This window comes from Antechinus flavipes, chromosome 2, assembly GCF_016432865.1.
Source record: "Antechinus flavipes isolate AdamAnt ecotype Samford, QLD, Australia chromosome 2, AdamAnt_v2, whole genome shotgun sequence".
Taxonomy (NCBI): domain Eukaryota; kingdom Metazoa; phylum Chordata; class Mammalia; order Dasyuromorphia; family Dasyuridae; genus Antechinus; species Antechinus flavipes.
The window spans coordinates 275,176,411-275,464,768 of record NC_067399.1 but is presented as its reverse complement, the minus strand read 5'-3'; the positions used below and the strand labels follow the sequence as shown (position 1 = coordinate 275,464,768).

Here is a 288,358-nt window from a genome sequence, read left to right as displayed (position 1 = left end):
AGTGGAACAGTTTGGAAACAGAATCAGAGAAGTTCCTTAATACATTGACTAATTTGGCTGAGATATCAGTATGGGTGATTGCCCCTTACATTTATTACATATAGGATCATAGATTTTGAGTCATTTAATACAATCCTTTTGTTTTAGAGAAGAGGAGACTGAAACAAAGAAAGATTGAGTTAATGAGTTTACAAAGATGTTAAATATCAGAAGTGGGGTTTTGCAAACATATTCTATGATTCCAAAGCTGGTGCTCTTTCCCCTGAACATTCTAAAAAGATTCTACATTGCAAAAACTACCCTAAAAGATTCTTTAAAAGAAAAAATCCTCCTGGAAAGGTTAAAGCATAATTTAAAGTATGATAAGAGAAACTTAATTTGTCCATCTGCTTTTTAGGAATGTGTCTAAAATATAAAGTGAAGTATACCTTACAGATAGGAATTGTGGCAAAGTGAATAGAGTGCTGAGCTTGAAGTCAGAAGACATTGATATTTATTAGCCATCTGACAATAAAATCTCAGTTTTATTCTCTGTGAAATGGAGATAATTGCACCTACCCAATGTTGTGAGAATCAAATGAAATAATATGTTTATAGTTATTTGTAAGCCTTGAAGCACAACATAGGTTAGTTCTTATTGTTATACTGGAAAGCCAGGCAATCCTCCATTCAAGCTCCACCTGTGATACATATTGGCTAATCACTTGATTTCTCAAGTTACTCCTCTTCACATATTCTTTTGGTCAGTCATACCATCCTTTATTCTGTTCCTTACAGACATCACTTCAATCTTCCAACCTTTGCCCTAGCTGTCCCCTATCTCTAGAATGTAATTCCTCCTCACTGCTGCTTCTTAGAATCCCTAATTTTTTTCAAAACCCAGTCAAGCCTTTCTTTCTACATGAAATTTTTCTTGACCCCTTTCACCCAGTTGCTTATAAATTCTCCCCAACAATATAACCTTGATTTCTCAGTGCTTCAGTCACCTCTGTAAGCCCATAAGAAGCAGAAAAGGTGCTGGTTTGCATTTGTAGAGAGAGTTTCTCTATAACATCGAAATGCAGATCTAGTTTCTATCTCTATTATTTTCCTGTGCTACAAAGCAGCATGCTCATAAATAGAAAAGCAAGGAGACGAAAAATCTGCACCTGCAGATAAATGAATGTGGGAAGAATTTGCTTCTAAAATTAGAAAAATGACACCAAAAGTCAATCGTTTTTGGAATAGCTAGATGGCAAAAATAGCACCAGCCCTGGAGTCAATAGGATTTGAGTTCAAATCCAGCTTTAGATCCTTACTAGCTGAATAATCCCAGGCAAGTCATTTAACTCTGATTGCCAAGAAAAGGGGAGAAAAGGGACAAAGAAAGAAAAAAAGAGAGAGAGAGAGAAAGAAAGAAAGAGAGAAAGATGAGAAGGGAAAAGAATGAAAAGAATAGTCAATCATTTCCTCCTAGCACTGTCTGGCCTTCTCTTGGCCTCAGAATCAGAGAATAATGGGGAATTGCCCACCTAAATCTCCTTGGCAGATGTCAGTTCTGTTGGCTCCACCAATGATAAACCTGGGATTCTCGCAGATTTCCTGTGAGAGGGGAAAAATGACACAAATCAATGACAAGTAACTTGGTGGCTCTTAAATTTGGGGGATGTGGCCGAGTAGCTACATCAATGTGTTTCTCCATTCCTTCTAAAATTAAATATAAACTCCTCTTAATACCCAGGTCCCAACTTACCTTTCTGACTTCAATATGCATTACTCCTCTTCCCATATTCTTTTGGTCAGTCATACCATCCTTTATTCTGTTCCTTACAGACATCACTTCAATCTTCCAACCTTTGCCCTAGCTGTCCCCTATCTCTAGAATGTAATTCCTCCTCACTGCTGCTTCTTAGAATCCCTAATTTTTTTCAAAACCCAGTCAAGCCTTTCTTTCTACATGAAATTTTTCTTGACCCCTTTCACCCAGTTGCTTATAAATTCTCCCCAACAATATGACCTTGATTTTCTTTTGCATATATTTATATATAATATATATGGATCATAAAAAATTGCTTTTGTATTTTGGAACCAGAGGGTAAAATAGAAATAGAAGAATCTACCAGTCATCTCCTGAAAGAGACCCCAAATGAAAACTCCCAGAAATATTATAGTTAAAATTTAGAGTTTCCAGGTCAAGGAAAAAATACTTCAAGTAGCCAGAAAGGAAGAATTTAAATAGCATGAAGCCACAAGTGGGGTCACATAAGATATAGCAACCACCATGATAAAAAAGCAGATAGCTTGGAAGATAGTGTTCCAAAAGGTAAAGGGTCTAGGATTGTGACCAAAAACAAATGACCTGCAAAATTTGAGTATAATCTTATGGGGGAGGGAATTAGATTTTTGATAAAATAGAGCACTTTTAAACATATCAGTCAAATAGAAAAAATAACATTTAAATACAGCACTCATTTAAGCCTCTGATTGCTGATGAGGTTACCCAAGTGAAATAGGAAGGAGAAAAAAGAGAAGAAGAACCATGATAGAGCCTTGTAGAATACTCATAATTAATAGGCCCATGATATCATTAGTACTCCCTTGAATGGATGCAGATCAGGGTTTCTTAAACTTTTTCTACTTGTCACCTAAGAAATTTTTACATGTCCCTGGATATATAAGTATATAAAATAGATATACAAATCAAAGATTTACTGATAATAAATCATAATTTTGCAACCCCACATTCAGTTATAAGAGCCAATATGGAGTGTCACCTACAGTTTAAGAAGCTGGCATGTAGATGACAATCCATTTATAGCTTCTTAGGCTTTGAAATTCTTTTCAATATCTTCTCATAAATCTACTATAGAAGATATCCACCACCTTGGAAATCTTCCTTGAAGTCTTCTCACATTCCATGGGTATCAGTGAGATATTTGGTTCCATCAATTTATTATCTTTTTCTTATGTTAAAAGATCTCCTTTTCCAAATCATACATTTTCTGGAAAAATATATTTCATGCTACATTTTTGTGTAAAAGTCATTGTTAGCAATATGGTATAGGCTACTTACATCTACCATGTGGTTTCTCCATGTCTTTTGGGTTATTCACAATTTTGTTTTTTTGATGATCATGATTTTTCTATAATTTGTAGCTATATATTATTATGGGCAGAAAATTTGTGTTAAAACGATGAATTTTATGTTAGAGAGCAGCTTGGGATCACTGCTTTGAGTAGTTTTCGCAATATTATCTAGCCATACTCCTTTTTGTAGTGGCTAGAAACTGAAAATTGAATGGATATCCATCAATTGGAGAATGGCTGAGTAAATTGTGGTATATGAATGTTATGGAATATTATTGTTCTGTAAGAAATGATCAGCAGGATGAATACAGAGAGGACTGGCGAGACTTACATGAACTGATGCTGAGTGAAATGAGCAGAACCAGGAGATCATTATACAGTTCAACAACAATACTATAAGAGGATCAATTCTGATAGAAATGGCTATCTTCAACAATGAGAGGATCCAAACCAGTTCCAATTGATCAATAATGAATAGAACCAGCAACACCCAGTGAAAGAACACTGGGAAACGAGTGTGGACCACAACATAGAATTTACACTCTTTTTGTTATTGTTTGCTTACATTTTTGTTTTTCTTCCCAGATTATTTTTATCTTATTTCCAAATCTGATTTTTCTTGTACAACAAGATATAAATATGAATACATAGATTGCATTTAACATATACTTTAACATATTTAACATGTATGGGACTACTTGCCATCTAGGGGAGGGGGTGGAGGGAAGGAAGGGAAAAGTTGGAACAGAAGTTTTTGCAAGGGTCAATGTTGAAAAATTACTCATGCATATGTTCTGTCAATAAAAAGCTATAAAAATATTATCTAGCCATGAATTTATTTTTAATGAATCTTTGCTGGCTCCTGGTACCCACTTTCCTTTTCTTTCTATTATTTGATAATTAATTCTTGGATTTTACTGGGAATTAATATCAAACTCATTACCCTATAGTCTTTGAAATCAAGACAGAGGATCTTCACAGATTTGGCATTAAAAGGGACCTTAGAAGTTATCTATTCCAATTCCTTCACTTGAAAAATGAGGAAGCCAAGAGGAGTTGAATGACTTACCCAAGATAAGACACAATGATCCAAGAGCATTCCAGGTAATAAGTGGCTGGGCCAGGGTTCAGATCCAAAACTTCTAATTCCAAGTTCATTAATCTTTTTTCTGAACCATATCCCTAGCCTTCTTTATGCATTTTCAAAGATTATAGATAATTATTTAGTGATTCTATTAACAAAGTTCTTTTATATCCCAGGATGTTACTAGTCTGGCCCAGAAGACTTGAATCTGATTGTATTCAAAGAAGCTAGTTGCCTTCTTGCCATTGCCTCAGTTATCTTTAGCTTTAACTCCCTCAAAAATATCTTTTAATTTCCATTTTGAAAATTATTTCCCTTAATAGAAAAGATAAAAGCAAAAGAAGAATTCAGTAGTTCTGTTTTCTCTATCATTGATTAGTATCATCTCCAATTTGCTCTTTTCTGTCTTGGTTCAAAAAGCCATTTTTTTCTTATCTTTAGCATTTTTGCTAAGTTTACAAAGAATTTATATCACTAGAATGGTAGTTTGAGAGTCTTCCTATAATTTTTGAGTTATCTTTTCTTTTTGAATTTCTGATCACGGGCTCATTCTCATTATTTCTTTGAACTTTCTGAAATCTAATTTATGTCTGCCCAATATTCCCTTTCTTTACTGTTATGACCATTAAGATAGCATAGTTACTTTCTCTGGTGTTTGTTATTGTTTCCACTTCACTAACCAGGTACATAGTAACTATTAATTCAATGAAGACTCTGATCTTGTTGGGTGTATTATGTGTATGTATCAATAGATAGATGTATAGAAAGATGGATGGATTAAATAGGTAGATGAATAGATAGGTAGCTAGAAAGAGAAGTAGATAAATGGATAGTATGGTGAATGAATAGATAGATAGATAAGGTAAATGAATAGATAGAGGGAGAGAGAAAAATGAAAAGATAGGTAGGTAGGCTGAATGAATGGATGCATAAATAGATGGATGAATGGATAAATAGAAAGATAGATATGTGTGCTTGTTTTGGGAAAATTATCTTTTCTGCATGCATCTTTGGCGGTGAAGATTATTTTCTGAAAGAGGTTCACAAATTTCCTGTTTTATATCCACCTTTGCTTTAAGTCTTGGATCCCATAGAAATGGGATCCTTTCCATCATTTCTTTGAAAGTTTTGAAAACTCCATTCCTAACATCTAGTGTTTACATCTGATTGTGCCTAATGCCCATGGACAAATACTTTAAAATTTTTCATAATAATGATGATGACAATGAGTTTCTTCACTTGCAAAAATAAAGGACTTGGACTAGATTATATCTAAGGAGTATTCCAGCTCTAACATTCTATTCCTCTGTGATGATAAACATTTACTAAGAAATTATCTCTAAGTATAGAGTAATACTTCCCATCTCTTATGTAATATAAATATGTAATATAAAACATGGATGATGAAATAGAGGGTACCCAAAAGAGATCATTTTGGGGGCCTCATTTCTTATCTAGCTTTAATCACTGATTGGGCGTTGCCTCAGACAAACTGAGGCAAGTTAAAAAAAAAAAAAAACCTTAGCTTAAAATGGTCAAGATCTTCCTCTGTATCCAGGGCCTTTGCCAGTCATACAGATCTCTATCATGCCATTAGATCCAGTTGGCTCCAGAGGAGAGAATGAAGCTGATGACTTTGTAGAGCTCTGCCTCACCTAAATCCAATTCACTTGCAGGTCAAGACATCATCTTCTTGATATCATTGTTCCTCTTTATGAACAAAGGACAAACAACAAACAACTATCTGAGGTATCTAATTTTCTAATATTTTTCTAATAGTAATTTTTCCAATATTTTTCTCATACAACTCATTATGATGGTGGAAACTTAATAATAAATAATTTGTCATGAGAAAACCCTATGACACATGACACTTAAATTTAATTAATTATACATGGAAATTATCATTTAAAAAAAGAATCCAGTCTTTTAACTGGCTGTCTTATTTAAAGCTCTGATTGGAAATTTTTTCAGCTGGTACAAAAAACAATTGAATGGAGTAGGGTTGAGGCACAATTGTGCCTGGAAAGGGGTGGCTTGGTCCTTGATCCTCAAAAGGACTGAAAGAAAAGGCTAACTGGGAGAAGGATGATGGCTGTTCCATAGGGTAGTGAAGATTGACATAGCATGGGGGTGGCAATGGCTACTGGAATCAGGCACACCCCACTGGATGGGAAGCATACCTCTGGGGAAGAAGTGTCATATGGGAAAGAAATGGACACTCTATAGGAGTGTCCTCTAACAAAGTACTATTCACTCTGTACTGATGATTACATTTTTTAAAAATTTAAAACAGAATTTTATTGTTCCAAATGCATACAAAGCTAGTTTTCAACATTCACCTTTGCAAAACTTGGTGTTCCAAAATTTTCTCCCTCTCTTTCCCCCTCCTCCCTTTCTAAGACAGCAAGCAATCCAATATAACATGGTTATATCGATATATATATACCGATATAACAAGGTTAAACATGTGCAATTCTTCTAACATATTTCCACATTTGTCATGCTGCATGAGAAAAATCAGATCAAAAGGAGAAAAACCATGAGAAAGAAAAAACCAAGCAAACAACAAAAACAACAAAAAAGGTGAAAATACTATGCTTTGATTCACATTCAGTCTTCAAAGTTCTCTCTCTGGATGTGGATGGCACTTTTCATCACAAGTCTATTGGAATTGCCTTGTGATTGCTCTTTTCTTACCTATACAATGACAAAAATTTATTTGGACTGATTTTGTTACTAAATTGCCTGGCTCGCTGACAGATGTGATTCATTAATTCAAACAAAATGGTTTTATTGGTTGTATGTGTGAAATGCAGCAATTAACATTATATCAATGCAAAATAATATATAAAGTGTTATCTCAACAGTGCAAGCCAGCAAAAGAAAACATAATTGATCAATGCTATTATAATGTGCCTATATTATCAATAAAACAAAACCATGATAAAGAAGCCACAACAAAAGACTCTGACTCCTACCAGAAGGAATAAATGTAGTGATCTTGTGCCTGGAAAGGGGTGGCTTGGTCTTTGATCCTCAAAAGGACTGAAAGGAAAGGTTAACTGGGAGAGAAGGATGATGGCTGCTCCATAGGGTAGTGCAGATTGACATAGCATGGGGGTAGCAATGGCTACTGGAATCAGGCACACCCCACTGGATGGGAAGCATACCTCTGGGGAAGAAGTTTTTGGGTGTGGGTGTAATTATCTTTGCAATGATTTTAGGTTTAGACCTAGAAGGGAGTTTCTAAGGCATTGAATCTAACCCCATCATTTAAAGATGAGCCCACTGCAGCCAAAGATAATAATTGAGTTGCCCGAGGTCACACAGTTAATAAGTATCTAGGGTGAGATTTGAATCCAGGACTATCTTGACACCAAGTCTGGTGCAACATAAGGCTTTTCCAAGATACCCATCCTTTCTGGCTAGGAATGTTATATTTAAAATTGGCCGGGGATCTCTGAACACCAGTGGTGCCTCAAGGGAAAGAGACTAGGGACTGAAGAATTACTATTGGTGTGTCTTCAAACAGAGTCAATAATAGTCACAAGTTACATGTGTGGGCCAACTTCTGAGTTTTTCTATTAAAACTGAATTCCCAGAATTCAGAGTAGAGACTGTGACCCTTCATAAGAGCAAAGACATAGAATTGGAAAACGTCTTAGAAATCACTTGCCAAGTGGCCCTTTCATTTTGCCAAAGAACCGAAGGCTCATGGTATTAAAAGGTCTTGCCCTGTCATGCACATAGTTAAGCGGCAGTGTTGAGATTAATACCCATGCCCTCAAAGACTGTAGATAGAACTCATTTTGCATTTTGTTTCCTTTGCCCTCCCATCTTCACCCTTTGCTCTTCTCCACGGTACATCTCATCATGGCTAATGCCTCTGTGATCTCTTTGCTGTTTCATCAACGAAACCTCTCCTCAAGATAACATTCATCCATTCACTCAACAAACCCTTACTTAGTGCCTAGGAGGTACAAGGAAGGCCCTGTGTTCTGTTGGAGAGGACTGCAAAGGTGGATCCCTGCAAATGGTGGACTGATTGATGGGTTGATTATACAACAATGTGAATTTAAGTTAACAAGTTGCATTTTCTTAACCTTATTTTCAATTGAAGGAATAGCTAGCATTTATATAGTTCTTTAAAGTCTGAAAAATGTTTTACAAATATTTTCATTTTTATCCGCACATTTCATCCTACCTGAGAGGTAGGTGTTATTATTATCCCCATTTTACAGAAGAGGAAACTGAGGCAGGCAGAGATTAAATGACTTGCCCAGAGTCACACATCTAGTGTGTGAGGCTGCATTTGAACTCAGGTCTTTTTGACTTCAGGTCTAGAATTCAATTTACTATAATCACTAGAGCTATAATTAACCCCAGCAACTGAAGGCCCACTGAGGACGGCTTATAAATACCTAGGAAAAGGCTGGTATCTTTCTGGACTTCGGGTGACGCACAACATCCCAGTTTACCGGATGTCCCTACCTGTAGATGCCCCTTTTTTTTCCTTCCCTACCTTTGGCCTCTTCCACGTAATATTCTTCATCTTAGATTTCTGCCTCAGTTCTTGGAAACCCAGGGCCTGAACACCTGCTGGGAACACATGGTCCTCAAACAGTCTCTTCTGGGCCAGGCACCATTTCCTGAGGGCACCATAATCCTGTCCCTCGAACTTCAGGGGCTGGGCAAGGGTGCCTTCTCCGTTCTTCCTGTCTCTTTCCCGGATCACCCGGTCACAGAAGAATCCTGGTGGGAGGTAGGGCATGGCCGCATCCACCAGAGGCTGGTGAGTGGAGAACTGGCTCTTTAACTGAGGTACCTCTCTGCCCCCTTGGCCCACAGCCCGCCCCAAGCCTAATCCCCCCATCAATGGGCCTGAGCCTATAGACTACCTCCACTGGCAACAAACTCCGAATGCATGTGAATGGCCACAGTCCCAGAGAAAGGCAAGCCCTTTGAGTCAGCAGCTTTTGACCCTGAGGTCCCTATAGCAGGCGGCAGCAGTGGGCAGCACTGTCTGTGTGGGAGAGTGAGCCAGGACCTGTAAGAATGGCCAGGCAACCCTAGACAGAGCCGCAAAGGCATGGAGGCTTTCAAGACTTTTGCAGAGAAGGATTCCTATTAACTCAGGCTGAAGGAGATGGCTCTGACATTTCCTCACAGCTCTCACAGATTCCCTGCTTCCACTCTCTTTATAAGCCTCAACAGGGATTTTCTTTTTCCTTAAAATAAAATTTTTTAAAAGTAAGTCAAATCTCAGAGCAACTTATCCTGCCTCAGCAAAAGGCATTCATGCCTTTCAAACGAACTGTGAATGGGCTATAGCATGCAGCATGCTAAACACACTATAGCTAATCCTATACAAGTCAGTGAATGCATAGGAAGAGTGTTCCCCAAGCCATTGTCCGTGGCTAATGAAGCCTTCATTTCTCCCCTTCCCAGCCTCACCTCCAAAACAACATGACATTTGTATTGATTATCTCAGTAATCTGTGAGAGGGGCCCAGAGGACTGCAAACAGGATGTCCTATAAGAGCCCCAGTTTTGAATATGTCTTCCCTGGAGTTGAGAAAGATTTCCTTTGCAAAGTTAAGCAAACTATATGTCCAGATGGGCAGGGGGAAAATTTACAGGTTGAAGGGATGGGGAGTTGATATAACATATATACACATAATCACACACAGATATGTCTGTGTATACACACACACAGAAATTTCTACAGAATTATATACATGTATATAACTTGATTCCATATGATTATATACAACTATTATTATATTAATGTATTAGATGTCAATTAATAGGTTATGTTAATACATCATACAGCAATGTATTAATGCATATCAACATTAATATAATATACACACATTAGTGTACATATCATATATAGGTATAGTAAAAGTATTATTATGTATACTCTAACATATAAATTATATTACTATATAAAGAATATATAATATATTTTGCCAATATGTTACCACATAGTAATATATTTTATATTATTATATATTATGTTATGTATCATTAATATATTATAATATTAATATACTATAGTCAATATATAATATGTTGCCTCATATCAATATATTATATTTCATCTATTATTTATTATATTATGTTAATATATTAATCTGTTATTATATATTGTGCTAATATCACAAGTTAATACATTAATTCAGCATACCACTACATTTTAATGTGTGATAATAATTTACCACATATTAATATAATATTACTATATTGTTGAATATTATATCAATATATTTTACATATTAGCATTATTTACATATTTATAGATGTATGATATAATTATTGGTTTTTGTTCTTTTATAAATTATCTCAAAAGCCATTATTTGTTTTATATAGAATTATTTAGCATGTTTATACATATATTTAAACTTACAATTATATAGCAGTTTACAGTTTATAAGCACTTTCTTACCCATCCCCTATGTAAGGTAGAACCAGTACTAAATTGCTATTCCCCATTTTATAGATTCTCACTGAAGTGACTTGCTTAAGGCTACATAATTATCAAGCAGAAAAAAGAACATAGATTTAGAGCAGAAGCAACCTTATGAGGTCATCAAGTTCAAACTCCTGATTTTACAGATAAGAAAAATGAATCCCAGAGAAAGCTTAAATAAATAATAGATCTCAGATTGGAGCCTAGGATCACTGATTCCAGATCGACCATTCTTTCCACTATACCATGCTGGACTTGGGATTCAAATCCATATCTTCTGACTTCAAGCTGAGTTTTATTTCATTGTATTACATTGTCTCCTCTAATAAAAACAAATGGAAAATCTTAAAACAATGTCTTAATGTTTAAGTCATTATGTTTTAGCTCGAGTCCACCATCTCCCAGAAATTTGCGAGTGCAGGTGGTCATTTACAGCCCTTAGTGATGGTCTAAAACTATACCCTCCCCTTCTTCTTAGTTTTCTTCTTTCCCAAATCCTTTAGTGTCTCAGGTCTTGAAAAAACACAACAAAATATACATTTTTTTTCAAAATTGTATCAGAAAGTTAGCATGAAGACTTTCTAGGGCAAAGGGATCAAAATTCAAATCACATTAAAAGGTAATTGGAAAATATTTATCAAAATAAAAATACAACAAAACACAGACAATATTACATTTAAAAACTAAGTCGATATGTAGCCCATAGGGATCCTTAACACCCTTTTCCCACTTTCTATCTGAGTTTGGCACCACTATTCTAGTGGATAAGAAGGTCAGGCTCATGTCACCTCTCTGCTCAAAACCCTTCCTTCAATGATTTCCCATTGTGCTTAGCTTTGCATTCAATGTGTCTTTTTTGGCTTACCTCATAACTAAGAATAATAGTTATTATTTGTATAGCTCTTTAATGTTTGCAAAGTACTTTACATATATTTTTCATTTATTTCTTACAACTCTATAAGGTAGATTTTTTTATAACCATCACTTAATGGATAGAAAACTGAAGTTGACAGAATCAAGGGACATGCTCAAAGTCACATAACGAGGTAAATGTCTGCAGCAGGATTTGAACTCAGATTTTATTGACTCCAAGCCTATTCTTCTAGCTACTGAAACACTAAGCTCTAGCTCATGTGCTCTGTGCTCTCTAGTCAAACTTGCAAGCAGGTTGATTTCATAAAAGCTTGGAAAGAGTTGATGCTAAATGAAATGAGTAGAACCAAGAGAACATTGTACACAGCAACAAGATTATGTGATGATTATATAATGGATGTGACTCTTTTCAACAAGGAGGTGATTCAGGCCAATTCCAATAAATTTTATGACAGAAAGAACTATCTGCATCAAATGAGAGAACTATGGAGACTGAATATTTTCACTTTGTTGTTGTTTGTTTGCTTGTTTTTCCTTCTCATTTTTTTCTTTCATCTTTTGATCTGATTTTTCTTGTACAGCATGATGAAAATGGAAATATGTTTAGAAGAATTACACATATTTATCCTATATTGGATTGCTTGGTGTCTATGGGTGGAGGAGAGAAGGAAGGTAAAAAAATTGGAACACAAGGTTTTGCAAAGGTGAATGTTGAAAACTATCTTTGCAAGTATTTGGACAAGTTAAAAAAAACTATTAAACAAACCAAAAACCCAAAACAAATACATATCTTGTACTTTCCCATCCCTCGTGTCTTTGCTCAAAGCCTTTATCATGTCTAGAATGTCTTGACTTCTCATTTCTGCCTGTTGAAAACTGGACATACATCAAGATCCAGATCAAGTGCCACCTTTTCATCAAAGTTTCCTCTAATTCTGCCTCAAGTTAGAAATGATTTTTCACATAGTCCTTCATTTCTATCTCATATTCTTACTATGTTTAGGTTTGCATTATGGTTATTTGTTTATGAATACTCCTTATGTTTATGAATGAACTCCTCTCTAAATTATTGTAAACTCCATGCAGGCAGAGCCTAGGTTTTATTTTTTTTTTATTTTTTTTATTTTTAATTTAAATTTTATTTTATTTAATAATAACTTTGTATTGACAGAATCCATGCCAGGGTAATTTTTTACAACATTATCCCTTGCACTCGCTTATGTTTCGTTTTTTCCCCTTCCCCCCTTCCCCCCCAAGATGGCAAGCAGTCCTATATATGTTAAATATGTTGCAGTATATCAAGCCTAGGTTTTATAAATTTTTTTTAAACCTCTGTTTCCCCTCCACAGCACCTAACATTGTATTTAGTTAATAATAGGAACTTAATAAATGTTTACTGAATTTCATTGAAATAAATTAATGGTTTATCAGTGAGTACAATTTTTTAAAATGTTAAACATGTTAGAAATACATGTTAAATTTAATATATGTAAAACATATTTACACAGATATTTTGCTGCACAAGAAAAATCAAATCAAACCAGAAAAAAATAAGAAGAAAAAATGCAAGCAAACTACAACAAAAAGAGTGAAAATGCTATGCTGTGAACCTCATTCAGTTCCTGCAGTCCTCTCTCTGGATATAGATAGCTCTCTTCATCACAAGCTCATTGGAACTATTCTAAATTATCTCATTATTTAAGAGAACCACATCCATCAGAACTGATCATAGTATAACCTTGTTGTTGCTGTGTATAAGGATCTATGAGTACAATTTTTTTAAAATTTTATTTTATTTAATAATAACTTTATATTGACAGAATCCATGCCAGGGTAATTTTTTACAACATTATCCCTTGCACTATGAGTACAATTTTTAAAAATCTTTTAAATGACTCAGGATGCATTAAAAGTGTCTTTGGAACTCTTTATCACCTTATATATATTGCAGAAAATGGGTACTTAATTCATTTATGAATTAATATCTATATGAACAGGCAAGGGAGAAACAGGTGTTCAATGTGATCTTACCTTATTACTGAAAAAACTACTTTAGAAATTGCTGCAGCATATAATTACAGTAATTCTACAGTGACCCACCTACACTAGGGCTTTGGTATGACGTAGAATATAGCCTTAATTATAGGGCAGAAAAGTTACTCTGAACCAGTTTGTAATTTCTTGTAAAGACCAACTATTACAGTAAAAAAAAAAAAAAACAATGAACAAAGATAATATATTCTTGATTGTGTTGTAAATTCTTAGATAAGCCTGGATGGAGATAATAGAAGCCAGTCTTAAGACATTGAAACTCACTGCCTTTGTAGTAGTACAGCTCATGATGCTGGCATCCAATATTGTTCTGTCAGATTTATACACAAATGTGTGTATAAACACTGAACTGAAGACATGGCAACCGAAGAGAAGGCATAGCCCTATCCATAGAAAAGTCTCAAGAAGCATTTTGATAGTATAAATTATTAAAGCACCACTACAGAAACAAGTTGTGAGACTTCACCTGTTATTCCAGGATTATAGCAATGGTTTCTTTGGTTTGTGTATATGGTTTCATTCTATAAATGGTTTCCTATCTCAGATACAAAAGAAAGATGTTAGAATTTTCTACAGAATAAAATAAGAAAGCAAATATTTAAGTTTCTAGGGCAAAAAGAGGCAATATCTAGTTCTTACAAGTAAGCCTTAGGGGTCTTGGAAGAGGCCCCCCAAAGAAAGGTTTTCTTTGGATTATATAGCCCTTTGATAAGTGATAATTGTTCAGATATATGCAGGAATATTCACTTTAACCCAGCAAACATTTATTAAACATCTACTGTATGTAAGACTATATTAGATGTAGACCAATGTGATTCCTATTTAAGGAGGCTCAGATTCCCAAAATACATAGCAATGGATATTTTGGGAAAACTCTGGAGGTAGTGAGTATTTGTCCAAGATCAGAATGATTTGTGGAGAATTCTGAGAAAATAGTGTTCAAGGGGCAGCTAGGTGGTGCAATGGATAGACACCAGCCTTGAAATAATGAGGACCTAAGTTCAAATTTGATCTTAGGCACTTAACACTTCCTAGCTATGTGACCCTGGTTCACTTAACCCCAATTGCCTCAGCAAAAAAAAAAAAAAAAAATAGAGTTCAATATCTTTTCCTCCCACTAACCCACTTCTCTCCCTCCCTCCCTTTATCTTTTTCTCTGTCTGTTTCTCTGTCAATATCTCCTTCTCTCTGTCTCTGTCTCTCTCACTTCTTTCTGTCTCTCTCTCTGTCTCTGTCTTTGTCTCTGTCTGTCTTTGTCTTTGTCTCCCTCTCTGTCTCTGTTTCTGTCTGTCTCTCTCTCTGTCTCTGTCTCTCTCAGTCCCTCTCTGTCTCTGTCTCTTCCTCTCTCCTTTATCTCTCCTTCCTCCATTTTTGTCTTTGTCTTTATATCTTTCTCTCTGTTTCCATGTGCTTCTCTATCTGTCTTTCATTTTCTTTGGGGTTACACCTCAAAGAAGCTTGCCTTCTAATATCAGCCCAGCAGCTGGGTGGTGCCATAGTGCATAGAGTGCTGGGTCTAGAGTCAGAAAGATTCATCTTCCTAAATTCAAATCTGATTTCAGACATGTACTGTCTGTGTGACCCTGAGCCAGTCACTTGACCCTATTTGCTTCAGTTCCTATAAAATGAATTGTAAAATTAGCAAACCAATCCAGCATCTTCACCAAGAAGATTTAGAACACGATCACACAGAATCATATTCAACTTAAAAAACGGCAACAGAAATGCCAATACCATTGACAATTAGCTTTAAATGGGCTTGAGCAAAGCAAGTTTGGCAAAAATCTTCAATCCAGAAAGATTAGTAAGAAATTGTTTGTCAGAAGGCACAAAAAATGGATGCTACTTAATAAAATATTAATTATGGTCTCTTTCAAGTCAGATATTAAGCTTTGTGTTGGTCCAATTGTTGTAGCTCACTGGGACTGTATAACTGGTTTGATGACACCTCTTTTGAATAGGATTCCCAATTCCTTCTAGTCTCCTCTTTCAAGCAAAAAGTAAATTTCTAGCTTTTAGATAATTTGGTGCAACTATTCTTTAGTCAGGCAACCTAAGTTTGAATGTGTATTCAACCATGTGATCTTGAGAAGACACTTCTCTGGGTTTCAGGTTTTTTAATTTTTGTTCTTGCTGAGGCAATTGGGATTAAATGACTTGCCCAGGGTCACACAGCCAGCAAGTATTAAGTGTCTGAGATCATATCTGAACTCAGGTCCTCCTCATTTCAGGGCTGGTGCTCTGGTCACCTAGTTGCCCCTGGGTTTTAGTTTTTTAATCTGTTAAATGAGGTAGTTGAACTAGATGATCTCTAAGATTCCTCCCGTTGTAATTTTTATGATACTATAATACCTGGAAACACAGGGAATGATATGGGAGGGCGGGCTCTGAGGTGTGGGCAAAGGTAGGGAGAGTGGAAGGTACCAATGGGCAGCTGAAGGCAATTGTCTTCCATTTAATGGTGTTACTGGAATATCTGGAACCTCTCCACTACCTCCCATTATGTCATCCTAGGTGCCTCCCCCCAGTAGGTCATCCCCATTATTTAAGTACACCTCAATTGCTACCTAACCTTAATCACTGATTATATGTGACCTCAGTCACCTATTGAAGACCTAAGCTTAAAGAGGCTAAGGTCTCTCAGTGCATCCAGAGTCATCTTCAGGCATTTTGCTCTATCTCTTGCCACTGGATCCAGATGACTTTAGAGGGGAAGGTGAGGCGGGTGACCTTGCCCAGCCCTCTCTCACTTAACTCCAATCCTCTTGCATATCATGGGATCATCTCGCTGATGTCATGGTCTTCTTTGAAAACAGAGGACAAACAACAACAACAACAACAACAACAACAACAACAACAACAACAACGGAATAGAGAGTCTGTGGTAGTCCCAGGATTCCTGGGACTGTGGAATACCTGATGAGATCCAAATCTAGTTAATCATCAAGTCCTCCAGCTGATTCTTCTTTTGGAATGTCTCACATCTATGATATCCTTTTCATTTCCATTTTCACAATCTTTGTCTTCATGGGACTGTTATTGACATTGTCCTTGATACTATCTATCCATCTCATTCTCTTCTGTTTGCTCCTTTTATTTGCAATCTTTCTCAACAATCTTTTCCAGTAAAATACTATCTCATCACTATATGGTCAAAGTATTTAAGCTTCAGCTTCAGTATTTGTCCTTCCAATGAATAGTCTGAATTAATTCTGTTAATTATTAACTGGTTTAATCTTCTTGCTGTCCAAGGGACTCTCAAAAATCTTCTGCAGCACCACAATTTGAAAGCATTCCTCCCTCTCTAATTTATCCTTCAGACTTCTGATAAATGACTTTTCTTAAAATACCTCTTTCATTATATTACTTTTCTGTTTCAAAACTCTCCAGAATTTCCCATTGTCTTCAAATTGATATTCAAGGTCCTCTACATTTTGGTTCCAAGTTAGGGAGACATTATATTACAATGAATGGAGTGGAAACAGCATTGATTCCAGAGACAGAGAATGTGGGTTCAAATCCTGCCTCTGTTGTTTATTTCCTACAGGATTTTGGCCAAATCATTTAATATCCATGATCCTTGTTTTCCTCATTTGTAAAAGAAAGAGCTGTGCCACAGTTCTCTTAATTGTCCTCACCCAATTTCCCTAATTGTCCTATTCAATTATTCTGCCTCAGGTTATAACCATTCCCTCTTAACGTTAGGATAAAAGTCTTATATCTTAGACCTTAGGCTATACTTATTCCCTCATAATGTTTGATGGGATAAAGGTCTTTATCCATTTTAGACATCATTAGAATATCTGGAACCTCTCCAGTACTTCCCATTATGTCATCCTAGGTGCCCCCCCCCACCCCCCGTTAGGTCATCCCCATCCCCATTCCCTCCCCCCATTATGTCATTGTTCTTGTTACTCTATAAAAAAATCTTGTATCTGACATTCACTGCTGGATTCTTTGAGACCATAGTCTCATTCAGCCCTGGGACCAAACCATGCATCCATTTAGTCCCAGTAAATCTCTCCATTAAATAAATTATTAAATTGTTCTCTAATCACTATCTTGCTCAGTTTCTCTGGCATTACAGGATTGGACTACATGACCTCTAAGATCCTCCAGAGATCTCTGGCCCATGGTCTACATTTATTTCTCTGAGCATTGCTACCTATGCACCTTTTCCTTCTATATCTTATTCATCTCCTCTCTAAATCCTTACCATCCTTCCAGTCCAAAATCAATACCCAGCTCTGTGAAGTATCTCCTAACTGTTGACCTTCTGATCATTCAGCAATGATCTCTCCTTTCTTTTCTTTTTTTTTTTATATATTATTATTATAGCTTTTTATTTACAAGATATATTCATGGGTAATTTTTCAGCATTGACAATTGCAAAACCTTTTGTTTCAACTTTTCCCCTCCTTCCCCCCACCCCCTCCCCCAGATGGCAGGTTGACCAATACATGTTAAATATGTTAAAGTATAAATTAAATACAATATCTGTATACATGTCCAAACAGCTATTTTGCTATACAAAAAGAATTGGACTTTGAAATAGTGTACAATTAGCCTGTGGAAGGAAATAAAAAATGCAGGCAGACAAAAATAGAGGGATCGGGAATGCTATGTAGTGGTTCTTAGTCATCTCCCAGTGATCTCTCCTTTCTTTGAACTTTTCTAGCACTTGTTGGCTATAGAATTTGGGACACTTAGATTATGCTGCTTTGTAGTGCTAGTTATCTTTTTGCTATTTATCTCCTCAATTTGACAGTAAACTCCCTGAGGGCAGACACTATGACTTAGACTTTTTTGCATTCTCCACATCTTTTTAGCCTCAGCTCAAGTTCCACTTTTCTACATGTTTTCATGTCTACATGAAAATCTAGAGTTTTTACTTTTTCTGTAGTCTTCATTTCAAAATTCAATCTCTTGAAGGTATAATGAGATTAAATTAATTCTCTTTAATCTTTATCAGAATCAACCCAATCTCATACTCAGGTTTGGGTGGGATAGATTTTTTGTTTAGATTGCCCAAGGCTGGGGCTAACTTAGAAGTAAATGAGATAATCAGAGTTCATTACAATACTTCCAACCCTTCATTATAATATTCATTTTCTAATTTATTATTAACCTATCAGAGTAGGCTTCCATTCTTAGCAATACTCTTCTTCCAAAGATATATAAGCAATGAGCCCACCACTATAATTATCTTTGACATTTGAGAGTGACACTGATCTTTTATTAAAATACTAGCATTATTAATTAAAATAACTAATTACTCTGAAGTTCTATTTTTCAAACTTTTTTTCTTGATTTTGTTTTATTAATATGTCTTATTTATTGCTGCATTACAAATATTTATAATTTACCCCCATTTTATAATAAAATTTTGGAATAAATACTTATTCTTTGTAATAAAGTAGGAAAGTTAAGTAAAACTAATATAATGATCTCATCTGACAATGCATGTCAAACCTATAATATACACATGCACAAATGTACACGTGCCCCCCTATTTTTTAGTTAACATAAACTTATTTCAATCTGGTATTTTGTAAATAGAATGATACCAACTTATGACTATTCCTTTGAGTAGTCCCTTTGAGTAAGTCCTTTGAAGATTTGCTTAATTGAATATAAAAAAGGAGACCATAAAGTAGAAATAATCATGAACTTAAAATCACAAGATGTGAAATTAAATCCAGTTATAACACTTAGAAATATGTGAATATGACCACATCACTTGACCTTTCTGGTATCAGTTCCTTCACCCATAAATAGGAATATTCAAACTTTTCAAATGTCACAAAATAGTAGGCATCTTATAAATGCTTATTGACTAATTGTACAATCCCTATATTTCTATGTTTCTTATTAACTGTTTACATCATAATCTACCTGAGTTACAGAAAATTGAGTCCAATGGGACTCAATGATGTTGGGCCCCCATCTTTTGATTCTGAAAATTTCTGGCTGATTTTCCCTTCTGAAAGCTAATTTTTTCTTCAGAGGATGAAAAACAAAATCCTTTATCAAGACTGCAATCTCAGTAGAAGATGATTCAAGTCCATCAGGGGCAAAGTTACTGGGAAAGATGCAGGACATCAGGAGGCTGGGTAAGAAGAGGATTGAGCCAAGGACTCCAGGTCCTTTGGTAGTCAAGGCTTCTGTTCCATCATATTTAATTTGCTTTGGCATATGTGACCAAGAGCACAAAACAGAGAAAATAGGGGGATGGAGAGAAAGATATATGAAGATGAGAATTTTAAAAGAATGAGAATGGAAAGAAAAAAAGAATGGAAAATAGTTATTGCGAGAAGAAATAAAAGGCATTGGAGATATTTGTCTTGAACAACAAATTTTTCAAAGATTTTTCAGATTTTTCAAAGATTGTAGCCTAATTCTCTTTTAGACACACAGAAGATATGAGAACAACAAAACTGGGTTTAAATTAGAACAGAAGGAAAGATTGATTAGACAAAAGGAAGACCTTATCCATAAAGACAATTTAAGACTGGAAGAAGATAGAATCTCTAATTCAAGAAATCTTTAAGTGCTGAGTGTGGAATCAGGAAAATCTGAGTTTAGATCTAGCCTCACACACTTATTAGCTATGTGATCCTAGACTAGTCACTTTGCCTCTATCCGCCTCAATTTCCTCAACTGTAAAATGAGGATCAAAATAGCATTTACCTCCCCAAATTGTTATAAGGATCAAATGAGTTAATATTTGTAAAGCACTTAGCACAATGCTAGGCACAAAGATATTATTGAATCATTTCAGTCATGTCTAACTCTTTGTGATCTCATTTAGGGTTTCCTTTGCATTTTACAAATGAGGAAACTGAGGCAAACAGGGTTAAGTAACTTATCCAGGATCACACAGCTAGTAAATATAAAGTCTGGATTTGAACTCAGAGAGATCAGCCTTTCTACCTCCAGGGCTGGCACTCTATTCACTGTGCTACTTAGTTATCCTCAGTGCCAGAAGAAAGGTTTTATATGGACTCAAACACTCCCTTTTGAGTTTGAGGGGAACTTTGGCTTGTTTCTGTGAAACATGTGCTTAGGGTCCTTGCTAAAGAAGGTGAGTGATCTACTAATTCCTGATTGATCCCTTGGTCTTTGGGATTGGGACTGAATTAAAGATGACTGGTGACTCTTCTAGGAAAGCTGCCTACTAACAGTCAAGAGCTCCAGACTTCTGCTACACAACAGCACTCTTTGTGGTAATAAAAAGAACAACAAAACAACAACACACCAAACTAGAAACAAACTTGATGCAGGTCAATTGGAAAATGGCAACAAAATGTAATATATATGAATATAATAGAATATTGTTCTGCTCTTAAGAATTTTTTTTTAAATGAGGAATTGAGAGAAATAAGACTTAGCTATCTCTTATGCCTGCAACTCTCTCTTTATTCATCTGTGATTGCTGACCTTCCTGGCCTCCTTCGAGTCCTAGCTAAGAGCCTGCCTTCTATAAGAAGCCTTTCCCAGTTTCCTCTAATGCTGGTGTCTTCCTTTGTTGTTTATCTCTATTTTATCCTATATATTTATATCTATGCCTATGCTAACGGCAGCTAAATGGCTTGGTGGATAGTGTCCTGGATGTGGAAATAAAAAGATTCATCTTCCTGAATTCAAATCTGGCCTTTGACTTGTACAGGTGTATGACCCTGAGCAAGTCACTTAACCCTGCTTGCCTCAGTAATCTCATCTGTAAAGTAAATTAGAAAAGGAAATAGTAAGCCACTCTGGTATTACTGGCAATAAAACTCCAAATGAGGTCATGAATAGTCAAACACAACTGAATAACAATAAAAATGTCTAACTATATATATTTTTAACTTAGTTATTTGCATTTTCCAATTCAATTAGCATTTATTAAGTGCCTCCCATGTACTGGGCATTTAGTGCTAAGCACTAGGAATACAAAAAAAAAAAAAAAGACAAAATACAATTCCTGCCCTCAAGAAGCTTACAATCTATGGGGAAGACAGCATGCAAAAAAAAAAAAAAGTATACAAAATAAGCTATATACAGGATAAATAGGAAATAATTAAAAGAGGGAAAGCACTGGAATAAAGAGGGGGTAGGGAAAACTTTTTTTTATAGAAGATAGAATTTTAGTTTGCATGTTGTCTCCCCCATTAGACTGTGGCTCTATGAGGACAGGAACTGTCTTCTGCCTTTCTTTGTATCCTCAGCATTAAGCACAGGGCCTGCAGATATAAAAGATGATTTATAAATGCTGGTTGTCTGGCATCATAGTGCCTCCTGATTTGGAGGCTGGGTGTGGAAAGCTGCATAGTGCTGAGCATGGTTGCATTGACATTTGGTTTTGCTTGGCTGATTTTTTTTTTTTTAGTTACAAGGGAGGACCCAATGGAAGGTTAATATATAAGGAAATGATTGTGCTATTTTACAAAAATCTCAAAAGCTTTCAACAAAAATGGTAAGAGCTGAAAAGGATACAAATAGACCATTTATAAGAAGACAGAAATAAAGTCTTTTTCTAGGCTAGACATAAGTCTTTGTGCTAAGAAATTTAATTCATTTTGCTCCTGTCTAGCCAGGAAGAAACTCTGATGCTATGTGTCATGAAACCTGTTGAATATTTACTGTTTAACAGGGAAATAGATCAGAAGGTTGGCCACCCACTTCCCTGGGATACAATACTATGCAGCTAATCACATGAACATGAGGGTAAATAACCTTCATTCTCTAGCCTCCACAATTCCTCAGAAGGTTGCTCACCAACAGCTACCTCCTGCCAGCTCCCACTGCCCCTGTAATTAACACTCAGCAGCATGTGGCTATAGACAGTCCAGCCTCAACAGGAAGAGTAATTGTTCCAGGTTCCTCAATTCTAAAAAGAAAAACTTCCAAGTCAGCAGGAAGTCTACCAAAAGTGAAAGATCTAGGCCTGCCTGAAGAACAAAATGTGTGTCCTGCTTGTAATCTTCTCACAGATTAGCCTGAAGTGATGTCTGTCTTTCCAAAGAATCAGGTTTAGCCAGGAAGTCAGTTTCTGTGAGATCTTAAGGGAAGTCACTTTCTTTTGATGGACCTCTTGGTTTCTTCATCTGTAAAATGAAGTATTTGGATTAGATGGTCCCTTAAATCTGTGATCTTATTATCTTCTGCTTTGTAGTGTTTAGCCGGAGTCAAATGTGCTAATCACAAAATAGATATTACATAGGATGTTATGTGTTATATGTGCTCTGTGACATGATATTCATGGCTTTTCTTCATTTTCTCACAGAATCAGTCACAGATGTTAACAATAGAAGAAACTTTAAAGAGTAAGACGATTACTAAGGAAATGGAAGCTTAGGGATGGCAATTACTTTTGTTCAAGATCTCACAGACACTAGTCATGGTATGCTACAGTGATTTTAAGTGGGATTCTGCTTTAGTGAAGATGTTCATGTCAAAGACTTGTTTGTCTATGATATGCTTTGCTGAGTCAGTAAATAATTTAAAAAATTCTCTCAAGAAGTTGAAAGAAATAATTATTAATATTGGGATCCAGAGCTTTTTATTTTCTTTTTTACTTCCTCATTCAAAGCTCAGTCCTTGTAAGTCAGAAGGACAGGGCTCACTTTTGATCTAATCCTCCAGGAACATTCTCTTTACTCCTGGGCTTTGGACTGCACCCTACCCAACTAGGAGAGTTTACTTCTGATTAAAGTGTAAAGAGAATATAATCTAGGTGAATTCCAGCCCTAAAAGCATTAGACTTGAGCCTTTGAAATCCTCTGTATTCAAATTGAGTGGCCTGGATAGAGATGGATACCTTTGTTCAGAATGATGGAGGAAGCATTTGAGTCACATGGTCAAGCCATGTTTTCAGTATTAGGAGCTGAAGGCTTTCAGTCTACTGTTCATCTCTTCATTGATTGTTCACCAATCAGGATTTATCTCTGTGTATCACAGGTAGTTACTTTTGTAAAGGTATTTAAGCAATGGATGATCTTCATAGTTTATCTTTGGTCACTGAGACCATTAACTAATGAGACAAGCAGAAGCTTTCTGCTGTGAGCAATAAACATATAACATCAGTAGCCATGTAGTCACAAACAGATATCCACCTAAGCAAGACGTCTGACTACAGATAGACAATCACAGACACAGCAGGACTCCTCTTCCTACACAGCACCTATATGTGAAAAATCTTATCTGAGATATATCAGATCAGACAGGAAAGGGACTTTTCCCATATAGTACCTATGTGTAAAAAATCTTATCTGAAATTGTTCAATTTTCCTGCTTGTTTTTCTAACTTTTCCTTTTCTGTATAAACCCTCACCTTACTCTGGTGGGTGGCTTTTTCCTTTATGGAGGGTCTTTACTTGATTTGGAGATGGTCCGAGCCTGAATTTTTTCAGAGGCAACATTGTGACATGCCGCCCCCCCCATCCTAACATAACAATTTATTGATTATTTTCCAGCTTAATTAATAAATTGATTGTTAATTATCCAGAAATTCTGTCTCTCGGGCTTTTCATTTTCATCACATTTTATAATCTAATGGGAGAGACAACTTGCAAACACACACACACATAAATATACAAAGCAAGCTATATATAAGATAAATGGGAAATAATTAACAATGGGAAGGTAGTAAAATAAAGAGGGATTCGGGAATGCTTCCTGTAGGAGGTGGAATTTTAGTTAGGACTTAAAGGAAGTGAGGGGAAAACTTATATGGGACCATGAAGCATTTACAACCAAAGCCCAGTCTCAAAAAACAACAAAATATTACTTCCACCAGGAAGCCAGGACAGTTGAGCTGTGGGAACAGGAAGGTAGTAGTTCTTCTCATCAGGGCACAAGTTACTCTTTCATTTTGAAATATCTTGAGTTAAGTCTATAAAACTATGGAGATACTGACCCTGGCCAATAGAGTTGAGGCTAATGACCAGAGCTTGGAAGATCTTGTTGTAATATAGTACTGCAGTTCTGAGGTGTATCACATCACACACACAGACACACAAACTTTAAGGGGAAGACCCTGAGAGTACCAGAACAAAAACAATTGCTATTTTTTATTTATGATTTATTTATGATTTGAAATGGAATTCTGGAAAACCAGGCTTTGATATTGTGTTTCAAATGAAGTTACCTGACTAGGCTTCATACCCAAATCCTACTGGTTTTCTATGATTGGCCAATAACAAGTTCTAGCCCAAGCCTCACATGGTCACTGTTTGAGTTTTGATGACTTAGAATAAGTATAAATAGAATTTTTTTTTTTGAGTAAACAAATTATGCCATTTTATGCCTCCATTGTAATGTGGTTTTTAACTACTGAATGGGCATTGCCTCAAACAAATTGAGACCTAAGAAAGATCTTAACTTAAAAAGGCCAAGGTCTCCCACCATATCCAAGGCTACCTTCAGTTGTCCTGACCCATATCTTGCCACTGGACTCAGATGACCCTGGAGGCTGAAGACTTTCTACAGGCCTATCTCACTTAAATCCAATTCAATTGCAAGTCAAGATATCACTTCCTGATGTCATTGGTGCTCTTCCAGAAGGAAAGACAAACAACAATAATTATTTTATAAGCTTTGCTTTGGTGTTTGGGTGACCGGCAAAAGAATCTGCATTTGATCCTACAAATAACAGGAATTTATTGAACAGGGGAGTAATATGGTCACTTTAGGAATATAAATTTGGTGGCTACTAAGCAGTCATCCCAAATCCTAAGCAGGTCCATCCCCTTTGATTTCTGTATTGAGCAAATAAAGTAAATGTTTTCAAAATAACCAATACTCATAAACATTTCATTTCAGCTATACTTCTAAAAGTCAAATCAATTTGGAGAGTTGGATAACTATCATTTACAACAAGGGTTACAGTATATACATAATGTAACAAGGATACTTCCCACGTGTTATATTGAAAAGCATGTAGCATTAAAAAGATACTAGTCAATGTAACAATGTAGAGTGGGTGATTGTCATCCGGATTAGTGATTTCACAGATGGTCTTTAAGATTCTTGTGCAGCTGTCTCTGGACTTGTCTGACTATTTCTGGAGAAAAGTCAGCTGAAGATTGGTAAGGATTCAAGGCCAAGGCATAACAAGTAACTTCTGAGGGATTAATTTCATTGGGCTTTTGGAACACTAAATTGTAGTTCTTTTAAAAATGGTAGAACTGGTCTTTTCAAACATTGCTCTTTTTTTTTTTTTAATTGTTGAAATAGTTCTTCTTTCACTCATAGACTATCTTTATTAGGAAATTCTAGTTAGCAGAGATAGCTAAGGGGTTGCAGTAAATAGCATTGGATTTATTTTTTACTTTTTTGCTGAGGCAGTTGGAGTTAAGTGATTTGCCCTGGGTTACACAGCTAGGAAGTGTTGTGTCTGAGGTCAGATTTGAACTCAGGTCCTCCTGATTTCAGGACTGGTGCTCTACCTATCTACCCCAAACAGAATTAGATTTGGAGTCAGGAAGACCTTGGGTTTGAATCTCACCTTGGGCACTTCTTAGTTGACTGATCTTGGGCAAGTCAATTACCTCTTCCCAGCCTTATTTTTCTCAACCATGAATAGGAACAATAACACCAACCTTACATGGTTGTTGTAAGGATCAAATGATCTAATATGTGCTTTAGCACTTTGTAAATCCTGAAGGACTGTGTAAATGAGATGAGAAACAAATGAAAGAAAAAGCATTTTTTAAAAAAGTGTTTACTAATGGAATCTTTGCTGCAGCCCAATCCCCAATAGCCTAATTCTAAAAAAGGATCTTTTGCTTCTTTCCATGAATATCTAGTTTTCCCCAACTCCAATATGTTGTGATCTAGTTCAGATGGATCTGGATCAGTCCCTGTTCGGGCGCCAAAATGTGGTGAGCTTTTTCTTCTCAAAACGCAGCCAGGTGATAAGAGTTCAGATCTTTTATCATCCCCAATATAGCCCGGTTAGTTTAGAGGTCTATCTCTCTGCTTGGTTCCAAGAGTTCCCTCCGAATGTCACCAAATCCAAGGGTTTTGTCCTTCAGCCTCTGCCTCTGCTTTCTTCAGCCTCCAACCAGCACAGAGATGGAATGAATCTCTTGTCTCCTTCACTTGGGGCTCGGCTAGCTTTCTGGGGAGTCTTTCAGACCAGCTTGGTCTCAGTGGGGGGCGTGCAGGAGCCCAGCCACCAACTACAGTGGTGTGAGATGAAGATGAATCTGGTTGTCCACTGAACTCTCGACTCGTAGCTTCTTCCTCTGAAAAGTCTTCTTCTGCCACCAGCCAGCCAAGTGGAAAATATTCTGTCTTGCCTCGCCTCAGAGAGAGGGCTTCTGGCGTAATTCCGCTGAAATCTGTCAAAGTGCTCTCTGTCTGCACCAGAGTTGCTCCTCTCCAGTCCAGCTAAACTCTCCTCTGCGAACAGCCAGCCAAGTGGAAAATATATTCTGGAATAGCTCTCTCTCTTTATTGGCCTTATATGTGAATCTTCTGAGAGAATGGGATTATGGTTTTTCTCCCATAGTGCTCTCTGGCCCAAAGAGCTTTAAGGGAAGTGTGAACACAAAGGTGTAAACACAAGCATTGTACTAATTAGTTCTACTTAGTACCTTGTTTCAGGTTCTGGCCAAGATCTTCTTGTAAGATTAGATAAACTCTAATTAGTTAGCAGTTTGTAAGGATTCCAACACCAATATTCATTTTTTCTTTTTTTAAAATAAAGCTTTTTATTTTCAAAACATATGCACAGATAATTTGACAACATTGACCCTTGTGTAGCCTTGTGTTTCAGATTTTCTCCTCCTTCCCCTGATCCCCTCTCCTAGATGGCAAGCAATTCAATACATGTTAAATCCAATATATATATTTATATAATTCTCTTGTTGCACAAGAGAAATCAGATTTAAAAAGAAGGTAAATGATTAAGAAAACAAAATGCAAGTGAATAACAACAAAAAGAGTGAGAATGTTATGTTGTGATCCACATTCAGTTCCCACAGTCCTCTCTCTGGGTATAGATGGCTCTCTTCATCACAAGATCATTGGAACTGGCATCAATCATCTTATTATTGGAAAGAATCAGGGTCATCAGAATAATCTTCATATAATATTGATGTTGTTGTGTACAATGATCTCCTGGTTCTGCTCATTTCATTAAGCAGCAGTTCATGTAAGTCTCTCCAGGCCTTTCTGAAATCATCCTGCTGATAATTTCTTATAAAACAATAATATTCCATAACATTCATATACCATAACTTATTCAGCCATTCTCCAGCTGAATTTTTCACTCAGTTTCCAGTTTTCAAGCCCAATATTCTGACTCTATAAAAGGACTTTTTACTTTATATATCTTGTTACTATATCCTGATTCCCTCTCCCTCCTCACTTTCCTCCTTCTCTCTCTCTCTCTCTCTCTCTCTCTCTCTCTCTCTCTCTCTCTCTCTCTCTCTCTCTCTTTCTCTCTCTCTCTCTTCTCTCTCTCTCTCTCTCTCTCTCTCTCTCTCTCTCTCTTTCTCTCTCTCTCTCTCTCTCTTTCTCTCTCTCTCTCTCTCTCTCTCTCTCTCTCTCTCTCTCTCTCTCTCTCTCTTCTCTCTCTCTCTCTCTCTCTCTCTCTCTCTCTCTCTCTCTCTCTCTCTCTCTCTCTCTCTCTCTCTCTCATCTGTCTCTGTTTTTGTCTCTCTGTATCTCTCCAACAGAAAGATTTCTTCCATGCATATCTTATCTGAGACATATCTAATCACAGGGATTTTTCCTATGCTCATATTATCTGAGATTGTCCAATTTCCCTGCTTTACCAATTCCCTGTTGTCTCATGGTGGATTCTCTCATTGGCCATATTGAATATTTGAATGTTATAAGCACAGCAGAAGCAGAATATATGTAAGTATTGTGTATATTGCACCAGTTTAGTTGATTTACTTAATGTAAAAACCAAGGGAAATAAAACAACCACCATAGAGTATTAGGACCTGCTTAGGAGAGCAGTTTGGATTAGAACACAGAAGTCAGGTCCATTCAGGCAGAAAGGTTTTCATTTCTTCAAGGGCCATATGATGAAAGAACTAGGAAAACAAAGTCAGATTTAGTTGGACAAAATTCCATGACTACACAACGTACTAGTAATTGCTGACATATATAGTTTATATGCTGAGTTTCATCATGTTGTAGTGTAGGGAGACCAGTGAGATTTGTCCAGGCAGAAATGCTAAACAAACACCAGCCATTTTTTTTTTTTTTTTGCTGGCAGGGATACACACACTCACACACACACAAAATTAGACAAAGGATCCATTGAGATAAAAGTTCACATCTGTTCTTGTACCCAGATTGATTTGCATGAAAAATGGGAGTGTTATAAGAATAAAGGGAATATTCTTAACCCTTCTCCACACTGTTCCTTTGACATTTTATTGGGCAAGATCCCTGAAATAGTTTGAGAGAATACAGATTGACAATCAAAGAATTGAACAAAAGTTTAAAGTAATTTTGTAATGTCATCGGAGAGTTGACTAATTGTTGTTCTGTGGTGTCTGACTCTCTGTGATCTTCTTTGGAGTTTTCTTGGCAAAGATATTGGAATGGTTTGTCATTTCCTTTTCCAGTTCATTTTACAAATGAGGAAACTGAAGCAAACAAGGTGAAGTGACTTACCTTGGTCATACAGCTAGTAAGTGTCTGAGGCCAGATTTGAATTCAGGAAGATAAGTCTTTTTGACTCCAGATCCAGCACTCTATCCACTGTTACCTAGCTGCCCCAATTCACTAAGGCCATAGACTTAGGTTTTTTTTTTTTAATTTATTTTTTTTCATTATAGCTTTTTATTTACAAGTTATATGCATGGATAATTTTACAGCATTGACAATTGCCAAACCTTTTGTTCCAATTTTCTCTCTCCTTCCCCCCATCCCCTCTCCCAGATGTCAGGTTGACCGATACATGTTAAATATGTTAAAGTATAAATTAAATACAATATAAATATACATGTCCAAATAGTTATTTTGTTGTACAAAAAGAATTGGACTTTGAAATAGTATACTATTAACCTGTGAAGGAAATCAAAAATGCAGGTGGACAAAAATAGAGGGATTGGGAATTCTATATAGTGGTTCATAGTCATGTCCCAGAGTTCTTTCACTGGGTGTAGCTGGTTCAATTCATTACTGCTCTATTGGAACTGATTTGGTTCATCTCATTGCTGGAGATGGCCATGTCCATCAGAATTGATCATCATATAGTATTGTTGTTGAAGTATATAATGATCTCCTGGTCCTGCTCATTTCACACAGCATCAGTTCATATAAGTCTCTCCAGGCCTTTCTGAAATCATCCTGTTGGTCACTTCTCACTGAGCAATAATTTATTCAGCCATTCTCCAAGTGATGGGCATCCACTCAGTTTCCAGTTTCTAGCCACTACAAACAGGGCTGCCACAAACATTTTGGCACATACAGGTCCCTTTCTCTTCTTTAGTATCTCTTTGGGGTATAAGCCCAGTAGAGACACTGCTGGATCAAAGAGTATGCACAGTTTGATAACTTTTGGAGCATAGTTCCAAATCGCTCTCCAGATGTATTCACAATTCCACCAACAATGTATCAGTGTCCCTGTTCTCCCACATCCCCTCCAACATTCCCCATTATCTTTCCCTGTCATTCTAGCCAATCTGACAGGTGTGTAGTGGTATCTCAGAGTTGTCTTAATTTGCATTTCTCTGATTAATAATGACTTGGAACATCTTTTCATATGGCTAGAAGTAGTTTAAATTTCTTCGATAGACTTAGTTTTATAAGGTTTTTTCATTTTTATTTTTTGCAAAGCAAATGAGGTTAAATGATTTGCTCAATGGCACATAGCTACTGAATGTTAATTGTCTGAGGTCTGATTTGAACTCAGGTCCTCCTGACTATAGGCTAAGCACTCTATTGACTGTGTATTAATCTAACTGCTCCTGAGTGAAAATAATACTATTCTAAGAACTGCCATTTACCTGGCTGAGTTCAATTGTTAGCTATGGGCTAGATCTATGAAGATAAAATTTAACAATCCCTTTCGAAGGTGGAGATTACTAGTTCTGCACCCCAGCAGATGGTAGCAAAAAAAACAGCAAATGACCTATTCAGGCAAAAGAATAGCAGCAGGAAGTTGATTAGCAACTAAAGGTAGGTACCAACAGAAATACCTAGCAGAGATAATGCATTGGATAACAGAGACTCAATAAGCACAATTCCTTGCAGAAAACAACACAGTGACACCCCCAGAACATATAGGGATACTGCAGCATCAGACATAAGTATTACCCTGGGTATCCATGTCCCTGTCAATGTTCCCCATATGGAGGAATGTGCTGAATCCAGCTCTTACTAGGTGATTTTTAAATTTTCAGTGTGAGCATTTATATCTTGAAAATTGGCATAAGGGTTTGATTTATTGTTTTTTTTTGATTGTCTAACTTTAATAAAGTGATAGAGAAAATAGTAACAAGTTAAATGCATATTGTGGGTACATGTATATCTCCCTCTCACAGAGCTGGTTATTAAACATTTACCAATATACCCCTGCCTACATGCATATGGTCATGCCACACATGTCCTAGCATGTATGTAGCTTCACCTATATTCTTAGGTTTCTTGTTTCCTCCATGTTCCTCCTAGTAATATGGTAACCTATGATTCCAAGGCAGAAATTTTCACTTGATTTATTGTGCTTGCTGAATGTTTTTTTTTTTCCTTTTAAATGAAAATATCCTTTCTAGTTGGTTAATAAAATTGTACACATTGGTTGGGGCTTATGAACTATAGGTGGGTCTTGATATACAGAATGCTTTGAATGAGGAATAGTTTTCTAGGGCCTACATGTGAGGAAGAACCCAGATGCTACATTAATAGTTTTTTGCATTATACTATAAACTTAATCAAGTGTTAATAATTCAAATATTCACAAAAAAAGACTGTTGAGGAGAGAATTAAGAAGGAAGAGCTATGTTTCCAAGCCTCCAAGTCAAAGAGGGAAAGAGTTTGAATGATGGTGCTTTAAATAACCATCAACAAGTTTAGGCAGTCTTCTGTTTGCTTATATAGCTGCCTCTAAGTATCTTACAACATTTTCAGTTCATCTATTCTGTTGAGGTTAAGTATGGTACTAAGCTTGTAATCTCCTTCCCATTGTGGTGTAACATTCTCAGACAACCTTTTACGATCTGAAAGCATGAGTAATTCATGGTTATTTGTAGGGCCCTATGATGAAATAAGGACTTTGCCTGGATTATTTCATTTTGACCCTTAGTAATTCAGCTTCCTGAAATTATGCTGCCAGAAGTTCATGAGTTCATGCCCCCTTTGAAGGCAATGACCTCCTGACATGGTCTCTTCTCTTAACCCCTCCTGTCCACTATTACCTCTTCTCAGTCTAATTCTAAAAGCTTCCCATTGTCTCTAGAATATAAAACTTTTCTGTTTAGCTTTTCAAAGTCTTGTAGAATCTGATCTCAACCTAGGTTACCGGATAATTCTATCCTTCCCATTCTCTATAATTTAGCCAAATTTGCTTTTCCTCTGTTGCTGAGATGGTGTTATTTAGTCATAAACAAGTCTTCATTACCCCATTTAAGGTTTTCTCATTTCTTTCTCCAGCTCATTTTACAGATGAAGAAACTATGGCAAACAGGGTTAAATGGCTTACCTTGGTTCATACAGCTAGTCAGTGGTTGAGACTGGTTTTAAGTTCAGATATTCCTGACCTAGGCCAGGTGCTTTATCCACTGCTTTACCAAGCTGCCTCTTGTTCTATGGTAGGGAATTCAATTTCCTATCTCAGTGCCTTTGCATTGTCCATTTTTCTAGAGGAAGAAATCCTCCAAATTCCTTTTATAACACAGATATGGTACTGATAATTAAACCAGGAAGGGCCAAAACAGAGAAAGAAAATTATAAACCAATTTCCCTAATGAATATTGATGCCAAAATTTTAAATAAAACATTAACAAAGAGATTATAGCAACTTATTACTAGGATAATGCATTGTGACCAAGTGGGAGTTATACCAGGAATGCAGGGCTGGTTCATTATCAGAAAAATTATCAGCATAATTGACCATATCAATAACCATACTACCAGAAATCATATAATTATCTCATTAGATTTAGAAAAAACATTTGGATCATCCATTTTCCATGCCTGTAACTCACAATACAAAGTCCTTCTTTTCCTTTAAGAAGTGGTTCAAGTGCATATTCTTCATGAAACTTTTCTTGATACCTCATTCTCAACTTCAACTGCTAGTGCTTTCCCTCTAAACTACCTTAAATTGACCTACATTGTAATTTTTTTCACTTCATATTTATGCTGGACATAATTTGATATGTTTTCTCCTCTATTAGAATGCAAGTTCCTTGAAGAATAGAAACTATTTCATTCTTAATTTTGTATCTCCAGTGCCTAATATAGTATCTGACATGTAGTAGGTGCTTAATAAATATATGTTGATTGACTCATTGATTGATCTATACAAAGCCCTATTTGATGGCTAACACAAGTATCAATGTCCCCTTTTACAAAAGAGGAAATGGAATTTAAAGATTTAGCTAATTTCAATCTTGAATAATTTAAGGAGCCTGGATTTGAACCCAGTCACATCTTCTGACCCAGAGTTGCAAGGGCAACCCTAAACTATCAGTTACATATAGTTTATAGTGAATTTTTATATTATGTCTGATTTTTTAAAAAACTTATGATATATTTCCTTCAGTTTCCTGTTAGATATAGCTCAGTCTCCAGACAATATAATCACCGCTAATTAGAACAGGTTAGATGATTTTTTTAATAGGCTAATGCCAGTATACTTAACTATTAATGAAATTGGTTTGTCTAAATTTGTATTAATGGATTTTCTCTTATCTGCTTTTTTTTTGGTAAAAAGTATTTAAATGTATTATTATCTTGATAAATCAGTCATGAACAAACTGGGAAAGTGTATTAGATTATAGCATTTTTAAATGAATGAATAAAAAGATTTAGTAAGCACTTACTATGTAAGAAGCACTATGCAAATAAATAGAATTGAGACCGTCCCTAGACTTTATTAGGGGAAATAACAAATATAGGGAAGTGGTGACTAGACTAGCTTTGGTCTGGGGAGTCACAAGTATGGTGAGTGGAATCATAATATAGTTCTGACCTTTTTGAAATCAGAAGCAACTGATTACTGTAACCAGAACAAGAGGTGGAGGAAGTGGGATATGGAACTTGCAGCAAGAGGTCACATGGAAAGATGTTCCAAGATATCTGTAATGGATGGGGGTGAAGTATAGTCTAGAGCCAGTTAACTGTAGGAGAAAGCACAATTAGTGGTAGAAAGGTACTCAAAGAGCCAAGTTCTGTCACCTGTCAATTACTAGGCTAAATATCCTTATTCTTGATTGCACCCCATGATGTCATTAGATTTGAAATAATAGCTTTTGAATGGCGTGTGTGTGTATATGTGTGTGAATTGTTTACATATGAGTACCAAACTTTGATCAGAGAAATTTAAAATAAAGATTTCTTCTCACCCCTATATGATCCTTTTTTCCTTTTAATCCTAGGTACCTTCATTTTGCCCATGTAAAACATTTTCAGTTTCATGTAATCAAATTTAATTTCCCACCAATCCTTAGGTGCTTTATTCCAGAAGTACTTTAACTCAGTGCTCTGTCCAGGGCATTTTCCATCATGGAAATCTGGCCCAATTCTTTAATAGGATGTGTCTATTCCTGAAATAGACTCTATGAGGAAAGGCTGAAGGAATTGGGTTATTTGACCTGAGCACTTAGTGAGTATTGCCTGACCAAGGTGGAAAAATAAAGGAATTGGGTTATTTGACCTGAGCATTTAGTCACTATTGCTTGACTAAGGTGAGAAAGAAATGGAATTTAAGTATATGAAAAGCTACCAAATTAATAATGGTATGTAACTATTCTCTCTTTCCACTGAGAAATACAGAAGAGGTATGACTGAAATGGTAGCATTTATGATTTTCAAGATTGGTTGTGGCATTCCCTCTGAAGACTTTATAAAACGGGCAGAAATCTAACTTTATAGGATGGTCTTGTCTTGAAATCAGAGGTTTAGACTAGCAGTGTTTTGAAGTCCAGTCTAGTCAATGTTTTTGTTATTAAATTTTTACCCATTTGGGTAAATTTTCCAGAGGGCTTCCAGCAGTAACCCTTAATACAGAAGAATGTTGTTTTGTACTTTGATCTAATGATACTGGAATACATCCTAAAAAAGGATTGCTTCCCAGAGGAAGAAAAGAGTACTTGTATAAAAATATTCAAGGATGCTGCATAATTATAAAGAGCAGGCTTGGTGACAGAGAAAAGATGAGAAAATGCAACTTCCTTACTTCTCTGTAGAGGTAAGTCTCTAGACCTACAGAGTATGGAACTCTACATAAGCTGCCAAGAAAGCTTATAAATTGTTTGGTTTAGAGACTGATTTTGCTGAAATGTTCCTGACCCCTTATTTACATTCTTTATAATATCCTTTGGGTAAGGAAGAAGGTGTATATATTTAGGCATGAAAGCAATATAAAAATAAAAAATCAGTAAATGTTTTTAAAAAGAAGAAGCATTATTTGCAATATAAAAAACTGGGGAAAACCCAAATGCTCAACAATAGGTTAAGGAAAATATGGCATTATTAACATAATGGAATACATATAGCAACTAGAAATGATGTACACGTAGACTATTGATAGCCTGAAATGTATATATGAAGTACTACTTAGTGAAAAAAGTAGAATAAAAACTAATGTTTGTATGCCAATTACAATTATGTAATAACATTATTACGTGGATGAGATTGGATACTATAAATAGAGCTTAAGGTTTATTAGATTGTTTACTCCCTGTGTAAAGTTGTTTAAATTTCTAATTTTAAAAATGCGTAGGGATCCACTACATGAGCCTAAGTGGGGTTTATAGTCATATAGGCACAAAGCTGGCATGGATGGTCCTGCTATTGCTGAGATATGTAGCTCTAGCACTAGTGGTCTACTCTACTCCACCTCAAGAGGATGTGAAACCATAAGCATATGGTCCTACTGTTATGTCTGTTTTTTTTTTTTTTTTTTTTTTTTAACTGCCCTTAGGTGGAGTGCAAGAGATAACTGTGGCCGCCTAAACTTTGAGATATGGCCAGAAGTCCATACTGTTATTGGACAGTAGCTGAGCCTGGCAGACAACAGTGAGGTGTTTGAAGAGCAAGTTGCCAGATGTCCAGAGATAGGAGTCCATGCTAGAATTTGCTGGCTGTTAAACTGGTAAGACGTGACCTGCTTGACCCAGAGTACTAGTGGATAATTGAAGCCAAGAAAGAGTTGTCTGTCCAGCAGCTATGCTACATTTGGAAATGAACTTGGTAGGGTAAATGCCTTTCAGCATTAAGTTTCAGCAGAATTTGAACCTCAAAACTTAAAAAGAAAAGTTAAAATTATTTTAAAAATGTAATTAGGGGAAAATAAAATATTATTTAAAAATTATAATGGGCTGCTAATCCCTGGGTCAGTCAATGATATAAGGGAGATATCAATTGTATCTGGTATCTAAGATTGACAACATACTAAAATAAGGACTCATGTTCACCTTACTTTCAGCCATCAAAGTGATTTTTCTAACGGATGCATCCAACTATGTCATACACACACACATGCATACACACACACACACACACACACACACACACACACACATCCCTTCCTCAATAACTTTCTGTCACCTCCAGGATCAATACAAATCCTTTGTTTGGCATTCAAAGTTCTTCATAATGGGTCTCTTACCTTTCTAATCTCCTTGCACTTTATACCTTCCCTTTCTCCACGTAGTCTTTGTGCCTCCTTGCTATTTTATGAACACCATTTTCCATATCTCAGGTCTGGGCATTTTCTCTAACTCCTCTTATATTCAATGATCCCTTTCCTCATCTTCCCTTCTTGGCTTCCCTGACTGCCTTGAAATCCCAGCTAAAATATTGCCTTCTACTTCCTTCTATTGATTATTTCTTATTATATTTTTATAAAACTTGTTGGTACATAGTTATTTCCATATTGGGTCTCCATTTATTTGCGAGCTTCTCTAGAGTAGGGACTGCCTTTTGCTTTTTTTTTGTATCTCCATCTCTTAGCACAGTGCCTCACACATAGTAGACAATAAATGTTTAATAATTGACTTATTTAAACCATTAGGATTAGAAAGACACCTCAACCTCTCTGGAAAATCCTCTAGAATGCTGAAGGGGGTGGGAGATGCACTCTTGCTCTGGGGATTTGTCTTGCCAATGAGAATTGAGATTAGAATGCCAGATAGGATATAGGCTACGTTAGATACAGAATAGCTTTTATTTAATCCTATTGAAAATACATAAAGTAGGTCAAAAATAATCAATACAATTTTCTTTTGTCTCTGGCAAATCCCCTCTTATTCCCCCAGGATCCTATGATTCTGAAGACTCATAGTATCACATCCATTGGAAGAAAAATTAAATTTGTAATTGCTAATGAGACATTCTCTTAATTTCCCAACATCAATATCCCAATGGAGGCATGCAGGCCTCCAGTCTTATAATGCTATCATAAGAGTCTGGAAGGAAAATGAACTTAGAGTTGCTAGAAAGGCAACCCCTATCCCATTGAACCTGTACTGTATGAATAACTCATGAGAATAGAAGAAAGCAAGATTTTGCCTTTTGCCCCCAGAATTGTAGCTTAGTTTCTTTCTGTTCCTCCAACTATAGATCACTTATTATATTCTTTTCTCCCCCAGCACTGCCTAGGAATTCTGATTTCTCACTTTTTTGAAGATTGGATTTAAAACTCAACAGTTTACAACATCAAAGAGAAGAAAGTTATTCTCAAAAAATAGAAAGATAACATCAGATAACAGTGTCTAGACAGAAATAGAGTCCTAGAAATCTAATTTAATTCTGTCATTTCACTCATAAGGAAACCAAATCCAAGAAAGGAAAATTGCTTATAATGAAACCAAAGAGGAGACAATTATTCTGGAAAGACAGGATGAGATACATAGAAAGAAACTTTTTTACTCTATCAAAATTAAAGCAAAAGAATGTATGGAATTACATTTCTTTAATAATTAGGAAGTAAAAAAGAAGGATGCTTAATCTAGGAAAGAATTTCTTAACCTGGGATCCATGAATTTGTTTAAAAAAATTTTTTTATAACTTTGGTAATCATATGCATTTTATTTTATTCATTTAATAACATTATTCTGAGAAATGATTTGTAGGATTCAGTGGATTGCCAGAGGATCTATGCATACAAAAGAAGAAGGCCTAGATGAGAGCTTGGTCTTAAAGTCTTTGGTAAGATATAGCTGGCCAAGGAAGTGAAATCCAGAAATGCTGGCAATGAGGGTCAAATGGAAATCCCCTTCTACCTCTCCCCTTCCTCCTTGTCAAAATCACACAAAACAGAAGTCATGGGAGGAAATGTTAGTGGAAATTTAAGTGATTTTAGAGAAGAAGCAAAGCTAAGGAAGTGAAAGTGAACTAGAAAGAGACAAAGGTCAACTTCAGAAGAGCCAGGAAAAGTATCCAAGAGGAGAGAATTCAACTGGAGAAACCAAAAACTGGGGTTTTACACATAAGAATTCCTCAGTACTCAGTAATAACAAGCAGATTAGAATTAACTAAAATTTAGGCAGATGCTTTTTTCATCTGTATTTCAGGTACCAAACAAGAGGCTTGAGCACAGAATAGGTGCTTAAATGATTGCTCATTGATTGACTGATGGATGTATTGGGGAAGAATTATTTTTGACTGAAGATATATAAAACATGTCCCAAACATCTTAGTGTAGTTTTAAACTATTAGAGTTTAAAGGAGCTGAACAGTTGCCCACCATGCCCACTAATTATTAAAATAAAACTTTTTCTCTAAAAACAAGGAAGAGCAATGGAAATAGATTGGCTTTAGATTCTGAGGTCTTGGGTTTGCATCCTGGCTTGGTCATTTATTAATCTTTGTAGTACTTGATTTCCTAACCTATAAAATGAGGGACAGAGGAGGAGGATTCTGGGAAAGTCAGAAAATTCCAGGCTCTCCAGATTTCCCTCACAAACACATCAAAATTGTGCCTCAGGGCAAACATAGACTGGTGAAAAATCAAGAAGACTTGGGGCAGAACAGGGGTTCTGCTGGGACAATCCAAGAAGACCTGAAGAAAGACCTCAAGATCCAGACCTAACAAGCTGAAATGAAGTATAAACACTTCCAGGCTAGCTTTGCAGAAAGAGCAGGGAGCCCAGGGAGTAGCCTCAGTAAGAACCACAGGAACTTTCACCTCCCAGATAACAGGGAATAGGATCTGAGTCTTGGAAGACTGAGGAAACCTTGCTGATTAGGAATATCAGGCCCAGTTGCACTGCAGAGATGAGGCCCTGAGTAAGAAGGAACCAGCACACTTGTGAGTGCAGAGGCAGGGGGGAGGGAGGGGCAGAGACACTGCTGGCTCCCAGCACTTGCAGGAGAGTGGAGCTCTTGGTTTAGGATTCCAAGTCAGAAGGGAGAGCTGAAGTGAAGATAGAAGTACCATCCCATCTCACCCCATGATTAGAGGGGCTTAAATTAATAATTCTTATTTTAAAAAAACAGGCAAAGAAGAAAGAACCCAACCATAGGAACTTACTATGGGAACAGGGAAGATGAGGTTCATCTTCAGAATTTAGTGAAGTTTAAAAAAAGCCTCTTTTACCCCAAAGATTACATTAAATGGTCACCTTCCCAGAAAGAATTTATAGAAGAATTCAAAAAAGACTTTAAAAATCAAAGAGATAGAGCAAAAAACTTTTTTTAAAAAAGTAAAAACTATCCAAAAAAACAAGCTTATGAACAGTTAACCAATTAGAAAAAGAGATTGAGAGTCTTAAAGAAGAAAATAATTCTTTGAAAATTAGAATTGGGCAAGGGGAAGCTACTAAAACTATAAGAGATCAAGAAATAACAAATCAGGATATAAGGAATGAAAAAAATAGAATAGAATGTGAAACAAGAAAAAAACCAGATCTGAAGAACAGATCAAGAAGAGAAAATATAAGAATAATTGGACCACCTGAAAGCTATGAACAAAAAAAGAACCTTGATGCAATGATACAAGAAATAATCCAAGAAAATTGTCCTGGAGCGATAGAACACAAGGGGAAAGTCAAAATAGGAAAAAAATACACCAATCATCACCTCAAAGAGATCCTGCATGGAAATATGAATATTATTGCCAAATTTCAAAATTGCCAGATCAAAGGAATAGAATTAAAGTAGAAGAGGTAGCAGGTAGGAAAAAAATTAGAATAGAATGTGAAACATAAGAAAAACAACAGATCTGGAGAACAGATCAAGAAGAGAAAATAAAAGAATAATTGAGATATACATAAATACTATAACAAAGATCAGGAGTAGAATTCACTAGGAAAAAAATAGGGCTAGTAATCATTGATCTCAGCTAAAATCAAACTTAAAGATTCATTTAAGAAAGAAATCTATATTATGTCAGCCATGTTAATGCTGCTTTAGATGCATCTCTACATATATGTAAATGTGTATATACATGTGTATCTATATGTATACATATTTATGTGTACATAGATACATGTATGTATGAATATATGTGTGTTTGTGAATATAAATATATCTATGCTTAACTGTAGCCTGCTTGGGGTGGTGGTGGGAATGAATAGGGGGGAAAATTAGGTAAGAAATGTACAACAGAGACAAAAGAATAATCTACAAGGAAGAAACTATTCAGTCATGAATATATAATCTCTTCTATTATTATATCTGCTTTCTTGAAATGGAAATTTATTTTTACAAATTTTGAATCCCTTCTTTTGTTCTGCTGGGCACATGACAATGTTTTCTTTTGTTTTATTTTTTTCTTTCTTTTTCTATTTTTTGAATTTTATATTTAATTTTAACTAAATTTTGAAAAATGAAGGTTTTGAGCAACCTGATTTTTAGCCCTTTCCATCAATGGGACTGAGCAGCTAAGTGGGACAATGGATAGCATTCTGGAGTCAGGAAAATTCGTCTTCTTGAATTCAAGTCTGATCTCAGACACTTTCTAGTTGTGTGATCCTAGGCAGATCACTTAACCCTGTTTGTCTCAATTTTCTCATCTATAAAATGAGCTGAGGAAGAATATGAGAACCAATCCAGTATCTCTGCCAAGAAAACCCCAGATGGGTTTGTGATGGAGAGTCTGATATAACTGAAATGACTGAACAACAAAAATCAGTAAGACTATGTGTAATGGATGGACCTAACTTAGGCTAGTTTGGAGAGGGAAAAAGACTCTCAAAAAATGCCAAAATGTAGAGGAGCTTAGAGGAGCTAGTGCCTTGATCATGTCTGTAGCTTAACACTTCAGGAAATTTCTCTGGAATATAATTGAGGAACCAGTTCCTCTAAGTGTTGACTTCTTCCTGGAGTTTTTCTCTTCCTCCAGCTTGTTATTGTTCATTCACATCTGACTCTTTATGACCTCATAGATCATAACACATCAATATTGTCCAAAGGGTTTTCTTAGCAGTGATAACAGTGTGTTTTGTCATTTTCTTCTGCACTGCATTAAGGAAAACAGGGTTAAGTGACTTGCCCAGAATCCCTCAGCTAATAAATGTCTGAGCCTGGATTTGAACTCAGGTTTTCCACACAGAAACCCAGTTCTCTATTCACTGAACCACCTAGCTGTCTACTCTCTCAGGTTCTTACTTTGTCTGAAGAACTTCACAGCTTGTAAACAGATATCAAATTGTAAACATTCTATTTAAATTTAAGATCTCATCATCTCTATTATCTGCTTCTTATATTCTCCAATTTTATGAAGTAGACTGGGGGGAAATCAATTTATCAGGAATCTTCTGATCAGTTCTCTTCCTCCTCATCCTTCTGCTCCCACTACATATAATAACCTTATACACAACCAAGCAAAGAATGATTCTCTATCCAATGGGAATAGTTCTCTCTTCCTAACAGAATCCTGGCAAGAAAATTACAGTTTACAATGGAGATAATAGACATATCTCTATGTATGTTGATATATCTATATGTATTGATACATCTTTATCTGCTTAGTTGCATGTTGAGACTCTGCAATTTCTTGAAAATGTTCTGGATGTGTTACAATATCCTGGATTTCCTCATTGCCCAGGAAGATGGTAGTAACTCCTCTAAAGAGAAGAGGCTGTGGGTAACTGTTTTTAGGGGTGTGGGGTTGTATAGAAGGGTTATATTAGAAGATGAGTAAACATAGGAGGGAAAAGAGAATCATTTTTCTGGTCTTTTCTGGCCAATTCACGGGTATGAAGTATGACAATAAGGTTGATCTTTACATTGATTACTTGATTAAGGAACCATTTTTATTCCATCTTTCCATAACTTATTTATAACAATTTAGTGCAATAGTATCAGTGTAACACTGATGCAGCAGCTTTCTTCTCACCACAATACAGGGAAACTTTACCTTAAAGACAATCAAGCTGCTCCTGGGGTCTTGATTGGTCTTAGCTTGCCTCATACCTGCCCTTCTTTCCCCTTCAATCCCACCCCCAGCGTGCAGACAACATGGGGCAGGTGTGGGGCAAAGCTGCTCCTGGGACCTGGAGTCATTTAGGGCCATAAACCTTATGCGATGTAGGTCTCTCAGGCTTGGTGGGTCTCTAAGACCTGGAGAACTGCCGAGCCCTGATGACCTAATAACCAGATGGGTTTCCATATGGGAACAAAAAGGCTAAGTGCCACTGTATCCTTTTTATCTATCCTTGCCATGTTAGGGCAAAGCAAACCTCTTCGTGTTAAATATTCAATGACTTTCAATGCCTCATTTGGTTTCAAGTTCAAATTGTTAGAGCCAGAGTCATGCTTTGTAATACTTAGAAAGTACTGATCTCCTGAAAGGGTCCTGGTCCTGGTTCCTTAGATGGATGTACTAATCTAGCAGGGAAAGGCTCTTTGGGAAAGCAAGCTGCTTGGGGAAAAGAGAGCAGAGAGAGGAATGTCAGGGGAGTATTTCTATCCAGATTAAGTTAGACTAGTGTCAAATCAGGGCAGCTAGGTGGGCCATAGTGCATAGAGTGCTGGGCCTAGAGTATGGAAGACTCATCATCCTGAATTCAAATCTGACCTCAGACACTTATGAGCTGTGTCACTGTGGACAAATCACTTTAACCTGTTTACCTCAGTTTTATTTCCCCAACTGTAAAATGGGCTGGAGAAGCAAATGGCAAACCTCTCCAGTATCTTTGCCAAGAAAACCCCAAATGGGATCATGAAAAGCTGGACACAGCTCCAAACATGAAAGTATCTTATCACTTATTTCAGTTTTAGAAGGTAATCCCACTAGAACAGTTCCACTAACAATCAGTTGCAGATTTTGTTGTTCAGTCATTTTCAGTTGTATCCAACACTTCATGACCCTATTTGGGGTTTTCATGGTAGAGATAATGAAATGATTTGCCATTTCCTTCTCCAGTTCATTCGACAGATGAGGAAACTGAGGCAAATAGGGTTAAGTGACTTGCCCAGAGTCACACAGATAGTGTCTGAGTCCTGACATTCTATCCACTGCATCACCTAGCCAACATTTATTTATTATTGCTGTTGTTGAGTATTTATAAACACATTTTAATAGTTTGCAGATTGTTGTACATATTATCCTATTTGATCCTTACAACAACCCTATGATAGGTGCTATTATTATCTCCATTTTACAGATGGAAAAACTGAAGCAGACAGAAATTTGATGACTTGTTTAGGCTCACATAGTTTATAAGTGTGTGAGGTAGGGTTTGAACTTGTCTTTGTGACTCCATCTCCAATACGCTATTGCCTCAGCTAGCAATGTTAGCCTGAATAATGAGAAAAGTTTCCTTAAGAATGAAAACAAGTTTGCTTACCACTACCACCATCACCCCAGGTTAGCCTGAATAGTGGAGACAATGCAAGGGTTTTCTCTATATTTAGTATTTATTTTAAAGACTAAGACAGCCTATTTTCTACTCTAAAATGCTCAAGGATGACTGAGACTACCTTTCTTTAGTAGGTATACCTCTTCTAAAGATTTAGGGTAGCTAAGAGGTAGAATAGATACAGCTGAAGAAATTGGAATCAGAAAGAACTAAGTTCAATCCAACCTCAGATACTCATCAGCTATGTGATCCTAAACAAGTCACTTAACCATTATCTGCTTCAGTTTCCTCATCTGTAAAATGAAGATAATAGTAGCACCAGACTCCCAGAGTTTTGAGGATCAAATGAGATAACATCTGTAAAGCACTTCATTATCACTTATAGCGTTACACAAATGCTGGCTATTGCTATTATTTATCAATTAGCCATCCCCAAAAGAATATCATTAAGTGTTACTAACAATTTATTTGAGTGGATGCCCATTAGCTGAATAAATTATGATATATGAATGTAATGGAATAATATTATTCTATAAGAAATGATGAGCAGGATGATTTCAAAAAGGCCTGGAAAGATTTACACAAACTGATGCTAAGTGAAGTGAGTGGAATCAAGAGAACATTATACATAGCAACAAGATTATGTGATAATCGACTGTGATGGGCTTGAAAAACAATGAGATGAATGGAGACGATTCCAATAGATTTGTGATAGAAAGAGCTATCCACATCCAGAGAGAGAACTATGAAGACTAAATGTGGATCAAAAGACAGTATTTTCATTTTTTCATTATTTTTGTTTGATTGTGGCTTTTTTCATTCTTGAAGTTTTTTTCCTTTTGATCTGATTTTTCTTGCACAGCATGATGAATATAGAGATATATTTAGAAAGATTACATGTTTTGAACCTATATCAAATTGCTTGATGTCTTGGGAAGAGAGGAAGAGGGAAAGAAGGAGAAAAAATTTGGAAGAGAAGGTTTTGCAAAGGTGAATGTTGAAAACTATTTTTGTATATATTTGGAAAAATAAAATACTATTAAAAAGAAATTCACATGATCATTTTGTTGTATATTTGAAAGAAATATAAAATTGTACATAGTAGATTTGCAGTTCATTATTGTTTTATTCCACAAATTAAAAATAAAATAAATTTTTAAAATTTTCTTTATATTCCAGAAATTTCTTAGACTATTTTATTTACAACTTCTCTTTATATACCTTGTTATCTTGAACAAGTCATTCATTGTTTCTGGGATTCACCTTAAGCTATAAAGTTAGGGAGTAGGACTAGATGATTGCTAGTGCTAGTGTTCTAGCTCTAACAGCTTATTATTCCAAGACTGTGTTGAAAATTCTCAGGGTACATGAGTAGCCAAAGTTATAAACAATCCTAAGGCAATATCCCAAGTGGAACCCCTTTTGCAACTTGGAGGTCTGCTTCAATTGATCTCCAACTTAGTGTTAGAAGTTAAACCTGAGCAGCGTCCTGGGCAGCTAGTGACTGGGTAAAAAGTCGGGACGACTCATATTCCTAAATTCAAATCCAGCCTAAGAGACTTACTAGTTGTGTGATCCTGGGTAGGTCACTTAACCCTCTTTGTCTTATCTGTAAAATGACCAGAAGAAGGAAATGGTGGATCAGTCCAGTATCTCTGCCAGAGTCCAACTAGAGTCACAAAGAGTCAGACATGCCTGAAGCAGTTGAACAATAGCAATGAACAATATCCTGGTGGACAAGCATGTCCTAACGGACCAAGTCATGGCAAGTATTGAGAAAGGGTTCAGCTGAGAGACTGAGCATGATTTATCCTGGATGCATGCACAGATTTCCTTTATATAATACACAATTATTATTTTGAGGCTCATAATTATCTCTGATAAAAATATTATAAAATAAAATTACATTTTATGGCTAAAGGAATTGCAGCTTAGAGAGGTTCTATTCAGCTAATAACCATTTATCAAGCACCTATTATCTGCCAGACATCATAATAAGTGCTGGGGATGTGAAGAAAGTACACATCTGTATCCACAAAGAGAACTATGAAGACTGAATGTGGATCAAAGCTATTCTTTTCATTTTTGGGGGAGGTTTTTTTTTTCTTGTAGTTTTCCTTTTTTGTTCTGATTTTTCTTTTACAACATGATTGATATGGAAATACGTTCAAAATTATTGCACATGTATAACCAGATCAGATTGCTTGCTATCTTGGGGAGATAAGAGAAAAAGGGAGAAAAATTTGGAACTCAAAATCTTATAAAAATAAAAGTTGAAAACTATTTTTAAATGTAATTAGAAAAATGAAATACCATTGACATTAAAAACAAACAAAGGCTAAAGGCAATCCTCACTCTCCAGAAATTTACCATCTGATAGGGAAGATAATATACAAACAAGAAACCAGATATAGACAGGATAAAATGGTAATGAAATCATACGATCTGGAAAAAACTTTAAAAACCACCGAGTCCAATTTGTTCATTTTACAAATAAGAAACAAAGATAGAGTAGAGTGACTTGCCTCAGATCACACAGCTAGTAAGTGATAGAAATGGGATTTGAACTCAGGTCTTCCTGAAGCTTAAATTTAACAATGTCCATCCATGCCATACTATTGTTCCTCCCCCTTCCTACCTTAGCCTTAACCTTGCTTAAAAGTGAAAAAATAGGTAAAGAAAATTCCTCACTGAAAACTCCCTATACTAATGAAATTACAGATATGGTTAAACAAGAATTATTCTAATTGTAGACATGAGAGAAAAAGAAAGAGACACACACAGAGAGGCAGGCAGACAGAGACAGAAACAGATACACATACACACACACACACACAAGAGACAGAGATAGAGACAGAGAAAGAAACAGAAGGAGAAGAAAGGGAAAAGGAGAGAGAGAGAGAGAGGGAGAGGGAGGAAGGAAGAGGGAGAAGAGAAACAGTTCTTACAGTAATACTGATGTTACTAACTTAGCAGAATTGTTGCTCAGTCAGTTTTGTGTCCAACTCTTTATATCCCCATTTGGAGTTTTCTTGGCAAAGACACTGAAGTAGTTTGCCATTCCCTTCTCCAGCACATTTTACAGATCAGGAAACTGAGACAAATAGAGTTAAGTGACTTGCTAGAGTCATACTAGCAGTGTATGGAGCCATATTTGAAGCTAAGAAGATGAGTTTTCCAGACTCCAGGTGTTACACTCTATTCACTATATCATAGCTGCCCTGAACTAGCAGAATACCTTGTTTGTAAATATGAGCTTAATAAATATCTTTTGATATTGATTAGATTTGATTTATATTTCAATATAAAATTGAAATTCATCAACATTTCAAGTCAAAAACATGCTGTACAAATGCTGAATGGGCCCCTCTGGGTCGATGGAATTGTAGTAAAATGCTTCCTGGCACTAGGGCTCTTTCAGACATAGAACAATATTCATTTAATTTCCTGATATTTAACACTTTTCTAATCAACACATTCTGATGTCTTCCCAGTCCTCTCTCTCAAATAGAGAAGTCTCCAGGAGAGGTCACTATGTCATACCAATCAATCTGGGAACATTGTCCTGATGGGAAAGGAGCTCACATTAATTATCAAAACACATAGGTTAAAATGTAAAAAATTTCCCCTGTCTTTCAGAGAAAATGAAATTATTATTCATGGCTAATGAATAACAAAGAATAAGCATCATGTCAGTTGAAGAACAGGAGTGAACAGTGAAGGAAATGAATGCACAATCATTTTCTCTTATGTAGTTTAGTGAAAATTAGTAACATAAGAAGTTAGGCAAAAGTCCCAATGAGAGTTCTGAGATCTAGGTTTAATCCTGGTGTTACGACTGGATAGTTATTCAACTTTCCTAGTTAAACAAACTAGTTATTTGTCTGTCTTCTCTAGGCCTCAAGTGTTCCATCTGTAAAATTAGAGAGTGGGAATAGGCATTTCCCTTCCAACTTGATATTCTGTGGTGCTAGGAAATGTGTGACTGTTGATGAGAAGTTTGCTTTTGCTCACAATTAATTCTTTCTGGTGTTTTTGTGTTTCAGAAACATATAATTACTAAAAGACTAAATGATCAATAGTATTTCAATATGAGAAAGTGGACTCCTAAAAAAACAAAACAAACCCAAATCAAAATAGAGAAGGAAGCACACTTACATTGAGTAGGATTTACTTTGGAAAAAAAAAAGACAGCATTTCCTTTTATTCAATAAGTTAAGGCAGAGGTCCAATTATAAAAAGCAAATAATATTAATTAAAAAACTAAAAAGAAAATCAGATCCTAATTCCCTCCTGCTATTGATATTTTGGGGACTTAGTTATGTCTAAGATTACATACTTCCCTCCTTCCTCCTGCAGATTTGGGAGAAGAATCCAACAAAACAATTCACAGGATGCCACAGTGTAGTAGTGACAGCTGAATGGGGTGGAGGCAGTGAGTGCAAGAACCTTGTATGAGAACAGAAAATAGTCAGCTACTCACCGGTGGTCTCTTCCAGACAAACTGGATGGGGAACTTCTGACTGTAGAACAGAGAGGTCTCATTGGGAGGAAAATCAGGATCCACATACAGAACCTTCTTTTCTAGACATTTCTTGTGTAGTTGCTCAAAAGTCTTCTCCTTCACTCCAATAATAGGGAAATTTCGGCTGATAATAGCTGAATAGATGCCCCCAGAATTCACCCCACCCGCATCGGTGGTCGGATTATGGACCGGAGCAGGAACCAATCCTGGGGAAAGTGGCCCAGCCCTTGTCGGCTGTGCCACTGAAGCTTTAATAACTGTTGGCATACCTGGCAAATTAAGAAGGAAAAAATGTTTTTGAAAGAGATGAAGATAGTGTTACCTCCGAAGAAAGGAAGCAACAGTAAAGAGGAAGTTAGTGCTGTTCAACCGAAGGCTTTGTCCTTTGAGAGACACTGTCAACATTGAGACTTCTGAATTTTAAAACCTTCTGGAAGATTGTTCTGCATATATGTCCATCCCAAATAGCTTAGTGTGACCATATGGCCCCTTGTAGTCAAGATTTTTTTTTTTTCTGATCAAGGAACGAGAAAAGTCACTTTTATCTCAGGGGTTCTTAACAGGAGCATGTATGCCAGAGAGAAGGAGAGCGTTTGTGCGTGTCTGTACCAGGGACCCAGAGAAGCTTGAGCCAGGACAACTAAAAATAAACATGAAGAAAGTTAATGCATGTGAGCCTAAGAGAGAGGCAAGCTTTTCTAAGTTGTCTTATTACAGAGAAGAGTGACCTGGCTAGGAGATTTCTGAGCCTGTATCACCATGGAGCAATATTGTTCATGGAAAGGGGAAATAGTATGCTTGAAATTAGCAAAGGAAGCAATTGACTAAGAACAATTGCTGAGGTGTTACTGAACCGGAAACAGTGCCATCTAATAACTAATTTGTGAAAACCTATAACAAGAAAAGAGAGCAAGAAAAAATGTTGAGTTATTGAATTCTGGAGAAACATATTGTCTAAGAGAAGGTAAATTTTTCATTTCTAACACTGATGAGATAGCAGAATGCTATCTGGAGTTAATGACTAAGTGACGCAATAGATAGAGCACTGGGCTAAGCCAGAAAAATTTAACTGTGTGAATTCTAATCTGGCCTCAGATACTTACTAGCTATGTGACTATGGGTAAATCACTTAATCTGGCTACCCCAGTTTCCCCATCTGTAAAGTGAGCTGAAGAAGGAAATGGCAAAGCATATTAGTATCCTTGCCAAAAACAAACAAATAAACAAAAACAACCAAGTAGCGTGACAAAGAATCAGATACAACTGAAAAATAACTAAACAACAAAATCTGGAGATGGAATTGGTTGGTGGGATTATCTTAATTTGGAAGGCTGAGCTCCTTAGCTAAGAAAACTTTGCCTCCCGATCAATTTATGACCACAGAAGAACTAGAGAACATTATGAAAGGCAAAATGGACAATTTTGATTACATTAAATTAAAAAAGCTTTACTCAAACAAAACCAACAGAAAACCAGATTAAAAGGTAAGTACAGAGCTGGGAAAAATCTTTAAGGCCAGTATTTCTAATAAAGGTCTCACTTTTAAAATATATAAAGAACTGTGTCAATTTTATAAGACTACAAACCATTCCCCAATTGATAAATGGCCAAAGGATATGAACAGACAAATTTCAGATGAAGAAATTAAAGCTATCTATAGTTATATGAGAAAATGCTCTAAATCAATATTGATGAGAGAAATGCAAATTAAAAGAACTCTGAGGTACCACCTCACAACTCTCATATTGCCTAAGATGATAGGAAAAGATAATGATAAATGTTGGAGGGGATGTGGGAAAACTGGGACACTGTTGGTGAAGTTGTGAAATGATCCAACCATTCTGGAGAGCAATCTGGAACTATGCCCAAAGGGCTACAAAACTGTACATACTTTTTGACCCAGCAGTGCCACAATTGAGTCTATATCCTGAGGGAATCATAAAAAAGGAAAAGGACCCACATGTGCAAAATTGTTTATAGCAGCTCTTTTTGTGGTAGCAAAGAATTGGAAAATGAGTAGATGCCCATCAAGTGGGGAATGGCTGAACAAGTTGTGATATATGAAGATAATGAAATGTTATTGTTCCATAACAAATGACGAACAAACTGATTTTAGAAAGGTCTGGAAAGATTTATATGAACTGCTTTTGAGTGAAACAAGCAGAACCAGGAACACATTTTATATAACAGCAAGAATGTGTGATGATCAACTATGGAAGAGTTGGTTTTTCTCAGTGGTTCAGTGATCCAAAGCAATCCCAATAAACTTTGGACAGAAAATGCCATCTGCATCCAGAAAAAGAACAAAGGAGTCTGAATGTAAATCAACACATGTTATGTTTACTTCTTTTTTCTGTTTTTTTTCTCTCACATGGTTTTTCCCTTTTGCTTTGATTTTTCTCTCCCAATATGATTCACAAAGCAATGTGTATTAAAAATAAATAAATTTACTAGAGAAATAAAGAAAAAGAGAAAACTCTCCCTCCCACTCATGTTCATGTGATCTCCCTGGGACAGTCAACTCTGGTAGCTCAGCCAAAATACACAGTAAAGTGGAACTCACTTGATTTCTCAGGAACCCCATTTTAGGGATTTTAGGGAATGGCATTCTGAACAAACTGTTCAGTCAATGCAGGGCAAAAACCTCAAATGAGATCATGGCTACTTGGCTGACAGATTGAATGGCTCTAGAGATGAAAGGTGATTGGGTGTCCCTGGACATGGCTTTCTAGCTTCAGTAGTTTTATACATGCCATCTCTTCTATTTAATACATACTCCCTTTCTAATTTCTACCTCCACATTTACCCCATATATCATCAATCAACAGACAAGTGTTTATTAAGTTTTGACTATATCTCAGAAATTGTTCTAATTGCTAATGATACAAATTCAAGGAATGAGACAATTTCTCCTAGGAAGAAGCTTTCTTTCTTTTTTTTTCTTTTTTCTTCCTTCCTTTCTTCCTTCCTTCCTTCCTTCCTTCCTTCCTTCCTTCCTTCCTTCCTTCCTTCCTTCCTTCCTTCCTTCCTTCCTTCCTTTCTTTCTTTCTTCTTTCTTTCTTTCTTTCTTTCTTTCTTTCTTTCTTTCTTTCTTTCTTTCTTTCTTTCTTTCTTTCTTTCCTTCTTTCCTTCCTTCCTTCCTTCCTTCCTTCCTTCCTCCTTCCTTCCTTCCTTCTTCCTTCCTTCTTCCTTCCTTCCTTCTTTCTTTCTTTCTTTCTTTCTTTCTTTCTTTTTCTTTCTTTCTTTCTTTCTTTCTTTCTTTCTTCTTTCCTTCTTTCCTTCCTTCCTTCCTTCCTTCCTTCCTTCCTTCCTTCCTTCCTTCCTTCCTTCCTTCCTTCCTTCCTTCCTTCCTTTCTTTTTTTCTTTCTTCTTTTTTCCAATATATGCTTATATATTTATGCAGTTATTTTGCTGCACAAGAAAAATCAGATTAAAAAGGGAAAAAAATGAGAAAGAAAATAAAATGCAAGCAAACAACAACAAGAAGAGTAAAAATGCTATGTTGTGATCTACCTAGTTCCCACAGTCCTTTCTTTGGGTGTAGATGGCTTTCTTAATCACAAGATCTTTAGAACTGGCCTGGATCATCTCATAGTTGAAAAGAGCCACGTCCATCAGAGTTAATCACCATATAATCTTGTTGTTGCCTTGTACAATGTCCTCTTGGTTCTGCTTCCTTCACTTAGCATCAGTTCATGTAAGCCTCTCCAGGCCTTTCTTAAATCATCCTGCTGATCATTTCTTATGGAACAATAATGTTCCATAGCATTCATATACCATAACTTATTCAGCCATTCTCCAACTGATGGGCATCCATTCAGTTTCCAGTTTCTTGCCACTACAAAAAGGGCTGCCCCAAATATTTTTGCACATGTGGGTCCCTTTCCCTCCTTTAAGATCTCTTTGGGATATAAGCTCAGTAGATCAAAGCATATAAACATTTTGATAGCCCTTTGGGCATAATTCCAAAGAGAAGCTTACTTTCTAGTAGAGAGAGACAAATATATTTCTAAATATATGCTGAATAAAAATAAAAATAATACAAATTCATTAAGGCAAAATAATTTAAAAGAGAGGGCACTAGCAGTTGAAAGGATTAGAACAGGGTTCAGGTAGAAGGCCCACATTGTTCATCTTTCCTTCTGGAAGAGGACCAATGACATGACCCTCATGATGTCTTCACTTGCATGTGAATTTGATTTAAGTGAGGCAGAGCTGCACGAAGTGGTCAGCTTCCTTCAGTCATCAAAGTCCAGTGGCAAGACAAGAGTCAAGATGTCTCATGATGGCCCAAGATGAAGTGGATGACCTTTGCCTTTCTAAATTAAGGTCTTTCCCATTTCTCAGTTTGTCTAAGACCATGCCCTCTCAATGATTTAGGGCTAGTTAAGAATTGAGCCAAAAGATGACCTAATTTACCATCAAAAATATCATTGTTGTTGTCCATTCTTCTTGAAGACAATTACATCGCAATGCCTTGACTTGTGCATGACTCATCTTGAAGGAAGAGAGGGATTCTGTGAAGCAAATTTCACAAATGAATGAATGCATTGAAAGCATGGTGATCTATGGCTACTACTAAGAAACAGAGAGATCATATCGAGTGTCATGTATGAGGAACAGAAAGACCAATTTATCTGAATTACAGTGTTGTGGGAGAGGGAGTAATATCCAACAAGGCTGGAAAGATAGATGGGGGAGTTGGGAAAAGCTTTGAAAGTTTTTGTAAAGAGTTTATTTTGCTCTAGAGACAATAGGGAGTCACTGAAGTTTATTGAGTAGGGAAGCAGTAACATAGTGAGATCTTTGCTGAAGGAAAATCACTTTGACAACAGAATATAGGAAATATTAGAATCAGGAGAGACTTGTGGAGGGAGACCAATGAGGAAGCTATTGCAATTAACCAGGTGAGATGGTCTGAATTAAGATGGTAGTCATGTAAGTAGAGAAAAGATCTCAGAAGCAAGATATGTATGGTATATATGAACATTTATTTATATACCACAACTTGCTCAGCCATTCCTCAGTTGATGGGCATCCCCTCAATTTCCAATTTTTTGCTACCACAAAAAGGGCTTCTATAAATACTTTTATACATGTATATATTTTTCTGCCTATAATTTAAAGCTCATATTATTATTCCTTTCCTTCTACTTTTCTTACATATTATTCTTTTCCATACAATTTACCATCTAGCTATAATAACCAATCTGCTGTTATATACTCACATGCTCTAACTCTCATCTCTGTGTCTTTCCCTTGGCTTCCTTCAATGCTCAAAACTCACTCTCTTTTCATTTAAGGATCTTGACAAGAAGTGCTATAGCCAGCTTTAATCTTTCATAAGTCTAGACAATCAACAAAACAAGAAATCAGTCCTATTTTGTAGCTGATTTCTGAGATGTAAATGATTACATTGAAAATTTAACAATTGATTAGGGTAGACTTCAAAGCATCTCCTTGGGTATGGGAAGTTCCCAGTTTGGAAAATGCAAATCAAAAACTCATCTATAATTGAGACTATCAAGAGGTTCCTCAAGACCTTGAGAAACTAAGTGATTTCCCATGGTCCCACAGCTAGTATGTGTCTGATGTGGAACTTGATGTAGACTTCCTGGTTCTGAACCAACATTATCCCTTGCATTCACTTCTGTTCCGATTTTTCCCCTCCCTCCTTCCACTCCCTCCCCCAGATGGCAAGCAGTCCTTTACATGTTAAATAGGTTACAGTATATCCTGGATACAATATATGTGTGCAGAACTGAACAGTTTTCTTGTTGCACAGGGAGACTTGGATTCAGAAGGTATAAATAATCCGGGAAGATAAACAAACATGCAAGCAGTTTATATTCATCTCCCAGTGTTCTTTCTTTGGGTGTAGCTGCTTCTGCCCATCTTTGATCAATTGAAACTGAATTAGCTCTCTTTATCGAAGAGATCCACTTCCATCAGAATACATCCACAAACACTATCATTGTTGAGGTATATAATGATCTCCTGGTTCTGCTCGTTTCACTTAGCATCAGTTCATGTAAGTCTCGCCAGTCCTCTCTGTATTCATCCTGCTGGTCATTTCTTACAGAACAGTAATATTCCATAACGTTCATATACCACAATTTATTCAATCATTCTCCAATTGATGGACATCTATTCATTTTCTAGCTTCTAGCCACTATAAACAGGGCTGCCACAAACATTTTGGCACATATCGGTCCCTTTCCCTTCTTTAGTATCTCTTTGGGGTATAAGCCCAATAGAAACACTGCTGGATCAAAGGGTATGCACAGTTTGATAACTTTTTGAGCATAATTCCAAATTGCTCTCCAGAATGGCTGGATGTGTTCACAATTCCACCAACAATGTATCAGTGTCCCTATTTTCCCACATCCCCTCCAACATTCCGCATTATCTTTCCCTGTCATTCTAGCCAGTCTGACAGGTGTGTAGTGGTATCTCAGAGAGAGCTCACATTTTTAAATGATGGAGGAAATACATTAAGAAAGGCACGTATTCATGTTCAGTTCATGGCAGAAGGAAAGACCAGGGAGGTCGTAGGTTCTGGCAAGGAAAGTAACAGGACAGATGATAAGGCCATGAAGACTTTAGGGAGTAATGGTGAAGCAGATGGTGTATGACAGATAGGGGGTTCAAGGGTCAGAATGAAGTGGGGCTCACCTAATATGGTCTTCATTTTACTGATGAGGAAACTGAGGCTCACAAAGGTACAATGATCTTTTAAAATTCATACAATTAGTTAATGGCACTTAAGTCTAGGTGTCCAGATTCCATCAAGGGCTTGGCTCATACAAAGTGGGAACATGTTTCTTTGGATGTGAATGGTTTGGTGAGCACATCTCAGAATCCTTAAGAAAAAGGCAAACTAGGGTCATCTTTTGCTTCAGTTCTTATCCTTTAATCACTGGATGGGCATTGCCTCAGACCCAGGAAAGACCTTGGCTTAAAAAGGCCCAAGTGTCTCTCGTCATCCTGGGCCATCACTAGTAGCTTTGACCTATGTCTTGACAAGGGGTCCTGATGACTGGAGGAAAGAGTGAGGCTGATGACTTTGCACAGCCCTGCCTCACTTATTCATTTGCAGGACAAAACATCACCCTCCTGATGTCATCGTTTCTTTTTGAGAATGAAGAGGGACAAGAATCTTGGGGCCCTTTACTGTAATATCTACAGTTCACTCTCAACCTCATTCAACAAGCATGTATTAAATACTTACTATGTACAGAGCACTATGCTAGATGACTATGAAACATACAGAGTTTAGATAAGACTTGATACTCAATGAACTTAATTGTAATGTTTAAGAGCCCTGAATGGCACTGTTTGGAGATCTTTGCTCCCTTTTAACCATCCTCATCAAGTATATGGTAAGTACCTACTGTGTGGAGAATACTATACCAAATGACTAGGAAAGATACAGAGAAAATAAGTTATAACCTAGAAGGAGGAGAAGACATAAACACAAATAATCAATGCAATGTTATATGATAAGTTTATTTGAAAGTTATAGAATTAAATTCTATGCAAAAAACAAGGGAAAAGATTGTATTTGACTAAAAACTTTGGAAAAGGCTCTCTTGAAAACGTAAACTCCAAAGGATGGGTGGAAAATTAACAAGTAGAGAAGAAAAGGGAAGGATGTTCCAGTCGTAGAAAGCAGTTTAAGTAAAGATATCAAGTTAGGAGAATCCCTCCCTAGCTCAGAAGGTCCAACTACAAGAGAAAATATTAGCTACGAAGGGGAATAAATCTCTAAGAAGCAGCTGTCTCCTTTTGGCAGTGTTTGTGATAGCAAACTTTGTGTCAAATGTAGTTACAAGACACGTGGCTACAACATCTGACACCACTTTGTTAGATTCTAGAACACCTTGTCTTCTTCTATAATGAGCCAAATATACATGTATAAACATATGCATATACATATATTAATGCATGTATGTATATACAGACCCACATGTAACCATGCACACATATAGATCCATTCACAATATATGTCTACATATATGTATGCATGTGTTTTGTGTATGTATCACAGAACACTCAGCATACCCAACGTTATTCCAGAATTTGTTATAAGTATAAAACAATTTCAGCTCAGAAATCTCATTAGCAGCTTCAGAGGAGAAAGCGTATTAGCAAAAGTCAGGTTGCTATTCGATTATAAATAGTATATTTGCATACCCATACTTAGGCATGTGTGTATATAGGAACACTCATGTATGTGTCGGTAATATAAACAATGAACAAATATGCATATATTCATGTACAGACAGATACGTGTGTCCGTGTATATATATATACACACAACCTGTATCTTTGTGTACATATGTATATATATATGTGTGGATCTATGTATAAAGATATATAATGTGTATCTCTGTGTAATATGTGTATATGTGGATCTATATATAGAGATATACAATCTGTATCTCTGTGTAATATGTATATGTACATATTACATATATATGTCTATGTATATATACAATCTATATCTTTGTATACACATTTTATTTATGTCCATGTATATAGGTATGATTTATATCTTTATATACATGTATATATACACATAAACTATCTTTATGTACATATATACATGCATTATGTGTGTATTTATATATATTATGCACATCTGTATCTTTGTATGTGTATATATTCATATCTATATACATACACACATATGTATCTTTTATAATCAGATAGTTAATACTCTTTCCCCTTTGCCAACGGTTTGTGTTTTTTCCCATCAGAGCTGAAATATTATCTTATGAACATAATGGCCTCTGGATAATGTTGGGTATCCTGAATGTTCTGCAAATGGAAATCCTAGAAGCCCAGAGGAATGCCTGGTGTTCTCATGGGAATTCCCTTACCCAGAAGGCTTTCAGAGGAACAGCTGACATGTGGCTGAACTCTTAAACTCCGGAAATCATTGGGTACCTTTATGCTGCTTCTAAGACCGAAAGTATTCTCGGTCTCCTTCACTGTAACGTCCTGCCCTCTGGAAAGAATCCGAAGGAATGGGGGGTATTTTACACACATACTAAACACTGAACTTACCTCTTGCCCAAGGCAGCCAACATTGGAAAAGACCACAAGGATTTAAAAATACAAATGCCAACTGCCAAAACTCAATAAGGAGATACAAGATCAAGTGGTATTTCCTTGTACCTGGAGTCTAGAGAAGCTTGAGAGATGTGAGCTAAGAGTTGGATGCCCTGGGTCAAGTGATGGACAGCATTCTTTCCTTCCTATGGTATTCCACCTATATATATCAATAGTAGATGATAAGCATTGTGGTCGAATAAAATAGACTTGAGCTCAGAAGATGAGTCCTCCTTACTCCAGGCCCAGCATTCTATACACTGTGCCTCTTAGCTGCAAATTCAATAGTTGTGTGATCCTGGGCAAGTCACTTTACTCTGCTTCAGTTTCCTCATCTCTAAAGATGAACACAAGAAGGAAATGGCAGACCATTCCAATATCTCCGTTAAAAACAAAACAAAACAAAACAAAAAAACCTAAAAAACAAAACCCAAATGGGATCACAGAGTTGGATATACTGAAAATAACTGAACAATAAAGGTTTCTTTCCAGTGCTAAATCTACAATCACACAACAATGTTAGAAGTAATACATTTTAGAGCACAAAGGGAGAATAGACAATTATGCTAGTCTAGTCCTTTGATTTTAATAATTAAGCTAAAGTGCAGAGTGAAGTGCTTTCCCTAGATCATGCAAAGTCTTTATTATTAGTAGTATCCAAATCCCAACAGTTATATATCTAAACATTCATTTTGGGGTGTGTGTGTGTGAAAATATCTGTTAAAATGTTCTTTACTTGACTCATCTAAATTCAGGACCCTGAAATTTCATAAAGAAAATTTAGGATCAAATATCAGACTGAGCAAGGCAACTGATTACTCAACAGCTGTGGAACTCTCTAGCCCTACACAGCTTTCTCTGTTGACTAGGTTTAGAAACATGATTAAGTATTTAAAAAAATCCACAAAGTGTAAGGAATAAATAATAAAAGCATAAATCCTAAGGGAATCTTCCCTCCTCCAATCATCTCTCATCTAAAGCTTCTGTACATTGAGACAGGGTGGCAGAATATAGGCAGATAACTTGGATTTGAATCTTACACCACCTCTGAGATTTTGAACAAATTAATTCAGCTTTCATAGGCTAGTTTCATTCTCTTTAAAATGAGGAGAGAGTTTCTGAGTTCCTTTCCAGTTTCAGATCTGGGAGCCTATAAGAAGTGAACCAAAATGGGGGCATTTTCCTCAGAGAAAGACATATTTAGTCATTGTTGTTGTTCAGTCATTTTCACTTGCGTCCAGTTCTTCATGACCCTATTTAGGATTTTCTTGGCAAAACTACTAGAGTGGCTTACCATTTCCTTCTCCAGTTGACATGTCCAAAAATGACATTTGACAAATGAGGAAATTGAGGCAAATAGGTTGAAGTGACTTGCCCAGGATCACACAGCTGGTGTCTCAGATTTGAACTCAAAAAGATGAAGCAGTCTGCCAAGCTTGATGTTCTATCCACTATATCAACTAGTTGCCCATGTACTCAATCACCTCCTTCTAAGATGATCCTTACAAATGGAATAAAAGACAATACTATGAGCTTGGTTGCTATTTAGTGTTTTCAGTGGAGCATGAAGTACAGATCTGTAGTCTTAATCTCACTATTCATTTTTTTATTATAGCTTTTTATTTACAAGATATATTCATGGGTAATTTTTCAGCATTGACAATAGCAAAACCTTCTGTTTCAACTTTCCCCCTCCTTCCCCCCACCTCCTCCCCTAGATGGCAAGTAGACCATTACATGTTAAATATGTTATGTATGTATATGTATACATATCCATACTCACTATTCAATTTTTAAAAAAGCTTTCTATCAAGCAAAGTTTCTATCTTGAGGATTCTCTGTCCCAGGAACTCTGCAAACTGGCCAGGAGGGGAGAAACTGGGAAATTGATTTTCAGCTTTGGATGCTACCTTCCTTTCTCATAAAAACAACTGAAAGGGAAATAAGGAATCTGGAAGTGGTCAGTGTAAAGTACAAACTTTTGAACACTAAACCTGTGTGGATTAGCTCAAATTTTAGCTATTAGGATCATTCAATGAGTGCTTGTGAGAGGGACATGCTACCATCTGGCAGTTTTGTCTAAGGTATAAGATAAAACTACATTCATAACTATTCCAAATAATATGACAACAGAGTAAATAAATAACCCAGACCATCAACAAGTATTTTTTTAATATTTATTTATTCCATGTTGAGGATTATGCTGAAGTATTATGAGGCAAAAACATGTAAACATATACAGGATGTTCCAAAAGCCTTAAACTTGTACTAAGGCTTTGGGGACAGCCTGTACATGTATATGCATATGTAAATGACAGACTTTCACTTTGATTGAGGAAACAGGACACATATGATAGAATTTTAGATCACAGTGCTAGATTATGCAGCAGGAACTCTTAAGTGTAGTAAGATTTTGAAAAAATTTAAACTTTGATTGCATCTTATTTTTAATCGCTTCATTTCTGAATATATTTCTCCTTCTTTACTGAGCAAACTATCCCTTGTAACAAAGAATTAAAGAAAAAAAGGGAGGGAAAGGAAGTTTCACCCCAAATGTAGGGTTTGGTTATACAAAGAATTCACAATAGCCATTTTCTTTGGCAAAAGGCAGCACAACTAACCAATTGTTTAATCAAAGCTTTCAGCATATGCAATTTTCCACACCTAGTACTCCATTTCTGAGAGGAGCAGAGAAGATTAGTACTCATATAGCACCTACTATGTGCCAGATACTGTGCTAAATGCTTTAAGTATGATCTCATTTGATCCTAACAACAATCCTGCGAAGTGTTATTATCTTTTTTTTTTTTTTAAATAGAGGAAATTGAGGCAAACAGTTAAGGGAGGTCAAATTTGACTCCAAACCTGGTATTCTATTAAATTACCAGCTAGCAAGCAAAGAAGTCGTTTATTTTCTTATCTGTTCTTTAGAAACACGCCTGGTCATTATAATTATTCTGTGGTTTTTTTTTTTTGGAAGGTTAGGGGTAGGTGGGATGGGTCTTTGCCATTCTCATAGTTGCAATAATTTTATATATTATATTCTTAGTTCAGTTTATCTCATACTACATTGGTTCATATATCAGTTCCTGTATTTCTCTGAATTCTTCATATTTTTGTTTCTTATAGAATCATAGTATCTCATTATATTTATGAGTCATCATTTATTTAGCTCTTCCCCAAATGATAGGCATTTACTTCCAGTCTTTTATTTATATATATAGCACAAGAAATGCTGATATAAATGTTATATGTAGTTAGTATGTATATGGTCAATCAAGAAACTTATTTTTTAAATAACAGGTTTTTTATTTTCAAAATATATGCAAAGATAGTTTTCAACACTTACCCTTGCAAAATATTGTGTTCCAAATTTGTCTTTCTCCCTTCCCTCCCACCCTCTCCCCTAGACAGCAAGTAATCCAATATATGTTAATATATGTTCAATCCATGCAATTTTTCTAAACATATTTCCACATTTATCATGCTGCATAAGAAAAATCAGATCAGAGAAATGAGAGAGAGGGAAAAAAAACAAGCAAACAACAAAAACGGTGAAAATACTATGCTGTGATCCACATTCAGTCCCCACAGTGCTCTTCTAGATGCACATGGCTCTCTCTCTCTATCACAAGTCCATTGGGATTGGCCTGAATCACCTCATTGTTGAAAAAAGTCATGTTCATCAGAGTTGATCACCACATAATTTAAGAAATACTTATTAAATGCATGCTATATACCAGGCATGAGCAAGTAGGTGATACAATAAATAGAATGCTGGGCCTAGAGTCAGGAACTCTGGGTATAAATCTGGCTTCAGACACTTAATAACTGTGTGACCCTGGGCAAGTCACTTAGCTCTGTTTACCTCAGTTTCCTCATCTGAAAATGAGCTGCAATCCAGGACCTTTGTCAAGAAAACACTAAATGGGGTCACAAAGAGTCAGACATAGGTGAAATGACTGAACAACAATAACAAAATGTATCAGGCATTATGCTAAGCATTAGAGACCCAAAGAGAGCCAAAACAACGCCAGCCCCTTAAAGAGCTTACATACTAATTGGGAGATAACATGTAAATTGACTAGATACATACAGAGTAGATGGAAAATAATCTCATAGAGGAAGGCACTAGTTGCTGGGAAGACTCTAAGAAAGGCTTCTTCCAGTAACTGGGAATTTGAATTGAGTCTTCAAAGAATCCAGGGAAACTAAAAGGCAGAGATGAGGAGGGAAAGAGCATTTCAGGCATTGGGGAGGGGGAGGAGAGGAGGGCAGCTATTATATAGGGATGGATACCAGAGATGGAGTGTTGTTTGTGAGCTGGCTATGTGGCTGGATGGTTGAACCCATGGTAAAAGGAGGTAAAAGAAAGTTGGCAAAGTAGGGAGCGAAAAGATTATGAAGAACTCTAAATATCAGAGGATTTTATATTTGATTTGGAAGGTAGTAGGGAGTTAATGGAGTTTATTGAGCTGTGTGTGGGTTACACGGTCAAACTTTTATTTGAAAAAAATCCCTATAAGAACTCAGAGGAAGAGGGACTGGAATGGGGAGAGACTTGAGGTAAGGAGACTAATTAGAAGTATACTACAATAGTCCAGATAAGAAAGGGATGATGAGGTCTGGATGAGGACAGTTACTTGGTTAGTAGAGGCAGGAGGACTTGGAAGAGTGCTACTGTTAAGAAAAAAAATTATGCAATGAAGCAATTATTTGAACATAGAGGTGAGTGAAAAGAATTGAGAATGATTGAAGTTTGTCAGCCTGGGTGACTAGGAGGATAGTGCTTCCCTCAGGAGTAATGAAAGGTTTGGAAGATGGGACAGTTTTGGGGGAGAAGATAACGAATTTTGTTTAAAAAAATTTTTTTTGTTCCTTTCAGTTTTATTGCTGTGCTTTGTTTTTATATTACACACACTTAGAGAATATTCCCACTTAGTGAGAGACCTCTTGCAACTGAACAAAACAGCTAAGTAAAACTAATAATACAATGACTAATTTCATCTGAAAGTGAAGGCAACATTTCACATTTGTAGTACTCCCACCTACCTATTTTTAAAAAAAAGATTAATAGAAAAGTATTTTCTCTCCCATTCACAATCTATTCATTGAAAAAAATACCAAATTTTTCATAACAAATATGCATAGTCAATTAAAGCAAATTTCCTCAATGGCTGTATACAAAAAGTATATATGTCTCATTTGGAACCAAAGCCCAATATTCACTCTGTAATGAATAGCATGTTTCATCATCAGTACTTTGATTTGAATCGCCAAAGTTCATTGTACTGAGCATAGTTCTCACAAACTTTCAGAGTTGCTAATTTTTAGTGTTCTTGTTATTATATAATTTGTGGTCTTGGTTCTTCTCATTTCATTCTTTGTTAGTTTAAAAAATTCCTCAAAATTGTTCATTGAAAACATGTTGATATTATAGTATAAATTGTTTTCCTGGTTCTGCTTCTTAATCAGTTTACATAAGTCTTTTCACATCTTTCTGAAATCATCTATTTCTTCATTTCTCATTGTGAATGAGATAATAGTACTACATCACATTCATATCCCATAACTTAGGCTTTCTTCTCAGTTGTTGGACAACTTAATTTCCAGTATTTAGCTACCACAAAAAAGGATTGCTATAAATATTTTTGGACATGTAGGACTTAGGTTCTCTCATTTGGGTACTGGCCTATTTTTGGGAAACATGACCTGTTCTGAACATGCTGAGTTTGAGATGCCTAAAGGAATTCACTTAGAAGTTTCCCAAATGTGTTGGTGATGTGGGACTGTTGCTCAGGGGGAAGACTATGACTGGATATGTGGATTTGGGAATCATTTGCATAGAGATGATAATTAAATGCATGGGGGCTGATGAGATCATTAAGTGAGATAATATAGAGGGATGAGAAGAGGGCCCAGGATAAAGCATTGGGGATACCCTAGATAGTGGGGATGGCAAGGAGAGAAGTGAGAGTCGGCAATATCACAAAAATCTAGAGAGGAGAAAGAATTCAGGATGAGATGTTCAACTATGACAAATGATAGCGGTCAAGAAAGAGGATGAATAGAAAAAGCCTTTATATTTGGCACTTAAGAGATCATTGTGTGTGGAAAGGTGAAGAACTTACAGATTAAGCACATATTGATCAGAGATTGTTAGCTAAATTGATTGAAGCCTTAAGGCCTCAGTTTCAGCTTCTCAGAGTCCCATGATTTTAGATAAGGCCTGGACTACATTCTATTGTCCAAAGAAGGGATTAAAAATATATATGTGGCCAAAGAAGCTGTATATCACCTTGTCTACTACATTCCACTGACCAAATAGAGGAATAAAGGTTTATGTGACCAATCACAACATATAGAGGGTGGGATTTTGGGGTTCTTTGTCTGAAATGTATAAAAGCTGTAAGCATTTTCAAGTGAATGGCTTTCTCCTGTTGTGAAATCCGGCTCACAGACCAGGATGGTGTCCACTTCTCGAGATTCTAATAAATAATTCTGCTTTCTATGAGTGATCCCTGTAGTAGTCAATTTGGGTAGGTCTTTTCATCCCAAACAATTGGTAATTTTGGAAAGAGATGTGATGTTGAGATCAGAAATTAGACTGCAGAGGGTTCAGGGCAAAAGAGGGAGCAGAGGTACCAAGAGAACATTGTGTTCTCAAAGAGTTTAGTTAAGAAGGGAGAAGACATATAGATTGTGAGCTAGTGAGGATGGCAAGGGATTTTTTAAAAGATGTGTAAGACATAGGTGACAAAGAAGGAGACTAGAAGAGCCCAAAAGCTTGAGAGTGGACAAATAGTGAGGGTAAAAGAAGCTAGAAGGGGATGGGATCAAGAGGGCGCGCTGAGGACCTAGTCTAGCCAAAGAGAGAGCAAAGAAGACAATGGACAAAAATGGCTGGGTTCCTTGAGGTGAGGGAGAGGGGAGAAAAGGGAACTCCTGACTTTGGGCCAGGTGAGATCCTCAGCTGAGAGGATGGGTGCGAAAAGGGAAGGGACAGGATACCACTGGAGGGTTGAGGAGATGAAGAGGTCTGGAATAGTCACTGTGGGAAGAAGAGTCAGACAGCAGACAGATTAGTTAGGAGTAGAATGAGTCTTGTTGCAGCAAGGACTCAGGTGAGATTAGACAACATACATTTGTAGTAGATTCAAAAATGGCAGTTTGGTGATTTTCTCCCTCAGCTGTAGTTATTCAATAAGCAGTGAATACAATCGATGGAGCTGATAAGGGGCTTGGGCTTGGTATGAAGTGATTATTGAAAGGACAAGGAGGCAAGGGCCTGGAGAGTAAGAGATAGTATAAGGCTAAACTGATTTATCCCAGGCCAGATAGGGTTAGACTTTAACTTTGATCTCTTTGCATTATATACCTAGCGATGAAGTCTGTGAGCCAAAGGATGTGAGTCTTTTAGTCATTTCTTTAGCATAATTCTAAATTCCTTTCCAGAATGGTTGTACCAATTCACAGTTCCATCACTTTGTATTAGGGTTGCTGTCTTTTCATAGTCTCTCCAATGTGAATTATTTCCATCTTTTGTCATCTTTGCCAACTTTGTTAAGTGAGTGGAATCTCACAGTTGCTCTGATTCACACTGATCATTATTGATACAGTGGTACAGTCTCCACCAGACCTGAAGTTAAGAAAGCTTGAGTTCAGACCCGGTCTCAGACACTTAGTTGTGTTACTCTAGACAAGTCACTTGAATCTCTCTACTTCTGTTTCCTTTCATGTAAAATGGAAATAATAATAGTACCTACCTCATAGTGTTGTGCGGATCAAACAAAACATGTTGCAAATCTTAAAGTGCTACAGAAATGCTAATTATTATTACTATTAGGAGCAATTTTTACATGGCTGTTATTCATTCATTTCCAACTCTTTGTGACCCCATTTGGGGTTTCCTTGGCAAAGATAGGGCAGTGATTTTCTATTTCCTTTTCCAGCTTATTTTCCAGACAAGCAATTAAGACAAACAGGTTTAAATGTCTTGTCTAGGGTCACAAAGCTAGTAAGTATCTGAAGCCAGATTTGAACTCAGATATTCCTAACACCTGTCCTGACATTCTATCCATTGTGCTACCTAGCTGTCCTTTTACATGGTTAACAGTTTGTAGTTCTTCTTTCAAGGCCTATTTGTCAATGTCTTTTAACAACCTATTTATAAGAAATGATCTTGGTCTATAAATGTATTAGTTCTCTGTATCTCTTAGTTTTATCAGAGACATTTGATGCAAAGCTCTTTTCATAATTAAAAGCTTTCCTTTTTATTTATCGATTGCATTGCATAGATTTTGTTGCACTGCAATGAAGGGTCAAATTATTGGGTGTTGGAACAATTGGAAAAGCTTCATGGAGAAGATGAGACTTTAACTGGATTTTGAAGAGTAAGAAAGATACGGATAAAAGGAAAAAAGGATACTGGGGACCAGTAGAAGCAAAGGTATAAGGTCAGGAATGACTATGACAATTCAAGGATTCAGAACACAGGGTTTATCTTCTAGAGTGATGTGAGACAAAGTTGGAGGAATAGAGTGATCTTGGAAGGGCCCACTTACTCTTTGATATGTTAAGCAGTAGGGACTCACTTTAGTTCCTTGAGCTGGAAAGTAATATTTATGTATATTATTGAAAAAGCAATAATGATATATGGAAAGATGCTTTTTCGCCTGGGAGGATGCTCAAGATTAACCTTCCTGAGTTAGTTTAGGGGAGAACTATCTTTGCTCCCTTTAATCCAATTTCTAGACCAAAAAAGCTCTCAGCTGCCATTCAGGATTTTGTTTCACTTATCCCAGAGTGGGTGTGATATAATTTCAGAGTGCACACCATACATATGGCAGAATTCCTGTATTACTGCAGCTGTCAGCTTTGTCTAAGGTCATGACTCCCTTCAGTGGTATGGCCTGGGATGGGCACAGATGGGAACAAATCCTACAGAGCTGCGCCCACCTGTCCCTCTATCTAAAGCCTGTTCCACCTGGTGCAGGAAGGAGAGACAGCTCATTGTGTTACAGTGCTTGGCACTGTTCCATCCCAAATCATGACTCTGATATTAAAAATATGAAGTAATAACAGTCATTCACTGTTTCTAGGTTATTTGTTTCAAGGAAAAACACCAGCTTCTGACATAATAAAATCAAAGCTATCATGCCCCAAAAATTGAAGAAAAAAGAAAATATGAAATAACATCATGTCCCTTCATCAGCTGTTTGTTCTGTGACCAATGAACTGTCTCTTTGAGCCAGGCAGAAGCTCAGTAACAGAGAGCTTTTGACATCCTATAAGATCGATTCTATTTGAACTTTCCTTCAAAGGCTGTGAAAGTCCTGCTTTTCTTGTCACTTGACATGGATCTCCCAATTAGCACCAACATTCAATGAAAGTTCTTCCAGATGAAGCACGGCTGTCTTGGAGCAGTAGGTAAAAACCACCTGCTTCTCCTGCCCATCTAAATTTCAAAAGAACAAGAAGAACAAAAAAGTCTCTAATAGGCCTTAATGAGGGAAAATGTCTTCTCTGAAGTTTAAAATGAAGAATAACAGTGACAAAAACTGTCTATTTAATAGGTAGAGTGTCCCATTCGGAAAAATCCCTGGCCATACTAGCTTTGTCCATGTCTCTCAAAGAACTTCTAAGATGCTAAATCAACCTTAGTTTTGACTGTGATATTGGTTGGAAAGAAACTGGGACATGAATAGAAGGCATTTATGTGAGTAATATAGATACCAAACTTTGACTTGCAGGTCTATGCCTGTTAATATGATCTATTTATAAAAACAAAAAGGGCAGTGTGGCATATTGGACATGGCACTGGCTCTGCCACTTTATACTTGTGTGACTTTGGGCATGTCACTTAACTGTTTATGCCTCTGTCTCCTCATCTGTAAAATAACTGGGTTGGAGTAGACGACCTCTAATGATTTTTCTATCATCCTATAATTAGGGTTCACCTGTGACTCAGAATATCTAACTGTAATAAACCTAGGACACAGTTTAGAAATTATTTCCAAAAAAATTATAATGTAGCTTTTAAACTGCAAGAATTTGATAGTGGATGTATATTTACGGATTACAAATAAATTAATCTGTTGATTAAAAAGACCAATGGGGATATAAAGTGAAGAAAAAGACCAGTAGATTTGGCATCTATTAACATATAGATGAATGAAAAAGTTTGATCTTGCAGGATTAGTCACATTCTTTTTGCAACCAAATGATAAAACTTTTGCCAAAAAAAAAATAATAATAATAACAGAAAGGTGATAAAACAAGGAATGGCCCATTTTCTTACCAGAAGAACTGGTAGTCACAGAGGAAGGCTGCTTATTGATGCCCAAGATCAGGACTTTTTCTACCACACACTCACTGTGGTAATGACCATTTTCATCTGCACAGCTAGAAATAGATATGGTTAACTTCAGATGAAAAAATGGAATGGAGAATGAAGAAGAAGCTAAAATAAAATCACATAAATTCATCACCAGGTTAGTACTTCCAAGTAAGAATCTTTGTAAACACCTGAGGCTACTATATATTCTCCTTTACATCTGCCCCTCTAAGCTGAGTAAAAAAAAAAAAAAATCCAGGTGGCATTTTTGATTGATATGCACAAAGAAAAGAAATTACTTCTAAGGCAGAGGTTTAAACACCCAAGCTCCTGAATGCAGTGACTTCCCCACCTTTACTATGGCCAGCCAATTATTTTGTTGGAAGTCAATGAAGGTCAAATGTGACAAGATTTCATTTAACTTCAAATTGAACTTTTTTTAACTGGGGAAGAAAAAATATACATTGCACAAGAATCTCCATAGAAAGCTTTTGATATTCCTTTTTAAAAATGTTGTTCTTCGTATATTAGCAGAACAATTGGAAGCAGTTAAAATGTGCATTATAATGTGTTTAAAATACATAGTCTCTCAGCTGCCATTACCTGGAGGACAAAATACCATCACAGAATAAAAACTTCCTATGAAGGAACTGCTTTTGATGGAGGTATTGGAATGAATGTCCATCATCAAGGTAGAGTTCACCTTTTGCAGAGCCCTGGAGAAAGAATGGAGTTATAAAATTTAATTAGCCATCATTCCCAATGTAGGACAGATAAGTGAGAAGAGAATAAAGCTCATTCGGTCCCCCAAACATTTCCTGAGTGTCTAACAGTAAAATCCAACAACGATGCAATATGTGACAGGCACCACAGGCACTCAGAAGGAAGAATACTCACTGGAATAAATGCTTTTGTTGGTCTCTGTTAGGGAAGACCTGGTTTTGACAACCAAGCGCCAGGACCTCTTAGAGTGTAAGCAAAATCAATCACATCCTGGAGCAGTACTGGGACTCATTTCTTATCTAACTTTAATCACTATCAGGCCTTACCTCAGTCAAACTGAGACCTGGGAAAGACCTTTAGCTTAAAAAGGCCGTGGGCTCCTCCTGCATCCAGAGCCCTCTTCAGTCCTGATCTGTGTCTGGTCCCTGCACCCAGATGGCTCTGCAGGGGAAGTGAGGGGAACCTCCCTCACTGAAATCCAGTTCCCTGGCATGGCATGTACCACCTCCTTGACATCATGGTCCTCTTCAAGAACTTGGGACAAACAACAACAAACAGCTGTGTGATCCTGAGCAAGTGGTCTCAGACCTCAGACACTCACTTGCTGTGTGACCTTGGGCAAGTCACTTAGTCCTGCTTGCCTCAGTTTCCTCGTTCGTAAAACGAGCTGGAGAAGGAAATAACAAACCCTCCAGTATCTTTGCCAAGCTGACCTCAAAATGGGGTCAAATGCAATTTAAACAGGACAACTTTCCAGGTCGGGTGTATTTAAGACAAAAATATTTTTAAGTCTTCATTAGCGAAAGGGGTTCCCTGCCTTGACAGATTTATAGATCTTTCACAAATTTATATGGCACTGAGGTGGCAGCCAGGATGAGGCTGTGGAGATGCCCGTCTGGTACCACTAAAACCTGGGACACCTTTATGGTGGCTCTTAGTTGGCCTTTGGTGATTGTGAGCCCTTGAGGTCTTCTCTATGACCAACCCAGCTATTCTATGATACCAGACAATGTACTGAAGTTTTAGCACATGTAACTAATGCTGGGATGAGAAACATCAAGGATTTCTAATATTCCCCTGGAAGATGTCTTTCCAAATTGTCAGATATCCATTCAGAATAATACTGGGTACACCAGGATAAGGGGATTGAATTAGTTTATCTTTAAGGTCCCTTTCAGTGCTATGCCCATTACTCTATGATTCTATAATTAGGATTCATCCATAACTCAGAATACCTAACTGTAATAATCTGAGAGAGATTATGACATAACTTTTAAATCTCAAGGATTTGATATTAGACACTGAATACCTTAATAAGAACAATAATGATGATTCAGAAAAGGAAGTAAAAAGTTCATTTTTAGGCCTATATATTAGAAATTCTCTCTCTTTGGATATTTCATGAGAGGAGTTTCACACTTTGACAAGCTTTATAGCATACATTCAGAAAGCCATCAGTAGAAAAAGCAGAGAAATAACCAATACAAGATATGGGAAGGAATTAATTCCTAAATACTTTGGTGTCCAGAGCAACAAGGAGTTCATATGGGAGATGAGTCATCCATCCTGTGGATTTCCCTAAAGCAGTCTTCATCGGTACCACACTTCCACCTCGCTGAAACACAGGTATCTATAAAGAACAGAAATGTCAGGAAAGGAAAATTTAATTAAGAAAATCTCAAGGTGGAACTATAGATATCTTGCAATGAATATCCATGTGAAGAGAATGACTTTTTTTTTTTTTTCATTTACTAAGGGAAAACAATTGCTTCTTTCCAGGCTTTTCTGAATCAGTTTGCTTATCATTTCTTAGAGAACAGAATTCTATTACATTTATATACCACAATTTGTTCTGGCATCCCCTCAATTTCTAATTCTTTGCCATCATAAAGAAGAGCTGTACATGTGGGTTCTTTTCCCTTTTCCCATTAGTGATGCTGGATCAGAGGGTATGCACAGTTTTATGACCCTTTGAGCATAATTCCAAATTACTCTCCTGAATAGCTGGATCAGTTCACAACTCTATCAACAATAAATTAGTATTGTTTCAGTTTGCATTTCTCTAATCAATTGTAATTTAGAGCATTTTTTCAAAGAACTATAAATAACTTTAATTTCTTCTGAAAACTTCCTGGTCATATCCTTTGACCATTTAACATTCAGGGACTGACTTGTATTCTTATAAATTTTACTCATTTCCCTATATGTTTTAGAAATGAGGCCTTTCCCAGAAACACTGGATATAGAAATTGTTTCCCATCTGCTTCTCTTCTAATATTGGCTGCATTAGTTTTGTTGGTGCAAAATCTTGTTAAATTTAATGTAATCAAAATTATCCATTTTGCATTTCATAATGCTCTCTACTCCTTGTTTGGTCATAAATTCCTCTCTTCTCCAAAGATCTGACAGGTAAATTATCCCGTGTTCTTCTAACCTGTTTATAATATCACTCTTTATGAATAAATCATAAGCCCATTTTGACCTTATTTTGGTATAAGGTGTGAATTATTGGTTTATACCCAGTTTCTGTCATAGTGTTTTATGCTTTTCCCACCAGTTTTTGTTAGTTCTTAACCCAGAAGCTGGAGTTTTTGCATTTATCAAACAGTAGATTACTATAGTCACTTACTACTGTGTCTTGTATACCTGACATATTCCACTGATCCATCACTCTCTTTCTTAGCCAGTACTAAATGGTTTTGAGGATTAACACTTTGTAATACAGTTTTAGATGTAATATAGGTAGGTCCCTTTCCTTTGCATTTTAATTCTCTTAATTTTTTTTTTTTTGATCTTTTGTTCTTCCAAATGAAATTTCTTCTTATTTTTTTCTAGCTCTAAAAAATAAAATTTTTGGCAAAATGGTATGGCACTGAATAGATTAATTTAGGCAGAATTGTCAAAATATTTGTGTTGTAAAATAAAAGTTAATAACTCATCATTAAAATATTTTAAAGAGCATTTAAAAATTACAGACAGAACTATCACTGAAGTATTTCTTAGAGGCCTAGTTTTCCCACTAAATATTTCTAGCCATGGTCCTGTGGAAGGAAATGCTAGGTGGCATGTCAGGCTAACTATTTTTTCTTTCTGTTTTAAGGACTACTTCATTCATATGACTCAAATATTCAAATGTATGTAGAGAAATTACATGTGAGAGACAAGAGACTGGAGACTGACCCTGACATATAAGAGAAAGTTGGTAGAATTGAAATGTTTTGGGAGAAACATTTGGGGATGAGGTTATTTCTCTTTAAATGTCTGAAGCTTGTTGTATGGAAAAAAGAGTCAACATTCTGCTTAACCCTAGAGGACAGAGCTAAGAGAACAGGCTTAAAGTTGCAAGCAAGTTTGGCTTGAGATATGAGGAAAACCCCCAACTTGTCCCAAAGTGGAATAAGTAAAAGGCAGAATATTCTTCTATCATTAAGGATCATCAATCCAAGGTCAGATGATCATTTGTCAGGAAAGTAGGAATGTTGAAGAGGGGATACATAGTTAAGATATACATTACACTAGATGAGGTAGGAGGCTTGAGAGAAATTAATATTATACTATTATATTAACAACCAATTGTTAATTTGTGATCCATTCTTTTCTTCCTATTTTTAAGATCTCAATCCTGAAAAGGTAAATGTACCTGCATCAACTGGTTATTTAAAAAAAAGGACAAATGGGGCTAAGTTCATTCCAGTAAGTAATATATCAGTAAAATAAAGCCTTCAAGAGTAGAGTTGAGAAAGAAGGGATACATCTTCATCCATAAAGGTGTCAGTCTCTGAAAGGCATGATTAGTTATACAATTATTCCTAGCCCCCAAGGCATCTGCTGGTTAACTAGATTAAGGTTGGGCCCCCACTCAAATGGGAGCCTGACTTTGTTTATCCCAAAGGCAGAGCTAGAGATGACTGGTTCTCAATACTAAGAACTACCAAGAGTCATTTGTGTCAGTTTCTTCATTAGAATTTGAAGTAACCACATTCATGAAAGAAAAAACTTGCCAGAGAAGAATTTCCAGAGGGGAAATGGCATCCCCTTCCCAAACTGCTGGAGATGGCTGAGTCTCAAGATCAGTCCATACTGTCAGCAAGAGGAGCTGAAGATTTTCTAGCCCAACTCCTCATTAAATGTCTACCAGTCAAGTTGAGTTTCACTTGTCAAGGATATTCACTGTCAGAAGGAACACACTTGATTTAAAGTGTTTCAGAGTTTCCCTTTCTGTCTTTTGTTACCAAGAGAAACCACTGACTATCAATTTAGTGAATATTGGCTAGCCTAGTTAATAATTTGATTATTAATATCCAGAAACTTTGTCTCTAAGTAGTTTTACTCACAACAGGTTCCTGTCAGTGGTTTGTGTATAATTCTGCATACTTCCCACTAAAGTGGAACGTGCCACTTGGCAAAACTCTAGGACATTTGGATGAATACACCAGATTAAAACAGTGGTCTAAACATGACTTACTCTATCCAAGGCTATGGGAACCTTCAGGGTACGTGCTCCTTCCCAATGAACAAATGTCCGAAAATCATACCAGACCTGAATAGGAATAAATCATCCAAAAATATATTAACAAATTTTCCTTAAACAATAAATATTAGTTCATCTAAAATCCAAGTAACTAAGAAGTTCAAATAACTGGATTTGTTTTTATGGATAGACAGTAAGAACATGTGCTGCCATGAAGACCTTGAAAGAATGAAAATTTAAGTATGGAATAGGGCTGGTTAGTGTGCTGACTAAACAGCTACAAAATCCTAATATTTCTGGTGCCAGGAATGACAGTATAAGGGAAAGAAAGGCAGAAAGGGAGAGGAATTAAAAAGAAAAAGAAATCAAGAAAGAAGGAAAACAGTAAGAGGGGAGTCAATAGCAGCAAATGAAATGTCAGTGGCTGGATAAAGAAACGAAAAACAAAATAAATTTAAAAAAAGAATCTCAGGAAGAATATCTATATTAATATATACATACATGTGTATATATTTATATGTGAGAATATGTGTGCATATCTATAGATATATTCATGTTGTTACTATTCAGTCATTTTTAAGTCATGTCCTACTTTGTGACCACATTTGGGATTTTCTTGGCAGAGATACTCCTTCTCCAGCTCATTTTACAGATGAGGAAATTGAGGAAAGCAGTGTTAAGTGACTTGCCCAGGGTCACACAAATAGTAAGTGAGGTCACATTTGAACTCAGCTCTTTCTAATTCCAGGCCAGATGCTCTATCTCTCTATCTAGCTGCCCTATATATTATATATGTTAGAATATTGTTGTAACATACAGTGAAATAACATGGCTACATTTTGGAACCCCATCCATGCATTTCTTGAAGCTAATTACCAAAGTACCAAGGGTATTCATCAAGTAATTTCACAGAACAGAACTTGGATGAGTGCAGAACTTGGAGTCAGAAAGTTTGAATCCTGTTTTAGACACTTACTAGACATTGGAGTTCTTTGATTTTGTGACAATGCAGATTAAAGAAAAGAATCCCTTGACTTGAAATTAATGTCACAGCTTGGAAAAATCCCAGATTGATTTTTGTTTTTTGACCAAGAGGCCATTTCTCTGTCTTATTTTTTAACTAGCCTTAATTACTGATTCCTGTTAAAGATCTTAGCTTAAAAGGGCCAAAGTCTCCCATTTCATCCAGGGCCATCTCCTGATGTCATCCTGATCTATATCTGGCCATTGGACCCAGATGTCTTTGGAGGAAAAAGTGAGGCAGGTGATCTTGTACAACCCGCCCTCACTGGAATCCAACTCACTTGCATGTCATGACATCACCTTTTTGATGTCATGGTTCTCTTCAAGAACAAAGGACAAACAATGAATGAACAAATGAGATGTGTAACTCTGGGCAAATCACTTAATTTCTCTTCTTCATCTCTGAAATGAGAATAATAGCATCTATCTTCCAGGCTTACTGTGAAATTAAACTGAGATAATATATCTGAAGTGCTTTGTAAACCTGAAAGCCTTATATAAATGCAACTTATATAAAAGATAATTGACTCTTAAATAATGAAAATTAATAATCTTTCAATATTTATTTCTTAAGATACTTCTCTCTATCTTGTGTTATGCTTATCCCTCTTCTGTTAAGGGTATTGTGTTATGTTATAGAAGTCACATAGGTCATGAATAGCAGTCAGGATTCAAAGCCTGGACTCTTGATTCTAGATTCAGTGCTTCTTCTACTACAACATGTGGTTACATAAATATATATAGACATGATGATGATGATGATGATAATGATAATAAAGAAGAAAAAGAAAAAGAAGAACAAGAAGAAGAATTATCTTGACTAGCAGTTCTCATTGATTTTGGTCTTGGGGCCCCTTTACTGCTAAAAACTGAGAACCCGCAGTGGCTCTTGTTGGTATAGGTTTTATTCACTGATAATACAAATTAAAATATTTTGATATTATATGAAAGTAGTTTGGACCTCCTGAACTTCCTGAAAGGGTCTTTGAGGGCCAATAATCTAGATTATAGGGATTATCCAGGTCTTTGTTTCTTTTCTTGTTAAATTTTCTTTTCTTCTCTTACTTTAAGCAATTCTGATGAAAGTCTGGATGTGAAAAAGAAAGGTGAAACTATTGGCTAACATGTGACATAATATATAAGTATGTGTTATGTTTATCCTTCTATTAAAAGTATTGTATTATATTAAAGAAGTCAAATAGCTTATAACCACCTGTGGATTTGAAATACACACACACACATCCAGATATATACACATACATATATCTAAATTATCTACACATATTATCTATCAGTAGCTAGATGGTGCACTGAAGAAGGTCAAGAAGACCTGAATTCAAATTCAGCCTCTGACATTTCCTAGCTGTATGACCTTAGGCAAGTTACTTAACCCTGTTTGCCTCAGTTTCTTTATCTGTAAAATCAGTTAGAGAAGGAAATAACTGCTCCAGTTTCTTTGCCAAGAAAACCCCAAATAGGGTCAAGAAAGAATTGGACACGATCAAAACAACTGAATAACAACAATATGTATGTATATATTTATATATGTGTGTGTGTGTGTGTGTGTGTGTGTATTTCTCAATACTGATGTTTAGTCTACACCTTCAGTTTCTTGCAGACCTTCTAATGGCATGCTGAACAAAAGTTTTGAATGAATATTAAAACTTGCTTATTATATCTAGAAAGCATATTTTCTGGAGATTGGTTCCTGAAAATTAAGGGTTAATATATGTATTTAGACCATGGATAGTCAATGGTATGTTTAAAATATTTGCTACCTTTGCAGATTTGTGCTACCATGTTCCTTGTCCAAATGTTCTCCAAAGCCATAACTCTATAAATAATGGCCAGCTGTGTAGTTAACTTTTTCTATTACAAGGGAAGGGGGAAGAGAAGGGAATAAGTATTTATACATTACTTACTATGTGTTAAACACTTTACAGATATTGTCTTGTTTGACTCACAACAATTTGAGAGGCAAGTATTGTTATCATCTCCATTTTTACAATAGAGGAAATGGAGGCAAACAGAGATTAATGATACAGCTAGAAAATGTTTGAGACTAGATTTCAACTCAGTCTTCCTGACTCCAAGCCCAGTGCTCTATCTATTGTACTACCTAGCTACCATCTGGGAAGGTTCTACCGGAAAGGTCAACCAGTGATGAGAATCATTAGGAAGTGATGGTGATATAAAATGGGAAAAGGACAACAATGACTTTTTTTCTTTAAAGAATTAAGGACATATATGATGTGGGATAATTTATAATTTATTCTTACCTCTTCAAACCCAGGCAGAAACACATCAATCATTGTGATCTTTGGTTCTGTGATTGGATGTATTAGCAAAGCACTTCCTAAAAAAAATGGAAAAGTTTTTAAAAATTTTTCTCATTTTATTTTTCAAAAAATTCAAAAGTATTTTATTTTTCCAAATACAAATGAAGGTAGTTTTCAATATTAGATTTTCTAAGACTTTGTGTTCCAAATTTTTCTTCTCTCCCTTACTTTCCCCTTCCCCAAGACAGCAAATAATCTGATATAAAATATAGGTCAAATATATGTAATTCTTTTAAGCATATTTCCATATCTGTCATGTTGTACAAAAAAAATCAGACTAAAAAGGAAAAAAGCCATGAAAAACAAAACAAACAAAAAATTAATTGGTTGTTTTAATTAGAGGTCTGAAAACCTTGTTTTTATTCTTTTAAGGTTTAAAGAACAAGTGTCATGAAGATATGTTTGTAGATATAGAGAGGTTCAATGATTCAATAAAAATATTAGCAAACATCATTTCTATCGAATCCAACTGTCTCCACACTCTCTGAGAAATCAGCAGGCAATGGGAGAGGGGTGCCAAGTCTTTCAGGACCCTGCAGTATAATTGAGTACATTATTGCAATGGGTAGAGTGTGGTCGGAAGGGTCCATGAACCTCCCTTAATGCTGAACAGTGAATCATTGCATCAAAGATTATAGGATCATAGATTTAAAGTTGGGAGAGCCCTTAGAAGATCACCAAACTCAAATCTGTCGTTTTACAGATGAAGAAACTGAGCCAGGGTGGCAGCTAAGGAACAGACCTGAAATTTAAATGCAGGTTCTCTGACTCCAAACCAGAGTTCTTCTATTTGTTATTGTTGAGTCTTTTTCAGTAATGTCCACTGTTTAGGGTTTTCCTTCTCCAGCTCATTTTCAAAAGAGGAAACTGAGATAAACAAGCTAAAGTGACTTGTCCAGGACCACAAAGCTAGTAAGTATCTGAAGTTATATTTGGACTCACAAAGAGGAGTCTTTTTGACTCCAAGTTTGTACTCTTTTCACAGTGTTACTTAGCTGCCCCCAAAACAATATTAAGATCTTGCTAATAAATTAAGTTCTAAAAATCTTTTAGTGGGATTTTTTTTTCTTCTTCTTTGTATTTAGGTATCTTTTGAATGTCCTAATGTTATAAACTTAATGATAAATTTTTTGGTTTATTACAAGAAAGTGCAAAGAATATTCAGCTTACCTAACATGTACTCATCCTCCACACCAAAAGTTTCTAATTCTTTTGGAAATTCTACCCAGAGAGGCCTGGAAAAAAGAAAGAAAAAGCTTTGTTTCTTTTATTCTTCATTATTCACATAACATCCAATATTTCATAAAACTTTAAACAGGTTTTGTTTTTTTTAATAGCTGCAACCAATAAGAAAAAAATGGGAAAAAAACATGATTTCAGAATTCAAGATTCCAAGAGCAGTTGATATAATTTGTTGTTGTTTTATGTAAAGAAAAAATCTTGGTCCAAATATTCCAATGTAACTGAGAGTTCTAGTATCTATAAATCTTTACTATCCTTTCCCTTAATATTTATCTATTTTTGAATTATGTAGAACAAGCAAAAATTTTAGTAAAAACCAAAATTATAAACACTGAGCCCATTTAGGCCACTGATAATCCCTGCCATCATTGACATGACACCAGTGGATTATATTGGCAAAGGGGATTGGAAAGATTTTTTTAAAGGGTTCAGGTCAACTTTTTATCCATAGTTATTTGAGAGATAATTAAGCTGATTTTTTTAAAGGCCAAAAAGTTGACTTCAACTTGAATATGATCTTATTAAAGATATACTCTCATTTAGTTAATTTCCCATGCTTTTTTTTTTTTTTTTTTTTTTTTTTTTTACAGAACACTTTGGGAGTACATGTTTGCTTTCTTTAAAATTCAGAAAATTGTTTCTCTGTCTTCTTATTGGGACAAAAAGGCCAAAAAAACAAATCATTACAAACCAGGGCTTTGAAATTGTCCAACAAGAGGGGCATAGTTAAAGCAAAAAGATCCAAAAATTCAGTTCTATAATATATGAACTAAAGAAAATGACAGTCACTCTTTCTCTTTTAGAAATATCTTTATTTCCTTTCTAAAAATCAAATAATAAGATTTTAGTCACAAAGCCAGTGATGTATTTTTGTTTTTTAGCTTCATATTGCCTGCAATGTCTATTATGCCTTATACAGTGAATTGCCCACAATAAATATTTGTTGAATGGTTGCTTGATTCAAAATATGGATTTCCTTCACATATAAAGTATTATGTAATTACTCTTGCCCCTGTTCCTGAAATGATTTTTCGTCATTTGCTGAGATGTAGGACACCTCAACTGGATGAATCTTTTTTTTACCTCATGACTGGTTCAGAAGCCACATGTGCACGGTAGAACAAAGTATACCAATAAGGCAGGAGGGCATATCTCTCTTTGATGGCTTCTCTGATGAGCTTGGTATGTTCCTCTCCAAACAACCAGGGTTCACGCCGCTTAGTGTTCATGGTAGCATGGCCTCGGAAGAAGGGCTGATAGGCTCCAGCCTGATACCAGCGCACCAGCAGCTCTGGTTCTGGATCCCCAATGAATCCACCTACATCAGCTGGTAATTAAAAAGAAAGGCCAAATGGGGCTAAGAGTATTCCATTAAATAATACATCACTAAATACTGTAGAGGGCTGAAACTCTTGAGTCAATGCACTGAGGTCAGGACTGCTGAGCACTTGAGGCGGACTACTGATTGGACAATACTTTACGGGCATATGCTCATAAATAACCCTTCCCACTATCCTGTGCTAGCTCAATGATTGGTGTATATAGAGGATTGTAGAAGAGATTGGAGGTGAGTAAGACTAGTTAGAGTCACTTTTGCTGGTAGACGAGGAAGATGGCGGTTGCGGAAATTCTGTTTCCATCCTGTTCACTTCTACCCCTAAAGACCAAGAATAAAGATCAAGGACTTTTGCTTATCCTGACTTTGGCTGATTCTGAGGTATCCAGGGTGCTAACGCGGTCATCACAAAATACATTAGCCTTCAAGAGTAGCAAAAGAAAAAAAGCTATATCTTCATCCATAAATACCAAGATAACAGAGTAATTAGGTGCCTATGGCTCAAAAGACAGGAGTGTTCATCTGAGAAACCCATCATGTTTCAGAATCTAGGGGTATGTTTTTGTCATGAGGAAAGAATTACAATAAGAGGGAAAAAGGACATTATTTCACTGTGAGATGAAGTATTCTATATTTCCTTACAGTCAGTAGCTACCAGAAATCATAACAGTAAAAAGTTCAGCAGGTATGATCAGAAAATTACTATGAGCAACTGATCTAATTTAAAAGCAAAAATTAGACCAGAAGTTATACAAAGAAATGAAGATAATCCAGATTAGACATTTAGGTGGTACTACTCTGGGCCAAGCAGAGCTCTTGGTCCATAGTTTAACCCATGATATGAAAACCGTAAAAATTGATGCATTTTTATAAAAAAAACGAAATGTTTAAAATAAGACCAGGAGTAACAACGGACTCAAGAATAGTAGTTATGTTTTCAATGCCCAGATCTCTCAGCTACAGAAGATTCATGCTATGTGAGGAAGGAAAATGTGATCAGCAAACCCTTGGGCTGCCACTGAATTTTAAAAGCTGACTGGACAGGTGAGCTTCTGTGAGATTGAGATATAATATGTTCAGTTTTTAAAAATCATAGGATCTCACTGGGCTTTGTGGGGAATTGAACAGTGCTTTTATCTTTGGGTTTCATCTCTGCCCAGGTGAAAGGAATGGGGGCAGCAAGGGAGAGCAGCACTGAGGTTCTTTTTCTGGAAACTTCCTTTTCTTCTCCATTTCAAATGGTGTGCTTTGCTTTGAAGTTTGCCTTCCACCTTTCCTTCCCTACTTTCTTCTCTCTTCTTTCTGTCTTTTTGTTCTCCCATTCACCCCTACAAACTTAACAAAGCAGCTGACAGGCAGAGATTTATAGTCAACATGGAAGAAAATACCTCAATTCCTTTGTTGCCCAACACTGTTAGTCCTGGGGATCACAATCTATCTCACCTCCACAAAAAGGAATACCAGCAACACTGAGAGTCAACAACATTGGGATGGAAATTTTCAAGTAACCCCACTCTGATACGTTGTCTCCTGTCCATACTGCACCTGAAGCATGAGCAAAGAATATGGTATTTAGAGGAAAACAACATCAAGCTATACTCAGCACATAATACCTAAGCTCCTTAATTGTTAACAGACAAATTAGACACCAGTTAAAACTGTTATGTCTGTCATCTTAGAATGTACAAAAACATTTTTGTACACTTAAAAATCTTTGAAATGATGCTTATCTTATAAAAAATGATTATTTAACCTTGCTTTCAGTAGCATTTAAAAACAAAACAAAATAAAATACCATATATCAAATTTGAGATGTACAAGAAGTTCTGTTTGGGAAAGTAACTGACATAGGAAAGGTTTTTGAAGGTAGATTTTGAAAGCACTAAAATGGCTCACAAGGGGAAAAATCTCACTCCAAGAGCTCTAAATAATCCCAGTAGTTTTTTCCATTCTTATCCTAGTGAATTCATAATATTTGGGTAATAATTTTTTCTATTATAAGTATTTTAGGATTGCTTAGGGGCAAGAAAAATTACTTGGAAAAGCTTGTTTCTCTGCTTTTTTACTGTTTCTCTATAATTTTATATGATATAGAGCTATGTAATTATTCAATTATTTAATATTTATTAAAATGATTTAAATATTCATGAACAAAAACTCAACATCATCATGTCCATTTGGACATGTTCCAAATATGTTTTTATTTTAATTTTATATATTTTTATATTTTAATATATATTTATATATTATAGTATATATATTTTAATTTTTAATGAATCAGTTTTTTCTTCAGCAGAGTCTCTCTGAATAATATACATATATCATAAAATTGATTAAATAAAATCCTTTCTTTAATATCCTTCTGGAACAAAGTTTATACTGAATATAGTGACTTCTATATAAAGTACTAAAGAACAAGTAGACAGAGACAACTTGGTAAAGCAGTAATCTTTGTTAAGTTAACACAGGTTTGGAAATGCTTATAAAATTTGTCCTCCCACATTTAGGTCACCTTTCTCATCCCCACTAAAATCCTTTCTATGTGAAATTTTAGTGCAATATAATTTATTTCCTTTGGGAGTTAATTACACCCAGGACTATGAGTAGTGGTTTTCAGGGAAATAGTGGGGGTGCCTTGTTTCCCTATAGTACTGAGAGTGCTTTGCTTCTGGAGAGTGGTTCCTCAGGCTCAGATACCCAGCCCCCAGCTATTTTGCACGCTTAAAATAGATCTTCTGTTAATGAGCAAGGTCAGTCAGATCTATATCTGCTGCTACCCAACTGTGTTCTACTATAGACCCCGTTTAGAAGATCCTGACTCCTGGCAGGGGGTAGGTCTATTTTAAGCCATAGGGCTCAGTAGGACAGCTGGGCAAAGAAAGCAAAGTCTGTTAGAAGTACAGCTCCCCGAGTTCCAGAAATCTACGAGACAGCGCTACTGAAAAAGATGATCATCTCAGCAATGGAAGATATCCTGAAATTAACAAACTAAATAATTAAATACCTATTAATTTCCCCTAGCTGCTACTTTTACACATCAGACAAGACTAAGTAACCACATATATCTTAGACTGGCATTGATCTACCTTAGAGGACTGAAAAATATTTTAGAAAATATCATTTTAGTACATGCTGCTAAAGGGCTTAAAAAAAAAGCTAGCAAAAAATAAAGTTAAATTAAAAAGATAGCATTATGTGCTACATAAATAAATAGGAAAAAAGGAAATCAGGGCAATAATTCTGCCTTTTTGGGTCTGGAAAAAGAAGCCAGCTCTTACCATATTTCTGAGATCCAGCAAAGAAAGAACGTGTCAAAACAAAGGGTCTCTCCTTCCCTTTAGACCTCTGGATCAGTCCCTGAGCTGTAGCCATTTGCTGAGAAGTCAAAGGATAATTATAAGTAAAAAAGTCATCTAATTCTAGAAGAATAAGTGATATTTTTGTTTTTTAGCTCTTTAATTAATTTTTTAAAAAAATCTTTTACTCCTTGAATGAAAAGCACAGCTGTACATAACAAATAGACCAAAGATAAGGAAAATATGCTCCCACATTTAGCAGTTTCTGGCTCATAGTAGGCACTTAATAAATGTTTATTGAATTGAATTAAATTGAATATGGGAGATACTGCAGTAAATGCAGGTAGACTTGGATAACAAGTGATTTTTTTTCCCCTCCAACTTTCTATTAGCAAGTATTCACAATCAAGTGGTTGTCATGATATTATGAAAAGAACTTAAACTCTCCTTTAAGAAATTTACGATCACTTCATATATGCCTTCTTAATAGAGGTGGGAGTGGGGAGGAAGGGAGAAAATCTAAAACTCAAAGTTTTAAAAATAAATGTAAAAATTATTTTACATATAACTGGGGAAAATTCAATAAATTAAAAAAAGAAACTTACAGGTCAAAATGGGTTCATAATTTAGACATAAAGGATGATATCATAAGCAATTTGGGAGAACAAGGGATAGTCCATCTCTCAGATCTGTGGAGAAGGACGTAATTTATGGCCAAAGAAGAACTAAATAACATTTTGAAATGTAAAATGGATAATTTTGAATATATTAAATTAAAAAGTTTTGTACTAACAAAACCAATGCAGTCAAAATTAGAAGAGAAACAGAAAACTGGGGAAAAATGTTTATATCCAAGGGTTCTGATAAAGGCCTCATTTCTAAAACCTATAGAAAATTGGCTCAAATTTATAAGAGTACAAGCCATTCCCCAAATGATAAATGGTCAAAGGATACGAACAGACAATTTTCAGATGAAGAAATTAAAGCCATTTCTAATCATATCTAAATCACTACTGATTAGTGCAAATGCATATCAAGACAACTCTGAGGTTCTACTTCATACCTCTCAGATTGGCTAAGATGCAGGAAAAGATAATGATATATGTTAGAGAGGATGTGGGAAAACCGGGGCCCTAATACTTTGTTAGTGGAGTTGTGAACTGATCCAACCATTCTTTTTTCTTTTCTTTTAAATTTTATTAAAGCTTTTTATTTACAGAATATATTCATGGACCCTTGCAAAACCTTCTGTTCCAAATTACCCCTCCTTCCTCCAATGGCATCCCCTAGATGTACCTGCCATGTCCAATACATATTTAATATATTAAAATATATGTTAAATCCAATATATGTATACATATTTATACAGTTATCTTGCTGCACAAGAACAATCACGATCCAACATTCTAGAGAGCAATTTGTAACTATGCCCAATGGGTTATAAAACTGTGCATACTCCTTGATCCAGCAGTATCTCTACTGGGTCTATATTCTAAAGAGATCATAAAAAAGGGAAAAGGACCCCCATGTGCAAAAATGTTTGTAGCAGATTTTTTTTGTAGTGGCAAGAAACTAAAACTGAGTAGATGCCCATCAGTTGGAGAATGGCTGAATAAGTTATGGTTTATGAATGTTATGGAATATTATTGTTCTATAAGAAATAATCAGCAGGATAATTTCAGAAAGGCCTGGAAAAACTTACATGAACTAATACTGAGTGAAATGAGTAAAACCAAGAGAATACCGTATACAGCAACAACAAGATTATACGATGATCAAGTCTGATGAATGTGGCTCTTTTCAACATTGAGGTGATTCAGGACAATTTCAGTAGATGTGATGGAGAGAGCCATCTGAATCTACAGAGAGGACTATGGGGACTGAATATGGATCACAACATATTTACACCATTTTTGTTGTTGTTGTTCACTTGCTTGTTTTCCTTTATCATTTTGTTTTCCTTTTTGATCAGATTTTTCTTGAGCTGCATGATGTTTGAAAATATATTTAGAATAATTATACATATTTAACTTATATTGGATTACTTGCTGTCTAGGGGAGGAGGGAGGTTGGAAGGGAGAGAGAAAGTTTTGCACACACAGTTTTGCAAGGATGAATGTGAGAAAACTATGTTTGCAGATATTGTGAAAAATAAATATTTTAAAATAATAATATTTTAAATAATTATTAAACACCATCAAATTATTATGAACTAATATTGTTAATCATTAATATCATTAAATAATAATTGTAAAATTATTTAAAATAATATTTTAAATAAATATAAATAAATCATAAATATAATATTTTTAAAATAAAATAAAAACTTATAATCAAGATATTTTATGGACAGTAAGAAATAGCGATTTTTATTGCTATTATTAACATATTTATATGGAATTTTATTTACAAAAATCCTGTGAGGTAGACAGTGTTAACCATTATTATCCCCATTTTTCAGGTGAAGAAAATGAGTATGACATGCCAGTTGTCACACAACTACTTGCACTTAAATCTTACCTCTTAAACCAATATTCTTTCCATTATACCCTGATGCTTTTTTTAAAATGAGAAAGTGATCAAAAATGGATCTATGCCAAATTTCATTTAAATTTTCCCCAATGACATTATCTACTTTGCTAATTAAAATTACTTATCCTTAGCTTTTTAGTGAATTTGTATTTTTGATCATTTAAAAAGGTGGAAAAAAATTTCCATTCCTCTTTTCAAAGAGATCCATGACTTGTGCCTTACTTCTTGGACCAACTGTGGTACTATCATGACACCTTGTGGCTGTACAACTAAGTTATAGCATCAGCTTTTTGGAAATTTAGAGTCAACACATATTTATTTTAAATGCTTACTATATGCGAGATACTATGCTACTGAGGAAAAAAAGAAAGACAAAACAAAATAAAATAAAATTTTAAAACTCCCTAAAGAACCCCATTTCCAGTATCAAGGAACTCACACAAGCAAGTACAGGATAAATCAGGCAGCTAAGGTGGTGCGATGGATAGAGTGGTAGATAGACTCATCTTCCTGAGTTTCAATCTGGTTTCAGATACTGTATGACTCTGGGCAAGGTACTTAACCCTGTTTACCTCAGTTTCCAAATCTGTAAAATGAACTGAAGAAGGAAATGGCAAACCACTGCAGGATCTTTGCCAAGAAAACCCCAAATGCGGACACGAAGAGTTAGCCAGGGAAGCTAAGAGACAAGGATGAGGAATTAGAGAGGTCTAGGGATGGGAGACCTGTTGCCAGTGACAATACTCCAAGTCAGTAGATGGGGTGTCTTATGTGAATCTACCAAGGAGGCCAGCATCACTGAATCAGTAAGTATATGCAGAGTTTTTGGATGTAAGAACACTGGAAAGGTAGGAGGGGAGACAAATTATTGAGACAGCTACAAGGTGAAGAGTTCTCCAAGGAAAAGCAGTGTTACCTGGCTCTTATTTCTTTTCTTTTGTTTGTTGATTTTTTTGTGAGGCAATTGGGGTTAAGTGATTTGCCCACCATCATACAAGTGTCTTGAGGCTAGATTTAGAACTCAAGTCCTTTCCTGGATGAGGTGGGGGGAAAGAGGGAAAAATTTAGAATAGAAGGTTTTGTAAGAGTCAATGTTGAAAAAATTACCCATGTATATGTTTGGTAAATAAAAAGAAATATATATAATATAAAAGAACTCAGATCCTCCTGATTCCAAGGTTGGTGCTGTAACCACTGGGTCATCTAGATGCTCTTCTTCTCTTCTTTTGTATGTCCTACCTGATAAAAGCCATATATGTTATGAAGGTCTCTGTGCTCCCAATTGCCATAATGAATAGCATTCTTCTCCATGGTCAGCTCTGGCCCTCTAAAGACAGAGGGCTCATTCATATCATTCCATACAAAGAGGATGTCACTAGAACCCTATAAAGTAAGAGTCACAGTTACAAAAAACAATAAGTGATGGTGATGGAGATTACAAGCAATGACATAGAAAGTTTACTGCCTATAAAATTTAAACTTAATACGTTTTCATTGGACTACTCATCTTCAGACAAATACCCAATTTCAGGAGCTTCCTAACCCTTTTTATGTCAGGGATCCCCTTTTAACGTCTGGGGGAGTCTACACACCCCTTCTTGAAATAATGGTTTAAAAAAAAAATCACAATCAAAGGAAATGCTAAGTTTCAATTAGAAGCTAATAAAAATAAAGTTGTAATTTTTTTCCAATTTAAGTTGACAGACCCCCTGAAATTGATGGATTCCAGGTTAAGAACCCAGGTTATAATTTTTGGGAAAATTATATTACAGGTTAAATTATGTCATCCTCCTATTTGTTACCACTAAAACAAAGCCATTACCAGGAAGAGCAGTTATGTGTAACAAAAGCCATCTAGCTGCATCAGTTTTAAAAAGAGAAGGCCTTATGCTATTAGACATAAAATATTGTATATTCTTATTCTATTTTATGTTTTTTTATGAGATAATTAGGATTAAGTGTCTCGCCCAGGTTCGTGCAGCTAGTCAATTATCTGAGTTTGGATTTGAATCCAAGTTCTCCTGATCCCAAGGCCAATGTGTTATTCACTGTGCCACTCAGTTGTTCCAATATTGTATATTGTTGAATAAAGCTGAAAACAACAAATTGAGGAAATTCATTGCCAAGTCACAACATTAGTGTTTTTCCACATATTGAAATCCTGCAGTCTGACCCTTAATCAACATCTCTTTACTTGCCATCTTAGTCTATTTTTTAAAAAAATTATTTTTTCCCCAATTACAAGTAAAAACAACTTTTAATACTCTTTTTCTAAATTTTAAGTTCCAAATTCTATACCTCCTTCTCTCCTCTCTGAGATAGTAAACAATTATACATGTGCAATCATCTAAAATGCATTTCTAAATTAGTCATTTTGTGGAAGAAGACATGAATAAAAATAAATGGGTGAAAAAGAGAGACAGAAAGAGAAAGAAAGATAGGGGGGAGGAAGGGAAGAAGGGAAGGGGGGAGAGGGCAGGGAGAGAGAAAGAGAGAGAGAGCGAGCAACTTTGTATTTAGATTTCATTATTTCTTTCTCTAACAGCAAATAGCATTTTTTATCTTGGGTTCTTTAAGATTGTCTTGGATCATTGTGCTACTGAGAATAACTAAGTCATTCACAGTTGTTCACTGTATAATATCGCTGTGATTATGTACAATGTTCTCCTGGTTCTGCTCATTTCATTTTGCATCAGTTCAAGTCAGTCTTTACAGGTTTTTCTGAAATCATCTTGCCTTTCATTTCTTATAGCACAATAGTGCTCCATTACAATCATATACAACTTGCTCAGCCAGTCCCCAACTGATGGGCATTTCTTCAATTTCATCACAAAAATTCTTAGCCACCACAAAAAGAGCTGCTATAAATATCCCTGTACATCAATTTCTGTTTCTGCTTATTGCTTTGACTATCTTTCCCCCGGGAGCACCACTTTTCATTTATGGGTCTTTAGTTCAGTAATCCATGTTTTGGTAATTAACTCTGATTTTGCCTTCCTTCACCAAACAAAGAAACTTCACCCTGCATCATAGAACCTGACCAGCCTGAATCCCATGGCTAGGCAGAGAGGAAATAAAACCTTAATGATGTACTTACTGTATAATTCAACTCAGGAAACATTTACTAGGCATCAATTATGAACTAACACTGTGGGAAGCCCTAGGAAATATAAGACTAAAAAAAATGACAGAATTTCTGGCCTCAAGTAACTTATAATTTAATGAGCAGAGGTGAGGTGGGATGAGAATATGATGCTATCTATGTGATACTGATGAAATTATTTAATCTCTTTGGGCTTTAGTTTCTTTAGCTATAAAATGAAAACATTGAATTAGATAATTTCTATGGTTCCTTTTTGTTAAGTCCTATAAACATGTACAAAAATTAGTATGATACAAGATAAGATGTAATAAGAATAAATTAGAAATTAAGACAAGTATATTATCTAGCAATATTATTGATCAGGAATCTACTATGTAATATGAATAATTAGGGAGGGGCAAAAAAGAATAAAAAACTACCTCATATTCAGAGAAGTCAAAAAGACTTGAATACCATTCTCGAACTTTGGGGTTTGTGAAATCCAGATAAGAAGAAGCTCCTGTAGGAAGAGAACATCAGGTAGTATGCTGAGCAGTCATTATTCCAAGGAAGACACAGGTTGAGAGGTACTTGGGAAAAGCTGGCTGATAGAGTTGTCTCCTATACCATATGTCACAATATTCATGATAGAGAATTTTTGTTGAGAAGTGAATACTTCTGAAGTGACTGTTGGATCTCAGTGATAATACCTGGGCTCTGTGAGTACTGTATTTCTAGAAGGACATCGCTGAATAGTAGGTGTCCTAAGCAAGTGATGACTAGATGCATTTAGGTATAGAAAACTAGGATAGTATGGTATGGGGCAGGTAGGTGGCTCAGATAAGAATTGGGCTCAGAGGGGTAAATAGACTTCCCAAAATAAAGCTAATTAAAATCATGTAGAAATAGGATGGAGCAGCGAGGTAGTATAGTGGAAATAGAGCCCTGGTTCTAGAGTCAGGAAAATCTGAGTTCAAATCTGGCCTCATACATTTCCTAGCTATATGACCCTGGGCAAGTCACTTAATCCTGTTTACCTCAATTTCCTCATCTGTAAAATGAGCTGGAGAAGGAAATGGCGAACCATTCTGGTATCTTTGTCCAAAAAAACACAAGAGTCACCAAGAATTAGATATGACTGAAGAAGAAGTATATAGAATATTTGGCTCAAAGACAGGAAGGCTCAGGCTTGAATCCTGCCTTAGATCTTAGTTTTATGAGTCTATGTAAATCAGTTATCACATTTATTTGTATATATCGTATAATACATTATCTAGTATGTATTTGTCATATGTAAAATGGGGATAATAACATTTGTAGTACTTTTTTCACAGATTTGGTGATGGATCATGTGACAAAGTGTATAAAGTGATTTGCAAACCTTAAAATATTAAATAAATGTCAGCTATTATTATCTTATTCAATGAAGTTCAGAGAGAAACAATTCCAGGACAAGTCCTGCTGTTATTCTTCTAAATTTATGTATTATTAATAAAATAACTTTCTTTTGTAGTTGAATAAAAGTATAATGATGCAAGCTTATCTTCTGTAGATTCATGGAAAGTATCTTCACTAAACTCTAGTGGCAGACAGGATGATAGAAATCCTATGTATTTCATCCTATGGCTGTTGAGTCATGTCCAACTCTTCTTGGTGGTTTTCTCAGCATTTGGGGTTTTCTCAGCAAAATGGGGTGGTTTGCCATTTCCTACTCCAGATCACTTCATAGATGAGAAAACTGAGACAAATAATGTTAAGTGACTTGTCCAGGGTCACACAGCTAGGAAAAATCTGAGGCCAGATCTGAACTCAGGTTCTCCTGACTCCAGAACCAGGGCTCTCTTTCTACTATACCACCTAGCTGATCCATCCTGTTTCTACATTATTTTAATTAGCATTATTTTAGGAAGTCTCTTTACCCTTCTAAGCCCACTTATCTTTGAAATAAGAGGTCAATGTATGTGCCAAAATGTTTGTGGCAGCCCTGTTTGTAGTGGCTAGAAGCTGGAAAATGAAAGGATGTCCATCAATTGGAGAATGGTTGAGTAAATTGTGGTATATGAATGTTATGGAATATTATAGTTCTGTAAGGAATGACCAGCAGGATGAATACAGAGAGGATTGGTGAGACTTACATGAACTGATGCTGAGTGAAATGAGCAGAACCAGGAGATCATTATATACCTCAACAACGATACTGTTTGAGGATGTATTCTGATGGAAGTGGACCTCTTCGATAAAGAGCGCCCTAATTGATCAAAGATGGACAGAAGCAGCTACACCCAGAGAAAGAACACTGGGAAATGAATATAAACTGCTTGCATTTTTGTTTTTCTTCCCGGGTTATTTATACCTTCTGAATTCAATTCTCCCTGTGCAACAAGAAAACTGTTCGGTTCTGCACACATATATTGCATCTAGGATATACTGCAACCCATTCAACATGTAAAGGACTCTTGCCATCTGGGGGAAAGGGTGGAGGGAGGGAGGGGAAAAATCGTAACAGAAGTGAATGCAAGGGATAATGCTGTAAAAAATTACCCTGGCATGCGTTCTATCAATAAAAAGTTATTAAAAAAAAAAAAAAAGAAATAAGAGGTCAAACTTGATGGCCCTTCCAACCCTGTGATCCCATAATCTTCTCATCTTTAAGATTTATATTATTATTGTTCTGTTATAATGTTTAGTAACATAGGGTAAAAAATTAGAATAATAGGCAAATAAAATGTTAACTTACCAGGCCAACATATACCCTCAAAGTCTCCACCTTTGTTATTTTTCACAAAGTAGCCCTTCTCTTTTGCTTGAGAGTACAATGAGTACATGGGATCAACTTTAATATGGGGATCAGAAATGACCACAATCTATCGATACAAAAAAAATTGAATATCTGGTCAATATTAGACACATCATGCTTATAAATGGGAACTGAGAAGTTTACCAGCACTTCAGGTTTCTGGGCTTATTGGCTTATGTCATCTCATAAAAACTTAAGTAAATGTTTTATACTATTGGCGTAGGTGGTTTTAAAACCAGAAGCTGGCCACACTGCCAAAGAAACAGACCAATACTCCAGTCCTGAGTTTTTGATACTCAGTGATCTTTGCTCAGTGTTTCTGCTTTTTTAATATTGTTCTCTGGTACTTTGGTGAAATCTATGCACCTATTCACCCATTCTAAGAATATCTGTTACTTGCATTTGGAATTAAAGTAAAAGAAGAGTTTCAGTTAAAAGTTTTCCCTTAAGGTTTATCCATCCAAATTCACTGATTATCTGAAATCCATTCACAGATCTCTAAATCTATCTATTATTTTAAAAAAAAACCTAAAGTAAAAAATAAAATAAAGTGGTTAAAACTGTTACAAGTTAAGAAACCTTGCTCAAAGAGACTACTCTTGAATCCTCTAATATAATAATGTGGCACAGCCCTCTCATGAATCCTGTGGTAACTAATTATTTATACAGAACTTAATGTATTAAATGCTAGGACTGGTGGGGGAGGGGCACAAAAAGGGCAATCTCTGTCTTCTGTGAACTTTTGGGGAAATAAAATGCATACAAACAAAATTAAGAAATTTTTATAAAGCTAAAATTCAAGAAATTTAATTTTGCAAACACTTATCTATTGTATTTAATTGAATCTATACCATGATCTGCGGCAAGTCAATTTTTGTATTTCCATAAAATAAAGAATATTTCATAGTCTATATGTAAGCAACTAATTAACTGCAATATGACTTTGTTTTGTTTTTTTTTCATCTTTCTAAAGATTTGAACTCTAGCCGTTAGAACATGCTTACTCTTTCTTTATGAGAATAAATGTAAGTTGTACTTACATGCATTATCTAAAAAAACTCATAAAATATCAATCATTTTTAGTCAATTAAATTAAATTAAAATTTACTTCAATGGTATGAACTGTTGAAGTAAGCACTGAAAATACAAATGCAAAAAAACAAAAACCAAAACAAAAGTGTAGCATATAATAGAATGAGTGTTGGACTTGGACTGAGAAGACTGGGCTTTAGCTCTGATCACTGTACTTTGTGCAAGTCACTTTTTTACTTTTGTCATCTATTAATCATATAGAGGTAAAAAGATTTGTACTACCTATGGTTGTGGTGACCCTCAATGATGGATATGTGTAATGTCATGTCCCACTCTTTGTGACCCCATTTGGGGTTTTCTTGTCAGAGATACTGAAATGATTTGTTATTTCTTTTCTCATTTTACAGATGAAGAAATTGAGGTAAACCAGGTAGAGTGACTTATCTGGTCACAGAGCTAATAAATATCTGAGGCTGGATTTGAACTCAGGCATTTCTGACTCCAGCCTCAATGCTCTATCCACTATGCCACCTAGCTGCCGTGTGTGTGTGTGTGTGTGTGTGTGTGTGTGTGTGTGCACATATAAATAAAAGACCATAGGTTTTGATCTGGAAAAGATCATATTATTACCAAAGCAACAAGGAAGTTAAAGATTGAGGAGGAACACTTAACTTTTTAACATATTTCTCTGGTTTTGAATATTCTGTTTTTAACAATTCTGTTAACAATGTAACAAATAATTAAGATTCCAGAGGACCAATGATGAACCGTATTACCTATTTATTGACAAGAGAGGTTGAAGGAGACTAAGGTATAGAATAAGATATACATTTTCAGATATGGAGAATGTGGGAAAATGCTTTGCTTAATGATTCATATTTATTATAACAGTTTTGTGCTGTTGTTTTTTAATTTCCCATTTCACCTCCTGGGAGGAGTAGTGACAAGGGTACTCTAAAAAAGAAAAAAAAGAAAGAGGATTTTTGAAATTTTTTTTTCATGCACAGAGGTCAGAAGGAAACACAGAGAAGCAAGACAACTTTGAAAGTTACATGCTGATTTATGATATATTTAAAAGGAAAAGCAACCACTTATATAATAGATTTGCAGTTTCATGGGCAATCTTATTTTCTGTTTTACTTTGTATATAGAAACTATCATTTTATTTGGTGTTGGCTGAATAGATTAAGGGGGTCAACTATACACCTACAGTAAAACTGGTGATGAAGCTTACTTATATATATTCAATCTTCCTAAAGATCTCTGTGCTTCTTATGATCATCTGGAAATGATCTCTCTATCTTTCCAGTTTTTACCTAGTGGAAGTTTTTCAGAAACTATACCTGACCCTTCATTGTAATCAGACTATCCTTTCTTCATTTGGGAGGTGAAAGCCATTTATTTCTAGCTGTCTTTTTTCCCCCAATGAGAGGGCCATGAGTTGAAGGATGGGGTGATAAGGACTTTTTTTGTTGTTGTTGTTGAGGCAATTGGGATTAAATGACTTGCCTAGGATCACATAGTTAGTAAGTATTAAGTGTCTGAGGCCGGATTTGAACTTAGGTCCTCCTGACTTAAAAACTGACATTTACATAATGCTTCCTGTGGAACAGTCAGTACAAATATCTTCACCTCTATTTTATGAGGAAACAGAAACTTAGAAAAATAAAATTATTTGCTAAAAAGCTAAGAGCTAGTAAGAATCAGGGTCTGACTATATACCCATGCAAGCCTCTTGCCTCTCAGTTCAGCATTGTTTCCATCCCACTCTGCAAACCCAGTACCACAACATCATGCATATCTATTGTTTTACTCTAAAACATTTGACTTCAATGCAATCAAGACAGGTCTTGTCTTGTACTCTCAAATTTCCAGAGACAAAATCTATGTAGTCAGTTCTATTTGAGGTCTTTTTAAACATACAGTATGTAGAATTCTAGGCCTGGAGTCAGGAGGATCCGAGTTCAAATTTGAACAGACACTAATTGTGTAACTCTGGGGGAAGTCACATAATCTTGTTTGCCTCACTTTCCTCAACTGGAAAATGAGCCAGGGAAGTAAATGACAAAATGCTCCTGTATCTTTACCAAGAAAATGGGGTCACAAAGAGTTGGATATGACTGAGCCAACAACATAATGGAACAATAATAGTATCTGGCACATCTGATTTGAAAAAGCATTCTGTAAACTGTAAAATGTGATATGCTATTATTCATCTCTTTCCTTCTGCCAGCTTTTTTCTCCCCAACTCTTCTCTTATTTCCTCTTTCCCCTTTATCTCAATTAGTAGGACAATAGTATCTGATAACTATCTTACCACTCCCCTAATTCCCTTTTTTAGTTTTCTCAGGCTAGAAGAGAGAGTTGACCTCCACCAGGGATGAAGTCCTAAAAACAGAAGAGTCAGAATCCCTGACAATCTCAGTTCTTTGTCGGGCAGAAGATGATTTTCTCTTTACCATTCTTTTTTTTCCTCTCCTTTGTCTTTTTTTCTCTTTGTAATCATAATTTCAATATTTTTTTTAACAGAGATCTATAATTTCTTCCTTCTTTGACAATTTTTGTCTTGTTGCATGTCCCCCCCCTCCATGATGTGTGTAAATTTAAAACTCTGTAAGTGTGCTATGGAATTAAAAAAAAATGTGAAAAAATGGTTTCCTTTACCTTGCGCTTTTTGCTCTTGATCAGCTCTTGCATCCTCTTAGGATTTGGAAATTTCTTTTTGTCCCATGTGAAGTATCGTTTGCCCTCAGTATGTTCTATATCCAGCCATATGACATCATAAGGAATGTCATGGTCATCAAACCCAGCATCAACATCTTTGACGTCTTGTTCATCATTGTAGTTCCAACGGCACTGGTGGTATCCTAAGGAGAAGAGTGGAGGCAGTGCTTGGGTGCCTATTATAAAAGAAGATAGGAACAATCAATTCAAGAAATATAATCAGCAATCTCAAAAAACATTTACCGTTTATGTTTGTATGAAGTGCTTTGAGAATGAAAGCACAACTGTATTCATTGGATTTATCTACCAGAAAAAGAGAAGGGTCAATCAGTTAGAACCTTCATTAGCATTCCCTGTGTCTACCAATTTGGAGAAATAATATAAATCATGGTATTAGTCACCTGGAAACTATATTTTCTTCCTGTAAATACTTTTCAGCTTCTTATTTCTTTACAATCTGATTTCATTTATGTAAGAACTAGTTTCTTTCAGATGCCAGATTAATTTGTATGATTCAGTCATTGGTAAGCAACTTTTGAAGGAGTCTTGAATATAAAATATTTTTAATATATGTAAACACAGCTCTTTTAAATTTCCTAGTGATTCTAATTGATAAAGCCATTCAAATTCACACATATTTTATGTATGTGCATATCTATTTATGCATGTTTATATCAAACCATACAGGTATGTATATGAGATTGGTAGCAATACACACAATGTGCAAAACGCATAATGTGCACACAATAAAGAACAATGATGAAGTTATCGGGTAATAATGAAATTGTCAAGATAAGGCTCAGCAAGCAAGCTGCACCCTGAGCTCGGCATAACAATAATCCCATGTGCTTATAATCACCAAATAAACCAAATCACATGTCCCACTACTGCTCAGAAGTGAAAAGTTCTGGTCATGCTAACCACAACTCTGTACCCTGCTGAACAATCACAGGCTCAACGACCCGAACGACTTGGAGACTGTTCATTCAATTCCCAAGAATGCCTATGGTTCAGGCTTTGTGGTTTTCATGCTTAAAAACCTCACCCCTGCCATAAGTAGGTGAGCTCCCTTTCTTAGGAAGGAAGAATTCATTTGCAAGCTACTTCTTCCACTTTGAAATTAAACTTTTGATTCCTGACTTATTTTTAACCTGCTCTATTTGGCTCTGGCCATCCACAGTCTAGAAGCTGGTTTGATCCAGTTGACAAACTATAGTAATTGATGTCAACAAAGAAATGTATGACTAAAAAGAACATAGATCAGTTTTGTGTTGAAAAGGAGGAATAATGGATGGGCAGTCCATATGCTCCAGCAAGAAGGCTACCAACAAGCTCCCTGTGGCAAACTTTATGGAAGGTTATAGATGGATGGTTTGTGAACTGTTTCACTGAAGTCAATGGCCATAGCAATAAGATCAAAAATCCATTTGAAAATTTGAACATATAGGTATAATATGTGCATACCTATACAATTGTGCATATTTTTAGAAATATACTGGGTATATATGCAAATGTATATTATATACAATGATACATGATATATATTGTATATGATAAACAAATGTATTGTACATATATACAAATGTATGATATATTGTGTATATATACAAATGTATGATTTTTAGACATATAGTATATATACAAATGTGTATATATATTCAAATGTTTGCCTTTTATATGAAAATTATGCATTATTATATATATTATGTTTGATAAAAATCATATCTGGAAAAAATTAAAACAAAAATGGTAATTAATAAATGTCATATTTGCTAGTAGAAGGAGGAAGGGAAGAGAGAAGATTGCCCATAACTCCAGGAATGTAAGTCAATTGGAGGCTATCACTAATTCACCCAAGTACCTGTGAGTATTGAATACTGTTTGAAGACTGCAGCAGGGGTGGGTCCCATTAGTATAAAGACATCAATGATTCCACTCTCTGACATCCAACGTACATCAGCTCGAGCCTTGACTTTTTGTTTTGCCAAAACTGAGCCTTTTGGGGACAATGTGTGCTGAAAAAGGAACCAGGTAAAATTCTGAACAGCTTTTCTCAACCATTTTTTAAAAAATACAAATCAAATTAAAAAATAAAAATACAATTGGGTTGACTCAAACCCAAGCAATTGTTGGCTCCTGTAGTGGGTACCATGAGCATTTTTATATTACTTTTTAATCCAAGGCTTCTTAACCTGGTGTTTGTGAATTTTTTAAAAGTATATTGATCAGCATATTTCAATATAATTGCTTTTCTTTGTTTCCCATTTTTATGTATTTAAAACTGGTTTTCCTAGAATGGGCCCATAGGCTTCACCACATTGCCAAAGGGTCTATGGCATAAAGAAAAGTTTATTTCCCTTTTCTCCCCTTTCCCTACTTTAAATCTCTGTTTAACTCCCTTAGCTGAATGTAGATGAGGAAGCATTAATAGTTTCTATTAAAATGACAATAGCTGCTACTATAGAGAAATAATTTTGCTTTAATGAATAGCTAGGTGACATAGAAGAGAGAATGCTGGACTTAGGGTCAAGAAGACTTGAATACAAATCTTGCCTGTTACTTACTATGTGACTCTGACTTAGTCACTTAACTGCTCTCAGGCTCACTTCTTCATCTGTAAAATGGAGATATTAGCATCTATCTTAAAGGGTTATTGTTGTGAAGTTCAGATGAGATAATGCATATAAAGTGTGTTGCAAACCTTAAAATGCTCGTTATTATAAAAGAATATTACTCAGCAAATCTGAAAGGAAGTCATTATCCACAACTTACTTCTATTGTAGGTTGTATGTTGATTTCCACCAGTGTTTCTGAGGCATTTAGCCAGAAAATTCCTATAGTTCTGTCTAGTTTGTGTGCTAGGAGATAGGGTATAGAACCATAAATACCCAATTTGTCATGTAGCTTATACCCATAGACATCCAAGTTGTAAAGTCGGTAAGCCTCAGCATCACTAAAATAAACAGACACAGTCAAAGATTTATTACTAATGAATGGAATATTCTCAGCTTCCTCCCATGTTACCTACATTTTAATGCCTAAATCAAAGACTACTTCTTTTATGGGAATCTTCCTTGATTGCTACCAATGTAAGGGATCTCTCCCTCAAAATGCATAGAGCATTTACTATTTATAATACTGATTTGACATTTATTATTTCTGTATCTTAGAAGTTACCTCCTTTCTCATTTTAATTATATTATATATTCATTTTACATACACACACATACACATACATATATCCATATATATGCACAGGTAGGGTGAGTAAGGAAGAAGAGAAGGGGAGAAAAGGTAACTTACAAGAAAAGGCAGTAATGCTAAGTTCCAAACCAGTTTTATAAATAGTAAATGCTCTAGACATTAAACACACACACATATTTTTTTTGTGTGTACATAAATGTGTATATATACTAAAACACACATCTATACACATGTATTTGTATACATGTATGTCTGTACATGTGTGTAAGCATACATATATAAGTATACATATGTATGTATGTATGTCTTAACTTGCAACTAGATCATAAATTCCTTGAAAGGAAAGACAGTATTGAACAGTTCTATGTGTCTGTTAAGGTACTTGGCATAATACCTTGCAAACAGTATGTGAATGATAAATATTTATGTAGTAGTAGTAGTAGTAATAATAGTAGTGGTAGTAATGGTGGTGATGGTAGTAGTAGTAGAAGTAGTAGTAATTCTGAGTACAAAATGACCCTGGCACAAGGTTCCAAGTGGGTCAGAGGAATCTTGTTTGGTAGAGAGAAGAATATGGCTCATTAATACTTTTTACCTATGATTTCTGATGACAACATCACAATATACCAAATAAACAATATCTCCTAGATTTGAAAGCTTGTAAAACTCTATTTCTATATAAATACCCGATTAACTGTCTAGTTACCATAAAAGCACTGCTATCTTAGCACTGTTATCTCTATCAACATTGTTAATCTGGAATAATCTTTCCTTTCCTTTCTTACAAGTTTTTAGACTAAGTCTCCTATAAAAATGGTTTTCAACATTCATTTTTGTAAGATTTTCAGTTTCAAATTTTCTCTCTCTCCCTTACCTCTCTCCTCACCAAGACAGCATACAATCTGAAGAGGTTATACAAGTACAGTAGATCTTTTTTTAACCATATTTTCATATGAATAATTTTGGGAAAGAAAAATCAGAACAAAATTACCCAGTATTTTTGAGCTGATGGGTTTCTGCATGTTGTGGTATCCCATAGAGATGCTCAAAACCATGCAAGGAGAAGTCAATGCCTATGGAGCTAGGACCTGGAGGAACAAAACCCCGAATGAGTTGTTTCTCTCAACAACACATTTTAAAATCAATGCACAATAATCTGAACCAATAACAGGGAAACAAAAAGCACAGGGACAACAATAACAAAAATAAAAAGAACAACAATAATAACAAAATGAAACTGTGAGTTCTGTAATCATGATGACCAATTCTGGCCCTAGAGATGAGAAAATGCACTCTTTCCCTTCTTTGCAGAGACTGGGGACCATGGATGTGGACCAATAATGTCTAGACTTGAATGATGTTTAGGTTAGTTTTGCTGAAATTTTTTTTTCCTCTTTTTTTTTTTTTTAATTATGCTATAAACAAAGCTTCTTTGGGTATGGAAGAAGGGAAAAAATATATTTGGAAATGAAAGTAATGTAAAAATAAAGTATATTAAAAATTTTTTAAAAGCAGATCCACAGTTGTCATATGAAAGATGTGGCAGTCTTATCAGCCAGAGATCTGGGAAAGAGTAACCTCATACTATTTAATAACAAGCTCAAGTACAACTACTTGATGCAATAAATACCATGCCAGCCTGGAATCAGGAAGACTGATCTTCAAGAATTCAAATCTAACCTAGCTAGCTGTATGACACATACTAGCTGTGTGACCCTGAGTAAGTCACTTACCCCTATTTACCTTAATTTCCCCATCTGCAAAATGAACTGTAGAAGGAAATGGCAAATCATTCTAGTATCTTTGCCAAGTAAACCCCAAATGGGGCATGAAGAGTCAGACTGACTGAAAAACAATTAAAATCAAATGCACTTGTGTAAAAATCAGAAAACCTTACTCCGAATATTAAATTTGTCTCTCATTCATTAAACCTTTACTGAGCACTGGAGCAAAAAAGGTATATGAATAAGAAATGGGTCTGGTCACTAATTAGCTATGCTATGTTAGCCAATAATCCTTTAAGAAATAAACTTTTTGTTTGGATTGTTTTTAATAGAAATATTTTTAAAATACATCATATATTCTTCTATCTTAGTAAACTTGGTATAATGATTATATTTAATATGACAACAGAATAATTATTATGATCAATTATTGTTGGAACTGGTCTAGATGAACTGTTGTTTGGTTGGTTTTTTCCTCTTTTTTTGTTTGTTTTTTTTTTTGGTTTAGTTTTAAGTCCTGTGGTCTTGTCAGGTAGGGAGAATGAACTATCATTCTACAATTGGTATAGGGAATTCACAACTAATTGATTCAAGGCTTAAATACAATAGAAGACTGTGCTGCACTGAAGATAAAGATGTCCTGGAATTGCCTATACCTCTATGGATATCAGGATAAATTCTGCTATTGGCTTTCTTTAATAAAACCATAGGACTAGCTACATTTTTAGTCTAATTTGTTTCTCACAAACATTCTGGATGAATTCTAAGGAAAAAGAAAACAATTCCCTTTGCCTTTTAGGATACTGTTGTTAAAGAACATTAGTGTTCAATTGAATATTCATTCCAAGTCTCACTTTATTTCTCAATTAGGATCATAGATATTAGAATAGGAAGACATACTGGGAGAGCTACTGCCAGGTCTGTCATGGTATCTGTTACTCTGCTAGAAACCAGGTATAAAAGACTCTCCTATACCTTAGTGCCTACGGGCACCCCAGGAAACAAAGAAGCCTGTAGGTGACCTGCTGGATGGGTCATTTGGCACCCAAACGTGGGGCCCCGAGGCTGGACATCTGCCCGGCAGATTAGGAAGAAGCCCATTCGTCCGGACCCGCTACGAGACTGCTCCACGGAGAGCCCGCAACTGAAAAGTGAGTAATCATCTGCCGCATTCATGGGGACTAACTTATCTAAAGAACAGGCCTTTATTAAGGACCTTAAGAGTAGCCTTAGAGAAAGAGGAATAAAAATTAAGAAAAAGGATCTTGTTCGGTTTTTCCTTTTCATTGATGATGTCTGTCCCTGGTTCATTGTCAACGGCCCTGAAATCCACCCTGCTAAGTGGCAAAAGGTGGGACGGGATCTTAATAACAAGTTGAAAACCAAAGGGCCCGAATCCGTACCCATTCATGTTCTTTCCTATTGGAATCTGATCAATGACATTGTAGAATGTGCCTCCCTTGACGGGGATACACGACAGTTACTCATTTCTGCAGAGTCCTGTCTCCGCACTTTGTCCCGTGCGGCATCCACCCAGTCTCTCCAAAAAACAGGGAAGCCGTCTTCACGACCTCCATCAGTGATCATTGAGATCCCTTCCGTCACACCCAAGTCTATCTACCCCCCACTTCCCAAAGAAGGGACTCCCCCCATAGAAAGCAATCTCGCATACCCCGTCTTCCCCGCCGCCGAACCTAAACTCCCTGTGAAAAATGAAAGTGAAACTCAGGATGCCCTTAGCGCCTCAGACGTTGCTGAATTAGAAAGCGAGGCCGCAGGGTATATTCCACCTCCTTACAGCTTGCCCCTTCTTACCGCCCCGATACTTAACCCCCCTGTCGCCCCGGTCATTGACCTCACCACAGCTAAGCAAGACTTAACTGAAAAAGTAGAAAACCTTCAAGAAGTTCTAGACTTACAAACTCAATATCTACAAATGACGAACGAACTCTCGGCATTACAACAATCTTTACAAAGAACTCTCTCCCTCCCTGTGTCAGGGTATCAGAGACAATTACCCAAAGCGGTGAGACCCTTGAAGAATAAGAGAAACCCCTCCTCACTCACAAAAATTAAAAACTCCGCTCCTGCACAGCTTGCCTTCCCTGTGTTAAAAAGCCAGAAAACTTTAGTGGCACCAAAGGAGACAGAGGAGGAAGGTGGGGATGAAGGTGAGGCGGAAGCTTCAGGGGAAGAAGAAGGAGTAGCAGAAGGCCAACGAAATCAATTCGGCATTTGGGAGAGTAAGTCTGTCTGGGTACCTTTTGGGGTACCATCTGGTTCTGGTTCTGGTTCTGGTCTGGTCTGTTGCTAGCAACCTGTAGTCTCAGAATAAATACCGACAGGTTTAAAAATTCTGAGACGGATATTTTCTGGGATGCTGGAAAATATCCTCTGGGTATATGTTATGTGTTATATGTTTGTTTAATGTTGTAACTGTGTAGTCTGTGTGATGTGTGTTCTATGTTCTGTGTGATTTGTCTGTTTTATTGGTTGGAAAATTTTTTAAGAACAACGTTGCAACTGTGCTTACTAAAATGGAGCTCCATGTTTGTCTGTGTGTGTCTGTGTTAAAAGGTAGCAAGCGTGTAAGAGATAAGGATTCAGCCTCTGTGTTGCAGGTTTAGAGAATATCAAGAAGTTTGAAAAATCTTTCTCTCTCCCTCTCTCTGTCTCTGGCTGACTGCAGCAGCCTGTGAGACAAAGGGAGAAAGGGGAGAGAAAGGAAGAAAGAAAAAAAAAAAGGAAATGGAAAAAATAGATTGAAAGGGATTTGGAATTTCGGAAAGTTAAAATATGTATATAGAAGACCAGTGTGCTAACATTAAAGGAAAGAAGTTTGAATGGAATATCTAGACATTCTCTGTGAAGGCAGAGAAAAGCACTAAATGGGCTTGGAAGTTCACAGAAACCCCTTTGGATTCTGAAATGGGAAAAGGTGAAACAAACTTCTCTCTGGGAGTGGAGGTCCTGGAAACAGCCTCTAGTCTGTTTTTGCTGATTTAAAAGCTTTGTTAAGTTTTAAGAACAATGATTAAGAAATTTGGGAATTGGTTGTTTGAAAATTTGCTTGTGATTTTAAAACTTTTAACCTGTTGTACTAACTTTGTAAGTACACGGAATTTAGCTATTTTAAACGGACAGAAAAGGTTTTTTTTCCCCTCGAAACAAAGCCTACTAGAGTAAAGAGCAATAAAATTCAAGCTTAGCCTGGCCTGGGCAATAAAAATCTCTGGAGATAAGATGCTAATAGCTGTTAGAAGAAATGTGGTGGAAAAAAAAAAAGAGAGAAAAAAACTTTTAAAAACAGCTGTATTAATTTGATTCAGTTTGTTACCTTCTGAAATAGATTGAGTTATTTGTTAACATAAGTTATACTTTAAAACCAGCTCTGCTGGACATGTGTGGGTTTTTGGAGGTTTGGGCTATTCACTATAGTGTGAATCTTACAGGTTTTTGAAAGGAAAAGGAAAGAGGAATGCAGGTGATTTAGGAAGGACTGATTTGTAGGGAAATTAGAGGTTTGCATGGTTTTAGGAAGGTGAAAAAAAGACTTTTGGGAGTAGGTGAAGAGGTGGGGGGAGGAAGCCATCCACCTCCACTGTCTTCTGCTACTTTACAGTAGCATCAGGAGCATCTGATAGGAAAGTTCTTTAAGGAGATTGTTCAAATATGTATCCAGGAAGAAAGAGAAAGTTGGAAATGGACAGATTTGGGAAGAAACCTGATGTTGGGAAACTGATGGGCTAAATCTTGAAAAGGATCCCCATGTAGAAAATCGAGTGGGGAACCTGAGGGAAGTTTTTTCTAGGGGGCAGGAGTGGGGGAAGGGTGGCCATATGGAATCCTCTCCTCCCCTCACCCCTCTAGAGTGTGTTACTGCAGTTTTTTTTTCTTATCTGATTACGGCCAGTGCAGCAAACTTTGATTTTTTTAAGGGCATGCTTACTTTTAGGTTAATTGATTGAATATTTGTTTTTTTTTTTTTTTTTTTAATACATAAAGGTTTTCTTGGTTAAGAGATATGGTCATAAATGTGATCCATACTTTGGTACGAATATTTCTAAAAGTTTAATTGCTATGTTAAAAAAACCTTGAATTCTTTTATGTGGAATTGGGTGTTTTGTATAAGTTTAAATTGATTGTATTGGGTCATCCTGAGGTTATTTAAAGGGCCTCTGAACATAATAGTTTTTTCTTTGTCCTTTTGAAAATGTTTTTGTTATGGACAATATGCAATTTGGGATATTTTTTCTATGTATTGGGTATTTTAAAGGCAAACTGATTTGTATGTATAATGTTCACTCATGTAACATCTACCTAGATATGATAATTGTTCTAAGTTGTGAACTTACTGAGACAATTTCTTTCTGTCATGACTTATAAGGATATGATAAATAATTGTTTAAGATTTATCAGAAATTTGATTAATGACATCTGTTATTGGAGGTAAAAGTTTTTGGGCTTAGAATTAATTAGTTAATGCTATTTGGGAGTTTTAAAGCTCCACCCTCTGACAGTTACTGGGACAATTGATTGATAAGCTGTTAAAACTCAACTGCTTATGTTATGTTATAGTTATGTTCTTGCATTTTTCCTTCTGTAACTGATCTCTCTGATCAGAGCAATGGTCAGTAGAACTGTTAATGCAATTCAATTATATCATGCCTTGCTATTTTCAGTCTAGTTATATGTAATCATTGTATCCTAAATGCTTGGGCAACTATTTTGCCTGGTCATCTGTCTGTTACTGGATATTTGTGTTTTGTTCCTTTAAGGTTTCTACATGATAAGTGGACAATTAACAGGGGTCTGTAAGACTGCAGCCATTTGCTTGGCTTGTAAAGCAAACTCATTTCTTCACATAGGAAACTGCTGGCCAATTTATTTTGGCCTCCTCGTATTTTGCAAGTCTGGTGAACTGAGTCTATCTGAGACTGATCTAATCTTTATTTGCTAGATTTGTGTTTTTGCTCTAGATTTTGGTCAAATTACAGATATTGGTTTGCTTCTGGAACCTGGATCAGCTTTGATCAGCTTTGATTGTCACCATGGCACACACCCACTCTGCAAGGAATGAGAGCCTCCTATCACTTCACAGCCTGAAGCAGCAGTTTGTATATGAGACCATGGACTGGACCCTGCATCGAGTGTACTTTGGACTGATATAAGGGACTTTGGGAATGGTTGATGACTGACTGTTAAACCTTGCCTGGATCATCTATTACTGTGTGTTTAAGACTTGGGATGGGATTTGTTAAAATTGTGTTAATTATTGCTGTTATGTTTGAGGGCTTTTTAGGAAATGCTACTGTATTTAGGAAATGTACTGTAGGAAATGCTGTTATGTATAGGGATTTTGATTCACTCTCAGAATTTATATGGGGAATGGTTATTTGATAATTCCTTTCCGTGAGAAAAAAAAAGGGGGGGGGGGGAGATAGAGATAGAACATTGGGAAACTGGTATATATTTTTTCAAAATACCTGAAAGAATGGGAACTCCTAGCTCCTATTCACTTTGCCTTAAGCACTTTTGCCCCACCCCCTATCTCACTAGTTCAGATTGAATTTGGATGCTTTAGTTTTAGAATCCCTTATTTTGTTAAAACCTCAACATCAACGAGCCTGGTGCAGCTTTACAATTTTCTACCATGGTTATGAATGACCCCTGGTATTGCAGATGGTGGACTCGGTTGAAGTCCCCCTGTGCCGGCTTTGGGTGAGCCAATGACGGGATTATTGTGGCCCCATATTTCAGGAATATCATACCCTCTGGCTGCAGGAATACCCAATGACGGGATTATTGTGGGCCCGTTCTCCAGAAGCATACCCCGGAAGTTTGATGCTGGGGTGCTGGGATGGATGCCGCCCACATAGCCTAAGACAGGGGTCCTGTCTTTTTCCTGTCCTTTAAGGTCAGATTATTTGGGTACTGAATATGGACACTGGCCACATAGTCTAAGACAGGCCTCCCACCCATATATAAATAAAAAGGGGGACATGCTAGAAACCAGGTATAAAAGACTCTCCTATACCTTAGTGCCTACGGGCACCCTAGGAAACAAAGAAGCCAAGAAGAACGTGACTACCTGTGCGTAGACTCTGATACGGTTAGCTAACAAACAACACATCCTAAATTCCTGAGATAAGATAATGTGTGTCCCAGGAAATTGGCCTTATCAGCCCAGGAACTAGATAACGATTATGCCCCAGGATGTCTGCCACACATGTGGTGTGACATTCTTCTCTTTACATTGTAACCCCCACCTAGAAATCATATATAACTAAGACCCTCTTCATTCAATAAACAGAGACCTTGCTCCACCTCAACTCGTCTCCCTCCTCATTTCTAACCCCATTCCTTTACAGGCATTAGCCTTACAGGCAATGTCCACCTCGAGACCCACATGTAGGTGACCTGCTGGACGGGTCATTACTCTTTCCAAGGAAGGACTGATTTTTTCAGAAGTGCATTAGAAATGTGCCAAGCTTCTAAGGCAACAATTCTAAAAAATATGGATAAAATATGACACTCTCTTATTGCTCTGATTTTGTGTAGCACTCTATTTCTAACTGATTCTGGCATTTACTGACATATTATATCATTGCTTTCACCCATGTCTACATGAACATGTCTTGACTTTCTTATAAGACTGTGAGCTCTTCTATTAAATCTGGCATAGTGCTAGAATCATAGACAGTGCTTAACATATGCTTATCAAAGGGAACTGTTTAGAGGCAGAAGACCAAAATCTGAGTAGTTGTATTGGAGAAAACTCTTTTCCTGTTTGCTCATGTTTTGTAACTTAGTAACAAAAATGATGAATTGAGCATTTGTTTAATTTTTAATGTGAAAAATTTGCTGAAAACAGTCAGTTAATTTTAGGATTCCTTATCTGGTTTATGAATAAACCTATCAATGAAAAAATAAGAAATAAGATTTAAGAAGCTAAGCAGCTTAAGAAACATTGAGCTACACTGTAAAGAAAATCTTAATACTATGCCAATTTTGATTTTACCATTGGCTTTGATATCCACAAATTTGCCAAATTTCTCTTGCCAAAGATCCAGATCATCTTGACTTTCCTGTACAAATAAAAGTATGGAAATTAATATTATAAGTTATAACAAACATTGTGTATATTTTATTTTTTTACTTTTTTAAACTTTAGTTTTTTAAACTTTTAGGATATTTTATTTTAAACTTTAGGAAAATTTGGCTGAGAAAACAAGCTTACCTAATAGGAAGCTGATTAGGCTAAGCCCTCAACATATAATCAAGTTAAGCTAGTGATCTACAAAATGACAGTGATATATGATTTTAGCAAATATTTAAGAACAGATATAACCCATCATATCTAAATACTTAATAAATTTCAACCATGAGCTGCCTAGGAACCATAGCTGATATGATGAATATTACATGAGCCAAATATATGAAAATGCTTTGAAAAACAAGAAGTACTTTATAAATAAATAATATTACAATTATTTTCCCTTCTCCTCAGTATATATTAATATGGCAAATTAGAAATTTTATAGAGAGTAAGTTTGGGGTTAAAAAATATAGTCTTCTGCGATACCCCTTGGGGAAAAAATCTGTTTAGACAGAGCTAAGCTCATTAAAGATCTAGTCCAAGTTTCCAGAAAATTAGTTAAGTCTTCTAAGGAAGATTTACAGAAACAAGCAGAAGGAAATCACAGGATTTGAAGGCATGAAGAGATTGAGACCTGTCCTCAGGATTGTGCAGGAAGCCTGCTCATATTAGCTGATGAGAGGAGATTGGTAAATTTAAAGTGTGAGCATTTATGCCTTGGAAAGAGGCAAACATTAAAGAACAGGGTTTGAGTTATTGTTTTGCTGATTGCATAGACTTAAGAAAGTGATGGAGGAAATGTTAATAAAGCAAATTAAGCTTAAAGGTATATCATGTGTACTTCCCTATTCTATGAGCTGCTTGTTATACATTTATCAATATACTCCTCCCTGTACTGATTGAAAGAGAAGCAGTAACAATGCCTGGATGAGCATATTTCTCCTTTCTAGTTAACCAAGGCTTCTGGCTTTTTTGTTTAGTTGTTTCTAGTCAAGAAAATCCATTTAAGGTTTTCTTGACAAAAATACTGTTGTGGTTTACCATTTTCTTCTCCAGCTTATTTTATAAATGAAGAAACTGAAGCAAACAGGGATAAGTGACTTGCCCAGAGTCATAAAGTTATTAAGTTTCTGAGGCCAAATTTGAACTCATGAAGATGTCTTCCTGACTTCAGGCCTGGCACTCCATTGTGCCATTGCTAAGTCCTCATAAAGATGGGAATGTGTCCAATTTTCTATAAAATTTTTTTCTATAAAAACTGTAAACGGAGCTCAGGTACATTATTTTTGGAACTTGGGCTATTATCTTGCATAATTTTACATAGCCTTATCTCCTTCTTTTTAAATCATCAATTAATCAACATTAATCAACATTAAATGTTTCTTTAAAAACATATTTTTGCATTCATTTTTAAACATATTTTGGTGTCCATTTTTGAACTGCTTCTTCATAAGTTATCATAAGGCTGGGATTCTATCTTCTTTAGTAGGAACAACATACTTTAGTAGATACAACTTTATAACATACCTCATAAAATACTTATTCCTAAAAGTTCTCAACTGTTGTACCCCCACAACACTGAGTTAATAGATTATTGTTTGTTTTTATATGCATTGACATAGCATTAAAGAGCCCTTTCCTCATGGAAAAGTCATATTTTGACTATAAAAAGGCCATTTAGCTAAGGTATAATAGGTGGGTATAGTGGTGTCCATTCTCCCACCCGACCACCATATGACCATATTCTTTAAGATGAGTAATAATTTAGCATATCATTAGTATATAATTTACATGTATTTACTTTTTATGGATTAGCTTGTTGTTGATAGAAAGTTGGCCCTGAAGCCAGGAATACTTGGAACCAAATCCTACCTCTGAAAGACAATATCCCTATTCTTCCTAAGGGCTCTGCTTTCCAGTAAGGTGCTGCATTCTTGGATAAAGAGCAGAATCCTGGGAATAAAAAGGAGAAATGCAAGGGCATCATGGTACCATCTACATATAGGAAACAATTTACCTAACTTCCTTATATTTGCTCTTTAATGATAATTGTTGAGAAGATGGAAATTAAAAAAAAAAAAAAAAAGATAGGAATAAATAGATCAAGCCAAATTACCTGGGAAGGATCAGTGGATACATCTTCCTTACATTCTGTGGAAGGTCTGTTTTTAAAAAAAAAATTAAGAAAGTTGTTTTGTATGCTCTAAATTTGATATAATTTAGTTTTAGAAAAGATTCTTTTGATTTCCTTTCAATTCTGAGATCCTATAAAGTGCATATTTTAATTTTTTCTTGCTAACTTACAGCTTTTGTTCCTGATGGTTTGTATTCCCCCAATATTTACTTACATAATTTTCAGTTTATTTTGCTAAAATTATAGAGAATGATGAGAAAATTATGAAGGCAAACTGCTGCCTTACTGAGAAAGAGAGGCACCAACAGGCTCTAGAACCTTTGGGGCTATTGCTTAGGGTCAAGATTTCATTCTAGGTGAACTCAGTAATTAGAGAGGTATGAATAGATAGTACATAAGCAATCTTACTTTTACTTTCTGCAAAAAAAACCTTTATAGATTTTTATATTTTCTTATCAAATCTATAGACTCTTACTACTAATAAAATCAATAGCTCATGGGGAAAATGTGTAGAGAAAAATAATTTTTTTCTTCAACATTGAACTGGTTAGGGAGAAAGGCTAAAGGGCCAAAGGAAAAACTTCCTAGGGATAAAAACACTAGCAAATAGGCAAATGGTCACCATTTGATCAGAGCAAGTAAATGTTATTCACAATTAAATAGGTTCTAGCTTTACCTTGGAAAGATTATGTCAGAAAATACCTGTGTTTGGGAGGCATCTGCAAATGTTCAAAATATAGCTGGCCCATGGAATTGATACTCAGCACAGGCTCATCTTCAGAAATCAAATCTATTGTGAAGGGGTTGGCTGTGATGTGAAATTTCAGGTGTAGTAAATCATCTTTCAGAACCAGAACACCTGTATCCCCTGTATATGGAGTCAGCCTAAAATGGAAAATAACATGTTTAACAAGAAAACCCCCCCCAACAATCCCATATAATGCACAACTGAATAAGAACAAATAATCAATAAGAATTTTCAATAAGAAAAGCTTTCATTTTATAGTTTTTATTTTATTTCATTTTATATTTTTTGACAGCAATTAAAAGCTAATTATCTGGCAAATATAGTCAGAGTGAGAATATCTGCCTAAATGCAAAAGAAAACATAATTTAGAACTTAATAAGGAGGGAAGATTATAGGTACAAATGATGTAAAAAATTGATAGTAATTGGTAAAATGATTAAGCATATAATTTTTTTAATATCTTTTTTTAAATTATAGCTTTTTATTTACAAGATATATGCAGGGTAATTTTTCAGCATTGACAATTGCAAAACCTTTTGTTACAATTTTTCCCCTCCTTCCCCCGACTCTCTCTCCCAGATGGCAGGTTGACCAATACATGTTGTATATGTTAAAGTATATGTTAAATACAATATATGTCTACATGTCCATACAGTTATTTTGCTGTGTAAAAAGAATTAGACTTTGAAATAGTGTACAATTAACCTTAAACATATAATCTGAGATTATACATAATAAAATGGAAAGAGGGATAGATTTGAAGTCAGGAAGATCTATATTTGATTCCTGCTACTGATCATCCTTGTTGGCAAATTACCTTGCCTTTTTTGATGAACCTCAATTGTCTTATTTGGAAAATAGGTATAATACACTATGGCACTTGCCTCACAGAAGAGCTGTATGTAATTCAAATGATAATGAATATAAGGTATTTTGTAAATATTAAAGTGCTATATAATTATCAGCTAATATTATTATCTTGACCTTATGTTATTGTTATGTCAATTATTTGACATAGTCTGTCTTCAAAGATGGTAAAAATGAATTTAGTGTTGAATTATAAGCATGAATCAAAGGAAAAAAAAAGTATTTAAAGACATTACCAAAATCTTCATAATAATAGACCATCAAATATTAACTACAGATCAGAAGTCTATTCAATAAAATTTCCTATTTGTGAAACTTTTACTGATATAACAATTTTATTTCACTGAAATATTATAAAAATCTATATAGAAAACAAAAATTTCAGTTTTAGCAGCTAAAGCAAATGTGAAAGATGAGAAACATCTGAATTAAATTAATAGGATTATTATTTCAGCTGCTGAGATGGTTTTACATGTGCTTATTGGAAATTGTATGGAAATAAGAATCTGTTATTCTTTGGTGCCAATTTTTAAGGTAGTACTCCTAAATATTTACCATTTTATTGAAGATTTATATCTTGACAATGTATTAATGCAAAATAGTAGAACGATAAAGTTTGTACCATTATAACCAGATTCCATCAGCTTTGTTTTGGGTATAAAAATAATAGAAATAAAAAATAATAATATAATCTACTAATGGTAAGCAATATTTATTAAAAGCCTTATATGTGTTTAGTGTCTACATGCCAAGGCTTTAAAAATATAGCTTCACCAACTCAAAATCATTCTTGCTTTTTCCTTCTCCAACATCTTTGAATAGTGTAAATTTAAATATATAAGACAGGATTTTACAGGATTCATTATTCACACTAATCAGGATATGGCCGTAGGGATAAATTAACTGCTTCTAGTTTTAAGTTTTCTATCAATTAAGGGTTTTCAATTAAAGTGTGTGTGTATGTGTGTGTGTGTGTGTGTGTGTGTGGGAAAGAAATAGCTGTTTTGTACCAGACATTGGACACTGATTATTTTATTTTTATTTTCAAAATATATGCAAATATAGTTTCCAACATTCACCCATGTAAAACTTTGTGTTCCACATTTTTTTCCTATCCTTCTCCCTACTCTTCTAGACAGTAAGTAATCCAATATAGGTTAAACATGTGCAATTTTTCTAAACATATTTCTACATTTATCATGCTTGCATAAGAAAAATCAGATCAAAAAGGAAAAAAGTGAGGGGAAAAAAACCAAGCAAACAACAACAGAAAAGGTGGAAATACTATATTATGAGCTACATTCAATTACCATAGTCCTCTTTTTGGACACAGATAACTCTCTCCCATCACAAGTCTACTGGAATTGTACTGAATCACCTTATTGCTGAAAAGACCCAAGTCCATCACATTTGATCATTTCAGTGTTGTTGCTGGGTACAATGTTCTCTTGCATTGACTATTTTGGTACCCATAGCATCCCACTGAAGAGACCTTAGTTATGAGCCAAAACCAAACCCTTAAGTATTTATCCTGTGGTATCAGCATAGGAGACATAAAGAGTCTAAAAATATGGGAAAAGGAACCCAATTTTAGATAGTTAGGCTGAACTCTCCTAGGAATGAACAAGGTCTTTGAGGGTGGATCAAGAGTAGAAGGGGGTCCTTAAGAGGAAGGGAGAGGGGCATAGTACCATAAACTTTCTTGTGTCTAGCTAGTAGTCTTATTATTTGATAAATATTCTATATTATAGTATACAGAGAGGAAGCTTGTAATCTTACTCATATAGGAATTCCAGGTGAGGAAACTCCCTTCACCAAAGTGGGCTGGCACTTCTTTCACAGCTTATAGACTTAGAGAGATGCTTAGAGGACTCAGTAGTAAAGTGACTTGCTGAGTGGTCACACAGTCAGTCTGTGTCAGAGGTAAGACTTCAAGTCTTCCTGGCTTTGTTGAATTTAATATTTAAAAAACCCCAACAAATTGTCCCATTATGTTTGCATGGGAATTTGTGTTAATGGAAGGATATGATTATAAGATAATTCTATATTCTTTCAACTGATGTGATATGAAATGATATGAATAGCAAAGATAATTGGGTATAATGGGACAGAGGAGCATTGCACATTCTAGAGCTAATGAAAATTTTATGAGCATATAAAAAATGTTGCTTTTCCCAATTAATTTTAAAAACTTTCCTGTAATGATACTTCAGAAATTACTTGACTATGAAAATACTTTTGGAAATCTAAAATAAAAATCCATATGGCAAACTTTTTAATAATAATAATAAGTGATTAAAAACTTATCAATTCATCCACATAAATTACTAGTGTGCTACATAGTTGGAATGCTTACTAATTTGAGGTTAGAGAATAAAATGCTTCTGCTGTTATTTGTTCTTATGACAAGGTTGTTCACATTTCCCAGACATTGCTGTCTTTGGGGAATGAAAAAGGTTGCTTTACTTTGTTGTTGTTGATAGTGATCCCATTTGGAATTTTCTCGGAAAAGGTACTAGATTGGTTTGCCATTTCCTTCTCCAACTCATTTTAGAGATGAGAAAACTGAGATAAACAGGGTTAAGTGACTTGTCCAGGGTCACATAGCCAGTGTCTGATAGTATTGGAACTCAGTAAGATGAGTCTTCCTGACTCTAGGCTTAGAGCTCTATCCATTGTGCCATTTAGCTGCCCTAAGGCAGAGATTAGAAGGTGGAAAAGAACAAAACCAGTATGAGTAATTAGCAAACTTGTATCTGAGAGTTGGCTAAAAATTAACAGTAGTCTCCAGATGCAAAAAAGATTCTTAAGGACTGGACATGCATGAGGTAGATCAACTGCTGAGAATAATAATAAAAGGGGGGAAAAAAGAGCATTTATCTAAGCTACTCTCTTCTTTAACTTACCTTTTGGTGACTGGTTTCTGTATGAGAACATCAGAGACTTCATACCTTGGTTTCAAAGGAGCTATTTCATTGATTTTAAATCTGAAAATGTTTCCCTCTATTCCACAGACTTCAGCCAAGAGAGGAACCTGGGAACAAGTGGATAAATAGAATCCCAGATTATGACTAGATCTAGTCATAATTATGATGGTAATCAAAATAATGGGTTAGTTCACTTCTGGCAAAGAAACAGAATGGAAACCTGAGATAATAATAGGCAGAAAGTCCATTACTATATATCTTCCTGAATCACAGGATTTAGTATATGCTTACTAACAAGATAAGTAATTAGATTGGATGGTTCCCTCCCCTTCTCTCCAATAATTCATAAAAGCATTTGTGCCTTAGGTGGAAAGCAGCTAGCTCAAAGAACAGAGTGCTTCCAGAACCTAAGGATAAGGTTAGTTTTGCTGATCATCTAGTCAGGGAAGTAAGTGAACTTCAAATGAATTTGAAGTAGAACCCAGGGTAGAACCAGTAGAACCAACTGATGATTCCTAGAGGGTGGAGTTTATGTGCAAGGAAACAGAGAAGAAGCTTGGATTAAAGGGGAGTATAACCTGAAGGCAAATAAAAACCTTTGCCTGGCTAAGGATAGAAAGTACATTGTGCTTTGATAAATGTGAAAATATGTGTAGAAGAATTGCACATGTTTATTGGATTACTTGCTGTTCAGAGGAAGAAGGGGAGGAGAGGAAGGAGGAATAAAAATTTGGAACATAAGATTTTGCAAGAGTGAACGTTGAAAACTATCTTTGCATGTGTTCTGAAAAATAAAAAGATCATAAAAAAAAGTACATGTGCTTGAAATGGATTGGATTGGATCTGGAGTAAACAAGGTCTAAGTATTTGATTTTACTCCCCCTCCCCCTTTTTTCTCCCTTTTAAAATTGTTTTATTTTTCTAATTATACATGTACATTAAAAATTTTTAAATACACATTTCTCAATGAATCATATTGGGAGAGAAAAATCAGAAAATGGAAAAAGCATAAGAAAAAAAGAAGAAAAAAGTGAACCTGATACTTTTAAAGTTTTATCTGTATTATTCTTTTTCTCCATTATTTTTTAAAATCTAGGTCAGAGATCAAACACAAGACAGATGCTACAACATTTCCCAATGGCAACCTGAATCAGAGTACAGTTATCCCCTACACACTGTGTAGGCTAAGGGTATAGCATCCTGTGATGTGAAAAATATATGTAAAAATTTTTAGTCCTTCTTTTGCATGAGAGAAGTCTGAATTTTTTTCCTTTTTCTTTTATGAGTTATTTGCAGTATCTTATTGTAAAATTTGGGTTATGTATTTGGTCATAGGCTGGTCTTTGTGTATCTTCTGTGGCTTCCACAAAACTCCCCCAAAATTCCCATTTAATTTCTTATGTCAATCCACTATATATGAAAACCTCATGGAAGTTGTGATGTGGAAGAAATCATTATAAAACGTAGCCCCTGATTTTAATGTGTTGATATAGTAATAAAAAAGAGATCTTAGGTCAATCTGTAAACTAACAGGGATTCTTATCTAAGGTTGAGTACATAAAGATCCCTGTGGGTTGCAAATTGACTTAGAAAACCAAAAATGGACATCTACATTCTGTTGTATTTTCTTTCATTAAATATTTCCCAATTGCACTTTAATCTATTTCAATAGTAATGCACCCGATGTTTAACATTTCTAGGATAGGAACTACACTATAAATCAAATCGTGATTTGTAACATTGGCCAATTTTGTAAGGTGTTAATGTTCATGCTGAAAATTTAACAATTGGCTTACATAAACCAGGTCCAGCATATTCTTGGGTTGGACTTGGGTGATTGTTATATAGAGCATCCAGAATTGAAACCTCTCTAAATAGGACTCATCTCTTAAGCTGGACAAAATTTGGCTACCATGTACAATTACGTATAGTTTGTCTCATCATAAAATCTCAAACTTCTCAGAACGGTGATCTCACTGACATGGTTTCAGATTCCACAATTCATGCAAACCTTCTTGATCTCTGTAATTCTCATCCATGTTCTCCCACTTTCTGCAGAGATTGATGTTTTAGAAGCTTTTCCCCTTGGCTTTTGAATTTGTGGAGAGTATCAGTAAAGCACTTGAACTATAGTCAACTGTTAAGTCTTTGGTCTTACTCTAAGATCAACTCACCTTTTTCCAATGACACATTTCCTGAAGACAGTTATCTCTTCCACATCAGTGGGTTAGGGGAATGGTGTCCCTGTGACTAGAAAATCCACGCAAAAATTTTTGGCCCTTTCTTTGTACTAGAGAATGTCTGAATTATCATGGTTAAAGATAAAATATTTTGACATATATATAATACTATATATATATATATATATAAATAAAATACATTTCTGAGTTTCTAAGCTTATTCTATGTCATCTACTGGCCTGTGTGTCACCTGTAGTTTCTTCAAAACTTTCCCAAAATTCCATTTAATTTCTTATGCTGATCTGTGATATATCAAACTGTGATGGGGAAAATTGTGATATGGAAAAGTAACTACTTCTTGCACTTGTCATCACTGACATGTTGTAATCCACATAAGTCCAAATCTAATTTGGATCATCCATAATTTTGATTTTTCAAAGGCTATGGTGCCCCATGATTTGCATCTATAGTATTACCAGCAGCAGTGTTTTATTAAAAAACAAATATCCCAAATTTGACAATTCTTTAAAAAAGAAAAAAAAATCAAATTTATTGATATATATATTGACACATTTTCCAGAAAACCTCCAATAACCTTTTTTTTTTTTTTTAAACAAAGTACATTTTCACAAGAGTTATTAACAGGAAGGAGGGATGGACTGATTTGTTGTTTCAATTAACTTTTTATTTACGCTGTAATTACTGTTTGTTTGGCTTAGCTTTCTTCACAGTGTATCAACTTATACAAGCCTTCCCAGGGGTCTTCTGTTGTCGTATTCGCAATATTCCATTATTCATATACCACAATTCGTTCAGTCATTGGATAATCACTGGGTTATCCCTCACCAAAACTCCCTTCCCCAGTTTTTTTTAATCACAAATACAATATTATAAATATATTTGCACATATAGATCTTTTATTATTATCAATAATTTCCTTGGGATAGATAGTCAAATGTGTTGATTTCAAGGATTTGTTATATTCCTGAGGCTGTATCCCAAAGGAATCCTGGTTACTTTGGTAGTAAGAGCAAATAAAAATGCTTTGTTTCAGCATAATGATTACATTTGAATGCAATAAATAGGGTTAAAATCTTGCTTTTGCTTCATTTGGAAGTCTCTAGCTTAGGACGCAAGATTCTGATTTTCATCTCAAAATCTCTCATTATGTTCCAGTAAAGGTCAACTCTTCCAAGTGTACTGATTGCTTCATTAACTTCAGAATGCATTGGGTTCTGTCTTTCAAACCACTTGAAATAGCCTATGGATTCCTTGATATTCACCAATTCATCCAATAGCTTCGATCAAGATCTGGCTGAAGACTTTTCTAGTCTTCAAAAAGCTTTACTTACTCTACTTTCAGAGTAGTCATGCATGACACAGTGAATAGAACACTGAAGTAGAAATCAGAAAGATGAATCTTCCTGAGTTCAATATGGCCTCAGATACTTACCAGCTGAGCAAGTCACTTAACCCTGATTTTGTCCTCCAAAATCCAACAATGTCAAGATGGAGAATAAAAAGTGGCCAAGTAGAGATCTAGAAACTATTTCTAATTTGTAACTTTTAATAAGTCACAATGTTTCTGGGCTTTAGTTTCCACAAATCTGTACAATGATGAGGGTTGAATTAGATTTCTAAAACAACTTCTACCTCTCAAATTCTGTGATTATATTTTTTCTTCAATTTGAAATTTTGACTATTGGGTTTTTTTTTGGGGGGGAGGGGGAGTCTAACTCAGTATGAATTTTTAATTTTTAGATGTGAAATATAAAACTTAGGACTACCAAAATTCCCGTATGTGTGAAACATAAAGGTAGTTTCATCTAATATAGCCAAAAAATTTCTACTTCAACTGCACAGTGGCCTGCCTACTGTCCCTGCATTTCCAGCTCTGCCTCTGTACAGGTGATCTCTATCCTACAGCTGGCAACCTTTCTCTCTTCATCTGGGCCTCTTAGAAATCTTAACTTCCTTCATAGCTGAGTTTAAGTGGCACTAATTTTCTAGGTGTTACTTTGTCATCTTAAATTATCTTCTACTTGTTTCCCTGAGTGTGAGAGGTACCTACCATTTGAAAATAGAATAAAAAGCACTGAATTACATTAAAAAATTAGCTTGTTTGGCAGCTAAATGGTCAAGTAGCTAGAGCACTGAGCCTGAAGTTGGGAAAGACATCTTCATTTGTTCAAATATGGTCATATGCATAAAGCTGGGCAAGTCATTTCATCCTCATCTATAAAATGAGCTAAAGAAGGAAATGGCAGACCACTCTAGTATCTTTGCCAAGAAAACTCTAAATGGGGTCACAGTGTTAGGTATAATGAGGAGGACCATGAAATTGGCTTTCCTATAAATGTTCAAGGAATAATATACATCTATGTATACTTAATGTCTTAAGTATAATGACCTAAATCACTGCCAGAAGCCTCTTTATCATTTTATAATACTATGCTTATTTTTCGAATGGTTATCAAGAGAAGACATCCAAAATTTTAAAAAGAGAGAAGTAATCCCTTTTCCCAAAACTATAGTTTCCCTCTCCTTATCACAATTAAAGTTCGGCAGTTTTCTAGTCACCAAAGCTTGTAGTCATATATGGGCAAAAATAAAAAAAATGTGGACGATCTAAAATCAACATGGGAGACATGGCTTTGTTTTTATATTCATTAAGCAGACTTTCCATAGTTGTATAGAAACGAAATTTTATTTATCCCAAATCGTGACTGACAATGGGCGAACAATAAAACATGTAACAGAGTAAGTCAAGACCACCTATTCTATGATTGTTTAGAGGAGATCCAAATAATACCACCTTCCTACTCTCCCTGGAGGGTAGAACCTTACCTTTCCTGTTGGCATCAGGTCCCTCCCACCACAATGTCAAGGACCAGGCAAAGATCCAAGACAATGGAATATCAGTTTTCTCAGAAAATAGCTTAGGATTTCCCAGGGTTTAGAGAATGGTCCAGAAGTTCATTAAACTGGTGCAGAGCACTTATTGCTCCCTCCACAGTTGTAGCCAATTGGTTTACTGCTATCACTGATTCTCTGCGGAGAGAATTGTCAACCTCACGTTGAGCATTAGCTCGTTCTCCAATGGCAATTAATCTGTCCAGATGTGCCTCTGAACGTCTGGCTAGATCCCACGTTAACCTCCTGTTCCTGGCCATTTCAGCAGAGATAGTGTTGGCTAAGGAGCGCCGCCTCTGCCTTATTCGCCGAGGAGGAGGTTGGTTGGGCAAAGGTCCATCCTCAGGAGTCTTAGAAGAAGAAAAGGACAAAAAACTGGGGGATTGGCAAGTATCATTTTCGGGCTCTGCTTTGCAGGACGCACCTGCTGTGGCCATAGAGGAACTCAGAGGCACATTTTCTTCCTTGAGGAAGCTGCAAGATGTATTACAAGTGAAATCTTGAGAATAGCCTGCAAAAGAAAGTAAAAATTTTGCCAAATGGCTGGCTATTCTCACCACAGGAAAATGTAAAAGCTAGGATTACAATTCAGAATGAAGCAATATTGTAAAAGGTTTATTTCAGGGGAATATTGGGCTGAGAAGTCTGTCAATCTGTATGTGCCCCTGCCCATTTTATATATATATAAATATGTAGATTTATATACTTGTGTGTATACAAGTATATATGTTATTTACCTATAAATATAAATAAATCTACATCTATCCACAGCTCTTGCCCTCCTGTTTTTAAGGTAGCTCTTCTTTGTAGCTCAGGCCAAAACCTGACTATAACTAGAAATGGAGAGGTAAGGGCAAAAAGGGTGAAAAGCCAGTGTCAGAAAGTAAACCAGAACTTCTTTGACTAAATACTATTTTGATTTTTCTCAACAAACCCCTAACTGTTCATACAATCTACTTTATCAGCCTCCTCCCAGCCTTTCTAGGAACCATCCATCTCGAAATCTATACAATCACTTTTGAAGCAGGAAACTTTTGATCCCTAGCCAACTATGTAAAGGAATTAATGCAATGGAATGTGCCATATGAATGCCTGCATCTCAAAAGAGTTTTAAGTAAATTGATCCATCCTTAGATAACTGTTTAACCTTATTGGGTCTTTGGATTAGAAGAGCATAGCTCTGCTAGGAATCCTGACTCCTCATTTCTGGGATTTCAAAAACTAACCCAAAGCTTGGGTTATTTTCACAGTGGATGCTTAGTTGCATGAGTACTGAGTGTCAAAGACAATGGAGAAAACTGAGCACATCACAATGAGGAAAGGCTGACCCATCTCAGACCTAGTGATGCAGTAACGGGTGGGGCAAAGCACAAAAACTGATACTGAGAAATGATTCTGGGGAACAATTCCAAGATTTGAAGCAGCTCCCTCCCCCAACCTTTACATGCATTTGCCTGTGTCTGCAGGCATATCCCCAAAGTTCCCATTACCTGGAGTCTGATCCACAGGTTCCTCATTATTTTCTGTCTTGATGGGGAGGTGGCTCACATCAGTCTCTTCTGCTTCCCACCATGTTGAGTGTTGTCTTATGGTGAGATCCTGTGGGACCTCCTGGACTCTGGCTTCTTCTTCCATGAGGGTGTCCAAATCTCTTAGGTTCTGGTCTCTGTGTCTGAGCTGCATAACATTGTCCTTCAAGTATTCAGGGTCCATGGAGAAGGGTTTGCAGACAAATGGTCTAAAGTGTTGTAAAAGGCAATGTGGTGGGGAGTCCACCACTTTTGGCACTGGTATCAAATACCTTGAGAAAAGTTGCCTTGAGGGCTTTAAATTTGGAACTGAATTTTTCAGTGCATTTGAAGCTTGCCTTCCTCCTTTGCATTACACCTCTATAGATCTAAGCATTTGGATGGATTGTTAAGTACTCAATGTATATATTAGTCTTCCCCAAATAGAAAGTAGCATGCATATCTCCTACTTGTCATCTCTTTTCTGAATGTTGGGCACAATGGAATGAGAGGACAAAATAAAATGAAAAGGCTGCTGACAAACTGCTTGGGCAAAATTGTTGATTTTTTAGAGAGCTTTCTTCTGTGAACCTCCTGTATTCCCTGAACACACTACCTTTTTTTGTCTTCTTTCAAAATTTGATGACTAGACATTTCTATTTGTGCGGTCAGAAGCCCTTATGAGTCAGTGATGCTATATGGCTTCCCAAAAGAGGGCAATGTTCACTTCAAAATCCTTAAATAGCCATTAAACCAGAATCACATATGATTCAATATGATAGGCCTGGCCTTATTTTTACTGGGCCTGTGGCTTTCTGGTTTTAAGGAACTTTGAAGGAAATAATCAAAGATACTGAAAATATCAAACAAAGATATTAACTCCTCTTGGAAATTGGAAAGCCAGTATGTATTCGGTATGAAAAAAAATTAAAGTGATAAACATTGTATTTGAACAGTTAAGGAAATAGAAAAAAAGAGCTTTATAAGATATTTACATGAGTCAACAAGCCCAAGATTACAATCCTTTAATAGGCAGGATAACTATGAATATGCTTTTTAATTTGAATTTGGGAAAGAAAGCTCTGGAGAGAATCCCACATCTATTCCTTTTGCATAAATTGGCCATAGGAATCTTAGATGTTGCTCCATAACTTCAAATTATATGATGCTATTTTGTAACATGAAGTCCTAAACAGTCACAGTCTTAGAATAAAATAAGGAAACTCCCTATTTTGAGGGAAGGACACATTCTTGGAAGATGTGATAGGTACTTGTCCTGTTTTATTAGGACTGACCCTGAGCTACAGAGGTAGAAACATTTTGGGAATGGGAAAGCCATATTAAGTTTTTCATATCTGTAATAATAAGGAAAAAAAAATTTCATAGCCTTCATCCTAGAATTAGAATTTGATAAGAGATTAGTGCCCAGTACCTCAAAATAGTTTCAGTAGTTTAAAAAAAAAACTAAACTACATTTCAGAGCTAGTTTAGTTTGTGAGACACAAATGAAGCTTTCAGAGACAGTTGATGTTTATGGTATCTATGGTAAATACATGTACCCCAGACTCCTGTCAAACTGATTCTGCCAGCTTCATTCCACTGTCTACTGTGATTAGCTTAAAACCATGAGCCCAAGCACCAAATACTTGCTCTTGTCTTCTCACTTTAGAATATGTAACAGCATAACTAGCCAAAACATTTTAGTGAATTAGAACTCTTGAAATTTAATAATTCTGAATCCTGAAATTGTAAAACCCTGAAAGCGTTTCTCATTGCTTGCACAATCCCTTTTCTTCTTTTTGCTGGTTTAGGTTTGGAAACTTTGAATCTGCTGTTTTATTCTCATTTGGCACACTCAGCTGGATATTGTCCAAAAAATTAGAATAAATTGGTGTTGGTGTAGACACTACGATGTAACATTGCTTTCCACCCCTTCTCTAACCTACAAGTATTTTTGGACTAGTGTAAGGAACAATGTATTTTTGGACTAGTGTTGGCAGATTTAATTCCTTTTAAAGGAATTATACTTATATACAGCCCAATTAATTACAGAAGCAAAAACCTTTCCTAGGGAAACTCTGGTCTCACCTTATTCACTTCATTGATGATCTGGAATTTGGTGCTGTCTTTGCCTGATGTAACTGAGTCCAGTAATGCCCGATAGGTATTCTTCCTTGGAATTAGCTTCTGACGTCTACAGATACCAAGAAGATGTCAGAGAGGTACTTTTGGCAAAATCTAAGGGACAATGTTATCTGAGAAAATGCACATACTGACATGTCCAAATTCAGAATGCCAATAATTTATACAGGCCCATCCAGTTCATATGCTAGTAAAACTGACAACACACTGGCCAAGATATTATATTCTATCTCCTTTGGCTATAATTCTTCAGGAGATGTGGTTATTTTCATAGATGTCATTTAGAGCTCACATATTTGGTCATTATCATGCTAATGGTTAGAGATTGACATATTGGGAGATATAGTATTTACTTCAGAGGCTTAATGAATTAGCAGCAAAATTCCCCCATGAATTTTTCCTCTTACTAAAAAGAGAAGAAACCAAAAAGCTATTATTATTTAGCTAATTTATTAGGATACCTTTACTTTTATGAGCTAAAATTTCCCAAATTTAAAATAACCATCAATTCTGACATGTTAACAAGAATGTTGCTTCATGTAACATTCTCTTTCCTTACCTGTAAAAACCAATTTTGCTGCAGTCTTTAAAGATGGTTTTATCCACAGCTTCATCTTGAAAGCTAAATGATAAAAAGTTTTAAGAATTTGATTATAGTTATTGCAAGATTTAATATTTTTAAATTTATCTACTTATTACATGAATATTGAAAGTATGCTTGTTAAGACTATCCTATCACCTAATTTCTGTTACTATATTCTGCCACAATAGGAAAAAATACCTTTTAAAAATTATTTTAATTATTGAAAAATATTTATGTAACAGAAATGTAACATTTCCAAGTGATGATGATGCCTAGTTATCTTGATCCCTCTTCCCCTCCTCCCCCCCCCCCCGAAAAAAAATTTGAGAGGAAAACGCTACATATAGGACTTAAACTCTGAATTCTAGAGGAGAAATAAAATCGAGAGCAAAGCTGAGTGCAGCTTATTAAACTGATCAAGGGATACTACTGCATTAAAGGGACCTGGAGCATCAGGAAGCTAATAACAAAAGTGGAAAGAACGTTCTGCTTTTTAGGGTTATCTTTAGTTAAGAGGTTACAGACCTTTCTGAACAAAACAAAGGTAGACACTAAGGGATTTGAGTAAGTTTATGTGAGGTTGAAAGAATTATACCCTGCATAAACTTGCTCTTCGATTTATTTTTACAATTGACTGGATCAGAGGTGTAGTTTAGAATATCCAGAGTCAGCACATTCACAGTGATTATAAAGGCTCCTGTTTTTGAGCCAGAATTTTAAAAACATGTTCAGGAATGTGTACTTGCCTAAAGGATTACTTATGGGACAAGTAATCAACCCTCAATTCCAGATCACTCTCCACTGAGTTCTGTTTTTAAAATCAATTTGATCCTATCTTCAGGTCTGGAGAAAGAACTTTGGGAGTGACTGCTACAGAAAAGAGGAATGGGTCCAGCCAGGTAAGCAAAGAGCGCAGATTTTACAAATTCTACAGATTTCAAATCCCTTCGCAGGGTAGATTCCCTGACCTTGAACAAGCTCTGCCCTTCCATTCCCCCTGCGCCGCCAACCTCACTGTACCCCAGCTATCATAAATCGTGGATGATAATAATGGCCAAAACGTATCATAGTTATGAACCATAAACGCGGAGAAAAAAATGCCTCGTAAATCTGAGACAACAGTACTTAAAAAAAAAGCAAAAAACCCCAAAAATCATTACGCTAAAGACGATCCCTTCCTTTCACAAGATTTTCACGAGACTGCAGCGGGAGCCGAGAGCCTTTTACCTGATGGCGTCTTCGCCGCCAGCCGCTTCCATGGCCGCCCACCCGCTCCACGAACCCCGAGGACTCCGGCTCAGAACTACTCGGCCGAGCCGCACACCAGACCCAGTTCCATTGCCAACTGCGGGGGGTCGTTTAAATCCACACAAAGATCTTTAGTTAATTACAGCCTAACTACCACCTTCCTATAGGCTTCTGGGAAAAGAAAGTCTTATCAAAATACTGGCCCTCTGGCTGGCCTTAAATTAGAAAGGCAGAGGAGGGGAATGACCTCAACTCTTATTTCAGAAACACCTGGAAGGGAGGGGGAGAGAAAGAGAAAGAGAGAAGCAGAACCTTCTTGTCTCTGCTTGCCTGATTGGAACTCAGTTATTCCCCGCCTCTTCTTCCCCCCTACCCCCCCTCCTTTACAAGGGAGCTAGCAGTTCAGTCCATAGTGAACGTAGGTCGGGACAGTAAAATTGCACTGATCATCTAGAAGATTTATTGTCTCCTAGTGAAGCTCCATTTGGGGGAAAAGGGGAGGGGGGGGAGTCAGACATTCTTGGGCTCCGGTGAAGATTAAATTGAAAAGATATATAGAAAGCTTTTTGCATTTAGTATCTGTGTAACCAACTTGGTCTTAAAAAAAAAAAAAAGCCGTATCTGAAGTTACCATTATGTACACAGTGGATGGAATGGATAAAACATTTATTTATTAAGCACTATGTGCCACGTAAGAGATGAATAATAAAAGAAGGATGATATCCATAGGTCCCAGGTGTTCATTCTACATGTATTTGTTAAGCGCCTACTGTGTTCGCAGGCACGGAAACGGAAGACGAACAGTTCCAGTGCCTTTAAGGGCAGGCTTTGAATTATTATTACTGATTATTCACTTTTCCGTTCTTGTCAGGAGGCTTAATGAGACATGCTCAACAGTACCCGATCTTAGGTTTTTTGATGCTAGGAGGGTGGGGTGAAGTGGGGGGAGCGGTCTATTTTCTTGATGCTAGCGTAAGGCTAGTTATGGTCCTGAGATCTTTTAAGATCCCTTCTACTTTCCTAAGGCCAGCTGAGCCTTTTTTCGAGGAGTCTCCCTCTAAGACCAAGCTTACCTTATAGGAAAGGAGTGGGCGCTTTTTGAACTTGAAAGCGCCATATAAACTTGATACAAACACCATTTTGGGAAGTCTGTTGGGGGTAGGGGAAAAAGAAGGTTGCGAGGGGAAAATGCACATTTTTTTAGTAGCATTAAAAGTGTTCAATCATCAAAGACTGACAAGGAACCTGATTTTAGGGATAGCCGGAGGAGAAGTCGGGGGTGACAATCAATTATCATTCTAAACCTCCAAGGTGACCCGGAGGGGAGACGGCGCCTGCGCAGTGCGTCCGAGGCCTCGTTCTTGAACTGGCAGAAAGGCCAAGGTGCTAGGAGGAGGGGAGGATGCGATCAGCCGGTCAAAAACAAACACCAGCGGAAGAATAAGAATACCCGGATAATGCCGCCCCCTAGCGCAAGACCGGAAAGAGGCGGGAGGGAGACCGGAAGGAGGCGAGACGCTCTCTCTGGACACTTCATGGCCGCGAAGATGGCGGCCGCTGCGTGGCTTCGGCTAGTACCTGTCACTCTCATTCTCCTCGGGACATTGCCGTCCCCGCTCTCTCTTCCCAGTGCGGGGCCAAGACCTGCAGCCGCCGCCGAGAGATCCAAGTGGCATGTCCCGGTGCACTTGGTGAGCGTTCATCTTTGTGGCGACCCCCCTCTCTTGTAGTACGGTGGCCCGAGGGGTCCAGTCCCGGCGCTGCGAAGTCAGCCAGTTAGAGGGGTTGGGATTCCTGGGGCCCCGCTGTGTCATCTGACGCTGACCCTCTGGGACCGGGACCAAGCCCGCTTTCCATTAGAAAAAGAAGTGATAATCATGGGGTTGAAGTAATGGCAATTAGGGCAGGAGGGAGGAGGGCGGCGACACGTTCCCTCTGAAGAAAAGGAACAGGTTCCTATCTGGAAAGTAAACGGAGAGCCGAAGTCAGGGCGTGACTTGGGGTGATCGGAAGATTGATCTCTTAACTAGAGAGGTTTTTCGTATGCCTCATTTCAGAGTTTTTCGTTTTCCGGATCTTCTAGTAATAGTTTTCTTGTTACAAGTGCTTGTGGTTAGATGGGGAGATAGAGGAAGCAGGGCCTCTTTCATGGCCTTCTGGGCGAGAATTCTGGCTTCCTTGTATGAACCGGATCTCTCACAGAGTATTTAGTTTACTTTATTTTTCCTTTCACAAGTTCATCTTGAATTTAGGTGTTTTTAATCAGACCTCATGGAAGCTCTTTGAACATACATTGCTTTGTAATTGCCTCATCTCTTAGCATGGTTATATCCAAAATGGAGAGAATGGCACACCTTATTCTGAATTTGGTATAAATAACGTCTCATTTTGGAAATTACAGAATCCTGTCAGCTGCTCTTTTTGTGTGGGACAAGTTGAATTCAGGCAAGAAACGTTTTGAAAACGAGCCTTGTTGAAAATCATATTGGTTCTTGCCCTGTTTTCATTGACATGTATACAACTTTAATTCAGGCTTGTGACGAGGTGAGAGCCTGATCTCATTGTTTCCCATAGCTTTTAAAATGTTAGAAATGTTTTTTAGGTGGTCATGATTGTAGGCTCCAACTAGGAATTTAACATATTGATAATGCAGTGTACATAGTATTTTATACTTAACTGTATTTGAAAATATAAAACTTTGTGCATTTTAATAGGAAAGTCTAGTCCTCTATTTATACTTTTAAAAGACTTTCTGTGAAGACGTTTCCTTGATTTTATTTCTTTCCTCATACTGCTCAATTCTTCCAATCTGTAAAGACCTTTTCTCCTTGAACCTTTTTTGCAAAGCATTTGTTTAATTCACATATGATGTATTTTGTGTTATAATTATTTGCATATAGTACCTACTAAATATACTTCATGAGTGTAAAAATTATATCTCCTTTAAGATATATCCCATTACTGGCAATTTAACAAGTGTCTTCAATTTAATTTAAATAGTAGACTGGGCTTGACTCCTGCAGAAAGGAAATGTGTGAGAAAAGAGAATCAAAAAATAGATTTAACTTTTTGTCTAGCTTTTGCTTTCCTAGAGTGTTTAATTCACCTTATATTAAATAAAGATGTACTTTTACGTCTAGTGACAGGAGTTGCCTTAGAAGGAAAGAAAGAAGTAAAACTGTAGGCAGCTGGGGTTGAAGGGGATAGTCTTAAGCCTGTAACTAGGAAAACCTGAATTCAAATATAGCTACAGACACTTAGAGGTGTGTGACCTGGAACAGGTACTTCAATTTCTTCAACTATAAAATGAAAGTGATAAAAAAAGATATACCTCCCAGGAGTTTTGTAAGACTAAAATAAAATATTTGTAATGTATTTAGCATAGTGCCTATCATATAGTAGGGGTTTAATAAATGCTTTCTCTTTCACCCCCTCCAATTTAGAAAACTAATATTGGGCTTTTGCAAGATTTAAATTGTCCAGCTAGTGATATTCTTTTTGGAGAAAATTAAAATTGTTATCAAATGGTCTGTTAGTTTAGTTATCTTTATTAGAGACAGAAATTAGACCTCTGATTAAAGTAGTCTAGGAACTGGGGGCGGGGTGATGGTAGTGGTGGTGGTGATGGTGATGATAGGTGGTAATGAACTTCCTCTACTAATTAAGTTGTCACTTCAGAAATTTGTAGTATTAGAGAAATTTCATAAGGCACTGAAAAAGTAGGTGGAAACTTGTTTAATGTCACATAATCTGAATGTCTTGGAGACATGATAAGACCCGGGTCTTCCTCTTTTCAGGACCATCTTTCTAATCACTATACTATGCTACCTTAACTTGTTTTTTTACTTTTTTTTTTTTTTTTCAGGAGAAGAAGAAGTATTTCAGTTTTGGAAAGATCCTCTTCAACAACACTACTATCTACTTAAATTGTGAGTTCTTAAAAGTCATCTGATTTCTGATTTTCAAAAAATGATGGCTATGTTCACCATGCTCTTGATAATTAAAAAAAAAAAATCCTAACTTCAGTGTGTACTGAAAATATTTTATAAATTCTGAAACTTGAACCTATGTAAGTTAGTAGGACTAAATTTAATTACTCAAATGAATAAAAGGAAATATAGGAAAAGTGGTTTGTTGAGATATTTCACTTCTCCTTAGTTACAGGGTCCAGGTATGTATACCTTTAGTATATAAACTGAAGTCTAAACATGAGGGATTTTAAATAGCCCTTGCCTAGCTATTTTCTACTAACACTTGTAATTCTTTAAACTTATTGGTTATTTGATAATTGAATGCAGTCTGTTTACAGTAGTGAGTGCCTACGGCTTACATTTAGGTTGTATTAACATTTAGCTTTGGGTGTAAGCATAAAGGATTTCATTCCCTGAGTGTTTTGAAGAAATATTGCCAATAATTCAAAGATAAATTCTCCTTCCTCCCCTCTAATTTAGAAAACTCTGACACTGATTAATATCACATTTTTAGAATAGTTTAAAAATATTTAACAGTAGACTATGGATTTTATTAGGGATATAAATAATATTATAGGGTCCCTAGAGGTTTTAATAGATAGGTTTATTTTAATCTTTTAGGATTATTTATTTCATTCCATTGAGCATCAAAGAAAAGCTTATATTGAGTTTTCAGATGCTGACTTTAGAAAGAAATATGATGGTTGAAAGCAATATATAGAAATAAGGGAAAATAGACCTTTTATTTCTGTCTTATTGATTTCTGAGCCTTTGTACAGAGAGGACAGACTTTTCTTAGTATCTTCCTTCCAACTTCAGTATAAAATGAGATATAAATGAAATAAGTTAGGACATATGTGTATTAAATTTGTAGCAGATGGGATATACTTAATAGGAAATATGATATGATTTTTTTGAGTGGTGACTTAAAAAATTTCTATATAAATTAAATAACTTCTTGACACATCATTGTTTAATGAGGTTATTGAGTAGCTTTTAGAGTTAGCTGGTTTTTCTTCAAAAGACCCTTGCAGATAATCAAGTGTTAGCTTCCTGGCTTTTGTACAATTTTTAGGTTCTTTTTGCTATTCATAATTTTCATATAAAAATTAAATTTCAAAGTTATTTAGGCTGTATATAATATCTACATTTCATAGTGTTTTTAGAGTTTGTGTGGGCAATTAACATTTATATTGTATTTCTGCAGCCCTTTTTCTTGCAGCCCTTGTATAATTTGTTTTCTTTATTAGTTATTTACATACATTTTTCTAAGGGGTCTATAGAAATTGACTTGGGTGCTTTTAATTTTCCTTAGAGTCAAAACCTTTATTCAAGTCATTGAGTGAGTGTTCAAGGTAAATCCTTGAACTCAGTGTTACCAAGGATTAGTTGAATGTATCTCCAGTTTTTGACTTGTTAAAGACATTGGCTTTTAATTGATCAGATTTCTAAAATATCCTCTTTTTTCCTCTGAAGAATTTAAGTCTAATGAAGTTTTTGTAATTTCCACAGACCTTTTATTTGCTACATTTGATAACTTGATAACCCTGTAAAATGCTTTGATGATTTTTACCTTCTTTCCTATGCCTTCTCCCTATGGAAATTTATTTGTAAAATAAGTAACAGATTTATGGAATATCTTCTTGAGAACTAGAAGTTAATTTCATAGGTGTAATTGCATGCTTCTTTCCAAATCTCTAGAAAGCAGGGAGGGGTTGATCTTTCTCAACTCTCATAGGTACCAGGATAAAGGTACCAAAAACTTGAGTGACTTGACCAGGTTTCCACACCCAGTCAGTGGCATAGCTGGAATTACCATAGTCTAAGTTTTTGGACTTGAGCTCATTCTTAGTAGCTCTCAGACTCTGCTAACTGGAGTTTTAGGGTTCCCTGAGTGGTTCCTTGAAAGAATACAGTCCTGTTTGCAGCTTATCTGTCTCTGCATCCTTGATCATTTCATGTTGTACTAGCCTGTAATGCCCTATATTTTCTACTGTGTTGAAATCCTACAATTCTTTAACATTTAATTAGTCCCTCCTCTTCCATGAAGATTCTTCATTCTCCAGTGCTTTTTTCTTTCTGAACACATAGCTTCAATTAATCAAAAAGCATTTATTAAATACTTAAAGTGTGCCAGATGGAAGAACCCAGTTACTTGGGATATAAAAGAAGTGAAAACATGACCCTACCTCAAGAAGCTGAATATCTAGTATGGGAGACAACACATATATAACTTATAAAAAGGCCACCTGCAGAAGGTGAGATTTGATCTGAGTTTTGAAAGAAGTCAGGGAAGTGAGGAAGTATAAGTTAGGAGGGTGAATATTACTGGCCTAGAACTGGCCAGTAATATTGTAATACTGGCCATAAAAAGGCCAGATAAAGATAGGAGATAGTGGGTCAGTTAGGTGGTTAGTGTATGTTTAGGAGAATAAAATATAAGAAAACTGGAAAAGTAAAATAGGACCAGTTTGGGAAGGGCTTTAATGCCAAACAGTATGTACTTATGCTATCCATTAAACATCTAATTACATACATAGATAGGTGAATGCACCTTCCAGATTGCAGTCAGTGTTCTCATGATGTTCTTCCCCTTCTTAGAAATCTTCAGTTGCTTCCTTATGCCTTTAGATTAAAATACTGACTTCTTGGAATGGCATTTAAAGCCCTTCACAATCTGGTTCTAACCTACTTTCACAGATTTCTTTCACATTTCTCCTCATAGCTCTTTGTTCCACACATCCTGGCTTAATCTTTCCATCTTATCCTTCACACACAATGGATCTCCTGTGCTTAAAATACTTGTCTTTGTCACCTTTGCGCTCTCCTCATCCACACAGTTATTTCTCTTCTCAATATTTTATGCCTGTTGGATCATCCAGTAGACTTCTAGACTGGTTTTTGTATCCCTACTTAATGTCTAGCACAGTGTCTTCCTTGCAGTAAATGTTTGTTGGCTTGAATTGAATTGTACTGTTAAGAACTTTTATGGTCATTTAATTTGTTAGTTGTTTATAGCTCACCTCTCTAGTTACATGAAAATCTTTTTAAGAGAAGAAAAGAAAGATGTTTACTTTTTGTACTTTCTTCAGTGCTTGGTACAGTATCTAGAACTGTATAATAGATGACTAATAAATATTGATTTGCCTTGGCAGACATGCCTAACTTTTGTCTATTTTATCACCTATGGAATCTTCTATGACATAGTAACAGGGTTTGGGGAGGCTTCTAGGCATTAAAAAGTAGAGTATCTAGTCTCTTGAAATTGAAAACCACTAATATAGAGCAGCACTGCCCTATTGGGCCATATTTTTGTACAGCAGCAGTTATATCTGGTTTAAAAAGATGTATATATTTTTTAATTTGTCTCTACTTAGCATGCATTAAAATCAGAATGCAGTTCTTTAATGTTTATAGAGAGTAAATAAGATTTATAGCAATGTGATAGGAAGATTGTTTTTTGTGGTAATTGCCTTTACTGACATACATTTCTTCTTTTATAGTTGAAGGAGAACCTTGTGATCCATCCTTGAGTTTCAATGTGACCTGGTACTTACGTTCTTGTAACTGTTACAACGAAGTCTTCAATTTTGGGGTAAGAGACATAGAATTGAATAATATTAGAGCTAGCAGTGACTTTGGAAATCACTTTCATTTCACAGTTGAGGTAGAGAAAAGTTAAATGATTTGCTCAATGTCATACAGCTAGTTACTGGTAGAATCAGATGTGGGTCCCCAATTTTTTGACTTGTAGTTGAGTGCTCTCTCCATGTATGCTGCCTCATTTGAAAATGTCTTTTCACTGCTGCTATAATTAACCTTGTTAGACCTTGTCTTTGTTTTCAATTCTTTGATGTAATTTTTTTTTTTTTGTTTTTTATTTTCCTGTACTTTCTTCTCAAAGATGATTTCACTTTATCTGCAAGTAATAAGTGCTCATTGGCCATACCATTTTGTCATAAAGTATGCTTTATACATGACATCTGTTCTATGATATAAAACCTTTAGCCTTTCGTACCTAATTTTCAGATTTGCATAAAATGCTTTTGATCAGCTAGAATGAAAATTCTAACTATTTCTTGGATTTGAAGTGAATTGAGATGTACATATATATTTTGTCACACTTAGAAAAGATTAGTAAGAAGGTTGTCGGTAAGGGTTGAAATGATGAGGAAAGGATAGATAATGTTAGAATTGCTAGGGTTCTCAGATGAAATAGCATGTCCTTTAATAGATTTCTTATCGGATATACCATAAAACATTAATTTAGATTCTTTTTATATGAAATTTGAGGGAAATAGATGAAGTATGAACTGAAGTTTCTTTGTTTATCAAACCCTTCATAGATAATGCAAGTTAATAATGTAATAAATATTATTTTGAATAACAATGTGATAGCCAAATACTAATGTTCATCAACCATTTGGAGATACAGGAATAGAACTTGAAAGAGAGAGGTCAGAACTAGGGATCAAGATTTAGGTATGAGCCTCAAAGAGTTGATAAGGACCTGAATAAAAAGAATAGATGGCTAAAATCTTTTTTGTCATCTCTTGGCCTGTGAGAAGATATGTATTTTTTTTTTTGTCATTTTAGACTAAGTTCATTCTTCTTTGGGACTTCAAAACATTTAGATTCTTGGTTATCATTAAAAAAAGAATCCTGTAGTTTTCAAGCCTGAATTAGTCACTATTCCCTTTCTTTGTGAAATAATTTTGCTTGAAAATAGGACTTGCTGTGTGACCATACGCAAGACAGTTGACCTTTCTAGGCCTGTTATCTTATTTATAAAGGAATAAAATGAATGCTTTCCTTCCTACTTCCCATGGATGTTGAAAGCAATAAACATGTAACATTCAGATTACATAAGTGTGACTTGGTATAATAATTTTTATTGGATGACATATTATCTGAAGTTATGTTAATTTTTTGGCATGTAGGAACTCCGAATATTTTTTTCAGCCTAAAGTCCACCTTTTTTATTTTCTGAAGGCCTTTTTATGAAAGGATAAATATTTCTGCAACAAAAGTGTTTGCTGTTTGGTCTTTTGTCTTGCCAGGATGAACAAGCAGAAAAGTATTTTGGAAGCACCAAGGAAGAACGGTCAGGTTGGCCTGGATCCTATGAAATGTTATCAACCTTGTTCCAGAACTGCAGTGAACTCTTTAAACCACAGGTAGTATTTAAAACTGGGAGTGGTGGTGGTGAGGTAGTGGTGGTAAAATGAGATGGAAGTAATTTTATACTGTATTGTTCGTGTTCTGTGACTTCCTGGACTTTAATAAAAAAATATATATATATTTTATCTGAGGACAATTTGGAAGCATGTACTGATACTTTCAATGACTTATAGATAAATTTCCAAAAAATAGGAGATATATGTTTATTTGTATATACATATGGAAAAAACAACCAAAACTTTAGTTTTTTTCTCATTGCTTTGTAACTGATATTTCACTCCCAGAATCAGGCTTATTGGATTTAATTATTCCTAGCCTAAAATTGAAAATGCTTCAGGGTTATTGTTTATTTGTTTGCTTTGTAAAGAAGAGTTTTTTTTTTTTAATAGTCACTTTTTTTTACCTTGGAGTCACATTGTATATTCTATTCTTTAGGAAATTTATATTGCAAAGGAACGTGTATATTGCTTTGGATAGCTAATAGAAAACTGGGCTTTGTGTTAGAAATTGCCATTTGCACAACTTTTGGCAAAGAAGGTCTGAATGGTTGCTTACAGCAGGATGAAGAAGTCTGATAGAATTGGAAAGGTTGTGTAGATGTCAACATTTAGAATTTGGGGATCTTGCAAAATGTCAGTCATGGGAAGTATAAGATAATAGGGGAAAGAAGGAAAAAGAAGTAAAATGAAAATATTTGTCTATGTTGTCTCCTATTCTTTGGGACCCTAAAACTTCTGTTTTGGAGGCCAAGAAATCTAGAGCTTTTCCACTCCCTAATCAGACTTATTAGACTAGCATTAATAAGAGGCTGTATGATGTGATATTGTCCCCTGTTCTTTGGGACCATAAAACTTCTGTTATGGAGACCAAGAAATATAGAGTTTTTCACTTCCTAGTCAGACTCATTAGACCAGCTTTAATAAGAGGCTGTGTGATATGTTAAAAGTAGTGCTAGATTTTCTTAAGAAGACTTGAGTTGAAATGGGCTCTACCACTTACTTAGGTAACAAAGTCACTTTTCCACTGTGGCCTTTTGTTTCTTCATTTGCAGAATGAAAGGATTAGATTAGATGACCTCTCAGGTCCCAGCTTTAAATTTATGATCATGTGTGCTGCTGCTGTCTTAGCTAGGCCAGATGTACCTATGCTAATGAAGTAATGAAGTTTTTTCCCTTCACCAAAACAGAGATAACACCTTACTGTTAACAGTTCCATTTATTCATGACAAAAATGTGCTTATGAAAAGGGCAATGTGCAGGAACAAAATAATAAACACAATGTAGTTGTCTAGACAGTTTGACCACTAGATTTTAATACAGTTTTCCTAATTCCAGAAGGCTTTCACTTTGTGAATGTTATCAATAAAGAATGCTTCTGTTTGTTAGTAGCATTTTGCTGCATTAGAAGTTAGAATTGTCTCTTGCCATAAGAGTTTCTGTGGTGTGTTGATATACGATATTTTCTTAAGATTGTTAAAGGCTTTTTGATAATTCTAAGTTTAAAAATTTTTTTTTATAGAGTTTTTCTGGGGATTTTGTGCATCCAGTGGTGCTAGCAGGAGGAAAACAAGAGGTAATTGTTTTTCTTTAGTTTAGGAGTCCTCAAACTACGGCCAGAGAGCCAGATGCGGCAGCTGAGGACGGTATTTCCCCTTACCCGGGGCTATGAAGTTTATTTAAAGGCCCACAAAACAGTTTTTATTTTTACTGTAGTCTGGCCCTCCAACAGTTTGAGGGACAGTGAATTGGCCCCCTATTTAAAAAGTTTGAGGACCCCTGATTTAGTTCTTAATCTCTGAAGGGAGAACAGATATTTCTCACTCTTTAATCTATCTTGTTTTTCTCTATTTACAGGCTAGGTACAATGGAACCAATCATACAGCTATTGTAGAAAAGCCTGTAAGTATATTTGTGTGGGAAAGAAGAAGGGAGTACTTAAAAGTCCTGAACCTCATTTGTTTTAATTATCTTCAATATATTCTTGAATTTGGCTTTTCAATGTTAAGATTTTAAAAAGAATCTAAAGAGAATTGCAGTTTTTGCTATGATGTGAATGGAAGAGAATTTGGAAAGTTGATTCCCAATCAGTAATTCTGGTTGTACTCACAACCTTCTCCATGCTGGTTGGGTATATTCAGTAGAAAAGGGCACTGATGAAGAGTTTTGAATGTAAAATAGAAAATATGATATACTTGTCTTGTCCTTGGGTTAGTTGAACTTAAAGCTTTTTAGGGTTTTGTAACTTAAAGGCCTATCAATGTGTTCTCTCTGTGTTAGGCAGTTTTAAAATAATAAAAAGTAAAGCTGGACCACATTGTTCTTGAAGGTCAGCCTAATGGCATCAAATTTGCATAGAATATAGTTCTATTGTCCTTTACTAGGAGTATTTAGTAGTCTGAGGTGGCTCTAGAGTTCTCTGGCCTTGTCTTCTAAAGAACATTTATTTTTCTTTTTCTATAATTTAGCATAGTGCTCTCAAATGCTTTACAACCAACTGTTTTGTATTTAGCAAATCTTTGCTATATTAATTGGAAGAACCTTTAGTAAGGGATCTTTTCATGTAACCAGAGTCCCAAGTTAAGTTTGTTTTCTTTTTTTGCTGAGGCAATTGAGGTTAAGTGACTTGCCCAGGGTCACACAGCAAGGAAGTGTTAAGTGTCTGAGGCCAGATTTGAACTCAAGTCCTCCTGACTTCAGGGATGGTGCTCTTATCTATTGCACCATCGAGCTGCCCCTCCAACTTTTTTAATGTTAGATTGTATTCAATAAATTATTTTTAAAAGCCTCATAAAAGAACAGAGTTTTCAGAAGGAATTTAACTAAAATATCCTTTTTGAAATAATATCAATTGTGTGACTTTTGTAAGAATAGGTACATACAAATTTTGACATTTTGTTCTCTGTGCTGAAAGTCATAATATATCTATACATGCTTGTGAGAAAACTACTCTTTTAGTCATACAATGTGGCCTAAGGTTCAGAGATGCTTGGTGACTTAGAGTTTACACTCACATAATAAGAGGTATTGAACCTATACCCACCTGATTCTAAGACTAGAATGCTAACTGCTATGCCACATTGCCTTTCTAACTGTGATATGTGATGGGAATGTGATGTGCAATTCTGCACAGACTTGTGGATCAGACTGCTTATTCTCAGGAATTGCCAGAAACAGTCCATCCAGTTCCTATGGTCAGCCTTGCTAGGAACGCACTTTTTCTCAGATTGTCTTTAAGATAGTCTTAATATCTCAATACATATCCTTATCGTTCCCCAGATCCTGCTTTTATTTGCTCTTCCTCTCTCTGAGCTATCCAATTCCTTCCTGGTTCCTCCCCTTAAGTCCCATAAATCCAGTCTTCCCCTCCTTTCCCTCCCTCCTAATCCCCTACCTCCCACTTGGCTTCCCTGAGCTATAAAAAATTGTATCTCCCAAAAGCAGATTGGTCACTTAGTGTGTTCTAAGCCCTGCCTACTTATATTCCTTTGAGTAATAAATAGCAAAATCTCTGTTACCTTTGATGGATGTCTGACTTAATTTCTTCAGGTTATTTGAATTATTGCTCCCAATTCTATTTCATATTTCTAGTCCTGCTACCTTTATTACCAAATGCAGAGACATTTAAGACTTAATTGACTGACTTGTAAAAATCATGTGCTTGTCCCACTTAGAATCATAAATATAGTTCTAATTACCATGTCTTAGGAAAGATCTAAGGAAGCAGTCTAGAATCATATAGTTCTAAGAAGCTACCACCTTTTCTACAAAATCAACCTTGATATTTGTGGTGAGCTTTTTCTTCTCAAAACGCAGCCAGGTGATAAAAGTTCAGATCTTTTATTATCTTCAATACAGCCCGGTTAGCTTAGAGGCCTATCTCTCTGCTTGGTTCCAAGAACTCTCTCCAAATGTCTTTAAATCCAAAGGTCTGGTCCTTCAGCCTCTGCCTCTGCTTTCTTCAGCCTCCAGCCAGCTCCAGTCTTCATGTCAATCCGGTGAAATCTCGACTTGTAGCGTCTTCCTCTGAAGAACTCTCCGACTGGCCCATTGGCCTATTTATGCTCCTTCCAGAGAGAGGGATTATGGGTAGTTCTACTTAGTACCTTGTTTCAGGTTCTGCCCAAAACATCTTCTTGTAAGATTAGATCAACTCTAATTAGTTAGCAGTTAGTAAGGATTCCAACATCTCCCCCTTTCTTTTGTTAGATGAAAACACCAAAGGAAATAGGAAATCTAATCAAATTAGTGGGTTTCTGAAGGGGTACACATAAATCCATCAATATGGGCCAGAACTTTGTAACAGATATACATGGTATACATAAATCCATCAATATGGGAGGCATTATACATAATTTACATAAGCACATAGCAATATAACACAGGCTAGTAGTAATGTAACAACATGAATCAACCTGAAGATTTACACATGTCCATAAGTCCTAGAAATAGTCCATAAGCAATCCATTGTCCATTAGTTCATGTGCCAGGAATCTAAGAATTCTTGTAAGCTCTGAAGTACTGCAAAAAGTCTCATCAACAATTTTTCATCTCAGGGAATCCAATCATTCTTGCTGGTTTTTCAAGAACTAAAACAGTTTCATCTTGTGTTAGGAAATCCAATGATTCCTGAAGCTTTTAAAAGTCTTTTTAACAGTTTCATAGTCAGCCATCTGATTCTTTCTCCATCTGTGGAAATATAAGCAGATCCTCTTCCCCAAGCAGTTAATCTAATTCCCTTCTATTTACCAAATTTGGGATTTCTCCTCATCATCTGGTAATTACATTGGAGTCGTTTGCATTGGATATTGTCTTGTTGTCTTAAAAGGCCTGTATTCTTCCCAACTGTAATCCTGATTGCTTTTCTGTTGGTTGATGACATCAGAATCCTGAATTTCTAAAGTCTCTCTGGGTGTGACCTCAGCTGCTATCATGCCCCACCTGTCCTTTGATTGATACTTTAGAGCTGGGCCCTGCCTCTCATTCCTCTGGGTCAATATACATTTAGAGGCCCAGTGAAAGCCTCGGTTACATTTTGGACATGGGGTTTTGGGTTTTCTCTCACCCTGTCTTCTCACTCTATCTCCATATCTACAATGAGCTCTCAAATGTCCAACTTTTCCGCACTGAAAACATCGACGAGTTTCTCTAGAATTCCTCTGCCAAGAAGGACCTTGTCTTTCCATGTTCATCATAGTCTGGGCATAATAAGCATTTGTGCCCACTGTGGCACAGCATCTTATGATTTCTTCTAAAGGAGCATTTTTGTCTAGCCCCCATATAATTCTCTTGCAAATATCATTGGCATTTTCCTTAGCCAAATGTCTAGTCATTATTTCTGTTGCTGCATTGTCTCCAATGGTTCTTATTACAGCTGTTTGTAAAGGTCCCACAAAATCTGCAAAAGGTTCATTGGGACCTTGCTCTATTTTTGTGAAAACATTATTTCCATCTTTCTGTCCAGGGAGAGAATTCCAAGCTTTTATTGCAGCCTTAGAAATTTGCTCATACACTGTTATGGGATAATAAATCTGTTCCTCCTTTTCACCTAGTAAAGTTGGCAATTCTTCCTCCTGTACTTTCCTTTTCATCATTCTATCACTTAAATAACTTCTTATAGCCAATTGTATTACATTATATGTATTAATTATTGAGTTAGGCCCATTTTTATCATAGAATTGACAAAGATCCTCTCCAACCAATTTCCATTCATTTAGATCTAATTCCTTATCAAGAGAGAAACAAGGACATATGTCCTTTACAGTTTGTAAAAATTCAGTGATTTGCTGTAAACTTATAATTAAACCTTGGCTTTCCATAATTTTGACAATGCTGTTTAAACATTTTCCTTGAACAGAAACAGGCTGTTTTCTAAATATCTGTCCCATCTTAGATGAAATTCTACTTTAACTCTTCTAACAAAATTTCTTTGTTGCACTCACCCTAATTTCTGGGTTGATGAGTCTTTTCCACTGGATCAGGATCAGAGGCTTTTCCACTTGAATCAGGATCGGAGCTTTTCCACTGAAATCCACTGAGGGGGTCTGTTAGCCCCACGTTGGGCGCCAAAATGTGGTGAGCTTTTTCTTCTCAAAACGCAGCCAGGTGATAAAAGTTCAGATCTTTTATTATCTTCAATATAGCCCGGTTAGCTTAGAGGCCTATCTCTCTGCTTGGTTCCAAGAACTCTCTCCAAATGTCTTTAAATCCAAAGGTCTGGTCCTTCAGCCTCCAGCCAGCTCCAGTCTTCATGTCAATCCGGTGAAATCTCGACTTGTAGCGTCTTCCTCTGAAGAACTCTCCGACTGGCCCATTGGCCTATTTATGCTCCTTCCAGAGAGAGGGATTATGGGTAGTTCTACTTAGTACCTTGTTTCAGGTTCTGCCCAAAACATCTTCTTGTAAGATTAGATCAACTCTAATTAGTTAGCAGTTAGTAAGGATTCCAACAGATATTTATGGATTGTTGTTACTAACCATGTTGTAAAATTTATTTATTTATTATTATAGCTTTTTATTTTCAAAACATATGCATGGGTAATTTTTCAGCACTGACCCTTGCAAAATCTTCTTTTCCAAATTTTCCCCTTCTTCCCTCCATTCCCTCCCCTAGATGGCAGGTATTCCAATATATGTTAAAATATATGTTAAATCCAATATATGTATACATATTCATACACTTATCTTGCTGCACAAGAAAAATAGGATTTAGAAAAAAAAAAAAAAAAACCTGAGAAGGAATACAAAAGTGCAAGCAAACAACAACCGAAAGAATGAAAATGTTATGTTGTGCTCCACACTCAATTTCCATGATTCTCTCCCTGGGTGTAGATGGCTCTCTTCATCATTGAACAATTGGAACTGGTCTTAATCGAGAGCCACGTCCATCAGAATTGATCATCTTACAGTCTTGTTGTTTCTTTGAATAATGATCTCCTGATTCTGCTCGTTTCACTCACCATCAGTTCCTGTAGGTCTCTCCAGGCTTCTCTGAAATCATCCTGCTGATCATTTCTTTTCTTTTCTTTTTTTTTTTTTAAATTATAACTTTATTGACAAAGCATATGCATGGGTAATTTTTCAACACTGACCCTTCCAAAAACTTCTTTTCTAACTTTTCCCCTTCTTCCCTCCACCCCCTTCCTTAGATGGAAGGTAGTTCCTTCCATACATGTTAAATATGTTAAAGTATGTTAAATACAATATATGTATAGATATTTATACAGTTATCTTGCTGCACAAAAAAAAAGTGGATTTAGAAAAAAGGTAAAAATAATCTGAGAAGAAAAACAAAAATGCAAGCAAACAATATCAGAAAGAGCAGAAATGCTATGTTGTGGTCCACACTCATTTCTCAGTGTTCTGTCACTGGGTGTAGCTGGTTCTGTTCATTACAGATCAATTGGAACTGATTTGGATCTTCTCATTGTTGAAGAAAGCCACTTCCATCAGAATTGATCCTCATATAATATTGTTGTTGAAGTGTATAATGATCTCCTGGTTCTGCTCATTTCACTTAGCATCAGTTCATGTAAGTGTCTGTAGGCCTCTCTTAAATCATCCTGTTGGTCATTTCTTAACAGAACAATAATATTACAAAGTATTCATATACCATAATTTATTCAGGCATTCTCCAATTGATGGGCATCCATTCACTTTCCAGTTTCTTGCCACTACAAAAAGAGCTGCCATAAACATTTTTGTACATGTGGGTCCCTTTCCCTCCTTTAAGATCTCATTGGGATATAAGCCCAATAGAAACACTGCTGGATCAAAGGGTATGCACAGTTTGATAACTTTTTGAGTATAGTTTTACATTGCTCTCCAGAATACTTGGATTCATTCACAGTTCCACCAACAATGTATCAGCGTCCCAGTTTTCCCACATCCCCTGCAACATTGGTCATTATCATTTCCTGACATCTGAGAGGTGTGTAGTGGTATCTCAGAGTTATTTAATTTGCATTTCTCTGATCAATAGTGATTTGGAACACCTTTTCATATGACTAGAAATAGTTTCAATTTCTTCATCTGAAAATTGTCCATTCATATCTTTTGACCATTTATCAAATGAAGAATGACTAGATTTCTTATAAATTTGAGTCAATTCTCTATATATTTTGGAAATGAGGCCTTGATCAGACTCTTTGAATGTAAAAAAAAAATGTTTTCCCAGTTTGCTTTCCTTCTAATCCTGTCCACATTAGTTCTGTTTGTACAAAAACTTTTTTTTTATGTTACTATATATTCTTCTTTTTTTTTTTAAATTGTGTATGTTATAGTTGGGATTTCTTTTTATTTTTTATTTTTTTATTATAACTTTTTATTGATAGAGCCCATGCCTGGGTAATTTTTTTTGACATTATCCCTTGTACTCACTTCTGTTCCGACTTTTTCCCTCCCTCCCTTCATCCCCTCCCTCAGATGGCAAGCAGTCCTATATAAGTTAAATATGTCACAGTGTATCCTAGATACAGTATATGTGTGCAGAACCGAATAGTTCTCTTGTTGGACAGGAAGAATTGGATTCAGAAGGTAAAAATAACCTGGGAAGAAAATCAAAAATGCAAGCAGTTTACATTCATTTCCCAGTATTCTTTCTTTGGGTATAGCTGCTTCTGTCCATTGTTGATCAATTGAAACTGAGTTAGATCTCTTTGTCGAAAAAATCCACTTCCATCAGAATACATCCTCATATAGTATCATTGTTGAGGTATATAATGATCTTCTGGTTCTGCTCAGTTCACTTAGCATTAGTTCATATAAGTCTCACCAATCCTCTCTGTAAAACTTTTTAATTTAATATAATCAAAATTATCTACTTTGTGATTAGTAATGATCTCTAGTTCTTCTTTGGTCACAAATTCCCTCTTCCTCCACAGGTCTGAGAGGTAAACTATCGTGTTCTTTTAATTTATTTATAATATCATTCTTTATGCCTAGATCATGAACCCATTTTGACTTTATCTTGGTATACAGTGTTAGGTATGGGTCAATGCCTATTTTCTGCCATGCTACTTTCCAGTTTTCCCAGCAGTTTTTGTCAAATAGTGAATTCTTATCCCCAAAACTGGGGTCTTTGGGTTTGTCAACCACTAGATTTCTATAGTTATTGACTATTTTGTCCTATTCCACTGATCATGTAAAATTTAAAAAAAATTTTTCTATTTCAATCTCTCAAATTAGTGTAAGTCAAAGATAAAAATAACCCAAATCATATATAACCTAGTATTCTAGGATATCATTCCATTGCCAGTTGTTTAAGTGTCCACTATGGGCCAGGCACAGTTTTGAATGTTGGAAAGTCCCTATTTTCTAGGAGCTCACACTCTAATGGGGAGACAACATGCAAACTTATATATAGATAACTTATATACAGCATAAATTGGAGATAATTGACAAAGGAAGGGCACTAGCATTAAGGGAGACTGGGAAAAGCTGCTTGCAGAGGTTTGGACTTTGGGTGAGACTTGAAGAAAATCGGACAAACTAGAAGAAAGAGGATTTCAGGCATGGGAGACAGCAAATTGAGAAATGGAGAGTCTTGTTTAAGGAATAATAAGACGATTTCATTGGATGAAGAGTAAAGTGTAAGGAGATTGAAAATGTAGGGAGGAGTCAGATTATGGATGGCTTTAAAAACCAAACAGAGGATTTGATATTTCATCTTAAAAACAATAGAGCCATTGGGGTTGCTTTAATTTGGTCAGATTTGCACTTTAGGAAGATTAATTTGGCAGTTGAGGGGAAATAGTCTGTAATGAGGACAGACTTGAGGAAAGAGTGGAGAAGTCTTTTAGTCAGACTAACCAGTGGGTGCTTGCAATTGTCTAGCTGTGAGGCAGTGAGGATCTGGATCAGGACAATGGCACTATTAGAGGAGAGATATTATAAAAATAGAAATGGTTAGACTTGGTATCTGATTGGATATAAGATGAAGGAGGACAACACCAAAGTTGTGAGCTTAGATGACCAAGAGGATGATGACACTCTTGACAGTATTAAGGAAGGTAAGAAAAGGAAAGATAATTGGAGGGGGGGGGTAAGATAATGAGTTCAACCTTGGACATGATCAGTTTAAAATATGAGATATCCATTTTGAAATGTCTAAAATAGGCAGTTGGAGGTATGAGACTGGAAGTTAGGAAAAAGATTAGACAAATAGATTTGAAAATTATTTGCATAGAGTTCCTATTTTTATGAAATGAAATAGTACAGAGGGTTAAGAGAAGAGGACCTAGGACAGTCCTGGGGGACACCTACAATTGGTGGCTATAACCTAGATGAAAATCCAGCAAAAGAGAAAGAAAGGAGTAGTCAGGGAAAACCAGGAGAGAGCGTGATCTTGGAAACTATGAGAAAGGAGTTTCAAGGAGAAGGTGGTGATGGACAATATTGGAGGCTGAAGAGACTTCAAGAAGGATAAGGATTAAGAAAAGAACATTTAATTCAGAGATTAAGGGATCTTTTGATAACTTTGAGAGAGGATTATCAATTTTAGAATTGACTTCATTTAATGTTTCTAATTATCTTTATTTCTTACTGTAATTAGAAAATATTAAATACTTCTGTGTGATTCAGTGCCAGGTGTTTTTAAAAAACCTATTACGATAAAAATAATCTTCTAAATTCTTGTTTTTTTAATCGTTTTGAAGCCAGTGTTTTATTCTTTGCTTGTGTGCGTGTAAGTGTATGTGTGTACATGTGTATGTGTATTTATACACACATGTTATATTTCAGGCATTCATAAAATTTAATAGTAATGTACCAGATTAAAAGATTTTTCCCCTTGTATCTCTTTATGTTTTAGTAATAAAATTTCAAGACTGTGGGTAGCTTGTGTTCTTAATTTCTCGCAGACTTAAAAGTTTTTTTTCTTCAGGCAACAAATGCTGCTATTAAAACTTGGCAAGATGGGCCATATATCTTCATTGTTCAGATTGGGATTTCATCCTCAAAGGAGTTCAAAGATGCACCACAAAATAAACTTTTTACCAGTAAGTTTCCATTCCTCTAATGCTTTTATGTTAATATTTAATAATTCTGTTTAGCGTTTGAGTAATTGTGTTGTATGCATTGTTTAACTACTGTAAGGAACAGAATATCCAACTTCTTTATGTGTAATTGTTTTTTATTTCTATCCTTGTAAAGAAATTTTGCATTTCAATACAGAGTAAGGGAAAAATGAGGTTCCAACATTAATGAAACTCTGATACTGCTCTTAAGACTCTCGAGACTTAACACTACCTCTTTACAACTGTTGTCAAATGTTCCTATGAAGGGATATTCTTCTTGTTCTCAAGGGTGTTCATTTCTGGAGAATATTGGTGCTGTGCTCTTATTTGTTTCCCCTTTTGGTCTTAATAGTCCTAGTGGCTTAACTCAACACGGATACTTTTGTTTGATTTCTACTTAGAGAAATTTGCTTCTGATTAAATGATAAAGAATGAAAACATACCTGGTAACAATGTTTTTACTTAGCAGGGGTATTACTGCTAATGATTACCGTTATGTGTGTTAAATTAAATTCATTAGGCCAAAGCAAATGGTTTCATAAGAGTTTATCTACTTATGTCTTGGTAATAGAAGGATGATATTTTTTGTCTTCTTTAATACTGGATTTTGTTTTGTCTTTGTTTCAGTGACTGTGGAAGTGAAGGGTCCCTATGAGTACCTCTCTCTTGCAGAATATCCCCTCATGATTGTAAGTAAAGTAATATTATTTAACTCCTGGACAGAATGAATTAATTCAGCTTGAAAATTTGTCAGATGTCCTGTAATTCTGTTTCACAAGACTTCTTTTTTTAAATTTTCTCCAGTTACATCTAAAAACAATACTTTTTTTCCCTGGTTATACATGTATATTCTTTTATATATTTTTATGTATGTATACACACACACACCCCTATTTCCTTATGAATCATGTTTGGAGAAAAAAATCAGAATAAAAGGGGAAAACCAGTTTTGAGAGAGAAAAAAAGCAGAATAAAAAGAAAAAAAATGAACATAGCATATGTTGATTTACATTCAATCTGCATTGTTTTCTCTGGATGCAAATGGCATTTTCCATCCAAAATTTATTGGGATTCTTGGGATCACAGAACTTCTGAGAAGAACCAAATCTTTCATAGTTGATCATCATATAATCTTGCTGTTACTATGTACAATGTGTTCTTGGTTCTGCTTATTTCACTCAGCACCAGTTTGTGTAAATCTTTCCAGGCTTTTCTAAAATCAGCTTGTTCATCTCTTTTTATAAAAGAGTAATATTCCATTACTTTAATACATCATAATTTATTATGCCATTCCCCAATTGACGGGCATCTATTAATTTTCCAATTCTTTGCCATCACTAAAAAAAAAACAACAAAAAACCTGTTACAAACATTTTTGTACATGTGGGCCCTTTTCTCTCTATGATTTCTTTAGGATACAGATCCAGTTATTACTAATTCTTCGGTTATAGCACTGCTGGATTAAAGGGTATGCACAGTTTTAAAAAAAATAATAGCTTTTTATTTTCAAAATACATGCAAAGATAGTTTTTAACATTCACCCTTGCAAAACCTTGTCTTCCAAATTTTTCTTTCTCCTTTCCTCCCATCCCCTTCCCTAGAAGGCTAGTAATCCAAAATAAGTTAAACTTGTGCACTTCTACATTTATCGTGTTGCACAAGATCAAAAAGGGAAAAAGGAAGGAAAAAAACAAGTAAACAACAACAAAAATAGTGAAAATACTATGTTATGATACACATTCAGTCTCCATAGTTCTCTTTTTGGATTCAGATGGCTCTCTCCATCATAAGTCTATTAGAATTGTCCTGAATTACCTCATTGTTGAAAAAGAATCAAGTCCATCAGAATTGATCATTGTATAATCTTGTTGTTGCTGTGTACAGTATTCTCTTGGTTCACTTCACTTAGCTTCAGTTCATATAAGTTTCTCCAGGTCTTTCTGAAATCATATACCATAACTTATTCAACCAGTTCCCAACTGAGAGACATCAACTCACTTTCCCAGTTCCTTGCCACTACAAAAAGGACTGCTACAAACATTTTTGCACATGTGGGTTTTTTTTCTTTTTTTATGATCTTTTTGGGATACAGACCCAGTAGAGAGTTCTGCTGGATCAAAAGCTATGCAGAGTTTTATTGCCCTTTGGGCAGAGTTCCAAATTTCTAGGAGATGCTGCTTTTAGTATGGACTGTGCTTCCTACTAGTTATATGACTTTGAGCAAGTTCCTTAACTTCGGTTAAGTGAACTTTTTTAAGTGAGTTATGACTAGTTAGACTGATTTTTTCTTTTTTAAATACAGAGGGAAATCAGCATATACAGATTTGGATATTTGTTTTTTATGAGGTTTTATATTCTCTTAGATAAGCATTCTCACCTGATATGGTTTTTCTTTAATTCAGTTTTATTTTCAGTTGCAAGTTCTCTCCCTCCCACTACTCTCTTTCTTACTCATTGAGAAGGCAAAACTATTACAAACACTATAGTCAAGAAAAATAAATTCCTGCATTACATGCCCTATTTGCATGTTTCATCCTGAGTCTTCTGGAACTGTAGTTGGTTCCCTTATCTTTATCAGAGTCTCTTAGTCTTTCAGAATTGTTGTCTTTAAGTACTGTTGTTATTGTATAAATTGCTCTGCTTCTGCTCATTTCTTTTTTGCATCAGTTTATATGTCTCCCTAAGTTTTTCTAAAACCATCCCCTTCTTTCATTTCTTATAGCACAATTGTGCATTTTTTCACATCCACATGCTATAATTTATTCAGCCATTCCCTGTTGGTGGGCAGCCCTCTTGATTTTCACTTCTTTGCAACCATGAAAAGAACTACTGTTAACATTTTTATACATATAGGTCCTATTTCTTTTTCTTTAGTCCTTTTGGGATATAATCCTAGCAGTGGTATAATTAAATCAAAGGGCATTTTTCTTTTTATCCTCTTCTTTTTTTCAGAGTTACCATTTCATTTTGTTTCATTACTCTAGGTTGAAGTCAACTTTGCCAAGTCCCTTTTCCACCTTAATGTTTACTATTTTCATGTATTTTTAGACTTACTCAGAGAACTACATTTAATGAAAGATTGAAGTTGCCCTTGACAGCAGCGTACTCATGTGGTCTCCCTCTGTGAAGAGGAAAGCACAGCTTCCCTATATTTGAATTGGTGTAGTCCAGAAAAACAATGATTCAATAAAGACATCTCCTGAATGTCTTGCATCAAGTTTATGTTTTGCTAAGGATATGTAGCTGTGCCAGGGGGAGGGGGAAGAGGGTGAGGGAGAGCGAGCTAGGTAGTGCAGTGGATAGTGTACCCAGCCCTGAATTTAGGAGGACCTGAGTTCAGATATAACCCAGACACCTAATACTTCCTAGAGGTGTGACCCTGGGCAAGTCACTTACCCAGCAGCAACAACATCCAAAAAAGAATAGAAATTTGGAATGACTTCAATCCTAATTTGCCTGTTTAACTCTTATCCACTTGGATGACAGTTCTTCATGGTGATGTGTATCGTGTATGTCCTGTTTGGTGTTTTGTGGCTGGCATGGTCTGCTTGCTACTGGCGGGATCTCCTGAGAATTCAATTTTGGATTGGTGCTGTTATCTTTCTGGGTATGCTAGAGAAGGCAGTCTTCTATGCAGAATTCCAGAACATTCGCTACAAAGGAGAATCTGGTAAGTGAGTGTAAGGATTTTTAATTCTTTGGGAGTGATTAATAGATTGTGTTTTTAGGAACTTTCCTGGGGGATAATAGTATGAGGATAAATTCATATCAACGCTGAATGATTTATGCAGAATAACTTGATTATGAAATCTTTGGGCTTGGTATGAAATATACCTTATGTGCACAACAAGATGAAATGTCAACAAGATAATGAAAATTTCAAGAGAGGAAAGTGAATATGAGCTGAGTAGGAGGGAAAAGGTTGGAATTTTTGTGAATGTTTTTTGAGAAGTGTTGATTGTGTAGGTGAAGTCAAACTCACTCTGCAGTGCCATAAGTGGTACCAGCCTAGATGACTTTAAAGAAATTTTCTTCTTCCTAGGAATAGTGGCTAATTTTTCTGAGAATTTTCATTAAGGATCCACATTTACACACATTCATTATTTTCCTTTTCTCTTGTGTGTTTTTCCCTTTAGTCCAAGGTGCCCTGATTCTTGCAGAACTGCTTTCAGCTGTGAAACGATCCCTGGCTCGCACTCTGGTCATCATAGTCAGTTTGGGCTATGGAATAGTCAAGTGAGTAGCAGCAAAAGCCCCTTTACAATGGAAGAATAATAAGAACTGGGAATTTCAGACTCCCAATGTGATATCTTGGAGAATAGTTGGGATGGGGAAGGATTTTGCAATTACTATGAAGTGTAAGTGGTCTTTAGAAAAAGTGGTCTCAAATTATTCATCATGTATTTGTAAAAATTAGTAGAATCTCTGTCCACTAATAATTGCCTTTAATTTATTTTGTGTGTTCTTATTTTTTTATATGTGTAAACATTCTCTCCCCTAATACAGTGGGAACTCCATGAGAGGTGGGACTGTTTCTTTTTTCCCCCCCACATTCCCAGATGCTAGCAGAGATTCCCTGTCTTTGGAACATAAGAGAAATTTATAATATAGTAGTACAGTATTGAGCTTTTATTTAGCAAAGTGAGTTTACCTCCATTGTATAGGACACCACTTTTACTATACTGTTGAAATGGTGTGAAATCAATAAAAACAGATCTTTTTTAGGTCTTAGGTATGTATGACCCCAAACTCTCCTTTTCCAAGTAGAACCCCTAGAAGGAATTTTGGTATTTGGTTGGGATTTGAGATTGTTACCTCAGAGGGATGTTTGTAAAGTACAGTGTTTGGAGGCTGTCCATATAAAACCATCATTTTCTAGTCCTTTGAGTCTAATCTGCTTTCTATACTGGGATGAATTTATTTTTCTCTTGGTGGGACAAAGTTTGGTAATTAGCTGAACCTTACTTTGTTTCAGGGGAAACAGATTATACTATGATTCTCTTGCTCAGCTTTATCTTTTTTTTTTTTGCCCTCTCTAGGCCTCGCCTTGGAGTCACTCTTCACAAAGTTGTGGTGGCAGGAGCTCTCTATCTTTTGTTTTCTGGCATGGAAGGTGTCCTCAGAGTTACTGGGGTCAGTAACTTCTTAATCTGAGTTTTCGTGGTCAGCACAGGTATAATTTGTCTCTGTCCTTAGTGGGTGCAATGGGTTGTTGAAGAACACGGCAAAAAAGGGCAGAGGAGATTACTTTGCTACATAAATCCTTGGCTCAAATGTTCACAGTCTTTCTTTCCAGTCTTCTTTTTGAATCATGTTTCTTATGAACTACTTGAGTGAAAGAGTGAATGGTTCCATCCTGTCCTGTCAAATGAATTACTTGCTAGTTCTTTCTCTTTGATGATAGCAGGACTCTTTCACTCTTGTGGCACTGTGACAGATCCTAAAACTGTTGCTGCTGGTTCTATTTGACAGTGAAGCTTTTCATTATCAGATAATAATGCTTTTTTTCTCTTGTCTTTTTTGTTTTCAAAGCTGTTCTTAAACGGCATCTTATTAAGCTTCACAACATCTTCTGAATTATTTAATATTTATTCTCATTTAATAAAGAAGGGGGAGTTCTTCACCCTTTGAGTACTGAGGTTTATTCGAGAGAAAGACAGAAATTGACCTTTACTGAATAGGCTTTTACTTTCTTGAATGGGAAGGGGACATGGACTTGCACATACTGCTTTCCTTAGTTCATTCTTGTTTCTTCAGTCAGACATATATTTGGATGGAAGGAGAAAATGCCCCATCATATGCATTTAGAATCATACAAACTCAACTTTGCCCCCAAGAAATTTGGGTATAGGGGTTTCAACAAAAGTTAGCCCTGAAGAAAGTGCCTTTGAGATGCCAATTTGTGTTTTAAGTCTTAAGTGTATTTCACTGTTCACTGTCAGCAAGTTTTCCATGGACTTTTAGACTCTTTAACCCCTTATCCTTTTACATTTTCTTTCTGCTTCTCTTGCTTTAGTCTTTTCACGGTCCTTTGGCTCTGATAGCAAACCTGGCCCTCTCTGCGATTGATGCCTGTATTATTTTATGGATATCCTTTCAGTAATGTCCTGAATATAGAGTAAACAATTAGTCTATACAAGAAGCTACTTTTTCATGAAAGGCTAATGCTACCAGAATCAACCAGATCATAGCATATTTTGTGTTTACAAATGAAATTACTGTCTTAATTTTAATTTATGTCTCTGGAAAACTTGCATATTTCTTGTTATTCTTTTTGAAATGATCACATATTTCTTTTTTCCTAACATGAGAAGGGCAAAACAACATTTCATCTAGAAATGCAGAAATTTGAAGGACCAATAGCCTGTTTTTATTTCCTTTTTCAGTCTTAATGACAGTGAAAGAGAAGTGATGGTTTATAGGAATTATGTACTAGGACTGTTTTTCTGTTGGTTGAGTTACTCCATAATACATCTGTGTTAGAAATAGCTCCCTTATCACTTAGCAGAATGTTGTTTTATTTTGAGGAATTCTCATCTGACATGAAATGTTAACAGAGAAATATGCATAGTGAAAGTTTATGAGAAGGGATAAGAGGTGGGTTCTATTTGCTATCATTTAGAATAAGTGCAAAAATAGTCTTGACTAGATTAGGATTCGTAGTGATTTTCTCATATGTGTATAGAATTATGTGCCAGTTTCTTTCCTTTGTCTATCCAGTCATCTCTTTCTTACTACTTTTTCTCTTTGTCTCCAGGCCCAGACTGACCTTGCTTCCTTGGCCTTTATCCCCTTGGCTTTCCTAGACACTGCCCTGTGCTGGTGGATATCCTTCTTTATTGGCTTAATTGATGGAGTCCCATTTCCACCTCCCACTCCCATCCCCCCACCTCAAGTTGGGTTTTCATTTATCTTTCCACAACATCCTTACCAATTTTGTTAATTACCTCTTAGTACTATAGATAGAGTTTTATTTAGGTCTTCCTGCTTGATAGTCCAGGTAAGCAGTTATAAACTCTTATTGTGTCAGAAGGTAGGGTACTGGTACCTGACTGTAAAACAGGAATGTGAACCAGCTTCTAGCTTTTTTTTTTTTTTAGTGAGAATTTTTGTGAGTGTTTCACCTTGATTGTGAATTTTCAACTGTGAAACCAACATGATATTTGAACAGTTGTAGGAAGAATTAATAGCTTTGAGTTAGTGGTTGTTATCTTTAGATTTGGTAACTCATTTTGTGAGAGGACATGGAAATTGTGAAAATGGGCCAACTTAAATACAGTGTGTCTTGAAGAGAAGGATGAGGTTGATTTGACAATTTTAAAACCTTGTGTCAATTTAATGACGGTTAAAATTTCTGAACAGGATGTATTGCTTGCCTATAAAGCTGACTTAAGACAGTGCTCCAGAATGAACAATAGTTTATTTGCACAGTATTACCAAGAGGTTGATAACCTGTCTGTTCTTTGTAAGTTTGTTTTTCTGGTTTGTCAGGGCTATCATATGTATTCAGTTTAGATGTAATTTTTAGTTAGTCGTCTTTCTGTCTGACATTTTGTGAAGATGTGTAATACCTTTCTCTTGAATAGCTTATCAGTGTAAAGTTGAGAATAAGTGGCTTTGTAAGTGCTGTTAACTTTGGTACATTGTTATCATTAAACATGTTTTGAAATAAAAGTACATTAAGCAAGGGAGGTCAAGGTAACAAGCATTTGTTAAATGCTTACTATGTGCCAGGTATTGTGCTAACAGCTGGGCATATAAGTGCAAGCCAAAATAAGAAAAAAACGGCTCTCACAGAGTTTACATTCTAATGGAGGAAGATAATATATAAAAAGGAGTTGAAAAGCAAGGGAGTAGAGAGAGAATTCCAGGAGGAGGGATGGTACCATATGTCCAGTTATATATCTAGCTCAGTATTTTTCCAAGTATAGTCCAAAAGGATGATATTTCCTTGTAAACTGAAGTAAATTGGGTTCATATGGCCAGATATGTATTTAGCTTAGTGGTTTTCAAAGTGTTGGCAGGGTCAAGGACTGGTCCTTTTCACATAACCTGAGATACTTTAAATACCTATTAAAATTCTTAAATTAAAAGTTAGCCCAGACAATGTTTTGGAGAATCCCAGATTCCCAGTGTTTTATGTGTGTGTGGTTTTTTGGTTTTTTTTTTTTTTTTTTTTTTTTAATATTGATTATCATTAGTTCTTTTTCCCTTTTATTTTTTATTTTTTAAAGCTATTTTATTTTTCCAAACACATTAAAAGATAGATTTTTACATTCATTTTTGTAAGATTTTGTGTTCCAAATTTTTCTTTCCCTTTTCCCAAGACAGCAAGTGATCTGAAATAGGTTAAATATATGCGGTTCTTTTAACTATATATCCATATTTGTCATGAAGTGCAAGAAAAATCGGACTAAAAGAAAAAAAAAAGGTGAAAATACTATGTTTCAATCCATATTCAGTCTCCATAGTTTTCCTTCTGAATGCACATGGTATTTTCCATCCCAAGTCTATTGGTATTACCTTGAATCACCAAATTGTTGAGTAGAGCCAAGTCCATTACAGTTTATTATCACATAATCTTGTTACTGTGTACAATGTTCCTTCTCTTAGTTCTGGTGCCTTCATTTAGGATCAGTTCATATAAATCTTTCCAGGCTTTTCTGAAATCAGCCTGCTCATTATTTCTTATAAAACAGTAATATTGCATTGTATTAATATACTGTAATTTATTAAGCTGTTCCCCAAATGATAGGTATCTATTCAATTTCCAGTTTTTGACTCTGCAAAAAGGGCTGCTACCAACATTTTTACACATGTAGGTCCTTTTCCCTTTTTTATGATCTCTTTGGGATACAAACACAATAGTGGATCAAAGGGTATGTAGTTTTGTAGCCTTTGAGCATAGTTCCAAAATTGCTCTCCAGAATAGTTGAATCATTTCACAATTTCACTAACAATGCATTAGTGTCCCAGTTTTCCCATATTCCCTCCAACATTAATCATTATATTTGCCTGTCATCTTAGACAATCTGATGTGTGTAGTGGTACTTCAGAGTTGTTTTAATTTTTAATAGGAGGCCTTTTTTGATCCCCATAGCTATTAGGTCAACTCAATAGACAATAAGTGCCTAATGTTTGGCAGGTATTTTACCAAATACTGGGGGTATAAAGCAATGAAAAAGATAGCAGTGTCCTCATAGAGCTCACAGTCTAGTGGGAGAGGCAGCATGCCAGTAACTGTATAAAGCATATATGCCCAAAATAAATTAGAGATAATGGTAGAGGTAGGTCCTAGGATTAAGGGGGATAGAAAGGTTTCTTAAAGTTGCATTAGTATCTTTTCTGTCTTTGTTTTTATCACATGTTTAGTTCTTTGTTTACCTATCGTATTCTTCAGTATTCTGAGAGTCCCTAGTGCCCATCATACAGTGTTTACTTAATGTTAAATTGAATATTTTGAATTTACTGCTTATGTTTTTTTTCTTCATCTTATTTTCTTCTCTATTTTGACTTCTACCTCTTTTTCTTCCCTTTTGTGTTTCCTCTTTTTTCACATTTTTTCTTTGTCTTTTTTGATTCCTAATTGGTATGGCATTGAATACAATATCCTCTGTTAATTCTGTTAAATTTTGGTGGTATTTCTTTGTGATGATAAATGGGAGCTGGTAGAGATAAGGTAGGGTGTGAGGGATTTTGTTACCCACAAGCCAAAATTATTGAGAAATGGAAATCTAGTCTGATTATTTCATCCAATTTTGACTTCCTTGACCTACTAATACATATTCATCAGCCTGACTCAAACAATGAAGCTTCTAAAACTTCGGAGGAACATTGTGAAGCTCTCTCTGTATCGCCATTTTACCAACACTCTCATTTTAGCAGTTGCAGGTAAGTCATGTTGGGGTTTTTTTGTTTGTTTGTTTCCCTCTAAATGAGATCTATCCAGGGATTTTTAGGCTTTTGCCGTATTATATTGTGATGGGAAATTCATGGAATATAGGAACAGGAAAGAACAATAGGTATAAAGAATGTATAACTTCTAAAGAGTCAAATGATTTAATTTAAATGTATGAAGGAATGTAATTGTATTCTTAATATAGAGCTCTGTGAAAATGAAATGTAAAGAATTAGGATGGCCAACTTATCATCAATCTCGTGGTAGGGCTAATAGGTGGAAAATCCTTCCTCTCCTCTTAACTATATAGATGCCTTTTAGAATTTTCTTCTCTGACTAAGCTTATTTAGTTTCATGATTTCAATTCAACCTTTGTGATGAAAAAAAGTTCCCTTAATACATAGCTCCAGCTCTTTTTTTTAAATTAATTTTATTGATATCTTTTTTTATATCATTTTTGTTTCCAAATGTATCCCTTTTTCCTTCCTTACTTATTGAATCATCCCTTGTAACAGAGAATGAAAAAGGGGGAAAAATAGTTCCAAATTAAGTAATTTATTGTCCAAATCTGACAGTACACATGATGTTCCACAGTAAGAAAGAAGGTATATGCTTCAATTTAATTAACAAACATCTGAACAAGTCACTGGCCTGTTCCTAGGCCTAACTTCCTCACTTGTACTTGAGATTCATATTTCTAACTTCCTAAAAGTCATTTTCTTCTTATTTACCCTACTTTCACCTTAGACTCAGGATTTCAAACCAATTTTGTCATTTCTCCTCCAAAACAGTTCAATGTCTGTTGATTCTTTTGTACTTTCAGTCTTCTGCATCAGAAACCTTGGAGTCATCTTGGATTCCTTCTCCTTTTTTGCCTTCTCTGTAGGCCAGGGTGTTATCAAGCCTTTTTTGGTTATCTTTGAAATACTGCTTTAAATTCACCTCTTCCCTTTTACCTCTATTATCACCATCTTCTTGTTTTTACTGGAGGTATATCTGCATTAAGTAGTAGCTTTCATTCGAGCTAGATTCTTTTCTCTGAGACTCTTTACTCTCATCCTTCTTACAGACAGATCTTTCCATAATAATTCCCACTATGTAATTTTTCTTGCATAGATATCTTATATGGCTTCTTCTTGCCAGTTGAGTCAAGTCAAAACTTGTTTTCCTGGTTTTCAGGGTTCTCTAAGGTCTCATCCAGCCTCCTTATTTCCCACTTTTGTTGAATACACAGAGACTGTATCAGTGAGCCCAGTTGCCTTATTTAATGTTCTAGGTGTTCCATACTCCCAATCTTCTAAGTAGTTTGTGTCCATGCTCCTGTAAGGAGCTCCTATCCTACTTGTTCCCAGTCTTTAGGATTCATCTCATTTGCCACTTGAAATATTTCTTCATTCCTTGATCTCATCCGTCACAGAATTGTAATGGTGCTTTTGGTTAGGACACTTAGGTTATTTTTTATATCTAGGTTCTAAAATTTTTCAGGACAGTAGCTTGTTTTGTAATTCTTTTGTGAAACTTTCATTCTCCATAGTGTGTAGCATAGTGTATAGGCTCTATGAAGGATTCAATGAAAAATTGTTAATTATTTAGTGGAAGATACAAAATCATTCAGAGTTTTGCCAGGGGTTCGGATACTGCATTAAGGGTTTTTACTTATCCTTAGTTTCTGAAAAAAATTTTTATCTGTTTCTTTAGCTGTACTTTCCTAGTTTCATAGTGGTCGTGTCAACTATATTTAGTTTTGTAAGATTATGGAGGAAGCTATGTGATTTGAAGCTGGTGATTTGAAGCATTTCACTGTTACATAGTTTTGGGTTTTTTTTTAGACATCCAGTTTTGTAACATAATTCTTCACTTCAGTCTAACCAGTTATGTTTGTCTAGATGTCGCCTTCACTAGTTTCATGTCTCGATTTAAATAATAAATTTTTGTGTGAGGTGCTAGCTGCTGGAAGTTCAAGGACCAAAATAAGATGGTTTCTGCCCAAGGAGCTTGTAGAAACATAAGGAGTAAAGATAAGGTCATTTGGGGAGTGGGAAACACTCAAGAGAAATCGAATGGGAGACAGCATTGAAGTTGAATTCAACTTAAAGGAAGTGGCTGTTAACTGTTTTAAGCTGCATCTGGAATTTGATATTGAAATGTTGCTGTGGACTTGAGATAGAGAAGGTTTGCATTAGCAGCTGTAGGGAGCACGATAGAGTCAGGGAAATATAAGAGAATTTTTGTATAGCATCAAGGTCTCATTAGTTCTTCAGGAATTTGTAGTGACCCTCACTCTGCACTGTCGCATGACTTTCTTCTTCAGTGATGTTTAGCATTGAGAGTAAGAGACATTTTAAAATAATGTCTCAGTTGAGAATTAGCAGGATAAAGTGAGGGGATAAGAATAGAGGACTTTGCATAGTTTAAAACATTAACCATCTCAGTCAAGATTGCAAGGGGAAGAAAGTGATCAAAGACCAAGGGAGACATGCTGAAGGAAAGCAAGGGGTGGAGTGACTAGAAGTTGTGATAAAAGTGAAGAGTTTATAGAGAGTAAATTAAAAGTAGGGGAACTAAGTGTTCCCTTAAAAATTGTGGAGGAAAGTTTGGGGTGTTGGTGGGATTTGAAATGTGATTGTGGTGAAGTGAAGATATATGGAAGTTAGAAAGGTTGATGAACTAAGTGGGGCAGATTTTTGAGGAGACTGATCATTATGTAATTGAAGCCTCTTGAAAAAGGAGAAAATGAACCTACTTTCTTTGCATTTTATAGGGGATGATAGATAGGGTAGAATGCCATGAAGTGTCAGACTTGGTTAACTTTTTTCTCCTCCCCCCCCCCTTTTTTTTTTTTTTAAACAAAGGATGGTTTACCGGGTTGGAAAGAGGGGAGGGATCTATTTAGAAATGAAGGTGATATAAAAACAGGACTTGAGAATAAAAATATAACTTTTTGAATAAGTCCATTTTATCAAGTTGATTTGCCTAGCTCTTTAACTAGAAAGAATGCTATCTGTCCTACAATTGGAACTATTAGCTCAGGTTTTTGTTTTTATATCAACCTCTTTCCCATCTAGATTGAACAAAATAACTTCTCTAAGCCTACACTGAACAAAAAAAAGAATTTGAGAAAATTGATGAAGATAAAAAATGGTTAGCAGTGGTAGAAATTCTCCTACGTTTATCCCTTCCTTGTTTAAATAGGCACTGTCCTTGTGTAGGTCTTAAATTATCTCTTAGTAGATTATTAATTTTTTTCTTTGTCTAAATCTTTTAGTAAATTCAATGAAGGCAGACTGGCATTCTTCTTTCTATTTCCAACTCTTAATATTGTACCTTATATGTAGTTGCGTATACCTTTTTGCTGGATCACATTATTTTATTTAGTTTTTCAAATTGTGTTATATTTTTAGTCCTGTTTTTCAACAAATTATTTCTTTATTATCTATATTAGTAAATATAAGAATAATTTCAACTGCCAGAAGAATGACAGCACTGTTCTTCAAAAATTTTATGAGTTGAAGGAATGATGATAAGTCTTACTAGACCACTTGGATCTTTTTTCCTTTACCATCATTTGTCCTTGACTAAAGTAATTGGTTGGAGAATTAAGTAGAATCCTATTGTAGGTAGGATAAAAATAGATGGTCGGAAAGATTTTCTCATATTGAATCGTCAACCAAAATGGTTCTTCTCTGACCAGGCATCCTTATTCCTTTAGCATCTATCGTATTCATTATCTGGACGACCATGAAGTTCAGGCTAGTGGACTGTCAGTCGGTGAGTTGCCAATTGTATGCTGTTTATTGTGTTCTTTTGCATGTAGGTTGTGTGTCATCCCTTCCTAGTATGGGCCAGGTTTGTGCATTAATTCTGAATCTATTGCTGGGTAATTTGAAGAGATGGGTAGGAAGATAATTTACCATATTTGCTTTTGTTGGCCCATTCTTTGCATAGTGATACTTCATTGTTGTTAATAGTCCTATTTCTTTTTTGGCAGGACTGGCAGGAGTTGTGGGTGGATGATGCCATCTGGCGGTTATTATTTTCCATGATCTTATTTGCCATTATGGTTCTGTGGAGACCATCTGCAAACAACCAAAGGTTGGGGCTTATTTTTTTATTTTATTTTTTTTTGCTGAGACAATTGGGGTTAAGTGACTTGCCCAGGGTCACACAGCTAGGACGTGTTAAATGTCTGAGACCAGATTTGAACTCAGGTCCTCTTGACTTCAGGGCTGGTGCTCTCTATCCACTGCGCCACCTGTCTGTCCTAGGTTGGGGCTTGTTTTATCTTGTTTAGTATACTGTCATTATGGTAAAGTAGAAGCATTTATTGATGTGAACTTTGGTTCTTTCTTGTTAAAGGTGCAATTTGGACTTCTGAGTCCTCTAGGAATTGTTATGTGTAAATGAAGAGAGAGATATGGAGAATACTAAAAATCTCATCTGGGGTCCAGCTTGCAGAACAAAATCATGAGTTTTACTGAGGATTCCTATTCTTACTGAAAACTTGTTTGACTGTTTTAGGAAGTTAATTTCTAGATGGTAGTTGGAAACTATAGTTTTCAGTTATTTAAGGAATAGCTATCAGATAGCTTTGAGAATTATCCACCTTTTTTTTCTTACTTTTTCTCTCCCATTGGCTTTGAATTTGGGCATTTTACTGTTGCTAAGTACTGTTGGTGGAGACAACATAAGACAGTGGTGTAATTAAAACCAGCCAATTTTTCTAATTGATAAAAGACTTAGGGGGAGAAAAGTTGGAATCTCTGGGTTGACTCAATGAAATTTTCAATTGTCTAAGAATTTGTCTTAAGTTATTTTGGCCTTTATTAATAGAGGTAATTGAGTACTTTTTTGGGGAGGAGTTTCTTATTAGAGATGTCCAAAAATGGAGTAGCCTGCCTTGGAATAATGGTGGACTCTCCCTTATTGGCAGTCTTTAAGCAGAGGCTGGATATGCACTTTGTGGGGATTTATTACTGTGAGGATTCCTTTCTAGATTGGATTAGATGCTGATGAGTCCCATTCAGCTCTAAAATTCTGTGATATTGGAGTGAGCTCCAGCAGGGCATTTGTTTGTTTTGCACGGGTAGCTAATTGCAGAAATAAGCTGTTTCTCACTTAGCCAGGTGTAGGAAGTATGGGTCTTGCTGAGTGTTTCAAGATCTGGACCCTCAGCAGAAACTTATTAGTTCCAACCAGTGATTGAAAGGTTGCTTTCCTTGGGAGGAGACAATCCTTGTCTTATAAATATCAGGCAAGTTCCTCAGCTTAGAGGATTCTCTGATGTTACTTGGTTGCTTCTGTGATAATATAGTGTCTTCCCCAGAGAAATGAGTCTGGTCTCTTGATAGTTCTTAACCTATTGAACTTGCTCTCCCACTACAATAGTTTATTATTTTTTATGTATGAACAAAAATGCAGTAGTAAAAGTCTTGTAAAACTGGCCCTTGTTATGTCATATAATTCAAATATTAGCATCTTTATATTACCTTCTTTTTCTTCCACATTTTTGCCAATAGGTTTGCCTTTTCACCATTGTCTGAAGAAGAGGAAGATGATGAACAGAAAGAGCCCATGCTAAAAGAAAGCTTTGGTAGATATAAAATTCACCTTGATTGTACATTTCTTTCTAAAAATGACAGAGATTTTTAGATTTTGAGTATAGGCACATTTTACCCTTAAGTTTAACTTGATTTCATGTAAGGAAACTAGATCTTTCTCTTCCTTCATTTCTAGTGTTTTTCTTATGCATGGCATAGTAGTACATAACTGTACTTCTGGATCTGTTTCTATATTCTTTGCTGCTCTGTATCTATCTGTAGAGCTAATTACACTCTATTTACTTCAATTTTTATACCCTCATTTACAGAAGGAATGAAAATGAGAAGCACAAAACAAGAACCAAATGGAAATAGTAAAGTGAACAAACCTGTAAGTATGAACTCTATCTCTCAGGTCTCTTATCTCCCATACCTTGAGAAATACTCTATAGCCTGACTCTTATGACTTTTAAAGTCCTTAAAATTTTGGTATATTCCCTGAATTGTAAATAAAATCTAACTTCACCATATAGTTTGTTTTGTTAAACTATTCCATGGAACACAGTGTTGAAACTATAGACAAAAATGGAATTTATGACCAGTTTTTGATTAAAGCTTATTTTAATCAGATTTAAAGTAGTCTTGAATGGGGAGGGGGGGGTTATGGAACCTAAAATATAGCAAATATTTACTTTTAATTTTCTCATTTTAAGACTTTAAATACTTTGTAGGCAGCTAATTTTTAAAAAATTTTTTTGGTCAGGCAGTTGACCCCAACTACCTGACCAAAAAAAAAATAAAAAAAGTAACTTGCCCAGGATCATACAGCTAGTGAGTGTTAAGTGTCTGAGACTGGATTTGAACTCTGGTCTTTTTGACTTCAGGGATGGTGCTCTATCCATTGTGCCATCGCAGCTAACTTTTATAAAAATCCATGCATATTATATTATGTGCTAAAAGTGTTTCAGGCCAGTCTAACAGTTTTGCATGAGAGTTTTCATCAGGAAATCACCATTTTGGGTGTAATAATAGGCTCTTTACCTGAAGAAATACCTCTTTGATAACCCAAGGTGATCTGCTTTATATCAGTTACTAAGATTTTCTTAATAAGAGCTAATCAGTTTGGAAAATATACTTCTATTTCACATAAGGGTACCTTATTCATTACAATATTTAATGTTTACTCATGATATAACCACATGTTGGAAGGAAAAATCTTTAAAAGTAAAACTATTGCAAAATATTTTTAGTTTGTGTTACTATTTTTTTGTTTTTATAATGCGACCAACTTAAACCAGTGATTAGAATAGAGTGCAAGATTGCATCAAATCAAGAATTTAATTTAGCTTGGAATAAACTCATTGAATTTGTTCATCACTTAGCAACTCCCTTCTGTGAAATTAGTGTAACTTCAGTGCTAAAAAATAGTTTTAAGATATTTAAGAAAGTATAATATTTTTGGTAGTCATGGCATTTTGAGGAAGCTATTTTTCATAATAGAAAAATAGCATTGAGCTTTTTTTGGATTTGCACTAGTTTTTGATTGTATTTTTGTAGTTACCAGGTAAATTTTTTTTAAATTACCTAGTCTAACTCTTGTGTTAACCAATTTTCATTCTGGTGATATCTGCTAAATTTTGACCTTCAGCAAGAAGATGATTTGAAATGGGTAGAAGAAAATGTACCTTCTTCTGTGACAGATGTGTGAGTATATATGAATTGTGACTTCAAAAAAATTGCTTTTAATAGACAGAATGATTTTGTTGCTTAGTTGACGAACTAGTTAAAATTACAAAATGTTCAAGAGGGATTGATTAAAGAATTAGAAATGATATAAGGAAAAGTTAAAGAATTTGAAATTAAGAAACATAGGTTGATTAGTAATTTAGATTCCAAGTTTCTAATAAAATATTTTTATTTTTTGCCCACAAAAGGAGAAAATGATTTAAATTTAGCAAGAAACATTTCAGATAAAAGAAAACAAATGAAGTTCATATAATATTTTTCCTTAATTTTCTTCTTAAGGAAATATTTCTGTTGAATTAAGAGTAATCTTGCCTAAAATGAAATAATGGAGATGATTTTTTTTTTTTAAGTTCTTTTTTTTTTTTTTTTAAACCAGGCTTCTAAGTGTAATAGATTATTAATGAATATGTAAAATCTTAGTTCTGCTTTTTTCAGTACTCTTCCATTCTATTTCTTATGACATATTTCTTGTTCTGAAAGGCCCCCTGGATTTTTTTGGTACACAGAAGCCCTAGGTAGTTGTAGCAAAATCTTAATTTGCATTCATAATTCCACTTTTTTAGAGCATTATGTTCTCTAACTTTTGATGTCTCTTTTCCTTTACAGAGCACTTCCAGCCCTTCTAGATTCTGATGAGGTCAGTAAACAAACTTTTTAAAGTAAATTCTCTGATCTTATTACATGCAAGAATCATTAAAGAGACTGTTTTGACTTTATTTACCTAATGTCCTTGATAACTGTTATTTAGGAAAGACACATTGAAACAATATCTTTCAAGTGTTTAGGGAAGGTTTTGTTTCCTCTGCACCCCCCTTGCTGCCCAAATATTGATAAATTAGGCAAACAATCTAGATTTTTGTGTAAATTATATATGACCAACTTTCCTATTTATTGATGTTCTCCTGAGATGACTTTCACCCGATGTGTCCAGGAAATACACAAGTAATTTTAATATTAAACTGTATTTAATAGGGAAAATTAAATAGCCACAAAAATAATATAGTGCACCAAAAGCAAATGGGATTTTGAATTGTCTGTGGTTATTCATGCGATTATTGTCTATAGGTAGATCGAGTGACTATACTTTTCTTTATGTTAATTTTTGCAGGCTGGAATTGGATATTCTAGAAATTAGGTCCTTTTTGATTTCTAGGATACTGAAAATCAATTTGCACATGAACTAGATATGTGCAAATTTTTTTTTTTTGTCCTTTTAATAACTATGATAATAGGCAAGTTCCTTGATTTCTCTTTTCCCTAGTTTTGTCATTGGTATAAACAGAGAACAAATAACTTACAGATATGAATCTCAGACCTTCTTCTGGGCTATAGAATCGAGTCTTCCCAAGTTTCTAGTTCTCCTGGCAGCCTCCCATGCTGATATTGCAGTCAGAAATTGTTTCTTTAGCAATACCTACACACCTTTCACAACTGCATGGTCCCCAAAGGCTGGCACCTAGGACATAACCTTTGCTCTAGATGCAGATAAGTTTATATATGGTAGCTTTGGCTTTGCCAGCCTTTCTCATCTTTGTGCTTTTTGTCTGGAATAACTTTACAATACTTGGTAACCATATCTGTTCATTATACAAATACAATTTCATTCAAGTATTAAAATTGTCAATGGAAAATATAGTTAAAACTGCATACTCTCCCCCTTAAATATTGAATGGGTGTGGATAGGTTCTTATGGTGGATATATATTTTAGAATATATAATAAAACATAATATATATGTAATATATATAATATAATGTCATTTTTATATATGACAAAATCCACATATAATATATATATATATTTATGTATGTAATAAATATATATTTATATATAATAATATATAATAAAATGTCAACATGCCTAATCTAAAGAAGAAAAATTTTGAACAAGAAATTGTGGTCCCTCTAATATAAGCCTTTTTTTTTTCTTCCAGGAAAGAATGATCACACACTTTGAAAGATCCAAAATGGAATGAAAAATGGATGGTTTTCAGGGCAGAGCTTGTTAGCATCAGGGAAGAGATCAGCATTTGTGTCAGACTTGTGCTGCTGTTCATTGACTGAAAAAATCAGCACACTTCTGATCTGTGTGTGTGTGTGTGTGTGTGTGTGTGTGTATGTGTGGGGGTGTGTGTGTGGGTATATGGGTGTGTATGAGAGAGAGAGAGAGAGAGGGAGACAGAGAGGCATTACAACCAGGCAAGCATCCCATTGGGAAACAGGTCATAGAATAACAAAATCCTTATAAAAGGTTCTGATTTATAATTCCCCCTCTTCTACTCCAGATTACAACTTGGATATTTAAGCAAACCACAAGTATTGTTGCAGCTATTTAATTAGACTAAAATTTTAACAAAGGGACAATGTCCATAATTTGTAATGCCCAGAAGCAACTGCCTATGATTTTATTTATTTATATTTTTTTCCGGAGAAGTGATGGGGAAAGTTACTAATTATCCTTCAGTTTCCTGGGGAGCAAACATCACACCTTGCAGAGCTAGTTGGGAGACAAAAGGGCCCCTTTGAGTTAGGGAGTCCCCAATGCTATCAGTGATTAAAAGTACCAAAAACCAGAAAGATTTGAAAATGTTAACAGTGGGATTCAGATCATTTTTTAAAAGCAAAATCAAGTGCAATTTTGTTTACAAAATGGTGTATATTAAAGATTTTTTCTATTTCAGATGTAATTTAGAGAGAAAATATTAGCTTAAACTCTTTTGATGTCTGCTGTTGTGACACATCCCATTGCTGGCAATGTGGTGCACATCTGAGAACTTTTAACTACTGCTCTGAAAGCCTCTAAGTGCTGCATTGCTATCTCCTATGCAATGCTTTGTCTGCCCTGGCATTACAGGGATAATAGGTGTTCCCCTGGTACTGCAGCAGGTGTAGAGGCATTTCTTTCACCTGAGAGCATATGAATAAACTTCCTGCTGGAGGGTACTGCAATGTTTCAGAAGAGGACAACTGATTACAAAGGAAGCAGGTCCTTCCAGCTTAGTTGAATATCCCTGTATGGGGTGTAGGATACATTAAGATAAATTTACTGGTGTTGGTTAAGAATGTTTAGAGGCGTCACAAGGGGAGTTGCTGAATTAGAAATCATTTTAAGGACTCCATTTCTGTTCTAACAGTTTTCTCAACTTTTGCCTTCCCAAGTTATGGATTTCTGTTCTAAATACAAAAAGTTCATGCCACTTTTTAATATTAAAAATCTTAAAGTCAAAACATTTCTGATTTTTCTTTTCAAATTTTCTGTTTTTTAATGAACTTTTTGTTTCCAAAGTTCTTATACCCTCTGTTATGGGAGAAAATGTTTCCACATTTTTATTGCTTTGTAGGCTGGAAAACTTTGTTGGTAATAGTATCTACTTAAAAAAATGTCTACCATCCTTTTTGGGTTGTACTTGTTCTTCCAATTACCAGACGTTTCATAAATAGATCTTTTCAAATAACAAGGATATGAAGAGCTAGTTACTTTCACATGTTAGCTGCCTAAATATTTGCCATCAAAAGGGTGGTAGCTGTAATTGTGATGCTTCCTTTTTTGTGCCATAGAATTGAGAAGCACCAACTATGATGTTCCAAGTTTGGGTTTCAAATTGTTCAGGACTGGCAATGAAGTTTATATGGTCAAGTCCATGCCTCAGGGGCTGGTGACTCTTCCCCAGTTGCTGACAATTTTTCTAGATTATTGGAATTTGATGACAGCATGTCATTTGCATAAACATTATGATCAGGAACTACTATCAGACTTTTAGGGTATGTGGGGATGAGACATGGTTCTCTTCCTAGAGCAGTGGCTAGATGGATTATGTCACAGGGTAGAGACTGCAGTGTAACACTAAAACATGTCTGTCATACCAGTGGGTCACTGTAGCTGCAGATCTTCATCCCTTTCCAATCATTGACATGCTCTGATCAGTTAATAATTAACTAAAGATGTAAAACCTTGGTTACATGTGCACATTGCCTGGCACATAGGCGCTTAAATAAATACTTGCTGAATTGAATTAAAAATACATGTTTCTAGTCTAGAATTCTTCCTCTACTCTGAACTTTTAAGAACTTAATATTTTTAAACTTGATTTTCTTTTGGGTGAATATTGACCACATTCAGATTTTTAGGACTAGGACCTTCATAGAAATTTCATTAAAGAGAATGGAATTTGGAGTCATTAAGTTAGCATGTAATACTACAGATAGAAATAGAAGTTACATGTACATTCCCCAAGGTCCAAGGGGGCAAAGCCCTTAAATAGAATTTGCTGATGGACCAAAAAAAAAAAAATTGGCAGAAAATTTTTTCTATTTTTTAAAAAAGGAAACGAATTACTGAAACTCAGTAGAGAAGGTAGAGAATTGGAATCTGCATCTTGAGTGAGGACCCGGGAAGGGAGAGCGAGGTGTCCCCTTTGGTTTTAAGAAGGTCCAGTAATTGAGACCCAATTGGGGGTGGATGAGTATCCCCGCAGCCGCTGGGACAGTTTTCTTGTAAGATTATAGGGATTCTGAGGACAGAGAAAGCCAGCATCAGTTGCCTTCTTTTTCCAGATGGGACTGCTTTTTACCGCAGCACCCCCACTCCAAGCTTGCGGTCATTTCGCACTGTTCCTCTCTTTCCTCTCCCCCTCCTCCCTGTTCCGGGGGATTGGGGAGAATTTCCCACCAAGTTAGAAGTCCACGTTTCGACTTCAACGAATCCACGTGCTCCCATAAGAAATGATGGAACATTACACTTATTTGAATTGTAAACTGTTACTTGATCATTGTTACTATGATCATTTCCTTCAATTTTATTTGAAAAGCTACTCTTCTCAGAAGGGGTCTATGGGCTTTATCAGATTGACGCATTTATGACTCAATGGGTCAAGAAGCTCCGGATTACAGGGTTGCGTCGGAGCAAGTGGGAGGTGACTGGGATTCCAAATTTAGCAGGCGGACACTGGCGGAAGGGGTGGGGCCTCAGCAGCGGAAGGGGCGTGATATCTCCATCGGAGCAGGAAGTTTGTAGCTGTGGCCACCGCCTCCGCCTCTATCCAGGCCGCCGAGGCTGGGGGTTAGTTCCCCCTGCCGCAGACCACTCTTTCGCTGCTTTCCACTGGGCCGCTGCGACGCGGCTGTTCCAGCCGCCATGCATGACGCTTTCGAGCCTGTGCCGATCCTGGAGAAGCTGCCGCTGCAGATCGACTGTCTGGCGGCCTGGGGTGAGAGGAGCGGGACGGGAGTGTGAGTGTGTGAGTGTGTGTGTGTGTGTGTGTGTGTGTGTGTGTGTGTGTGCACGCGCATGTCTGAGCGTGTGCACGGCTGAGGTTGTGTTTGGGGGATGTGACCCCCCCCCGTGGGGAGGGGCAGGTGGGGTTCGCCAAGCGCTTGGGGGTCCAAAACGCATCGTGTGGGGGGCGGGGAAGTCCGTGGGTGATGGAGGGAACTTTCACTTCGCCATGGCTGGCAAAAGCGAAGAGGGATAAGTTCTCTGCCTCTAGCGTCGTTTGGACGTCCTTTGCTTGAGAATGTGGAGTCTGATGGGTCAGCGGACGGAGGAAGTAAGCGGAGCTGTCTTCCATCCGTCAGGCATTTACTAAGCTCTTATTCTGTGTCCCCCACTGGGCCACTGATACAGAGACGAGGGTGCACCACCTGCCCCTGACATTGAGGCGCTTGCAGCCTGACTCTACACTTAGTACGTGCATACCTAAGAGAGACTAGATAGATAGCTTGGGGTAGGAGGGGGTGGTGAAGGATCCCCAAATGCCGGAACAGCAGCCAATCAGTGAACATTTTTAAAGCATTTTTGAAGCTCCGTGCTAAGTACCCGTGTTGTTTGAATTTTTCCTTCTAAATCTAGTCTTTTCTGGAGTGCATTCTTCCCTATTATTTTAGTTTATACTTCTTACCAAAGGCTCCTAATGAATACATTACAACCATCTTTCTTTTTCTGAAGGTAAAGTAATACTTTTTAGTAGAGATTCAGAAAGACATCGTTGAGCTCTTGAGAAAGAGTCAGGGAGAGTTAGACTTAGCCATTTTGTTGTTGTTTTCTTTTTTTTTTAACTGCTTGTAGCTCGAGCTTTCTTTGAAATCGTGGGTGCAATAGCATCATTCCAAATTGTCATGAGATGTAGCCCATAAATATTGCAGTAAGCCATTTGGGATTGACCAATGCAAAGATCTGGACCTGACATCTCAAAATTGACCTGAATGACTAACATGTCTAATTGGGACGGAGTTCCCAAGGAAATGAATGAAAACTATTTAAGGGTTTAGTGTGAGTCAGGTACATGCTAAGTTCTGGAGATACAGATACAAAAATAAAGATAGACTCAGCTCTCTCCATGAGTAAGTTCCTTCTGATGAGGGAGACAAAACACATAGACCAGATACCTAGATTGAAGAATGGCAAATTGAGGTTCCCTTTCAGGAAGAAATGACATTTTATTTGGTCATGGCTAAGCAAGCTAGCCCTTTAACTGGGTGAACTTTGACTTATAGATTTTTAACATTAGAGTCCTTAAAAATGAGTGTCATTTCCCAAATTAGAACTTATAATGCATTGGGAGTAAGTGAAATGATTCCTGGCTGGCAGATATAAAATCATTAGGCAAAAGGATTTACCTATCTCACCTAAGCAAATCTGCTGTAACTACTCCATTTTTCTGAAATCTCTAGTCCATAGGCATACATTCAAAAGTGTACTTTCCTTGAAGTCAGACATCCTTTAAGAAACTGATCCAAATTTTGAGGATCAAGAAAGGGTCCTATATACTATAAAATCTCTTTTAAGCTATAGTCTCTCCCCATTAAACTTAGAATAGACTTAATAAAATGTGTGGTTTGTTTATAAGTGATACATGGTAAATAGGACATAAGAAGTATATATTGCTTTAGAATCTTGACACCTAGGAAGGAAAGTGCTATGCCATAAATTTGTTCCAGTGACTGTCCAGCCCAATTTGTACTCCCTGTAGCCTATTTCACATACACACACCAGTTTTGCCATTGACTTGATAGATAATCTGAATTCAAGTATCTGTATCTTGGATTTTCCAATGGTGCATTTGAAGGACACTTTCTTCTTACAAAATTGTTAGGCAGATTGGCAGTCATGTGAATATTGTACTTTGAAGGAATAGATCACATGAAGCCCATGTGTGAAAAAGAGATATGGTTTACCTTAAGAAATTTCAAATAAAAGATTGAAAGTGATCAGATAGTTTCAGCTCCTGAGGTAAAGTATATACCATTCTAATCTATTCCCTTATTTTATAACTTCTTTGGTCCTTGTTCTAGAAAGTAATTTAGTAGAAATGGAAAACACAATAGTATGCTATAATAACATTATTTTGCTTGCTTATTGCCATTGGAAGCAGTGTTGCTATGACATCAACAACTATGGGAAAGACTGGTAAATTTTATAGACTATTGTTTTTGGGACTTTTGTTATGAAATTTGAAGAGCCATCAAGCCTAAAGATTTGCTTTGCCACTTAACATGCATCTAGAGAATTATACATATTTACTTTTAATCCCCACAGCTATCTTTAAAAATAAATAATCTACTCTCTGGGTGACTTCCTGATCTGGGAACCACCTTGTTAGTGCTAGCTCAGTTTTCGGCTGCTCCTGATTTAGAGGATATTATGAAACTTGATGTTTTTCTTTCTTTTTTTAAATAGATTTTTTAATTTATATCTTTTCTTACATCACATATATTTTCCCCATAGCTATTCTCCTCATCTTTCTGAGAATGTCGTTCTTTATATCATAATTTTTTTAAAGTGGAAGAACAGAAAAATAAAAGTTTAGCATATTGAAAATATATGCATTGTTCTAAAGAGGGAAGGACCTTATCTTTTTTCCTTCTTTAGGGGTATTCTTATTCATTTACTTTGCCACATTTAGTTTCAATTATTCTGCATTGTTGTAGTCATTATGTATCTTATTTTCCTGACTCTGCTTACTTCAGTTTGCATCAGTTCAAAATAAGTCTTTCCATATGTCTCTGTATTCATAATGTTTGTCATAGTCCGTTACATTCATGTGTAACTGTTCCTCTATTGATGTAGATTTGTTTCTACTTCTTTGCTATCACAAAAAATGCTGCTATAAATATTTTGGTGTACTTAGAGCCTTTTTTTTTTTTTTTTTTTTTTTTTTGTCAGTGGCCTTTTTGGGCATGTGCTTAGTTGTGAAGTCTCTGAGTTAACTGGCATGGACATTTTAGCCAGTTTAGTTGCATAATTCCAAACTGCTTCCCACAATGGTTGTACTAATTCACAGCATTACTAATAGTGAGCTAGATAGGTGTTAACCCTGTCAATCCCTCAAATATTGACTATTCTCATCTTTTGTCATCTTGGCAATTTGCAGAATCTGAGATAAAGCATCAGTGTGGTTTTGATTTGTATTTCTTTTACTAGCAGTGATTTGGAGCATTTTTTTCACTTTTAGTGATATTTTACAGAACTATTTTTTCCCTAGGGTGTTGGATCATTTACTGGGCTGTCCCATTGATTCTCACATTATATTTTCAAAAGAAGCTTGAGGCTTCTTTTTTGGTCTTGTTTCTTTTTTTCTCTAAACCATTTTTGAAGTCCCAGGATAGTAGGCAAAATAGACCCAGACTTCAGAAGCATTAACACTATGCCTGGTCAGGTTAGAGCTAACACAGCCTTCAAAGGTGCTTGATGGTGTTACCTGGGAGCTCAGACATACTTGCTAGACGGTGCCCTAGTCAGACTATATATTCAATGTAATATTCAATTCTGGGCACCACATTTTAGGAAGGATACTTAAAAATTGGACCATTTACAGGACCACTACTTATTTGGGGTATCACCAACTATGAGCCATTTTTGTTTTATTCTTTAAACATGAGATCATTTTCCTTGGCAGAAAAAAAGAAACAAAGTGGAATTAAGTAGCTCTTATCTTTTCCCTGTAAGCAGGGGTTCCATTGCCTCTTGATCCTCTTCCATTTCCCAGTGCAGCTTTCAAGAAACCCTGTTTGTTGTCTTTAGCTTTTTTTGTCAAACTCAGCTCCTTCAGAACTTTAGTATTCTCCTGTATATTCCTCTTATAGGACCTGCCTTGTTTTTGAATTCAAGTTGAATTTTTGAATTCATTGGTTAGCTATTCTTGCTTCCATCTTTAAAAATCCAAGATGAGTGATTTGTTCTCTGTGCCTTTCCATCTGTCTATATATAACTCTCCCCTTTTCTTCCTCATTGGGAAGGTGTATTATTCTTGATGCATTTGAGGATTTCATTCTGGAGCTCTGGAGCTCTTAGACTGACTTCCTTGCAGAACTTTTAGTCCATGGGATCCAAATTGGCCTTCCCTGAACCTTTAAAACTTTTTTTTCAGAATCTAGGGGGTTTATTAAACTTCTTGTATTTTTCTTCTATGTCTTTTTTTATAACGGCTTTTTATTTTTTCAATTTTTCAAAATATATGCAAAGATAGTTTTCAACATTCACCCCTGCAAAACCTTGGGTTTCAAACTTTTCTCCCTCCCTTCCCTACTCCCTTCCCCTGGACAGTAAGCAATCCACCATAGGTGCAATTCTTCCAAACTTATCATGCCGCATGCAAAAAATCAGATCAAAAGGGGGTAAAATGAGAAAGGAAAAAAAACACAAGCAAGCAAACAGCAAAAGTGAAAGTACTATGTTATGATCCACATTCAGTCCCCATACTACTCTCTCTGGATGCAGTGGCTCTCTCCATCACAAATCTGTTGGAATTGGCCTGAATCACCTCATTGTTGAAAAGAGCCAAATCCTCAGAATTAATCATCACGTAATCTTCTTGTTGCAGTGTATAATGATCTCCTGGTTTTGTTCATTTCACTTAGCATCAGTTCATGTAAGTCTCTCCAGATCTCTCTGAAATCATCCTGCTGATCGTTTCTTACAGAATAATATTCCATTTCATTCACATACCATAATTTATTCAGCCACTCTTCAACTGATGAGTTTCCACTATCTAGTTCCTTGTCATTACAAAAAGAAGTGGTTTTTTTTGTTGTTGTTTTTTTTTTTTTGCATATGTGGATATTTTTGCACATGTGGATCCTTTTTTCTCATTTATGATCTTTTTGGGATATTGACCCAGTAGAGACATTGCTGGATCAAAAGGTATGCACAGTTCGATAGCCTTTTGAACAAAGCTCCATATTGCTGTCCTGAATGGTTGAATCAGTTCACAACTCCAACAGCAATGCATTAGTGTCCCAATATTCCCACATCCCCTCCAACATTTATCATTATCTTTTCCTATCATCATAGTCAATCTGAAAGGTGTATAGTGATACCTCAGAGTTGTCTAATCAATAGTGATTTAGAGCATTTTTTTTTTCATAAGACTAGAAATGGCATGAAGAAATTTTCATCTGAAAACTGTCTGTTCTTATCCTTTATTAGGTATTTTTGATGGAGTGCTCATTTCCCTTTAAGGCCTTTGTCACTTTCATCCCTGAAACCAATTCCTTTTGGCTGGTGAAAATCAGATCAAAAATAGAAATTCTTTCTTAAAAAATGAAGAGCCTACTTCCCCACCAAAGTATCTGTTGCTTCCAGCACTTAAACCAGATCCTCCTTTTGGTGAGAATTGAATCCATAAGGGAATTTCCACCTTTTGGATAGTGGTTTCGTTCACATTTTTAGAATTTCTGCTTTTGACAGAGAGGGGGAAAATTCTAGCATACATCTGGATAATTGAAATCCTCCATCACTACTGCATGTCATATTTCTGTGCCAGGCTTATTAGCTGTTTTCACTTTCAGTCCTTGTAGGTTAAAATATGATGACATTTTTTGAGCTCCATTGAAGTGTTCTTTATCTTGCTTCTCTTTTCTTTGGTTCTTGGATTTCCATATGTGATTATATCTTTTTTTTTTTTAAATAAATTTTATTTTATTTAATAATAACTTTGTATTGACAGAATCCATGCCAGGATAATTTTTACATGACATTATCCCTTGCAATCACTTATGTTTCGTTTTTTCCCCTCCCATCCTCCTCCCCCCCGATTATATCTTTTTAAAAATATTCTCATGTCACCAAATCTTACTATTAACTATGAGGTCAATTTTGCCTCCTTGTATTAATTTGGCTGTTACTGACCCTTTCTGCATTTATGTTTAAGTATCTGAGGCCATGGGGTTTTATCGCTAGTTCCTTTCTTGTATTTTGTCTCTTGTGAAGTTCTGGATGTATTTATTTTTTCTATAACCTTTAGGGTATCTAGAAGAAAGAGGCAGTGAGGTGTGTGCTGGCTAGAGTGCTGGACTTGAAATAAGAGAGACCTAGCTTCAATTATGGCTTCAAACCCTTACTAGCTCTCTGACCATGGCTTCAGTTTTCTTAGCTGTAAAAAATGAGAATGATAATAGCACATGCCTTTTAGGTGTGTTGTTAGGATCAAATGAGATCATATTTGTAAAGCATGTAGTACAATGCCTGACTCATAGTAGGAGCTTAATAAATGCTTTTCTTCCCCTCTGTAAGTTAGAGTAGGTATAAATAAACTGTTTTCCATCTGTTTTCTTTTCTCTTTTGTTTGTTATTGATACGCTGTGTTTTTATATCACCTTCATTCCCTTCCTCTAACCATTAAGAAATTTACTAATACATCAACGAAATCTGACCACATGTTTAGCAGTGTATACCATTAGTCCCATACCTGTCCAAAAAAGGGAAGGATAGTTGATTTTTTCAGTCTCACTCATCAGTGAAAAGCAAAAGTATGTAACGTTACCTTTTTCTGATGTACTATTTTTCCCTCTGATTATTTCTGAGGAACCCTATTTCTGGAGCCATCCTAGATTCTGATTGTAGTCTTCCACTTTATGTTGACTGGAACCAGACCTCTATCTCACTTCTAAGTCACCATCTCTTATTATATAATGTCTTCATCTATTATAATGTAAGCTTCTTCAGGGCAGAAATTGTGTTTGTATTCCTAGCACAGTGCATGGAAAAATATAGTTAAGTATATACATATCACTTCTAATGTAATTTCATTGCCTTCATGTTTGTAAAGTCAGAGATTTGCAATTTTAACTTATAAGTCTTATTCATTATAGACAGTATTTTAAAAAATAGTTGTAAGCTCAGTGTATTTTTTAAAATATGCAAATGTCATCTAGGGGCATCTAGGTGGCACAGTGGATAGAACACCAGCTCTGAAGTCAGGAGGATCTGAGTTCAAATGTGATCTCAGACACTTAACAAGTTCTACCTATGTGACCCTGGGCAAGTCACTTAACCCCAGTTGCCTCAGCCAAAAAAAAAATGCAAATGCTGTCAGTAAAATTAATTTTTTAATATTTTGTCCCAATAGAATCCTTTAGTAATTCTGTGTTATTTTTAATTTTTATTTAAAAGTCTCAAAAGACACATTGCTTTTCCTTTTAATGTACTATTTCCTTTTAAAATAATTACCTTTACTTTAGATTCTGAGGACATGAACTTAAAAAAATCAAACCAGATTAGGGCCCTCATTAACTTAGCATCAAAAGAAAAATAAATATCAACTCTGTGCAATCCAGCACTCAGCATTTTTCAGTGGTATCAAAAAACAGTTGTGAGAAGGAATTCCTTTCCCATAGAGAGGTCCTTGATTTATTGAATCATCTTTGAAAGATTTGGAGCCAGTATTATGCCTTATAATTCTCTTCTATTTTCCATAAAACCTAGTGCAGTAGGGCTTAGTAAAAATGTATTAGTTTATCAGTGAATGAACACATTCCCAGGATTGAAAGACAAAAACTTTTAAAAGCTATTCTGATTTTTCACCTTTTCCATAGTGCATTTATGTGTTCTTGTGGAGAATATTGAGTCAAGGAAGTAGGAATGTGTGTGTGTGTGTGTGTGTGTGTGTGTGTGTGTGTGTGTGTGTGTGTGTAAGTATCACTGAACTTCATCTCTTTCTTTCCAGAGGAATGGCTTCTTGTGGGAACCAAGCAAGGTCATCTCCTTCTCTATAGAATTCGGAAGGATATTGGTGAGTAGCAAAGGCTTCTGGGAAGTGGTCCTTTCCAGAGCAAAGAAGGTAGCAAGTTCTGAGGCTCAAGTGGCTTCTTTTTAAATCATAGGGTATTATAGACAAGAAGATGACATCCAAAATTTCTTTCAGCTCTAAAACTTGGTGATTTCATGATTCTTAAGTTAGCTCTTTGATAAATTATTTATCCAGGGATGTTTTTGTTCATGATATATGTGGTTTATTCAAAACTTCTAGTAGGAGATTAGGGAAAAGAATGCTGGATTGGGTGTCAGTAGACTTGGGATCTTGTCCTACCCCTCATTAACCACATGTCCTGGGTAACCTTCAACATTGTGAAGATGAAATGGGATAATCCAGGCAATCAGATTACCTGGGCTAAATTCCAGCTCTTCCACTGATTATCTTTGTGATCTTGGGCAAGTCACTTGAGCTTTTTAAGTTTCTATTTGCTCAACTGTACATGAAAATGAGGGGACTTCAGATTCATTCTTAAATGTAAACTCCTGTGTGGATGTATTTGGGAAACATCATTCCCTTGTAAGATGACAAAGCCCTGGGCAGGATACTTGGCTATTCCATTGATGGTGAAACATTTCATTATGTCTCTGAATAAGGACTGGATGGGGTCAAAAACATCCTGTCTTTTCCACTTTACTTTGTGAGTTTGGGCAAGTCACTATTTTTCTGAACCTTTGTCAGTAACAATATAGAATAATGTGTAAATAATTCTGTTGCTAAGCTTTTTCTGTAACTTATCTAAATATCAAATATTCCTCATACCCTTTTCTGATTTTCCATCTTTTCTCTCTGTAGATTTGGTAAGTATGTTTATAATATCCACATGGACATAAGTTTTAAATGGCCAATTTTTGGTAGTTTATGGCATATAAGCCAGGGTATATGTCCTCTTTGGTACCTTTGATAAATTATTTAGTCTCTGTTTATCCCCCAAATAAATGGGAATAGCAATATTAGCCTAACTCAGAGGATTGGTAAGTTGGACATTTAATCAAGAGTTTCTGGCAACTATTCTTTCCCTAGTAACTTTTGGAATAGATCTAGCCCAGCCATTGGTAATGTAGGTCTGGAATCGTGGCCCAGAGATGCTCTTTCTGTTCCAGAGGGCCTTTGTAATACTCACAGGGGTAGTTCAGGGTAGATCAAGGATTGATCTGAAGTATCGGTTTATCTCTAAAGTGGATCCAAGTTCGCTCTGTTTCATAATCCCCAAAACACGATAAGTTCCCTGAGGAATGGGATCAGAGGAACATGGCATTTGAACCCAGATCTTCTCAGACTCTTGACTCAGTGTTCCTTGTATTTTTGTCTTGTTATCTCTTGAATTGCTCTGGGTCTTCTCTTATCAATCTAGAAGTAATAGAACTTTTTCCAGAATTGTATCATATGGGGCTGACAGCAGGTGACAGCAAGCTATCGTTTGGGGAAGGGAAAACGTTGATTTCAGTTTTAACATTCATCTACAACTCTCTACCTCTTCCTACTCCCATTACATTTTGTGCTTTGTCAAGATACCAAGAGAATTCTTATTGTATAAAATAAATAAGCTATTTGTGAAAAGTAAAGTATTTCATTGAAGAAGATATAGTTAAGATATTCTTTTCTTACTGGGGCATATGTCATGCTGGATACAATTTGGAGGATCCAGCAAAGTTGGGCTCTGTCAGATGCTTTGTCTGTAGCACTCAGAAAGAGAGGAAGTGAAACAGGATTTTAGTGATGTGGCCATGATGTTAAATACAAACAGTAATCACAGGTTGCATAGAAAATAGTATGATATCTATATGGAAATTATGAAAAATATTTAACAATAAAAATGTACCCTGCTATTTATATTCTCTGATTTCTAAAGCTGACTTGGGTTGAGCAGTAATCTTATATTTCTGTGGTATATAATGTTTCACTCATTTTTGCAACAGTACCAACAGATGTGGCATCCCTGGAAAGTGGCAGTAAGTTTGGGTGCTTGAAACTGCTTTCACCCTTGGGTTGGAGTTAAGTGTGCTCTGTCCTGTGCTGTGATCCATAGAGTAGTTCTTTGGGCTTTATTTGTCTAGATCCAAAATCTTCCTTGGGATAGGTCCTGCAGCTGGTGCTCTTTTATTTGGTAACTGTGAAAGTCCTTTCCTTTCAGAATTTCTTGCTTAGGCCTTTGTTAGAAAGCCTAAATTCTGTAGGCCTATAAGTGCCTTTCAGCTGAACAGAACTTCTCTGATGGGATCTTGCTCTGCTGTTTAAGGAAAGGGGCTTGAGACTATGTACCATCAAGTTGAAGTTTAAACATTTCAGCCCTTTTGGCAAAGACAAGAAGAAATTTTTAATCTATATCTTATTGACATTTCATACAAAGAAGTTTACAGGGTTTTTTGTTTGTGTTTTGTGGGCAGAGGTTTGGCTAATATATTCCTTCATTAGAACTGTATGCGATTATTTCTTTTACCTAGGTTGCAACAGATTCGAAGTGACTCTAGAAAAATCCAACAAGAACTTCTCCAAAAAGATTCAACAGGTAGGTAATTAGGGAAGCAGTGATGTCAAGAGCTTGAAAGGGGATCGGGCCTTTGCCAGGGCCCCCTTTAATTGTAATCTCTGCTAACTGCTTCAATCTCACCCATTTCTTCCTCATGAAGAGAAACCCTCTGAATACACAGCTCTTAGAGTGAGGTCCTCTTTCACAACAAATTTTGGTACCGTATTAAAAAAACCTATAGATTTGTCCCATAACTTTAAGAAGTGCTTTGAATCTCTTGTCAGTATTGTAACCAAATGAACAACGATGGGCAGGTTTTCAGCATGTTTTGTTTGAGTTAAATGATTTGCACTTTTTTTTTTGTCTTCCAGATCCACGTGGTTTCCCAGTTTAAAATTCTGGTCAGTTTGTTAGGTAAGTGAAGAAAGGATTCTTTTGTATTTAGGGGCTTTCCATTATGTCATATGTCAAGGAGGAAAGATTCAGCCTGGTTAACTCTTTCACTACATTATTAGGTGGAGCTAGTTATATTTTTGGATGCCATAGAGGACCAGCTTTCATCTTGCTCAGGCCCTACTCTCTAAGTCAGGGGTCCTCAAACTTTTTAAATAGGGGGCCAGTTTACTGTCCCTCAGACTGTTGGAGTGCCAGACTATAGTAAAAACAAAAACTTTATTTTGTGGGCCTTTAAATAAAGAAATTTCATAGCCTGGGTGAGGGGGATAATTGTCCTCAACTGCCGCATCTGGCCCGTGGGCCATAGTTTGAGGACCCCTGCTCTAAGTATTGGGGTTAGTAGAGGTCCTATTCTGATAATGATGCTGATCTATCACCTTTACTCTAGTTTTACTCTTCACTGCCTGACAGGTTGGTTGATCAATCAGCTATAGCATGTAAGCTTCTCTCACCCAGACACTAGTTGTGTTTAGCTAGACTTCCACCCTAGGTTATTCACATGATGCTAGATGCTGCTAGAGGAAGGCATGCAGCCATGATGACTAGGTTTACAGTAGATTTGTTTCATCTCACCAGAGCTCTCACTACTCCAAGGCAATCCTTTAATTTTTTAGTTGACTATCATAGTGGAATCCTTAATTGACTCATAGTGATTATTTCAAACCTTTACCTCTAACCTCCTTCATCCTTCCTCTCAGCAAAGAACTTTATTATTTTTTAAATTTTTTTTATTATAGCTTTTTATTTACAAGATACATGCATGGGTAATTTTTCAGCATTGACAATTGCAAAACCTTTTGTTCCAACTTTTCCCCTCCTTCCCCCCACCTCTTCCCCCAGATGGCAGGTTGACTAATACATGTTAAATATGTTGAATAAGTTAAATACAATATATGTATACATGTCCAAACAGTTATTTTGCCGTACAAAAAGAATCAGACTTTGAAATAGTGTACGATTAGCCTGTGAAGGAAATAAAAAATGCAGGTGGACAAAAATAGAGGGATTGGGAATTCTATGTAGTGGTTCATAGTCATCTCCCAGAGTTCTTTCGTTGGATGTAGAAAAAACTTTATTACCTTCTACTTTACTGAAAAAAAAAAAAATAGAGGATATCCATCTTCATCCCCTTCTCTTATCCTCTTTCTGTCCTCAACACTTTCTTTTCATTTACTTCATTCTCTGGTTGCATTTCCGTCCTACCTTTTTAAGAGTTTGCTTCCTTGAACATGGCCTCTCTCTCTTCTTTAGTCTTCTCTTATCCATTTGTTATTTTTCTACTCCAGTTCTGTCCTAGCCCTTATATAACTTTTACTTGCTTTTCTATCTCCTCAATTTGTTGTTCCATAGCTTTTCTTCACTAAAACCAAGCTAATAGAAAGGTGTTTTTTAGAGTATAGATTTCACAGAATCAAAGAATTTGAGAGTTGAAAGGGACTTCAGGGGCTTCCTAGTCAAATTCATACCCGAAAAGCATCATTATAACATATCCACCAAATGTCTGGAGACTTATAAATGGATAGGAGTTCCTCACTTCCCTCCAATGTCTCTTGAGAGACCATTCCACTTTGGGCCCACTCTGCTTGTTAGGAAGATTTTCCTGATGTTGAGCCTAAATTTTCCTCTTTTTAACTTTATCCCCTTTGCTCCTAGTTCTGCCCTCAGGACCAAATAGAACAAGTTTAATTCCTTTTTCACATGACAGGCCTTGAAATAGTTGAAGACCAGTATTATGCTTAGTTCCCTCAGCTGATCATCATAATGAAGTTAATTCAGGACCCTTTACCATCTTGATGACTAATGGACATTCCCCAGCCTAGTTGTCTTTCATATTCCGGATGAGGCCTAAAAAGGGCAGAGTACCTTGGGACTGTCATTTTTATTTCCTAAAAATTGCTTTTCTTAATTTGATGCTATTTAATTTCTGAGCTGCTACACCCCATTGCTAATATTGAGTTTTTAATCCACTAAACCCCAACATTTCTTTTTCAGAAGAGTTGTTTTCTATCCATGTCTCTTTAGACTATATATATATATCTCATTATAACTATATGATAACTAGTTATATAGTTATAAAGTGGATTTCTTAAACCTAAGTGAAATACTTTATTTTTATTCCTATTGGATTTAGATTTAGTCCGATTCACTAGCTGAAAGATCTTTTTGGATATTGTTATCTACTGTGTTTGCTATTCTTTCCAGATCTGCAAACTTGATGAATAGATTATCTTTAGTCTTTGATAAAAAGTGCAAAATAGCACAAGGCAAATACAGATCTCTGAGCTTCTTCACTGAAGATTTCTTACTGATATTGAACCATTAACAAACTATTTTGGTTTTGAGTTTGACCATCCAATTAGTCTGAATCCATTTGATTGTTGTCTAATCTTTCTTTCTGCCTGAGAAATTTTTATGTGACCCCAGGCATGTAGGCATATAAAGTAGGTGTACAAATCAAGTCTTTACTGATAGTAAATCATAATTTCGCAACTCCACATTCAATTACACAGCCCCATATGGGGATGCAACCCACAGTTTAAGAAGTTTTAATCTAATCTATATTTTTTCATGTTTTCTACAAAGACAGTGAATACTTTAATAAAAAAACTTCATTAAGATCAAGGTAAATTATTTCTATACCTACTATTTCATTAATCCTGTTCAAAAAAAGAAATGAGATTACTCTGATGTGTTTTTGATGAAGCCATGTTGATTCTTGGTAATCATCTTTTCTCTTTCTAAATGGTAACCTATCAGTTCATTCATGATCCATTCTAGAATTATCCCTGGAATTATAGTCAAGCTCACTGGCCTCTGTGACCACATGCTCAAGGAAATAGATCTCTGAAGGCTTTAAGTAGTCTCTGGAATAGCTTCAAAAGGAATCCATTTTATTAAAGCATCCTAAAGGCACTAAGAACATAGATGTATATTTTCCTGACTTAAAGGAGCCTTTGACTTTGGATTGATTGTTTGAGGCTCTTCATGTTACCCTTTAGAATCTATTTCTGGGCTTACCTTTTGTATCTTTTAGTTCCCTACTTTGGAAAAGAAAGCAAAGGAATGCTTCAAACTCATTTAGCCACCTCCAAGGGAGTGGGTATAAGGCCTTCCTCTCTTTGATCTCTGTTATTTTTCCAACTTTATTCCCACTCCATCTCTCCATTTATTCAATGTTTCATGTAATTGGACTCTTAGCTGTGTCCCACTTCTCTCTTATAGTCTTGAGACTACTTCTCAAGTGAGAACACACTTCTTGTTCCTCTCTTCCCATTAAACTCCTTTCTTCTAGGCTCAGCTCAGTTGGCACTTCCTCCTTGAAGCCTTCTCTGATTACTCATTCTTACATGACTGTTGAAATTCTCTTTCACATTTTCCTAGAGCACACTGTCTGGGTTGTTGCTTTGTCCCTGTCACTTCTTGCCTTTGGTTGTACTGATTTTTGTCTTTGTCCTCTCTTCCATCCCAACATCGAGGCTAGAAAGTTCTATTTGGTCAGGGACCTTGCACTTTTCACCATTAGAGTACTACCACCTAACACAGTGCCTTCAGGGTAGAAGGTGTGTAATAAAATTTGATTATTTTTAGGGAAAGCTAAATGTAGACCTGAATTTTTATTTTATTGTTGGTACATAAAATTGAATCAGTCATCTTTGTTTAATTTTGTTTTTTAAGGCAAGGGGTTCTTAATCTCGAATCTATGAACTTGGGCTTTTTTTCTTTGTTTTTAATAGTTGGATTTTGGTGTCCTTTATATTTTATTTTATGCATTTAAAAACATTCTTACATGGTATCAGCCATGATTCCCCAGATTGCCAAAGGAGCAATCAAAGACATTGACACATAAAAAGTTAAGAACCCCAATTCTAAAGACCATACATTTATTTATTTTAGTATTGTTGATATATTCATGTGTGACCAGCATTTTAAAGTTTTTTTCTGAAGTTTGATCTGAGACTTCCCATGTTATTTCCCGAAATTTTCTTCTTCCATGAAATGTTTGAAAAGTAATTATATGTCTCTTTTAAAACAGAAAATAATATTTATGTTCATGACCTATTGACATTTCAACAAATTACTACTGTTTCAAAAGCAAAAGGGGCATCTCTGTTTACCTGTGACCTCCAGGTAAGTACTGGCAAACTAATTCATTGTTCTTTAGCTATTTCTTACTTAATGGAATAGGATAGTTACATGGGTTTTTCCAAAGTAGCAAAACAATATTTGTTTTGGTTTGTATCTATACTAATGCCCAAATAAGCTATGTCCTTAAAATAACCTTTCTTTAAAAGGAAAGAAAATATGGAAGGACACTTTCATTACTGAAAAGTAATTGCACAAAGTTAGTATACCAAATTTTTACTGTAAAACTTTTATCTTTTCTGTCAAATATACATTAAGTGTTCATTTTTATTATAACTGTTCTCTGTTTTCATAATTTTTGTTGAAGTTTATGTTAAGAGTTCCATTATAAACTGAACTCTTTGAAACCTTTTCATTTTGGGTGAACTGGATTTTGCTCCACTGACATGGCCTTCAAAAACCGAGGCATAAGGAAGTCTGAATAACATTGTGCCAGTGTAGAATTAAAGTTTTGCCATAGAGAATCCCTACTGACTTTATTGTTACCACATTAACAGAGCATTAAATCACCTTTTATAGTCACTATTGAGCCATGAGATACACAAAATATGTCCTTAGGGAGCTTGTGATTTCATTTAGAGTATTCTTTCTCCCTTTTTGCCAGTCTCTCTTTACCTCATCTCATTTCAGATCTTGCCTCAAAAATACTTTGTTTTTTAGGGAGCCTTTCTTGATGTATTCCACTCAGGTCTGATCCCTTCTCTCATTTTTATCCTTTTGACATTTATGTACCCATTTGGTACTATATTTTGCTAAGAAGTTGTTTATTATTGTTCTTGATTCGTTTCATGTTGGTAAATTTTGGTCTTCTCAATTAAATGATTAATTCTTCATGAGAAGAGACCTAATTCTTTATTTTTGTGTGTTCCTTCTTAGTACTAAGTTAATTGCTTTGCAGGATTTTTTTTAAAGATTAATAATTTTATTATTAAGATTCTTTTTTTAGGATAAATGTTTTTGAGGAACTAGTAAAATGTTGAGTGTGCATGTGTATTTGTGTATGTGTGTGATAACAATAACAAACAACATATTACCAAAAATAAACTATTATACCAAGTGGGAATATAATGTGGAGAAAATAAAAATTATACAATGAATCAAATCAAGAATAACTCCCTTCAGGAGGTAGATTTAGGCCAGATTTGAAAAGAGATGAGGGGAATAGATAGGCACATAGGAAAAAAAGAATACAGTGAACAAATGTTTTTTCTAAATGACATATTTCTCTGTATATGTGTTTTGTGTGTCTGCATATACATATATCTATGTTCATTATGTATGTGTACATAACATAATGTATGTGAACATAACATATTACATGTGATTTTAGTGTTACAGGTTGGAAAGGGCACCTAGGTGATAGGTTGGTCATTTGATCTGGAAAAGTTTGGATCTCTTTCCTTTAATTTATTCCAGGATGGTGAAAAGTTGTCTGGCCAGTCACTGACTTGATAGGAAAATGAATTGAGTGCTTATCATCTTCTAGTTCTTAAGAACTTAGGAGCTGGTCTTTGGGAAATGGAAGAACCTGACTGTGTGCTGACTTTTGGAAATCAGAATTGGATGATGAAGAACTTTTAATGGAATATGGGGGAGGGGATACTAGGAGAGTAGAGGGCAAGGGGACATGGTAACAGAAACTAGCTACTGTGAAAATTAGCTTGTGAGTTATTTGGAGTACATTCAAAAAGAAAAGGAAATATAATTTACCCAAGTAGAAGCGTGTATTGTTTGAATAGAAAATTTATCAAATCTGTAGCTCCTTTTTGTAATGGGGCCTTCAGTGGGTAGCCTGTAAAAAAGCTGATTGAGATATTATTCTTTCACCATTCCCTGTTTCTGAGTACATTTTCAGCACCAGCAACATTTTGCTGGGCTCCTTTGTTGACATAAATTGTTTAAGAGAATTATTGAAACTATTTTAAATTAACTCATTTGAAACATAAAAAGAATATTAATTTTTAACTGCATTTTCACTTTGAGCTAATTGGGAGTTCTGTGGCGCAACTCTGCTTTTCTTCACTTATTCTTCTGTACTGCCAATATTTTTGATTCTCTTTTCAGCACACTGAAACAGGGGAGGAGGTGCTTCGGATGTGTGTGGCTGTGAAGAAGAAACTCCAGCTCTATTTCTGGAAGGACAGAGAGTTTCATGAATTGCAGGTAAGTTCAATGTGAGTCAGAACAGGAGCCCTTGTTAAAGTTGACATTCATTCTGAAGGCTTGTAGCAAATAACCCCCAGAATTTCAGTGTTCTAATTCTCTTTGAGAAATAACATGATCTAGTGAATAGAAAGCTAGTCTTAGAATCAGTAACACCAGGCAATATGCTTACTATATGGTTCTCTGTGTCCAGGTGTTGAGCTGCAGTGATAATTTAAGTTCCTTAGTGTAGGGAGCTCTTGACACTCATGAAATCACAGCTCCAGTTTAAAAAAAAAATGTTCCCTTAATAATAACTCTGCTACTCATTTTCCAGGGTTCTTACTTTCAAAAGATAGATGTGATACAAATTCAGTTACTTGGATTCTTTATTTAGCCAACTGATATTTATCTCACATCAAACATCTCTTGCTTAGCATTTGGTAGAAAGCTATTCTTAAAGGAGTAATTTCAGTATTCTGCTCCACTCTAGGCACGACTCTTTCAAAATGAAGGAAGGGATAGCAGATCATGATTTTTGATTCTTAACATCTTTCTTAGATGAATTGACTCCCTCTTTCTTCAGGGGGACTTTAGTGTACCAGATGTACCCAAGTCCATGGCATGGTGTAAAAATTCCATTTGCGTGGGGTTCAAGAGAGACTACTATCTAATAAGGGTAAGTCTTCACCTTGACACTTCAGAACACAATTGGAGCAGTGTGTTGTTTTTGCAGAGATCCTTCTGTGTACACAGGCAAAGTGGGAGAGATTTCCACATAGTAAATGCAACTCTTCAGCACAGTTAAATTCAACTTCACCAGCTCTGTAGAAATTATTCCTACAAGTCTGGGTGATGAGGGGGGAGTTTAGTTGAGACACTGTTGGATTTACTTTCAATTGTAGCAGGATATGATGCAAACACAAATACTTTGTTAATATTTTTTCTTGTAGCTAAAAGAAGTATAAAAGTGCATTGTGAAGTCCAGGAGGAATGTCATTTGCAAAGAACATCAGTAAAGATTAAATTAATGAGCTTGCTTTTATTTGCACTGGACTTTGAAGGTTAAGTAAGAATTTATCAGACAAAGAATTAAAGGGAACCCATTCTAAACATTATGAGCAGTGTACACAAAGATAGAGACATAGAAGATATGTGTATTAGAACTGAGAATGTATTAGGGTAGTAAAGAGGGTCTAGCCATTTTGGCTCAACTGTAGAGCAGAGGTTTTTAATCTAGGTTCTGTGAACTTGCTTTTTAAAATATTTTGATAATCATTTCAGTATAATTGATTATCTTTCTATATGCATTTTGTTTTATGTATCAGAACATTATCCTAAGAAGGGAACTGTACGCTTCAGCATTCTTACAAAGGAATCCATGACACATAACAAAATTAAAAACCCTTGCTCCAGAGAATATGGGAGGGGAGTAATAGGCGGTAAAGCAGGAATTGGAGTGGAAAGTAGGACTGTGAACCAGGTTTTGAATTCCTTGAAAAAGAACAGAGTATAATCTGGGGGCTAACTAATACATATTAGCCACAGGATCTGGGGAAGGTTACATATCTTCTGTAAAATGAAGGAATTGGGTAATAATTATAAAGTATTTAACACAGTGCCTGTCATATTAGTGTTGTATAAATATTAGTTGCTGTTATTATTGTTTTTAGATAACTTCTTAGGTCCCTTCTAGCTCTAAATCTGGAACGAACCTAATTAGATGAGGGATTGTTCAGCAATAGTGATAAGGGAGGACTTGAACACTGTTTAAGAAGAAGCAGCTTACCTACTCCTCTTCCTTCTGACCTGGTGGCAGGTTTTAGGGGATGGGAGGGGATTTGGAGGAAAGAAGGTACATCCAGGCAGAGAGAGCAGTCAAGGTTGCAGCTCCTCTGGAAAGTTTCCATGATTACAAGTAGAGAGGGAAAGAACCTGAAAGGAAGAGTTTTAAAGGAAAGACAGTCTTCTAAAAAGAGTAGGATTTCTAGAGGAGAAAGGAAAGGGCTCATAGTGGAATAGAGATGTCTATCAATGCATATGGGAGACTGGAGAGCTGTCAGCAGGGAAGGGAGCTTCTGTTTAGGCAGCCTGCAGCTTTGAATCACGGGATCCTGAGGAACTGTGGGCAATAAATTGTCGTGTCCTTTGATATAGTAATGGAAATGTTCTTTTGATTATCATTTTCTGAATAAAGGTCTCAGAAGGAGGGCTGCTTGGGAGAGATGTGTATGTGTACAGATGTGTATGGATGGTCACAGACCCAATGGCACAATTCCTGTTCTCACTAGGCTGTGATCAGGTCTTAGATCAGAGGGGAACCTCACTGTTTATAAAGGGTAGGTTTATGGTTGATTAACATCTGCCCCAAGGTCTGATCAGAAATCATTCTTGGCTTACCCTATATTCATTCATATCTAACAATACAGATAATTGAGAAGTGACTATTTTTTAAAAGACTTGTTGGTGTTATACTCAAAATCGCAACTTAAATTCTTCTCCCTTACATTTCCTTCACTCAAATATAGGACTTGAGACATGCACTTAACAGATTTGACTACATACATTATATGAACTTACCACTTGTTTAGCAAATGATTTGTTTGATGTATATAGTGTGTTGGAAAATAGGGACTAGTTTGTTGGGTTTTTTTGCCTTTCTTTATTTTAAGTTCCTAGCACAGTAGTAGACTGTTAGGAAATGTTTGTGGACTTGAATTATATTAGGATTCCCATCTTCCTGCTATTATGGATCTAATTCTTGGCTTTGTATCCCAGGGTCTGAATGTTTTGAAATCCTCCTCATAAGAGTACATGTATATTTTATAAGTATGAATATGGATTGATAATTATTTTTCTCTACCAAAAAAGTTATTGCTCTCCTGTTAGAGAAAAAGAATGATCTTTCTAAATGGTACTTAAGTGCTAAAGCAGTATTCAGAATTTTCTAGTTCTTACATTGTCTATTTTTGAGTATTCTTGCTAACATGATTACTTTAGGAGTACTGAACTTCTTGTTTTATTTTTTGTAGGTGGATGGAAAAGGGTCCACCAAAGAGCTCTTTCCAACAGGGAAACAACTGGAGCCCTTGGTGGCACCTCTGGCAGATGGAAAAGTAGCTGTTGGTCAAGATGATCTCACTGTGGTGCTGAATGAAGAGGGCAACTGTACACAGAAGTGTGCCCTGAATTGGACAGATATACCAATTTCCATGGGTGAGAACCAGCAGTAGCTATTCACTTTCCATGCCCTTTCCTGCCATTGCCATCTTGACTCTCTAATAAAGATAGTCTGAATCATTAGCTTCAGATGTGTATAATGTGTTGTTGTTTTTTTCCATCAATAGCATTTCTCTTATTACAAGCAACTGAGTGTTATAGAGTTATTAAAAACTGAGGATCCTAGTGTATGAGAAGAGTTTGGGAAGTAGAAAGTCTAAATGACTGTATTAGAGAAGTATGTGTACATGTCATTGTCTTCACACATCCTGTGTTGTTTCCTATTTCCTTGTTCATGCTCTTTCTCTTTGCTAGAATACGCTTCCTTGGCTAGTGAGTAGGAGCAAATTACATCCAGATGGCATCAGACCATGTTTCCTATTTGTCCACTCCAAACATTTTTGCATAACCACAAACACATTCAAATATACCTTCCCCTCCCTCCTTTGTGTGTACATTTATCCATAAATATATATTTAAATTTTACTGATGTCCTTCGTCTTTTATATTACAATCATTTTCCAGTTATTTGCCCTTGCTCCCTGTCAAACCCTCCCCATTAACAAACATTTAAACATAATTGAATAAGACAAGTGCATTCTATTGATGTATTTGGCTGCTTACTAAGAGGAAGAGAGAGAGTTTCAAGTTTAAATTCTGCAGTTAATTTCAGTGTGGCGGCCTTTGCATCTTGTTTAAATTATTACAGTAATAGTCTATTTTGCCTTTGTTTACATGATCTGGTCTTGCTTATTTTATTTTTATTGTATTACACAAATTCAATAACCTATTTAGGAAGTGATGTGTTGATATTTTCACTTCTTTGTCCTTTATCTTCTTCTTAATGGGCTTCATAAAGGGTTTGTTATCAGATGTTTGGAAATTAAATACACTAATTGTTCCTGAAGTAACTCAGATAATGAGCTTGGGTCCTCCAGATTGTTAGAAAACGGTTACAGAACTCCATTTATGCCTGTTAATTGAAAATATTCTTCTCTTTTCCTGTTTCTGGCCTAGTTTGTCAGACCTAGTGATGGTCGGAAACATGACAGTCATGTGTGATTCATTTTGATTAACAAGCAGTAAAATTTATGGAGCTTATGACTATAATGAATTGAAAAGTATGCCTGTTTCCTTTGAGAAGCTCATAGTTTACTTGGGGAGAATTAAAGCTTTGTTAAACAGCAATCAGAAAAATGCTACAAAGAAATGTACAGTTAAGAACTAGATTAGGTAGTTTGAAACTCAATCAAGAGGAAGATAATTATGAAGATAGTGAGAAGGGTTTTGTGGTGATAAGACTTGAGGTGGGCATTTTGCTAGGCAATGGGGCTATATGCCTAGGAATGAACACCCTATGTCTATAGGGTCAGTGAACACTATATACATAGGGCAATGATGGCCAGAGTAAGAGAGCTTGTTTCCTGAGGAGACAAAAAAGAAAGATCAACCCAGATAGAAGGGCAATTTATTGTCATTCTTTTCAAAGCAGTTGTATTAATTTAAGTACTATTCCTAGAGCAAGTGGTGGAAAGGGAAAGTAGGTTATGTGTATAGTAGCAGGAAAAATGGCAGGATTTCCCTGGATATTTGGGGTGGATGAATTTGAGGCAGTGTCTAGGGCCATCTCGATGTCTCAGCTTCAGTTGAGACTGCTCTTACTTACTAACTGGAGAAGAGTGTTCTAGATAGGAGGAAGAACATGAACAAAGGCAAGAAAATGGGAAATGACAGAAGATACATGAAGACAGTGAGCTCCTTATATTGGTCTAGCCAGAACAGAAGGTTTACATTGGAGTTGTGTTATTATTGTTGTTATTTTCAGTCATATCTGATTCTTTGTGACTCCTTTTGGCGTTTTCTTGGCAAAAGTACTGGAGGGGTTTGCTGTTTCTTTTTCCAGCTCTTTTTATTAGTGAGAAAACTGAGGCAAACAATGTCACACAGCTAGTAAGTGTCTGAGGCTGGATTTGAACTCAGTCCTGACTCCAGTCCCAGCACTTTATTTACTATACCAAAGCCAGATAGCTCAAATAGATCTACTTACTGGACAGTCTTAAAGGATAAGACAGAAATGTTTCTATGCAACTTGAGGAGAGAATTGTCTTGTTCAGGAAGTCTCTAAAATTCTCTAATGTAGTTTGAATAGTTCCAGAGACCAAATAACATTAAAGCCCTTATAGCAATAATGATGCCTTTAGGTAAGAAAAACCCACAATCAAGCCAAGCTGCAGAGCTAGGGTAGTGACAAGAACATTGAATTTGGATTTGGGAGACTTATCAGGAAATGCAAGACAGAATTGATCCAAAGAACAAATCTTTACAGGAAAAATCCTATTTAAAAACACAGTGTTGATCGAGTTCTATGTTGTTTATTTTATTCTGATTGAATTCTTATATTGAATAGTGCTGTGGGACATTTCTTTGTGGTTTGCTCTTCTTGGCCTACTCTCCTCCTGTCCCTATTGCCATTGATTGTGAGAGGGCGCTGTCCTCTCCTGCTGATTTCACCATGTTCTCCTTGTTTATCTTTTCAGCAGCCAGTAGGAAAGAGAAGAGATTGATGTTTCTGGGAGTAGGGCTTCTGTTAGTTCTTTGAGTTGGATGAAGTCACTGCCTATAAATTCATCTCACTTTGTCCTTCCACTGATCTGGACAGTGATCAAAGAGTAGAGATCAGCTAGAATTCCTCTTGAGTGAACAGTGTTTATCCCACTGATACCCATGCATGAAAAGCAGGCCCCTTTCTTCAGACCAGAATGGTTTCTCACATGAGATAATGTTGCCCCTTCACAGAGCATCAGCCTCCATATATCATTGCGGTGTTGCCTCGGTATGTGGAGATCCGGACATTTGAGCCTCGGCTGCTGGTGCAGAGCATTGAGTTACAGAGACCCCGCTTCATTACCTCAGGAGGGTGAGGACTTGCCACTTAATTTATCCTCCAGAACTTTCACAGCACCTAAAGACCACACCATTCATCCTTTGCTTCTCTCTTCATGGCTCTTGTTCCTGCTTCCAGTTCCGACATTGTCTACGTGGCCAGCAACCATTTCGTCTGGCGGCTCATCCCTGTCTCTATAGCGACCCAAATCCAGCAGCTTCTTCAGGACAAGCAGTTTGAACTGGCCCTGCAGCTGGCGGTAAATTTCCTTTCTCTTCCTGAATTCCTCAAGTTTCCCCGAGGGCAAGTAACTAGAAGGCCAAAGCATGTTTTTCTTGGTTGGCACACACATTCATAAATTCGCAAATCTAGAGAGGGAAAGGGACTTTCAAAGTCATCAAGTCTACCCTGCTCCTTTTGCAGATGAGGAAACTGAGGTCTGGAGAGGTGAAGGGCCTTTGCCAAGGCCACACAGGTCATAGGTCATAGGTCTGACCCTGCTACATCACGCCATAAGCACAGGATGTGGGTGAGTTAGAAGACTTTGGTTCTAACCCTCACTTGGATGTCACTTGTTTGTGGGATTGGAAGACTCTGAATTTGAGGGGTCTTGTTTTTTACATATTAAGTGGGGATAATAGTACCTTGTTAAAAAGTTGTGAGAATAATATAAGAAAGTACTTTGAAAAATGTGAATATATATCAATATAAGGCGATTCATTTCAATTCAGCAAACTTCTGGTTGAGTGATACCATGATATGCAAAATGCCATCTCGGAATAAAGAGATGGCTATTACAAAACACCAGACTTTCAAGGAATTTATGGTTAATAGGGTAAAAGATATTCTTGCAAGTAACAGTAATAGAAGGCAGAATGTAAATAAGAAGTCTAGGCAATAGGTTGTGATAGATGTAGATGGAAAGATCACTTTCAGGTTGGGAGTGGGAATGAAGTGTCACTTGGAAGATGTTGCATTTCCTTTAGGCCTTACAGGTATGATGGAGCTTCAACAGAAATGGAGAAAAAATATATTTTAGGTGTTAGTGCGTTATTGACATAAGCAAAGACATAGAAACAGGAGAAGATGAAGAGGTGAGGGTGCAGGGCAGTGACATGTGGAACTGGAACCTGAAATATGTGAAAGGTCAACACTTTTGTTGATAAGAGAGAAGATTGAAAAAGTATCTCAAAGCTGGCTTATTGGGTGTGGAGATCATGAACTCATGACTGTAATATTATCACCATTAACAGTAGTAATACTTTAATATATTTAGCATGTATTGGTCAACCTGCCATCTGGGGGAGGGGGTGGGAGGAAGGAGGGGAAAAATTGGAACAAAAGGTTTGGCAGTTGTCAGTGCTGTAAAATTACCCATACATATAACTTGTAAATAAAAAGTTATTAAAAATTAAAAAAAAAACAGTAGTAATAAAAATATATCATTCTAGCACAGATTAGTTAAAAAAAAACAACTTAAGATCACCTTTCCCTGTGGCGTTTAGTCTTTCTGCTCTCTTTGAGGAATCATGGAATGTTAGATCTGGCAGGTTCCCACCTCCTTACTTTTAGATGAGGAAGCTAAGGTCCTGAGAGTGTGTGTGACTTGTTCACAGTCACATAGGTACTTTAAAGAAGATCTGGTTCTAAGATCAGGCCTCAGCCTGTAATTGTCAAGTTATTGTCAAAGTGTGATCTGAGGATTTCTGGGAGTACTTGGGATCCTTTCAGTAGATTTGTGAGGTCAAAATTGTGTTTATAATTTTACTGATAATGTAATTGCAGACTAATCTTACCCCCCATTTTTTGCCTTTCTAAGGGATGAATTTAGTATTCTCTGGCTTAGTAGGAGAAGACTCTTGGGCTGCTCCTTGAAGGATAGGTAGATAAGGGGGAAAGCAAGAGCATTTCAGGTAGAGCCAACAACATAAACAAAGGCATAGAGTAGGGCATTTTCAAGAAAGAAAGCCAGACTTGGAATAGAAAGTATATGTTCAAGCTAATAGGATATAAGGTTAGATGAATAACTGGGACTAGATTATGGGATTATCTTGAGATCCAGATCAGATGCTAGAGCCTCTTGATGAAATTAAAGGATTTGATGACAGATTAGATGTAAGGGATACGAGAAAGGGAAAAGTCAAAGACGACTGAGCAAGATTTCTAAGTTGGATCTTAGCAAAGTTAGGATAATTGGGAAAGAGAGCTAGTTTTGGATGGAAGATAAATGCAGTTTTTTATATATTGACTCACTCATTTACAAAAGATGAATGCAATCAACAGGTATTATGTCCCTCCTATGTGCTGAGCATTATGTTAGGTGCTGGAGTTGAAATAAGGTACAAATAGTCTAATGTTGAGTAATACGGCAACCTATATAGCTAAATTACAAGACATAGGTTTTGTGATTTAAAAACAGAATTTTATGTGAGTTCTTAACAGTAGGGTTATCAACTGAGAGGATCAGAATGTTGAAGACAATATAGTTTAGTTTAGGCTTTAAGAAGAGGTGAGAGTTCATTCAGAAAATAGGAGGAGAGAGGGAATTTCAGGCATAGGAAATCAACCTGGGCTAAAGCCAAGAGGCTTATGTGCCTTAGATGTCCTCAGGAGAGCTATTAGCTGGAAGGGAGAGTGTGCATAGGAGAAATCATGTCAGTGGTGGAGTTAGACAAAAACTGTGAAGTGAGATCTTGGTTACATTTGAAGGGTCGGTGAGGGCTTCCAGGTGGAGCCCATGGCAGCTAGAGGTATAGGACTGGAGCTCAGAAGGAAGGTTGGGTCCTGAAATACAGATATGAGAATTAGCTGCATAGAAATGGCAGCAGAAGTCCTGAGCCTGAGTGCAATTGTGGGATATAGGAAGGACTTGCCAAGCACATAGTCTTCTAGGACACCCGCATTAAGTGACTAGGAAAAGAATGAGGAGCCATTGAAGGAAGTGGAAGAATGCTTAGAGAGGCAGGAGGAGACTCATGGGGAGTGAACATGTGCTTGCTCTTCTCAAGTGGAGGAATTCCCATGTTCTCTTGGAAATAGAGGACTTGAGTATGGTCTGGGCTGAAGCTACGGATTGGAGAACTCATTGTCCTTCAGGTAGTAATTGGTGAATTGGCCAGTTCAGGGAGTATGAAAGAGAAAAACAGAAGGCCAAGTATGTGTCCTTAGAGAAGAATATGTAGTTAGAGTGGAAAGAGAAGTCAGCAAGAAGTCAGAGGTGAGTTAAGTCTCATGTATGTTGAAAGGCCTTGTGGTTTTGGGAGACAGGAAGGGCTGGTCTAAAAAATAGCCTCTTTTTTTTTTTTTTTGCTGAGGCAATTGCGGTTAATTGACTTGCCCAGGATCACACGGCTAGGAAGTGTTAAGTGTCTGAGGCCAGATTTGAATTCAGGTCCTGACTTCAAGACTGATACTCTATCCACTGTACCACCTAGCTGCCCCCTTAATAGCTTTTTATTATCAAAATATATGCAAAGCTAGTTTTCACCACTTACCTTTGCAAAACCTTGCGTAATAAATTTTCCTCCCTTCCTTCCTCCCACCTCCTCCCCTAGCCATCAAGTGATCCAATATATGTTAAACATGTACAATTTCTCTATGCATAAGAAAGGCCTGTTCTAATCCTGTCTGAAGCACCTACTAGCTATGTGACTTTGCCAAGTCATTCTCTGGGCCTCAGTTTCCTTATCTGTATGATGAGGAATTAGACTTGATAACCATCTAAGATTTCTTCCAGTTTGAACATTCTGATCCTATAAAAAGAGTTTGGAAGATAGGAATGGGAGAAAAAAGGACCATTGGATTTGACAAGAAGTCAAGCAAAACTTCATTTGAATGATGGAGAAAAAAATTCAGATTTCAATGGGAAGTAGAGACTGATTGGGAACTATATTTTGGAGATGAGAGATGTAAGATATTTCAAGGTCTAGGAAAGTAGCCTATAAAGGAAAGGAAGAATCCTAGAGGAAAAGAAGAAGAACAGGGATGGGACACAGGCTGGAGAGTGAGATGTTAATCTTAAGACAGAAACATTTTCTTCTAAGACTGGAGAAAAAGATGAGAGGATAGCTGTATTTCATCTGTGAAGGTAAAAACAAAAAGGAACTGGTGGTGGAGCCCAAATCAGTGGAGTTCTCTTAGTTTCATTTTCTTGATCTCCCAGGCACCGTCCCTACCTAGACACATGGAAACTTAAATGTTTGGCTTTACTAAGTTAATTTTGCATTACTATTATAACTTTGCCCAGGAAATTTCCTTGTCTGGTTATGTTTTTTGATTATTTGTTTTTTAAGTGAGGCTGAGAACATTGAGCTCTATTTTTGCTTTCTTCCTGGTAGGAAATGAAAGATGATTCTGACAGTGAGAAGCGACAACAGATCCATCACATTAAGAACCTGTTTGCTTTTAACCTCTTCTGTCAGAAACGTTTCGATGAGTCCATGCAAGTCTTTGCAAAACTTGGCACAGGTGAGGAGTGAATGTGGGCTAGGATTAGGGTGATGGAAGAACAAAATTCAGCCCCGGTGGTAGGGATAAGAATAAGGAAACTAAACTGCTACCTAGTAAGATCCTGTAGATGGCAGTATTTATTTATTTACAATTTAGCCTCATATTATCTGGTAATATTGGTGATCCCATCAGCTGCCATGAATTCAGTTATCATCTTGATGCAAATGATTCTCAGATTAATTTGTCCAATCCTAACATCTCTCCTCACTTCCATTCTTATGTCCCTGTCTATTGGATGTTTCTAAATGAATATCTTATAAATGTTTTAAAATCAATATATCTTAAACATTCCCTCTTCCTAACTTCCCTTTTACTAAGGAGGGTACCATCATCCTCTCCATCACCCAGACCTGCAATCTACCTGTCAGTCTTTATTTTTCATTCTTTCTTACCTCTTCCCCATCCAGTTATTTGCCAAGTTCTGTTGTTTCCACCTTCATAACCCTTCTTTTATGCACTCCCTTCTTTTCTTTGATGCAGACCTTCATCACCTCTGTTGATTATCGCTGATTTAGCCCATAGTATCTTGTTTGTACATGTATCTCCTTTGTATGTTGTCCCTGCATTGGACTGTAAACTTCTTGAGAGCAGGGACTGTCTTTTGCCTTTCAACAAATCTCCAGCACATTGCCTGGCACACAGTAAATGCTGCTAAATACTTATTGTGTGACTGGCATGGTCATGTATGGTCTATGTCCCGTGTTGGAGTGTAACTTTGAAGGCAGTTTCTCAGAAGGGTCCTACTGTTCTCCTGGAGCGCAGAAAAATAGCTAAATTTGAAATTAGAATCTCTGGGCGTGAATCCTGACCAGTCCTGCCATTTCTAGCTATGTTGATTGAGCTTCTTTACCCTTAGAATTCTTGTGTGTAAAATAAGAGCATTAGGTTACATGACTTTGCCAAGTCCCTTCAGCCCTAAAACTAGGATCCTGTGAGCTGATGATTTAGAAAATTGGAGTGTTTGTATGCTCTGTTCTGGTTAATCCATATAGATTAGTTCTTATGCTGTTTGCTCTTCCCTTTCTTGCCTTCGGAGACAGCCCAGTGTAGTAGATTGAACATTGGCCTTCAGCTTGGGAGAAGCCTGACTTTGAGGCCTGCCTCTGGTACTTAGCTGTGTGATTCTGAGGCGGCCCCTTCACTTCTCAGTTTCCTCATCTAAAAAATGGAGATGATAATAGCAGTATGTAGTTGTTAGTAACAGAAATGTTTTGTAAACCTAAATTCTATATAAAAGAGACTAATTGTTGTTTTTGTGGTAGTTATTATTCCCACTCAGAACATTGATAAGTCGTAAAAAGGGAAGTTTTTTAATCTTTCCTGGAGTGACTTTCTGAACTTTTTTTCTTCCTTACCTTTATATCTGCTCCATATCTCTCAGCTGGAGATTTCTTAGCTGGGTTTGCCATTGCCCTGTGTAAAGTGCGGTAATTATAACTGAGAAGTCTCCACTGGGATATTTACTTCCTGTTCAAATGAACTTAAAATTCCTTAGGAAAGAAAAAAGAATGAGCCTTTTTATGGAACTTATTGTGTGCCAGAAACTATGGTAGATACTTTACAAATATTACCTCATATGATATCACTTCAAGATAACCCTGCAGGTAGGTGATTATTATAGTATTCTTATTTTACAGTTGAGGAAACTGAGGCAGATAGCGAATTAAAGTGGCTTGTCTAGGATCACACAGCTAGTCAATGTTTGAGGTCAAATTTGACCTCAAACTTTCTGACTCCAGGCCTAGTGCTTTATTCATTCTACCACCCAGTTGGGAAAATAATGGATCGAGTTGGAATGGCATTGGCTACCTGGCCATTGGCTAGCCCATCTTTTTTTGTCTCTGGAACAAAAGGTGTTTATGCCTTCAACTCTAAACTGAAAAGAATGGGAGTCCTAAATGTAAACACTTTAATAATTCAAAGATCTGTAATTTTATCAGCAGGGATACTCCCTTCACTGACACAGATTGCATCCCCTCTATAATTAAGTAGGTAGTCTTAAAGAATTGTGGCTAGAATAGTAATTATTCGCAGACAATCAGGGATTGAAAATATTTGGACTTAGCTAATTCTTGGACAACAGAAATGCTCTTGGTCACCACATATATATTCAAAGACTTCTAAGCTTGATAGGGTCCCCCCTCCCTTCTCTCACCTCCCTCAGAATTTACACATTACTGGAATAATCTTTGAGATCCTGAAGGAAAAATGTAAAATGGCTCTTTGGTCATTTTGCAAATTGTCTTTTTGATAGATGTGGTGGCTGTATATCAATAACTGTACTGCGTAAAACCTAGGAGAAAGAACCATGAGATCTAGGTTGTAATGAACTCTGCCACCGATTGCTGAAAAACTCAGAAGAGTTGTTATCCTTTGGGAAATAAGTGTGACAATGAGTAATGGCATCTAGATCTTAGAGCCAAGTATGCACATCATTTTCTGTTCCCTTTTCCTCATTTAATGAAAATATTAGGAAAAAGTAAATTCTGGAAAGAATGTAATGCCTTCTTTTCACTGGATTCAGACCTTTATAATTTAAATTTTTTATTTGGAATATTTATTTTCATATTTCCTTCATTTATATTCTCCCTCTCTTCCCCTACTTAGTGAACCCTTTGGAACAGTATAGGGAGGGGAATCCACTTTACCAACATTAATCAACCCATCATCCATGTCCAATAGTAAATGCAGTGTATTACACCCATAATTCCCAACGTCTCTAAAAGAGGGAAGGAGGTACATATTTGTGTTTCTTCTTTGGAGACAGTTTGTCAGACCACTTTTGCAGGTGGGTAGGAATCAGGTGAGATAGACTCTATTTATGAAAAATTTGGTAGCACTGAAGACTTGAGAAAACTGAGGAGGATATAGCTCTCTTAACTTTTATTCTGTTATTCAGATTACTACAGCTATTACTGTCTCATAATTAGCTATCAAGTTAAAAATTAGTGTCCTTTGGTGAGAAGTGATGGCAAACTTCTATCAGCTTAAGTAGTAGTGGGCACTAAATTTAGTCTGAATTCCTCTTTGTGATTGAGTGAAGATGCTGCTACATATGAAAGAAGGGTCCTAAACTTTCTAACTCTTATTAATAGCTTTAACATCTAGAAAAGAAGGTGTGGAATGGTGAATTAAATCTAATACCACTGTGATATTCCTTTTAAGGATTTGGGGAATAATCTTGTCATTATTAAATCAAGTGGTGACTGCATACCAGGAAGACATTGAGAAAAGATAATCCTTTTAGGCTGAGGAAACTCATAAGCCCCAAGGCAAATTAAACAGATTAATGTGTGTTTATGTAATGAATACCATTTATTGCTCTGTCCTTTGTCAGTGCAAGATCTGTAGTCTCTAGCAGCTACAACCTTTCCTTAAAAGGCAATATGATATGGTGGGGAAAGCATAGGACTCAAAAACTCAGAAGGATCTGGGTTCAGGTCATCTCTGACACTTAGTAGCTATGTGACCTTGGACAATTCACTTAATCGCAGCTCCAGTTAACATATTTATAAAATGGAGCTCATGATAGTTGCTCTAGGAACATCACAGATTGTTGTGCGAATAGTATATTAGGAAGCATGAAGGTGCCTTATAAATGAAGATGGTTATTTATAGGACTATTGCTTTTATAAAAACTGTTAGTCTAATATTTGGGGTAGTGGTTCTCTGGGAAGTTGACATTGACAGGGGTCTTGAGAATTAATTTCTTGTTTTTCAAAGAGAGTAGGCCTGGAGTCTTGCTTTGCCTCATGGTTACAAAATGTGTTGGCATTATTTGGTAGCTATTAATCAAGCAAGACTGATGTGGATCCCAAAAAAGAGGGAGTAAAAGCTGCCTGTGCTGCATTTGAGATAGTAGAGCAGGGGAAGATTTCTTTCCATTATCTTGCTTGGAGTTTCCTAGAGTGATTCTTTTTAAAATTTTTTATTAATGGCTTTTTATTTACAAGTTATATGCATGAGTAATTTTACAGCATTGACAATTGCCAAACCTTTTGTTGAAATTTTTCCCCTCCTTCCCTCCACCCCATCCCCTAGATGGCAGGATGACCAATACATGTTAAATATGTTGAAGTATAAATTAAATACAAAATAAGTATACATGTCCAAATCATTATTTTGCAGTACAAAAAGAATCAGACTGAAATATTGTATAATTAGCCTGTGAAGGAAATAAAAAATGCAGGTAGACAAAAATAGAGGGATTGGGAATTCTATGTAGTGGTTCATAGTCATCTCCCAGAGTTCTCTCGCTGGGTGTAGCTGGTTCAGTTCATTTCTGCTCCATTGGAACTGATTTGGTTCATCTCATTGTTGAAGAGGGCCACATCCATCAGAACTAATCATCATATAGTATTGTTGTTGAAGTATATAATAATCTCCTGGTCCTGCTCATTTCACTCAGCATCAGTTCATGTAAGTCTCTCCAGGCCTTTCTGAAATCATCCTGTTGGTCATTTCTTACCAAACAATAATATTCCATAACATTCATATACCACAATTTATTCAGCCATTCTCCAATTGATGGGCATCCACTCAGTTTCCAGTTTGTGGCCATTACAAAGAGACCTGCCAAACATTCTTGCATATACAGGACCCTTTCCCTTCTTTAAGATCTCTTTGGGGTATAAGCCCAGTAGTAACACTGCTGGATCAAAGCGTATGCACAGTTTGATAACTTTTTGAGCATAGTTCCAAATTGCTCTCCAGAATGGCTGGATGTGTTCACCAACAATGTATCAGTGTCCTTGTTTTCCCACATCCCCTCCAACATTCCGCATTATCTTTCCCTGTCATTCCAGCCAATCTGACAGGTGTGTAGTGATGTCTCAAGAGTTGTCTTAATTTGCATTTCTCTTATTAATAATGACTTCCTAGAGTGATTCTTAATTGAAATGGATTATTGGTTATTGGCTATGAGAACTCTGGAACTGGGGAACACTTGGAGGCATAAAGATCTGCACTCAAAAATTGTTCCATCACTTAACTAAGCTGTGTGTGTCTGGCCAAGTCCTTAACATCTTTGAGCCTTAGTTTCCTCATTTGTAAGTTGAGAATAATAATACTACCTATCTTAAAGGGTAGTCATAAGAAACAAATCAAATGGCACATATAATATGCTCTGCAAAGCTTAAAGAACTATCTGTATGTAAATTATTTGTAATTAGTTTTATTACAAAAAATTCGTGATCTAATCAGTAATAGTTTTGTTAACTATCAGCTCAGCCTTAAGAGATATTAGATTTTGAGAAGTGGACCAGCATAGGGCAGTATGTAATTGTGTTGACTCAGAAATGGTGAGGGGCCACAATTTAAAAAAAAGTTGGAGAGATCTCTAGGAGCAAAACAAAAGCTTATTCTCTGGAGAATCAGGCATCCCACCCTTTGAGCAGGCAATCAAAAGGAGGTGGCACCTTTTAGAACAGCTTTGACACTTAAATCCCTAACTCAAATACCCCTCCCACCATTGACCCTCATCCTCATTGGCTGAGGATCTTACATTCTACACGCAGGAACTACCCAAGAAATTGAACTTGACCAATAAGTATATAGTTGCCCATATTTGATTGAAATAGGGGGAAAATGATGTCATGGGACTATAGCAGGAAAGGGACTTAAGTATGCCTTGAATCAATGCTCAAAAGACCTTCAGGTCTGAAATAGATGAAGCCTTACTCGATTTTCACAACTGTCTTAAAAGATCTCACCTCATCTCGTTCATGATTACTGTGATTTTACATATTTTGTATTGGTTTATCCATGGATAAGTTGTTTTTCCTAGTAAACTAGTAAAATTTCTTGAAGGCAGAGACTGCTTGATTTTTGTCTTTACATTCTGATGCCTTGCATACAGTGGGATTTCATAAAGCTTGTTATAGAAGGAAATTTTTATGGAAGTGGAAACCCCAGCAAAGTCAAGAAAGCTATTAAAATTATTAATTTTAATTTTTGGCCCAGGCTCCTCCCATCCCTTTTTTCAATCCCCAAAAATATTAAGGAAGCCAAAGATACTCTCAGAATGCTTTGTCTGATGAAATCGTATACCTTATAGACAGCCCAATAGTAGATGCTCTCAAATATTTCTATTCCTCGTAATACTCTTCCTTTCTTTCCTCTTTGTATATTTTATGTATTGAAGTTAAATTACATCCAGTATGTGGTTTACTACCTTATATACTGAAGCTTATTAACTATTATAGTTTTGTTTTCTCCTATATACATCTCTCTGATTCAGATTTATGGTAATGACAGTAATTACTTAATTACTAGAGTTGCTTGGGTTTATTTGATTTAGTAGAATATAAGAACAAAGTAAGATTGCTTTCTACCTCTTATTTGTTTGTAAATTGTTTGCCTATCCATAAGTCTGTTCCATGTTCTTCAGATTTTCTTTTAATCTCTTCATATCAAGGTCTTGTATCCACTTTGGCCTTATTTTGGTAAATGGTGTAAGATATTGGTCTATGTACTTATAATTTGTTAGAACTTTCTCATTATTATAGCAATTAGAAGTAGTATATATAGACAAAGGGAACAGATATGAGTTGAATATGAAAGTATAATATTTCTAACAATAATAATTGATGAATAATCATCATAATAAATAAAGAAATTAAGGGGTGAGAAACGAATGTACTAGAAGAAGTGAAATGATGCTAATTATCTGCCTTAAAAAAAAAAGGCAAGAAAAAGCTTGGGGAGGGAAACTCAATATGGGTCTAAAAAAATCTATCTTACCCTACAGGAAAATAGGTGGGGAATGGGATATAAGAAGTGGGGAGGGTGATAAAAGAGAGAGAGGACATATTGGGGGGAGGGAGTGATCAGTAGCAAAACAGTTGAGAACAGACAAAGTAAAAGGAAAGAGAATAAATGGGGGAAAATTCAGTTAGCAATTGTAATTATAAAAAGAATTTCTAAGCAAGTTTCTGTGATGAGGCTTCATTTCTGAAACATAGAGAGGAAACTGAGTCAAATTTATAAAAAATAAGAGCCATACCCCAGTTGATAAATGATTAAAAAAAAAAAAAAAAGATTGTGCTCAAAGAACTATAAATTCATGCATATCCTTTGACCTAGCAATACCACTACTAGGCATAAATACCAAAAGAGATTTTTAAAAAATAAAAGGAAAATAACCTGTATGTATAAAAAATATTCATAGCAACTCTTCTCGGCAAAATAGTTGGAAATTGAGGGGATACTACTCATCAATTGGGGGAATGACTCAATAAAGTGTGGTACGTGTTTGTGATGAAATATTATTGTTCTGTGGAAATGATGAGCAGGATGCTCTCAGGAAAAACAAACAAATAAATCTGGCAAGTCCTCTATGAATTCTAGAAAAATGAAATGTACTGTATACAAGATAATAGTGATGTTCTGGGATGACCAGCTATAAATGACTGCTATTGACAACAGTACAATGCTCCATGGCTACTTTGAAGGACTTACGATGAAAAATCCTATCCATACCCAAAGAAGGAACTAATTGTATCTGAATACAGAATGAAGCATTCTCTCTCTCTCTCTCTCTCTCTCTCTCTCTCCCTCTCTCCCTCCCTCCCTCCCTCTCTCCCTCTTTCCCTCCCTCCCTCTCCCCCCCTCTCCTCCTCTCTCTCTCTCTTTCTCTCTCTTTTTAAACATTATTTTTCTTGAGGCTTTTAATTTTCATTAGGGTAGGAGATCTATGTTTTCTTTCTCAGTGTGACTTATGTTTTGCATAACTTCACATATGGTTTCTTAATTGTGGGTAGGAATAAGGGAAAGAACCCAGAACTCAAAAATTTTACAAACAAATGTTAAAAAAATTATTTTAAACAACTCAAATACAAGAAAGTTAAAAAAAAAAAAAAGATTGGTCTTTGCCCATTTTTCTGTTAGACTGCTTTCTAGTTTCTCAACAATTTTTACCAAATAATAAATTCTTATTCCCAAAACTTAAATCTTTACACTTGTCAATTACAAAGATTACTATATTTGTTTGCAACTGTAAATTGTATGTCTACTTTGTTATCTTTCTATTTCTTAGCCAATTCAAGATAGTTTTAATAATTACTGCCTTATAAATATAGTCTAAAATCTAGCACTGCTAAACCTCCTTCCTTTACAGTTTTTAATTAGTTCTTTTGATATTCTTGACTTTTGTTCTTCCAAAATGAATTTTGTTATTACTTTTTTCTAATTAATAAAAATTTTTTTGGTAATTTAATTGTTTGTTTTGTGGAGATAATTGGAATTAAGTGACTTGCTCAGGGTCACACAACTAGGAAGTGTTAAATGTCTGAGACTAGATTTGAACTCAGGTCCTCATGAATTCAGGGCTGGTGCTCTATCCAGTGCGCCACCTAGCTGCCCCTGGTAATTTAATTGTGATGACATTGAATATATAAATTAGGTAAAATTGTCATTTTTATTATTTTGATCCTGTCTATCCATGAACTAATAATACTAATAATTAATTAGTTTAATTAATAATTAAGACTGTTCGTGTAAATTGACCAATTTGGATGAGCAATGACATGGGTCATTGCTGTGTCAATAATGTTATATTGGGAGTTGGTAACTTGAACTTGAATATAGTTCAGCTTTGATATTGGGCAAGTTACCTTTCTTTTCTACACTCTATAAAATGAGGAGATTGAATTAGATGGCCTCTGAGGTCTTTTCCATCTCAATAAAACTGTGTTCCTGTAAGATAAGATTAAACACTATCATAGGATCTGGGTGGCTAAAGAGTTGGATTTCTTACTTTAGTATTTGAAAATCTAATACATTTGGTTTTAAATTTGATCATTCAATAGAATGACATTGGTTCCAACCATGGGCCTAATTGAACAGATTTTCTGCCATTGCTGTTCATGTAAGGAGTAATTGAAGATTTTTCATTCATTTTAGCTGAGAGACTGTTTACAAGTTAGTGAAAGTGATCTCTTTACTCAGTCTCTTTATGGTTATTCTTTGTTCTTAGTATTGTATGATCTTCCTAGATGAATAACCCGATAGATACATGTTATATTGACTGCAAAGATGGGGGTCCTGGTGGTTCAAGTCAAGGCTTTGAAGTCGCCTAGAAAGAATTGCTTGGATTTTATCTTTCATTAAACTGGATAAGATAATCCTGTTCAAGAAAAAAAAATTCTGGGGCCTCTCCCATAGAAGTCATGTTTGTCTTCCATGTAGATCCTACCCACGTGATGGGTTTGTATCCTGATCTGCTACCCACTGAATACAGGAAGCAGCTACAGTATCCCAACCCGTTACCAGTGCTCTCTGGGGCTGAACTGGAGAAGGCTCATTTGGCTCTAATTGATTATCTGACTCAGGTAATTAGGGGATGGGGATTCTTGTTGGGAGTTTTGTCTAGCATTATTTCGTGGTGGAGAAGAATGAAAATTAGGATTTCAAGAGGTCTTGGATGACCCACTGTTTTCTTGGTTTTTTATTCATAAGTCCTTTTGCCTAAACAAAAGTGAAAGCTGACCCTTCTTATGTATGACTCTCAGCTTTACTAGGTCTGTAGTATAACAATTTGTGGCTACCTTTGGAGCATAGGTAAGTATAATTTCTAAAAGAATCTAATAAAGTACTATTTTACTCCAAGCATCTGTCACTCAGGCCCTGCCATCTAGGATCACTGCTTATTCCAAGTGGTCCCCATTCAAAAGTATATTAATATCTGAGAATTCAGTTATTTTTCTTTTGCAAAATTTCCACAAGTTTGTGTCTACTTTTTTTTTTTTTTTTAAAGCATAAGCACTTGGAAGTATTTATAGAATATTTGGTCTGCTGGCCACTCCATCCTGCTTCTGGGAAAATGGATATAAGGACAGGTGTGCCTCTGCAATGGACAATAGACACACCCTTGGCATTAGGCTAGGGTGTTGTGTCCATCCTGTGAGCTAAAGGCTGGAGTGCTGTCTGAGTAATAACTGAGAGGCACCCTTTAAGCATCCCAAATTAACCTCCCCCCATGCTTTGTTTGGAGTTTCAAGGCAAGTGGACTTTCTGCCTATAGGTGAAGAGAAAATAGGAGATTTTCAGTTCCAGGACTGATTGTCCCATGTACTGGCATTAGGATTGGGCATACTGCCAGAAAGAATGCTTTTCTGCATGTGCCTCCAATTTAGAGATCTAAGATACATGCAGAGTCATTCCCCCTAGTTCCAGTGGGATGCAGCTGGGTTACACCAAGTTTTCCAGCAGAAATTTCATCAGTGCCAACTTTGAATTCTCAGACTCTTGTATTAAAATGGAATGAAGTTAGTTGCTTAGGGGGTTCATGGAGATGGTCTTGTGCTTTTACTGTCTTGGAGATATGAGTGTAAGAGAGACACTAGCGTATAGTGACTGGAGAGGTGGCCTTGGAGTTGGGAAAAACCTGGGCTCAGATTCTCTCTCTGACTGACATGCTGGCTGTATGACCTCAGTCATGTCACTTCGTGTCCTCCCACTTTTCCCCCAAGACACCAGGCAACTTTTTAAGATGTGAACAAATCTTCAGCTTGGCATGAAAACATGTTTGATTTAGGGAAATAAGACACATGCCGCGTCATCTCCTCATTTCCAGTGGAATATAGTTGGATCCAACGGAATATAGTTGGATCCAATGGGATCGCCCTAGCTCCAATGTGATGTAAATGCGTTGTACCAAGTTGCCTCTGGAAAAAATTACTAGCTTGGGCCCTGTTGGTCTTCTGAATGGCAGAATCTATATCTTTGTGTGTTGTCACTCTTGAGTTTCAGAGAAGGTGATGTCTGTCTTTTTTTTTTTTTTTAATAATAACTTTATATTGACAGAATCCATGCCAGGGTAATTTTTTTACAACATTATCCCTTGCACTCGTTTCTGTTCCGATTTTTCCCCTCCCTCCCTCCACCCTCTCCCCTAGATGGCAAGCAGTCCTATATATGTTAGATATGTTGCAGTATATCCTAGATACAGTATATGTTTACAGAACTGAACAGTTCTCTTGTTGTACAGGGAGAATTGGATTCAGAAGGTAAAAATAACCCAGGAAGAAAAACAAAAATGCAAATAGTTCACTTTCGTTTCCCAGTGTTCTTTCTTTGGGTGTAGCTGCTTCTGTCCAAGGTGATGTCTGTCTTGGCTGAGAGAAGTATTCTTGCTGACATTGTCTACATCCATAAGGTCATCAGTTCAGTCTACACCCCTCTTTTCCCCCCACTCTCCATGGGCTTTCCAGCTGCCCTTCAGTCATACGTCCTTTGTGGTGCATTCTTGCTACTCCTTATGCATAAGTCATCATTGGTCATGTGCCTTGTCACCTTGTTCCCTCTATGCCCTTTGGAGGGTTTGGATTACTTTGGGATTGTGAGCTCCATGGTGTTGAGAGAATAGACTTGGGTGGCAGCAACACAATTTTTTAACTGGTAAGAAAATGCCACAAGTTTCCCCAAATCCTACTCACATAGTCTCTGTGATAATGGGAGGTAGCCATGTAGGTCTAGAGAGGGCTTCAGTGGGGTGGGTTCCTTTGCTGGCCAAGGAGAAGGATTGGGGAAATTCTGGTTTTCTATGCCTCCTTTATTGCCTTTTCAGAAAAGAAACCAGCTGGTGAAGAAGCTCAATGACTCTGACCATCAATCGAGCACCTCCCCCCTAATGGAGGGTACCCCCACAATCAAGTCCAAAAAAAAGCTTCTGCAGATCATAGACACCACCCTGCTCAAGTGCTACCTCCAGGTGAGTGGCAGCTCCTTGAACTGGCAGAGAAGCTGTCTGGCTGTTGGTGCTAATGAGACAAAAACATCCTGGGCAGAGAATTGGAACAATTGTTTGTCATGCTTCTGATGATCCAGGAGTTTAGTGGATAAGATAAGCTTTCTGCTGTGGACCTAAAGAAGACTTATTCTTTTTCAGCTCTAGCAAAGTCTTATTTAAGTAGGCAAGAGAGACAAGCTCATGAAAAACACATTTTTTCCTCTGAAAGTTCAAACTAGAAGAGAAAAAAACATTTATTAAATGCTTACTGTTTGAAAAACACTGTCTTTGGGTGCCTTGTTGCCTCAGAAATGGTGACTTGTAGCTTCATGGGGGCACAGTTAGTGGGAATGACTGATCCCTTCTCTGTAGCAATCATCCCCTTAAATGATGGCTTTGGGAGCTACGATGGAAATAGATCCAGTGGTTTGGAAAATTTGCTGTTCCTGGAACTCTTAAGTTTCCCTGCTGGTCAGTGGCAGTTGTTCAGTGGTTGGTATCATTAATAGCAAGAATGGCTGACTAATTGTAAACGGAGTTGCTCCCCTGGGTGTTGGCAGTGGAAACTGGGCTGGAAGAAGGACTGTGGTCTGGGAGGCAGTGCTGTCTCACGGGCTGTGGGACTCAACTGCCTGTCAGCAGCACTTGTGCAGTGATCAGTGTTGTTGTGGCAAGAATGGTGGGTCCATTTTCCCTTCAGTGATGGTTTTTGGAAGCCAGGCTGCAAGCAAGGCTATGGCCTGGGGATGAGGTCCACTGGCATTCTCAGGGCTCATGGGCGTAGGATCCTGCCTTTTAATTACATTATGGTCAGAAGAGAGGTGCCTGGCACATGCTAACTCCTCTGTTCCTCAGGGCATCTTGCTGCTTTAGCTGCATGAGCTTGCTTGACATTAGGCCTTTGCCCTTCAGGCGGTGTCATATGCTTTCTTTGGTTTGTGTAGTACTGCAGTACAGGCCCAGTCCTGCATGGGCCTAAGCAGCAAGGAGGGAGTGGGAAGATCCTCGGAGAAAATCTGATTCTAAATTGTGTTCCTTCTGCAGACAAACGTGGCCTTGGTGGCTCCTTTGCTGCGTCTGGAGAACAATCATTGCCACATTGAAGAAAGTGAACATGTGTTGAAGAAGGCTCATAAGTACAGTGAGCTGATCATCCTCTATGAGAAGAAGGGGCTTCATGAGAAAGGTGATGCCAAGAGATTCTCAGTGTTTACCTGCCCACGCCTCTTGGGCTACTGGGGGCTAGATGGGTAGGGGTAATAAGAAGCTTATTCTCTGAGGAGGAGTGGGACTGGCTCATGACGGCATTTTGGGGGTTTCTGTTAAGCTTTGCAGGTGCTAGTGGACCAGTCTAAGAAAGCCAACTCCCCCCTGAAAGGCCATGAGAGGACAGTGCAATATCTTCAGCATCTTGGTAAGCATCTCCTTTGGGGTACCAGTATTTGGGAGAAGAACTAAAGGGTTGTCTTCTCTAAAGATACCTCATTGTAGCCAATCGCTGACTCTTGGCAGTCTTATTTCTCTCCTCTGAAAGCACTTGTGGTCCTTAGTAAGCTGGTGCTGGTGTCTGCTTTGTAGAATTTGGAGCTGGTACTTTCTTTTTAGCTTTTAGATCATAGTCTGTGCTGTGGTACTCCCACTTTTTTTTTTTCCCCAATTACATGTAAAGGTAGTTTATAATGTTCATTTTTTTTTTTTTTTAAGATTTTGAGTTCCAAATTTTTTCTCTCTCCCTTACACATGTACAATCATTTTAAACATATTTTCATATTAGTCATGTTGTGAAAGAAAAATCAGAACAAAATGGAAGAAAACATGAGAAAGAAAAAGCAAATTTTAAAAAGTGAAAATAGTATGCTTTGATCCACATTCAGTCTCCATAGTTCTCTCTCTGGATGTGGATGGCATTTTTCATCCCAAGTCTATTGGAATTGTCTTGGATCACTGTATTGCTGAGAAGAGCTAAATCATTCATAGTTGGTTGTTGGAATCCTTACTAACTGCTAACTAATTAGAGTTGATCTAATCTTACAAGAAGATGTTTTGGCCAGAACCTGAAACAAGGTACTAAGTAGAACTAATTAAGACAAGGCTTGTGTTCACACCTTTACTCATTGGAGTCCACAAGTATGCTAGCTTCACAAAGTACACTTTCTACACCTCCCTTAAAGCTCATTGGGCCAGAGAGCACTATGAGAGAAAACCCATAATCCCATTCTCTCAGAAGAGGCAGATAAAAGGCCAGCGATGAGGGATCTATGGCAGAATACATTTTTTCCTCTTGGCTGGCTGATCGCGCTGGACTCGAGAGGAACGACTCTGGTGCAGAGAACACTTTGACGGATTTCAGTGGAGCTACGCCAGAAGCCCTCTCTCCGCGGCAAGTTGGTGGCTGGGCTCCCCAGAAGGAGATAAGAGAGACCTTCCATCTCTGTCTTGGTTGGAGGCAGAAGAAAGCAGAGGCAGAGGCTGAAGGACAGAACCTTTGGATTTGGAGACATCTGAAGGGCTCCAAGCCTCTAAACCGGCTTTGCCTTGAGAAGAACAGGAACTCCAACATTTGAACTCATAACAGTTGGTCATCACATAATCTGGTGTACAATATTCTCTTGTTTCTGTTCACTTTACATAGCATCGGTTCATATAAGTCTTTCCAGGCTTTTCTGAAATGCTGCCCCTGCTTTTTGTGACACTTTGCGTTTCTTATTCTAGGCACAGAGAACTTGCATTTGGTGTTTTCCTATTCTATTTGGGTGCTGAGGGACTTCCCAGAAGATGGGCTAAAAGTACGTCTCCTTAATTCCATCTTATTTTATCTGTACTGTGATTGTCATATTCTGTCCTTGTTACAGAGCTGTTGCTGACATCCATACTTGATTATGTTTTGTATTTTGTGAGTACTTATATGTATACTAGCAAGAGAATGTAAGCTTCTTGAGGACAGAGACTTTTTCTTGTCCCTTCACCCTCAGTACAAGGCACAGTGCTTGATACATAATTGATATTTAGTGAATGCTTAAATTGGTTGGTTGATTGATTGACATGTAAATTATTAAAAGGATCATGGTTTTCTGTAAATATTGGGAGAAGGGAAAAATCTGTGACCCTCCTTTACAAAACTTTAACAAAGAGTTATCTCTGGCAGAGAGCTGTTTGTATTGAGGGAAATCCTTGTGTTATGAACTGAGAAAAATGGGTGTCAGCTGTTTATTTTTTACTGTTTAGCTAAAATTTTATGTAAATTAGGTTACAGTTTTTAATTATGCTTACCTGATCTGTATACATTGAAGCCTTTTACTATCTCCCTATGTGGAATCAGGAAGCTGATCTGGATAATGGTGGAGTTAATTTTAAATTCCTATATTCCAGTGAGAGATTATTCTCTTGGGATTCCACTTAGTGTTCCCAGGAGGTTTAAGTCCTTGTATAGAGCAGTTAAGGACAACAGCACATCTAGTATGGTGGAAGAAGATCATCAAGAATGACTGGGAGTCAAGATTTGGGATTCAGCTTCTGGTTCCGTTATACCAGCTATATGACATTGGGTAACTCTTTGGGTCTCAGTTTTTTCCATTGAAAAATGAGGGGTTGAGGTTGATGATTTTTAAGCTGGCAGGCAGACTTTCATCCATCTTACATTCTGTAATTCTTCCACCTGCCTGTATGTTTGTATCTTCCTGAGCTCAGCTTGGGGTGTCCATCAGTAGTTCTGATGATAGAAACCTATTTTGCTCTGACAGATATTTACTGAAGATCTCCCTGAAGTGGAGGCTCTACCACGAGACCGTGTGCTAAACTTCTTAATAGAAAACTTTAAGGGCTTGGCTATTCCCTATTTGGTAAGATGCTCTTTTTTGTAGCCTATTTATTTATCTAGTCTTAGTTCACTACAGAACCATCCTGGATTATATTTAGGACATGGGACATGTGAAAAAGACATCTGTGCCCTTAAAAATGAGTAAACACTTCTTGATAGAAAAGTGATAGACTCAAAGTGAAGACTGAGGCATATTATTTTTGGACATGGCCAGCCAGCAAGGGAATTTGTCTGCTTGATTCACAATCAAGCAATCAAGTTATAAACTTGCATGTTTATAATAAGGGCTTTCTTTTCCTTGCTTTATCAGTGGTTGAGAGTGAATTTATTGGAAGAGAAAGGGAGAGAGAAGGTAGATCTTTGTGAAAATAAAATAAAATTGAATTTTAAAAAAAGAGTGGGTAGAATTGTAAAATGAAAAGTTTGCTTCAGTATCTTTTGAAAGAAACACTTTGGCAAACTACATTTGGTGCTCAGAGTAGATGCTTTGACAATGTTTATGAAACTTCATACATTTGTGGCAAGCCCTGATTAGTGAAAGAAAGACTGAATGGAAATTTTGACTTATGTTGTTCCAGCCTGATTTCAGTAATGATCACTGGAGAACCAAATGGATTTTAAATACCTAAAACATCTTTGTCAAGATGGGATTGTTGGGATTAAGCAACTGAATTCTTGAGTTTGAATTTTAAAAGACTGCTTATCAAGAAAATCATTTTTGACACTCAAAAAACAGTATAAATTATTTTTTAAAAAAACCCTGCTACTTAATAGATTTGTAGATTGATTAAGTTTTACAACGTATAAGAATTTGCAGGGTTATCTAAGTTAAATTATCTGTAGAGAAGAAGCTAGGAGGCACTTGGAATCAGGAAAATTCATCTTCCTGAGTTCAAATCCAGCCTCAGACATTTACTAGCTGTGTGATTCTGGGAAATAATTTAATCCTGTTCCCCTTGGTTTTTTCATCTGTAAGAATGAGCTGAAGAGGGAAATGACAAACCATTCCAATATCTTTGCCAAGAAAATCCCAAATGGGGTCCCCAAGAATCAGACATGACTGAAATAGAAAATAGAGGCCAAATTTGTTTTTCATCTTAGGAACACATTATCCATATCTGGGAAGAGACAGGTTCTGAGTTCCACAACTGCCTTATCCGGCTGTACTGTGAGAAGGTCCAAGGACTGATGAAGGAATACCTCAGCTCTTTCCCTACAGGTACAGATGCCCTTAAAAATCTGATTGTCCTATAGGGTGAGCACAGAACTAGCCAATGTGGAGCATGCGGTGATGCTATGTAAAAACAAATCTTTGTATGGGCCTCTTAGAGGCGTAAATATGCCCAAGTTAACCAAGCCTAGAAGAGTCAGATTTGGGAATTGCAGGTTGTTCTGATAAATGACTCTCTCTGAGAGCCCCTCCCAGGCTACAGCTAGCCTATAGATGACGGTAGCCTTGGAAAGAACCCAATCAGGCTTTTCACCTACATTTACCTTGTCTTTCCATAGTACATACAGACTACTGTTTAAGTGTTTCTTTCTGAATATGACATTCTTTTTATTCCTCTGATTGTGATGTTGCCCCTTGTGGATCACCTCTTGCATAGAGCCTTGTTTTCCCCTAGATAAGACTCCAGTTCCTGCTGGTAATGAGGAGGGGGAGCTGGGAGAATACCGGCAGAAGCTTCTAATGTTCTTGGAAATCTCCAGCTGCTATGACCCAAGCCAGCTCATCTGTGACTTCCCTTTTGATGGTAAGTTGTCTAACTGGAGGCCACATCCTACTATAGTTTTCTGGAAGGCACAGATTTATATTTGTATAGGGCCTCAGGGCTTATTGAACACCTTCATTTCTGTTTCATGTGGATCCTCATAACAATTCTCTACGGAACCTTTTCTTATGTAATCAGTATTGTTAACCCTGCATTATGGCTGAGAGTAAGGTGCTGAGAAACTGGAACTTCCTTAAAGTTGCACATCGAGTAATTAAGTAGTAGTTTCATCTAATTCATTCATTACTTTAAAAGTATGTATTCATACCCAGCTCTTTTAACTAGTGTTTTTCCTACCATATCACCTTGCCTCTCCTTTTTAACATGAGATCCCATTCCCTTCTGTTTCCTCTGGGAGTTTGTCTTTCTTTGTTCATGGCCTCTTCTTTCTGATCTTCAGTTTCTCTTTTATCCACTGGTTCTTTTTCTGATGCCTGTAAATACGCCCAGATGTATCCTTCATCCTTAAAAACAACTTTCACTTGACTCTGCCTTTTCCTCAAACAATAATCCTTTATCTCTCTTCTGTTTCATAGCCAGATTCCTAGAAAAAAATCATCTACACTCATTATTTCTATTTCTTCACCTCTTACATCTCTCAGCCTTTTGCATCTGGTTTCTGATCCTACTACTCAACTAAGACTATTCTCTCCAAGGTTACCAACAATCTCTCTGCAGCTTCTGACTTGATCATAGACCCCTCCTACATATAGACTTTTTTTTATTTTTGTGATACGGTGCTCTGGTTCCGTCTTCTTATCTGCCTGAATATTCTTCTTTACTGGGCCATCTTTTATATCCTGCCCAATGATGTGAGTATATCCCTGAACTCTGGTGTTTTTTTCTTCTTTCCCCATCATCATATCCTCTGTTTCACTAATTGTCTCTATGCTGATGCTTGCCAGATATATATATATATATATCCATCTACAGTCTTTTCATCACTAGCTATTGACAGGGCATTTCTTTTTTATTTAAATTTTTTTTTTTTTTTGCACAGCAAAACACAAAGAAGGATTGAAAATATGTAATAATACATCTCTATTTCAAGAAAGCATATAAAATGATAGAAGACATTATATTCACAACTATTTGTCTTAGGTTTTCTTTTGTTCTCTGTTGTGTACTTTTACTTTATTTTTTTTCTCTTCCTCCTTTAAGCAGTATACACATATGCATATGTTTCTGTAAATATAAATATACTTTCATAGACATGCATATACATATATAGAATGTGTACACATGTAACACACATATATCTAAAACAATATTAATATGGCTGACATAATTGTTCTGGGATCGGTGATTAATACCCCTATTTTTTTCCTAATAAATTCTACTCCTGATTCATTGTTATTATGTTTATGTATATCTCTTATTTCCTATCCCTGCTACCTCTTCTACTTCACTTCTACTTGTTAATTTGTCTTGTTATTACTTAACTCCCTCCCTATCCTCCCTGCCGGGATCCATCCCTTATTTTCTTCCTCCCATCCTTTTTCTCCTTCTTTCTCTCTTTCCCATTAATCTACACACTCTTCTATATCTTGCCTTATCTTACTCCCTCTTCCTCTTATTTCTTTATAGATTTTGGAGGATGCTATATCCTTCTAGATATATACATGTATTATTCTTTCTTTAACCCATTCCTGGTCTCAGTTGGATTTCAGAACTACTAACCCTCCTCTCCTATCTAATTCCTCTATATCAATTCTTGCTTTCCCATCTTATTCATATGGTATAATGACTGTTTGCACCTTTATCTACACAGTTTTGTTTTTTGGAGTCACATCACACTCAATTCTATCCTAGTTTTTTTTTTTTTTTTTTTGATTACCCAGTTACTAATGAAATCTTAGACATATGCTTTACATTTGCCATGTATAAAGCATAAAAAGTTTGTTCTTATAATCTTTGATGTTGGCTCTTATATGTCAAATTTTAGATTGAGTTCAAGTTTATTTGTGACAAACTCTTGAAAATAATTTCCATTTTCTTCATTCAATATTATACTTAATTTTGCTGGATATAATATTTTCAATTGCATTGCTAGTTCTTTTGATTCTTGACATATAGTATTCCAGGACCTGTGGTCTTTTATTATACTTGCTGATCGGTCTTGTGCAATTCTAATTGTAACTCTAGCATATTTGAATTGTTTTTATTGTTCTTGTTCTTGTTATTGTGTTTGTAAGATTTTTTTCCTTGATCTGGGGTTTTGAAATTTAGTGATGATATTCCTGTATGTTTTCCTTGTAAGACCTCTTTTAGGTGGTGATTGGTGGATGTTTTCTAATTCTACTTTTCCCTCTTGTTCTTTAACTTCAGAACAATTTTCTTGTTTCATATCAAGATTCTTTTTTTTGGTCATAGCTTTCAGGTAATCCAGTTAGTCTTATGTTTTTATGTTTCTCCTCTTAATCTCTTCTCCATATAGTTTATCTTATGAGATGTATTATATTCTATCTTCTATTTTTTTATTCTTTGTAAAAATATTCCTTGGTCTCTTAATAATCTCATGGACTTCCCCTTGCCCAATTCTAATTATCAATTAGATAGAGAGTCTGCCTTCCCGACTCTCCATTTCTAGTTGGTTGACCTTTTCATAATCTTTTTTTTTTTTTCTGGGATTATTGTTCTTTAAAAAATTAAAAAAAATTTTTTTAAAAGAAAGTTTTCCTCCATTCTCTCTTATTTGATTTTTAGAGTCTTTTTTGAGATGTTTTATGAAATTCTTTTTGGGTAGGTAACCATTTAACATTACTCTTTGCCATAGAAGAGTTTTTTTTTTTTTTAACTTCAGTATCCTCCTCTGAAGAAAAACTCTGGTCTTTCCTATTACTATAGTAATTGTGTATAGTTGGGTTTTTTTTCCTTTTACCTACTCATTTTCTTTTTAAATAAGAATTTCTTAGTTGCAATTTTCTTTAGTCCTGGGGTGAGGGAAGAGAAGATGGTGCTGTCTGGCTTCACTTCAGTTTTCCCTTCTGTCCTGGAACCCCAAACCAAGAATTCCCCTTCCTCCTAAGTGCCAGAAGCCAGCAGCTTCTGTCTGCTTCTGTGTTTCCTGGGGGCGGGCTAGTTCCTTCTTGCTCAGGGTGACATCTCAGCAGCATAGCTGGGCCTGGCGGTCTTTATCAGCTGAGCTTCCCTCAATCTTCTTGGACTCAGACACGTGATTATCTCCCTCTGTCTGGGAGGTGAAAGTTCTTGTGGTTGGAGCTGTGGCTAACTCCAAACCCAGGGCTCCCTTCTTGCTGTTTCAGTAGAGCTAGCTCAAGACTATTTACACTTCACACCCATCAACGCTCCATCATGGGGGTCTTTCTTTGGATCTTCTCTGATTGTCTCAGAAGTACCTCTGTTCTGCCCTAACTCTTACTTGTTTTTCATCAATCTGTGTTCATCCTGAGGTACAGTTTTGTGTTATTCCGGGGGGGGAGGGGCGGGAATCTGGAGAGCTTGGAATTTTCTGACATAATCTATCATGATCCTGGCATCCTCCAATAGGTATCTCACACTTAACTGGTCTAAAATATGCTTTTTTCCTCCCCAAACCTCTCCCAATTCTTAATTTTCTTGAAGTTTGGATGAACACCACCATTTTATTTCAGTTAGAGGTTTACAGCCTTGGAATCATTGCCTGTTCTTTATTCTTTGTCACCCCCCAAGTGTCCAGTCAGTTTCCAAGTCTTGTCAGTTGTGCCTCTACAAAATCTGCTGTATCCATCTCCATTTTTTTCCTAATGTATGCAGTCATTACCCTAATTCAGGCCCTTATCCCCTCTCACCTAGGTTAGTATAATAGCCTCCACCTTGCATTTCCTGCTTCCCTTCTGTACTTCTCCAAAGCTTGTTCCACATTGAACCGTCTAAAGGGTAGATATTTTTTGTTGTTGTTGGCTTGCATTTTGTTTTCTTACTCATTTACCTTCTTTTTTGATCTGATTTTTCTTATGCAGCAAGAGAATTATATAAATATGTTTACACATATTGGATTTAATATATATTTTTAACATATATAACATCTGGGAGAGGGATTGGGGAGAAGGAGGGGAAAATATGAAATACAAAGCTCTGCAAGGGTCAATATTGTCAAATTATCCTTGCACTACCCTGCTTAATGAGCAACTAAGTGATGCAGTGGATAGAATGCTGGGCCTGGAATCAGGAAGATCTGGGTTCAAATATGACTTCAGACACTTACTAGCTGTGTGACCCTGGGTAAGTCATTTTACCCTGTTTGCCTCAGTTTCCTCATCATAAAAATCATATGAGCTGGAGAAGGAAATGGCCATCCCTCTAGTCTCTTTGCCAAGAAAACTTCAAATGGGATCATGAAGAATCAGTCATAACTGAACAAAAACCACCAACTAGCTCCACAATGACTCTCAATTTGCATCCAAAGTCCTTCACAAAACCCTCTACCCTTTTCGAGGCATGTCTTGCTGCTGCCCCTCACAAATTCTCCATTCCATTCACAACTTCCCTATTTGCTGTTCCCTGTACATGACATTCTGTCTCCCACATCTACACTTTTGACAGCGCGAGAGGAGAAATGCTCTGCTTTTTCACCTCTGTCTCCTTTCTAGGTTCATGTCAATTTCTACCTCATATACAAGGCTTTCTCATCCCTCTTGTTGTTCATGCCCTTCTCCCCATTTATTTTGTATCTAAAATTAAGTATCTTGAAGACAAATAACGTTTTGTTTTTGTCTTTATATCCCTGATATTTGGCATGGAAATAATGCTTGTGGAATTGAGTTGTAAAGAAACTCACTGTTTGATGAAAAAAACATATAATCCATTTGTTTGGGGAATCTATGCTCCAATTTCTTCCCTATAGAGTAACCACAACATTGTGTCTCAGTGTTCCCTTCCTTCCCTGGGTGTATGCTCACACATTCATCCCCAGCCAAGTTTAAACTTGTTTCATTACACTCATTTGTGGCCAAGCTTATTCTTTTCTAACTCAGTAGCTCAGTTGATGGATATGACTTACTGTAAAAAGTTGTGAATTGTTTTTCCTAGGATATAGGCCAATCCTATGGATTGCTCATGGTAGCCCAGAAGCATATTTTGGTGTTTTGTCATTATTAACTCTTTTGGGGGGAACACAAAGAGTAGAAATATTTCTTTTCTTATTCTAGTCCCAAGCCATATATGAAATTTCTCTTACAATTTAGTCTCTTTAAGTTGACTTACAGTAGTGGTTAATTTCAAATAAAAATTTCTTATAGGTCTCCTAGAGGAAAGAGCTCTCCTTTTGGGGCGAATGGGGAAACATGAACAAGCCCTCTTCATTTATGTCCACATTCTGAAGGATACAAGGATGGCTGAAGAGTAAGTGATCTCTCTAATCCTAATGTTACTTTTCTATAAATATCTAGATTTAGGTGTATATTATGTTCAAAATCACAAAAGACCAAAAGGATATCTGGAAGCATCCTAGCCCAGAGAAACTTTTTTTTTAATTATAGCTTTTTATTTACAAAACATATGCATGGGTAATTTTTCAACATTGACCCTTGCAAAAACTTCTGTTCCAACTTTTCCCCTCCTTCCCTCCACCCCCTCCCCTAGATGATAAGCAGCCCCATACATGTTAAACATGTTAAAAGTATATGTTAAATACAATATATGTGTACATATTGATACACTTCTCTTGTTGCACAAGAAAAATCAAATTTAGAAAGAAGGAAAAAATAACTTGGGAAGAAAAACAAAAATGCAAGCAAACAACAACAGAAAGAGTGTAAATGCTATGTTGTGGTCCACACTCATTTCCCAGTGTTCTTTAGCTGGGTGTACCTGGTTCTGTTCATCACTGATCAATTGGAACTGATTTGGATCCTCTCATTACTGAAGAGAGCCACTTCCATCAGAATTGATCCTCATATAGTATTGTTGTTGAAGTGTGCAATGATCTCCTGGTTCTGCTCATTTCATTTAGCATCAGTTCATGTAAGTCTCTCCAAGCCTCTCTGTATTCATCCTGCTTAGTCCAGAGAAAATTAAAAACACTAGTTACTTACAGCGACTACCCAATAGAGGGAAAATTGTATGCCATAAAGGCACCCAATTCTAATAATTTATCTAACAAATCATAAAGCTGTTATATGAATGGAAATTTCCTTTATCCATAAAACTTTGGTCTTGTTCCATTCCTGATTTTACCACATTTCACTTCCAGATACTGTCATAAACACTATGATCGAAACAAAGATGGCAACAAAGATGTAAGTTGTGACTCTGATCCCAACTATCTTGTGGTTTTTGAATGTGGTCTCACATCTTTTTCTGACTGCTCACAACCTCCCTAGCCTTCTTCAGGTTTGTTGTAGATTACTCTGATTGGAATGAATTGCTAAAATGTAGTGGGTCAGTGTGTTAGTGCTATTTGATTTGAGATACCCGTGTTTGATTTGTAAGTGCATCAAATATAACCAGAAATAGTCAAAAGTGAGTCTCTTCTCTGTTCTCATCCTTTTTGATATCCTAAATTAGCACAGTATTTAGTACATAGTAGGTACTTAATAACTGTTTGTTGATTGATTTATCCCATTTCCTTTGATGTTTTAGATTTAGGTATATAATGCTGGAGAAACTGAGGCAAGATAGAGATTAGAGAGTTTTTAATATTTTATTTTTTGAAAAGTTTAATTGATTGACTGGATCGGACTCTAGTCTCAAAGTATCCAACAGTGAATGCAAGTTCTCAATGATATATTTATAGCTCTTAGCTCAGGTAGCTAAACAAAGGCTACTCTGGTGAGTGGGAATCTCCAGGCAGGGATCATCAATCCAGTTCTGATAGGTTGGGGGGTAGGACCATAAATCTTGATGACTTAGGAGGAGTTAGGAGCCAAGAAATCTGAACTCCTCCTTATCTTGAGTAATAAATATTTATAATTTATAACCTTAGTGTAACTAGCCCTGAGTTATATCAGTCCCAATGAACCAGAGAGAGGGTTTGCAACTAAAGGTATTGAGCCAGAACAATTAAGGGAAACTGAGTCAGAACAATTAAGGAAACTGAGGCAGGACAATTAAAGGAAACTGGCACACAGGTATGTGCTATTTTTAGAATTGGGATCATAAATTTTACAGCTGAGAATGTAATCTAACTTTTTTATTTCATCGATAAAAAAAGGAGAGCCAGACAGGTTAATTGGCATGCGCCAAAGTTCATCAAGTTACTGCATCAGAAAGAGAGCCTTGGGTCTCCTAATCCTCAGGCAGTTGTCCTTTTCAGCTTTTCATTTTGGTATAATGATTTTTTTAGAATCCAGCTGTACAACTGGTACCAGAATATTGGACTGAATCACCTCTGGAGCCTCCTCTCACCTATCAAAACCTTAGCATAGATAGGATCTCAGCTTTCAGACCTTTTCAAAAAGGAAAAACCTTTACTGAGTTATGCTTATTTCTTCTACCCTTTTCTCATAGGGAAGGAAGCAAATTTAAGTTTTTTTTATTTTTATAAATTAATTTCATTTTAAAGTTTTGAGTTCCAAAACTGATCTCCTCTTCCCTGTCCCCTTCCCTGAAATAGTAAGCAATCAGCTATAGATTATACATATGCAATTATGTAAGCCATTTCCATATTGGTCATTGTCATATACATTTTAAAGAAATAAAAATTAATGACTTTTAAGACATTGGCTATGTATCCTTGAGCAAGAAAATCCCTTAAACTCCCTTATGTCTTAGTTTTCTGATCACTAAGGTGAGGTAGTTGGATTCCTTGGCTTCTAAGGTCCTTCTCAACTCTATGATCCGGAGTGCTCAATGACAGCTGCTGCCTCTAGACTTCCTTCTTTATACCAAACTCTTCACTATCTCTCTGATTTAGTTAGTATTTTGGGATTCTCTAAGGGTTACCAGTACTGCTACCAATTAAGTATATTTTGACTGGATTTATTTGAAACAGGTATATCTTTCTCTGCTTCGAATGTATCTGTCCCCACCAAGTGTTCACTGCTTGGGACCAATCAAGATGGAATTGCTGGAGCCCCAAGCTAATCTCCAGGCTGCCCTGCAGGTTCTGGAATTACATCACAGCAAACTAGACACTACCAAGGTCAGGTTCTTCTCTTTCAATCTCTCTCTGCTTGGTTTATCTTCTTTGAATTGAGGGGAAGGAAGATATAGCATTTGGGCTGGATTGAGGAATTATTAGTTCAGCTATTTTAAAAGGTTTCTACGTCCTTCTCAGCTCACTATCCCTCTTTGTGTTCCTTTGCCCTCAGGCCATCAATCTTCTTCCAGCAAACACTCAAATTAATGAGATACGCATCTTTCTGGAAAAGGTCCTGGAAGAAAATGCACAAAAGAAACGTTTCAATCAAGTCCTCAAAAATCTTCTTCAGGCAGAGTTCTTAAGGGTACAGATATTCTGAATACTAGAGCTTTTCTTCATTTCTCTGCCTGAATTTTGTCCTGATCTCTTTCTGTGAACTCACATGGGAAAACTCTCAGTCTTGGGCTTTATATACAGGTCACATTCAAAGATGACCTTTAAAAGTTTCTAGCTCTTTTATTGCAAGAAATTGGTGAAAATTGGGGTGGGGAGAGGGAGGTAGCAGGGATGCAGTAATTGTACTTTCTCTACCTTCCTTTCTCATAGAAATTAACTGGGATTCAAATACTTTTGGATTTTGGTCATTCTCCTTTCAGGTCCAGGAGGAACGCATTTTCCACCAGCAAGTAAAGTGTATCATCACAGAGGAGAAGTTGTGCATGGTGTGTAAGAAGAAGATAGGGAACAGGTGAGTCCCTCTGACAGGCCTGGCTTGTCCTGAGCCTCTGTAGGTTCTTGTCTAATAACAGGCAACCTTGCTCCTTACTCAGACCTAGGATTGAGTGGCTAGCAATGAGACAGGATCTTCCATGAGGCGTTTTCAGGAAAGTAGCAAGCAGGAATGGATATTGAAGGACTCCCATGTCCAGACTCATTTCTGAATTGACTCATTAGAGATGAAGCAATAAAAGAATTGCATTTTTAAAAATCCTCTTACATTTTCTTATATATTTCATCCATCGTCCAAAGTGGAGGCACATTAAGTCCAATTTCTTTTTAGACTTGACCAGTGCAAGAATTTATTTTTCTTGGTTACACATTTGTAACAGGTTTTATTTTTCTTGCTTTTTCAATTTGGGAAAATAGAAAGAAGAGGGAAGAAGATAATGTGGACCTAAAATGAAAAGAATAGTCGGCTTTTTAAGAAAATATTGGAGAAGTAGGGTCAATTTGAGGAACACTGATGTTTAGGTGTCAAACTTTTTCTTGAAAGATGGGCACATTTGCCACCACCACACTGTACTGCTATAAGCCAGTTAAAATTCATTTTTGATTTGGCTCTGGCCTTTTTAGCAGATGGAGTAAATGTGTGCTGTTTCCAGGCTCATTTATTGAAAAGACAGATCTATACTGTTTGTAAAAGGCTTGTACTAAGCAATTCAAAGAGATTAAACACCTAGATGGTGACTGCCATGATGTCTTTTATGAGATTTTAGCCTATATTAATACAGTTATAATGTCCAAAGCACTCAGGTCATATCTGGGGCATTGAGTCTTGAGTGATCAAAATGTGCCTATCTGAAACAATTGAAGGGATTTTGGGGTTGTTTAGCCTGGAGATGCAAAGACTGTTCCCTTTAGCCCTGTGGGGATTAGCAAATGGAAGTACCAAAGATACAAATTTCAACTCAGTATAAAGCTCAGCAATGGTCCTGCCCACAAGTAGAATGAGCTGTCTTAACAGAATGAGCCTGACATTATTGTAGGTCTTCAGTGTAGATGATTCTGCAAAGTAAATATTGTATAGCTTCCTTTGGGTAGAAGTTGGACTAGAAGACTCGGACCTCTTCAGAGTCTGATTCCTCAAAAGCTGTGCCTTCAGGTTCTTTCTCAGGACAAGCCCAGAATTTGTCCTGATGAGTGCTTTCAACTGACACTGTTGGCCGTAGTGCATGGGCTTATGTGTTCCCCCAGACTATTTTTGGTTTTTGCTTGCTCAAACACATGTTGATTAACAGGAAATACAAATGTAATGTTAGAGAAACTGAAGCAAGATAGAGATTAGAGAGTTTTTAATATTTTATTCGAAAGGGAGAGATTTACTGGGACCAAATGGATCTATGGTTTGGTCCCAGGGCTGAATGAGACTATGGTCTCCAAGAATCCAGCAAACAATGTAAGTTCTCAATAACCTATATACACGTGACTCAGATATAGGGGGAAGACAGAGGCAGGGGTGGAGTCAGGGTGCTGAGAGTGGGAACATGGGACTAACAACCTGGTTCTGACAGGGTGAGGGAAGGCATGGGGGACATCTGATAATTGGGACTACAGAATGGGCAGAGGCACCCAACATTCTGATGATGTCTAAGATAGAACGTCTTTCTCCTTATTTGGATCATCATGATTAGGAGGGAGGGGTGATGTTGCAGAACAATTCAGGAAAACTGAGGCAGGACAGTTAGGGAAACTGAGTCAGAACAATAAGAGAACTGTGGCACAATATTCCACACTCTCTCTTCTGAATATTCAAATCATTGAATTACCTTTCTCTAGATAGGTCTTAGCACCATATTGACCAACCCATGTAAAGCAAATAAACCAAAATAAAACTAGAAAAATGCAAGGACTTATGGCAAGGGCAAAATGTGGTGTTTTTCTTCTTTAAAATAATAATCATTCTCTCTGGGAGCAATTTCTTGGGGAGGTTTTCTAGAAGCAGCCTTAGTATCAGTTAAAAGTGAATAATCACCCAAATGCAGCCAGGTGCTAAAAGTTTTGATCTTTTATTGTCTCCAGTATAGCCCGGTTAGTTTTCTTAGAGGCCCCTTTCTCTCCTTGGCTCTTAAAGCTCTTGCAGCTTTGTCCTTTACTTCTGCTTCTGCTTTCTTCAGCCTCCAGCCAGCACAAAGGTGAATCTGTCTTGCCTCCAAGAGAGGGCTTCTGGCTCTCAGTCTCCCAGAGTGCTCTGTGTCTGTCCCAAAGTGCTCCTCTCCAACCCCTGGGAACCTGCTAACCCCAGAGTTAATCAGCAATACAAAGACTCCCTGTTGCTAGCATGTCAGGTCCTCTGCAGTTCCAGAGCATCTCAGGCAAAGAAGCCAGTTTGAAATGGACAGTTCACTGTGAGTTAGGTCTGTGGTCATTTGTGCATTTAACTCAACCTCTGCCTATATAGGGAGTAACAACAGTGCTCAAGACTAAGAGGGGCACCCCAAGTCTGTCAGGGACTCCAAAGTGGGAAGTGGGGCCTGGAGTAGCTCCACCTGTCCCTGCTCAGAAGAACAGGAGCTGCTACTAGAATCCAGATTTCTGAGTGGATTATGCACAGTTAGACCAAGGCAGGAAACCCCGAAGTATTAGAGGCCTGATACCAAACTTCAAGGTCCTCTGAGAATGCTGAAATATTAATTAAGGAACTGGGATTATAGGAGTGGAAAAACGGAGAGACTGCCAGTCCCAAGACAGGTGTCTGATTTCTGGTTGTTTCTAAAAAATAATTACAAAAATTGAGTCTGCCAGGGCAATTCCAACAGAATAAGGGGTTCCAAGGTTAAAGCATAACCAGCAAATCAGTCCAGTAAATTTAAGCAAGGAGTAAAAACGAAAAGGATTGTTTAAAGGATTTCCAATTCAGTCTGAACTAGTTAGATGAGGGTGGGGCAGAAGTGCCTAAGATACAAAGTGAATAGGATTCCCATTCTTTCAGGTATTTTGAGAAAAATACACCAGTTTCCCCAATTTCCTATCTCTTTCTCCCCCTCTCCCCCCACTTTTTTTTTCAGGGAAAGGAATTATCAAATAACCATCCCATACATAAATCCCAAGAGTGAGTTAAAATTCCTATATATAACAAACTAGTACAGAAGGGTTTCCCCAAAATCCCTCAACCATACAGCAGTAGTTCCATCCCAAATCTTAAACACAGTAATACAGTTAAAATTTTAACAATAATTCATCAACTACTTTCCTACTTCTCCATATCAGTCCATAAGGGGTAAGGGACAAAGCCTCATTCAAAACTGCTTCAGGCTGAGCATGGGCAGAGATTCTCAGTCCATGCAGAGGATACGTGTGGTGTGGCAGGCGTGCTGGCAGTCAAAGCTGATCTAGGTCCCAGAAGCAAGTCAATACCTTGACCAAAATCTAGAACAATAACAACAACCAGAAAAACTCCACAAATCTAACAAATAAAGGTTAGAACAGTCTGGGCCACTGGGACTGTTACAAATGTAGGGAGGCCAAAATAGATTGCCCAGCAGCTTGCTATGTGAAGAGATGCTTGTCTCACAGGCGAAAGGCTATCGGCTATAGTCCCCATAAAAAAAACAGCAGTTAGGTCTCACAGACCACTATTAATTGTCCTCTCATTAGTTAGAAATTTTTTTTAAAACACTTGAATATCATAAACACAATATCCAGTAACAGATAGATGATCAGGCTAAATACTTATTTGCCCAAGTATTTAGGATATAATGATTACATATAACCAGGTTGGAAATAGCAAGGTATAACATAATTGAATTGTATTAACAGTTTCTATCGATCATTGTTCTGATCATAGAAATCAGTCACAGGAGAAAAAAATGCAGGGACACAACTATAACATAACATAAGCAATCAAAATTGATCTCTACACTCATAGCCTTAGCCCAGTTTTACTCCAGATAATTGTCCCAATGGAGCTTTAAAACTTCCAAAAAACATTAACTATAAGCCCAAGAAATTTTACTTCCAATAACAAATCCCATTAACCAAAGTTTCAGATAAATCCTAAATAGATATTTACCATAACCTTATATTGATAACAGTAAGAAATTTGTCTCAGTAAGTTCATATTTAAGTAGACAGTTTCATAAGTGAACATTATACATACCAACCAGTTTGCTTTTAAAATACCCAATACATAGATAAATATCCCAGATTGCATATTGTCCATAACAGAAACATTTTCAAAAGGACAAAGGAAAAAAACTATTATTTTCAGAGGCTCTTTAAATGACCTCAAATTGACCCAATACACTCAATTAAAACTTAGATAGAATATCCTATACAGAATATCCTAATACCACATAAAAAAATCCAAAAGGTTCTTAAAAATATTAAACTTTTAGAAATAATCCTACCAAAGTATGGATCACATTTATGACCATATTCCTTAACCAAGGAAACTATTATGTATCAAAAGAAATAAATATTCAGTCAATTAAATATTCAGCCTATCTCTTGAAACCATTTGCCAAAGCCAGGCCTCTGCAGAAAGTGGCAGGAACACACTTAGTGGAGGGGGGGAGGGAGGATGGAGTCCATGTGGCTGCCCTTCCCCTCTCTCCACCTCCAAAGAGGCAGGGGGGAGGGAAGTCGAGCTAAACTGCATCCCAGGCTAACTAGATGCTGCATTGCTAAAGTAGCAGTGAGCTGGAGGGGGAGGGGGGTTGTGGGGGGATGGTTAATCTTTGCTTTTGAAAACCAAAGATCCCATTTCTTCCTACCTCACCCAACCTTCTTCCACATGCAAATTTTCCTTCTAGTCTCTCCTAAATCGCTTTCAAAACTTAAGATTCATGATACAGTGGCTAGCTAAATAATTCCATAAAACCCACATGTCCAGCAGAGCTGGATTTAAAGCATAACTTAATAATGTTATAATATAATATAACAAATTACCCAATGTGTTTTAGAAGGTAACAAATTTTACCTAATTAGAGGCACATGATCCCTTTCAGGCAAATTGACAGAACTTCTCTTTAATAAGCCATTAGATAACCAAGTCTAGCCTGCATAGACAACAGCAAAATTATTTCCCACAAATTTTAAAACTGCCCAAAAGAATACTCAGAACAAATCTAGCATGCAAAGGCAATAGGAAAATTATTTCCCACAATTTCATAATCATCCTAAAATTCCTACTCAAATGTTTTCTCCTGCCTGAGTTTCAATCAGACAAGATTTTATTGCCCTTTACTCTAGCAGGCTTTGAAAACCTGCTTTAAGGGGGAAAAACTTTCCTGCCAGTTTAAAAATAACCAAAATTTTTTGTTCTTAAGTAAGTCAGGGAAGACATGGGGGACATCTGATAAATTGTGATTACAGAATGGGGAGAGGCACCCAACATTCTGATGATGTTTAAGATAGAAGGTCTTTCTCCTCATCTGGATCATCATGATTAGGAGGGAGGGATGGTGTTACAGAACAATTAGGAACTGAGGCAGAACAATTCAGGGAAACGGAGGCAGGACAATTGGGAAACTGAGTCAGGACAATAAAAGAGAAGCGTGGCACAACACATACACGGTAACTACAATATATTTGATACTATAGAGAACTCTGAGGAAATCTATGACTCTCTTATACTTCCAGCCTCTTCTAAGAGATCACTCAATTTCTTTCTGGGTCTACATCTGCCAGGCAGAAGTGAACATACACAGTTTCTGCTCTTGTTCTGGAGATGGATGATATGGCAGCTATGCCTGTCCAGATAGTCCAGGGGCAGCTTGATTTCCATATGCTGACCAGGGCTACCTCTGACCTGGTGCTTCCTTTCTGGGGACCAGCCTCAATCTCATTTAATTCTTCCCTACAGCGCATTTGCCAGGTACCCTAATGGAGTGGTTGTACACTACTTCTGTTCCAAAGAGGTCAACCCGACTGACACCTGAATTGGAGCCGCACGTAAGGTCGGTGGACTATGATTTCTACATTTCCCAGAAGAGTGAAAGGAGTGGAAGCTCCTTAGGAAATGAAGATACCTCCAGGAGGAGTCTTCTCATTTGGACACTACTTGGAACTTTACAGCCTGGAGCAGCATCTCTGGACTAACTCTACTCACAACCCCTACAATGTTGGCTTTTTAAGAGGAAAAAAATGACTCATATGGTTAAGTTGCTGGCAACTTCACAAAATCTCTTTGATACTTAGGATGTGAGGTAGATGCATCTTCTAGTGTTTGCATTGCTATGCACTAAGAAAACTTGTTTTCAGCATTTGTAACTAAAGGGGAATTTTTCCATTAAGAACCTTTTTTGTAAAGGTAAATGCATGTCTTCACAAAGACTTGGAGGCCAGACTAACTGGAAAGTCCAATAAGAGAAAATTCTCAAGAGCTGCACCATTTTCGTAGGCAGAACAGCTAGCTTTCTATTTAAGAATGTTTGTTTGTTTTCTCTCTGTCTAGTATTGGTCCTAGACACTCCCAAGACATTTCTCTCTCTCTCCCCTTTATTTTTCTCTCACTTGCATTTGATTATTTTTTTCTCATGTTTTCCCCATAATTCCTGAGGTCAGGAATGACTAGTATTTGGCAGCGTTATGTTTGACTTGCAAAGTGTTAATTCTCCAGAATTTTTGTATCAGCTCTGCAAGTGTTAGGGGATGTGGGTGGAAGATGTAAATATGTCCTATTTGCATTGCACAATCAATCACTCCCCCCTTCAAGAAGGGGAGAACAGGAGGGCATCATTACTTTCCTAGAAAAGGCATCCTACACCCACCCTCTGTCCAATGGAGAATGTAGGTACTGCTGAATTGTGACATCATAAAGACTGCATGAGCATCTGAGCTCTTGGTGTGAGATCATATTCACAGACCCCTGCAGTGTTGGCTACTTCTAACTCATTCACCAGTAGCAAAGTTTAAATTAGTTTAATATTTGTAGATGATGCTAGACCTTATTTCAGACACCTCCCTGCTATTGGCTAGTACCTGATTGCATGCCGTGCAGAATAAGCCTGATTCTCAGTCTGCTGATTTATTTGAGGGAGCAGGTGAATTGGATTGTAATTTTGTTGGTGTTTGGGTCTCTGAGACATTTAAAGAAATGATCCAGTTGAAAGCTATAGTATAGAGATCTCAAGTACATTTGTGATCATATTTAGGGAGGGAGGGAAGAAAAAAGGCAGTAGCAGCAAATGTGCTTTTAAAGTACATCCTTCCCTTTCTCTCTTCCCACCCCCTCTCCCTCTCTTCTTCCCCAAGGTTCTCTGAAGCACTCTCTAGGTTGTACTCTTGATATCCACTGGATTTTTTGTGGTTCCATAGAGTAGAATTTGCAGCACCCCTCATTTTAAAAAATTAGGACCTACTATCTCTTCAGTCCCAATAGACAGTCCAAGGACATGAAGGACAAGAAATCCTTTATCCTGACCTTAATGGAGATGCTGTACACTTGATCACTTCAGTTTTGTCTCCTTGATACCTTTAGTGGGTCCTTGGAAGTAGGACTGGTAGTGGATCCCTTCCTCCTCATTGGCCATAGTGGCCAACTCCATTTCCTTTTCTGATATAGTGACCTGACATTATTTTCACGTGGCGATTTGGCATCTTTTCTCTTGTGCTGTTAGCATTACCTTCAGGTTGGTGGGGTTTTATAAACTCTTGCTGAGGGGAACTAGTAGTGGACTAAAGGGATCCCAGTCCTCCACAAGAACCTTAGTATGCTATCTGAAGATATATTAGACTCCAACTCAGCTATAATATTTCGGCTAACTTGAAAGCGGTCATGGAGCTGTTTGGGAATAGGTCAGTGAGAATGAGGAGTCTCTTGGGAGAGCCCTGAACCAAGTAATGAGGAAGAGACAGGACCAGTTACCAGTTTGTCCACATGCACGTAACAGTGCAGAAGAGTCCTGGGACCCAGCTACCAAGAAGGTAGTTTTATGTTGGGTGAAGGGCTTTTCCTCAAATTTCCTGATGAAGCCTTCCTAGAGGTATAACTCATGCTGCACTAGCCCAATACCTTCTGTCTCTGGTTTTTTTTTTACTGTGAGCCAGATTTGTTCAAAGCAATAGAATAAAGATTATGTGTGGTCCTACATGTAACAAGCTGCTGCTTTGTCAACTCCATCCCTCTTCTTTTACCTCTTTGGGCCACAGCCCTATCTAGCAGCTACATTTGACAGAAGTCTATTCAGTACAAGGTTTGGCTTGCCATATTTAATCTTAGTTGTATGTGAAATTGTCACAACTACTAAGTGAAGTGTGGGAAATCACAGCTTGATAGGGTGAGCTGGTGATGACGATCTCTTGTTCCCTTCAATAATGGTAATAATAATAAAATTTAATGAACCTTTCTATCTCTAGTTTGTTTTTACCCCCTTTGTGAAGTTTGGTTAAAAAATAAAAAACAAATGATATTTGATGTTCATATGTTTCTTGGAGCTAAGAGAAAAGTCGGGATCTTTGGCACAGTGAAGTGTGGACAATGCCAAGTTTTTGTACTTGAGTTGCTGGGGGTGGTCCAACTTTAGGTCTTGCCTCCATTTTATAAAATCATAGGATTTAGAGCTGGAAGAAATCTTAAGAGTTCATGCAGTTGCTTGTGGGCTCTGTCCTCCCCCAGCTTACCCATAGATATCTAGCAGAGTGATTCAGGATTAGGCTGAGAAATTGATGAAGAATGAAGCTGAGCTTGGAGAAAGAGGAAAAGAGAGACAGAAAAGGGGAGAGGAGGAGGAAGGGTGCACGGGAGTCCCTGGGACAAAAATTCATGCACGTGAACCATCTGTGGCAAAGAATAGGAGAGTTTATTTCTGATTTCACTAAGAAAAAGATTCTCTTAGTGAACAAAAACCCCTAATTCAATTAGGAGGTTTTGTGAAGAGGTTTGTTAATGGTATTTAGTTTAAGGGCAGATCCTCAGGCTAAGGACAATTGAAATTGGACCAGAATCTTCTATTTGAATAGAGAATTTTTCTACTGAATGAGAAGTAGGTAGACTGATTTTCACATCAATAGAGAGTTTAATCAGTAGTGGTGCCCAAATGCAGCTGCTTATCCTGTTTCCCTCTAGTGGGATCTTTTACTGTGGCAAGGATTCAAGGAGACTTTTTCCTTGAGAGGAGAGTACTTCATGAAGATGTGTTTTCTTTAGGTCTCATAAGTTATGCTGTTGAGGGGGTAAGGGTAGCCTAACAGCGATGGGGATCCCCAGGCCAGTGTCTCATGTTTTGTGAAAGAAATTGCAGTCCCAGTCTGCAAGTGAAATTTTTGGCAAAATGGTTTTATTTCACTGAGAAATTTTTTCTCTCATTGGGCCACTTTCCTGATTAGGAAGATAGCAAACTTTGGGATCAGTCTTGATTTTTATTTAGCCTTCGCAGTGGTTCTCAAAGTGTGGTGCTGGGAATCTTGGAGGGTCTCCGAAATCCTTTCAGAGGGTCTACAAATTCAAAATTAGGTTTTTTTCTAATATGATAAATATCTATTATGCAACCCATATAAACAAAAACTCTTTGGACAGATTCTCAATAGTTGTTAATACTGTAAAGATACTGAGAAAAAGAGTTTGAGAACCACTGTTCTATGGTTGGAGGCTAGGTTGTGATTAAGGGCTAATTTCCAAATCAATAAATAAGAGTGTGATTGTTTCCCAGACCAAAGTGATTCTCAGATCAATTGGAAGTGGGAGTTTTCTGGGAGAATCAAATAAGAAGGTAGGGCTGGGTTGAGATTCAGGTGGGAATCATTTTTAGGAATTTCCCCGGTGGTCCACCCTCCCCAAAGATCAGGGGGACACAATCCTATTACATCAATGACATCACTCACTTCTACTAATCTGTCCCTTCTGCCTCCTCTTTCTCATGTTCCCTGGATAGGATTCGTTGTATAAAAACGAGGGGAAGGGGAGGGTGACAGAAAGATAATTGGAAGGAACCAAATGGTTTTGCTTCTCATATAATTATGGCAGGGTGCAAATAACTTCCAGAAATTCCACAGCTATTATTTGCATTATAGTTTTATCTTTTTTTTTTTTCACGTTGCTATTTCTTCAGCACTGATCATTTGACAAACATTTATCAAATGCTGTAATGCCAGAGAAACTGAGGCATGATAGAGATTAGAGAGTATTTAATAATTTATTTAAAAGGGAGAGATTTACTGGGACCAAATGGATCCATGGTTTGGTCCCAGACCTGAATGAGATTATCGTCTCCAAGAATCCAGCACAGAATGTGAGTTCTCAATGATCTGTATATACATGGTTCAGACTCAGGGAGTAGACTGAGGCAGGGGTGCTGAGAGCGAGAACAGGACTCTGACAGGGTGGGGTGAGCTGCTGGAGATGGGGGGAGGAACCCCGGAGATAGGGAGAAGCATCTTGATAAGATGGTATCTGACATTCTGGTAGCTTGGGATGGAGAGAGGCATTCTGATATTCTAAAACATAAGATCTTTTATCCTTATCAAATGTTCTGATAAAGAGGGAGGGGAGGTTTGAGACTGAGCTTTGAGCTGATTATAAAGGGAAGCAGAGAAACTGAGTCAGGACTGGGTCAGGATAATTAGGGAAACTGAGTCAGGACAATAAAAGAGAACAGTGGCATAACAATGCCTGCTATGTGCCAGATACTGTGCTAATCTCTGGGAACACAAAAAGACAAAAGATAAGCCCTGTCTTTAAGGAGCTTGCATTCTTTTTTTTTTTTTCCTCTTTAGTATTTTATTTTTCCAAATACACATAAAAATAGTTTTCAACATTCATTTTTGTAAAGATTTCATGTTCCAAACTTTGTTCCCTCCTCCCTTTATTTCATCCCTTCCCAAGAGAGTAAGTAATCCAATATAGGTTAAACATGTACAATCCTTTTAAATATATTTCAATATTTGTCATATTGTAAAAGAAAAATCAAACCAAAAAAGATGAAAATACTGATGAGGTTTGACTCCCTTCGATTCCTGGTCAGGAAACCAAAAATGATGAGGTTAGGATCCCCTCAATTCCTGGTGGTTATAAGGTTAGTGGCAATAAGAGAGTTGTTAAAATCCCCTTTTAATTGGCCGCAGGTTTTTAAAGTGAAAGAATTCACTTATTACCAAATTATTAATTGCAAAATGAAAGTTTATTGTTGGATAGAAACCAGTTTGCTGAAGGACTGACTTCTATAGTGGCAGAGTCCTATTAGGGAAATGGAATCTGGCGCGGAGAATGCCTTTTCATCAGGCAGAAGGATCCTAGCAAATTGCCTGGGCCTTGTGTGAAGAATGAGTCCAAATACTGTCCTTTTAAGGAGTCTTGGGGCTTCAGGAGCCAAGGTTCAAAGGCTTAGATGCTTATCAGTTTCCAGCCCACATCTCCAATTGGAATTAACAACACTTCAAAGGGATGCCTTTTGACTAGGATTTCTAATTGAATCAAAGGCTCTGGCATCCCTGAAATATAAGTTATCTGCGGGAATATGCCTTCCCCAGGAGGGGCTGTGACTCTGAAAGGGATCACAGATCGAAAGGAAATACAGTTTCTTAAAGGGACCACAACTTCAGTAAAAGGAACGGTTTCCCTCCCTCTTCAATACTATGCTTCAAACTACATTCAGTCTTCATAGATCTTGCTCTGGATATGCTATTTTCTATTCCAACTCTATTGGAATTGTATTGGATTACTATATTGCTTAGAAGAACTAAATTTATCATGATTGGTCATCACATAATCTTGTTACTGTGTACAATGTTCTCTTGGTTCTGGTCATTTCAGCACCAGTTCATTTAAGTCTTTCCAGGCTTTTCTGAAATCAGCCTGCTCATCATTTCTTATAGAACAATAATAACTTATTACATTCATATGCCATAACTTATTCAGCCATTCCCCAATTGAGATGCCTAAAAGGCAATTGGAGATTAGAGATTGAAGGTCAGCAGAGAGGCTGGGGCAGGAGAGGTAGATTTGAGAGAGTATCAAGAGCCTAGAAAATGGTAACCAAATCCATGGAAGTTGAGGAGATCACCAGGCAAAGTAGTATACAGGGAGAAGAGAAGAGGTCTCTCTGGGGGCCCCTGCAGTTAGAGGGGGTGATCTGGGAACAGGATCCAACAAAGGAGACAGAAGAATGGTCAGATAGGTAGGAGGGGAACGAGGGGAGAGAATTTGCTTCAACAACCTACAGAGAATATCAAGCAAGAGTGATCATGACATCAAAGGATGTCAAGGAGAATGAGAACTGAGAAAAGCCCACTGGATTTGGCAACTAAGAAATCATTCTAACTTTGGAGACTGCAGCTTCGGTGGAATGATAAAGGTGAGTTTGTAAGAGGTTAATAGAATAGGAGAGAAAGTATTGTGTAGATAGCCTTTTATGGAAGTCTATCAGCTACAAAGGGCATAAGAGAGACAGAGAATGATGGAGATAGTAGTAGAATCAAGTGAGAATTATTTCAGGGTCAGAGATGGACTTGATTATAAATTGAAGGGAAGGAGTCACAGTTACTTTATCTTTCATTCTCTGGAGCAGCTAAAAGAAGTAGGAGCCAAAAATTCAGCCTCTCTCCTCTTCCTCTGGGGTCACTCATGAATCCTGCTTCCCTAGCTCTCTTGTCTCTTTGTTCAGGGTCATCACATTGTGAGGCACTGGGGCATGTGATTGTTTGGGTGCTGATGAACATCAGGACACTCATTCTCTAGTATGCAATGAGCCCCCTGAGTGGCTCACCATGTGGAGAGGAGGGGGCAAATTTTGTCTGTGTCTTTGACTGTTTTCTCGCAGAATGGCGTTCAGGGGGTTGTCTGAGTTGATTGGAAACTGCCAAACAAGGCCAGTGCCATGAGCGGTAGCATGGCGTAATTGCTGTGGGACTGAAGTTAAGAGCTGAACGTAGTTGATTTCCCAAGTCCAGGATCAGATCTTATTACTGGCACTGGATCCTATCACTGGAAGAAAGCCTCCCCAGGGGAATTAGCTTCTACAGGGTTCTGCAAGCTACCCTAGGGAAACTATAATAGTATGATAAGCCCCTTTAACATGGTTTCAGGCTAGCAGGCAGGCCCCCTGGCCGCAGCTTAAGAAGAAAAGCCAGCAACTTCTCGTTTTGACTTATCCTGTTTATTACTTTCTTTTTATTCTGGATAATTTTATTTTTAGACATTATTTGGCCGGCCTCCAGCTTGTAGAAGATGAGAATTTGGAAGAGAATGGCCGGATTTTTGCAGGAGAACATGGCTCTGGTAACTTTGTCCCCATATCTGTGATGGTGGTGGTTGCCTGAGATAGAAAAGGTTAACTTTTATAAGTGGTCCTCCTGTTATAGCTTGAGGGCTGATGACCACAGAAAAGACAGACCTAATATCTTCCATTGACCCACGGTCTCTTTGCTAAGAGAGGGTTCTCCTGATGGGTCAGGTTGCTCTCTGGCCAGATTGGCTACTGAGTCTTCTCTGGACAAAGAGTGTGTGAATGAACCATATACAGGTGATGAGGTTTGTATCCCCTTAGTTCCCGGTGATAATAAGGTTGGTGGCAATAAGAGAGTTGTTAAAAAATCCCCTTTTAATCGACTACAGGTTTAAAGTGAAAGAATTCACTTATTCCTGAATTATTAATTGCAAAATGAAAGTTTATTGTTGGATAGAAACCAGTTTGCTAAGAGCCTGACTTCTATAGTGGCAAAGTCCTATTGGGGAAATGGAATTTGGTGCTGAGAATGCTTTTTCAGCGGGCAGAGAGTCCTAGCAGCTGAACAAGCTACTTTAGGCCTTCTGCAAGGAATGAGTTTAAAAGCACCCGATATATGGGTATCTTGGTGGGGGCTGGGACAGCCTGAGCTGATCAGACCAGGATTTCTCATTTGAAGGAGAATTTAGAATTTCAAAAAGATCAATGGGAGTTGATTTGCCTCTGAATAATGTTACTTCTCTCATCCTGGGAGGATGGGTCCTGTCTAGACTTCTTGGAGCCTGGGAGATCCTGATCTCTCAGATCAAAAAAGGGGACACAATCACAGAATGATAATTTTAAAGGAAAAGGGAACACAGTAAAGGGAACAGTTTTCCGCCCACTTCACAGGGAGGTTGGCTGGACAAAGACTGTGAGGCATATACAGGTACTAAAAACACCTTTGAACCTAACTCAGACTGCCCCAGAAGATTTCTTAATGACATTTTATAGGAGAGATTCTTAACCTAGGGGTGGGGGGTCTGTGTTGTCATTTTTAAAAGTTTTGATAATTGTATTTCAATATAATTGTTTTCTTTGTAACCCTATGAATTTTATTTTCACTTTTAATTTAATTTAAAAACATTCTGAGAAGAGCTCAGTAGGCTTCACCAGACTGTCAAAAGGGTGTATGACATAAAATAAGGAACCTTTTCTCTATCTTAGAAGGCTAGTGTGTAGAACTTGAGAGATAGTGTGGCTGATCCTCCAAATTCCAGTAGGGTGATGGCTATTGCAGAAATAATAATGGATTTTTAAAAAAGACCTGTTTTTTAAGGCTCAGTCCTGCCATTCATGAGCTGTGTGATTTTGGAAGAAATTACTTAATCTTTTTGAGCTCCAATTTTTAATTTATAGAAGGCAAATCATATATGCATGTCCTGCTTATGTCATGAAGTTTTGATGACTTATATGAGATCCTTGGAAGATTTGAAGATCATAATTTAGATGTAAGGAGATATGGTTAATGAGGGGACTAGACTGGTTCTTTAGGACTTAAGATTTTTAAAAATATTTTTATTTCCCCAGTTGCATGTAAAATAATTTTTTATATGTGTTTTTTAAAACTTTGAAGTTCCAGATTCTCTCCCTTCCTCTCCACTCCCCACTCCCATTGGGAAGGTACATGCAAAGTTATGTAAGACATTTCCATAAAAGTCTGTTGCAAAAGAAAACAGATCTTCCCCCTTACCCACCTTTAAAAAACCCTCAAGGAAAAAAAAAGTATATTCCAATTGATATTTAGATATAATAATTTCTTTCTCTGGGTATGGATAGCATTTTTCATTATAAATCCTTCAGAGTAGTTTTGGACCATTGTATTGCTGAGCAAACAAAGTCGTTCACAGCTGATCATCCTAAAACATTGCTATTACTTTATATGTAGTACATCTCACTTTGCTTGATTTCTTGGAGGACTTTATGGGTTTTTCTGGAAGCATCCTGCTCATCGTTTCTTATAGAACAATAACATTCCATCATAATCACATACCTCAATTTATTCAGCCATTCCCCAATTCCTGGGAATCCCTGTAGAGTTTATCTTGATGTAACCTGAGCACCTTCCTCTGAGTTAGGAGGTAGCCAGCCTGTCATCCTAAGAAACCATTTATCCCTCTGCTGATAATCGGCTTCCCTTGCTTGGAAGTCATACAGTATGGCTCTATGCTCCCTTCCTGGGCAAACCCGCACTTGTTAAACCCTCCCGTCCCTCCTCCAGTAGGCAGTGACCTAGACCTGATTACCCTATCTCTATCTCTGTAGCCTTAGCAGTGATGTGTGGGCCTGCCCAGTTTCACCTGGTGGGGTTGCCAGACAAGTTAAAATGTTAACTAGAGGAGAAAGCTGCCTCTGTGAGTGAGTGACTGCTTGCCTGTCCCCACAAGTGAGCATACAGCTGCCGAGAACTGGTCTCCACCCAGCTATGCTCTGGACCAGTTTGCCAAGGCAGCTTGTAGGCAAGGTGCTGCCAGTTCTAGGCACATTGCTGTTCCAGAAGAGAGAAAAAAGGGGATTTCAACTAAGAAACTTCCAGGTAATCAAACTGGCAAAATCTTTTCCTTAGGAAATAGTAAATATAGAAGTTGGAGGTGGGTGGAGAGCTCCTTTTGTCTCAAAGGTAGGAAATACTAGTTCTGGATTCCAAGTGAACAAGTGAATCCAGCATTGTAGAGAGAGTTATTCCATTTAGAAAATGTTCTGATATTATCTGATCTCTGTGCTTTTTGGTAGAGTTTAAAAGGGTCCCCTGGGACCTTATTCTTTGAAGAAAGTAAATGGAAAAGAGGTTTGGAAATACAAAAGGAACAACTTTATTGTTGACTGAATGTTAAGTAACTAATATGCTTTTTGTTTTAGTTACCGTTTTTTAAAAATCATGGACATTGTATCTTATAACAGTGTCTGCCTAGGGAAGAAAGGGTAAGAGATAGCTATAGAATTCTATCCTTCACTCCTTTCCAAAAAGCATAATGTCATCAGAACTTCCCTTCTACCTGTCCCTAACTCCTTTTTGCTGTGTAGCCTCTTCCTTGGTCTTTTGATAAAGAAGTATCATTCCCTGGTGGCAGCTTAATATTCTCCACCTTCTCTCTCCCCTTTCTCCTTCCCACCCAGGAGTCTAACTGCAGGCTCTTTCAGAGCCTGTCAGACCAGTTCAAGCCCAGCAATCCATGTGATCTCAAAATTTGTAAATCTTGTCTGGGAGGCTTGCCCTCTGCTTTGGAGCTAGTGAATCCAATGGGTCTTAATTGTTTCATTTGCACAGTATGACCAGTTTATGCAAATTGATTCCCTAACTACCTTGAGGACTGCCAGGCCTGTGAAAATTCTAGCCAAGTCCAGACTGGGGCTTGCAGAGTCACTCTGATCCTTGGACCTCCCTCTCTATGATATTCTTGATGCAGAACTTTGCTGCCTTTGTAGCCAGAGCCTGGGTTGCTGCTTGAGGATGGCATGGGTGTAGAGAAAGGTTTTGGGGGCCTTTCAGGCTCCCTGCAATTGAGTCCAAGAAACTTCTGTGATTGCAGCGGGAGATCTATCCGCATTATGACCTTCGAGTGAAAGTGGTGAGAGCAAGAAACATCAAAAGCACAGACCTACGTGAGTCTCCTCTAATCTCTCTTTCAGTTCTCATTTAAATAAATGAATGGGCAAAGTTATTATTATCATTAAATGCTTACTATTGGCCATTCACTGTGCTAAGTGTGGGGAATACAAATAAATAGAAAAATGAGTCAGAGGAGTAGCTAGATGGTACAGTGGATAGAGCACCAGCTGGAGTCAGGAGAATCTGAGTTCAGATTCAGCTTTAGACACAAGACTTACTAGCTGTGTGACTCTGGGCAAGTCACAGACCCCCAGCTGGCTAGCCAAAAAATCTTCTAAAAAGAGTTAGTCCTGCTTTCAGGAAGCTCGGGCTCTTAATTGGAGGAGATAACACATAAAAGAAAGTTCAGTTTTCACAGTAGAGGGAAAGGGGCAACAGTGGAGCAGATGGTAAGGTCCTTATATCCAATCAGTAGGTCAAAAGACAGTGCCAGTGGCCTGGAGGATTTAGAGACAAGGCAGAAGATGGTAAAACCTGGTGGTCCTTTATGTCATTGGGAGAAATAAAATTGGTGACTCCCCATCTTATGTTAGCTGGTTTGAACAGTTCTGAGTGAAATAATAAATAGGAAAAAATACACACACACACACACACACACCACACACACACACACACCCCATATACATTTTATCTCATTTACTCCTCACAATAACTATGTGAAGAAGATGCTATTATTATCTTTATTTTACAGATAAAGAAACTGAGGCAGAGAAGTTACATAAATCATTTACAGGGTTACCAGATAACTATCTGAGGTCAGATTTAAATTCAGGTCTTCCTAATTCCAAGTGCAGCATTCTATTCACTATTTAGATGATTTCTTCAGGGGCAGAGGCCATATACCTGTAAGAAATAGGACGATGATTACTCTCACCCACTCCCCTCTCTTCCAGTTTCTAAGGCAGACTGCTTTGTGGAAGTACTACTCCCTACATCCTCACCATTGGCTTCTAGGACAAAGGTGGTTCCCAATTGCTCCCATCCAGAGTGGAACGAAACTTTCCACTTTCAGATCCATAAGGCTGTGAAGGTGAGGCGTTAGCTAAGGGGAAGGGAGAGCCGAGTACTCTGTGATTTTGCTCCAGTGGCCCAGTTGTTTAGGGTCTGGTTCCAGGCCCATTCCACTCCATTCCTACTTCACTTTATATGACCAGCTTCCACGTGCTGCTCCTCCTATTTCAGAATATACTGGAACTCACCCTCTATGATGAAGATGTTCTTCAAAATGACCAGTTGGCCTCAGTTATGTTTGACCTTGGGGGCTTGGAGCCTGGCCAATCTCATAGTCACACCTTTCTGTTGAATCCCAAGGTGAGTCACTCTCATCCTGAGCCTCTTTATTTCTTATTTTCAGATCAATAACAAACACTTTTAAGGTATTCTTTTTAAAAGATTAATTTTTAATTGTTCCCTCCAATTACATAAAAAAAAATTTTAATATTTGCTTCTTAATACTTTTGAGTTCCAAATTTTCTTCTTCCTTTCTTTCCCTCCTCATTGAGAAGATAAGAAATTTGACATAGTCTTTACATGTGCAGTCATATAAAACATTTCCATATTATGTTGAATAATAAGCATTTATTAAACTCCTACTGATGAGATTCAGTTCTGGCACATCAAATGACAATATTGACTTGGCAATTGGCACCACTTGTGAGCAGTTTCATCAAATTATGAGATTGAACACGATGGGCACCAAATGATGGGCTTCGTTAGTAATTCGCATGTGAAGAATTCACAATGGTAAAAGGTGGGTATATTTATGAGAAGAGGTTACAGACAAAATGAAGCAGCAAAATAGACACCAGTAAATATGAAATAGATTTGGGAGAGCACATCCTTAGCAAAGAAAGGGGTTTTAACAATGAACAGTGGAAAAGACAAGTTCTCCAATTAACTAGGAGAAAGGGAATATGCTGTGAGGTGGGAGCACACCATTGACTAGCAGGCTAAATCCATAAAGGAGTGCAGCTAACTAACCAGAGGTAGCTACAGTAAGGAGAAAGATAAATCCAATAAAGGGAAGACACTATGAGGAGGGAGAGAGTACTTCATAGAAGGCTTGATCCTGAAGGGGACTTACAAAGATCTTCATCAGGAGCATATTTTTTATAGGGGATATATAACCTCAGGGAGGAAAGGAAGTACCAGTGAAGAGTACTCAGAGGAAGGGATCAAGGAGGAGGAATCAGATTGAATCCATCTGGCTGACCAGGTCCCAAATCTGTCTAAAAATATGCTAATGTTTCTCAAAGGTTGTTTAAAAATGCCCAGAGATTAGAGGGATAGACAATGGAGGCTGATAGAGTTTCATTCCTATTTCACTCTAAACAAACAAGATAGTCTGGGACTTGGTTATGCTTGATAATAGCTGGATGGGCATCTTCCTGATAAGGGCAAAGAGTAAGCTCTTTTCAAAGTCCACATGACTTGCATGTGGGTAAGGTAGCAGAAATACAGACACAATTCATCCCCTCAAGAAACTTATACAACAAATATTGAAGTGGGTGGTGGTGGGAAGGAATAATTTGCAGGAGCATCACAAAGGAAGAAGCTAGTTCCTGAACAAAAACTTGAAGGAAAACAAAATTGTGAGGAGCAATGATGAGGAAAGAATTCCTTTTGGGCTTGGGAGATGATTTGAGTAAAGGAACAGCTAGTAATACAGTTTAACAAGAACAAGGGAATTAACAAGGGAAAAGATAGATTCCCCAGTAGAATTCCCAATTAACCAGGAAGGAGAAGCCTTTAAAGAGAGGGGACTATGAAGTGGGAGAGAGTAACTCATAGAGGACTTAATCCTGAAAAGGAATTTGCAAAGATTTTCATCATGAGCATCTTTTATCTAGAAAAAAATATAACTTCAGGGATTTCACCATGATAACTTGGAAAGTCCCAGGGGAGGAGGGGAAATAACGGTGGAAACAAGGATGTGAATTGAAATTTTGGGACTGTTTTGAAGATGCCAACAAGACAATCTGGGTACCTTATGGCTGCCTTAATTATGGTAATAAAACTATCTGGGAAACTAAATTCCCCTTAAGGTTATGCTAACTAGACAGTCTTTGGAAACTGACCTAATCAGAGTTGACTAAGAAATAGGATAGGATTCGCATCACCATCTGCATCCAGAGAAAGAACTGATGAATAGATGTATATTCAGAATAATTTTTATACACGTATCTATTTGTGTCTAATGGTAGCCGTTTCTAGGGTAGAGGGGAGATGGGATGGAGGAGAGAATAGAGGTGAGAGAGGAAAGAGGAAAAAATAAATTTACATGATAACTTATACTGGATGATAAAGTCCTAGGTTATTAGGTGGGGGTGGCAGGGAGAACTTGAAGTATTGATAAAATTATTCCTCAGGGAAGGGCATTGATGGAGATCAGTTTAACCTTATAGTCCCATCCTCTGTGGAGGTCATGGGTAGCCCCACCTTGCTATATCCTGCCAGAAATCTAAGTTATGTCAAATTCCTAAAGTTAAATTTTCCCTTTAAATCTGCCCATGGATGTCGTCTTTGCTGAAACCTTTGGGTTAAGCCTGCCACAGCAGTGTCTTTCTCCTCCTTATAGCTAACTAATTCTTTTAGAGTGCTAAACTCCTCTATGGCTATAGCTTGTCAGTTTAAGGGCATTCCACTTCATGGAATATACCCTTTCCCTTGGTCAACTGTGAGTTCCATTAAGGAACTTGTCTTTTACATTGTTAATTGTTAAAACCATTTTGATGTCTAATTATATGTTCTCCCAACTCTATTTCATATTTACTTCTGGTGTGTGTTGTACCTCTTAATTTTGTCTGTAACTTCTCCTCCTTGTTAAAGAGAATGGGATTGTGAATTCTTCACATGGCTGAACCCCAACATTTGGTGTCTATATTAATCTCATCATCTGGTACTAAACCTCAAACACATCATTTGGAACTATCCTGAAAACGTCATGGAGGAATAGCAAGTCATACATGGTAGATTTGCAGTTTCATATGCAATCTTTTTTTTGTTGTTGTTCTGTGTTATAGAAATCTTGTTTTCCCCCTGATTTGAAAATAAATATTTTTTTTAAAAAAGGAAGTAATATGAAATAAAATTAGAAAAGTTAAGTAAAGCTCTCTGATGGAAGCTTTAAATGCATAGGCTAGTTTGTATTTCATTGTCTAGAACAGAATTTCTTAATTTCTTTGTATATATTTATGGGCCTCTTGGATAGTCCAATGAAGCCATAAGGTTTTATAAGCTATTAGGTTTTTTAATGTGCAAAATTAAATAGATATAATTACAAAGAAAATTTAATTACATTATATTTAACCACATGTAATTATAATACTATAATTATAGTTATTAAAATATAGCTATCAAAATATGTACTTTTTAAAACTCAAGTTCATGAGCCTTGTGCTAAGATTTGCTTTAGAAATTTGGAGCCACTGAAGGTTTTTGCAAAGGAGAGGTAACAATAATTTATTTTCTTCAGAAGATTATTTTGGTTGCTCTTTGAGTGAATGAATGAATGAGAGATCATTAAGTGCTTATCTATGCAAAGCACTGTATTAAGTGCTAGGAACAGAAATAGACAAGTAAGACTCTTCCTTCTTAAAGAGTTTACCTTTTTAAGATAACACATCTAGGAGGCATCTAGGAGGTGTGGAAGACAGATTAGGGAGAAAGATTGGCTATTACAGCAGCCCAAAAAAAGAGATGATGAACTAACCTGGTAATAGTGTGAGTGGACAGAAGATATTGTGGAGATGGGATTGACAATATGAGGGAACTGACTGACTGGGGTGAGTCATGGATGCCTCCAAGGCTATGAGGTTGGGTGTCTTGGAACTATATTGGTGACCTTAATGGAAATAGGGAAGTTTGCAGAAGGAACAAATAGGATTATGGGGGGAAATTAAGAGTTCCATTTGGACATATTGAAATATGGGCATCAAAAACTATGGGCTAATTTGCAGACATCTGCTGTGTGGGACTTAAGCAGGAAGAAGGGTTAGATAATAGATTCAAGTGCCTTTGCATCAAACCTAGGTGGATATTCTTTGTAAATTGTCCCTTTGCCTCCTGATTCTGCCCTCTGGCAGAAATAGATCACCTCCTATCCAGACTTACTTGGCCCAAGTAAATTATCCTGAAGCCAGAAATAAATCCTGATTATCACTAATCCCAAGATTTTACTACTATTTTTTGAGTCCTATAAAGGCAATTTATAAAGAGGACTTTCAAGGTAAGACTCTGCCTGCCATCTTATGAACTTTTAAGCTATAGAAAAAGGTCCTAGAGTATGTGAAAGAGGCAATGTTGTTGTTACATTTAATGTAATAGGATATGAATTCAAATCCTGCCTCAGTGACTTACTTCTGTGAACAAGTCACAACCTCTTTGGGTTTCAGTTTCCTCATCTGTAAAATGAAGGGCAGCTGGATGGTGCCATAGTATACAGAGTGCCAGGCCTGGAGTCAGGAGGACTCATCTTCCTGAGTTCACATCTGGTTTCAGACTGACTGGCCCAGGACAAGTCACTTAATCTTGATTGCCTCAATTTCCTCATCTGTAAAATGAGCTGGAGAAAGAAATGGCAAACCTCACTCTGATATCTTTGCCAAGAAAACCCCAAATGGGTCCTTGAACAGTCAGCCATGACTGAAATGTCTGAACAACAAAAGTTTAGGATGATAACTAAAGGGAATAGAAAGGATGAATGAAGGCTTTTTGGTGGTGTTTTGTTTTTTTTTTTGTTTTTTTGGTTGTTGTTAAGGTAGGGTGCTTAGGAATGTATTATAGCCAGGAGGAGAAAACTGAAGATGAAAAATAGAGAAAAATTGATGGGGTAAAAATTTTAGAATTGAGGGTAAAGGAAGAAGAACTTGGTTTTGGAAAGGAGAAAAGGTCACTTTATTTTCAGAGGGTGAGGTAAAGATATAAAAGGGATTTGATCCAGAGTAGGTAAGAAGAATTAAGTTCATAAGTTGTTTTTTTCAGTAAAGTAGAAAATGAGCTTAACTGTTTAGACATATGAAGATGAAAGAACTTTTAGGACCTTGAGAGAAAAAAAGGTATTGAATAACTGCTGAAGGAGGTAAAATAGTCAATCAAAGAGGATTTAGTTTGTAGAGCCCAAGTAAAGGCCCAAATAATAATAGACAACATGGTGAGATTTCCCTATACATTGTTTAGCCAGATGATGACCTAAGATTTAATAGTATATTTGGTATGAAGGATATTGGGGCCATAGAATCAGGGCAGTAGGGAGCAGTGTATGGTTGTACTGGTAAGTTAGAGAGGCAAGAGATCTCTGGGTCTTATCTATAAAATGAGGGGTTTGGAGTTGAAAATCTCAGGTCTGTCTTTGCTTTAAGTCTGGGACCTATTGACTTATTGATGTTCAGCACCAAATATGATGCAGTTGATATGTAAGCATCAAATGTTGGATTTCAGTCATGTGAAGAATTCACAATGTCCATTCTCTTTGATAAAAGGTGGGTTTATTTAGGAGAAGAAGTTATAGACAAAATGAAGAAGTACCATAGACACCAGGAATGGTAAATACCAAATAGAATTGGGAGAACACAGACACCAAGAGTCATGGTGGGAGGATGAGTGGAAAGACACCAGGAGGCAAAACACTGCCATGGCAGGCTAACCCCAAAGGGGTTCAACAAAGATGGCATGAGCCATGAACGGATTTGTAGGGAAATGTAACCTCAGAGGTTTGACATAATTGGCTTTCTGCCTGGACACAGGCAAAGTGGGGCTACTCACAACATCCACAGAGGATGGGACTCAGTGCCCTTCCTTGCTTGCCTCAGCAAATAATCTTGTTAGTACATCAGGTTTTCTCTCCCAACCCCACCTATTTACCCATGACCTCATTACTATGACTGTGGAAAGAAGAAATTCAAAGCCAGAGTTTTACTGAGAACACAGGGAAGAAGTGACTGTAGGTTTTAGGAAGGTAGTGCGATTAAGGCAAAGGATCTGGATTCAAATCTCTTATGCTTGTAACTTTTATGACCATAAACCAATCACTTAATCTTCCTGACCTCAGTTTCCTCAGTTTCAATATGCTGAATGAAGATTGCCTCAGAGGTCCCTTCCAGCTCTAGGAGTATTAGGAGTAGTTTTGAAGAGGTTAGTGGCAATAAGAATTATTAAAATCCCCTTTAATCAGCTGCAGGTTTAAAGTGAAAGAATTCACTTATTCCCGAATTATTAATTGCAAAATGAAAGTTTATTGTTGGATAGAAACCAGTTTGCTAAGAGACTGACTTCTATAGTGGCAAAGTCCTATCAGGGAAATGGAATTTGGTGCTGAGAATATTTTCTCAGCGGGCAGAGTCCTAGCAAATTGCTTGGACTTCTGCAAGGAGCTAAGCTGAAGGAAACTGTTATATTGGGTATCTTGTGTTGGAGCTGGGACAGCCTGAGCTGATCAGACCAGGATTTCTCAATTGAATGAGAATTTAGAATTTCAAAGAGATTTTTGGGAGTTGATTTGCCTGGAATAATATTGCTTCTCTTATCCTGAGAAGATGTAGAGCCCAAGTGAAGGCTCAAATAATAATAGATAACATGGTGAGATTTCCCTATACATTGTTTAGCCAGATGATGACCTAAGATTGAATAGTGTCTCTTTGAAGCCTTGGTTGATCTTGATCTCTGAGATCAGAAAAGGGGACACAGTCTCAGAGTGGTAACCTTAAAGGGAACACAACTTCAGTAAAGGGAACAGTTTCCCTCCTACTTCAGTTTTAGGAGGGAGAGCAGAGGGAGTGGAATGATGGGAGAATAACAGAGATTGGGATCAGAAAGGATAACTTCCAAGCCCAGAATCATGTCTGCTGTCTAGTTCCAAGTGTTGGTGAAGCTCTAAAGTACAATCATTCAGCATATGTATAACCTCTATCAAATTGCTTACTGGAGGGTGGGAGAGAGGGAGAAAGGAGGGAGACATAGAATTTGGAACTCAAAATTAAAAAACCCCAATAAATATTAAAAATTGTATTTATATGTAATTGGGGAACACAATATTATTAAGAAAATAAAAAATAAGTGCAATCAATGAAAGTTGATGTGCTAGAAGATTAGAAGCAAGCACTTATTAAGCCCTTGCCCTGAACAGGTGCTGTACTAGGCAAAGTAAAAAATGAAGAGAGCTGTTGAACTGAAGGAGCTGACACTGTTCTGAAAAGAAACAACATGTGCACAGATAAATTAAGAATAAATATATACAATGTATAGAGTGATTTTATTTTTGCACTAAGAATTGAGAGACCAAGAAAGTTTCTATGTGGGAGGTGTTACTTGAGCTGAGCCTTGAATGGAGCTGGAACTGGGGGTTCCTAGAGGCAGAGGTGAGAAGGAGAGCATTCCAGGCCAAAGCTAAGAGGAGAGTGATGGAATGTTATTATCCAGAGGATAACAAGAAGGCCAATTTGGCTAGAACCCAAGAGTATGTTTGTGGGGTGGGTGAGAGGGGAGTAGCATTGAATTAGTCTGGAAAGATAAGGCAGAGCCAAGTTGGAAAGGGACTTAAATGCAAATATAGGAGTTTATATTTTATCCTTAAGGCAATAGGAGAACTGACAACTTTTTTTTTAATAATAATTTTTAAAGTGCTTTAAAAATATTTTTAATTTAATTTTAACTTTAAAGTGCTTTTTAAAAATGCTTTCAAAATAGCAGTTTTAAATACTTTTTAAAAATAGCATTTCATTTAATAGAGAATAACAAAATAAGAGGGAGAAAGCAAGAACTGGAATTGTTCTCATTGTTCCATGCACAAATGGTCATAATCTTCTATAGTCTCTTGTTTTTATATTTATCTCTCAACTTTCTCAGCCACTGTAAGGCAATCAAGATTTTTTTTTTTTTTTTTTTTTGCTGAGGCAATTGGAGTTAAGTGACTTGTTCAGGGTCACACAGCCAGGAGGTGTTAAGTGTCTGAGGTCGAATTTGAACTCAGGTCCTCCTGACTTAGGACTGATGCTCTATCCACTGTGCCACCTAGTTGCCCCAGCCAAGATATTTTTTTAAAGAAAAAGAGGAAGAAGAAAAAATAATTCAACAAAGCATCAACAATCAAAAAAAAATGACTTTAAGAATGCTGATTTGGCAACTGATTTAACATGGGGGGTAAGAGGGATGAGATTTCAAACCTGGATGACAGGAAAGATGGTGGTGCCCTTTGTAGAAGAAGGAAGTTGGGAAAAGGGATCGCTTCCATGGGAAAGATAGTGTGTTGAATGATAATGAGTTCCATTTTGGACATGTTGATATTGATATTGTATCCAATGGATAGCTGGCAATATTGGACTTGCCTATAGGAGAGCTACATAGATTTGAAAATCATCTTCAGAGAGATGGTCAGTGTAACGATGGAGGCTCAAAAAAAGCTCTGAGAGTATATTATGATAGAAGTGAGAAGCTGAGATAGTTATGAAGTACAATTTTACCCCCCCATATGTATATACACATGTATCTACATATACACAATGCACATAAATACATGCATGTATATAGCTATACATATTCAATACACATCTTTGTATATGTACATTTATGCACATACATGCATACATACATGTATGTGTATTATGTATATATGTAACATGATGTGGGTGATGATCTAGCCGAGGAGATCGAAAAGAGACATTAAGGCAGGAAAAAGGAGAACTAGGCAAGAAAAACATTTAAAATACTCAGGAAGGAGAGAAAAATATCTCAATAGTCAAAGAAGGTCCAGAAAGAAGAAATCTGAGAAAATACTACTGGATTAGCAATAAAGAAGATCATGGTGATTTTCACTCAAAAGGTGGGGTTGGAAGCCACATTGTAAGAGGTTGAAGGGGTAAAGAATTATAGATTTTTTAAAAAGTTTGCTCTACTTTAGAAAAATAGATTTTTTCTACTGGTTATCTTTTGTTTTTGCATCACCTGGAATTCCTCAAATGTGTCTATCCTTTCCCACAGAGTCATTCCATATAAGAAAGAAAATTTAAAAAAAAAAAAAAAAAAAGAGGAGAAAAAAATTCAAGAAAATAACACATTGAAAAAATCAGATCTTCTATGTAATGTTTCCTACCCCAAGGCTCTTTGCAAAACAGTGAGGGGAAATGTCTTTTTTGACACCAAGATTCTGAATCATTCAGTTTTGTTCATTGGATGGTAGTTCTTTCCATTGATTTCTGTCAGTTCTTGGATGTGTGTAATCAATCCATGCCTGGAGGCTGGGAAAGGGTAGATAAAAAAGCCGTGGGATTAGAGGGTTGAAGTGGTTAATTATGCTTATTCATCTCTTTGCAGGACAAAGAGGAATTGCAGGTGGAATTTTTCCTGGAAAAAGGGTAAGTTCTGAAGGATGCTGTCTGTGCTCTCAGACTTAGCCCATAGCTACTTACTGTCATAGATGACATGAGTCTTTGGGTCATTCTGCTCAAAGCTAGTCGAGCCATAATTAGGAATTCTGGCACCTGAAGCAAGTTCAGTACAGAAGGGAGTTGAGGGAGATTGTGATCCAGGAGAATGATTCCCAGTTTGCTACTCATCCCAGGAATATATAAGAATTGCCTTATTTCACCTAATACCTACTTCAGAGCAGCTGGGAACCTGATATGCCTCTCCTCTGTGGGGAGGGAACCAGAGACAGGGAACCATTTCTCAACCCAATGTTTGTCTCTTAGCTTCCTGAGAGCTATCTAGACCTCGTAAATAAATGGGAAAAAAATACAAAAAAGTATAGTGTTTTTCCCAGTGGTCTGAGGGACCCACACTCAAGGGACCAGAGTCTCTCACCAATCCTGCATAGAGAGTCATTAGAAAGGAAAGGAACTAGTTCCTTTCCATGTCAGCACCCTGGGGAAAAGCCCAGTGGCACTGTCCTAGTTATTGCTTTCTGTACTGACTTGAATAGGATTTTATTCCTACCCTAGGTTGGGAGACCAAATTCTTAGAAACATCTTGGACTCCTGGGGTCCTAAATCAGAATTAACCAAGACATTGCTGTTCCCCCACTCTTGGCATGCTACCATTTGAACTCCACTCTTACTCAGCTTTGGGAATGGGGAGCATAGCACCCTGGGTTTGTTCAGCTCTTTTGGTTATGATGTTTTAGTAGCACCGAAAAATTCCTCATTCTCTGCAGAAATGTGCCTGCCTCTGAAGTCATCACTAATGGGGTCCTGGTGGTGAGTAAGGAAGAAGAGCCCGAGGAGACCCTATTGCTGGGTGATGGGCATTTATTTAATCCTTCACTGTACATTTACTGGGTACTCACTTAGGATTAAGCTGTCTCTGAGCAGTAGAATTAGATAGAAAGATAGTCCTAACCTCAGAGGGTTCAGGGATACTTTATAGGGGCATTTGGGCAACTCAACTTCCAGACTTCTGGGCTTCTGTTATGGCTAAAGGAATTAAGAAGACTGCATTCCTCCCTATCAGTGCTTCCTCTCTGTCCCTGCTTTTAAAAAGTTTTTGGTGTTAGCCTCTTCCTCACTCCAAGGGCCCCTCTGGCCCTTCCATGGGACTGGCTTCTTAGGTTTTCCCGGGGCTCTGAAAATTTGGGGCCGTTCACTGTTTCCCTAAGTCATGTTTCAAACAAGCTCTTTCTTAGAAACTTGGGAGAGGCTGAATGGGAAACCCGAGAGATTGGGTCAGGAGACTGTATTCAGGTGAGGAGCAGAGTATAGTAAATCCTGAACATCAAGTCCTGAGTAGGAATGAAGATGCTACTAAAAGATACCTTGGAAAGGTCTCTCCAGACCACCTGCCCTGTCTCTGATCCCTCGGGTCCTCTCCTTACCCACAGGCTCATCCCTGTCTGAGAATCCAGGGCACTATAGAAGAAGCAGCTGTTGCCCAGTGGTGGGAATATGGTGAGTTTCTTTTGCTTTCTTTTTCTCTTTTTGAAAAAGGTTAAGACTTTCAGTGGTCTGGTTTTCAAGGAACTGAGACAGAAAGGGAATTTCTTGGGGAATTTGCCAATCTCAGCATTTTTTGAGTGATAATAATGAATAGGATTTCAATCCTGAGTCCTGAGAGACTGGGAGGAAGAGATATACTACATATACTAGCTGTGTGACTCTGGACAAGTCGCCTAATTTCAACCTTAGTTTCTTTACTGGTAGAATAAGGGGATTAGCCTCAACCAGCAAGACCCCTGCTAGCTTAAATCTATGATGTTATACTATCTTTACTCTCCATTTAACTTCTGTCATATTTTCCTTTCCTATTTCATTGTTCTAATTCCCTGTGGATTCCTGGACCACCCACTAGTATTCTCGCTCTGGCCATATGGCAGAAATTCAAGATGGAGAAGAGGTAGGGAGTACCATCAGCTCAGGGGTATGAGACCAGGGAACAGGAATTAGCTGTGGGGTACTTGGTGCCTTTGGGATCACCCCTGACTCTTTTTTCCTTGGCCCTTTGATCTCAGGAAGCAGGTTGCTACAGGTGTCACTACCTGGGGCTTATGAGAAATCACAGTCCTTTTCCAAGTATCTACCTCAAGAGGAAGGCTCTTCAAACAGCTTTATCTTTCATATGAACCCAATCCTGCAATCTGGACTGAACATAGCTTTGTGGCAGGTGAGGGAGGCCCATGACTTTTGTTAGTCCTATACCTCTATTTCCCTGTATTGATTAATATCTTGATCATATTTAACATTCAGTGTGGCAAGTTCTCCATAATTTTTTGAGGGAAGGAATAAATCAACAATATTTGACTATTTTCTATGTGTTAGTCTCTAAAGGATGGGTAGAGTACAAGAGATGTATGAATACTATTTATAGTCTAAGAGGAGCAAAATAGACACGTGAAAAAAATAACATATATATATACACACACAGAGTATACAGTAAGTATTCAATTCAGTATACATTGCATTAGGCAGTATATAGTAAGTGTTCAATTAAAATAGTTATTGATGGTAGTAGAAGTAGCATAAGACAGAAGGGTAGCATTTTAAAAATTTAAGAAAGAATTTCTGGGTAGTCATTTTATTAATAATGCTAGCATTTTTCAAAAAGGTCAATAGTACTCTTGAATGCCAAAGATTATCATGATGGTGGGCTCCCACCTTATATATCCTTGGAAGAGGGGTATTCCTGAAGGTGGCAGTCATATCTGATTGGTTAGCAATTAAAGAGAAGGGAGCTTTGCAAACAGATTCCAATGAGGAGCTAAGAGAGACATCATATCACTCTTGAACTATCCATATACTGGATCACCCCCAACCTTGAGCAATCTAGGCAAAAGGTTCTATCTCTACATAAGCTTAATTGAGTGGAATTTAGTTTGCCTTAAATTAGAGATTCCTTGTAAGGGAGGTTGGAATCTGACCATGATTGAGGAGAGTTAATTCAGGAAGCTGAACTTTGAAATGATGACTATAGAAAAAGGTGGAATTCTGCATCTCCCCAAATCATTGGCTATTAAATAATCATTTCTCTCATAGGTTGGGAGATCAGACGGTCTAAGGGGTCTGTAACACGAAAACAGCTAAGAACTCTTAGCTCAAGACAAATTACTGACCTATATGGGTAGAAAAAGTTTCCTTATCCATTAGTCAGTGAATAAACATTAAAAGTGCCCACTGTAGACTAAAAGAGAAATACCTTTACTTCTTGTTGGGAACTCACAGTCTAATGGGAAAACAACTTGGGAACAGCTATATATATGCAAAGAAGATATATACAGGATGAATTTGAAACAATCCACAGAGAGAGGCAGTAGAATTAAGAGGAATTGGAAAAAGCTGCTTGTAGAAGGTGGAATTTTAGCTGGGTCTGGAAAGAAGCTAGGAAACAAAGATGAGTAGAGAGAGAATAGTAGGCATGACAGATAACCATTGAAAATAGTCTGGGGGGGAGGGGAGGTGGCTGCTACGATGGATAGAGCACTGGCTCTGAAGTCAGGAGAACCTGAGTCCTCCTAATTACCTCAGCAAGAACAAAAACAAAAAATAAAAAATCAAAGAAAAGAAAATAGTCAGGAGATAGAGCTTCTTGTATGAGAAACAGAAAGAAAGAGATTGTTAGTAGACTGTGAAGCACTTGGAGTTAGATAAGGTGTAAGAAGCTGAGAAAAGTAGGAGGGAACCAGGTTTAAAAAGGCTCTGAATGTCAACAGAAGACTTTCTATGTGATCCTAGAATGAAAGGGAGCCATTACTAGAGTTTATTGAATGGAGGGATGACATGTCAGACTTATACTTTGGGCAGATCAGCCTGACAGCTGAGTGGAGGGTAGACAAAAAGAGGGGACACCTCCAGCTGGCTATTGTAATAGTCTAGGTGTGATGGAGGGCAGTGCTGGGGAGAATGAGGCACATAGGAGAGATGTTAAGAAGATAATAGTTACAATTTACTGTTAATAGATTAGATATGGGGAGTAGTGGTAAGAGAGTGAGGAGAGTCAAAGATGGCACTTGGATTACTGGTAGATAGTGGTGTTCTTGATAGTGAAAAGAAAGTTTAAAAGAAAGATTTTGGGGAAAATATCATAAGTTCCCCAGGAGGTGTCCACATCAGTGAAGTCATAAGTTTGGATAAAAAACCCAAACACAAACGGTGTTATTCATGAGCTTCCAATCTGGGGCAACCTTCTCTGGAGGATCCTAGTCTCTGCCTTCAGCTTCTGTCCCATCCTAATCCACCTCACATGGTTGTTTCCTTTTCCCTCAGAGTTCTGAACTGGACAGCCAAACCAGGAGACTGGATAAAGAGGAGATACCCATTTCCTCACTGCCCCTGGGCCAGGAAGTGCAGCATTTAGTGACTATGAGAGAGGTAAAATTCTAACATCTGAGATTGCAGATGCCCCAGAATCTGCAAATCCCATTATCTCTGCATGTCTCCTGAATTGCCAAGATGGAGCTTGGGGGTAGTCTATGTGGAGTTCAAGCTCAGGAGGATGAGAAGCAGTTCTCTATCATCTTATGAAGGCAGTGCTGACTGGAAAAGCAGGTGGGAGGAAGATGTGGCAGCATGTGACAGCTCAGGAAACCCTTTGGGAAGAATCAGTACTGACTGAACCTAGAGGGTCTGGATTAAATCCTGCTTCCTAACTCATGTGTGACCCTGAGACTCAGTTCCTAATTTGTAAAATTAAGGGGCTGGGCTAGATGAGCTCTCTAAGGTCCCTTTCAGCTAATAGCTAATATTTATATCACACTTTAAGGCTTGCAAAACACTTTATAAATATTATCTCATTTTATCCTCATAACAACTCTTGGAGGTATTATTATTCCCAATTGACAGATAAGGAAACTGAGATCAAGAGGTTAAGGGTCACAAAAGAGGACCCTTAATTCTGTCTGAGACAGAATTTGAACTCAAGTCTTCCTCATCCAGTGCTCTCCCCATGACTCCATCTGGCTGCCTCTCATCCTGAATCTATGATCCCAAGAATTACTCTAGAAATGAGTTCTGGCTTTGGGTCTTTGCAGAGAAGGGAGTGTATCTTTAGGAGATGGGTATGTAGATGAGCCAGTTGTGCAAGATCAGGTCTGCTTTCTGTTTCAGGGACATGAGCTGACTCTGAACCTCAAGGCAGAAGTAAGGTGAGAAGAAAGATCAAAAGCTGTTCAAACAGTACAATGGGCCTTCCCTCCTACTCCATTAACTGCCTGTCCCCCTTTGCTATTCCCTCCCTTTCTCTGTTGTGTTCAAGTTGTCCAACACAAGCCCATGATGTTTGTTTGTTTGGGATCTTGGGCACTCCCTGAGTTTTGCCATGGAAAAAAGCAGATTCAGGCCTAAACTGGAACTGCTTTTATATAGAGAGAGAGAGTCCTCTGAGCAAGGAGGGACTTCTCTTTGCCCCTCCCAGCTTTGTAAGCATTCCCACCAATTTTCTGTGGAGGGTAGCTCCAGGGACCTTGATGTTCGCCTTGGTTTTGACCTGTGCAAAGGGGAGCAAATGTTCCTGGACAAGAGGAAACAGATAGTGTCGAAGGCTCTACAGAAGGTGCTGGAATTGGACAAAGCCCCCCAACCTGATCAGGTATGAAATATAGCCCCTGGACCACAGGGTTGTGGGAATTTTATCACCTTGGGGTGACTGCCTTGTTCTTATCTCTCCAGTGCTTAGTATAGTGCTTTAGCTCACCATGCAAACAACTGTGTACAAATTATACACCAAATAAATGAAAATAATCAACAGAGAGAGGGTGCTGACGTTGAGGAATGGAAAGACTTCTTGTGGAAGATAGGTTTTTAGTTGGGACTTGAAGGAAGTCAGGGAAGCCAGGAGACTTAGAAGAAAAGAGAATCAGAGCATTCAAGGCATGGGGAACATCCAGTGAAAATTCTGGGGATCAGAAAATATATCATGTCCTTAAAATCTCTTAATAGTGGAATGGTTGCTGACAATAATGGGGTTCCATTTTGTAAAGACAACCTAGTATCTGGCTCCCTCTTCTCTCAAATGTAATCTTTGACATGTTTGAATAGTGAGGAATAATTTTAATCTCATGACTGAGTTAGAGTAAAGATGTGGGTCACATAATATTCATGTTCCATTTTTTAAAAATTCTGAATCTTGGGCAATTACTCTCTTGTAACAATTTTAATTCTTTTTAATTTTTTAAAAAATTAAATTTCTTTTTTTGGGTTACATTTTAAGATTCTAACTGTGACTATTAAAAAGAGATAAGCCAACACGTTATTAATAAAAAGACAGTCATTTGGCTATATCTCTTAGAACAAAGAATATCATGACTGCCAGCTCATAGTTCATATACTCTTCAAAGAGTAGGTGTTCCTCAGGGGTGGCATTCTGATTGGATATTCCAATGGGAGGAGAGCTATATAAAATAAGCATCTTGGGATGTGTGATTTAGATCAAGGTTTTTTAATTTCTTCCACTAGCTACCCTTTTTCTCCCAAGAAATTTTTATGTAATACTTTGTATATAGTTATATAAAATAATATACAAATCAAACATTTATTGATAATAAATCATAAAAAAATCTTTAAAAAAACAAATCTCTGGTATATACAAATACACATTTATTAAAGATGAAAGCAAATTTAAATACTAATAAAATATGGATGTCCTTGTTTATTTTTACATAAAGAATTAAATGTTGGAAAAATATTTGATGCCTTTTACTGTTGTTGCATTTTTCATGACACCCCCCTCCCCCATTCAGTTACAACCTCATATGCATATAAAGCTTTGACATAGATCACCCAATCTTGGTCAAGGAGACATTAATTTCCATAATCACCTTTCTTGACAAAATGGAGATTTAACTTTTACCCCAGACTAAACAAATACAATGAGCAGGAATAGACCCTTTATCCCAAACTCATAATTTCTCTTTTTAAATATTATTTTATTTTTCCAAATACATGTAAAGATAATTTTCAAGATTCACTTTTGCAAAACTTTGTGTTCCAAACTTTTCTCCCTCTCCTTTCTCCATGCTTCATCCCAAGACAGCAAGCAATATGACATAGATTAAACATATAACCATGTTTCCATATTCACCATGCTGTGCAAAAAAAAAAAAAAATCAGATCAAAAGAGAAAAGACACAAAATTCAGAATTTATTTTACTGTCTGATTAGATCTTGACCTGTGTAAAGCTTTAAGAGAGATTTTTCCAACACTGAGTAGTTCTGGATGAGAAAGTTGAAAGGGGGGTGGAAACCTTGGTCCTAATGCAAAATCAATTATTAAATACGAAAGAAATATTCATTTCTCACAGAACTATCTTCCATTTCTTCCTCACCTTGTACTAGAGAAGGTCTCCATTTGAGATAAACACACATGCATATATGCAAGTATGTAAAACCATAATATGCATATTTCCATTTATCAGTTTTTTCTTTGGTAGTGGATAACATGTTCCTTTATAGGGCCTTTGTAGTTGATTTGAATATAATACTCAGAATAGCTTAGTTGTTTACAGTTATTTTTTGAAAAGTATGGCTGTTACGGTATCCATTGTTTCTTGGTTTTACTCATTTCACTCTTCATCATTTCATTCAAGTCTTTCCATGTTTTTCCAAAACCAACTTGCTCATCATTTCTTATAGCATAGTAATGCTCCATTACAATCATATACCACAATTTGATTGATGGAAATTCCCTCAGCTTCTGGTAAATTGCCATCACATAAAGAATTGCTATAGATATTTTAGAACATCTGGGCTCTTTTACTTTTTCTCTGATCATCTTGGAAAACAGACTTCATAGTGGCAAAAATTTCAGTTTTTAAAGGCATTTATACATTATCTACAAAACTGTATGAATTTAAGTTTTCTCAGATGCACATATGCATGAATGGAGGTGGGGGGGAGGTAAACAAATAATAAAATTTTTAAAAGATGAGGCCAGTAGAGGATCAGCCAGGCAAAAAAAAAAAAAAAAGGAGCAGTAATTTAAAGTTTATTCCATCTAATGCAGGTGGGGAGCACTGGTCTTCAAATCACGAAGTCGCTTAATCCATACTTTTCAATGTTTTTTCTTGTGCCTGTCCAAACCAGAAGTAAAACCAAGATCCTCAGAATCTGACCTGCTTTATTAAGATCTTAGTTGTCATAGAGATGAAATGATAACTTTTAAGTTTATTGCCCCCAATTTTAGACCTGCTCCCAAAATCTGCCTCAAGGTGACTGTAGATCCAAGCATAACACTAGCTGTAAATTTGGTTTGATAGCATCTCTATGAATAGAATGTCAGGTCTGAAGTCAAGAAGATTCATCTTCAGAAACTTTATTCTTGGAATCTATCCTCAGAAACTTCAATAGCTATGTGATTCTGGGCACTTCATCATCCTATTTGCCTTAGTTTCCTCATCTGTCAAATGAGCAACTAGAGAAGGAAATGGCAAATCACTCCAGTATCTTTGCCATGAAAACCCCAAATGAAGTCACCAAAAAGTCAGACATGACTGAGTAATAAAAACAAAATAATGCAGGTTGTCCTGGTTTTAAGGTGTATCGTTCTTAGTTTATTCCCAAAATAATCTGTTGAAATTGTCTATCTTTGTTTTATAGATCTGTGTAGTCTCTGGTACAAAGGAGGCTATCTGGGTTTGAATCACATAGCAAAGAACAAACAGACTAAAGAACTTTAGAATTAGTTGTGGCAGGATACGACTGAGAGCCTAGCATATCAAGAGGAACACTGCTTTTGCTGTTAATATTTGCAGGATACATTTTTGTTGTAAATGCAGCCCTACATAGTTTGAAGGGGATTATCTATAGGAAGATGAATTTCCCCCCACTCTTCAAAGTATATAGTACCTTGACATGGGTTGATATTTGGTTCTATACTTATGGCTTGCTAATGAACATTGGTCCCAACTGGATTCTCCAGCAGCTGCTGGAGAGCTGTAGGTCAAATTGAAGAAGGGGCCCCGAAACTCTCTAACACTCCTTGATGGAGAGATTCTCCTTGGACCCTGCATCTGTGGGAATCTGCATGAGGGAAACAAGATAAACAGCTTCATTCTATTATCTAGGTGGGGTTGGTTCAGTCCTGAGCTAAAGAATTCCAACCCTATTGAATTAAAAGAGACTCATTCAATTTTAATTCTAGCTTAAGCTGAAATCCGGCTTGTAGATAAAAAGAGCCAACTTGGAACTCCATCCACTAGCCCAGTCCTCATGGAGCAGGCTTGGAATGTAGCCAAAGACTTCCTTATAAAAATGGCAATTAAAAACTCATTTCTTTGCAGTGGTCCTAACATGCCATGCCTTGTCATGCTATGCCAAAGAAACCTCTGACCCCCTGGAATAATATTCTCTTCCAGTGTTACCCTCTGTCTATATCCCTCACTTATTTCCCAAATGAGACTTTTTGCCTCTCTGTCAGGATTTCTCTAAACTTCTCTGCCAGAACTCCTTCACTGAGGAATTCAGCCTTTCTGTTCCTGCGTAGTAAAGGCTGACTTCCCAATGCCTATAATAAACCTCTTTTATTAGTCTAGCCTTTTCAGGTTTGTAAATTCCTTTACAGAGAATCTCTGCACCACCAGAAAGGGGTTCCCTAAAACTCCTTACCCTTGCTCCAAACTCCAAGGGGTTGCAGGGGAGCCAAACCTCTCCATTTGGTTCCCTGAACCCCGAACTTGCCACTAGACCTTATCATTTAACTCCCTGACCACCAGAAACCCTAATCTCATTTTGATTCCCTAAATCTAGACTTCCTCATTTGGCTCCCTACTAAAGGGAACCCCAAAACCTAAACTTCATCAAAATTATAAGTTTCTTCTTACCAGTTTTAGTGCCTTGATGGGGGTTTTTTGTTTGTTACTTTTAGCCTGAAAAAAACTTGCTCAGTGGGTAGAAGGGGGAAGAGAGAATTTTGTGAATATCTGTGTTTTCTCAACTTTGAATTTGGTCCGAGCTTCATCCCATCTATATATGCTACTCTACCTTTCATCTCTGCATCTTGAAGTTGCTAGTTTCCTTCGGAACTCAGTTCAAACTGACATGAGGCCTTTCCTCTGTACTTTACCTTCACCTTCAGCTATTAATGCACTCAATCCCAAAACTATCTTAATTTATTTTGTTATCTATTGTGCAGTTTGGTCTTCTCCATTTAGAATGTAAACTCCTTGGGGATGAGATTTTCTTTTTGTCTTTTGTCTCAGGCACATAGTAGGTAATTAATCAATAAAATTATTAAAATCTTACTATGTGCCAGGAACCAAACTGAGGACTGGGCATACAAAAAGAGCCAAATGACAGTTTCTTAATATATATTTGATTGATTGATTGATTTCTGTCTGATCATCAGGTACCAGTGGTGGCTGTGCTGGGTACTGGGGGTGGGACCAGAGCCATGACATCCCTTTATGGCAGCCTGACTGGGCTACAGGAGCTGGGTTTTCTGGATACTGTGACTTACCTGAGTGGGATCTCAGGTTCTACCTGGTAGGTGACAGACAAAAGCAGAGGGCTCTGGCTCCTTCACTTGGCTCTTGCCTTACCCTCCCATAGGTTCAAGAGTGAATGCGCTGGCTAAGTGGTTGGGGAGGAGGGGAGGGTTAGGTATCATTGAGGAGGTAACTTGTATCATAAGATTCCCACTGAAGGGAAAGTAGCCCGAGAGTGCTCATATACATAAGCTCAGGTTCCTTGTCCTATGAATAGTTCCACACAAGAATAAGAGTAGAAGGGCAGTGATTCCTGTTTTGGTTTGGACCACTTCCCATTTTTTCTCTATCCTTCCTCCTTCACCATCTCACACCTGAAGTGATGAGGCTCCCTGTTCTCCAGGTGCATTTCTACCATCTACAAAGACCCTGGTTGGTCTCAGACATCACTGTGGGGCCCAGTGAGACAAGCAAGACGCTCCGTGTGCAGCAGCAAAACAAGAGCCTTCTTGTCTGACCAATTGCGCTATTATAGCCATCAGTTGTTGGCTCGGGAGAAGAGCGGCTTCCGTGTTTCTCTCATTGATCTTTGGGGTCTCCTTATTGAGTATTTCTTGTATCAAAAGGTATGAGAAAGGCTAAGGGAAGAGGGGGCTATGGTAGATTCCCCTCGGTGCAATCAAAGTGACTTCCTGCTTCCCAATGCTTCTTTTTTTTAATTTCAAACTTTTTCAATAGTATTTTATTTTTCCAAAAACATGTAAAGATAGTTTTCAACATTCACTTTTGTTAGACTTTGAGTTCCAAAATTTTTCCCTCTCTCCCTTCTTTACCGCTCCCCCTTTTTCTTTTTCCCATCCAGGAAAACCCAGCCAAGTTGTCTGACCAGCGGGCAGCTGTTGTTGAGGGACAGAATCCCTACCCCATCTATGCAGGCATCAATGTCCACAGGAATGTGTCTAGCCAGGATTTTGCAGGTTTCCTGGCTTGGGAAGGATGATAGAATTTGGGGCAGGATTGGTTCCCTTAGAGAATGGAGGGAATTATCACAGGGAAGGGTATAATGTGAAGGTGGTAGATGTTGGGGGATAGCCATAAAAGGGAGCTGGGGGAGGGTTAAGGAGAGGTCATTCCCTTTTTTGAATACAAGGGATGATGGAGCATGGGAGGCAGGGCCCATTAACCTGGAGAGTCTCTGGGTAACAATTCCTTCCATCCTTTTCAGAGTGGTATGAGTTCACTCCTTATGAGGTTGGCTTTCCCAAGTATGGGGCCTTTATCCCCACAGAGTTATTTGCCTCTGAATTCTTCATGGGGCGACTACTTAAGTCTTGGCCAGAGCCCCGCATCTGCTACCTACAGGGTGAGTTCCTGCCAGAGAAGGCAGAGTCGCAATGGAGTCAAGCACTGTGGGGCACATCATGCAATGGGACAGGGGTCAAGCTCAAAAAGAAATGGGGGCCACTAAATTATATGTAAGGATCCTTGCCAGCCACCTTTTGTTTTTTTAAAATGTAATGCTGTCAAGTCATTTAACCCCAATTGCCTCAGGAAAAAAAAAAAAAAGTAATGCTATCTATATTTTATTTATTATTTTGTTAAATATTTCCCAGTTCCATTTTAATTTTGGGCTGGCAGAATTTGGGAGTGTTGTTGGGCCATGTATTTTGATTTCTCAGTCACAGAAGACTGATGACTCTTGCATGGGTGAAGTGGGGTGCGAGATAGGGAAGTGTAGACAGAGGAGTGGGAGAGGGATGAGTTGTGGCTGGGAGCCAGGTATGAAGTGCCCGGAACACAAGTGTCTCCTTCCTCACCTATAGATACCTCTCATTCTGCAGGTCTGTGGGGAAGCGCCTTTGCTGCCAACCTGGAGGATATCTTCCGGAGGACAATCGGCTTCAAGATCAGCCTCCTGGACTCTCACAGTGATAGCATTGACACCAAAGGTGGGAAAAGTGAAAAGGGGAGGAGTGGGATGAGGTTGACCTGAAACCTGACTGCCCTTTGGTTTCCAAGGGCCATGGTGGAGAGTGAGGGATGAGAGAGTCAATAAAGAATCCAGGTATTGGATTGAATTCTGGGAACTTTTAAAACCAGGGAGGGAAAGTAAGAAAAGAGAGAGGCAGAGTACTGAGCAACCCTATGGTAGAGGCAATTTGGGAAATTTAAAACCAGAACCTAGGTCAGGCAACTCTTAGTGAACTATTGTGCTGAAACATCTTTGATCAGTATATGATTCCCTCCATCTATCTCATCTCTATCTTCCCCCTGGAATCAGGAATCCCATTTCAAATCTAACCTAGTGGTATGAGCTTGGATTCAGCTTCCTCATCTGTAAAATGGGGATAGCACCTACCTTGTTAAGGTTGCTATGAAGATCAAATGAAATAATATTTACAAAGTGTTTAGCACATGGCATGGCACATAATAAGCACTATGTAAATATTAGCTATTCTTATTATTATTAACTTCTGTTTGCCTGAGTTTCCTCAACTATAAAATGGGGATCGATCAAAATAACTCCTACCTCTTAGGGTGTGAGGACCAAATGAGATAATTGTAAAATACTTAGCACACAGTGGGTGCTATAGAAATGCTGGTTATTGTTACAATTCTGCCCCCATCCTCATGGTTCCTCTCTCCTCTCAGACGACTGTGAAACTCTACAGCTGCTTAAGCCAGCCCGGTTAAGGACACGGCTCTACATCCCACAAGGCATCTTCTCCAAGACCCTCATGGATATCTTCACCTCCCGCTTCACTTCTGGGGAAAACTTCAATTTTATCCAAGGACTTTGCCTGCATGAACGCTACACTGAGAGCAAGGAATTTTTGGCTCAGAAAGGTGACTTCCCCAGAAGACACTGGCACTCAGTCAGGCTTCCTGTTTGTGAATTTGTCCCACTGGGTGAATAGGAGATAAGGGTGAAGGGAGTATCTAATTAAATGTCTGATCTCAGGGGCGTGGGGGAGGAGGTGGGTGGTAGTGTGCTTTTCTCTCACAGCCAGGGGGATTCTGAGAGGGAGTGGAGGGGATGAGGGGAAGAAGGAAGGATCTGTGAGCTCAGACCTGTGCCCCAAGCCTCACATACATTTTTGCACATTAATCAAGGGGGTTTTGTATATGGGAAAAGAACAGGATAGGTCGACATGCCAAACATCAGCTATACTGATAATAATAATAATCTTAATAATAATAATGGCATTTATAAAGGGCTTTAAACTTTGCAAAGCTCTTTTACATGTTATTTCATTTGATCCTCACTATAATCCTGTAAGGAAAGTACTTTTGTTATCACCTGTTACAGAGGAGGAAACTGAGGCTGAGAGATGTTAAATAACTTGTCTGGGCTCACATTCTGCTAGGAAGTATCTGAGACACAGTTTAAGCTCCTATTTTCCCAGCTCCATATCCTGACGCTCAATCCCCTGTACTGCTGAGCTAATCAGGTTCTTAAAAATGTTTAGCACAAGGCCTAGCACATAGTAGGCATTGATTAAATCCTCCCTCTCTGCCTTCCATTTTTTGTCCTTCCCTCTTTTCCTCTTCCCCTTCCTTCCTCCTTCCCTTCCTTTCTTCTTCCCAGTCAGCCACCCAGATGCTTTCCCCAATAATCTGACACCCATGAAGGAGTGCCTCTACTTGGTCGATGGAGCCTTTGCCATCAACTCTCCATTCCCACTAGTGCTGCTGCCTCAGAGAGATGTGGATGTCATCTTGTCCTTCGACTACTCCCTGGACATGCCATTCGAGGTAGAGTAGATGTGGGGGTGGGTGGGTGTGATCTAGCAGTGAGACTTGGCTTATTTTGAGAGTCAGCTCACCCTTCCCTGGAAATATTGGGTTTCTTTGCTTATGAATGGGTACATCTCCTGAAGGTGCCATGGTGAATGGATGTGTGGTGGGTTTCTGGCCTAATTGGGGATGATTCCCAAATAGTGTTAGCCAGCACATTGAAAGCTCTCGCAAAGGCTGTGATTGATTGAACAGACCCAAGCTTTGGGGATGAAGAGTTGCTGAGCTAGTTTTAAGAATGCTAGGTAGGGAATGAGGGGAGGAGAAAGAATTGCTTGGCAGAGGAGCAGTCCTTTGAAGAAGGAAGATGGCAGTTAGGGAGAAGAAGGAAACTGGAGATGAGGTGGAAGGAGGGAAGAGAGTGGTAGAGGATGTTTCATTCAGGGTTAGCTTAATATTTTACTTGTTGAGATCCCATAATCAGATGCTAGAGCCACTTTTCTTTCACGGTGATTAATAAGGTTGGTGATGAATCCCTCTGACCTTGTCATTATGTCTCACAAACTTAAATAGAGGCAGCTAGACGATGTAGTGAGTGATAAGAGTGCTGGACTAGACAACAGAAAAGTCTTGAGTTAAAAATCACCCCTCAGGTATTCAGCTGGCTGTGTAATCTCTCTCTGCCTGAGCTTCCTTATCCCTAAAATGAGAATAATAGTAATAATAATAATAACAAATAGCATCTATTTCCCAGGGCTGTTGTGAAAATCAAATAAGATACTACAGGGTTTAAGTTTTAATAGCTTAGAATTGCACTAAGACTTTTGGGATGCCCTAAATATGTAAAAGTGCTTAGGAAATCTTAAAGAGCTATATAAATGCCAGCTATTATTCAGACTCTTCCCATATTTTATAGACAAAAGGCTACCACAGGATGCCATCTAAGTGGAAACTATCTATCTAGTACAATCCACACTTGAACAAGAATCCCCTTCCCAGGATTTTGTGCAGATGATCTTTCAGCCTTTTTTTAAAGATCTAAAGGGACAGGGACCCTGATGCCTTTTAGGGGCCTATTCTCTTCCCATTTGGAATTGCCATAATCATTAGGAAACTGATAGGATCAGACAACATATATCACGAAAAAAGTTTTGATACAACAAGATTGTATGATACAATGATACAACTATGCTTCATATAATTTGTGAGTTTTGTTTCTTGTTTGGTCTTGTTTGTCGTTATGTGGAGAAAAAGGGTGTGTTCCTTTTCTCAAGAATATAAAATGTAACTTATTATTGATTCAGTAATTATTAAACAAAGGTAGACAGGTGATACACTGGATAGAATGTCAAGCCTGAAGTCAGAAAGTCTCATCTCCTTCAGTTTAAATCTGGCCTCAGTTATTGATGAACTCTGTGGCTAGGCAAGTCATTTAACCCTATTTGCTTAAGTTTTCTCATCTGTAAAATGAACTAGAGAAGGAAATGGTAAGCCAGTATTTTTGCCAAGAAAACTCCAAATGGGGGCATGAAAAGTTGGACACAACTGAACAGTGGTAACAATTATTAAACAAGCTGCCTAAAAGGATCATACCATCTAGACTGCTTTTGTTGATTTTCATAAGGCCTTTGATCCAGTTCTGTATTTACGGCACAGCCATTTACTATAAATATGTGAAATAAGTTCAAGTGCAAGGAGAATTAAAACTGACTATTGAAAAACTATATTCCCTATGAAAAATAGTGCCATACTAAAAATTAGAAATCAAAGGGAAGTTCACCAATTGAGGAATGGTTAAGCAAGCTGTGGTACATGATTGTAATAGAATATTATTGTCCTGTAAGAAATGACAAGCAGGATAATTTCAGAAAAAACTGTAAAGACTTACATGAACTGGAAACAACTTAGATGCATTGTGAAGTAAAACAGAACCAGGAGAACATTATATAGCAATATTGTTCAATGAAGAACTGTATGACTTAGCTATTCTCAGCAATACAATGATGTAAGACAATCCCAAAAGACTAATGATGAAGCATGTTATATGCATCCCGAGAAATGATATTATTTGAATAATGTTTTGGAATATGAATACATTTTTTTCTTTTATTTGAGTCTTCTTGGACAAAATGACTAATATGAAAATCTTTTACATAATTGTATATTTATAACTTGTTTCTGATTTCTTACTGTCTTAGCAGAAGGAGGGGAAAAAGGAGAGAGGAAAATAGAATTTACAACTCAAAGCTTATAATAAATATAGTTTTTAAAAAGTTAAAGGATTTCAGGGAAAAAATAAAAAATATTGCCACCCATACAATAATGTCAAATATAATTTATGTTAAATGTGGCATTTTTCAGAGAGACAGATTAAAGTCATTATAGGTCTGCTTAGGCTTAAATCTGTTATGATCCAAGTATAATTAAAGATGATTATGAAATTAAAGAGTTGAACCAAAACATCATCCCCTTGATGTATATGGTTAGCATTGAACTATATGGTTCTATTAAACAGCAAACTCACCAGGTCTTATGCCTCATCAAATATTTTCCCAATGAGATCAAAATGTCATTTGGACTTGGTAAATGTACAATTCTTTAAATATATAACCAAAAGATCAAAAAATGAAGACTGTGAATTCAGAGGTCACAGTGAACCTCTGAAAGGAGAAAATATCTGCACCTAAGTTGGTCTCCTCTAAGAAGACTCATTGGACATAAAGCTCTGAAGGCGGTGGAATACTATGAGACTTACTGACATTCTTAGGTCAAAGTTGAAAGGAAAGAACATGTTTAAGGCAATTAATAACTATGCAATATTAGTCTTAAGGCATGCTTTTGGAATTGTAAATGAAAATTAACCAATTTGAGAAGCACCTTAATGGAAACCCATACAATAGTACCAAAACATAGGGTCCATTACCTCAAGAAAATCATTGAAAGAGTTAACACTTCTACACCAGAAATGAAGGAGGGGATTGAAACATTCCTAGAATACTGGCAAACAAGTCAATCCATAGAAATCTTTTGCAGTAAGGGGCTGTTGTTTGTCCTTCTCGAAGAGGACCACGAATCAGAGAGATGATGCACGTGAATTGGATTTAAGTGAGGGAGAGCTGGGCAAGGTCCTCTGTTTCACTTTCCCCTCCAGAGCCATCTGGGTCCAGTGGCCAGATATAGATCATGATGACTGGAGACAGTCCTGGATGCAATGGAAGACCTTGCCCTTTTTTTAAGCTAAGGTCTTTTGACAGTCTCAGTGTAACTGAGGTCACATCCATTCGGTGATTAAGGCTAGGGAGCAAATGAGGTGAAGAATCTCCTCTTTCATCTAGCCGTCAATAATTCAGTTAACAGAAGAGTTTGTGGGAGGAGGAGAAACCACACAGCAACAAGCCATTGAGAATTCAATTCCTCCAGCGGGTGCACTGTGGCACCTCAGCTCTGCTCTTCCTCCAACTATGAAAGTAAGGTCACTGCCTTACTTTCTTACATCTTGAAGTCATCTGGCCCTTCCTATCCTTGAGTTGTCTTCACCCATAATTATCTCCATTTGGAAGAATATAGAAGAGAATTGAGAAATGGCCATCACATAGTGTAAGAAAAGGGTTAAAATCCTTTGTGAATGACACAATTTACATGTTTTAAAAAAGAAGGTACATATAGTGTAAATAATCACTTTTAAAAAGTATTAAGGCTTGGAGTAAACAGAGAGCAATATTAAAGGCTGAGAACAGATTTATTACATTACATGTTTGTTGATGTAGCTTTACTTCTGGAGGGATCCTATAAAATAACCCATGTTCATGAGTGGCATTGGCAGTAACTCAGCCAATAATAGTTTTTTTTCTTTTATTTTTTTAATAATAGCTTTTTATTTTTCAAAATACATGCAAAGTTTTTAACATTCCGTCTTGCAAAACCTTGTGTTCCTTATATTTTTCCCTCCTTCCCCACTTGCCTTCTCCCTTAGAGAGCAAATAATCCAATATAGGATAAACATGTGCAATTCTTCTAAAGATTTCCACATTTATCATTCAGCCAACAATAGTTTGACAGAGAAATAACTTCTTTGGGATCACATAGCTACACTGTGTCTGAGATGGGATTCAAACAGGCTTTCTTGACTCTCCAAGTCCAGTGTGCTATTTCCCTGTGACTTACTACCTCTCTCACAGTTAGTGGTAGTTAAAGAGAAGGCTTTCTTCCTCTCTGAACCAGCTTGTCTCACAGAATCTGCAGCTTGATCATGGGGTGGAAGGACAGAAAATCACAGGTTATTTTCTCTGTCCCAGGTCCTGAAGCTGACTGAGAAGTATTGCCAAGATCGAAACATTCCCTTTCCCCAGATAGAGTTGAAGCACAAGGACATGCTAGAGCCCCAAGAATACTATGTATTTGATAATGTAGAAGACCCCCGCGTGCCCATTGTGTTACATTTTCCCCTCGTGAATCGCACCTTTCAAAAATACCAGGCACCAGGTAGGATGGGTGAGAACCTGGGCTTTGTGCTGCTGGGTATGGTTTAAATGGCTTTCTGTGACTGCTATTCCCAAGTGGGATCAGAAAATAGATGACAATGATGATGATGATAACATTTATTGTAGTAGTAGGGAATTCAAATTTGACCTCAGACTCTTATTAGCTATGTGACCTTGGGCAATTCATTTAACTCTAGTTTCCCTAGTTTCCTCGATCTGTCAAATGAGCTTGAAGAAAACTAGCTGGTGGAATTGGGGGCTAGCTAATTGATGCAGTGGATAGAGCATCAGCCCTGAAGTCAGGAGGATCTGAGTTAAAATCTGGCTTCAGACACTTAATACTTCCTAGCTGGGCAAGTCACTTAACCCCGATTACCTCAGAAAAAAAAAGAAAGAAAGAAAGAAAACCCCAAATGGGTTCATGAAAAGTCATGATGTGGCGATGAGCATTTATGTTATGCTTTAAGTTTTGCAAGCACTTTGCATATATTATTTCATCCTCACAACAACTCTGGGAGGTAGGTGCTGTTTTTGCCCCCATTTTTTTCAGGAGAAATAATTGAGCAAGTCTTAGTGTATGAAGCAGAATTTGAATTTAGTTCTTGCCTACTCCAGGCCCAGCACGTGACTCACATGGTCCTCCCAACAGAAGCACTGAAGTAGCCATACCAGCATGAGTCCAGCATTATTGCTCTTCCCTTCCCACTACTGGGTTTCAGGGACTTCTTTGAATTCCAGGATGGGTAGGGGTGCACACCAGCTCCTCCAGATGTGGCAATCAGAGTGGAAAATCTTGGGTTGGGGAACCTTTCCCAATTTCTCCAAGTGGAGGAGGTGGGCTCTGTACATAAGTTGAATTTTATAGAAAATATAGACTCTCTGACTCTGCCCTGTCCCTTCCCTGCCTGCCTCTTTGACTGTAGGTGTGGAGCGAAAGACCCAGAAGGAGAAGAACTTTGCTAACTTTACCATAAAGGACCAGGAGTACATCTATGGAATCATGAACTTCACCTACCTGCCAAAAGAGTTTGACCGACTGGTAGAACTGAGCAGATACAACATCCTCAACAATGCAGAAGCTGTAAGATCTGCTCTAAGCAGGGCCCTGCAACGGAGGCAGGCTGGGAGATGAGGATCCCTTGGGGCTCAGGGGAGCTGCTGGGGTGAGTCACTACCCCTGAGGGTCCTAAGCAGGAATGCAGAGGATGGGAATCGGGAGAGAGGAGGAGACACAGCAAGGACGTGATGATCATCTTCTTCCTCCAGGACCAGCCATAGCAGTTCCACAGCCCAAGAAGCGTTAAGCTGTTTTATTGGAAGCCTGGTTGAGGTAGAGTCCTCTTCTCGAATACCCCACCCTCCACAAGACAAAGAGACTTCTATTTTATCTCTCCAGGTGCAGATTTTCAAACTGTTTTGGAAATAGAAGATGTTGTGTATGTGCATACAATGGGAGATAAAGGTGGTATGTACCTATATGTGTACAGGCTTGCATCATGTGCATATTTAGAGCAGGCTGAGGGAGAAGGATGATGACAGTTCTTTTGTCTCCTAAGTGATCCTCCATGCCAATTCTACACAAAAGATCTCTGGACAGTCATGTGGAGCAGCCTAAAGGCTCCCTGCAGACCCAGTCCAGCAGAAGTTGAGTAGTGGAAGGCACAATGACTGTGGAGTCAGAAGGCCTGGATTCAAATCACCTGTGATGCTTATCGCTGAATGATCTTAGTTCTTTATTTCCTCACCTCTATAATGGGGGGTGGGTTACTTTTAGAAGGCTTTTCTAGCTTTAGATCTACGATGTTAGGTAAGAACCAGAGCTCAGGTTCCTGATGAAGTGACCAGGCCAAAGACCAAAGATATTTGGACATCCGTCTTTCTACACTGAGTCCCCAGGGTGCCAGTTCTGAATGACCTGTAGCAATAGACATTGAAGTTCTAGGGGGAGAGGACAGCAGAACAGAGTCTCTGAATCTGCCATACCACGTAGGTCCATTCCCTTTGCTCTTCTAGGTTCCTCTATTGTGCACTAAGAGTCCCCGGAGCCCCTTGCAGAATCCAAGCTAACTGGGTTATAGAACTTTCCCTAATTGCCCCTCATTGGCTCTTTGAACTTGGGTAGCATTCCTGAGTCAGGTCTACAGTCACCACATTATGCAAATATGGAATTCTTTGTAACAGTAGGGGAGAGAGAGAGAAGGAGGGAGAAAGAAGAGACAGACAGAGGTACAGAGAGAAATATAGAGACAGAGAGTGGGAGAGACAGAGACAGAAAAAGACAAAGACAGAGACAGAGGTGGCCAGAGAGAAAGAGACAGACAGACAGAAAGAAACACACACAGAATGTCATGAACAAGACTGTAAAGGACAAAGGATTGTCCTTTAATAGGATTGTTATGGATTGGGAGTCTTTTTCTCTTTCCCACTCTTCTTTATCTCCCCCTCTTCTCCAATTCTTGTCTCTCCTACAGATGTATGACTCTTAAGAAAATCTGCCCCTCTCTTCTCTGCACTCCATTTCTCCTGATCCACATGAAACCAAATGGAAAGGGCCTTCTCAGAGCTCCAGTAGGATTGGCACATTTTAAATAGACTGACAGCCTGGGACAGGGAAGAAGGAGAGCCTATACCAGTAACAATCACAAGCTGATTGTGACTAGGCAGGATAAAGTATATCTTCTCCAGCTAGCCAGACTAAGGTAGCTCTAGCCAAATGGAGCCTTTAGGAAAGACAAATCGGGGTCCTGCCAATATCAGCAGAGTAATTCAGTGAGGAAAGTGCCGAATTTGGAATCAGAAGACTGTTCATCTATGTGAACTTAAATAAGTCACAACCTCTCTGGCAAGTTCCTAATAATTCCTAAAAATGAAGAGGTTGGACAAGATCAGGGGTTCTTAACTCTTTTTGTATCATGGACTCTTTTGGCAATCTGCTGGGCATTTTAGCATAGAGGTTGATAACTGGGGAAATATTTATAGCTAGAAAAAGTGTGAGGGTTAGGATAGCAAGAGGAGAAGGATAATGGCTATGGCGGAACATGGTATAAACCATAGCAGCAAGGGTACTGAGAAAAAAGGATGGTACTATAGTTAAACCTAAAAACAAGCCAGAAGAGGCAGGGATGAATTTAGGATGAAGGAAGAGCAGATTGAATTGGGGAGACTTCAAACTCATATGATTATCTATGTTTATGACTTGAGTGACTTGAGAGGTCGATTCTAATTTAGGAAATATGTCTTCCCCTAGTGATGACATCCAATCATTTCCCTTGTTCTGCCAAAGATAAGTTTCAAGGTCTTAGAACTAATAGATTTAAGGGATATGTCTGTATATGATTAGGCTAAAGAAAATCTAAAAAAAACATGATTGATAATTGTCTATATGTAAATTCTGTGCCAGGGAGGGCAAATGGAAGGGCCAGTGACTTACTGGAAATATTCGATATGTGGGATAAACTGAGTGAAGACCCTCTCATGGGAATATGATCTTAAACTATACTCTTATTATCACTTGGAACTTTGCTGTAACAAGTTGAGTTATAGCTAAATATTTGATTGTCTTGAATGACCATTCCCCTTCTGTTTCTCCCAACTTAATTAACATTTAAGCACCTCTTTTAAAGGCAATTTATTCTTTTGTTTCTGGGATAGATTTCCATGTTAAAGTATAAGCTTGGACTCCTCCAAACAGTGAAAGGAAAGGTCAAAGCGGGGTGCTTTTGTTCTATATAATCTTGTATTTTGCAGTTTATGTTTTGCACTTTTTTACTGACAAACACCTTGTCTGATGGGAGATGGCCTTTCTTGCAAGATCATAATAAACCCCTTTTTGCTTTTTCTTACTCTGAGAATCTCTGGTTGTTTTTGTGGTCTCTACTGTCCTACACAGTAGGATTTAATTGGGTCAAAGATCTAAATCACTGTTAAAATTCTTGGGTTTCTTACTAGAGGCTCCATGAACAGTATGTATGAAAGAATTTTATGATAATTTTTATTAGTGATTCTTAATTAAAAGCTCCTAAAATAGCAAAGAGAATTTTATACAATCAGGTTTGGAAGACTTGAGACCACCATGACAAGTTCCCCTTAAGGAGGCTTGTAGCTTCTAGAATCTGTTTATGGAGACTTTTGTTTTAAAATTAGGCTTGAATAGTTTTGAAGCCATCATGACAGTCTCCCCTTAAGGGAGGCTATAAGTTTATAGAATGTATTCGTGGAAAAATATTGACATCTTTTGAATGTTGGCACAGCAGTGTCCCTCATAATATCCACCTACTTGTTTTTCTCCTTGATAACAAACCCCCTCAAAATAATATTTTACCTTGACTCCTGATAGGAAATTTGACTCCTCTCCATAGAGGATATCCAAAATCATAATATAAAAATCTCTCTATCAGAAGAGTTTTGGAACATCCTTGCTACTGGAGTACCCTACTTCCTCCTGAATGTATTTATGTCTCTGCTTCTCAAAACAGTGCTGCTGTTGTGTGAATTATATGTTAGTGTGTGTGTCTGAGTTGTGTATTTATTGGGCCTCCTTTTTCTCTCTTTGCTTTTTCCTCTTCCCCAATGATTGCAATAAAGCTTTGTATTAAACTAATTCCCACTGTTTTACATGTTATTTTCAGCACCCAAACTCATTAAGTAGTTGTTTTCCTCAACATCTTTGGTTGGCCCTTAAGCCGCTCCTTAAACATAAATTAGCTCTCCTGAAAAGGATTTAACCCATTGTGACAGCTGCACTTACATTGGGGGAGAAAGGGCACTGTGAATCCAGTTGTAAACAGCAAGGATCAGTAAGGGAACTCTACATCCTTTATGGAGGGACTCTATCTCAGAGAGGGATCAGTTGAACAAGATGGGAATGATCTAAAAAAGATCTGGTAGTAGCATGGGTGGGGAAAAGAGCAACCAATGGCTTTCTTTAAGTATGTGAAGGTCAGAGGATTATTCATTGTGTGACCCAGGCAAGTCATTTAACACTTCTGTCCTAGTTTCATTATGTGTAAAACTGGGATAATGAAATTTCCAGGTTTGTGGTAGCAATCAAATGAGACAGCATATAACACTTTATGGTTCTTAAAGCAATATACAAATGCTAACTATTATTATTATTATTAATCATATGAAGGAGGACAGAATTGGGAACCAAGGAGTGGAAATTTCAGGAAAGTACATTTAGATTCAATGTAACAATTAGAGTTGCCCCAGAGCAGAAAAGAAGCTTTGGAGGATTTCCTTTCATCCTAGGTCTTTGAGAGGGGTCTAGCTGACCACTTGGTTGGGGAATCACATAGGGGAAAGGATGTTGTAGAGAATATCTCTGTTCAAATACAGAATGGATTAAGTGACATATTTGGAGATGAATGCTAAAACTTAGTGAAATTGTTCCTTAGCTTCTAATGCTAAGCTGTCATTAATATGATCGTATTTTCAGAGTTCCAAATTGGGACACATGGTCTCAGTGAAGAAATCAAGATCATCTCAGATTTCCTGGGATGATTGTCACTGTAACTATGCACAACCAAGAGAAAGACCAATAGGAACTTTATGGTGGCTGGACAGTGGAGAAGAGAGAAAACTTAGAGCCTCCCATGTGGGTCATGGTGAGTCAGGCCCATTGACTCTGTCCCAGACCTGTTTCCAGGCTTTAGTCAGTTACTCCCTTAAAAGTATTTGTCAGAACTGCACCCCTACTCCAGGGCAATTTTTTTTTTTAATGTGAGGCTGTTCTTGTTTTGCAAAAGACAGAATTGGGAGGGGGATCCCAACAATCCTAATTTCCTTCCAGTGAGACTCATCTGACCAAAAGCTGTTTCTTAAGATGTAGGGAGGGATATGCAGCAGCACACACATATATCCTACTTCCTGCATTGAGCCCTGGGCAATGTTTGCATCATTTGGATGCTAGTTTACTTTGAGTTCCTAAAATGATCATATTTCAGATGAGTCACTGCAGGATTAGGTGGAGAACTGTTCCCCAGTCTGTCTCAGCTTTATTATTATTTTTTTTGCTTTAAATAAAAAAAAGCAGTTATTTGTTTCTTCATTTTAGAAATATACTTTTATTCCTCCCCTTATAACTATATCTTATAACAAAATATAGGCAGTAGATGGCACTAGGGAGCCAGACAGGCTGAGCTATCAATCATCCATTGACTCCTCAGATGCTACAACTTGCTACTATGAATGGAATATTATGATATGTAATGTTGCACATCCAAAGTCCTCCCACTTCTTCACAGAGATAGAAGTATATTTTCTCAAATCTTCTTTGCCAATGAGAAATACTAGATAGATTGGGAGTGAGAAGGATCCAGATTCAGATCCTGCCTCTGATCCATGCGAGACCATGGACAAGTCACTTAAACTTTAAGTTGCAGAGAAGTATTGACTTACATTGTTGGAGTTTCCTCTTTGAGAAATGCCTTTTTGTTGTTCAGTCATGTCCAACTCTCCATGACTACATTTTGGGGATTTTTCGGTCCAAGTTACTGGAGTTCCTTTTCCAACTCATTTTACAGATGAGGAGACTGAGGCAAACAGGGTTAAGTGACTTGCCCAGGCTCACATATCTAATAAGTGTCTGAGGACAGCTTTGAACAAATGAAGAAGAATCTTTTTGAGTCTACATTCGTGGCAATGCGTGTAAAGATAGTCAAGGAAATGAGCATTTATTAAGCATCTGTTCTGTACCAAGGACTGTGGTAAATACTTCAGATGCAAAGAAAGCCAAAAACAGTCACTGCTCCTCAGATTATTCATGATGTAATGGAGGAGACAACATACAAATGATTATATACAAACAAAACATACAGAATACATTGAAGATAATCTCAGAGGAAAGGCATTAGCATTAAACTGCTGTCTCTTTTAAAAGAAGAAATATTAAAGATAAAAATCCAGTGTGACAGCTAGTTTTAACTTACCCTAATCATTACATTTCATTTAAACCCATAATTTAGAATATACAAAATCATCAAGTCTCATTGCCTTGTCCTTTCTCATCCCATGGCTTTTTTTGTATCTTGGCTTCCCATTAATGTTGGATTTCATCAATAAACATTTAATAGATGCCTACTGTGTATACTGGACTAAGTGCTGAGAGACAACTGCTGGAGCTGTAGTGGCCTTGCCCAGAGCCGTATAATCCTTAAAGCTCCTGCATGCTCTCAAATGATATGATGCCAGGACTATATGCAAATGGAAGCCATTATAAAGGTTTTACATAATTATAATTTGCCAAAAGCTTTCACTGAATTATCTTATTCAATCCTCTTAACTGAATATGAAACAGTATTTTTTTTTTTTATCATTCCCATTTTATAGATGGATAATTCGATTGTCCAAGGAAATAAAACAGAGGACTACATTTGGGGTATTTGGATAGTTTAGTTTGGTTCAATGAAGTCCCAATCTGGAGTCAAGAAGATATGGGTTCAAATTCTCTCCCAGGTAATTCTTAGCTATATTCTCCTGGGCAAATCACTTAATCTCTGTCTACTCAGTTTCTTCATTCATGAGAAGGAAGCAATAATACCTGCCTCACAGAGTTGTCGTGAGGATCAAATGAGATCCTTTGAAAACCTTAGAGTCCTATGTAAATTATTATTTGACCCTAAGAAAAAGGACTTGTCACCCATTTTTTATATTGGGAGCCTCTTAGGCTCATTTAAAAAAATATTCATTTTGAACTTAAATACTAAACAAAAGAAAAAAAGAACATTTTCTTTTATTTTTAATTTTTTTTTATTATAACTTTTTATTGACAGAACCCATGCCTGGGTAATTTTTTTTACAACATTATCCCTTGCACTCACTTCTGTTCCGACTTTTCCCCTCCCTCCCTTCACCCCCTCCCCCAGATGGCAAGCAGTCCTATACATGTTGAATATGTCACCGTATATCCTAGATACAAATATATGTGTGCAGAACCGAAATTCTCTTGTTGCACAGGAAGAATTGGATTCAGAAGGTATAAAAATAACCCGGGAAGAAAAACAAAAATGCAAACAATTTACATTCATTTCCTAGTGTTCTTTCTTTGGGTGTAGCTGCTTCTGTCCATCCTTGATCAATTGAAACTGAATTAGATCTCTTTGTTGAAGAGATCCACTTCCATCAGAATACATCTTCATACAGTATCGTTGTTGAGGTATATAATGATCTCCTGGTTCTGCTCATTTCACTTAGCATCAGTTTTTGTAAGTCTCTCCAACCCTCTCTGTATTCATCCTGCTGGTCATTTCTTACAGAACAATAATATTCCATAACCTTCATATACCACAATTTACCCAACCATTCTCCAATTGATGGGCATCCATTCATTTTCCAGCTTCTAGCCACTACAAAAAGGGCTGCCACAAACATTTTGGCACATACAGGTCCCTTTCCTTTCTTTAGTATCTCTTTGGGGTATAAGCCCAGTAGAGACACTGCTGGACCAAAGGGTATGCACAGTTTGAAACTTTTTGAGCATAGTTCCAAATTGTTCTCCAGAATGGCTGGATGTGTTCACAATTCCACCAACAATGTATCAGTGTCCCTGTTTTCCCACATCCCCTCCAACATTCCGCATTATCTTTCCCTGTCATTCTAGCCAATCTGACAGGTATGTAGTGGTATCTCAGAGTTGTCTTAACTTGCATTTCTCTGATTAATAATGACTTGGAGCATATTTTCATATGGCTAGAAATAGTTTCAATTTCTTCATCTGAGAATTGTCTGTTCATATCCTTTGACTATCAATTGGAGAATGGCTTGATTTCTTATAAATTAGAGTCATATATATTTTGGAAATGAGGCCTTTATCAGAATCTTTGACTGTAAAAATGTTTTCCCAGTTTATTGTTTCCCTTCTAATCTTGTCTGCATTAATTTTGCTTGTACAAAAACTTTTCAATTTGATATAATCAAAATTTTCTATTTTGTAGTCAATAGTGATCTCTAGTTCTTCTTTGATCATAAATTCCTTCCTCTTCCACAGGTCTGAGAGGTAAACTATCCTATGCTCTTCCAATTTATTTATAATCTCATTCAAAAAGAGCATTTTCATGTACATAGTAGAACATAAGAGAAAAGTCACTATAAAACAATACATTTATATTTCACGGAAACCTATATAATTATAAAATCCGACAGATTGTTTTCAAAGCTATCCAGCTTTTCTGTGCTGCTTTCTAGGTTTTCTTTTATTCTCTGCTTTATACTTTATTTTTTCTCCACCCACTCCCCTGCTCTAGAAAAGACTACAATTAAATTTGAGTATCTATGCATATATATCTCAAAACATACACAACATAGACACATTGTAAGATTAATCAAGGTTTGAAATTTCCATTAGACTTAAAGATATAGACATAAAGGAAGTGAGTACAAGTTTATTGCTGCTCAGAACGTTGATTCAAACAAGACATAAGGGAAGAGGAAACTTATAACATAAAAGTAATACATAATCAACAACAAACAGCAAACACAGTGATCCCCATAAGTTGATATGAAGACAATATAAGAAACAAATGTGTATGCTGTAACATACATCACCACTCCAAGGAAGCACCAACACCTGAGGTTTTTGGCTGGGAGAATCCCTAGTCCCAACCATTCTGGATGTCAGAGTGGGAGGGTCCCAGACACGGTATACATTCCCTTCTGGGTGAGATTCTCAAAGTCCCTTTCCCACTAGGGGGTTTTTGTAAACTGAGAACAAAGAAGGTACTATGTTAAATATTATCATCTGATACATGACTACTGAGACAAAGCAGCCTTCTGGGTATAGGGGGCTCTGTCTTGAGGGATCTACCAAGGAGAATATTTGTTCATTCCTTTAGAATGACTGTTTATTCAGGGAACTATCCAGGTTTCCAAGGCAAACATAGTTCAGCAATAAGGGAAACTTGTTAATCAATGTACAGGGAAGATCCCTTCTTGTGCTTCCTAAAATTCCATCAGATAACTGCAAGCACATTCTCATGTTCTCAGCAAAAAGTTACACATAGGACATGGCTGAGACTCACTAGAAATTCTTACTAGGATTCCTTACACACACACACAAACACACACACACACACACACACATACACACACACACATATATAAAGCATATGTATATATAAACACACATTCATACTTGTAATCATACTTGTAATGCATATTTCTCCTTATCAGTTCTTTCTCTGGAGGTGGATAGCATCTTTTAAAAAAAAAAAAGTTACTCAAAATCAGAGGAGAGTTGCTTCTATTATCCTGCTCAAAGAGCTAGGCAATAATTGGCCCTTTTTCTCTGATCAACAGTAAGATGAAATAACACTAGATTAAAAATCAAGAGATTTGGGTTCAAATCTCAACTTTTGTCCAGTAGGATGTTGGGTAAGTCTATTATTTTCTGTAAGTCTGTTATTTTCTCTGAATCTCAGTCTCCTTCTCTGTAAAATGAGATCGTCTGTAAGTCCCCTTGCAACTCTAATTCCTATTGGCCTAGTATTTTATTACAATGATATACCACAATTTATTAAGTAATGACTCAATTACTGGCCATAAGGATTATTTACAATTTTTCACTATTACAAATTGAGTAGTTATGAATCTTTTTGTATAGGCAAATTTTTCCTTTGTGATATCAGTCATGACAATCGTTTCATTAATGGAATCACTCAATAGGTACAATTCATTTTGTAATTCAGAGTTTATTACCCTATTGTTCTTTAAAAAGACTACACTTAAGAAGACTCATTTTCTTGAGTTTAAATTTGGCCTTAGACACTCTCACTAGCTGTTTTGATCCTGGGCAAGTTACTTTAACCCTGATTGCCTCCCTGCCCTTCCCCCCAAAAAAGACTGCATCAATTTACAATTCTACCAATAATATAGCAATATACTGGTTCCTTCAAAGCCCTTATCAACATTAAATATTATGTTTTTATGCTAATTTTATACATTTAAGGCCTGAATAATGAATTTTGTGAAATTCACACCATTTGAAATTATAATTATATGTAAAATATGACAATTGGTTCCAGCCCAGTGAAAATGTGCATTGAACATTTGAATAATCTGATCACTTCATAGGATTCCCTATTCACATTGATCACAATCTAGCCTTAAACTTGTTTCCTCCTGAGTAAAGTTAAAATATCTTTATCTGGCATTCAATGCCTTATACAGAATGACATCTTACTTCCCTATATTTACTTCACATTATTCCCTTTCTCTATGCTTTAACAAATCTTTTAATTTTTGAAAGATTTTGTTCCAAATTTTTCTCTCTTTCTCTTCCCTTTCTCCTCCCCAAGGTAGTAAATAGTCTGATATAGGTTATACATGTATACTCATTTTTAAAAATTTACCAATCTTTTCTCTCTAATATACCTTTCCACTAGACTAGAACCAATCTCTAACCTGGAAATGGCTGGAGCAGAACAGAACAAGCAAGAGTTAGGAGAATCAAGACACAAACAGAAGTTTAATTAATTTCAAAAAGAGGAAAGCACTTGCCCTCCTAAGAGGGTAGGCTTAATATGTTGAGGCAGGGCAGTGCTTTATATACTTAAAAAAAAACCACAAAAAAAATTTTAAGCCATAACATAATCATTCTCAGGTCTTGAATAGTATTTTCCATGACAAGCTCATGCATTCCTCATTCTGTGGGAACAGTCTCCAAGTTGATTGTCTCACATCAGGGTACAGAACCATTGGAGCAGGAGAAGAGTACCTGGTTTGGTTCACTTGGCAATTACAAGGAACAGAGATTATAAGCATGTCAAGAAATGTGGTAGATGTTGGCTCTAAAGTCCCTGGGCACAGCCTACTTGCTACGCCTTAGCTCTGAGAAAGAGGGTTTCTCTAAAACATTTTGATATATCATATATCCTCCCACTACCATGTTTTATGTCCCAAATTTTCTCTCTCCTCTTTCTTCATTTGTGGAATTTCTATCTATCCTTTAAAATACATTCTTAACATAATGTCTGGCACATAGTAAATATTTAACAAATGCATTTCCTTATTCATTCATTAAAATCTAGTTCAGATAACCATGTTCTCTATGAAGAACCCTTCTCTCTACCTCAAGTTAATAATAATTTGTTGAATGTACCTAGGGGATGCAGTACATGAAATACTGTCTCTGGAGTCAGGAATACTCATCTTTCTGAGTTCAAATCTGGCCTCAAACATTATGAGTTGTGTGGCCCTGAGCAAATCATTTAACCCTGTTTGCCTTAGTTTCCTCATCTGTCAAGTGAACTGGAGAAGGAATGGCAAATCACTTTAGTATCTTTGACAAAAAGACTCTAAATAGGGTCACAAAGAGTTGAGATTTCTCAATTCCTGACAGAATCCACAACATACTCTTTGTTATAATTCCAAATTAGGATTATAGGTGTTAAGAGTTCAAAATGTTGGAGTTTGTTCTCAGAGGACAGCCGGTTTAGAGGCTCAGAAGAAGGAGAAGATATATCTGATTTTATAAATGCATATCCTGTGATTGAAGAGCTCAACTCCTCAGGTCAAAAAGAGAGAAAATACACTCCTTTTAATTTGGAAAAAATTAAAGATTTGAAAAAGAGGTGCACTCTTTATGGGGCTACATCATCTTATGTGAAGATGTTACTGGATAATTTGTCTTATGAAATCCTAACCCCGAATGACTGGAAATCCATAGCGAAAACTTGTCTAGAACCGGGACAAAATTTATTGTGACTTTCGGAGTTTCATGAATTATGTAGGATTCAAGCCCAACGCAATAGGCAAACAGGAGCTATTGTACAAGTTGCTTTTGGCCAACTAGCTGGTGAAGGTCAGTATGTAGAGAGTTCAGAACAGATTTATTATCCCATAACAGTGTATGAGCAAATTTCTAAGGCTGCAATAAAAGCTTGGAATTCTCTCCCTGGACAGAAAGATGGAAATAATGCTTTCACAAAAATAGAGCAAGGTCCCAATGAACCTTTTGCAGATTTTGTGGGACGTTTACAAACAGCTGTAATAAGAACCATTGGAGACAATGCAGCAACAGAAATAATGACTAGACATTTGGCTAAGGAAAATGCCAATGAGGTTTGCAAAAGAATTATATGGGGGCTAGACAAAGATGCTCCTTTAGAGGAAATCATAAGACGCTGTGCCACAGTGGGCACAAATGCTTATTATGCCCAGACTATGATGAACATGGAAAGACAAGGTCCTTCTTGGCAGAGGAATTCTAGAGAAACTCGTCGATGTTTTCAGTGCAGAAAAATTGGACATTTGAGAGCTCATTGTAGATATGGAGATAGAGTGAGAAGACAGGGTGAGAGAAAACCCAAAACCCCATGTCCAAAATGTAACCGAAGCTTTCACTGGGCCTCTAAATGTATATTGACCCAGAAGAATGAGAGGCAGGGCCCAGCTCCAAAGTATCAATCAAAGGACAGGTGGGGCATGATAGCAGCTGAGGTTACACCCAGAGAGACTTTAGAAATTCAGAACTCTGATGTCATCAACCAACAGAAAAGCAATCAGGATTACAGTTGGGAAGAATACAGGCCTTTTAAGACAACAAGGCAATATCCAGTGCTCCAATGTAATTACCAGATGATGAGAAATGCCAAATTTGGTAAATAGACGGGAATTAGATTAACTGCTTGGGGAAAAGGATCTGCTTATATTTCCACAGATGAAGAAAGAACAAGATGAAACTGTTTTAGTTCTTGAAAAACCAGCAAGAATCATTGGATTCCTTAAGATGAAAAATTGTTGATGAGACTTTTGCAGTACTTCAGAGCTTACAAGAATTATTAGATTCCTGGCACATGAACTAATGGACAATGGATTGCTTATGGACTATTTCTAGGACTTATGGACATGTGTAAATCTTCAGGTTGATTCATGTTGTTACATTACTACTAACCTGTGTTATATTGCTATGTGCTTATGTAAATTATGTATAATGCCTCCCATATTGATGGATTTATGTATACCATGTATATCATATTGATGGATTTATGTGTACCCCTTCAGAAACCCACTAATCTGATTAGATTTCCTATTTCCTTTGGTGTTTTCATCTAACAAAAGAAAGGGGGAGATGTTGGAATCCTTACTAACTGCTAACTAATTAGAGTTGATCTAATCTTACAAGAAGATGTTTTGGGCAGAACCTGAAACAAGGTACTAAGTAGAACTAATCAATACAAGGCTTGTGTTCACACCTTTACTCATTGGAGTTCAATGAGGTCATACCTCCCTTGAAGCTCTTTCGGCCAGAGAGCACTATGGGAGAAAACCTATAATCCCTCTCTCTGGAAGGAGCATAAATAGGCCAATGGGCCAGTCGAAGAAGTTCTTCAGAGGAAGACGCTACAAGTCGAGATTTCACCGGAATGACATGAAGACTGGAGCTGGCTGGAGGCTGAAGAAAGCAGAGGCAGAGGCTGAAGGACCAGACCTTTGGATTTAAAGACATTTGGAGAGAGCTCTTGGAACCAAGCAGAGAGATAGGCCTCTAAGCTAACCAGGCTATATTGGAGATAATAAAAGATCTGAACTTTTATCACCTGGCTGCGTTTTGAGAAGAAAAAGCTCACCACATATAGGAACATCAATTTAGAAATTCAGGAGCCTTTTAAGTCATTTAATCCTCATTTAATTATTTAATCTATTTTATAGATAAGGAAACAATTTTAACATTTGTTTTTAAAATTTTGAGTTCCAAATTCTCTCCTTCCCTCTCTGTTTCCCTTCTCTCCCCAGTGAGAAGGTGAGCAATCTGATATGTTATACATGTGTAGTTATACAAAACAATTTTTATATTAGATTATTAAAAAAAAGACTAAAGAAAAAACAAATCCCAAATCAAGAAAAATAAAGTAAAAAATACTATACTTCTGCTTTCAGACTATCAGTTCTTTTTCTATCAATGGAGAATATTTTTCATCATAAATCCTTCAGAGTTGTCTTGGATCATTGTATTGCTGAGAATAGCTAAGTCTTTTACAATTGATCATCTTACAGTATTTCTATTATTGTGTATAGTGTTCTTGTTCTGTTCATCTTACTTTTCAGAGAGAGAAAATTTCAATAAGGCATATTCCTACAGTTTAATAATGAAATAAAACAAGTAGAAAGCTAACTATAGTAAGCTAATTGCCACAGGTGAGAGTCCTGAACTTGGATCAGGAAGATTTGACTTCAAATTCTATATGTGATCATTAGTTATGGGATACAGAGCAAGTCATTTCATGTCTCTGAGCCTCAATTTTCTCGTCTTTTAAATGGTGATAATAATAGCTTTTACCTCTTCAGGTTGTTGTCAGGGTCGAATGAGATTATATATATACATATATATATATATGTAAAAGATTTTGGCAATCTTAAATTACATTAGAAATGTTACCTACTATTATTCTATTGTTAGAAAAGCACACAACTAATTAGATGCCCCATGAGCTCTGAGGCAGAGAAGGTCATTATAGATTGGAAGGATGAGGTAAGGCAAACAACATCCAAAAGAAGAGCATTGGTCAGTGATGGTTATGTGGCACAAGAAGAATGAAAATGGGTTGGGAGGGAAAGCCTTCCAGAGGACATAGGTGACCTTTGGGAGAGAAGTTCTAATGTGTGTGAGAGGGAAGGAACTAATCTGGAGGAATGGTAAAGTTCAGATTGCAGGAGAAAGAAAAGAGAGAGAAGAAGAGGTGTGAAACTACTCTGAACAGGTAACCCTTTTCCAGTCTACTGGTACTTGGAGCAGAACCTCAATTTCCCCATCTGGCAAATGGTTATAAAAATATTTGCCCCATTTCCCCAGAAATGTAGGGAAAAGACTTTTTAAAATTTAAAATATAGAATTGTTGTTTTTTTTCCTCAATAGTATTTTATTTTTCCAAACACATGCAAAGATAGTTTTTAACATTCATCTTTGTAAAATTTTGTGCTCCAAATTTTTTTCTAGTTCTCCCTTAATCTTCCCCCTTCCCAAGACAGCAAGAAATCTGATATAAGCTGAATATATACAATTCTTTTAAATCTATTTCCATATTTGTCAAAATTTACCAGAAAAAAATCAGACCAATAGAAAAAAAAAACATAACAAAGAAATAGCAAACAAGTAAGAAGCAAACAAACAAGCATTGCTAAGAAGAGCCAAATCCATCACAGTTGATCATTACATAATTTTGTTATTGTGTACAATGTTCTCCTGGTTCTGCTCACTTTACTCAGAAGCAGTTCATATAAGTCCTTCCAGACTTTTCTGAAATCAGCTTACTCATCATTTCTTTTTTTTTTCCTTCTTCTTCTTCTTTTTTTTTTTAATTCCTTTTTTTTAGGATGTTTGTAGCAGCCCTTCTTATAGTGGCTGACTGGTTGCCCATCAATTGGAGAATGACTGAATAAGTTATGGTAAATGAATGTTATGGAATATTATTGTTCTATAAGAAACAATCAGTGGGATGATTTTGGAGAGGCTTGAAGAGACTCACATGAACTGGTGCTGAGTGAAGTAAGTAGAACCAGGAGAATATTGTGCACAGCAATGCCAAGATTATGTGATGATCAATTCTGATGGACGTGACCCTTCAACAATAGGTAATTCAGGCAAGTTCCAAAGGTCTTGTGATGAAGAGAGCCATCTGCACTTAGAGAACTGTGGGGGCTGAGTATGGATCACAACGTAGTATTTTAACTTTTTTTACTGTTGTTTGCTTCATTTTGTTTTCTTTCTCATTTTTTTCTTTTTGATCCGATTTTTCTTATGCAGCAAGATAATTGTGGAAATATGTATAGAAGAATTGCACATGTTTAATATATATTGCATAACTTGCCATCTAGGGGAGGGAATAGGAGGAAGGGAGGGAAAACATTTTGGAATACAAGATTTTGCAAGGGTGATTGTTGAAAATTATCTATGTATATGTTTTGAAAATTAAAAGCTTTAATAAAAAATTCCTTTTTATTTTATTTTATTTTCTGATTGTTCCATATACATTTCTTTATGAATTATGTTGGGAAAGAAAAATCAGAACAAAAGGGAAAAGTCATCAGACCAACTCCCTTACCCCCACCCCCACCCCCAAAGAGATTAAGGAATTTACCAGAGTCATACAGTGAACAGCCATTAGAACTGGCTCCAATCACCTCACTGTTGAAAAGAGCCCCGTCCATCAGAATTGATGGCTGCTTTGTTGCTGTGTATAATGTTCTCTTAGTTGTACTCACTTCACTTAGCATCAGTTCATGTAAGTCTCTCCAGGCCTTTCTGAAATCCTGTTGATTATCAGAATAATGTTTTTAATGTATTAAAATATGTAGAATTACAAAGGAAACCAATTATATTTAAATAGTTATCAAAATATTTATAAAAATCAAGTTTACAAACTCCAGATTACAAATTTCAATTTTATAGACTCCCCTCTCCTCCTTCTTAACTCTTTTTCTTAATTGTGACTGGAGTTTCTCATGGCTGACTCCAACCCACTGGGAGTCCCTGCCTAATTTATAATTTCAGTTGCAGTAGGAAGTAAGCTGGGTTTAGAGTTAAAAGTTTTGAACCCTGCCACTTACTAACTTTATGCCTTGGGAATATTGCTTGACCTCTGTGGACCTTGATTTCATATGTCACCCACCATATTCCAGTTGAGGTCTAAGCTATATGTATAGCATACACACACACACACACACACACACACACACACATTTAGCTAGGAAAAGCTTCTAAACAAATAGGTAAATTGAATAATATAAGTCCAACAGTTTTGCACAGATCAGATCAAAAGCCACAGTTCCTAGCAGACAAGAATAGCCCAGATCTTTCCCGTGGACTTATAAATCTTGTGGCTAATAAATCTGCCATTAGGACTTTTCTTGGTGCTTTATATTTCTTTAATCTCAGCTTCTTCCAGCTCATCTCCCAGCTCAGCCTCCTCCTAGCTAAAGAAAACTGGGCCCTGGCAACACCAGATAATCCTCCCAGACATTAAGAGATACAGTGAAGTTTAGAACCCAGAAATCCTGACTTCTAATCAAGCTGATCCATCCGAACATTCTTATTTCATAGAGTTGAAGATGAATATTACCTTACAGATTTTTTGGTCCTGGTCAAAGGGATGAAAATTGTGTATCCTGACCAGATCTCATTTGAATCTTAGGGAATTAATGTTATTATTTGGAGCCAAAACCCCGGGCTCCTTTTGAATTCTCTTCACTGGGTTACCATTTTCATCCCTGATTCTCAATTAGCATTGCTTTGAATTTTTGAAGCAAAGGTCAATTGTAAATGATAACTGCCTCAAAGGGCAAAATGGTAAATGGATATTTAAATAGATCCTGTTTTCCACCTTGCAACATTTGAGAAGTTCTTTTATTATATTCTGGAAATGAATCTGTCTTTCCCAAGGCAATAACACAATAGATCCAAAGGGATTTTCCTGCCTCTATTCTTTTCTTCTTTCATCCTATCCTTCATTCAATGTCAGAATAATCTTATACATTAATCTACTTATGTCACTCCTTTAGTGATTTCCTATTACTGAATTCTTTATCACCTGGAACCACCTTGATCTTGCCTTTCTTTCTTTCTTTTTTAAAATAGCATTTTTATTATTAAAATATATGCAAAGATACTTTTCAGCATTCACTCTTTTTTTTCCTCTTTTTTTATTTTTTATTTTTATAAAACAAAAATTTTTAATAGGCATATGTTAAAAATTAAGATAATACAAAATTGTTAATAGGCACACATTAAAATTAATATGTAACATATAACACAAAGATTGTTAATAGGCACATATTAAAATTAATACATAATATATAACATAAAAGTGTTAATAGGCACATATTAAAATAAACATATATAACACAAAGGTTGCTAATAGGCATATTAATAAGGGCATTTTGGGTGGCACAGTGGCTAGAAGGCTGGTCCTGGCATCAGGAAAACTTCTCTCTGGTTGTTTCAGCATTCACTCTTGCAAACCTTATGTTCCAAATTTTTTTCCCACCTTTACCCCCAGTTCTTCCTCTAGACAGCAAGTAATCCAGTATATGTTAAACATGTGCAATTCTTCTAAACATATTTCCACTTTATCATGCTGTACAAGAAAAATCAGATTAAAAAGGGAAAAAAATGGGAAAGAAAAAAAGCAAGCAAACAACAACAAAAATGGTGAAAATATTATGTTGTAATCCACATTCAGTCCCCACAGTCCTCTCTCTGGGTACACATGGCTCTCTCCATCCCAAGTCTATTGGAATTGACCTGAATCACCTCGTTGAAAAGAGCCACATCCATCACAGTTAATCATCACATAATCTTGTTGTTGCTGTGTATAATATTCTTTTGTTCTATTCACTTCACTTAGCATCAGTTCATGTAAGTCTCTCCAGGCCTCTCTGAAATCATCTTGTTGATCATTTTCTATAGAAGAATAATATTCCATAACATCCATATATCATAACTTATTCAGCCATTCTCTAACTGATGGGCATTCACTCAGTTTCTAGTTTCTGGCCACTACAAAAAGGGCTGTACATTTTTGCACATTTTTCCCTCCTTCAAGATCTCTTTAGGATATAAGCCCACTAGAGACAGTGCTGGATCAAAGGCTATGGATAGTTTGCTAGCCCTTTGGGCATAGTTCTAAATTGCTCTTCAGAATCTTTGAATCCATTCACAATTCCACCAACAACTATCAGTGTCCCAGTTTTCCCACATCCCCTCCAACATTTATCATTATCTTTTCCTGTCATCTTAACCAATCTGAAAGGTGTGAAATAGTACCTCAGAGTTGTCCTAATTTGCATTTCTCTGATCAATAGGGATTTAAAACATTGTTTTCATATGCTCTAAAACCATAGAAATGGTTTTAATTTCTTTGTTTTACCTTGCCTTTCAAGACTTCATATTACACACATGAAAACTATGTGGAACAGCTAGCTGGTGCAGTGGATAGGGTGATTGGCTCTGGAGTCAGAAAGACTCATCTTCTTGAGTTAAAATCTGGCTTCAGACACTTACTAGCCACATGACCCTGGGCAAGTCACTTGCCCAGTTTCTTTGTCTGTAAAATGAGCTGAAAAGGGAAATGGCAAAATACTTCAGTGTCTTTTCCAAGAAAACTCCAAATGGGATCATGAAGAGATTACATCTGAAAAACAAAAAAGTGCACTGTGTTCCAACCAAATTAGATAGTTTTCTATTCCTAAATATATGCTGTGTCTTTGTTCAGCTTGTATTTCAAGCCTGCAATGTTCTTCCTCTTATATACTTGTGGAATTTCTATTCATCCTTCAGATGACACCTCTTTCATGAGTCTTTCTCTATATTAATGTACGCTGTAAAATTCTCGAGGGCAGGACCCATCTTTGCTAACTACCTAACACTATATAAGTGTTTGTTAAAAGGAAATTTTGCTAGTCTCCTAGGCACATCCAGAACAGAAATAAAAATAAATGTAGCAGAGCAAGATAAAGGTAGCTTTGTTACATGGCTAGTGGAGTGTATTAGAGAAAACTGGTACTTTGGTGTGAGGGCTTGCCAAACCATTTTCAGGGCTGCTTCTCCACCTTTGGTATCTACCTGGTACTCAACTCTCACCTTCAGCTCCAAGAAGCTGTAACAAGTAAGTTCCGGTCACAATTTGGTAAGTCTGTTTCAGCAGACAGATAAACCAGATTGAGGTTAACCCACAACTCACAAATCTGTTGATGAGTTACTAGGGTGTTTATCCCAAGCACATGAAAGGGCTTCCTCTGGCAGAATGGGCAGATGCGAACAATTTATTCCAGTGGCCATGAAGTCGACTTGATCAGACATGGAAGATGCCAAGGTCATCTGCTGCATCCCAGGTAATCTTGACTTTTGTCTACCACTGGACTCTGCTGATTCTGGAAGAGAGAGTGAGGCTGATGACTGTGTAATTCTGCCTCACTTAAATCAAATTTATTTGTGAGTTAAAAGACATCACTCATGCCATTTTTACTCACCTCAATGTCTGGTGCGACAGGCAAGTGATGAAGCATCAGATGCAGCACACTGGGAGCTATAGTCACAACTGCACAGAGGTGGCCCAGATCATAAGGTCTTCTTACTGGACTGAAGAAGTAGCAATGGGATTTGGTAGTCCCCTGAGTATCTCAGTGGCCTTTTTAAAGAACTGCACTGCTCACCTCCTAGTGTGAGGAAGGGACTAGAAAAGGTGTCCTATTAAAATGGCAGGAAAAGATAATGATAAATGTTGGACGGGTTGTAGTTGGGACACTAATTAATACATCGTTGGTGAAGTTGCTAAATGATCTAACCATTCTGGAGATCAATTCGGAACTATGGCCAAAGGGCTAGAAAACTATACATACCCTTTGATCCAGCAGGGTCTCTACTGGATCTGTATCCTAAAGAGATCATAAAAGAGGGGAAAGGACCCACATGTGCAAAATGTTTGTAACAGCCTTTTTGTAGTGACAAGGAATTGGAAATTGAGTGGATACTCTTCAGTTGGGGAATGACTGAATAAGTTATGGACATATAAATATAAATATTGTTCTAGAAGAAATGATGAACAGGCTGATTTCAGAAAATCCTGGAAAGACTAACATGAACTGATGCTAAGTGAAGTGAGCAGAACCAAGAGAACATTGTATATAGTAACAACAAGATTATGTGATGATCAACTGTGATGGGTGTGGCTTTTCTCAGCAATGCAGTAATCCAAGACAATTTCAATAGACTTGGGATGGAAAATGCCATCTGCATCCAGACAGAGGACTATGGAGACTGAAGGTGGATGGAAACATCCTTCTTTTTTATTTGTTTGTTTGCTTTTTCTCCCTTTTGGTCTGATTTTTCTTGTACAACATGACAAATATGGAAATATATTTAAAAGATTGCATATATTTAACATATCAAATTACCTGCTGTCTTGAGGGAGATGGAAAGGGGGAAGAGAGAAAAATTTGAAACATAAAATCTTTTAAAAGTGAATGTCGAAAACTATCTTTACATGTATTTGGAAAAATAAAATACTTTTGAGAAAAAAGAAAAGAAAAGGTGTCCAAAAAATTGTCTTTTTCACCCAACCATGGCCTGTTTACTGAGGCAGTGAATTGAAACCTCCCAAAATATACAAAAACTTTTGTGAAGATAACTCCACTCGCTATTGCTACATAAAACACATACATGCTTATGGACAAGAAATCCAGGAGACCCCAAAGATGAACAGCTCTTGCTGTGAGAGAACTCAGGTGTTTCACATCCAAATAGCAGCCCTGAATAAAACAAGACTGGCAAATAAGGGCCATCTTACAAAGTTGGACTGTATACATGTTTTTCTGGAGTGGCTACAATGATGGGGAGCACCATGAAGTTGACATAGGTTTGACAATCAAAACAATCTACTCAACAAACTTGAATGCTTCCCCAAAGGAGTAAACGACAGAATCATGACAGTGTGACTTGTACCATGATACCATCACCAGTGCATATTCTCTCACCATGATGAACCCTGAAGTCAAAGAAAAATGACTTGGAGAATCTCATCCTCAATGTGCCAAAAGAGGACAAACTTATAATTCTGGCTGACTTTAATGAATGCCAGAGTAGGTACAGATTATCAGGCATGACAAGGAGTCCTTAGGAGGAATGGAATTGGAAATAGCAATAGTACTGATTACTTAATATTGAATACTCATGCAACTCATGATCTCACGCCTATACTGTCTTTCATTTATCTGAACTCTATATAACTTCATGAATGCACCCTTGCACCAAACGTTGACATTTATTAGACTATGGCATTGTGAGGAGAGGAGATAGACAGGATGTGAGAGTAAAAAATAGGGTGTGTGGCTCAGAGTGCTGGACTAATCAAAGACATCTTTTCTTTTTTCTTTCTTTCTTTTTTTTTTTTTTAATAAGTTTTTATCGACAGAACCCATGCCAGGGTAAT

General features: G+C 36.9%; 6 protein-coding genes across 15 annotated transcripts in view; 3 read left to right on the top strand and 3 right to left on the bottom strand.

The window, feature by feature from the left end:
• CAPN3 (calpain 3) overlaps positions 1–48,642 on the bottom strand; it is an 87,310-nt gene extending 38,668 nt beyond the window's left edge. For 2 of the 5 annotated variants that reach the window (XM_051977152.1, XM_051977153.1), the window contains exons 1-2: positions 47,957–48,626; positions 1,512–1,581 (exon numbers count right to left, since the gene is read on the bottom strand). In XM_051977152.1, the coding sequence (XP_051833112.1) occupies positions 1,512–1,581; positions 47,957–48,265 (379 nt within the window). In that variant the 5' untranslated portion in view covers positions 48,266–48,626. Of the gene's footprint in view, positions 1–1,511; positions 1,582–47,956 lie in introns of all 5 variants that reach the window. The other 3 variants (XM_051977157.1, XM_051977156.1, XM_051977154.1) reach the window with 3 other exon arrangements.
• Positions 48,643–60,400: 11,758 nt separating this feature from the next.
• GANC (glucosidase alpha, neutral C) lies at positions 60,401–123,746 on the bottom strand. Its single transcript, XM_051977141.1, has 24 exons — positions 123,305–123,746; positions 122,054–122,116; positions 121,441–121,546; positions 112,731–112,858; positions 108,912–109,094; positions 108,192–108,237; positions 105,998–106,064; positions 98,244–98,340; positions 96,821–97,001; positions 95,910–96,063; positions 93,989–94,224; positions 90,233–90,359; positions 87,936–88,015; positions 85,653–85,796; positions 81,864–81,960; positions 80,029–80,130; positions 78,333–78,576; positions 77,178–77,242; positions 75,948–76,024; positions 72,640–72,714; positions 69,691–69,804; positions 68,055–68,167; positions 67,416–67,519; positions 60,401–66,572 (listed from the first exon to the last, which is right to left on the bottom strand). Exons 1-24 carry the CDS (start codon positions 123,334–123,336, stop codon positions 66,463–66,465), a joined length of 2,745 nt encoding a protein of 914 aa, XP_051833101.1. The 5' UTR covers positions 123,337–123,746; the 3' UTR covers positions 60,401–66,462.
• Positions 117,620–120,675, bottom strand: LOC127549280 (myb/SANT-like DNA-binding domain-containing protein 7). Its single transcript, XM_051977148.1, has 2 exons — positions 119,335–120,675; positions 117,620–118,355 (listed from the first exon to the last, which is right to left on the bottom strand). Exons 1-2 carry the CDS (start codon positions 119,555–119,557, stop codon positions 117,871–117,873), a joined length of 708 nt encoding a protein of 235 aa, XP_051833108.1. The 5' UTR covers positions 119,558–120,675; the 3' UTR covers positions 117,620–117,870.
• A 941-nt stretch (positions 123,747–124,687) lies between the features above and the next one.
• On the top strand, positions 124,688–163,895 carry TMEM87A (transmembrane protein 87A). 3 transcript variants are annotated; one of them, XM_051977146.1, is made up of 20 exons: positions 124,688–125,016; positions 127,191–127,254; positions 130,800–130,891; positions 132,357–132,473; positions 133,996–134,049; positions 134,331–134,375; positions 143,356–143,470; positions 144,116–144,177; positions 146,975–147,158; positions 147,625–147,724; positions 148,528–148,621; positions 150,246–150,318; positions 153,275–153,379; positions 157,096–157,154; positions 157,375–157,478; positions 158,903–158,976; positions 159,253–159,314; positions 160,572–160,627; positions 161,276–161,306; positions 162,602–163,895. In XM_051977146.1, the coding sequence occupies exons 1-20, from the start codon at positions 124,783–124,785 to the stop codon at positions 162,641–162,643; spliced, it is 1,767 nt and encodes a 588-aa protein (XP_051833106.1). In that variant the 5' UTR covers positions 124,688–124,782; the 3' UTR covers positions 162,644–163,895. The 3 variants fall into 3 exon arrangements, with proteins under 3 accessions (XP_051833106.1, XP_051833105.1, XP_051833107.1); XM_051977145.1 differs by lacking the exon at positions 150,246–150,318 and adding an exon at positions 149,505–149,580; XM_051977147.1 differs by lacking the exons at positions 124,688–125,016; positions 150,246–150,318 and adding exons at positions 125,106–125,869; positions 149,505–149,580.
• Positions 163,896–165,492: 1,597 nt separating this feature from the next.
• On the top strand, positions 165,493–227,929 carry VPS39 (VPS39 subunit of HOPS complex). Of its 2 annotated transcripts, XM_051977143.1 has the most exons (26): positions 165,493–165,874; positions 173,609–173,674; positions 175,615–175,647; positions 176,140–176,204; positions 176,537–176,579; positions 180,655–180,749; positions 182,829–182,927; positions 183,493–183,585; positions 185,939–186,122; positions 188,922–189,042; positions 189,148–189,268; positions 193,347–193,476; positions 202,705–202,847; positions 205,085–205,228; positions 206,291–206,432; positions 206,574–206,660; positions 207,959–208,032; positions 208,987–209,085; positions 210,165–210,282; positions 210,689–210,817; positions 216,076–216,178; positions 217,029–217,074; positions 218,769–218,918; positions 219,088–219,222; positions 219,515–219,606; positions 225,442–227,929. In XM_051977143.1, exons 1-26 carry the CDS (start codon positions 165,802–165,804, stop codon positions 225,515–225,517), a joined length of 2,661 nt encoding a protein of 886 aa, XP_051833103.1. In that variant the 5' UTR covers positions 165,493–165,801; the 3' UTR covers positions 225,518–227,929. The 2 variants fall into 2 exon arrangements, with proteins under 2 accessions (XP_051833103.1, XP_051833104.1); XM_051977144.1 differs by lacking the exon at positions 175,615–175,647.
• A 6,828-nt stretch (positions 227,930–234,757) lies between these two features.
• On the top strand, positions 234,758–266,913 carry PLA2G4F (phospholipase A2 group IVF). 3 transcript variants are annotated; one of them, XM_051977139.1, is made up of 22 exons: positions 234,765–235,313; positions 236,308–236,380; positions 237,281–237,417; positions 237,570–237,698; positions 246,693–246,733; positions 247,531–247,573; positions 248,194–248,260; positions 248,661–248,705; positions 248,821–248,972; positions 251,069–251,173; positions 251,909–251,946; positions 252,254–252,389; positions 257,142–257,278; positions 257,624–257,846; positions 258,083–258,197; positions 258,446–258,583; positions 259,062–259,169; positions 259,873–260,067; positions 260,810–260,976; positions 265,254–265,440; positions 266,363–266,520; positions 266,706–266,913. In XM_051977139.1, exons 1-22 carry the CDS (start codon positions 235,203–235,205, stop codon positions 266,715–266,717), a joined length of 2,517 nt encoding a protein of 838 aa, XP_051833099.1. In that variant the 5' UTR covers positions 234,765–235,202; the 3' UTR covers positions 266,718–266,913. The 3 variants fall into 3 exon arrangements, with proteins under 3 accessions (XP_051833100.1, XP_051833099.1, XP_051833098.1); XM_051977138.1 differs by having other exon boundaries at positions 234,766–235,313; positions 266,363–266,602; XM_051977140.1 differs by lacking the exons at positions 265,254–265,440; positions 266,706–266,913 and having other exon boundaries at positions 234,758–235,313; positions 266,363–266,500.
• Positions 266,914–288,358: the final 21,445 nt, after the last annotated feature.

Coding starts and splice junctions, on each gene's coding strand:
- VPS39 (XM_051977143.1), top strand. CDS start 165,802: ATGCATGACGCTTTCGAGCCTGTGCCGATCCTGGAGAAGCTGCCGCTG. Junction 165,875..173,608: donor CGACTGTCTGGCGGCCTGGG/GTGAGAGGAGCG, acceptor CTTTCTTTCCAG/AGGAATGGCTTCTTGTGGGA. Junction 210,818..216,075: donor CTGTGACTTCCCTTTTGATG/GTAAGTTGTCTA, acceptor AATTTCTTATAG/GTCTCCTAGAGGAAAGAGCT.
- TMEM87A (XM_051977145.1), top strand. CDS start 124,783: ATGCCGCCCCCTAGCGCAAGACCGGAAAGAGGCGGGAGGGAGACCGGA. Junction 157,155..157,374: donor GGCTAGTGGACTGTCAGTCG/GTGAGTTGCCAA, acceptor CTTTTTTGGCAG/GACTGGCAGGAGTTGTGGGT. Junction 160,628..161,275: donor CCTTCTTCTGTGACAGATGT/GTGAGTATATAT, acceptor TTTCCTTTACAG/AGCACTTCCAGCCCTTCTAG.
- GANC (XM_051977141.1), bottom strand. CDS start 123,336: ATGGAAGCGGCTGGCGGCGAAGACGCCATCAG. Junction 108,238..108,911: donor CAGATGCCTCCCAAACACAG/GTATTTTCTGAC, acceptor TTTTAAAAACAG/ACCTTCCACAGAATGTAAGG. Junction 67,520..68,054: donor GATGGTATTTTGTCCTCCAG/GTAATGGCAGCT, acceptor ATCTATTTCTAG/CTGTGCAGATGAAAATGGTC.
- LOC127549280 (XM_051977148.1), bottom strand. CDS start 119,557: ATGGACCCTGAATACTTGAAGGACAATGTTATGCAGCTCAGACACAGA. Junction 118,356..119,334: donor ACCTGTGGATCAGACTCCAG/GTAATGGGAACT, acceptor TTTCTTTTGCAG/GCTATTCTCAAGATTTCACT.
- PLA2G4F (XM_051977138.1), top strand. CDS start 235,203: ATGCTCTGGACCAGTTTGCCAAGGCAGCTTGTAGGCAAGGTGCTGCCA. Junction 251,174..251,908: donor ATTTAGTGACTATGAGAGAG/GTAAAATTCTAA, acceptor TTTCTGTTTCAG/GGACATGAGCTGACTCTGAA. Junction 265,441..266,362: donor TCAAAAATACCAGGCACCAG/GTAGGATGGGTG, acceptor CTTTGACTGTAG/GTGTGGAGCGAAAGACCCAG.